The following is a 288,358-nucleotide window of genomic DNA, read 5'->3' on the forward strand; positions in this document are numbered from 1 at the left end:
TTTGTATTTTTAATAAACTTCCCCTGGGTTTTCTGCTAGTGGTCACAGCCTTCTGCTTATGCCCAGGGGAGAAAAGGAAAGAGACTGTGATCCAGGATTGGGATGTTAAAGGGCGTCATGGACGTCAGAGTGAAGAGAAGAAGAAACCTCCCGTGGAAGGGGAATCTTGGAGGAAAGAGGGGGAACCCCGGAGATGAGTTAGAAAAAGACACTCCTCCAGCCCCATCTCCTCCTGACCTCTCTCTGCCTGGGCCTCGGAGGCCTTTGCACTTGGCCTTGGGAAGGAAACCGTTCTGTGTTCCTGACAGCCGTCTGCACGCTGCCCTGGGAGGGGGCCTCTAAGCCGCCTGCCCCCAGCTCCCCCTTTGGCTGTGAATCCGTAAGCAGCTTCTCAGAGCGCGCTCTGCCGGCCTGCAGTGGCGGGACCCCGGCCTCCAGCCTGAGCCGGGATCGCTGACATTTAAGCACAGGAGCCAGCGCTGCCAGCCTCAGACGGCGGAGCAGAACTCCGCCGTCCCTAAACGGAGAGGATTATGTCAGCGGCGGCCACATGCCCGAATTCCTTCCACTTGAGTGGCGAGGGCATGTGCGTGCCTTTATAAGGCCAGCACCCGGCCAGAGAGAACCACAGGTGGACGTGCCCCCAGTGGGACCCAGAAGACGGGCACTCTTTCTAAAAATAGCTACACCACGCCCACGGATCGTGTCTGTGTGCCTGGCTGCGCGGCCACGTGGGAATGGGGGCCCCGGAAAGGCTCTGCGGGAACAGAGCGATGGGCCAGCTCCCAGCAGGCCCTGCTCTCGGGGCCCTGACCTGTGAGGCTGCCGTGTGTCTGTCTGTGCAAACAGGGTGGCGAGCAGCTGCCGGATGCTTGTAGCAAGCAGAGCTAGGCCGTCACTTCTGCCGAGGGGAGCAGACCTCTGGGATGGTTTCTGCGGCCATGAGGCTGTTGTTGGTGTTACCAGCAGGTGCAGAAGGTAAGTCCCAGGGCCTCGGCTGGTTCTGGTGAAGGTTTACCAGTGGTGGTGCCACGACAGGGAAGTCAGGGGAGTCCATTGTCATCTATGGATTCCTGATGTCTCCACCTGCAATGGCGCACTCTGCTTCACTTCTCCTCAAAGCACACACGTCACCCTCCGCAGAAGCACATGTGTTCACCCCGCCGCCCCCCCGCCCCTGTGGGACATGAGCCCGGCTCCCAGGCCATCCTGAGCATCCTCGGACCCCGGGCCCAGAGCGGTGCTGGCACCTGGGAAGTTCCCAAAGAAAGTTTGTCGAATGAGTGGACGGTAGACCAGATATCTCAGAGGAAGAGCTTTGTGCTCCTACTCACCCCCCTGAGGGGATCTACTCATAGGAGCAGAAATCTCCAGGAGAACGTGCGTGGCTTCTGTCTGCCTCGCTGCCTCCTGGGACACAACGGGAGATGCACACCTGCAGCTGTGGGTTGTAGACTCCGACCCTCGTCCTTGGGGTGAACCCATCCATGGGTTTCCAGCACCCCCAGCACACTCTCCTTGCTTCCCCCTCAAGGCTCTCGCCCTCTCGTGCCGCTGACTCAGCAGGAACCCTCCAGTTCTTCCAGGCCAGCTCAGCTCCGCTTCCAGGAAACGGAATTGCTTCTGCCACGATGCCACCCACCCGGATCTTTGCTGACTCCCAGCTCCCAGGGTCTTGGGGCCACTTCCCTACTCCCCTAGCGGTGGGTGCTGATGCTTACTCGGTGGGGGTTTAGTGGGCACCTGCCCTGTGCCAGGCCTCGGTGGAGTGTATTTACTCCACCGAGGCCTGGCACAGGGCAGGTGCCCAGTAAATTAGAACATGGATCTAATTTCCTTTGGGCCATGTGCTCCATGTAGATGATAACATTTCTTAAAACTTACGGCAGTGCTCTTGCTCCCTCATATACGCTGTTTCTAGAAGGGGGAGGAAGAGGGGTCAGATCTCTGCCTCAGGTGAAAAATGGCCAGCACCCCTTCTGCACTGTCCACACTCCCAACTGGGGGGGTTTCTTTCACGCCAGCCGTAGTCTGAGAGGAGGAAGACAGGAGTCAAAAGTGTGTTCAAACACCAGAAGTTTCTCCATGTTAACAACAATGTTTAATGCTTATGTCGCCGTGGGGGTCTTGGCCTCTTGAGTGCCACATGCAGGGGATTTGTTGCATTGTTTTGTTTTTTGGTTTAACCTGATGGCTCTTTCTCACCATTTTCTGAACATGGCGCTGCTCTGCTTCCTGGAATGGGAGACAAATGGTTCTGTGAATCCTGAGAGAGGCGGGGTTTTGAAATCTTGCTCTCTGACGACGTGGTTGCTCAGAGGCACATTGGCCAGTGGAGAGAGCTCTGGTGTTCCTGTTCGCCCGGAACGTGGCCGCAGTGGCTGGGGGCGGTCGGCAGGCTCACGGGGCCTCAGAACCCCATGGAAGGCAGAGGAGCGCCCTCCTGAGGCCTGGGGAGGAGTGGGCTGGACACGCGGTGTTCTAGCTTCCTGAGTGCTGTGCGCCAATGGGAGATCCCTCTGAGGTCTCTCTCCAGAGCCCTCCTGGGAGCAGAGCCCCCTGTCCACATCTGTGTCCTCTCCCCTCTCCCCGGGGAACCTGCACTGTGGTTTACCTTCTGTCTTGTCAGGATCCAGGGGCTCAGTACAGTTCAAACAGTAACGAGCGTAGAGATGATTTTATAGTCAGAGAATTGCCAATCGTGGCATTTGTGGCATTTCCGCCGAGTGTTTTAAATGGGAGGGGGCCTTGGCTCACCTGTAGGAGGCTGAAGATGATTGGTTTGGCTCTACCAAGGTATCACGTTGGGCCTGAGGTGTGTGTTCACACTAGAGGCCCCGGGCATGAAGTTCGTGCACAGATCAGGGCCAATTGGGGCCTCCTGGCTGCCAGCTGGGGCCTCCCTTCCCCAGCTGCCGACCACTGGCTGGGGCCTACCTTTGTTCCCCGCCCCCCCTGGTGGTCACTGCATGTCAGAGCGAGCAATTGAACCTCAGGTCTCAGTAAAACTCCGAGGGGACAATGTGCATATTAGGCTTTTATATACAATATATATATATAGACAGTCCTCTGATTACGTCGGACTTCATGTATGTCGTTTTGTGGTTACATCACCATCTCCCATTTATTTTTAAAAAAAGTTCTGTCATTTCGACATGTATATATGTGCTTTACGTTTTTTCGGTTACTTATTTACAAGTAAAGGTCAGGAATTGTTGTCTTTCTTTAATTTTTCTTTTTACTGTTTCACTTCATTATTGCTCCATGTGGGTGACGTAGGTGCTTATGTAGGTGGGTTCTGACTTAAGGTGAAAATCGTGTTGCATCGTGCGGTAGGAACGGACCTCCGACTAACCAGAGGAGCACGGGTGGCTGTCAGGTGGGACAACTTTACTATCCCCTTAGGAGTTCCCTCAGAGGAGGGTCCCTGAGGGGCCCGTTTTTCTCTCCTGCCCGGCTCCGTGGCTCAGACGGGCCCTCCCGGCCTGAGCATCCTCGCTGCTCCCCGCGAGGCCGGCTCCCGGGCCCGAGGGCAGGGCCTGTGCCCGGTGACCGCTGGCAGCCGGTCCTCTCTGCGGCCCGGAGGCTGGCTGGCGGGGTTCGGGTGGAGGTGACGCCACTTTGGGCACGTTCGAGCCCCCCTGCGCCTGTGTCCGTCTCCAGCGGGCGCCTCGAAGGCTGCGCTGCAGGCGGGGCCGTGGGAGACACATCCGGCTGAGGTGACCCGGTTTCATGCGGGGCCGCTCTCCCGGTCCTCGTGGCGGAGGGCAGCGGTGGCGGAGAGAAACCAGCCCAGCCAGGCCAGCGCAGGGCCGGGGCCTGGGGCTCAGGGCGGCTGTCCCGGGGGGAGGGGGAGCCGGCTGCGGGACCCCGGCCCTGCTCCGCCCCCCACGCCGGAGCCCCGCCCCACGCCGGAGCCCCGCCCTCCATGCCGGAGCCCCGCCCTCCATGCCGGAGCCCCCGCCCTCCATGCCGGAGCCCCGCCCTCCATGCCGGAGCCCCGCCCTCCATGCCGGAGCCCCCGCCCTCCATGCCGGAGCCCCGCCCCACGCCGGAGCCCCGCCCCACGCCGGAGCCCCGCCCCATGCCGAAGCCCCGCCCCACGCCGGAGCCCCGTCCCGTAGCCCTGCCCCACGCCGGAGCCCCGCCCTCCACGCCGGAGTCCCGCCCTCCATGCCGGAGCCCCGCCCTCCATGCCGGAGCCCCGCCCTTCATGCCGGAGCCCCGCCCTCCATGCCGGAGCCCCGCCCTCCATGCCGGAGCCCCGCCCTCCATGCCAGAGCCCCGCACCGCGCAGCTCTGCCCCGGACGCCGTCCTATGTGCCACGCGGAAGAGGAGACGCCGGTGGGGCTGCTCTCGCGAGAAGACCCTCGGGGGGCGGAGCCAGCGGCCTGGAGCCGCGTCGGGCAGAGCTACAAGGCGGAGCGTGGAAGAGCCCGTTGGCGGAGGGAGACCACGTGACCAGGCGTCCGCGGCCCCCATTGGCCAGACGCTCCAGAGCCACGCCCCGAGGCGGTGCCGCGAGCGGAGACGTGTCCTCACACGCCCTTGAGAGGGCCGCCCGGGGCCTCCTGGCGCGGGGACCCCGCCGCGGTGCGCGCCCGGCCCCTCGGTCCTCCGCAGCGTGCGGGGCTGGACGTTCCCGAGGATGCCGGCGAGGGTGCCCCGTGCCGGGAGCCCGAGGCAGGCGCTGGCCGCTGGGGGCACCGTTCCGGGGAGGTGCGCGCAGAGGCCCCCCACCCTGCCCGCGGGCTCCAAGCCCAGCCCGGGCCCCCACCTGCTTTTCCCTCTGTCACCGGGGGACGCGGATCGGACTCAGCACCACCCGCCTCCCGCTCCGCCCCTCCCACCGCCGGCTCCCAAGGCGGATCTGCAGTGAAACCTCACGGTGACTCACAGCTGCAGACATTTCCTTCCTGGCGGAGGCGGCAGGCTGCTGGCTCACTCCCCAGTCTGCACAGTCAGAGCGGTACCTCCCGAGTGAATTCACGGGGCAGCCCGCGCAGGATCCCCACCAGCCCGCCCGAAGAGACAGACCCCTTCCCTCTTTCCCCGCTTCCCCCTCTCCTCCCTCTTCCCCCTCTTCCCCCTCTCCCCCTCTTCCAGCTCTGCAGCTCCCGGCACAATGTGACACCCACTCAGAGATCTGCAGAGCACAGGGCGCCCTGCCCACTGGGGCTCACAGTCTAGAAGGGGAGAGAGAACAGACCCTGCAGGTCCTATAGTGCGGCGTGTGCAGCTTCCACCAGCCAGTGTGTGTGTGTGTGTGTGTGAAAGAGAGAGAGAGACAGAGACAGAGACAGTGACCCTATGCGTTAGATGTTATCTCCATGTCACCCTGGAAGACTGGGACTCCAGGGGCTGTGAATTATCGCGGGTCACACAGCTGGTATGTGGCAGAGTTGGGATTTGAATCCAGATCCTCTGATCCCAGAATTCGTTTCCAGTCCAGTCTTCCCACTCAGCCCAGGAGCACAGGAAGGTGCTAGGCGCCAAAGCTATTGACTTGGCCTGTGGGGCTCCAGCACTGCTGTGTGGGGCACCGGAGAAGGCCTTTTAGTCAAAGCAGACCTGGTAGATGTGGAGGAGGGAAAAGCATTTCAGGCAAATGGAACAGCATCTGCCGAGGCACTCGGCACAGAAGAACGAGGCGCATTCCGGTGGACTCAGACCCTCTGTGCCATTCCAGTGTCCTCTCTGTGCTGGACTCTTAGCTTGGAACCTCTGGTGAACGGTGCCTCTGGAGCTCAGAATTTCCCGGGCAGCCACACCCGGCCTGTCTTTCTGAGTGGGTCTCTCTGGTTTTAAAGATTCCACCCCCCTCCATCCCCACAATCCGATATTTTTGCAAGAACCCGGGCTTCAAAGACCAGGCTGTCTTACGGAGCTCCTCCTCGCATCTATTGCTTTGTCAAACTCTGAGCAATTTCCAACCAGAGGGAGAAATCAGCACATTCGTTTTGATAACAATTTCAGGAGAGGAGCAGGGAGAATCATCTCTGTTTTGTCCTATTTATGGAAGAGTTGCAAAGGGTTTCTTCCCGGGGAAAACACAAAACCTTCCCAGGCCCTCTGCAATGTATGCCTCTCCTCTCTGAGCCAGGCTGACACCTCTTAGAATGAGAGTCCGGGACCTGGGTCCCACCCTTCTCCTCTTTCCTCCAAAGCACCTTGCTCACCCTTGCCCAGCACCAGCACCCAGGACCCATCTGCAGGTGGCTTCTCGAATCCCTTCCATTGGGACCTTCTGCTTCTTTACTTCTCCCTCGTTCCGATCTGCGCCCTGTTGGTTGGAAGGGCTTCTTTGGTGCAGGTATCCTGTGCTGAGTGCTGTTTGGTTTTCCTTTGTACGTTGTTGGGTTTAGATTCCTTCAGTTGGAAAACACACCCTGGCTTCCTGTTCCAGAGTACACTGACAGTGTGCCTGGGCCGGGGCAGTCATGGATGTCGAACAATGTTGCAGACTCGCTCACTCGCACGGATCCAGGTGTGGGCCCCTGGCTTGGCCTCAGCAGTTTCCATGCATCACTGAGTTTAATCCAGCTTCGGAGCGTACTAGTGAGATATGGAGAGTGTGGGGTGGCTTTGTGGGGAGACAAGAAATTACAAATTGTAAAACAAAAATGACACAAAAAACTAGTATGTATGTGGTCCCGCTTCAGGTCCCTTCCCAGAATCCTCCTCTCCGCTCTGTCCGGCCTCTTTCCTGAGCGGATCCTGATGGGTTGAAATCACGTCTCAGGAGCAAGCACACCAGCCCATCCTCCCCAGCTGGGGTGCCCAGCTAATCCACGCTCCTGGGGGTCCTGGCTTCTGAAGGCTCCGTGATCACCGGTCACAGATGTCTCTTTCCCTTGGTCCGTCACACGTGTAGGATGTGAACGGCATGTGTACCCTGGCTGAGTCTGAGCAGCGGACACCCTGTGATCCCAGCTCCAGCTGCGGAGTCACTCTCTTCCCAGGAGTCCGAGCCGCTCTGGAAATGGAGCTTGTGTGCAGGATTCACCGCCCCTTACCCACAGACCTAACCCCCAGGAAGCTCTACAACCAGAAAGCAGCAAAGCCGCTGGGTAGCAAACCCTTGGCTCTGTATGGTCTCTGTGGTCTGTGTGCTTGGCCGCAGGCACTGCTGTGGATTTCACCAGGCCTGGTAGGCAATCCCAGGTCTGTGCGCCGCCTTCTCTTTTGGAACTGGAACGTTCTGGGTTGCAAAGCACCCCAGCAGTTTGGATAAGGGGTTTTGGACCGTTCCACTTGGATGTCTGTGGATGCACTGAGCACAGCAGCTGCTCAGCGTGAGACCAGCACTGTGCCTGACTCCATGCAGGTCCCTCTGGAGACCTCCCCGAGTGACGGAACGGGGGTTTGCAAATTCACACGGCTGCTAGGGTTTCCATGTGCCTAAACAACGTGCTCACCAGTGATGCTGAGTTCCCAACGGTCCTTCCACCAGCTTAGCCCACGCCCTGAGAAGTCTGTTGATATCGTTGTGTTCTCTGATAGTTTTGCCCAAAAGTTTTCCCATCCAAGGCCCTTCCTCATCTGGAGGAGTGTCTTTGTTCTCTGTTGAACTTGCTCTCAAATCTTTTCTGACATGTCCACAGCCCCATGGTCCGACGGGGTTCCTCAGGAGTCATGGAGGCGGCCTCCAGCCGCAGCGCCCCCTGCCGACTGCGGTTCCGGGTCAGAATCCCAGGCGGGCGGGCGGGCGGGCGGGCGGGCGTTGGACAGGACCTGGGTGAGCTGAGGATGACTTCCCCGATCTGCAAGAGCAAAGCGCGGCTCTTTCACACACGTGCGGGTATTTAAGATGCACACTTCACATTTACAATATCGGGGGTCCTCCGATACGTATTGAGAGGAGAGCTCCACCATGTTTATACTGAACTGGGGGTGTGTTCTAGGATCTCCCAATCCCCTCGCCCACCCACCTCTCAAGCTCTGGTCCTCAGACCCCACTCCCTGGAACCCCCGAGGCAGATGACTGACCGGCGACCTTGGCCTTCACCTCCAGGACCTGGGTCTTGGCCAGGGTCTTTCTTCCGCGGAGCCACCCCTCTGCCTGCTGCTCACGGTGGGGTGGGGTGAGCCCCTAAGGTCTCCCCGCCTGACGTCCTCACTGCTCTGTCTTGAAGGATGGGCTTGGGGGACACGAGGTACGCTGGAGTTTGCTCCCGGCACAGATGGGACACCAATGCCAGTTCCATGTTCCTCCCACCCACAGTGAAAACGCACACACAGCAGCTTCTCCAGCGGCTGCGGGAGAATCCCAGGTGCTCGCATCTGGAGAGCTGCGGTCCCACCTAGTGGCCAGCGGGCGGTAGCGGGCATTTCCTGTATCTCCTGCTGGGCAGAAGCCTGGGAATCTTACCTGGGCCCAAGCAGTGTCAAGGCCAAGTGTGTGTGTGTGTGTGTGTGTGTGTGTGGGCATGTGTGTGAGATGGTGGGGCCCTGGCATGTGTGTGTGTGCCGGGTGTGTGTGTGTGGCATGTGTGTGAGCTGATGGGGCCGTGGCACGTGTGTGTGTGCCGGGTGTGTGTGTGTGGCATGTGTGTGAGCTGATGGGGCCGTGGCACGCGTGTGTGTGCCGGGTGTGTGTGTGTGCATGTGTGTGAGCTGATGGGGCCGTGGCACATGTGTGTGTGTGCGCCTGGTGTGTGTGTGTGGCATGTGTGTGAGATGATGGGGCCGTGGCAGGTGTGTGTGTGCCGGGTGTGTGTGTGTGGCATGTGTGTGAGCTGATGGGGCCGTGGCATGTGTGTTTGTGCCGGGTGTGTGTGTGTGGCATGTGTGTGAGCTGATGGGGCCGTGGCACGTGTGTGTGTGCCGGGTGTGTGTGTGTGGCATGTGTGTGAGCTGATGGGGCCGTGGCATGTGTGTGTGTGCTGGGGCAGTGGTGGGGCTGAGAGAGGAGGGACCCTTAGATCCCCTCGCAGACCATGGAATGGTTTTCTTTCAGGCACATGGAGATGTTCCCCTCATGCCGAACGGGGTGCACGCAGCTCTGCTGAGCTCTCACATCACCACCCTGGCAGAGCCCCTGCGCCCGGCACCAGTGCAGCCTCTGTCCTGGCCGGCTCTTAGGGTGTGGGGTGGGGCAGCCTGGGCTGGGCTCGGGGAGGGGGTGTGGGGAGCCTCGTTCTTGTCGGTGCACAGCTGGGCCCTGAGAACTCTCCAGAGGCGGAGGGCTGCTGATTTCCGCCAGCTCCCCAGGCCTTTTCAGCCTAATGTGCACACACTTCCGATTTCAGGGGCCGGATTAGGAACATGGGAGGACTTCAGGGAGGGAATGGTGACTCTGAAAATGCCCAGAACGTTCTCCTCGGTGCGATGAGCCGGAAGCTGCCAATGAAATAACTGGAAGTGGCCGCCCGGTTCCCTGTCAGGGCCGATGACGCTCTTAATCCGGGTGACAGCGGGCTCCACAGGCAGGCCCGCCGGAAACGGTCATGTTACAGGGAGATGACCACCGAGCCGGCCTTCAGAGCTTCCAGAACCTCTGTCAGCCAACAGCTCTGGGTGTGCGGAGACTGTGGCTGCGGACACCTGCGGGGGCTGGACGAGTGAGGGGGCGCAGCAGGTTGCCCTGGGCAGACGTGGTCAGAACATGGACCAGAATGCTGGCTCCTCTGCTGCCAGTTGAGGGTGAGGGGCAGCTTCCTACAGCGTGCTGAGCCTCAGTGTGCTGGTCTCTAAAATGGGCGGAACCGAACCTAGCTCAGCTGGTGCCGGGGGTGTTGATGGGATGCGGCCCTGTGTTTTTGTTGCTGTTTTTGGTGGGAGCAGGGCTGAGTGAACTGTGGGGAGGACGCCTCAGTGGGGGTTGCCCACCTGGAGAAAAGGCCGCCTTCTTTGAACACACACACACACACAGACACACACACACAGACACACACACACGCATACACATGAACACACACAATCACACAAGCGTACACATGCACACACACACATGCACGCACACACACGTGCACACACACGCAGACATATACACCCCCCACACGCACACTCACATACACATACACACATATATAGGCACACACACACACACACACATACACATGCACACACATACACACACGCACACGCACACACACACACACACACACACATACACACGAAGCCAAAGCCATGTCAGTTTTTTTATTGTTCCAGTCAAAAATAGGAGGAACACCTCAATATGTAAACAGTTTCCCTAACACAGCAAGTTCTTAAAGATACAGGTTGTATTCTAAAAGTGATTTGGCATTGTAATGATTTCTCAATACATAGCTTGTGCTTTTGCATTTGGCATGCTTTCCTCTCCTCGTCCACGCACAGACGTACGAAGAGTTGAGCAAAGGGAGTTACAAAAGAACCAGATGGGTCAGGAGCAAAACCCATACGGGAGCCCTGCCTGCTTTTCTCTTCTTAAAAAAAAAAAAAAAATTATATATATATATATATATATATATATATAATTTTTTTTTTTATGGACTTTTTACAGAAAGGAAGGGAGAGGGATAGAGAGTTAGAAACATCGATGAGAGAAACACATCAATCAGCCACCTCCTGCACACCCTCCACTGGGGATGTGCCCGCAACCAAGATACATGCCCCTGACCGGAATCGAACCTGGGACCTTTCAGTCCGCAGACCAACGCTCTACCACTGAGCCAAACCAGTTTCGGCTGTATGGGATTATTTTTAAAGATCAGGCCCGAGGACCCAGGAGCCTTTAAGCACATGGTGGGCTTGTGAATGCATCTGCTCTGCCTCTCCTGCCAGCCTGGTTCCTTAGCCCGGAGTCTGAGTCCCCTACAGCCTCACCCCAGCTTTCAAAATGCACATTTTATTGAATTCTCCGATTAGCCACCACCCCACCCCACCCCGCCCAGGCTGACCTTGGCACCACCGGGCTCGGTGTGTGTGTGTGTGTGTGTGTGTGTGTGTGTGTGTGTCTGTCTGTCTGTCTGTCTGTGAACCCTCTCCCTGGCTGGCCCCCCAGGAAAGGAAGGCACTCTGTCTTGGCTCTCCACCCCCCATCCCACCCAGCCTCGGGGACCCTTAGGAAACAGCCCTTCCGCCCCCAAAACCATGATGACGGCGTGTGTGGAGGCTGACCTGCCGGCTTTCCATTTCAGAACGGTTGTCATAGCCTCTTAGTTCGTCGCCTTGTTTCTGAGGCCGGAGTCAGTGCACTCCAGCACCCCTCCGGTCCTCCTCGGCGCTGGCTCACTGGGCTGTGGTGTGGCCTCAGGCCCTGGGCACAGAGCTGCCCCGGGGGAGAGCTGGCGGCCGGGAGGCTGGCGAGGAATAGGCCGCTGGTCCTCGGAGTGCTCCCAGCCACCTGCCAGGACGGTGTGTGCCGGAGTGTGGGCAGCGGACGCGGCCAGCCAGCGCCGATGGAGAACGTAAGCTGGCATTAGCCAGCTCTCACCAGTGGCGATGTGTGCTTGTCTGGTTTTCCGGGCGCTTGGACCCCTGAGAACAGAAACACGCGGGCACGCCTGCTCCCGGCTTCGGCGAGCTGCATGCTCCTTGAAAACAAAACATTTCACTTCTCTGGGCTGCAAGCATTTTATCAAAAACCCGAGTTCCTAGGAGAACTTCCTGGCTTGGAGCAGAAGAGCAGGTGTGTGCGCCCGTCTCTTTTTAGGAGGTGGGCGTGGGAGTGGGCACGGGGCCGGACGCCAGCCCGCACCCCAGAGGCACCGCCTGCTGAGCCGGGCCTGGGCGCGGCTTCCAAAGCTCCCGACAGCTCCGTGTGGAGGTGGGAAAGGAACGCCCCGGCCCATGGAAACATGAATGTCTACACACATGCAGCCCTCACACCGGAGTCAGACCCAGCGCTAAAGAAGACGCTACCGCTTAGGCATCCTGTGGATTTAACCTAGGCCAGTGGTTGGCAAACTCATCAGTCCACAGAGCCAGATAGCAACAGGACAACGACTGAGATTTCTTTTGAGAAAATTTCTTTGGAGAGCCAATTTTTTTAAACTTAAACTTCTTCTAATGCCACTTCTTCAACATAGACTCGCCCAGGCCGTGGTATTTTGTGGAAGAGCCACACTCAAGGGGCCAAAGAGCCGCATGTGGCTCGCGAGCCGCCGATTGCCGACCACGAGCCTAGAGGTTTGCTTCGGGGAAGTGGACTGGATCCAGGTGAAGGGTGTTGCCAGCCGCCTGCTGGAGCCGCCTGAGCCACAGCCCTGGCGGGAGGTGGGGGGGTCTGGGGGGCTCAGTGGGTTAGACCATCACACAGAGACACCAAGGTTGTGCGTTTGATCCCTGGTCAGGGCACATATGAGAACCAAACAAGGAAATCAGGTTAAAAAAAAGAATCTGTAATCATTTAAAATCAGATTTTAACCCTGGAATACAGCTCCTCATATGGTGGTGACCCCCAATTGTAAAATTATTTTCGTTGCTACTTCATAACTGTAATGTTGCTACTGTTAATGAATCATAATGTAAGTACCTGTGTTTTCTGATGGTCTTAGGCTCCACAGCTGTGCTCCCCACACACGTTCAGACAACTCAGATGTCGGAACCGCTAGCAGGGTCACATAAGACCATCGGAAAACACAGGTATTTACATTACGATTCATAACAGTAGCAACATTACAGTGATGAAGTAACCACGAAAATAATGTTATGGTTGGGGGTCACCACAACATGAGGAGCTGGGTGAAGGGGTCGCGGCCTTAGGAAGGTTGAGAACCACTGTTTTAAATCACTTTGGCTTGTCGGTAGGCTTATTATTGGAACATAACAAGAACATAATAAAACTGTGGAATATTTGGGGGCCAGTTTTAATGTTTTAGGCAGAGCTGGGTGATTAATGCGGGCGGCTCTTTGGACACATGTTAGAGTTGGGCTTTGGGATCTTTTAAAAAAGACGAACGTGATTTGGGTGGGAAATGGCGGCTTAAAGAACAGCTCTTTCAGGAGCAGGTTAGCCGCTGAAGGAGATGCCATCCTAAGAAGAGAGAGCAGGAGTGTCCCACACGTGGCGTGCTGAGTGAGTACCTGTTTGCCTGGGCACTGCCGGTCGCCTCGGCTTCCCCAGGCCTCTGCCGGTCCAGCACGGCGAGGTGCAGGCGGGCAGGCTGCCACGGCCACAGCCTGGCAGGTCCTGGGGAGCCAGGTACCATGGGTGCTAGGCTCTCTCCCCGAGCGCCGTCTGTGCAGACGGTGGCGGTGGGGGTGGGGGTGGGGGGAGTGGAGTTGGGGAGACCACCCTGCCAGCACAGGCAGGCATCTGTCATCATTCCGGACCCCTGGGAGGTGGGAGCGCCCCATTGTCCCCGGCGCTCTCTGTCAGACACGGGCCCCCCTGGCTGAAGAAAGAACGCAGGGCCATCGTCGGCAAGCCCCTTGCCACTCGGGACAAGAAGAGTCCCCTGCAGCAGTCCGGCTGGCCTTGGGCACAGCCCTCCCTGGCCCTCTGCGGAGCGTGGGCTGGCATCACGATGGTGGTGCCTCCGGGGCAGGAACAAACGCTTTCCCATCGTCGACCTCGGCTGGTCAGACTGCGGACACAGTCCGGGCTCCGTTAAACCTGGGGGTGGACAGGAAAGCGGCCAGAGCGGGGGGCAGCCCCAGGAACAGGTCCTCGGCTGCTGCTCGAGGACGGCGTGGGCACTCAGGAGCGGGTGCCGGGAAAGACTCCCCCTGGGGTGAGCAGAGGGAGGGGGTGCAGAGGGAGGGAGCAGGGCCAGACCGGCTGGGGAGGTGGCTGGGGTCGTCGACGAGCCAGCTGAGTGCGTGCGCAGGGCATCATGGGACCCCACAGTGGAGATTCCTGGAGTCTCCAGAATGAGACGTGGGAAGGGGAACAGGGAAAGGAGGACGTTTTTGCACCTCCTTGCGCTCACTCCTTTTGTGCGTCAGTGCTGACTTGCAGTATGGGGAAGGGCAGCGCTGTGCACGGGGGCCTCACAGGGTCACCTTGAGTTCCTGTAGGAGAGGTGTCTCCCTGACCCAGGCGGGTGTTCTGTGGGGTCAAGAGTGCTGGCCAAGGCCAGCTCCAAAGACGCAGGGTTCCCGGGAGACATGTCTGGGGGGTGGCAGGGGGTGGTGGTGGAGGAGGGGTTACTGTTTAAATGGGCAGGAACCAGGCCTGGAGGGACAGGCTCGCCCAGAGAAGTGGGCATGGCCACGCTCTGGATGACCCAAGGGCACTGTTCCTTCCCCGTCTGGGCAGCTGTGCCAGAGCCGATGCCAGGACAGCACCTGCTGGCGGACCTGAGGACAGCGCTCCTCCTCCTCCTCTAAGGCTGGCCCAGCCGGAGGCTCTCTCGGGCTCCAGCTGACCCGCTCTGTGGCCGTGGGTGACGGTGAGACGCCCCACATTGCCATTCCCCGTCGGGCTGTCAGTCAGGCCTGGGTGTTGGTGGTGAGCGAGGTCTGAGCTTGGGCTCCTGGGCCATCGTGCGCCTCTGGACGGATGTTTCCTGATTTCTTAGAAATGACGATGAGTCCCGCGTCTCTTCGCCCCGTGGCTGCTCTCTGCGGCCTTCCTGTGTGTCTGTAGAGTGGCCGGTGACGCCAGTTTTCACGACCGGTGCGAGCGCAGGGCTTTACTCTGAAATCGCTCCGTCCCATCTGCCGGCAGAAACACGTCCCTCTCTGAAACCAAGACGTGCGGCCTCTGTGGCCACGCTCCTCCGGCCAGCCACGGGCACAGGAGGGTCCGGGCCTCTGGGGAGGGTGGCGAGCGTCTGAACAGAAGTCTGCAAGCCCCCTGTGCACTGGCGACCCGTCTCCGCCACTTAGTCACGTTGGGACCTCAGTGAGCCCATCTGGTGTCTTAAAGTATTTTCTCTCCCCGCTTTGCCCAGGACTCCGAATTCGGTGGGTGCATCTAGCTTCCTTTGACCAAGGCCACGAGGCCCGGTGAGAGTCTGACGCCTTTTGCACTGACCTGAGTTTCACGGGTGGACCGTGAGCTCCCCTCCCGCTGTGCTCCGGGGGCTCCGTGCCCTCGCGGGGCTGCAGACTGTGCATGAGCCACATGGCGGGCGTGATCCCTGCTTCCCACCCGGGACCAAGTCCATCTCGGTTTCCACCACGTATGTCTTGGCAATACAGCAGCTCAATGAATCGCTACAGATCTTTCCTCTCTTAGGTGGTTCCTAGGAACGCACTCGCAGGAAGCGCGGTCCTTCTCAGGGGGCCGGAGAGGGAGGCCGCCTGGCCGGCGGGTCCTGGGCTGCGGAAATGCTGCTTAGGACCTGGAGGTCCCGCTCAGTGGCCCTGAGGAGCGCGTGTCCTCTGGACGCATCGCCAAGCCGCTGTCTGGCTCCCTTCCATCCAGCCCTCCGCCCTCACCCCCTCTCCTGCCCGGCCTCCCCCCCTCCCCACCCCCTCCTCCTCTCCGTTCTCCTGCGCAGCGCCTCCCACCCGACCTGGTGGTTTTCCGAGAGAAGCACGAACGTCCTTGTCTGCAGGTTAAGCTTTTCCTGAGCTACTGGAGGGGCCAGAACCAGTGCGGGTGACCCCGGCCGCATCACTGCAGGGCGGGGGTGGGGGGGTGGGTGGGTGGGTGGGAGGGGGGATGTGGGGGCGCGGGGCTGCTCAGGGGTGAGTGCTGTCCTCCTGCCAGGGAGATCGGAGATCTGAGAGCGGGAGAGAGAAGGCTGAGTGTGTGTGTGTGTGGGGGGGGGGGGGGGGGGAGGAGAGGGGAGGGACAGCTGGGGCTGAGCAGAGCTGGGGCCCAGCGACATAGGAAAGTGCCCGTGGGTCCGGCGAAGCTCTGGCCCAGTGTCTGCCCGGGAACTGGCCCGGGAACCGCCGTGCCTTGCTCTTCAGGAATGGGCAGGCCGCTGGGTCCCGGCTGGCTGTCCCTCTGCTCCACAGCCTCGGGGTGGGGTGGTGTCCGAGAAGGGAGAGTGTTTCTCTGAGACCTGACTATGACAGGCTACCACAGTCCTGGGAAGCAGTCGGCCTCTTACCAAAAACTGTGTTCTTTCCCCTTCGGACAGAACTATGGGGCTGAGTTACACATCTGTCCTGGGAAAGAGCATTATCGCTCTAAGTTGTCCAGGCATCTCTCACTCCTGCAGCACAATGCTGGCCAGCTAACAGCAGTGAATGGCACTAATAGCATGTAGTAGTATGGATGGAGGCCAGCAAACTTTCCCTGGAAAGGCGCAGAAACTAAATATTGCAGCCTCTGGCCGCACAGCCTCAACTCTGCTAGCGTGTGTGAATGATAATAATGGATAGGGGGCCCGTGTTCCAATAAAACTTTATTTGTGACACTGAAGTGAGAATTTCACATCGTTTTCACATGTCACAAAATAGTCTCCTTTTGTTTACTTTCCCCCCAACAACTGAAGAATGCGAAGTCACCCCTCGCTTGCGAGGCTTCCAAAAACAGGCAGCGGCCAGGTGCTGGGAGCAGATCTGCTGTGCGGCCCGTGTTTGTAGTTAAAGAGCCCAGGGCTTACGCCTCGGCACCTGGGCTGGACCAGGGTGTGTGTTTTGCAGGCCTGGTGACCGGGGCAAGGCAGAGATTTGCCTTCCCCTAGGTTTCCATTTGTAACACTGAGATTATAGCACGCAGCTCCCGGATGGGTTAGAATGAAACGGAGTGCTCAGGCACGGCGCACAGTAGGGCAGCATGCCTTCTTGTTATTGCACACACTGTGCTTCGCCAGCCTCTCTAGCGGCCTGGGCGAGCTCGGCCTCCAGATGCCACGCTGTGTGTGCGGCTCTCCGAGCCACCAGGGCAGAGACGGCGGGACGAGGCGTGTTTCACCCCATTTTCATGAAAGGATAACATTTCTGTCAGTGTTGGCTGGCCATCAGGTCTGGAAACAGGCTGATATGATCAATGAATTGTCTGTGCGGCCTGTTTCCGACCTCACAGCCGCCTGCCGGGAGGACTCCTGGGAGAGGAGGTCTGTGGTGTCAGCAGGACATTCATTTCCAACCGCCCCGTCGGAGCCACAGAGCCCCCGGGCCGGGGGAAGGAAGACTGAAGACCTCCTATCGGCGAGCTGTCTGGGAAAGGACTGCGGACAAGTAACATTTCCAACACATCTTGAGTTGCTCAGCTAACTGAATGCTTTCCCATTCTTGCTGCGAGTTCATGTGTAGTTTCTAACAGCCTTTGTATAGCCTCCTTCTCTGACTACCCACCTTCCCAAATAGTTGCCGAGCCTCCCTAAGATGCTTGCTTAAACCTCAATTAAAAAAAGCAAAGCGGGGGGGGGGGGGGGGAGGGGGAGAAAGGAAGAAACCCAAAATATACGAAAGTGTAGGAGGGAAAGCATTGGCAGACTTCAACATGCAGGCTCTATCGGAAGTCACCGGTCATTCTGAAACTAGGATGTCATGGGAGACAGGCAGGAGAGCCCTCACCCTGTGCTTGAGAGCCAGGCTGACCCGCTCTGGGACAGTGGCTGATGTCTGAGCGGAAACGTGAGTTACCGAACCGCGGGGACGGGTCTGGGGCTGGAGGGAAGTGAGCAGGAGAGGAACGCATGGGGGAGGGGGGCCAGGTGGGCACAGGGCACCTCCTCCCTGACCAGGGGCTGGAATGCCAGTTTCCGAGGAGCAGCGAAGCGATGACCGGCATTGCCACTGATGTGCCCCGGGCCCCGGGGTCGCCAAAGACACCAGCAGCTGTGGTGGCTACACGGAGCGGACATAGGGGAAGGGGCGCTCCGTAGGGGGAAAGCCAGCTGGGGCGGGTGGGAGGGAGAGCCTGAGGGTCCCAGCGCCCTGGGGGTGCTGCTTGAAGGTGACTCTGCCCTTTTCTCCAGATGGGGGTCACCTGAAGGTCAAAGTGCTTATCCAGTGAACGGACCCCACCATGGTTTTGTGGAACAAAGACTGCAATACACCAACCAGACACCAGAATACCGAGGTGAGAGCGATTCTCACTCGTCACAGGTGCTGCTGCATTAAAATAGTCTTATTTATTGTCATCGCACTTGGTCTGCTAACAAAGTGGCTGAGGGCAGGGGGTCTGGATCCGGGGCGGGGGCTGGGAGTGGTGGGGGCATCTTTGTGGAACTGTCCCAGTGGGAAGACACCGTCCCGCGCTCGCTGCTTAGAAAAATTCAGTCTCAGGGAGCTGCTTTCCATTCCAAGTTTTAACAGTTGACACAAAACACACCGTTAAACTGTTATCAATAATCGTAGAAAAATAGACACGTTTGCGCGGGACGTTCTAGTAAAAGGATCTTCTGGGACACTCGTGGAAAGACTCAGAGGCTCACGTTACAAAAAAAAACATTTGGTTCGTGTCCTGTCTCCAACCTCATGGACGCCAGAGACGGTGGGGACGGGGGGGCTGCGCCCGGGGGCCCTGTCACCTACAGAACCGGCCGCCGCGGGCGCGACTGAGGCCTGTCGGGCTCTGTGTTCAGTTGTGCTAACGGGCCCTGAGCTGCTGTTCCCACCAGACCCCAGGGCAAGCGTGGTCCTTCGGGCCTTAGGACATGCTTACAAAAGGCCCAGAGAGTCTTCAAGAGCTAACGCAGCAGACTTTTTGCAACCCCTGCTCGGTTTCGCTTTGTGCTGCCAGGCCGTGCCCTGCAGCGAGTCCAGAGCACCCTGGATAAGGCTACGTACGTACACGGAGGAAAGGCCCCGGTACCGCCCACGGCCCGGCAAGAAGGGTACGGGACTCCCTCCTCCTCTGTGATTGCAGCCTCCTCCTACGCGTATGGAATGAGTCAACGGTTCAACAGATCCTCAACGCAGAGCGAGATGTTGGCAAAAGGAAGGGGCCGTGGCCAACAGGCTTGGTCTCCAGGAAGTCAGTGCCAGGACGCAGCGGTCCTGATGCAAAGTCTTAGGAGTGGGAGAGGAGAGGCCCCGTGTTAGACCGAGGAGCCCCTCTCCTTACCTCCCACACACGCTTGTTAGGAGACAAGGTCCCCCAGCTCTGGTGCGGGAGAGCGAGGTCCCCAGGGAGGGACAGCGCGTTTGAGTTCTTGGCCTTCCATGGAGCGGAGCCTCAAACCGAGCACAGCTGTGGGAGCTGACAATGAACTTGCATCCAGTCAGTGGGTACTGATGATGCGTTAGGGAACAAACGGTTAAAATAGTGAAATTAATGGGAAAGATCTTCACAGTGCAAAATTTCCACCTGCCCGTGACCTTTTCACATAAGATTCCCTTTCTTTCTTCTTTTTTTTTTTTAAAAAATTTATTTGAAAACATTTTTTATATTAAAATTTAGATTTTCAGTACAAAATACCACCCTCCCTCTTGGCTCTCCCTCCATTCTTTCCTTCCTTCTCTCCTCTTTATCTTCCCCTCTCTGTCTACATTTATCGTTGCAGATTGCAATGAATTAAGGCTGCATTTTTTCTCTCTCTTTTGATTGAGAGACACTTTCTGATTTCTAACCTGTGGCGTACGTTTGAGAGATTTCGTAGTCACCAAGGTCGTTGGTGCAATCTCTGAATGTTGAACTCTGGTCATTTCGTAATAATAAAAGAATAGAATAAGCGACAATGCAAGAAGCCGATGGATAAGCCCTCGGGCCGGGGAGAGTGCAGGGTTAAGTCAGGGTGTGAGGTCAGTGACACCAGGAGCCTTTGTGAAGTCTATGACTCCAGACCCAACCATCTTCTGCTCACCTGCCACGTCTCCTTGTCATAGTCTGCCGTTTCCGTGACTACGGGACGGGAACAGCTGGAGAATCAGCGTTTTTGCAGAAGAGTTTCCTGAACTACAAAGGGCGAGTGCTTGTGTGCGGAGCATGAACATGGCATTGGTGACAAGCTCGAGAATGTCCTCTTGGGATTCTCCCCCAGCTAGACCGCGAGGCCCTGGTTGTCTTAAACGAGAGGCCTCAGTTGGAAACATTTCACAGTATATCAGTGTATTGGCGGTGTGTTTTGCCATCTGCTGGACCTCCCACCTCCCTCCAGGCCTATGGCTTATTAGATTCAATGAAAGGGTCAGCGAGGGGACAGGGAGGTACCTGAATGGGCTGCCAGTGTGGGACACAGAACAAGGGCCATGCACTAACGGGCCAGCAGTCAATGGGACCAAAGCAACTCAGAAAACAGAGACATCGGAACGGAAGTGCCTACTGTACAGCGAGAGTCTTTTTTCTTTTACTTTTTAAAAAATCTTATTTCTAAAGTTACATATCTAAACCTACACTAGTTATGTATCTATGTACATTATTTAGAAGTTGTGTCCTACAGTACTTTTGTACATGCTGGGTTTTATTGATAAGGGACAAAGAAAATGATTACATAAGGCATATATATGTACAGTGTTCTGTCTTTGCTTCATCTGGGCCCTACACCTGGGATGCCCTGGAGATGACATGGGTGGGGATCTAGGGAAGTGAGGGCTTCACTCTGTCTCACTGCAGGAAGGGACAGGCACTGGGACAGGCACTGGACCTAAGGTGTACCCCAGGTCACGTGTTCGCTACACTCTTGTGAGTGGCCTGGTCTTGTCTAGCACATGCAGGTAAGAGGGTTAAATCTCTAGGAGTTGGGTGTATGGAAGTTAGGGAGGAGACAGGCTCGGGCCACCAATGAGGGCACCTTATACCTTAACCAAATGCATGTCTACCGCTCCAATCTGAGTAACTGGGGAAGGGCAGGCAGAGATTTTACACCTTGAAGATTTGTTTTCTGGTAACGCCAAAATTAAACACAAACAAAGGGAGAACGAAGTTAGAGAGACAGAAATCAGGAAGATGAGAGACGAGGAGAGGTTAGGGGGGACGGGGGCAGGAGAAGGGGTGGCCTGGCCTGGGGAAAGGTTGGGGGGGAGGGGCCCGGCCAGGGGACTACACTTTGGACTCGTTCTCGAGGTTGGCCACATCACCATTCCTTTCCGCCTGCTCCTCGAGGTTCTTTTCTTCCTCCTCGGTCTCCAGTTCTGCGTGTTGGTTGAGTTTGCTGGACACCGACCAGCTGAGGGGCAGCTCTGCCCTGCTGGCCAGCTCCGCCAGCTCTTTGGCACTGAGGGAGGGGGTGCTGGTCTCATAGGTCTCGTGGAAGCTGTTGTAGTCGACTTCGTAGAACCCATCCTCCAGCGTCAGGACGGGGGTGAAGCGGTACCCCCACAGGATCTCGCTGGTGATGTAGGAGCTCCGGGCTTGGCACGTCATCCCTGCGGAGAGGAGAGTGGAGGCTTTAGTGTGAGAGGCTCTCTGTCTCCACGGGCCCTCTGTGAGCTGGGGGGACTGCTGCCCGCGCTGTTCCCACTGGGACCTGCACAGGGTGTCACAGCCATGGCCGTGCTGTCCATGGTGTAGACACACCAAGCATGCCGGGAGCATGTGCTGGGGAGTCAGCCTCCCCGGGGAGCGCAGGGGAGCAACGTGAGTGTTCTGGCTCTCAGCAAGCTACACTTGCCCGCCAGGCCACGCACAAACATGCAGGTCCAGGTGCCCGTGCACAAGGGGCTCGTGTACACAGCTGTTCATGCACACAGGGACCCATGCACACAGGGGCCCATGTACAAAGTGTTCATGCACAGAGGTGTTCATGCACACAGGGGCCCATGCACACAGATGTTCATGCACACAAGGGCCTGTGTACACAGGGCCCATGCACACAGGGGTCCATGCACACAGCTGTTCATGCACACAGGGGCCCGTGTACACAGGTGTTCATGCACACAGGGACCCATGCACACAGGGGCCCATGTACAAAGTGTTCATGCACAGAGGTGTTCATGCACACAGGGGCCCATGCACACAGGTGTTCATGCACACAGGGGCCCATGCACACAGCTATTCATGCACACAGGGGACCGTGCACACAGGTGTTAATCCACACAAGGGACCGTGTATACAGGTGTTCATGCACACAGGGGCCCGTGTACATAGTGTTCATCACACAGGGGCCCATGCACACAGGTGTTCATGCACACAGGGACCCATGCACACAGGGGCCCATGTACAAAGTGTTCATGCACAGAGGTGTTCATGCACACAGGGGCCCATGCACACAGGTGTTCATGCACACAGGGGCCCATGCACACAGCTATTCATGCACACAGGGGACCGTGCACACAGGTGTTAATCCACACAAGGGACCGTGTATACAGGTGTTCATGCACACAGGGGCCCGTGTACATAGTGTTCATCACACAGGGGCCCATGCACACAGGTGTTCATGCACACAGGGACCCATGCACACAGGGGCCCATGTACAAATTGTTCATGCACACAAGTGTTCATGCACACAGGGGCCCATGTACACAGCTGTTCATGCACACAGGGGCCCGTGTACACAGCTGTTCATGCACACAGGGGTCCATGTACACAGGTGTTCATCACACAGGGACCCATGCACACAGCTGTTCATGCACACAGGGGTCCATGTACACAGGTGTTCATGCACACAGGGGCCCATGCACACAGCTATTCATGCACACAGGGGACCGTGCACACAGGTGTTAATCCACACAAGGGACCGTGTATACAGGTGTTCATACAGGGGTCCGTGCACATAGGTGTTAATTCACACAGGGGATCGTGTATACAGGTGTTAATACACACAGGGGCCCGTGTACAAATTGTTCATGCACACAGGGGCCCATGCACACAGGGACCCATGCACACAGGTCTCATGCACACAGGGGCCCATGTACACAGGTGTTCATACACACAGGGACCCATGCACACAGGGGCCCGTGTACAAATTGTTCATGCACACAGATGTTCATGCACACAGGGGCCCGTGTACACAGCTGTTCATGCACACAGGGGTCTGTGTACACAGGTGATCATGCACACAGGGGCCCGTGTACATAGTGTTCATCACACAGGGGTCCATGTACACAGGTGTTCATGCACACAGGGACCCATGCACACAGGGGCCCGTGTACAAATTGTTCATGCACACAGGTGTTCATGCACACAGGTGTTCATCACACAGGGACCCATGCACACAGGTGCACACTCGTGTGCTCTGGGAGAGCCCTGAAGTCATGACTCTGGCCTCCCCACTCCCCGTTGTGCCTAAGTCCTATGGGGACCTGAGCCAGGAGTAGCTTAATTTTCAATGTGAGATGACAGAATGGGGGTCACACCTCCCGTCTCTGGAGAAAAGACCAGCCACAACGGGTGTGAAAGACGGAATGCAGCGGGTGCGCTTTCCCCGCGACCTCTGCAAAGCTACTGGGGACGCGGTGGTGTCCCCCGGCCATTCCTGCAGCCGTGTCAGCCCAGCTCCCACGGCCCGGCCTTGGAGTCAGGAAAGCCCCGGAGGCAGCGCAGGGTCTGGAAGGGGCGCCGAGCAGCCTCGGGCAGGGCCTGCACGCCAGGGGCTCAGCAGGCAGAGCCCATGGTTAGTCACAGCAGCACAGCAGCAGGGAGAGGCTTTGTGCAAACACCAGCCCGTGGACGCTTCCTCGGGAGAGGCCCTCCCCGGGCAAAGGCGGGAGGCGTGGCTCAGCCCAGCGAGTGGACATTCCCGAGGATCTGCCTCCAGCAGCAGAGGGGCCTGGCCCTCCCCCTTGGCGTCCTGGACATTAACCTGCTGCCCGTATTCAGACCCAGGACCGTACTGGAGATGCTCTGGGCTCTTTTATTTTTTTATTTTTAAACTGGTTTTTACTTTTAATTATTTATTTACAAAGGCCAGATGCATGAAATCCATGCGAGCGTAGGCCTTCCTTCCCGCAGCTGCTGGCTCCCAGGCCCCGCCCGGGCCTCCCTCAGCCCCCGCTTCGTCCGGAAGGCTGTGCGGTCCAGGGAGCATATTACGCTTGTGTTACTGTAGATTTTTTTCTAGGGAGAGTGGAAGAGAGAGGGAAAGACGGAGAGAAACACTCATGTGAGAGAAGCACACGGATAGGTTGCCTCCTGCAGGAGCCCAGCCAGGTCCCGGGCGGGGAGGGCCTGGCCGGAGCGGAACCCGGAGGCCTCGGTGAGCGCTGCCGCTCCTTCCGCAGCCCGGACGCTGGCGGCCAGTGGACGCACCGCCAGCTTCGCAAGGACGAGCTGCGATGTCCGGAAGAGGCATCGACCTGCTGCTCCGAAATCCACTCCCACCGGGTAGACGGCGAAGCCACAAACGAGGCGCCGAGCTAAGTCACAAACACCGTTCACTGAGTGCGCTGTATGCGGCGCCAGATGCTTCCCGTGCCTGGGCCACCGAGTCCTCACCGCGCCCTCCCGGGTGGTGCTGGCTACCCATTTCCCACGGGAGCAAGCCGAGGCCCAGAGAGGTTAGCTGGCCAGCCTGGGTCACCAGGATTATGGACTGAGCTGCGTGCCTTCAGCATCCACACGTTTAAGCCCCAACCCCCAACGGGGCTGCCTGTGGAAACAGGAGCTCGGGGGAGGGAAGTAGGTTACATGAGGTCAGAGGGCGGGGCCCTCATCCCATAGGACTGGTGTCCTTGTAAGGGGAGGCCACCCGAGAGCTCTGTCCCCGTGACTGTGAGGCCAGTGAGGGCGCAGGAGACTGGGAGCCTCTGGCTTCGAGAGCAGTGGCAGGATAGGTTTCTGTTGGGGAAGCCACCCAGGCTGTGGGATGTGACGCCAACGCTCGCCGACTGACCCCCGAGAGCGTGGACCCAGGGCCTCCGTGTGGGGAATCAGGCTCCACCCTCAGCCTGGCCCTTCATCCGCACATGCTCAGGTGTGTTTTTGAGGGTGGGCACGCGTGTGAGTGATGAGTCTCATACAGGTTGGGCGTCCATGCAGGTTGTGTGGCTGTGGGCCCCCAGCAGGGGCGCTAGCTGACCTTGGAGAGGAGCTCTGTCTGCTGGGATTGCAGGGGAAGTGGAATCCCGTCGGCGCCTCCCGCTGGCCTTCTACAGGAGGAAATGGAGCGTGGACGAAGCAGCGGGGCCCGGGCGCTGGCCCTGAGCTTGGGTCTTTGCTGCCCACCTCACCCGCCCACCATTGCCTGACCCCTGCCCTTCTCCCCCACCCCCCTGCCTTCTCCCCCCTGCCTCTGTGCTTTTCTACCAGCTCTCCTTCTCAGCCTGAGCTTTTTCCCTTGTCTTCCGCACACGTGTGTTTATTCTTTTTTTAAAAAATATATATTTTTTATTGATTTTTTTACAGAGATGAAGGGAGAGGGATAGAGAGCTAGAAACTGATCAGCTGCCTCCTACACACCCCCTACTGGGGATGTGCCCGCAACCAAGGTACATGTCCTTCACTGGAATTGAACCTGGGACCCTTGAGTCGGAAGGCCGACGCTCTATCCACTGAGCCAAACCGGTTAGGGCACAGTGTGTTTATTCCTGACCAAGTCTGGGGCACTGCTCTTTAGGAAGTTGCCCGGAGACACCAAGCCGAATCTATCCCTTTTCAGCGGAACCATGGCTGGTCTCAGACCAGATGGCAAGCCCCGGGTTCTTCTCCCGCTCCCTCTCGGCCTGTATGTCCTCTTCTCCAGCAGCAAGCACCCGCCCCCCCCCGTACCCCGGAGATGCACCCCTGGCTCTTCCTCCAGGCACACACGTCCAACTCTCTACCGGGGACTTGTGTGTGCCAGACGTAGGCCGCACAGGAGGAGCGGGTACTGTCAGGCTGACACAGGAGGAGCGGGTGTCGCTCAGGCTGACACAGGAGGAGCGGGTACTGTCAGGCTGACACAGGAGGAGTGGATACTGTCAGGCTGACACAGGAGGAGTGGGTACTGTCAGGCTGACACAGGAGGAGTGGGTACTGTCAGGCTGACACAGGAGGAGTGGGTACTGTCAGGCTGACACAGGAGGAGTGGGTACTGTCAGGCTGACACAGGAGGAGCGGGTGTTGCTCAGGTTGACACAGGGAAACCCAGGGGACTCTCCCTAGCCCGGAAGGCCCCGGAATGGGCCAGGAGAGCATGGACCAACCAGGGACTGCCAGATGCACTTGAAAGCCAGTCAGGAAGCTCCCACTTCCGAAAATTCTACTCCGACAGAACGCCCATCAGTCAAAGGCTGCCTTAGGATTTCCTCCTTTTGGCCCATAAAACCCACTTTTCTTGGAAAGTCCTCGAGTTTCTCCCGGAAGGAGAGCCACAGTGGCAGGCCCTCCGATCTGATCTCAGTCAAATTCCAGGCGCCTGGGCAGCTCTCCCAATCTTAGCACAGTCCCCGGAGGTGGGGTCCCCACAGCCCCCTGTCCAAGTCACTTCATTCCTTCTGTTTTCAAAGTGGCCATGTTACCTGTCCAGTACCCCGTTAGGCTCATTGGTCCCTGTCTGTATTTCCCCGAGGATCTAAATGTTAAAAAAGACGTCAGCATAACCAGGTGCATCCAGGACAGTCCCATTCGCACCGCTGCCCCTCCCACGCCGTTTCTGCCACCTCCTCTCTGGCTCTGCTCCCTCCTTTATGGACACATTGTGTGGGGACTTAGGCTTGGCTGTCCACACTGCAGCCCCAGCCAGCTGATTTCACGGCGGCCACGCATGACCGAGGCCCGCACGTCAGGGATGAAGTGGAACAGACAAGTGAGGCCAGAGCAGTGTGCGCACATGGCAGGCATGTGCGGCACCGTGAGGGGGCCCTGGAGACAAGCCAGGCACTGCAGTCAGTTTGGATGAGAAAACTGCCATCTCCCAAAAACACCTTCATGCGTGGGCGTCCATGCAGGTTGTGTGGCTGTGGGCCCCCAGCAGGGGCGCTAGCTGACCTTGGAGAGGAGCTCTGTCTGCTGGGATTGCAGGGGAAGTCACCCCAGCGGCCTTCCCAGCCCACTCAGGACAGGTCCTCTGAGACCCTAAGGGCTGGCTTGCCGGGAGCCAGTTCCAGCATGTCAGCAGGGCTGAATCATCTGGGAATGGCTAAAGGCATTTCCCCAAACCTGAAAGGGATTCATTAAATGATTGCTTGCTGCCAGACAGCTCAGGGCATCTTAATCTATTAAGATGTTATTGCCTCCTCCTGGCCAAACCCCTGAACAGCTGGAGGTAATTCCCCACACTGACAATGGATTTGTGTGTACAAACGCTACCCTTTGATGTGTGTATCTCCACCTTCCTTGCGTTAGGACAATTTGTGTTAATAAACAGCAAGGAGTCCTGAGACAAGGAGAACTTAGTTCCTTTAGCTAGGTCTTCTCTGACTTTCAAAAATGATGCCTTTCAAAATTATGTTTCGTCTCTGGATTCTTTTTATATATTTTATTGAATTTTTACAGAGAGGAAGAGAGAGGGATAGAGAGTTAGAAACATTGATGAGAGAGAATCACCGATCAGCTGCATCTTGCACACCCCCTACTGGGGATGTGCCCACAACCACGGTACATGCCCTTGACTGAAATTAAACCTGGGACCTTTATCCACTGAGCCAAACCGGTTTCATCTCTGGATTCTTATTTAATTTATGCACAGTGCCTTCTCCAGATTTCTGAACCCTTCTAGATGCCGGATCCAGACCACTGGCATTACTGGCGATGCTACAGTGGTGAACAGGTAGGAGTGGCTGAGAAAGGGAAGCATGAGGAGGAGAAAGAGGCAGGAACAGGAGGGAAAGAGTGGAGGAGGGGCTGGGAACGCTGAAGCCTGTTTTCTCACTGTGCTGGGACTCACATGAGCCAGCCTCCTCCAGCCTCCAGCACCAGCTGGCTCTGAGGCAGCCGCAGCCGAGGGCCCTGGGGACTGGCTCCAGAGGGATCAGAGTCCACACGCCTGTGGGCGACCTCCGGAGGGGCGCTGGGCTTCAGCCTCCTGAAAGCTCGGTGAGCACCTCCTGTGAAGACCCCGAGGCCAGGATGTCACCACCCACCCTGGTCCTCTCCCGCTGTTAACAGGACCCAGAGCCCATGTTTCCACCCCAGATCCACCGCTCACCAGTAACCCTTAGTCCTCAAACTTTTAAAGTGGGGGCCAGATCACGGTCCCTCAGAGAGCTGGAGGGCCGGACTATATGAACTACTAATTCCTACTGTAACACCTCGGCTGCGCTCACTGCCCAAAAAACCTGGCGGGCCGGATCAGACTCCTCTGCGGGCCGTAGTTTGAAGACGCCTGCCTTAGTGGCTGCCCATAAAGCTGCCCAAGTCCCGAATCCGGGAGGAGGCCTGAGCCTGCCTCCTGTCTCTGTGCCTGGGACTCTCCAATGAAAGCCTTTCTTTTCATTTATTTTCTCTTCTTTTCTCTGCTCTCCTCTCCTCTCCTCTCCTCTCCTCTCCTCTCCTCTCTTCTCTTCTTTTCTTTTCTCAAAAGCAGGTGCCAGGGTGCTGGCCTCTATGCACAGCTGGTGCCAGGGTGCTGCCTCCATGTGTGGGTGCCCTGACTGGGTACAGGAGGGTGTTGAGCTGGCTGCTGCCTCCTCCTCCCCCCGCCCTGCTCCTTTCCAGGGAGCGGCTCCTGGGGCTCCACCACCCTCCCCCCTTTCTCTCAGACATGGCACTCCCCAGCCTGGGACACCAGGCATCTCTCAGCTCCCCTCCGGGCCCAGGGCCAGGGCCTGTGTTTCTGTGGTTGGGTCCCTCTCTCATCGCCCACCTGCTGGGGGCTGGAGGCTGTCCTGGGCGCCGGGGCGGATGTGAGGACACAGACACGGATGTGCACGGCACTGCGGCCAGGGAGAGGGCGTGTTTGGTTGTAGAGGCTGCTCAGGGCTGGAGAGACAGAGAGCAGGGAGGGCCGCTGGGTGGAGGGATGCAGGAAAGACATCAGGAAAGACGGCGCAGAAGGATGAACAGGCGTTTCCCAGGTGGGTCAGTGGAGGCATGAAGAGGAAGAGGCTCTGCTGGGGCTTGTCCCAGGGCACATGGAGACCCGGGGGGGGGGGGGGGAGGAGGGGCGAGAAGAAGGGGAGAAGGAGGGGAGCCTTGGACGAGAAGGGGGCTGAAGAGCAGGGTTTACCTGTCGAGCTCATGATGTGACTTCCAGCCTGCGGTTCCCCTCTTGTGATCATGACACATCCCACCCACGTGGCGGCTCCCTCCCTCTCGCCAGGGGCCCTGGAGACAGTGAGAAACCAGGCTGCTCTGGAGTGTGGCCCAGGAGGGCCCACCAGCCCCTGCACCTGCCCAGGGGCGGCTGTGGCGCTCCCTGCCTCTGTCCCAGCTCCAGCCCCGCCCGCACAGCCCTGCCCCCCTGCGACCCGCAGGCTGACCGATGCCTCCACAGGGCCTGGATCAGCCCCAGGTTTGGGACGGAATGCCCCGCCACACGGGGAACTCCTGGGTCCCAGGCAAACTCGGACACAGGTCCTCCTGGCCCACACGCCAGCCAGATGATCCTGTAAAGCTGCACATCACAGCTCACCACTGCCTGCTCCGCCCCCTCCACAGCCCCTCTCAGAGCCAAGCCCGCAGGCAGGCCTTACAGAGTCCCAGGAGCCGCAGGCAGCCGCCGGGGCCCTGGGCTCACGCGCCCTGCCCGCCCCGTTCTGAGCGGCTCCCTGGCACTGAGCTCTTGGCCATGAGCTGCGGACCCTGCAAGGCGTCCCACATAGCAGGGGCTCAGCCCACTTTTGAACTTGGGTCAGTGAAGCCCCAAAGCTCTTCCCCTTTAGCTGACTTTCCGAGGTGCCGGCTGACCCTGGAGACACACATGCCGCACAGAGGGAGCCCCCGGAAGGACGGAGAAAAGTTAGGGGGTGCTTTGCAGCCAGGGACCCTGCTGGTTCTAGGAACTGTCTGGCCCAGGCAACTGCAGTGCGCGGCCAGCTAGGGCGTGCTGTGTGGCCGCGGCACCACCAGGTGGCGCTCGCGCTCACGCTCGCCTGGTCTCAGGGACCAGACCGGCCAGCTGCCTCCAGAGCCCAGGCGGCCACCCGGATGTCCTGGCCGGCGCCTGGGAAAGGCGCCCTCAGTGGCGCCTCGGCTGCCTCGTGGTCCTCGGTCCCGGCACCCCGGGGAGAGGCGGCTGCCTGGGTCCCGGTGCCTCTGCTCTGCCCAGGCCTGAGACCAGGGGCAGGGCCTGGGGCAAGAGGGGACATCTCCCCGGCCACCCAGCGGCTGCACTAGGGGCCAGGCCTTTGCTTATCCCGGAAGCAGTTTCAAGCCAGGAAGCAGGCACCCATGTGTTTGGGAAAGAGGATTTGGAGCTTTGCCCTGAAACAGTCTGTCTCTGAGCCCTCAAACCCCAAATTCCTATGCGAGTCATCCTTAGGGCCCATGTGCCAAGGACCCATCTCTGTGGGAGGCTGGTGCATCTGTGTGGTGTTCTCCCTGACCCTAATCTTAACCTTAACCCTATCCTTACCCACTATATCTACCCCTTCCCCTAACCCTGACACTCACCCTAACCCTAACCCTACCCCTAACCCTACCCCTACACCTACCCCTAACCCTACCCCTACCCCTATCCCTACCCCTACCCCTATCCCTACCCCTACCCCTACCCCTAACCCTAACCGTAACTCTAACCCTACCCCTACCCCTACCCCTATCCCTACCCCTACCCCTACCCCTAACCCTAACCCTACCCCTAACCCTACCCCTAACCCTAACCCTAACCCTAACCCTAACCCTACCCCTACCCCTAACCCTACCCCTAACCCTACCCCTACCCCTACCCCTACCCCTAACCCTACCCCTACCCCTACCCCTAACCCTACCCCTACCCCTACCCCTAACCCTACCCCTAACCCTACCCCTAACCCTAACCCTAACCCTAACCCTAACCCTACCCCTACCCCTATCCCTACCCCTACCCCATAACCCTACCCCTATCCCTACCCCTACCCCATAACTCTACCCCTATCCCTACCCCTACCCTTACCCCTAACCCTACCCCTACACCTACCCCTAACCCTAACCGTAACTCTAACCCTAACCCTAACCTTACCCCATCCCTACCCCTACCCCATACCTCTAACTCCAACTCTACCCCTATCCCTCCCCCTAATCCTATCCCTAACCTTATCCATAACCCTAACCCTAACCCTAACCCTACCTCTACCCCTAACCCTGCACCCCAGCGTGGTCCCCAGGCCAGCAGGGGCAGCCCCCTGGAGCTGGTGGGAAATGCAGAACCCAGACTCCCAAAACCTGGTTCCCAGGGGAGCGAGGGCACCTGAAGACTTGGCAGGAGAGTGGGAGCATCTGGTCTGAGGGAGCAGGGAGGCTGACGGGGTCCAGGCCGGGAGACTGCCTGCGGGTCAGCAGCGGAGAGGTGCCCTGGGTCAGACGTGAGTGCTGGGACTGGGGAGCACCTGGCCAAGTGGGCAAGGTGGGCGCCAGGCTCCAGAGGGCAGGCCATTGAACCCTGAAACCAGCCCACAGAGGCAGCCGATAGGTGGTGTGGACTGGAGCCTGGGTGGGGTCAGAGTGTGCCGTGGAAGGCCACGGGGGAGCGCCCAGGGCCGTGGACACGTGCGGAGGGTGCTGGGGTCTGGGGCGCTGGCACATTCAAATGAACAAACGAGGCAAAGCAGAGAGGTGGACACCCTCCTGAGCAGGGTCCTCCGTGGGGTGGCTGTGCCCATGGGGGCACACTGGCCGTGTCCGATGACACAGAGTGTCACAGCCGGGGCAGGAGGAGGGCGGTCCTAGCATCTGGAGGGCAGAGGCCAGAGATGCTGCCGAGGAAGCCCGCAACGAAAAAGCCGCATGCCAGCCGTGCCCGGCGGAGCAGCGACAGAAAGCAGAGGGGCTCGGCGTGGTTGGCTTCTGCTCTCTCCGTCGCTCTGCTGTGCCCCGTGCTGGGACCTGACACCTGGGCTGGCCGTGGGGACAGGGCACCGGCCAGGCTGACTGGGCGGGGAGCCCTCACTGTCCAGGGGCAGACATCCATAACTGGCTCAAGGCCTTCTTCCCAGATGCTGGTGCCCAGGGCCCTGCCAGCCTGGGTCTGCCGCCTCTGCCCATAGGACCCGTCCTGTCCCTCCTGTGGCAGGAGGAGGCGCCCACCGGCTGCAGCGAGGCAGCCTGGGGGCGGGGAGGGAGAGGGCTCTGGAAAACATAGCTCAGAGACAATGGCTTTTCCATGGCAACAGAGCTGGGAGAGCAGCTCCTGCCCGCCCCCTCCCGCTGCCACTGGGCATGTGCAGCCTCCGTGTCCCGCCCTGAGAGCGCGTTGGCCACGAGAGTTCCTTTCCAGCCCTCGGGAGGGAGATCATGGAAAGCAATCCTAAACAGCGCAACTTTGCTCAAGCAAACCAACGCCTTGGGTTTGCAAAATACGGGTGCTTGTTCCTTTCTCCTCGGGTCTCTCCCTCCTTCCCGCTCCCCTGCTGCTGTTGTATTAAAAACATATGCTCTGTGTTCCATCTGGTTTTATCTCGATTGGGCTATTTCCCATAACGCTTTTCCTTAGTAAATTCCTACAGAATATATAATCTTGTTTTTATTGGACTGTTGTAAGCTCCATGAGATTGGAAGCTGTATTTTCCATCTATCCATCCACCTACCTATATACCAACCCACCCAGCCACTATCCATCTATTCATCCATCCATCCATCCATCCATCCATCCATCCATCTGCTCATATACTCACCCACCCACCTGTTCATCAACCTATTCACCTACTCACCCATCCATCCATTCATTCACCCATCCAGCCAACAATCCGTCCATTTCTCTGTCCATCCATCCATCCATCCATTCACCCACCCAACCAACCAACAATCCATCCACTTCTCTGTCCATCCATCCATCCATCCATCCATCCATTCACCCATCCAACCAACAATCCACCCACTTCTCTGTCCATCCATTTGGAGCGCCTGCTGTCTGCCAGCCCACAGGCCTTACTCTCAGAGAGACCTCCTTCTCATGGGGACTAGACATTCACAATACCAAGTGTTAAAGGCAGGTGGGATGGTACGTACAAAGTCCCGTGGGACCAGAGAGAAGCTGCTGGCTAACTTGGGGGGTCGTCAGGAAGATCTCAAAGTGGAGGGGGCTCATCAAGAGAGCCTTGGGGGGGGGGGAATAAGTGCAGGGCAGTGGGACCAGCATCTGTCTAGAGGGAACAGCTGGTGAGGGAGTTATTGGGACTGAGACATGGGTTCCTGAGGTGAAGGGGGGCACAGGTGTGTGGGTCGGCATTCAGAAGGGCCTCCAATGACACCCTGGGAATGTGCATTGACTCTGACAACGGGGAGCGGCTGAAGAGCTGAGGGGGTGAAGGATGTGGTCAGCCCTGCATTTATTGTAGATAAATTCCTCTGGGAGCACGGACAGGAGGCTGAGAGCTGTGGCTTCTCCTGCAGCAAAACCACAGACACGTGGCACTGCTCTCCTGAGTGTTTTAAAATTTTCTGTGAGGTTTAGAAACTGTTGCCTGGGGTCATGCGCTTGTGGCTCAATTCCCAGCCATGCTCAGGAGGCCTCCGTGTGGGCAGGGTGGCTTGGCCCTGGGCGGGAGGATTCCCCTGCTGGCTCCGGAGTTTGGCACACGTGACTGAGAGACCCGTTATCCAGCAAGCTCATCCCGATGAAGCATGTGGCCTTCGGAGCCAGACTGAATGGTCCAATCCCCAGCTCCTCCATTTGCATGCTGGGATATCCTCCCTTCAAGAGGTGGAGCCTAATTTGGCCCCCCCTCCCCCTGCTCTCCCTCTCCCCTTGGTGTGGACTGGCCTTAGTGACTTATTGTACTGAAGAAGCAGAATCTTGTGTGGCTTCAAATGACCTCTGTGTGGTGAGGACACTCCAGCAGCCTAGAGAGAGGCCCCTGTGACACGGAACCAAGGCCTCCAGCCAACAGTGAGGGAGCCACAATGGAAGGGGACCCTCCAGCCCCAGTCCAGCCCCAGTCCAGCCCCAGCCTTCAGATGCCCGCAGGCCTGGCTGAATCTGCACCCTGGCCAGAGGCCCTGAGCTGGAACCCCCAGCCAGCCCCGCCTGGTTCTCCACCGGCGAGAAGACACACTTGTTGTTTACAGCCACCAAAATTGCGCTGCGATTGATAACGAACGAACACAGAAGCTGTGCACCCTTGACCTGTCCTATCACCCACATCGTCGGGGGGTCAGAACGCTATCGACATGGTATAGAACTGATGGATGGCGTTCTCTCCGTCACGGAGGCTCAGCAGGCATTGTGTGGGCTAATTCACAGAAAGCACTCAGTGCCTAGCCCAGTCAGCGCTCCATCAGTGTTGGTGTTAAGGTTACCGGTGGGAAGTGCCTGAATTCGGGCAGAGGTGAAAGAGTGGAGAAGAGCTCTTGCTGAATGAATGGAGGTGGAAACCAACACTGCAGACTCAGCCACGGAGGGTGATGTGCACGGCCAGCGAGGGAAGGGGTGAAGGACAGACCTGCATGGGCGGGGGGGAGAGCCTGTGTCCTGGGAGTGTCCTTGCCCAGTGCCCCGTGCATCTCAGGAATTCTCATCCACTGTCCAGTAGGGTCCTTAACTCCACAAATACCGTTTAGACCGTCTCTAAGCACCACAGGCCCGTGGCTTCAGAGCACAGGAAGATACTGTGTCATCCATCTGAGAGTCGGAAGTGTGAACCAGGTGTCTGAGGCTCCAGGGCGGGTCCTTCCTGCCTCTTCCAGTTTCTGGCAGCTCCCAGCATTCCTTGGCTTGTGGCCACATCACTCCATCTCCGCGTCCATCGCCATGTGGCTTTCTCCTCTGTCTCCTCCCTGTCTCTGTAGGTAATAGGGGCCTCTACAGCGATCTCATCTTGAAACTGTGAATTATAGCTGCAAAGACCCTTTTCCCAATAAGGCCACACTCAGAGGCACAGCATGTTTTGGGGGGCCACCCATCCACCGCCTCCAGATGGGCTGGTGCCAGAGTGGTGGCCAGCCAGGGGGGGAGGCAGGGCTCTGGCATTGGCGTTCACCAGCTCTCTCTCGAGCCCCCAGCTCCCTCCGCTGGGATGCATTCTCCGGGAAGCATGTCCTGACTCACAGCAGCGCCCTGATTTACATCATCATCTCTTCAGCTGCGCATCCTCAGAGGAGGACGTCAGTCACAGAACATCACCCACAGAACATCACCAAAACGCACAGCGCGGCGCCCAGCAAGCCCCACTGAAAAGCCAGATGTGCAGGAGAGGATGGAGCCGGCTGCAAATGTGGCTTCCCCGGCGACAGAACGCCCGTGGACACCCACGTGGGGCAGTGGGTGGAGCAGCCTCCGTTGTCAGGATTTCCGTGTCCGTGCGCCCATTTCCCTCAGTGAGGACAGCATCCCCATGGATAGGCCCGCCCACCACAGTGTGACTCAGCTAACCACATCCGAGGGACCCCTTCCCCAAACAAGGCCACATTCCTGGGAGCGGGGGTTAGGACGTCACCATAAGAATCCGGGGGACACCAGTCAACCATCACAGCACCATCACCACGTGGCACCAGCGCTGAGGAGAGCTGATGGGGGGCCGTCTCCATCGCCCGGGGCTCAGGAGTGTTGATGGACTTCCGTTTTCTTTTGCAGAAGAGGGTGGGAGCGCACAGCTGAAGCCCATTCAGGTCAGAGGAGAGGAGTGGGTTAACGAGTGACCAGTGCTGGACAATCAGCCCGCCATTCAGAGCACCGTGCAGGCTCTGGCCGAGCCCAGCTGGACACAAAACTCGGGGTGGGAGGTGGGAGTTCCCTTGGTGAGGGTGGGAGGGAGGAGGGGCCAAGGGTATGGTGATGGGAGATGCCGTGACTGCGGGGATGGCACTCACTGGGATCTACAGATCATGCATCCTAGAAACACCTGGAACCTACATGATCTTATTAGCCATGTCACCCCAAAAGATGTAACACGAGACGTCTGACTGTTCAAAGGCTACAAGAAAACATAGCAGAATTATTTTATGTTAAATAATATAGGGACAGGGAAGGCCTGTTCCCACAACATAAATGGTTCCTATCTCCCCAACACATAAGCATTCCTATGACACAGAACTGAGACCCCATAAAAGGGAATACTGCTAAGTTTCACTACGCAAAATAAAAATATTCTGCAGGCAAAAGCTTAAAAAAAAATAAAAAAAGCACAACGAGCAGAGGAAGCCAGGAGACAGGACAGACGGTGAGACACATTTGTGAAGCTCACAGTGGACAGAGCGCTCATTTCCTTCGTGTGAAACAAACCTTCCCAAATCGATTCGGAAAAGCTACAACCCAGGAGCAAAAACGGGCCACGAAGTTGAGGGCCGGAAAGGCAACGCCAGTAAAGAGCTTACAAGGTGCTCTGCACTCCGGATCGTCCGTGCCCCATGTGGACGCAAACGTGTTTCCGCAGGCGCCCTCCCCGGGGAGGATGGCACACCACACAGCCAGTGGGGGCAGCTGGCAACACCTGTACCAGCATAACATGCAGATCCACTTTCCTCCCACTAGCTCATGTCCTGGGATCTGGCCGATGGAAATCAAATTCCTCGTAGTGCCCTTGGTTACAGAGAAAATGTAGGCAGCTATCTAGATATCCATCGATAGCATAAAAGACATCCATAAAATGGAGTGTTATTTTGCAGTTTTAATAGGCTAATGTGCTAAAAAAAGATTTATAGCATACATTACATCTTTCAGAAAGCATTAGCCAGGGACAAAATGCATGGCCCCATGTGCGTCATAAAACGAAAATATGTGTCCATGCGTGTGGACATGCACTCGCCTGGGCCTCGGAAGGTTCTGGCAGGCAGACAAGTGACCGTGCGTGAGGACGGGGAGCAGGGGTAGAAGGGGTGTGCTTTTCACTCTATGTTCTTTATGCTTCTTGCAGTTCCTACTGTGTGCAAGCATTACTTTTAATGTCAGGCATTAAAGTTACAATGAAAAAAACGACGTACAAGAAGCCGGTTCTCCCCTGGCTCTGCGCTGCTCTGCGAAGCTTTCTGTTAATCCACAGCTGAGCTCCGCGGCCGGCAGAAGTAACTGCTTTAGACCCGTGGTTGGCAAACCCCGGCTCACGAGCCACATGTGGCTCTTTGGCGCCTTGAGTGTGGCTCTTCCACAAAAGACCACGTGTGGGCACACATACAGTGCGATTGAAGCTTCGTGGCCCATGCACAGAAGTCGGTTTTCGGCCCGGGAGAGTCTATTTTGGAGAAGTGGCGTTACAACACTCAACGGGCCAAAGAGCCGCATGTTTGCTGACCCCTGGTTTAGACGGAAGCGGAGAAAGCGGGGCCCATTGCTTAAGTCACACTGGCCACGCGGTGGGCAGAGGAGGGGGCTCTCAGGGGGAGGGCAGAGCTGCTGTGATTTAGAGAAGAAGCATCGGAGCTGGTGTCCCCAGTGGGTCACGCACATGCCCCCTCGCTCGCTGCTCCTCAGGACACAGGTGCAGACATGGGCCTTTGCACTTGACCAAGTCCGCAGCTCCCGTGCCTCGGTGCCTGGCGGCAGACCGGGCAGGTCCGGAGGGAGCATGTGAAGGGAAAGCTGGGGCAGGGGGCCCAGCCCGGCGTGCTGCCATCCCTGAAGGCGTGCGCGTCCAAGCTCCTCAGAAAGGCGCTGCCACAGAAGGTCCCTTTGAGGGAAGGGCCCAGGGGACTCATGGGGACTCGGTCAGGAGCTCCGTCCTCCAGGCCACACTGTCCTCTCACTGAGCACGCAGGAGCCGGGAATGCTGGTAGCCAGTAGACTGGTCACTGCCCACTCACTCTGGGTGCCCGCACCCATGGGCCCTAGAAGGACAGGGTGCCAGGAGCGCCGTTTCAGGACAGGGAGGCCCTGAGGGCTGAGGGATCCGGCACTCACACGGCCCCAGGCCCTGAGCGGTGGTCCAGGTGCTGGTTTGGTTAGTGTGGCAGGCGTGCCTGGCCTGGCACAGCCGGGCTGGGGAAATTGGCTGCCGGGAGCCGGGAAGGCTGAGGGGGCCTAGCCAACAGCTCAGCCATGCGGGATCCTAGGCCCCAGGACGGTTTTCCAGGCGACCACGGCTTCCCCTCCCAATGCCTACGTACACGAACGGCTTCCCAGTGAGGCCAGGCACCGTGCTAAACTGGGGGGTGTCTCCTTCCTTCCCGGAGCACACCGAGGGAGGCTCTGCAGGGACCCGTGTGTCACCACACCCCTCGGGAGCCCTCAGGGACCATCTGTCCTGCCCTGCAGGATGGGCCTCTGGAGCTGGCATGGGGACCTGTACCGCTGCCCTCTCAGATGTGGTTCCGGACAGCCAAGCGGTTGGGCTTTTTGGCCTTTAAGCTATAGCTCCGAGCTTCTCCACTCAGCGCCAGACCCCATGGTCGCAGCGTCAACACCAGCTTCCAGAAAAGCCATCTCCTCTGCCCAGGGGCTGCTTCTAGTCTTCTCTGGGCTGGGAACCCACTGGTCAACTGGGCACGCCAGGATTTCTTATTGGGAGAGAAAGAAGCAGGCTCTGCGGTCCTCATGCGAGTCTCGGGCACCGGCTGGCATGCTCCACGTTGGATGAATGGACTCTCGAGGTCTCTCGTGATTGCATTTCTCTCCTCACTGCTGGGTCCTCAGCCATATTCTGGACTCTGGATGGAGCACGTTGCCAGATACACAAGTGCCCGGTGAGCCAAAAGATTTTATGTTCTACTTACAGCATCTTCCATGATTCTGGATGATTTCAAATGTTTTTGTTCACTGAGTCTTACCAGCCAAGATCGAAGGTGTCCCTCCTGCCTGACCTGTTTCAGGTATTAAACACCGGAGTGGGAGGCGGAACTTCTTCATGCTTTCGTATACCTGACTCTTGTAGGGGCTTGGGAGACAGGTGCTGCTTCCCGTGTGAAGATAAATTTAGAGCCAAAATGTTCCTCCTTGGATCACATGCGCTGGGATTCCCAGCTCATTGTGTTGAGATTCAACCTGAGGGAGAGCTGCCAGCAGACGGGAGGAGGAGCGCCCTGTCTAACTTGACATTCTTAGAAGTTCGAACCATCTGTCATTGCACAGGTGAGCAGAATTTCTGAGCACTGGGATATGCCAGTATTTTAAAAGCAGCCTTTGTTTTTCAGTCACCTACTACATTTCAGGACCTAAACTACGTTCCTTTATTTATTTTCTAGTGGCCCGGTGCATGAATTCATGCACATTGAAAGGAAATTAATTAGAAGAAATGTTTTAATATTGCTATTTGATGTTATAATACAAGTATCAACCAAATTCACAATCAACAACGACAGATGGAAACACACACATGCGATTGGTGCCTGGGAGAGTGTTATATGTATTGTGCATGCAAAGTCAACTTAGCCTTTTATATATATAGAATAAACTTGCTCAATTAGACCTGCTTTCTGATTTAGCTAAACATTTTCCAGCCCAGTGAAGCACCCCAACTTCTCTTTCAGGTATTTGTAAGTAACACAGCAGTAAACAATCAACATGAAGCAGATTATTATTGTAGATCACACAGGGAGAACAAGGAGTAAAATATTCAACTGCAGCAGTGTTTGACTATATTCTGTGCAGTGAGAAAGCATAAAGTCATTTTCAAGGTCCACAATTTCTTACTTCTTTTCAGTTGGGTCAAGTTTCTAAGCTTTCTAAATCTCCATTTTCTGGCTAAAGAAAAGAAAATAGGGTTTCACCGAGTCTCCTATCTACCTACTTCTGAACTCTGTGAGGATCAAATGAGATGAGGCATGGGAAAATGCTTCACAGACATTAGGTTACAGTGTGAAATGTTTTCACCTGTGTTCCTGGGCTGAAGAAACTGCAAGAAGGCTAGTTGCTAGGGAGAGGAAGCTGGGCATTGCTACGTGATGACATTATCCAGACTATTGGACACTTAGCATATTAGCCATAATTAGCCATAATATATATTAGCCATAATATATATTAGCCATATATATATTAGCCATAAATATATTAATTATATTTGCTAGAGAGGAAGGGAGACAGAAAGATAGAAACATCAAAGATGAGAGAAAATTATTGATTGGCTGCCTCCTGCACACCCCCTACTGAGGATTGAGCCCACAACCTGGGCATATGCCCTGACGGAATCAAACCATGACCTCCTGGTTTATAGTTTGACACTCAACCATTGGGCCACAAGGGCCGGGCCTATGCTACATTCTTTTATATCCTTCATTGAATAATCACCCAAACCAAGCTGGACAGGTACTATGTCTTCTCCTCTGCTAAAAGGTCTGGGTTCCAGGTAAACCAGACATCTTGGTCAAGGACAAGAGCAGCAGGGTCAAGGCATGAACGCCTCCTGTGATCACAGGTCCAGAGCTTTCCCTGGCGAACCTCACACTCATTTCTCAGCCCAACGGAGCAGGTAACTTTACCCACTGCTGGTGACAAACACTCTCCCTGACCTAGCTTTAGTCAGCCTCCTACAAGCCCTCTTCCCAACTAGTTCTTGACCTTCCGTGTCTTTGCATCACCCGATTTTATAAAAAGTCCTGCTAAGTCTGTGCAGCCAGAACCCCACACCCTCAATATCACCATCAACCCTTGTTGGGATCCTCCTCCTCCTCCACCCCCCAGGTGATGGCGGGTTACCCCAGCCCACCTTCCCCAAGGATCCTACTAGGTCAGTTTAGGGTAACACTTAATAAATCCCTCCAAACCCTGATGTTTCCTCTTAGTGTTTTTCATTCACTGGCACCCTCCACCGACAAGTGGGTTATAAGCCCCCACTTGCCTGCGCCGTATTTGGAATTGAGCCCAGCTCTGTACTGAGCTATTGCAATAGTTCCTGATTAAAATCTGCCTTTACTGCTTTGACTACTGTCGGGCTCCATTCCCCCCCTAACACTGGCAGGGTTCGCTCTGCGATATTGAATGCTAATGGCCAAGAAGATGGGGAAGACTGAATTCGGTAGAGGAATGCAGAGTCAGATGAGATCCCGGACATTATTCATGAAGGAGACCTGTCTGTGCAGATACTTGGCTGGAAACCAGACACTTGGTTGCCTGGTGAGTATTTTCTCTTCTAATGTTTTAGAAAAGGTGTTTAATAAACACAGTGACATTAGGGATGGAAGTGTTGGCTCAAGTATCAGATCCAAAGAGAGCATCATAGAGGTTGTGTGAAGTCTTTGCATATATACTGAACTAAAAGAATCAAACTGTAGCAAAGATATCGTAAAATATGTGTCAAGGACACCATAAATGTGCATATTTGCATGTATATATGCATATAATGTCCATATATGCATGTGCATGTACACATATGCAATATGCTACTGTATCCTTAGGGAGCTTAATTTTGGATGGATGCCTTGGAAAGATGAAAGACAGTCACTGCAATCAACTTGAGGTTGCCCTCATAAAAACCCTTCCCTTTGCAGTCTAGTATTATGCAATGAAAATGGAGTTTAGTCAACACGTTATCCATTACTTTAAAATATCCATGCATATGAAAATATTGCCAATGACTATGATTTTTTTGTCCTCATTATGAACTATTCCATGTCTAGAAGTTTATCATTTACCATTAACTTTTTTATATCAAGGCTTTCCACTCTTCAGCAGGTACCTGAACTTGGAAAAGCTGGCTCGCTAGTAACTGGCTGATCTGCTTACCTCCTGAGGGACGTTCCCAGGGAAAGCCCATGCTAGGGAAAGGGATGCTTACTAAGGAAAGTACTCTGTGCCACTGTGAGTGGAGAGTTTGCTACAGTACCTCTGAACCAAGTCCCCGGGTGGGAAGAAGTACAGTCAAAGCACATATGGGCCTTTGGGAGGTCTTCTCACTTAGCACGTTGGGTTGGGTCGGTGACTGGAAGGGTTGAGGAATGTCCTTTTGGGAACCATGTGAACAGCAAGCTGCCTGAGGCGTTGGTAAGGACACCTTTCCGGGTAGACTGAATCCCGTAACTGCCAGAGAGAGAGGCAGGGCTGTGTTGTGTGCCTGCGTGATTTATAGCCAACCTCGTGTGTTCCCCCTGATGCTAATCACTGTATGCTCTGCTCAGCCTCCTGGGACAAGGAGTGAGGGAAAGGGCAGAGGGCAGCTGGGACAAAGAGAGGCTATTTTGGGTTGGAACAGAGATTAGGATCCTCAGCCTCCAAATGAATTGGCTAGGAATAAATATTGTTGGGAGAACAGTTGGGACCCTTTAAGTAGTGGGCGTACTTTTTACCCCAAGAACAACAGAGCAAGCAGAAAAGGACACGGGAGAGTCAGTGCCAACACGCGTGGAAACAGAAATGTTCTCAGTCTTGTATTCTTTTCCCTTAAAACACCAAGTTAATAACAGGACTGTTTACTGATGAATCTTTGCTTTGAACAGAAGTTCAATTTTAGCTCTTCTCAAAGGTCAGGAAACCTCTGCTCCCTATTATATTCTCATCGGGGAACTGCAAATGCAAAGTGCATGCAAATGAGAAGTGCATGCAAATGAGTTCATCTCTGGGTGGACAGGCTGCCTCTCCCTCCAGGGAGGTGCCCCTGGCTGGGTGGGCAATGATGATGTGGGGGCATCTGGCCCAGATGGAGGGGAGAGCTCGCATCCCGCTGGCCCACCGCCCCATCTAACATGTCCCCTTTCCATCCACTTTGCATTGGGTGGTAATTTGTTTTATGTCAGTCCCATCCACTAGATGGGGAGCGCTTAAAGCGCCTTTGACATTTTAAAATGCCTGGGGGAAAACACGCCAAAGAAGAATAATGTTTTATGACACGTGAAAGTGATATGTGTCCAGAAGTAAAATTCTATCGGGACACGGCACGCTCATTTTTAAACGTTTGCCTCTGGCCACTTGAGCGCGAGGCTGGCAGAGCTGAGTAGTTGTGCCAGGGATGTCACCACGTCTGAAATATTTACCACCTGGCCCCTTACAGAAAACAGTTTGCCAACCCCCTGCTCTCACATGTGAGCTCCTTAAGGGCAGGACTGTTTTTCTGACTCTGCACAATGCCAGGCACATGGAAGGTTCTGGAAAATTCTTGCCTGCAGATGGAATACATCTCAGTCTAAAACACCTTGCCTATTGTTTTACCTGCAGAAAGGCCTGGAGTAGACTGTTTGCCCTCATCCTTCGTGACGGCAGCGGGCGAGGTACAGTGAGAGCCCCTCTTTATGGGGTTGAAGCTTGGGTTAAGGGGTCACCTGTCAACTCTGAGCTTCTGTGAGGGTTGGCAGAGGGGAGAGGATTTGTGAGTGGAACTGACAGCATCACCTGTGCGCGGAGTGAGGCGGACTGGAAGCCATGAAGGACACTCACTCCCGAGTCTAGCCTCCTGGCCCTCAGGGCGAGCAGGGGACCAGACCCGCCTTAAAAAGGGGCACAGGGACCCTTCTACTTGGCACAGCCTCTTGTGTGATTGGAGACCAAGTTCCGGGACAAGTTTTCCTTCAGGATCCCTGCTTGGAACCAGCTGTACTTCTATGGGATGGTGTGATAAGAAGCGTGGTGAAGGTTGGATGGGAAAGGATCCTGAAGCATAAACAGGCTTTTTCAATAAAATGTGTCTTTAATTTTTAAATTTAATTATGGGACAGCCTTCCAGGGAAGGCAGATGTAGCCCTGGGCTCTTGGTGAAGTTGAGGTAACATGAATGCTTCGGAGTCTGCAACACACTAAGAAAGGCCGGACCCTGCGTTTTAAACAGTCATGTATGTATTCATCCCTTTTACTGAGCACCTGCCAAGTGCCAGGTTGTGCTAGTTGTTGGGAACAACAACAAAATTAAAGGCACAATCTCTATCCTCAAAACTGTAGAGTCTGTTGGGAACGTCCAGCCATGTGGCCAATCACCCACAATGCAGTGGGACACCGTGATGATTTGTAGAAATGCAGGGGAAGCAGAGAAGAAGAACCCTTGACTTTGCCAGGCGGCCAGGAAGGTTCCACAGAGGGCAGCGTTTGCCAGGGGATCCGGTGGGCGAGTAGGCGTCATGGGGAGGGTAGATGGGGAGGACGTTCCTGGTGGAGACAGAGTCACCAGGAGTGCTCAGGAGCTGTGGCAGCACACACACGTGGAGAACCTGACAAGGACACCCGGGCAGCGGCAGGACTGTCACTTGTGAAGGAGATTGGTCTTTGTCTTCAGCTGCTCAGAAGCCACTGAGGATGTTGGAGTGAGGGTAGGGGCTGGGTGGGTTACAGTTGATTTTGAGGAGGGGGAGTTGAGAAAGGAGAGCCTGCAGTCAGGGAAGCGGTGGGGTAGCCCGGGGGAGAGTGCTGGTGGGGGAGCCAGTGTCGTGGCCAAGACGCTGGAGTGGGGAGGACATTTGGATGCTGGAGACTGGCATGCGTTGAGTGGACAGACTTAGCCAGGGCTGCGCAGGGCGGCCACTGCACAGCTCGCTACGTCTAAGGGGGGGTGGTGGGGGCAGATTTGTATATTGATTACAGGTTCCCAGCAGATGTAGGTCCAGTGCCCTGAGCAGGGTGCCTTTTCCTCATTTGACAAAGGAGTGATCTGGGCAGGCAGCAGTCCAACGCTTGGGGAAATGGTGGGGAGTGAGAAGCCCTTTTGGGGTGGGAAGTAGGAAAGTGGCAATGGAGGTGACAGACAATTCTTTCTAGAAGTGACGTGGGAAGGTGAGCTGAGATATGGGGCATTCCGAGATCCCAGTAGAAGTATATAATAGTTCTATAGATATTTTCGTTTGTTCTGAAAGATGACAGATCTTAGGGGATGCTTTTGTGTTCATGGACATAAACTATTAAGAAAGGAATTGATGATGGAGGAAAGAAAGAAGAGGGTGCTGTCTCAAAGTCTCTGAGTCGGGATCCAGAGGTAGCCTTGGGTGGCTCAGGGCTGTACAGCGACAGGAGGGAAGACCACCAGCGCTTAAAGGCCCGGGCGGCAATGGCGGGAAGGTCCCCTGAGGATGCCAATGTTCCAGTCTGATTTTTTCTATTTTCTCAACTAAGTGTGAAGCCAGGCTGTTATCTCAGGGGAAGTGGTTGTTACCTCAGAGGAAGGAAGTGGTTGGTATCTAAGAGGAAGTGGTCTTGGAAGAGTGAAGAGAGATGAGAAAGTGAAAACCATGATTTTGGTGGATGGGGAAAAAATCCCAGACTAAGTATTTAAATTTAAATGCATACTTTTTGGGTTCACTTATGGATTTTGTTTCATCACAAGAAGAGACCCTAGGGCAGGCCGAGCGAGAAGAACTGAAGAGAGCTACACTTGTTTTGTCTAACACCATCTCTGCCTCCTGCCCACTGGGCCGCCGCCTTCCCACGCTATGGATGCTCCTTGTTCATGAGACGCCCCTTCCCCTGGCTGGGCAGGCATAGACTGAACTCAAGGAAAGAAATGTAACTCTCTCTCTACCCTTCAGGGTGACAATGGAGGGCATAGCATTAGTGTATTTTAGATTCAATGTTTGGTCTTGTCTCCTTGGTCCTCCCTATTGTGTGCTCTTCTCTTATGTCATTACCTACCAGCCCCTCCTTGGCCCATCAACTTCCACAGGTTTCTACTAATATTCACCCTGCACAAAACATGCTTGAGAAAATAAAAAAGAAAATAAAAAAGAAAATATATTTATTTAAGTAAAGTCTTCTAAGGATGGTGTCAGTGACTAAAGAAAAACGATGATGATCATCAAAAGCCCCCCAAATGTCTTGCTGGATGTACTGTAGACAGGGCTGGTCAAAACCCAAATATTTGTATGATAGTGCTTCCTAGCAGAGCCAAATGGATTCTTCCCTCCACAGGCTGAGCTTTATCTCTTCCTCCCCCAAGGGCTGTGAGCTGACTGCTGGGCCGCACTTGGGTTATGCTTGGCGTGGCACCATGCTGTTTGGGATGGCCCAAAGCATCCGCTGGCACAGTCACCTTATAACAGTGAGTTGGGGAGAGTCTGAGAGCACGAGCCAATAGGTGCCCTTCCAAGAGACTCAATGCCAACTGTGATGCAAGAGCAGGTTGCCCCCGTCGGCCTCCTGCAGTCTGGTGAGGTGAGCCTGACGGGGAAGCCAAGGCCGGGAATAGAAAGAGAATATATCATGGAGTCCTGATCATCAGCACATCAATAAACTTTAATCAACTACTACTCTAAGTGTGCCTCTCCTCCTCTGGGCTGGTGGATTGGGAAGATGGAATCCTGGCTTTAGCACCTCACCAGCAGGGGGACCTTGGGCAAGGTTCTCTCTCCCCAACACCCCACTTGGTCAACTTCTTTACTTGTTAAATGCGGATGATGCCTACCTTTCAGAATTTTGAGTATTGAAAATAATCTATATAAAGCATCTAAAAAAGTTCTAGGTAACCAGGAGGCACCTAATGAGTGGTGGGTGAGAATAGTATGGCTCACAGGATCATTGACTCACTCTCTAAATTTACTGAACACTTGCTGTGTTCCGGGTCCGAGGATGTATGATTTGCATGTATTATCTCATGAAATCCTCTTGTAAGTACCATTCCTATTTTTTAAATTTAATTTTTTCAATTACAGTTGACATTCAATATTATGTTAGTTTCAGGTTTAAAACACAATGATTAGACATTTCTATAACTTACCAAGTGTTACCCCCGGATAAGTCTAGTGCCCACCTGGCACCATACATAGTTATTACAATATTATTGACTGTACTCTCTTTGTTGTACTTTACATCCCTGTGTGTGTTTTGTAACTACCAATTTGTACTTCTTAATCCCTTTACCATTTTATCCCAGACCCCCGACCTCCCTGCCATCTGGCAATCATCAGTTAGTTCCCTGTATGCACCATTCCCATTTTTCGGGATGGAAGAAGGGGTTTGGTGGTAGGAATGTGGTATGTCCAGTCATATGGATAATCAGAGCTGGAGAAAAAAGTGGAATTCAGATAGTCTGACCTCAAAGTCTCAATGAGTGAAGATAGAATTTAAAAGGATGGAGGAATTCTGCAAAATAGCAAGGCACAAATTCATTTCACAGCCAGTCGGAAGCTAATAGCAGTGTGCAACCTGTCAAAATGTTAGCGTGACATTTTGTATCAGGCAACTTATGCTAGATTTTACTGCGGCAGCAAACACCCCACATTTCAGTGGCTCAGCCTGACACAAGGTTAGTTCTCAGTCATGTTCCATGACCCAGGTGGCTTGGTGGGGGGATCTACTCTTCATTCAGCCAGCCAAGGATCCGGATGACAGAGACCTGTGCTTCTGTGAGAACCATAAACGTGTATAACGTTTCCATGAGAGTGATAATCATGGCTATGCTTACAATGTTGGGGCAAATGTGAGTTACAAGATCATGGTCAAAAGGAATAGGAAAAAGTGACCCTAACGTGTGTCTGGGAGGATGAAAGCTGGGCATATCTGGTGGACAACACTAATGGACACCCCATGTTTTGAATCCCAACTTGCACAATGTTTTCAACTCAGTCTATTGGTTTTCAGAACCACGTGGGTATCTGTTATTATATTATTTTCCTCAATTATTTATTCCAAGTGCCTGTGAGAGAATGATATTTGCCCATTCCATGGACATCAGGCAGTGCCATATGACTTGCTGTGACTAATAGATGGTGAGTAGAAGTGAGGTGTTTTGCCATTTTCCTTCTTGCCATGAGGACGGCATGTTCTACACAGGGCTGCTTTTTCGGTCTGCAACCTGGAGTAAGCAGGACGTGAGCAGAGCGCCAGCTGACATGTGCTGTGAATGAGAGATAACCCTTTGCTTTTTAAGCCCTTGGAGTTGTTTGTTACTGCAGCATGACTCAGCCGAAGCCGATTGCTATAGTGTATTTATCATCCTTTGTAAATAGAGGACAACAAAGTTGGCCATGTGCACATTAACTTCTACCGGCAGTCTGCTTTGCTGAAGTACATCTATACTTTTAAGCAGAAGTGTCCATGAGGGCTTATTATGGAAGTAGATATTACTTAGTTGAGTTGAGCTAGCAGCACAAAAATTCATTTTCCAAATCGAGGTTTCAACCGATATCTCAGAGTACTTATGAAAGATCTGGGAGGGGAATTGGGAGCATAGAAATGTTGTTTTCAAATGCAGACTATGGGTCCTGTTCTCACGGAGCAGTTGCCTTAGAAGACCTGAGAATGATCTGTATTCATGCCTGCTTTAGGCAGAAATGATAACGATGAAATGTTACTATTTATAGGAATGCGGAGTCTCCTCTGAGCCCAGTGATCCTCATTAATTCAGACCCACTGATTTGTCATTCACATCAGGTACCTGGGGCAGAGGCCAGGCTGGCATCTACTCCCACGTGGTGAGTGTGCATTTCTTGTGCTGGCTGGCCCCACAGGTGAACGTTTGCCATTTGACCCTTCAGAGGGCCTTCAGAGGGAGGCGCTGCCCATTCTGTGGAGGCACTCGCTGCAAGCTTCCTGCAAACAGTGGGGCCACTCCCTGGGGTTGGCCCTTCTGACTGCCTGGATTCCCATCCTCATCAAGCTCTGCCCTCTATTGCCTGTGCAGTCTGTGGGGGAAGAAGGGATCTGATAGAATTTGGGATGCTGAAAGGTCACCAGTGAGGTGGGTACCACTTTTGTTCCCATTTTAGAGTGGCAAAACTGAGGCATAAGAGGGGTTGGGTAAGCCAGTGAGTGTAGCAACCGTGGTTTGAACCCAAGATGGTTCAAACCCAATACACTAAATAATTCAAAGAAGTACAGATTAGACTGAGCTATAGCTGAGATTACTTAAAAAAAGAGGTGTACTAAATAATTAATAGAACAAACAAGATTTGTAAGTAGGTTGGTGTAGGATGAGGAACAAGGGCATACTTAACTGGGGAAGAAGCACCCCTGGCTGTTTAGGTGTGTGTGTGTGTGTGTGTGTGTGTGTGTGTGTGTGTAATTTATGTGTTTTCCCCCAATAATTCTCTTCCGGTCATTAGAAATCACTGGGTAAAACTGCTTCACTGGCACATATTGTTGATATTCATATTACTGAATGCCCTAGAGAATAATAAAGCTCTATTTAAGGAGACACTATTTAGAGACTTCCCACTATTTGACTGTCCTCTCTTAATTTGAATGTGTACTTCTTTCTAACATGAGTGTTGATTTTAGAGTTTGATTGAGAGCTAACGTTTAGGTGCTAGTCCCCCCCCCCCCCCCCCCCCCCCCCCGATCCCTTGGGTTTGAATTCTAAATTGTTTATATTATGTGATCGTACTGACTTCTACGGAACTTCCATTTTAGCAGCTCCTCATGGCCCATTTGGAGAACGAAGAACAATGAATTTTCTGGAACTAGTGTTTTAATAATGAAAAACTTCTAATATAATTATCTGGTATTTTGGTCTTTTCAATCACAATAATATTTGGTAACCTTGATGCACTACCTGTTATGGGCCAGACAATGCCTTTTAAATGACAGGAAATGTTTCACAGAGTCACAATGCTTAGCAGAGTTGTAGTGTTCTTCCTTTTGGAGGGATGGTGGGAAACTTTAAAACTCCATGTGTGGCCTACAGCATCCAACCTCAGGTTGTTAGGACATTTGATGAGCCAGAACACAGCGTCCCCAAACTGGGGAGGATCACAAAAAGTTCACCATATCTGGGGAGCAGGTGTTACCCGTTTTCATCCAGCTGATGACACTTCCCGGGTGTATTACACCGAGGTGGACATTTTGAAAGGAGGCCCCAAATAGATCACTTAAACCTAATGCCCAAAGAAGGGACTGTTGGATTCCTTGATGTTGATAAATGGCGGATTTCTCCTTAGGAAAAATGCATTCACGTCTTTGAATGTTTAAAAACATCACTTCTCATAGAGATATGCCAGGTGATTTTTACCCAACTGCTTACCATTTCAGGTCTCATCAACTAACTGTTTTCCCAAGCTAGGCAGGTAGTTGGGGTTATAAACTCTTAAGAGGAAAATCTTAACAGTAAATCTGGAGAAAATGGCTTGCCACTTGAGGGATTAGCAGTAACTCATCAAAAGGAGGAAATCAGGGCTGTGGAAGGTAATGGCAATGAAACATCACTGCTAGAAACAGCTTACGGGCACTGAGATGCTAAGCCCCAACCGCCTTATCTGAGCAGCGACACTTTCCAGCTCCCTGAGCTCAGGTTCTCCCCTGTTACAGTGAAGTGGCTTCTTGATTACAGAACAGGAAGATGGCACTCGGAAACCAGATTGGACAGAGCAACGTATTCTCCCAGGTGCATTTTTATAGACATGGCTTACCTAACTTCAATTTCAGAACTTCCTTGGCGGCGTTATCTCTTTTTAATATACGGCTCTTAAAAACGCATGGGAACACATAAAGAATTTTAAAACGAATCAATAACATGGGAAACCAACAGAGAAACCTTAAAGGAAAAGAGGAACTAATGGTGGAGGCAGAGAGAAGAAAACCTGTCTGCACATTAAACACCAGCTGACTCTACGTTTCTCTATAGAGTCTTCATGAACCAGCAGCAAATTACAAAAGGCACTAAACCTGGAGGTTGAGCCACTGTCAGGGGCCTTGGGTGTCCACTTCTAGCTCTGCCAACAGCTATTTGGCCTTAGCCAAGCCTCCATTTCCTCAGCTAAGTAAGAATCCACCAAGGACTCCTTCCATTTAAAAAATGATATGATCTGTGAGGTGACTCTCTTCACGTGGATTGTATTATTCTAGCAATGGAACTGAGCTTTCCTGTGATGAAGAACTGCTTGCTGACACCTACTTCCTGTTTACCACCAACTTCCGGTTCACTACCGTGCTTCCCCCAAAATAAGACATCCTCCGAAAATAAGACCTACTTACAGGTTTCCTTCTGAGTGAAATATAAGGCATGCCCCCAAAAATAAGCCCCCCTAGGCTTTGTCTCAGAATGCGATTACTAAACATGAGAGATTTGGTCCACTGATTCTGAAAGAGAGTCACAAGAAATTCACCAGGAAATTCAGGAATTGGATTGTTATGATGATGTTCCAGAAGATGATGACATGATTGTCATTGAATAAATGAGTAAATTCTTGATACTGTAGGATTCACAGTTTGTCTGGTTTGTGTTGACAACTACTGTACTACCGTACCGTATGCAAGTAATAAATTTCCTTTATTTTCATTTAACAATAAATGTGTACCATATTCTTCTTCATGGAAAAATAAGACATCCCCTGAAAATAAGACCTACCGCATCTTTGGGAGCAAAAATTAATGTAAGACACTGTCTTATTTTCGGGGAAACTTCCACTTTGCCACCACCCACTTCCACTGTCCCCAGTTTTTCCATGTGGTACTTAAATCTTTCAGAAGTTTTCTTCTTTGAGGAAAAATAAATGAGTTAAAAAACAGCAATGTAAGGGGAAATCATAGAGTAAGAGGCTAAAAAGAAATTGCATCCAACCAGTGTGTTAACCTCATTTGCATTCCGAGTCAAATAAGCAGATTAAAAATATTTAAAAAAAGACGTGAGACAATTGGAAATTGGAACACTTAGATATTAGATCTGAAGAGATGATCATTCATTATTTTTGGGGTCACAATGGTGTTATAGTTATGTTTGTAAAAGGGTCCTTACCTTTTAAAATACATACTGAAATTTTCGAGGATGAAATATGGTCCTGGGGGCAGTTAGTGAGTGATGATATAGATGGGTACAAGTTTTGGCCATAAATTGACAATGATAGTAATTCAATGTTGGGTACACGGGAGTGGATAATACTATTTGGCCTATTCTTGCATACGTTTCATAGTTTACATAATAAAAAGTGTAAAAAAACCAGATTGATGGGAGCTATCTGAGGAGCACATTGGCGGAGGTGTTGGAAAGGGCTGCTTGTCATAGTTGCATAATCGCTGGGGGTAAATATGGAAGTTCATCAATCAGAAAGCCTATGGTGAGGAGCTGGCTGGCAACGGGCCCAGCGCTGTGTGGCTGTCATCTAGCCTCTGGGCCAATTTACCCTCCATAAATAACAATCTATATGGATGCTTTACTATTTAAATGCATACTCGCCGCAGCTGCTGAGCATGTTTGTTTACATACCCACGAACCCTCTGTAAACATCACTATCTCAAAATCGCCCATGCGCCAGGAACATAAAGGGCTCACTTAAAAAATACATTTGTGGGATGAGACACGGCCAGTTCCCAGATGTCTGGGTGGGGGGCGGGCATGTGTGTCAGAATTTTGCAGGATTTGATTCATTTCAAAAATAGAATCACATGACTGGAAGGTTCTTAGAGGTCATTGTACACATCTCTCTGAGTCTGGGCAGAACTAGACGGAAGCCAACCACTGAGGATGTGGGTCTGTCTTTTGTGGATGCCAGTCTGCCTTTTGTGAAGCCAGAGAACTCATCGAGGGAAGGCCTGGGGCCTGGACCTGTAGGGCCCCGGGGCTGGGCAACATGCACACCCTACCCCCAAGGACCTTACTTTCATTTTCTAAAAATGAGCCTGACTCTCAGTGCTGGGCACAGGCTTGCTGCACTGCTGCTGGCGCTGGAATCGTCTGCCAGATGTTCTGCGCTGAGCCTGAGACCAGCTGACTGAAGGACCGGGTGGCAAACCTCCCCAGGGCAGCTCAGCTCTCCAGAAATACCATGTTGCGATCCATGTGTGCCCACAGTTGTCACGTGGGTGACAGGAAGAGGGCGCTACATCAAGGTTGCAATGCGGGGCTTGTCCTTGAAATAGGCCCTATAACTGAGATCACGGATAGTAGTTTAAGGTCAACAAAGACATTTCTGAAAGGAAAAATGAGTAGAGCGGACGCCGTTTTGTGCCAGCTCGCTGTTGTCAAGGCTCTTGGTGTCCCATCCAGCCCTCCGATGAATAATCAGGCCCTTGCGAGTTTGTTTTTTCCTGAGTGTGCATTTGGTCCACAGTAATGTTTTCCTGTGACTTTGACTCATTGAAGCATTTCTTCCCCCAAGGGTCTGTTCAATGCCCACAGATACCAACTGTGTTTTTCATTCACAAAGAGAAGCATCCCTCTGAAGCTTAAGAGATCAGATGGACTATAAGCACTGAATTGTATGAATCCCACCAGGAAAGGAACAGGACATGCCCAGCTTCCAGGCAAGCCCAGGACTTTCTAGAAATTCTTCCCTTCACTTTCCAGAAGTTAGAAAACTTTTTTTGTTCAAATAGAAAATGAATAGGGGTTGCTTTTTTCCAGGAATAAAGGCAAGTGTTTTGAATCTTTTCTTTTTTGTTGGCACCTCTCCCCTTTCCTCCAAGAAAGCAGTAGGAAGGCAGCGGATCCAGAGGCAAGCATCACTGTGAATTATCAAAAAGATAACGCCCCTCTCTTTAGAAAGGCTCAGTCATTACAGACTGTCCTCAGGAAGACAGGGCCTGCCCCAGGGAGAATGCCAACTCAGGGACATTGCAGGATAATTTGCTTATTCTGAATTCATGTTTTTTTTCTTTTCTTTTTTTTTCTTTGAGATTGAGCTTTGGGTGGAGCGAGCATGAAGCTCAGCTCCTACAGTTTGAAGCTCAGATGAACACCACTAACCAGAAAGGACATATTTCCAGTGGCATTTGCTTCTGGAACTCAGAGATGCAGTGATAACAAGGCTTGTCCACTGCCCTCCCTCAGGTCCTATTGGGAGAGTTTACAGTGAGAAATCTAATATTAGATTTCTAAATGCAAATCTAAAATTGCATCATGAGTGAGTGGTTGGGTTATGCTGCCAGAGGCTGTGTCGCAGGGGCCACCACTAGGGGGATCCAGAGTCCCTGTGCTCAGACCCTTGGGAGAAGATTCTGGTCTGTGGGAAATGATGAGGCTCCCGGTTTAAATTGCTCCCTCCCCTCTCTCCTGCCTCTCCACTCCCCCAAACACACAACCATTGCTTCAGGAACACACCCGGAGTCAGGCTAAGGTCACGGATAGCCCTGTTCACATCTGTAGCAGTCTTTTAGTATGTCTCAACAGTTCTCCCGTTATTCTTTACAGCTTTTTCGGATTAGGTCCATGTTCCTTTAGTTCTATGGAAAGAAGCCCACTCTAATCACCGAGCTCCATGCCACTCACATTGTCATTGCTGGTTGCATTACACACTGATGGCAAAGTTTCCACCGGGAGAGAAAGTTGCTAGAAGTATGACCTGGCCTGCAGGGCACAGGCGGGCACAGACACGGGGCCAAGGACTTTCTTTTGAAGGGATGGCGGGGATGGGCTTAGGGGTTAATGAGGAATCTGGGGCCAGTGTGTAGGCCCTGTATTTTCAGATGATATAAACCAACTCCGAGCCTCCAGTTGAAGACCTCAAAGCACAGAAGGGCAGTTGCATAGCTAACTTGGATCCCATGACTACTATCCCTAGTCAGAAGAACAGTAAAGAAACTGGTGAATTAGGGTTCGAGTTTATGTGTTTTCTGTAGGACACCATTGCTAGCTTACGTCAAAATTTACGGCTCTATTTTGTGGGCTGTGACAGATAAACATGGGCAGAACCGGTTTTGCTGTTGGGATGGATAACACGTGTGAAGTTCAGAGATGAGCGAAGACTTCAATAAGAGCAGACCAGCTCTCTATTCTGAGAGCAGACGATCTTCCCTAAAGCACACCGATGGAAGGTCAATGGAGTTACGACGAAAGGATCGTCGGCTTTTCACTTTCCTGCTGGAGTTATCTGCTGGGGCCGCAGGACTGTGTCTGCGGGGGCTCAGCAGGGAGACTATGGAGACAGACGCCAAGCACTCACCCGACATAAAACAACGCCATGGGCCTTGCAAATGGCTCCCAAAGAAGAGGGGCAATTGCGTTTTTATTAAAGCGATTTGTCAGGCTTCCTCTGAAAGCCTCTCCGTCCTCCTCCGGGCAGGGCAATCAATAACCTCCAGTATTTAATGGACCGTGTTTCAGAGCCACGCAAAAGGTGCTTTAGCGAGAAATTTTAATTTACGTAAATATTTGGAAATTTAACCTATGTTAAGCAGTGCTTTAAAAAAACACTCGTTTATTCACTTGTTTCCAAAGGCCTTTTGAAAAGAGAAGGCTAGCCTTCTAGGTGGATAGACTGGAGGTGATAAGCTACATGGGCACACACGTCCTGAAGTGAGGGGGCGGTGTAACAGTAAGCGGTGTTCAGCTTTCCCATAGATAAGATGTGAGACCCATGGGACCCGGTTAGAAGGGGCCTGGGTCCCTCGGAGACCCCGGAGCGAGCGCGCCTTACCTGTGGCTTCCACCATCCCTTCCAGGATGACCACGATCTCCAGCTCCTCTTTGGGCAGCTGTGCTTTGGAGATTTCCCAGAAGGGACTCTGTTGGTTGATTTCGTGACTGATGATGAGCGGCGACACCAGGAACAGCCGGTCGTCCCCGGTGTAATACCCGACGTTGATGTCCGTCTGGTTCAAGGGGATGAATTCGCCCTCTGAGGTCTGTTTGGATTTGATCAGCTTGGCGCGGATGGAGGCCTCCACGATGTGGGAGTTCCTGAGGTCCCCGACGCGGAACATCAGGCACAGCTTGCCATCCCGCATGGAGATCACCGCATGGGTGGAGAACACCAGCGTCTCCGCCCTCTTCTTGGGCTGCGATATTTTCACAAACATGCATCCCACCATGAACGCGTTGACGATGGACCCCAACACCGACTGGACCAAGAGGAGAATGATCCCCTCCGGGCACTTGTCTGTGATGACCCGGTAGCCATAACCTATGGTGGTCTCTGTCTCTATGGAGAATAAAAAAGCAGAGACGAACCCGTTGAGGTTGGTGACGCAGGGAGTCCACGACGGGTCCTCTATGTGGTCCATGTCTCCTCGGATGTACGCTATTAGCCACCAGATCATCCCAAAAAAGAGCCACGTGACCGTGTACACCATGACGAAGATCAGCAGGTTGAACCGCCACTTGAGGTCCACCAGGGTGGTGAAGATGTCGGTCAGGTAGCGGTAGGTCTCCCTCACGTTGCCGTGGTGCACGTTGCACTTGCCGTCCTTGCGCACGTACCTCTGGATCTTCCTTTTGGTCCGGTCCCGGCAGATGTGTCTGGGCAGGTCGTCCCTGGCCTGCTTAGGCAACTTTGGCTGGTGAATGGCCACGGGGCTCTCCACGTCCTGGTCCATGGAGTCGCCCTCCAGGACATTAGCTGGTGGTTTGGAGAGAAGAAAAGAGAGACCGAGTGAAATGCTGGCTCTTAGGGGATCATGGGAAACCACACCGTGTGCGGGACACGGACGGGAAACCCAACACCGTTGGTGTAGCTGTGCACAGAGCAGAGTGAGTTTTGTGCGGCATCGCCTGGACAGGCCCGAGTGGACTGGACTCCTGTGCTCTGCCGGCTGCCTTTGTGCGGGAGCTTCACCCCCTGCTCAGCAGGCAGCTCCGGGCCAGCAGGGTCTCCTGGCCAGCAGGCTCTGAGAGTCACCCTGGCAGGGAGCTGTGCACTGCGGATAGAGAGACGTTAGGATTCAAACAGTCTCTGCTCTTCCACTTTGCTAATGTGGACTCTTGGACATGCTATTTTTATCACTCCCGCCCCCTCTCCCTGCCCCGCAATGTGGGGATGGAGGTAAGTAAGGTTGAATGAGGCCAGACGGCGGGTCCCCGGTGCTATAGGGCTGGTGTCTTTATAAGAAGAGGAAGAGATGCCAGGATGTGTACCGGGAGGAAAGGACATGTGAGGGCCGTGGGAAGGCAGCCATCTGTAAGCAGAGGTCTCCCAGTCCAACCAGAGTCACCAGAAACCAACCCTGCTGGTTCCTGCATCTCCAATCCCCAGCCCTCAGAATTGTGAGGAAATAGATGTCTGTCGGTTAAGCCTCCCAGTGTGTGGAGCCCTGTCATGGCAGCCCAGGGAGACTGACGCACTGTCCGAATTCACTGAGCCTCAGCTCCCACACTCACAGAGCTGTGATCAAGATGCCCAGTTCATGGGGCTGTCGTTGGAGGGAACCACATACCTGCCAGGAACTTGACATGGAATACGTTTTCCTTCGCACTAACTTGTTCCTCTGCTGCTTTCCTTATGTTTCAGGGTAAGATCTTTACATTGTCACCCAGATCTCAGAGTTTAAGGAAAAGGTCTGTTTTTGTTGGTGATTCAATGCCGAGGTTAAAAAGTTGGGGGGAAATCGCTCTTTTTGAGAGTTTACACATTTGGTTTGGTTCCTGCCTCTATGTTGGCTATTCGCAGTCCGGGCGTGCGTTGTGTTCTGCTGAAGGCCCTGCGGTCAGCGCATCGGTAGAACCGTCCGCTGCTCACGCATCAGGAAACCGCCTCTGGAGTCTGCGTGCCAGGGCGAGTGTGGCGCGGCTGCTGTGACTGCACACACAGAAGCCACCGCGTGAAGCCGCTAGTCCGGCCAGCTCCTCCCAAGCTGCCTCAGGGGCTTGCCTATGGCAGTCTCTCTCCCCAGCTCTCCTCTCTGTCTGCGGACGCTGCCATGCGCTTTGTCCACGGCCACTCCGGCCTGTCCCCTTGGTTAAAGGAGGAAGGAGGTCTGCTGAGAAAACACTCTCCCGGGTAAGGAAGCAGCTGGGGATGGGACTCCAGTGGTGCCCGTTGGCACCGGTGACATAGGTCTGCTCTCTATTTCAGCCCAGGAGGAGGCCGCGTCTGGTCTGCAGAGCAGACTGTTAGGTTTGACCACTTGGACTTTTAGATCCCAGCCCTCCTTAGCCTGTCATTTGTAAAGGAGAAGATTTTCTTATTCCTCCTTCTCCTCCTCTTCCTCTTCTCTTTCTACTCCTCCTCCCCCTTCTTCTCACTCTGGTCCTCCTCCTCTCTCCCTCCTCCTCTGCCTCCTTCTTGGAACAGATATCAGGACAGGAGTGAGAGGGTAGCAGATGAGTGTGGAGGCGATGGAGAAGATGGACGTGAAGGTGACGTCCCTCTCACTGCTAACACCCCCGCCCTCCCCAAGGCATGATGTTTATGGTCCCGAGTGGTCACAGCTGAGTTCTCACTGTTCCTTTTGCCCCAAGTGGGAGTCTCAAATATAGCTTCCTGCGGGACAAGCTCTGGGCCCACGCCCTGGCAGGTGGGGAGACTGGCGAGTGTCTTACTCTGACCCAGGTGCTAAGCTCCTGATGTGCAAAGCCACCGGAACCCTGGTCTCCCGGAGGCCTCCGGGGAGAAGACAGTTTGTCAGATTAGCTGCTTTTTAACAGTCTCCAGCAGGATTCAGACTCCAAATGTCAGGGAGGAAGTCCACGCCCGCCCCCACCACCCACGCTGAAGCTGCTCTCCCCCTTTTCCTGGCTCCGCCATCATTTCCAGCTCCTGGCGGGAGGCGGGCGCTCTGAGCTGGGGGCCCCTGTGAACAGTGAGAGCGAGTGGTGAGGGCCCTGGGCAGCGCTGGGAGCCGCCAGCATCCCCCAGACCTGCTCCTCGCTGCCGGCTCAGGACGGAGCGCGTTCCCTGGCCTCCTCCGCATGGAGGGGTGGCCCCGGGCCGGATGCCGCTCCTGCCCTTAGTGTGTGTGCCCCTCCGGTCCCCGGCCTTGCCACGGGCGGGGAGGGGCCTGGTCCCGCGCCCAAGAAACAAGAAGGAAAGTGAGTGTGTGCGCCACTGTGCAGTCAGTGTCTGGTACAAACTTGAGCCTCGTCTTGCGCGTTATGGGCAGCGGCACTGACCCGGACAGGGGCCAGGCAGAGGGACCGTGGTGAGGGCTGCGCAGGAGGAGCAGGGAGAGGGGCCGGGGTGGGGCGGGGAGGGGGATGTTTGCATTTGGCATCTGTAATCAACCAGCAGGTGGGGAGTGTAAGTCACGTGGGACTCAGTGCCGTTTAAAAGCAAGCAAACTAAGAAAGCCAAAAGACTGGGAGCGAGGTGGGGGGTGGCCTCGGGGCGGCCATGGCTGAGGCCGGGGTGCAGGCAAGGTGTGTCCCCGGAGAGGTGGGGAAGGGGCTCAGAAGGTGCCCCCAAACCTGCCTAAGCAGCAGCCGGTGCAAGAAGCACACGCTGACCCCTCCTGTCCTCCTGGAACCAGGAGCTAACTCCTCTCCAGAGGCGCCCTCACAGCTTTGGGGGAGATGGCAGGCAGGGCCGAAGATCTGCCTGAACAAACCGCGTCTAACAAACCCAGGCCCACTTGCTCACTCCTTCCCCGTGCACAGCCCGGAGCCCCAGCACCCCTGTCCTGCCAGTTCTCCCCCAAGCTGTTCTTTGTCTGAGTGTCCTGAGGCTTCCCAGGTACACAGAGAAATTCAGTCACACGTGTCTGCTTTTCTCCTGCTAATCTGTCTTATGCTCCATTTATTTCTTAGGCCCATGAGAGACGTGAGGGCCGAGGAGAATGTTTCTTGCCTTGTGATGGGGCGGGGAGGCCGGGCCTCTGGCCTGTAGGGGCTGCTGGGAAAACAGGCTCAGAGGCCAGAGAAACCAAACTTCTAGTGAGGTGGGAACTCCTGGGGACTGGAAGAGACTGAAGCAGGAGTCCCAGGGGCAGGGCCAGGCCAGGGAGGGGTGTGGGGTGTGGGGTGTGGGATGTGGAGTGGGGGCCCAGCTGAAGGCTGTGTCCAGTGCCATGGCAGGGGCCCTGGCAGGGGAGAGATGCTGTCCCAGCTCCGGGGTGCAGAGGCGTGCAGGGGGACCCAGAAGGGAATGCTCACATGGCTCTCGGCCTTTATTCCCTGGAACCCCAGGGTGTGAACTGAGGGGTGATCTGAATTGCATTTGCAAGAGCGTTTGGGGCTGCTCAGCAGAGCGAGCTGCAGCTGAGGCCTGGAGAGCAGACATCCTCCCTGCGTGCCTGCGCAGACCTGAGTGCAAACACCCACTCACCACCTCAGCCGCAGCCCCCGTGGCCCCAGGGCCCCCTGGCTGTCCACATAGGCCTCCCCTCCCCCCTCTGCCAGCCTCCCTCACCTCCCTCCAACTCGCTGCACCGGCTCCAGCATCGTGCACGCAGGCTGACCAGGGCTAACGGTGAAGAACTGCTAACAGTGAAGTGTGTACAGCACCAAGAGGATCCGAGAGAGGCCCCGAGGGGCGGCCCCCAGGCGCTTGGCGATTCATAAGTCAATGCTCAACCCCTGAGTCACGCCGGCTAGGCCCTTCCTTATTTCTTATATCAAAATGAACTCCAAGTGAATTAAGGATTTCAATGCAAAGGAAGAAAAAAAAAAAAACCCTACAGAGGGAGTGGAGATGTATTTTTATCATTCTAAAATTTAGAAAAGCTGTTCTGACCATGCTAGGAATCCAGAAATTATTTTAAAGCACTGTTATTTTTGTCAACATGAAAATTTGAAATGTTTGTAAGGAAAGTAGGAAGACAAACCAGCAAACATATTGGCAACACATAACATATACATCCCCAATTCATAAAAGCAGCATGCGTCCCGTGGAAAACATGGCCACAGCAGACGGAGAAGGAGCTTGGGGGAGAAGTACACGGAGATGACAAGCACATGTCCAGCCTCGGCAAAGCCAAAGCCGGGCACATGTAACCAATCCTCCCCCAAAGGTAGCAAAATCAGAAAAGCAGCACCAGATGGGCAGTGTGTGCTGGGAAGGCGGTGGGCTTGGGAACTCAGATGCTTTATGGTAGGTGTTGACCACAGTCTTTCTGGAGGGCAGGAGACAGGTAGTCTTATGATTTAGAAACGGTTAGATGCCGCGGCTCAGGGGCTGGGCATTGCTCCCAAGGGAATTATTCCACACCCGCTCACCAGTTGCACACGGCTCTACTGCAGCCTCTCTGATAGCAGTGAAAAACTAGGAACGATCCGAGTATCTATCCACAGAGCACGGGTTAAACACCTGTTTGCACTTGTCATCAATGGCATACTGTGCGGTCATGAAAAATGATTTCCCAGTGCTTTGGGGTCTTCACCAAGATCACCTTCTTAATGGCCTGTTTAACCCCCTTTGGAACCGGTAATCACAGCTGCCCATTCTCAGGTCCCCTTCTGGCCCTGCTGTGCCGTTCTTTGTAGCACTTGCCACCTTTCAGCCTGAGAGGCCATTTGCTCTTATAATTTTCTGCTGCCCACTGGCCCCCGTGGGAAGGGAAGTTCCCCGAGGGCAGGCATCGGTGTGTGTTTTATTCACAGATGAATCGAAGGCCCTGGAGCAAGTGCCCAGCGCACCGCCCCTGTTATTGAATGAATGGAATATGTTCATTGACTTGGCTGGTTGCCCAGCCAAAGTGCTAAGCAAAAAGGCAGAATAAGGAACATAGAACCCACTCTGCATATACCCTGTTTCCCCAAAAATAAGACAGTGTCTTATATTGATTTTTTCTCCCAAAGTTGCGCTAGGTCTTATTTTCAGGGGATGTCTTATCTTTCCAAGTGCTAGGTCTTATTTTCGGAGGATGTCTTATTTTCGGGGAAACACGGTATTACCCTCTTGCAATAATGTGTGTGTGTTCATGCGTGTGTGTGTGTGTATGTGTGTATGTAGAAGAATGTTTTCCAAGATGTTCATTTTGATCCATCTCTGTAAATTTGTGGGTGTTTTTTTTTTGCTTTCTCTTTGATTTTTCTATATTTATCTTTTTCCCTTAATGTACTTCGATCATCTAAGAAAAAAAAAATAAGTAGGAGACATGAGGCCACTGTGTTGAATAACCGGAACAGACACTGCAGAGACCACCGGGCGACATCCTTGGGCTTGGAAATGGGGACTCACTAGTGCACTGGGTTGAGTAGCGTCCCCCCCCACAGTCACCTCCTCCCTGAACCTCAGATTGTAACCTTTTTTGGAAATGGGGTCTTTTCGGATGTAATGAATGAGGTCATACTGGACCCAAATCCCATAGAGCATCCACATAAGAGACAGGAAAGAACACCCAGAGACACAGGGAAGGCACCTGAGCACAGAAGCAGGGGTTGGAGTGATGTTCTCAAATCGAAGATGCCTGGAGTCACCAGAAGCTGAGAGAGTCAGGAAGGACCCTCCCCAGAGCTGTCGGGGGGAGCACAAGCTTGCTGACACCTTGCTGCTCTCCAGGGCTGTGAGAGAATACACTTCCATTGTCTTAAGCCACCACTTGGAGTTAGCCGTGGCAGCCACAGGAGACTAATACCACTGCTGCCTCTGGTGAGGGTGGTGAGGGCTGAGTGGTGGGTTGTAACAGGTGGGGAGGAGTGATTGGTCTGGGAGAGGGTGTGAGAGAGGATTTGGAGAGGATGTGCTTAAAAACAGAGCTGGAAGGAGCTGACAGGGCCAGACTCTGTGTGTGTGTGTGTGTGTGTGTGTGTGTGTGTGTGCATGATGGGTGTTTATAGGGCACCTTTACATGCGGAGAGAAAGCCAAAGGGGAGAGGTTGTGCTATAAGGAAGGGGCAGTGGCAGAGTGAGGTGTTGGAGGGAGTGGCAGTCAACAGGGAGCAGAGGTGGAGGGACAGGACATGGAGACGCAGGGATAAAATTTGCTCCCCGAGAGGCAGGTGAGCTGGGGAGGGAGGAGGCAGCTGGGAAGAATGTGGGGCCATCTCTCTGAGGCTTTGTGTCATGGAGGTGCTGCACACTGGCTCACTTTCCAGCGTGAATTTCAGGGAAAGGGTATTTCAGCAGACTCCTCGAAAGCCACAGCCCAGGCGAAGTTTTCCCATCGCTGCTGGTCAGGAGAAGACATGTGGACAGGTATGTGTACACCCGTGTTCACAGCAGCATCAGTCACAGGTAAGCGGGATGGGGTGCTGCCTCAGCAGGGAGGCTCTCCAATGCCTGCTGCAGCATGGACGAGCCCGAAGGACATTGTGCTAGGACAGTGGTCGGCAAACTGCGGCTCACGAACCACATGCGACTCTTTGGCCCCTTGAGTTTTTAGCAAAAGTCAGCGTGGGAGTATCTTAATTAAGTTAATAACAATGTACCTACCTATAATCTTTAAGTTTAAAAAATGTGGTTTGCAAAAGAAATTTCAATCGTTGTACTGTTGATAGTTGGCTCTGTTGACTCATGAGTTTGCTGACCACTGGGCTAGGACACAAGCCAGTCGCCAGAGGACAACACTGTTTCACTCCACTGACCTGAGGCATCTAAAGAGTCACATCCATGGAGACAGAAGTGGAGTGGCCATGTCAGGGCCGGGGGAGGGAGGGTTCGTGTTCGCGGGCGTGGAGTATCAGGTGGGGAAGATGAGGAGGAGCTGGGGATGGATGCAGTGACGGCTGCACAACCATGAGAATGTGCTCAGTGCTACAGAAGCAAACACTTAAAGGAAGGTTAACACGGTAAAGGTTATGTTGTGTATGTTTTACCACTCTGAAAAGCAATCGTCTTAGGAAAAGGAAAGCTCATTTATTTTCTAAATGAGGGAAGATTGGCTTCTAACCGTTTTGAGGAAGGTGCCCAGTGGCAGTGGATTCGCGCTACAATGCTGCCGACTGAGGTCAAGGAGATTGTGTTGTTGTGATCCGGGCTCCCACGTTACCCCCGAGACAATGAAGGACACCTCTGAGCTGTCGCTGCAAATGATGCATGACGTGTAGAATTAGAAGCTTCCTTTTAGCCCTTTGCCTGATGCTTGTCTTCTCCTGTGAGTCCTCACCTGCGGATTTCCCTCCCTGGGGACCGGCTTGTCATCTGTGTCCGATATGCCCTGGGGAGGAGAGCTGGTTTGTGCTGTGCTGAGCTACTGGCACTATGAGAGGGGATCACACTCAGAAATCTGGGCAGACAGGAAGTGTAATGTCACAGATGTGTGGAGAACAGTGCCTCCACCTGCGGGGAACTCCTGACAGCTACAAAAGGGCCAAGGGTCCTATTAACATTAGCTGGGGGGCCTCACCCTGTGACCCCGAACTTAGAATGTCTAGGAGCCACTGTGAGGTCAGAGGACTAACGTTAGCTGCTCCGTGCATGGGAGATGGCCTTGGAAAATGTGCCATTTCATTGCTTAACAGAGAGAGATGCCAGGTCACTGTGCCAGGGCTGGAGGAAGGAGGTTGACATTCTATATCCCGATTGCTCTTTTAAAGGTTATTTTAAGATTTAGAACCATCGACAGTTGGAACCATCAGAACCTTTCGGGACCACTACCACAGCCGGCTTGTCTACTGCACAGCGGTGTTCCGATGAGGGCAGTGAGGGGGCTGTGCTCTGCAGGCCACACCACGCCCCTTTCCCAGGCCCGGGTCTGCTCAGAAGACAGGCCACCGGCTGGGATTTGCTCAAGGAGCTGCCTGACTGCAGCAGTCCTGCAACCCCAGGCATCTTCAGTTCCTTGTCCTCCACATTTTATTGTGCACAAAGAAAGTGAGACCCAAAAGAAACCAACTTACATGGCAGGAAGCAGAGCCAGAGTGTTTCTGTCCCTCAGGAAACTTGGACTTGATGGTCTCCCTCTGGAGCAAGAATCCCTTCTGCTCTTGGTTACTGTGGGGTGGGCCTGGAGTCAGCCAGATGGGGTCCCACTGGGGACCCACAGTGCTCTGCTGCCCACTCAGGGGACCCTTCATTGGCAAACTGGGTAAATGCTACCCTAATGGGCTCATGGGAGAATTGGGAACATAAGTCTTGTTGGCAGGTAGGGTAGCCTGGTGACAAGGCCATGTGCGTTGATGTGGTGGGCGGGTCTGAGTTGGAACTGCTGTTCCATCTGCAATCTGCGTGCATTTGTTCAGGCCACGTCATGTCTGAGTCTCAGTTTCCTCAATTGTTAAATGAGAATAATCAGACCTACCTTGTGGGGTTACTGTGAGAAATAAATACATCACACGAGCGTCGCACCTGCTACAGAGCAGACATTGAACAAATGGCAGCAATTATGATAGTGTCTGGGCCGAAGAAGGCACACGATTTGTAGCTATAATAATCCCTGTTTTTATAAGCCCAACATTGTCCTGGAAACAGTGGGAAATTCAAAAGCGATCTAAGACACAGATGGGCAGGCCCATCTGGAAGCTCCGAGCCTGCTTGCAAACACAAGACCTGCACAGTGTGCAGTTGCCTGCAACACTGTGGACACAAGACTAAGACCTGTTCAGCATGTCAGAGGCAGAGGTCCGTGGTGACTGGATGGATTAGCCAATGGAAGGAGCTGGGGAATGACTACACACACACACACACACACACACACACACACACACACACACTAGTGGCCCAGTGCATGGATTCATGCACATTGAAAGGAAATTAATTAGAAGAAAGATTCATGTGGTATTAGATTACTGCAAAGAATTACATGTCAAAATAGTATATATAACATAGTATTATAAAATTAAAACATGCATGCAATTGGCGCCAGTGAGGGCTTTATATGTATCATGCATGCATGAGTCAACATTTACTTTTAAGTTGCCAGTTGGTTAGTTGGACTGACATATGTACTGGCCGGTTGGTTAGTTGGACTGACATATGGTCAGTCACTTAGCCTTTTATATATATAGATAATATGCTTAAATTTATTTTCCTCAGAATTTCTCAAGCTTATTGAAGCTCAAGACAACCTATGCACAGCGAGGATCTGTAGAAGGTGCATTTGACCTACACAGAGCATACCCCCTTATCCATGGTTCTGCTTTCCGAAGTTTTAGTTACCCACAGTCAACTGTGGTCTGAAAATATTAAAAGAAAGGTCCAGAAAGGCACAATTCATAAGTTTTAAATAGCATGCGGTTCTGTAGCATGATGCAAGCTCCTGCCATCAGTTTAAAAAAATATATATATATTTTATTGATTTTTTTACAAAGAGGAAGGGAGAGAGATAGAGAGTTAGAAACATTGATGAGAGAGCGTCATTGATCAGGCATGTACCTTGATTGCAGGGGGGTGTACCTTGTACCTTGGTTGCAGGCACGTACCCAGTGGGGGGTGTGCAAAAGGCACCCCCTCCCCCACCCACTGGGTACGTGCCTGCAACCAAGGTACATGCCCTTGACTGGAATTGAATCTGGGACCCTTTAGTCCAAAGGCTGACATTCTATCCACTGAGCCAAACCGGTTTCGGCACCATCAGTTTTTATGCAAAACTAAGGAGCTCTGGATGGAAAAATGCAGACATCCAACATCTGGAAGGCCGTGCTCCCCATCTGCCTAGCCTGAGAACCAGGGCTGTGTCCCCCAGGTAGTTGGCGACACACACACGTTGGAACGCCTGCCTAGGGCTGCTGCCTCCATGGGGAGATGGAGAGAGGCGAGGGCATGAGGCAGTGGGACGCCTTCCCAGCCTGTTCCTGTACCACCCACCTCCACAGTCTGTGGGGCCAACAGGGCCCTGGAGCCAGGCTCCCACGTCTGGTGAGTCATTAATAACCCAGGACTGTGATGAATGGCTACGGGTGTCGACCGATGGGAGCATTTCATGGCCACTGGCCTGGCAGTGCCATGCTTCACAACATTCTCATGCAGACTGGACCCTAGGTGCTGCCCTGGGCAGCTGCCACTGAGCTTTCCTTCTGCAATCTCCGTCCTAACAAACTGTGTGGGGTGCACCACGGCTTTGCTTTCTGCTGCCTTCTGACTTTCCCTCTCAGTCCTCAGCATTCTCTTGCCATGTTGGTGCCTCTTGGGATGGGGGAAGGTGGAGGTCGCAGCTTCCTTAGAAAGGAAACCAGTTCTCTCCTTGGGGACTTCCCTCCAGGTCAGGGCCTGAAGTCAAGACAAGACCCAGGTCCCTTGGCCTCACTCTGGGTGAGTTTGCTGGAGGCGGTCTCACTTGGGGTCACCATGGCCAGAAGCCAGCTGGAGGAGTGCCGGTCATTTATTGGCTCCTGGAGGCAAGTCCCTACTTCCGCCTGAGGGACTTGGGGATGTTCGCCAAGCATCGGAGATACCTGAAGTTGTCTTTAAAAAAACTCTGAGATGAGATTTAAGTTTAATTTTCATGTTTCATGAAGTGGTTCGATTTCAGCTTACATTGGTGTTTGTATTTTATGCACCAAGCTTGGAAAAGGATCTGAACTTAGAGGGAGACGCAGAAGTCTGGAGGTCTGCGGAATCGTATGTGAGAACTGAAAACCTTTTTAGATATGTGGGCTTGCATGACAATTATAATTGCAAGGGACTCGGGTAGGATTTTTAAATTAAAATACCGTAGGTGGCTGTGTGTGGATTTTTTATTTTCAAGTGTCTGTATGAGTCATTTTGAGTTGTCTGACTTTTTCTTCTCTGCCATATGTCAGCCTGTGTGTCCTGCCTGAGCTGCCTGGTGAGTAGGGTTAATTCTTGGAAGCCCACTGTGAGCACATCCTCCCCCCTACACCATGCAGGTCACGGTGACACGGCCGCCGGAAACCACTACTGTTGTGATGTGTCAAACAGGGACATCTCATGTGGCAGGGCAGGCAGGGACATCGGGGAGATTCAGGGAACCTCTGAGGGACCATGTGCTTTTATTATGGCTTCTGCATTCACACATTAATAGTACAACAGGAAGACTTCTAAGTGGTTTAGGAGTTACTGCACTTGTATCTCAAATTCCTGGCTCTGATTTTTTAAAATTTAAACAAATTAAAAAATTTTAATTTATTTTGTCCTTTATTGTTGTATCACAGGTGTTCCCTTTGTTTGTTTGCTGTGTTTCTCCCCCCCCACCCATTGATCCCCTCCACCCCGCACCTGTCTCTCCCAGGTTTTGACCACTCTATTGTCTGTGTTCATACATGCATCTAAGTTTCCCTGTTAATCAACCCCCTCACTTTCCATACCCCACACCTCTGCCTTCCTCCTGAAATTCACCAGTCTGTTCATGGTTCTATGTCTTGGACTTATTTTGTTCATCGGTTTATTTTGTTCATTGGATTCCACATATGAGTTTGATCCTGTGATACTTGTCTTTCTTTGACTGGCATATTTCACTTAGCCTTATACGCTCCAGGTCCATCCATGCTCTGGCATATGGTAAAAGGTTTTTCTTTTTTTTCTTCTTTTTTTTTTATTTTTATAGCTGCATAGTATTCCAGTATGGAAATGTACCACAGCTTTTTTTTTATCCACTCATCTGCTGATGGGCACTTGGGCTGTTTACGAAATTTAGCTACTGTAAATTGTGTTGCTCTAAACATAGGGATGCATACATTCTTTCTGATTGGTGTTTCTGACTTCTTAGGATATATTCCTAGAAGTGGGATCACTGGACCAAATGGGAGTTCCATCTTTAATTTTTTGAGGACATGCCATACTGTTTTCCATGATGGTTACACCAGTCTGCATTCCCATCAGCAGTGCACTAGGGTTCCCTTTTCTCCACATTCTCGCCAACACTTGGTTATTTGTTTATTTGTTGATGATAGCCATTTTGACAGGTGTGAGATGGTACCACATTGTCATTTTAATTTGCATCTCTCAACAGCAGAGGAGACTATCAAGCAGCTGTGATGCCCCAATTGGTGCAAACACGTGGATTCAAGGGAGTTCTTCGATCACCCACGGAAGGGAGAAGGAACACCACATAACCAGACATCCTGAAAAGAGAGACCATGGGGAGACAAAGAAATAGCCCGCACATGAAAGAAAAGCAGGCATCACCAGAAAAGGAAGTAAATGAGTTAGAGTCAAGCAACCTACCAGAGCAAGAATTCAGAGTATTGATCATAGGATGGATAAAAAGAATGGAAGGGAAATTTGACAATAACCAAAAGAAATGAGGAAGAACCATGAGCAATTAAAGAAGAACCAAGAGGAATTGAAGAAGAACCAAGAAGAAATGAAAAATGACATCGCTACCATGAATAACTCAATAGAAAGCTTTCAAGAGTAGACTAGATGGAGTAGAGGACTGCATAAGTGAGCTAGAAGACAAGATAGAAAAAAATACCCAATTAGAGCAGCTTCTAGAAAAAAAAAATTAAAAGGAGGAGAGCCTATGGGAGCTTTGGGACAATGCAAAACAAAACAATATCCGAATAATAGGAGTTCTGGAAGGAAAGGAAACTGAGTTAGACATGGAAAAAGTATTTCAAGAAATAATGACAGAAAACTTTCTTGAGATAGAGAAGAAAAAACCCACACAAATCCAAGATGCTTGCAGAGTCCCAAGCAAAATGAATCACAAGACCAACACCAAGGCATGTTATAATTAAATGGGCAAACACCAACGACAAAGTAAGAATCTTTAAAGCAGCCAGAGAGAGACAGAAAGTTACATACAAAGGAACCCCCATCAGACTAGCAACTGATTTCTCAACAGAAACTTATCAGGCCAGAAGGGAATGGGATGAAATATACAAAGTCATGCAAAGGAAGGGTCTGAATCCAAGAATACTGTACCCAGCAAGGCTATCAATCAAAATTGAAGGGGAAATCAGGAGCTTCACAGACAAAAAAAGACTGAAGGAATTTATCTCCGCCAAACCAGCAATGCAAGAAATGCTAAAGGATCTACTGTAAAAATAAAGAAATAGGAAGCAAAGAAGGAACACGGGTATAGAATAAAAATGGTGTCAAATGAATACCTATCAACAATAACCTTAAATGTTTTTTGGTTTAAATGGATTAAATGCTCCAATCAAAAGACAAAGGGTAACAGATTGGATAAGAAAACAAGACCCATACATCTGTTGTCTACAAGAAACCCACCTCAGAAAAAAAGATGCACACAGACTGAGGGTGAAAGGATGGAAAAAGGTTTTCCAGGCGAATGGAAATGAAAAAAAAAGCTGGGGTAGCAATACTTATATCTGAAAAATTAGATCTCAGAGTGAAGGACATAAAAAGAGATAATGAAGGCCACTTCATAATACTAAAGGGAGCAATCCAACAAGAAGAAATAACCCTGGTAAATATATATGCACCCAATACGGGAGCACCCAAATACATTAAAAAAACTGCTGGAGGACATTAAGGGAGAGATTAATAGCAATACAATCATAGTAGGAGATTTTAATACCCCACTGTCACCCTTGGACAAATCATTTAATTTGCATCTCTCGGATGATTAGTGATCTTGAGCATTTTTTCATATGTCTTTTGGCTTCTGTGTATCTTCTTTGGAGAAGTGTTTATTTAGGTCTTTTGCCCATTTTTAAATTGTGTTGTCTTCCTTTTGTTAAGCTTTATGAGTTCCTTATATATTTTGGAAATTAACCCCTTATTGGATTATCATTGGCAAATATGTTCTCCCATGCAGTGGGCTCTCTTTTCATTTGGTTTATGGTTTCTTTTGGTGTGCAGAAGCTTTTTATTTTGATGTAGTTCCACTTTTTTATATTTTCCTTATTTTCATTTGGCCTAGGAGATGTATTGGTAAACATATTGCTATGAGAGATATTTGAAATTTAGCTGCCTATAGCTTCTTCTAAGATTTTGAGGGTTTCACAATTTACATTTAAGTCTTTTATAAAATTTGAGTTTATTCTTGTGTAGGGTATAAGTTGGTGGTCTAGAACTACTAGATTTAATAAATGAATTCAGCAACACAGTATACAAAATTAACACCCAGAAATTGATATCATTTTTATTTACCAATAATGAACTATCAGAAAAAGAAATGGGAAAAAAAATCTAACCCTATTTACCATTGCAACAAAAAATTTAAGATACTTAGAAATAAACTTGCCAAGGAGGTAAAAGACCTCAACTTGGAAAACTACAGGACATTGAAAAAAAGAAATAGAGGAAGATACCCACAAATGGAAGAATATACCATGCTCATGGATTGGTAGAATCAACATCATTAAAATGTCCATACTACCCAAAGCAATCAATAGATTCAATGCAATCCCTATCAAAATACCAATGGCATATGTCATTGACCTAGAACAAACACTCCAAAAATTTATATGGAACCAAAAAAGACCCCAAATAGCCTCAGCAATCTTGAGAAAGAAGAACAAAGTTGAAGGACTCAAAACACCAGATATCAAGCTAAACTGCAAAGCCACTGCAATCAAAACAGCCTAGTATTAGCACAAGAACAGGCATACGGAGCAATGGAACAGAACAGAGTACCCAGAAATTGGCCCAAGCCATTATGCTCAATTAATATTTGATAATAGAGTCAAGATAATCTCTTCAATATATGGTGTTGGGAAAATTGGACAGATATATGCAAAAAAATGAAATTAGACTACCAACTTAGACTACCAACTTACACCATACACAAGAATAAACTCAAAATGGCAGTCTCTTATTCTTAACAAATTGTCAAGCTAAAGAAAAAAGTAAGGAAGAAGACAAATGAAAAACTGAGCAATCAAGATAAAACAGCTGGATCGACAAGATGGAAGGTGGTGCTGGAGGTACATAATATATACTACCGTGAACCCTTTCAATTTTCCTGCTGTTTGGAAAAGAAGGGAACAAACTGTGATGTGCCATGGACACTGTATTATGAATTTGCCCCCATTTGATTTATTTAATGTGTATGTACTTTAAAAAATATTTTTATTGATTTCAGAGAGGAAGCGAGAGAGTGAGAAAGACAGAAACATCAATGATGAGAGAGAATCATTGATCAGCTGCCTCCTGCGTGACCCATACTGGGGATTCAGCATGAAACCTGGGCATGTGTCCTGACTGGAAATTGAACTGTAATCTTCTGGTTCATAGGTCAATGCTCAACCACTGAGCCATGCTGGCTGGAGATAATTTGTTTATACTCTTGGATATAGGTGTTACTATCTCTAATAAACCCTTGAGGTAACAGGCTTAGGGTGGGGGCTGTCCCTGTGCTTCTGGTGGGAAGTTGGCCTGGAATTCATACATAGGACTTCCTTCTATGCTATTTAATTCTTCTGCCTCTTAGTACAAGGTGGGCGACACAGGAATAGGACAAAGCACAATCGAATGGCAAGGGCACTTATCTTTGAGTTGGTGTGGAAAGCTGTGTTGGGGAAGTCCAGCTATTAGGCTGAGGTTAAGCTGCACTGATGCTGTCAGTTTGCACAGCCCTGCATGTCCAAGTCATTTCCCCTAAGAGTTCGTGCAAGGTTAGAAGAGGTGGAAAACGAACTCTCTAATTCTCCTGAAAACCGAGGGTCACAGGCAAAAGGTGCTAATCTGTCTCTGACCTGCTCACTCACTCAGGTGGGGGTGGGGGAGGGGAAAACAACAGGACATGCCTTCCATCATGAGTGTGAGAAATAAATTGATGCATGTAACTCCAACATCCTTGAAGACTTCAATGCACTCTCTTTTCTTTAGGGAAGACATGAGAGTGCTAGCTGCTACTTCTGAACTTAAACCCCCAAGTGCAATGAGAATAATTGGATCCCCTGGGGCAGAAGCCAAGTGTTGGCACATAATTGCAAAATGTAAGGTGGTCCTGATTACTCTAATGGACGGAGGAGTCAAAGCAGTAGCCATTATAGTCTGACTCACAGAGAACCACAGCGTGGGCTAGTGATCGTGGTGTCTTTAGAAAAGAAACAGATGAACAGTCTGCTGAGTTTCTATTTGGTTCATATACATGGAAGAATTCTAGATCTAGTCCAAACCAGAGTTATGGATCCTCAAACAATGACCAGCGTTGGTCCAGTTTCCAGCCTCAGAACCTCTTTAATGAAGAGTAGTCTACATCCCCTTGAAGAAGGAGCCCAGGACATTATCCAACTTTCATAGTGTTAGTCCTTCTCCAGAGGGACCGAAAGCCTTCTGCCAGGGTTGTCATGAATTGGGGAAGGGAAATACTTGGCCATGTCAGAGTTTATTGGATGCTGGGTCTAAATTGACCCGATTCTAGGAGACCCCAAACATCCCTGCAGTTCACCAGAGTAATATTGATTCCTGGAGGGATTGCAGAGATGAGTGCCACCATTCAGGTCTTGAAGGATGCAGGGATGATGATTCCCAAGACACCCCATTCAACTTGCCTTTGTACAGAGACAGAGGTGTCTGGAGAATGGCAGCGGATCACCATGAGCTCAGTCAGAAGGTGGTTTCAGTAGCAGCTACTGTTCCAGCTGTGGTTTTGCTGCTGAACAAATTAACACATTTCTTGGTACCTGGTATGCAGCTACTGATTTGGAAAATGCTTTTTTCTTTAGATCTATTAATCAAGACTATCAAGGACAGTTTGCTTTCAATTAGCAAGGCCAGCAATACACCGTCACTGTCCTACCTCAGGGGCATTTGACTCTAAGACAGTCTTCAGGGACCTTCTATAGATGTCACATTGGTTCATTACATTGATGACATGCTGATTGGGCAAGAAGTAGCACCTATTCTAGTATTTTGGTGAGCCATTTGCATGCCGGAGGTTGGGGAATAAATCCCACCAAAGTTTAGGGAACTTATACCCTAATGAAATACCTTGGGTTCCACTACTGTCATGCTGAGATATCCTTTCTAAGGCAAAGAATAAATTGTTGAATGTGGCCCACTTACAACCAGAAATAAAGCACAATGTCTAGGGCGCCTCGTTCGATTTTAGAGGCAATGCATTCCTCAGTTGGGTGTGCAACTCTGGCTTACTTGCTGAGTGACCTGAAAAGCTGCTAGTGTTGAGTGGAGCCCAGAACAAGAGAAGGCTCTGCAACAGGTCCAGCCTGCCAGACAAGCTGTTCTGCCACTTGGACCATATGATCCAGCATCTCTGAAGCCACGTGCTTGAAGTGTCAGTGGCAGAGAGAGATGCCATTTGAAGCTGTTGGCAGGCTCCTATAGTTGAGTCACAGTGCAGATCATTACTGTTTGGTAGCAAAACCCTGCCATCCTCTCTGGATAACTACTCTCTTTTTGAACTTTATTTTTCTCTTTAAAAATATATATTTTATTGAAATATATATTTCATATATAAAATATATATTTATATTAAAAATATATTATATATATATAAATATATATTTTATCCCTCTCCCTTCCTCTCTGTAAACATACAGAGAGGAAGGGAGAGGGATAGAGAGAAACATTGATGAGAGAGAAACATCAATCAGCTGCCTCCTACACACCCCCTCCTGGGGATGTGCTCGCAACCAAGGTACATGCCCTTGACTGGAATCGAACCTGGAACCTTTCAGTCCGCAGGCCGATGCTCTATTCATTGAGCCAAACCAGTTTAGGGCAACTACTCTCCTTTTGGAAAAAAATAATCTTTTGGCCTCCAACTTAGGAGAGAACAAGCACTTAACCATGGGCTGCATTAATTATTGTCTTATCCATCCAGCCATAGAGTTGGGCACAGACAGAACTTCATTAACAAATGGAGATGATAATTTGAGATGATAAAGTGATACACACTTTAATCACCACGCCGGATTGTTCATTTTGTCTGAAAGGAGAAATGACCATAGGTATGAGGCTATATGTATTCATGGGTTTGGCAATAGTGTGCATGGATAGATGGAAATTTGGAAGGAATGTGATTAGCAAATTGTTGACAAGGAGGTCTGGGAAAAAGCATGTGGATAGATCTCTCTGCATGGAAAAAGATGTGAAATGATCTATGTCCCATGTAAATGCTCATCAACAGATGACCTCAGGGGAGGAAGATTTTAATAATCAGGTGGACAGGAGGACCTTTTTTGTCGATACATTAGCCTCTCTTCCCAGCCATTCCCGTCATTGTCCAATGGGCTCAAGAATAAAGTGGCCTTGGTGGCAGGGACGGAGGTTGTGCACCAATCAGAAACTCACAAGACCAACCTGCCTATAACTACGGCTGAATGCCCAGTCTACAAGAAGCAGATTGGGTCAATGCAGATTTCCCAATATGGCACCACTGCATGGAAGTGACCAGTCCCCTACCTGTAGGCAGATCAATTACATTGGATCACGTCCACCATGGAAGGACAGGACTTCATTCTTATATGAATAGATGCATCGTCTGGATTTGCCTTCCCTGCAAGCAGTGCTTCTGCCCAAGCTGCAACCCATGGCATTTAGAGAATCTCTCATCTGCTGCATGATCTTCTATGGCATTGCTTCTGATCAAGGAATTTATTTCATAACAAATGAAGCGGGGTAGTGGGCCATGCTCATGGAATTCACAGTTTTACTATTTCCCCACCTAATCTTGATACAGGTGGTGGCCTGATAAGATGGTGGGCTGGCCCTTTAAAGCGTGCACCAGGTAGAAATACTTTGCAGGGCCAGAGAAGTGTGCTCTGGGGTTCGGTATATGGTCCGGATTGCGCCATAGCCAGGACTCAGATTCACTCACTACGACCCCCTAGTTAACCACTGGACAAATGTTTGCCTCCCATCTCTCAGCCTGAGGTTCTGCTGGTCTAGACGTCTCACTCCCAGAGGAAGCAACATTTCTACCAAGAGACACAACAAATCCTTTGCACTGGAAGTTGTGAGGGCCACTGACCACTTTGGGCACTTCATGCCTCTGAATCAACAGGAAAAGGAAGGGGTTAATGTACCAATGGCGGGAGATTGATCCTGATTACCAAGGGGAAATTGGATTGCTTCTACTCAATGGAGATAATAAAAAATATGTCTGGAATACAGGAGATCTTCTCAAGCATCTCCTAGCATTATCGTGCCCTGTGATTAAAGTCAAGGGAAAGTTGCAAAACCCAATTCTCGCAGGACTAGTAATGGTCCAGACTCTTCAAGAATGAAGATTTGGCAAAGATGGCGATCTTTTACATCTATCAACATGGTTAAGCTACAGCCCCCAGTTACTTACTCAAATATTAATCTCAAAGTTACCATGAAAGTGTTTTGTAGATGTGATTACACATCATAATCAGTTGGCTTTAAGTAAAAAAGATTCACCTAGATCCGTGGTCAGTAAACTGCGGCTCGCGAGCCACATGCGGCTCTTTGGCCCCTTGAGTGTGGCTCTCCCACAAAATACCACAGCCTGAGCGAGTCTATGTTGAAGAAGTGGCATTAGAAGAAGTTTAAGTTTAAAAAACTTGGCTCTCAAAAGAAATTTCAATCATTGTACTATTGATATTTGGCTCTGTGGACTGATGAGTTTGCCGACCACTGACCTAGATAATGTGGATGAGCCTGATCCAATCAGTTGTAAGTCCTTAAAAGCAGAGCGGAAACTTCATTCTGTGTGTGGACAGAGGCTGCAGCTCAAGCCCGAGAGTTCTAGTTTGTTGTTCCTGAAATACCCTGAGCATTTCAGACTTGCCTTTGTAATGATGTTCACCAATTCCTTGCAGGAAATATCTGCTTCTCTGAAAAACCCTGACTGATGCATTTGATCTAAACTTCTGGTGGGTGTGAAATGGGTATCTTCTCATCAATCCCACAAGTGGGGCTCAGGACTCAGGAGACTTTTCAGATGGTTAATTAAAAAAATATTTTTATTGATTTCAAAGAGGGAGGGAAGGAGAGAGAGAGAGAGAGAGAGAGAGAGAGAGATATCAATGATGAGAGAGAATCATTGATTGGCTGCCATCTACACACCCTGCCCTGGGGATTGATCCTGCAACCCAGGCTAGTTCCCTGACCGGGAATCGAACTGTGGCCTCTTAGTTCATAGCTCAAAGCTCAAACACTGAGCCATGTGGACTGGGCTCAGATGGTCAGGTTTTTTGTTTTTTAAATATATTTTATCTATTTTTTACAGAGAGGAAGGGAGAGAGATAGAAAGCCAGAAACATAGATGAGAGAGAAACATCGACCAGCTGCCTCTTGCACACCCCCTACCGGGGATGTGCCCGCAACCAATGTACATGCCCTTGTCCGGAATCGAACCTGGGTCCCTTCAGTCCGCAGACAGATGCTCTACCACTGAGCCAAACCGGCTTCGGCAGATGGTCAATTTTGATTTATAATAATTAATGTTGTAATGCCACCTGTTTTTCTGACTGACACAGATATAGCTTTATATACAAAAGGTATGCTATTTTGCCTTCTCTGGCTAAATACATTTGAGAAATTATGCTAAAGTGATTTGTCTGATTTGGGAGTTCTCATAGCCTTTACAATGCTACTGGACGCAAGAGGTCTAAAAGTGTGAGATGTATTTGAATATGTAACAATTATTTCCAATCCCCCACACATGGGTATTGCAATACTAGAATCGCATGAGAAATAGTTAGGAAACTCTTATCTACACAGCTCCAGTCCATAAATAAAATTCTGAATGGGAAGCATCTTATCCCATTAGTTTGCTATTATTTCACCAATGGTAAGTTATAATTAGAGAATGATCCTACTCTTAAAGATATTTTATAATAGAAACAAATAATAAAAAACTAAAAAGAGACCCAAAATCATATTTGAAAAAATAATTTTCATACCCTCATCTCCAAAGAATGCCCAGTGGAGACAGAGCAGGCTGAGAATTTATCGGTTGTAGATATTATTGTATTTACAGCCATTTGGTGAAGCAGAAACCTTCTAGATTACACATTCAGGATTCCTTGGTAGAAACACACACACACACACACACACACACACACATATGCACACATGTTTGTGCATGCTTACACAACACATTTTACAGTAGAAATCCAAGCAATTTACAGGTTACTGAAGATGGAAATTACCTGTTTTTATTTTTAAATTCAGGCACTTAGTACTTATTTTTAAATCATCATATCCTTAAGTTTTATTCTCCAATCTTTCCAGCAGTGCAAAAAGAAACAAGCAATGTTGCAAAATTAAATATTCTAAAAGGGTTTAATTTTAAAAGACTAAATTATAAAGCTTCAGAGATTTGGGTGGAATGTCTGTGATTATGCTGCCACCTTAGAATTTTTCAATTTTCATCTGTACAGCATATGTTTCTCTTGCTCTTTACTATCTTCCAGCCAAAACTTTTGGGGAGTTTATTTGGCTTTTTATCATCTTTTATTTTTATTTGTTTATTTATTATTTACATCTCTTGCTTTATATCACATGTGTCAAACACAAGGCCCGCGGGCCAAATCTGTCCCTCCAGGCCTTGCAATGTGGCCCGCACCGCGCTGTCATCACTGCACTCCGCTGCGTTTCCATCACAATGACAGTTTATGACTGTTCAATAAACCATTCGGCCCACGGTTTAGGCTGGATTTTAGATTTTGGCCCCTTCTCTGATTGAGTTCGACACCCTTACTTTATATCATAAAAATGTGTATTCTTGACTAAATCTGATAAAGTACATTTAAAACAATATAAAAGGATAATTTACATATTTCAATAGTATGAAGACATCTGCCTTGGTTTCTTAATGTTATACTCTATATGCTGTATATATGCTAGGCCACAGCATTAACTCAACAAAAATACTGCGAAATAATTACATCTTCTCAGGAAAAATAATGGAAGTTCATTTGAGAAATATTTTCATCCACAAAGAAATTCATAATTAGTGAGGAAACCTATCTTTCCCTGTGCCCATCTGTTGCTCTACAAAGCTACCAGCCACTGCAGGCAGTCTCAGGGCCTGTGGGTTTCTGAATCCCTGGGCTGTTGTTACACAGTGGATTGTATACAGTAGGCACTCAGCAACTATTTGTGGATGATGATCCTTCCCTTAATCCCACCCCCTTCACCATGCCCTCCCTCTCCTGATGACACAGGATGGTGCATTCACATGGAGTGGGTTCTCCCCCCACTTCCCAATTATTATTATTATTATTATTTTTAATTGAGGTAACATTGGTTAATAACATTATCATTCAGTATCTTGATACTCTACTGCATGCTCACCACCAATAATTTCATGTAGTCTGACTCCCTTTTTTCTCTCCATCTACCCTTCTTTCCCTGTGGTAACCATCAAGTTGCTGTCTGTTTCTATAAGTTTGTTTTTATTTTGTTATATCTGTTCATTTGTCTCTCTCTCTTTTTTTTTAAAAAAAAATATATATTTTATTGATTTTTTACAGGGAGGAAGAGAGAGGGATAGAGTTATAAACATTGATGAGAGAGAAGCATCGATCAGCTGTCTCTTGCACACCTTCTACTGGGGATGTGCCCTCAACCAAGGTACATGCCCTTGACCGGAATCGAACCTGGGACCTTTCAGTCCTGCAGGCTGATGCTCTATCCACTGAGCCAAACCAGTTTCGGCTGTCTCTCTCTTTTTTTGTTTTTTATTTCACATGAGTGAAATCATACAGTTTTTGTTCCTTTCTATCTGAGTTATTTCCCTTTGCCTAATCCCTCACGGTCCACCTGTGTTGTCCGAATGGCATTATTTCACGTTTATTTTACGGCTGAGTAACCCTGTGCTCATTGGAGCACTGTCTTCAATAGCTGAGATCTGGAAACAGCCTCCGGGTCCCTCCACGGATGAATGGAGAGGACGTGGTGGATGTACATGCAATGGAGGCGGGTTCTTGGGAGGGGAGGGTGGACTGCTGATTTTTCTTTGAAATCACATTCTTCACCTGGAAACTGGCATTTCATGGGCCGCACAGTGTTGTCACTGTCTACGCTACCCCCCAGCCAGCCCATGTGGCACCAATGCCTGCATCAGGGCGAACAGCCCTGGTCCATTGCTCCCTCACCATCCTGGGCTACTGTGCTCCATCCCTCCCGAGTTCCCTATGCTGGCCTTGGGGCTCTGACAGCCCTCTCTGTAGCTCCAGCCAGAAGTGGTCCCTCCATGCGGGCTCCCTTCCGACAGGACCACACTGGCTCCATTGCTCACTAGAACGCCCCACTTCCCTGTCCCGTCTCCCACACTTTCTGAGCTGTGTAGGTCACCCCTGTCAGTAGTGAACACTGTCCTCGCCTTCCCAGGTACCATGCAGAGGTGCCTGTTGATGAATTTACTTCCAGGTGAAGCAATGTAAGGGGCAGAAATTGGGTATTTAGCCACCAGGGGACCTTGAACTTGTGAAAAGTCCTATTATTGCCCCTGACCTGTCTGCCTGTAGACCCTGAGGCACACAGGAGTGACTTTTCTCTGCTTCATGAGTTCAGCACTTCTGTGATGGGAGAGTCCTGGAGGCTGTGTGGGAGAGAAGAACTGGTTGGAACAAATGCCCACTCAGGGCCCGGAGGAAGGTCAGGGATGGGAGGTCCCTGGGGCTTCTGTCTCAGGCAGGAAGCTCTCCTGCAAGAGGCTGGTGTTTCTGTGAAAGAACACGAGCTATGGATTCTCCGAAGACTGGAATCTTTGAAGGTTTGCATGCCGCACTGAGATGACCACGTTGGAGTCACAAATAAAACTGCGCATGTGTGGAATCTGCTCCCCTTGAAATAAAAACGCAGCATGTAAGCCTTTGAATGTGGTTCTTTTGGACTCTGTGATTCAGGGTGGCTCACAGCTGAATTCTTCATCTTCCAGGTTGCCCTGCACAGGTGTGTGTGTGTGTGTGTGTGTGTGTGTGTGTGTGTGTGTGTGTATGTGTGCATGCAGGGGGTTGGGTTAGGGAGGAATGGGGGCAGGGGCCCCTGACTACCGGCTGATCCTCTGTTGGTCTGGGGTCATCCAGCCCGTTGAGGGTTGGAGGTGGAGCTTGGATCAGAATCATTACTGACAGAGAACAGGATAGAGAAAGAATGTGAATGTCCCTGAGCAATGAGTGAGCTCTCAGGCCACAGAAGGACCCGGGGTAACCTAAGTGCCTGCTCCTCAGTGAAGGAAGCCAAGCTGAAGAGGCTGCATCCTGTGGGATTCTGAATAGGTGACTTGCTGGAAAAGGCAAAACTATGGAGACAGGAAAGAGCTCAGTGCTTGCCAGGGGCTGTTAGGGGGGATGCGTGGGTGGAGCGCAGAGGAATGTTAGGGCAGTGAAGTTACCCGTATGGTCCAGCGTGTTTTACACGTGGCGGACACTTCAGTACACATGCGTCAAAACCACCGAAGGTACAACACCAAGTGTGCACTTCAGTTGATACTAATGTGTCTTTATTGGTTCATCAGTATTGCTCCAACTGTAACAAATAGATGGCTCTAATACAAGCTGTTAATAACAGGGAGACTGTGGTGGGGAGGGGGAGGAGGGAATGACCTGTACTTTATGATCCACGGAGACCTGAAAGTATTCTAAAAGATAAAGTCTCACAATTAAAAAGAGAGCAAGGAGGAGAGAAACCTGTCTCACCTCCCAACCAAGGGCCTTCGCTCTAAAAATCATTAGGGTGGGAAGTGGGGTGGGGAAGGGCTGGGGCACGGCTCCATCACGTGTGGGGTCTGTCACATGGCGCACGTCACACATCTGTTCCCGTCAACCAGGCTGGGAACAGCCCGCTTCCCTTTTCCAACCCGCCACCCATCTTGCTTTTAGTCAGACGGAGTTTTTGATGCTGTGGGTCATGACGGAAGCTTCTAGATGTGGCAAATGTTCCCCTGGGACTGTCAGGTGTGATCGCTCTTGTTTGTAGAGAAGCTGAGCTGCCTTGACTGTGTGACAAACATGTTCACACATGAGTGTGATCCAAACTCTGGCAGCAGCTGGGGTGAGGAGGCAGGCAGGGCTGTGTTCCTGGAGCCCCCGGGTCGGGTCCAGACAGAAGCAATAAGCTCACATCCTGGGCACAGCGGCCCTGGAGCTCGGTCTCCCTGCCACGGTCAGACCGAGCGAGCCGCTAAGAGAAAGAGGTGACCGTCACTCACAGAGGGGCGCACGGCATGCCAGCAAAACCGAGGAGGAACCTGAGCATCTGCCAGGCTTCCCGCCCTAAGCCAGGCCCACCCCTCTGCCTCTAATACCCCGGGAGTCTGGGCTTCACGTAGAGGGACTGAATACTGTCTCCCAAATCCATGTCCACCCAAAACTTCAGAAAGTGGCCCTATGGGGCAGGGTCCTTGCAGATATAATCACTTAAGGACCTTGAGATGAGCTCCTTCTGGACGTAGGGTGGCTCCTATGTTCTTCTCAGAAGAGGAAGGAACACAGCGAGGGAAGCAGCCTCGTGGAGACAGAGGCGGAGATCGGATGATGGATGCGGCCACAAGCCAAGGAGCAGCAGGAGTCACCAGAGACTGGAAGAGGCGGGAGGAACCTCCCCCAGAGATTCGGGAGGGAGTGTGACCCTGTGGACAACTTCAGTTAGCGTTCTGGCTTCCAGAACCGGAGGGAGAACATTTCTCTGGCTTTCGGCCGCCTCGTCGGCGTGGTGTATTATGGAGCCCAGGACGCTGGTCCTCCTGTGGCACAGGCACTGGGTCTCCCCTTACTTACCCTGAAGGGCTCCTCCCAGTTAGCACGGGGCCGCCCCAGCATCTTGACTCCCCTCGGGCTTGCAGACTGTGACTGTGCTCAGACCCGGATGTCCCGGGGCTGCTGTCTGTCACTCACGCTGCTGCCCAAGGTGGAGGGCTGCGGTCTGTGTTTCTCAGCCCGGAGTGTGTGCCCGCGAGTCTCCAGGACGAGTGGCTTTCTGGCAGACCCGGATGTTAACATTCCCAACCGGCACCCTAGCTCCTCCATCTGGTTATTGTGACTTGTGTCTCAGAAATGCTCTCAGGATTCTCATAACATGGATCTCTCAGGCATCTTTAATGGTTTCCTCTAGAAACTCCTCTATGTTTCTTAGCTGGTCTCAGCCCCAGCCATGGAGGGAATATGTGATTCTGAGCACAGTTTGGGGAGGTCTGGGGCCGTATCGCCAAAGAGCTCACACACTCCTATCTCCCCCCTTTTAATATATTTAATTGATATTTTACAGAGAGGAAGGGAGAAGGATAGAGAGTTAGAAACATCGATGAGAGAGAATCATCGATCAGCTGCCTCCTGCACACTCCCTACTGGGGATGTGTCCGCAACCAACGTACATGCCCTTGACGGGAATCAAACCTGAAACCCTTCAGTCTGCAGGCTGACGCTCTGTCCACTGAGTCAAACCGGTTTCGGCTATCTCCCCGCTTTGGAGCAGGTGTTTTAGTGAAACTAGAGGAACCAAGGAGGCACCCCTGAGTCCTTGGTGGTCTTCAGGAGAGCCCGAGGGCACGGGTGGAGGCTGTGATCCAGGAGCGCGGCCTGTGGTGAGGAGTCAGGTTCTCACTGTTAACAACAGAGAGAGAGAGAGGACCAGGAAAACGCAGGCCCAGAAGCGCTCAAAACGCCCTTAAAAGGAGGTTTTAGACCCGCACAGTGCAAGCCCCGGGAAACCACCCTGTGCATGGAAACCACGCACTCCCGTCGGTAAGAGGTTTCCAGTCAGCCTCTGGCAGGACGGTGCCGACACAGGGCTCATCCCAGCGTCCTGGGCTCTCGCTGTGGTCACATTTAGTTTACATGCTGTGAACACAGGACTCCGTGCGTTTGTCAGGACGCACCGCTAACCGATCAGACCGGTGCCGTCACCGCCGAAGCTCACACAGGGAGCGGAGGCCAAGGCTGAAGACTGTCCAGCAGAGCACCTTCCCGCGCGGGGAGATGGAGTCTGGCGGCCCTGGGGATTTCACGGGACCCGGGCAAGAGGAAGGACCTGGCGGGCTGGCCGCCTTCCCCCGCCAGCACAGGAACATGTGGGGACGTGCAGTGGATTTCAATGGATACAGTCATACTGGGAATAAAGCAGAAAAGGTGGTGCCATTGCCCGTGGGCATCTGATGCTGATGGTTTCTGAAAGCATCAGGGGACTGGCCTGCAGAAGCCATCAGCAGAGTGTCTGGAACGGAATTAGAAGCACGGGCAGGAGGGCGCAGAGGAATATTCCGCAGTTATTATGGGCTGCCTTCCTTGAGGTCATGCATTTCGCAGCAGTGACTTGAATTAAGAATCACGGGGCTGGGTGACCTCTGCCCTCCTGGTGTCATCACTGTCCCATGTGGAGAGACCTCTCCTTTCGGGCCAGGGACCGAACGCCGATGTGATTCCGGCCTGGCTCTCCCATCTCTCGAGCACGGATTGTGTGCAGACAGGAGAAGACGAGAGCAAAGAGCCAGCCGTATGCCCCAGGCACCGACTCCTGCACTGAGCCCGGCCAGCTGATTGGTCATGTGAGGAGGCTGCTCCTGGATTCCCAGTTTCCCTCCAGAGTCCTGGGTGAATTTAGACAAAGACTGTTCATCCAAGGGCTCGCTGTTCTTTCTCTGGTGAAAGGTGAACACTCGGAGATTTCACAGAGCTGGGCCGGTTCCAGGAGCCAGCCATGCAAGATGGAGCTTCTTTGTGATCTTTCGTTGGAGTGCAGAAGGCTCACTGCAACTCACAACATTCATGAATGCCACTCGACAAAATGCCGAATTGGAACATCCCTCTTCGTCCTGCCTCCGCATTTGGTCAGCAAACTTCCCATCATGTGACCAACGTACCTGTAGATGTAACGATGGCCCCAAAACCCATATACAGGGCTTCTGCAACATGACGCTGCATCTTTGCCAGTAAAAGGTGGTGTCTGCTTCCCAGCCCCTTGGACCTGGGCTGCCCTGTGGTTCGCTTTGGCCGATGCAGTGCACAGAGGACAAGATGCCTGCTCTCCCCCTCACCGAGAACCTGCCCGGGTGCCGTGTGCGCACGCCCAGGCTGGCCCGGGAGGAGCAGAGACTGTGTGGAGCAGAGACAGGCCCTCTGAGCAGCCTCAGCCACCTGGACGGCGGACCTCGTGGATTTCCAGTAACTGCAGGTGACCTATGTGTGACTGAGGGGATTGTGGCTCTAGTGTCTTCGAAACTCAAGGGTCACATTTCGCAGGAGAACTTCTCCCGGTCCTCCCTTTCACAAGCATTTGGAGGAAACCTTGGACCCGGACGGAAAGGGTAAGGCTAATCAAGTCAGAGTCACCCCCGCCCCCTCGAAGGCTCACCACGGTGCCTGCGGATGCGGATCCTTTCTGTTCAAAGCTGAATACCTCATCCAAGGCCGCACAATTACATTTCCATTACGTCCCACTGTTCAGCGCGGCTGGATTGCGAAAGCCAATTTACGTGGTGGTTTCTCCTTCACTGGGTCTCTGCTGCCTATTTTTAGATTCGTCCTTCCATCCAATGGGGCGCCTCCTCACACAGCGCTGGCTCCACGGGGCTGCCGGAGCGGCTGAGAGGGGCTGTGTCCTCGGCCACTCGCGTCCTGGGGACCCGCCGGGAGGCCACAGGAGGACCCTGTCCTTGAACACATCCCGTCCTTTTCCACGCCTCCAGGGCAGAGGCGATGCGCCTTACACTGAAGAGAAGAAAAAATGGAACTTTTCCGTGTGCATCCCACAATGAAGAGAAATGATGGTGTCACTCCCAGACAGTGTGCCTCTGATCTGGGCTCTGAACCTGGACTCGGGCACGGCCAGCTGACTGTCCTGGGGGCCGCTCTCGTGTCCACACCGGAGTGACCAGGGCGAGGACCCAGAGACCAGGCTCGCTAGGGCTCGGGGTGGGGGGTGGGAACAATCACACTGTAATTGGACCAGAAGGAAGACAGGTTTTGAGAATACCTTCTGAGTTGGGCAGGCAGCCTGGGCCAGCAGCATTTTTCTTTGCATAAATCACTTTGAATAAAAGCAAGAACCAGGGTCCACGGGAGAATATATAATTCTAGAACTTTTGAACACGGCTGTGTAACAAGGTTTTTCCTTGATGGGAGGTCTTATGGCCAAGCTTGCTTTCTTTTTTTCTTTTTTGTTCTCCAGGGTGACGGGCCAGTAAACAGGCTGATCAGCACTGCTTTTCTAATCTGTTGGCAAAGACTAAAGTTTTTATTTTTAGTCTGCTTTAAAAATGTCCCTGTTTCCTCCCACCTGATTCTCTGCATAGAAGCCAGGCAGGGCTTTTTGCTGATGGCGGGGAGATGTGACCGTATCGCTCAGTGGCTGAGTTCTCTCGTGCTCTAACTAACTGCCTGTGACTCCGTGGTGAGCACCCTGCTGGGCCAGAGGGCCGCTCAGAGGCGAAATAAGCAACACTCCAGTCCATGACTGACGCATCCGCTGCCACTGGACTCGCTGCTCTGTGGCTGGTGGTCTCCGGCACAGAGCCGGGTCTCCAGGGACCCCCGCCGCCCACCCCAGGTGGTGCTCCGGCTCGGTGGCCTCAGCTCACACCCTGGCTGAGCCACCAGCTGCCCAGAGCCACCGCCAAGTTAATTATGTTTGTTTCCTGGAGCTCAAGCCCCCTCTCTGCGTCTATTCTCGGCGCCTACTGTGAAATGCACAGCAATGGCTGTTTGCCCATCTCTCTTTTAAAAAAAATGTTTTTATTAATTTCTAGAGAGAGAGAAAGGGAGAGAAGAGAGAGAGAGAGAGAGAGAGAGAGAGAGAGAGAGAGAGAGAGAGAGAAACACTGATGAGAGAGGAACATTGACCTGCTGCCTCTTGCAGATCCCCTACTGGGGATCGAGCCCAGAACCCTGGGCATGTGTCCTGACTGGGAATGAAACCGGTGACCTGTTGGTTCATGGGTTGATGCTCAACTACTGAGCCACACCGGCCAGCCTTTGCCCATCTCTTTGAAGAGCATAGTGTTAAAAATGTGCAAGCAGCAAAGCAAACTTCGATGCCACATCGTGGAAAGAGAGCAGATTCTGGAGCCCAGCCATGTGAGGAGAGAAAAGCAGAGGGAGTAAGTGCCCAGATTGATGGAGCATCTCCTGTGTGCTAGGGCTTCCTGCTTGTTATCTCATTTAACCCTCACCGTAGTGTCAGCTATTGCTACAGTTTGCAGAGAAGGAATGTGAGTCTCCCCAAGGCAAGTAATTTCCTGCAAGTTACACTGGGCGTCCCACAGCCCTTGCCATCTTCTTGGCCATGAGAAGCTGTCACTGTAACCAAGGGCCGTCTTCCCACTGAGGTCACATGAGACAAGGTGCCCTCTGACGCTCTCTACGTAAGCTGAGTGCTTCTCCATGTAAGTTCTCTTGGTTCCTGGTGGTCCGGCCACTTCTACAAAGCAGGCCCACTGGGCTCCTGTGATGGGGAGGCCTGGCTGGAGGCAAGGTCATGAGGCAACGAGCTGCTTCTCTGTCGCACCAGGGGAGGGTGTCCTGTGGGGAAGGCTGCTTGCTCCTCTCTGGGCCGCTAGGAGCCTTGTTGGGGAAGGCTGGTCAGCTCCAGGGGGTCCCCCATCAGAATCTGGGGAAAGTCCTTCTTTCCATTTACCAGGATGAGAGGACTTCCTCCCGAGAAGCGGGAAGTGACTTAGGGTTAGACATTTTTGTGGTTTAAGAGTTATTTCTAGAATGTTCCCAACGCTTTCATGAATAGCTCCTTCTTTTTGAGAGGCTGGTTCAGCACGGCTTGTCAAGTAAAGTTATTTAATTTTTGCACAAGGAAATGGTATTGGTTGTGAAGGGGTGTCCACGCAACCAGAGGGGCCACCGTGTGAAGGCGACCACATCTGTGACATCATGAGGCCCCTCCTTCTCCCATGATCCCCAGCGGCGGGCTGAGCTGCCTCAGGCTTCGCAGGCCAACGCCCCAGAATAAAGCCATCACCCCCCCCCTGCCCGCTCCCGGGCATGTGTGCGGATTCAAGTAGCGAGAACTGCCGATCTGGAAGGCGCCCTAGTACCGGGCTGGCTACAGATCTTGCAAAGTGCATCGTCTCATTCAGTGCTGGCCGGAACCATGTCAGGGAAGTTCCTGGGGACCCGATGCCTGGGAGGCTAAGTAGCTTGCTCAAGTTTGGGCAAGGGGAGAGGCCAAGCGCTGGGGGTTAAGCTCAGGCTAATCTGATTCCAGAGCCTCAGGTCTGAAGCTTGTCACCACTCAGCTCAGGCAACGGTTGGTGCCTCATTTGCCATTTGCTGTGGACATTTGTTAAAATAAATAAGTACCACCCCCCTTATCACCAGTGGAAGGCAGGAAATCATACATGGATAATACACAAAAAAAGTCAATCCTCCATCAGAAGAAAAACGTTTTCTAGCTGAGTAGTTGAAGTTGAGTGCATTGTTTCAAAAACTTCTTTGGACGATACTTCACAGGAAGGAGTTTATTTTTCATTGTGTCTCTGTGGACATGCTCACGAACACGTGTGTGCCTGGGTGTGTAAAGGCTGTGTGGGGTGTATAGACCCACCCCAAAGGCGTCCCGTTCTACCACGTGCCCTGCACCGAGAGATCTTCCGTTCCTGTTGACTCTGTCATTTTTTTCAGCTCTAGTTCAGGTCGCTGCGTTTCTCGATTTGTAGGCCTTGACCCTGGTCACAGACCCTGGTTAATGGGGCCGTGTCTCTGGGATGACCTCTGAGCTGGTCAGATCTTCTTCTCGGCCAATTGATTTTGAGAACATTCCTTAACCCCTCACGCCTCAGTTTTCTCTGAAGTCTCTGAAGTGAACATAGCAAAATAATACCTCAAAGAACTGCTACAGCAGTTTGGTGATAAGATGCCGATGAAGTGTTAACCCAAAGACCTCGTTAAATTGTTGTCACTTCCCAATTACCACCAGTGACTTTCAGACAATGCATTTATTTTCCCAAGTGGGGCGCCCATATCTGCTGTTTAAACAATTAAAGTAACCTTTAAATAATTAAGGCAGTGGGCATCCATGAGACAGAGCCTGTGGGGGAGATGGGTTGGGGCAGGGGTTGTATACATTCCCCCCCCCCTCCCCCCCGCCCTTCCAGGGCTCAGAGGCAGCCATGGCTGAGATGAAGCTGGAAACAGCAAAACTAAAATTCAAACATAACCCTCTGTCTTAAAGTATGTTCATAACACAGACAGGCACTCCTAGAGAGAAGGTTCAACTATACGTGGTCTCAACTCTGCTCAAAAAAGGTGTGGAAACATGGCACAGCTTTTAGAAAATTTCCATCAAGATCTTAACATGCAACCCCAGGTCGGCACTGTGCAGGGGTGAATTCTGTTATGGGGGTGGGGGTGGGGTGGAGGCTGAGTGATGGGGAGACCTTTCCCATGATGCTGTGGGAAGACAAAAGGTCGATTTATGAAATTTTCCCGAGTCAGTCTGCACAGCCTGAGGCGCTGGGGAGAAGGAAGCCAGCAGGAGAGGCCATGTTAGCCCTCCGGCAGGTCCCCCTTGTTCAGGAAAAGGGGGTTACTTTAGGTTAGGCCCCCCAGAAGGTGAGATCCCCACATGAAAGTCAGCCACAGTTTTCTGGGGATTGAAAAGAGAAAAGAAAGGAAATGACATAATTTCTTTGGGTCTTAAATAATCTCTGGGAGTGAGCATGCTTTCATCCTGTCCATTTTATAGATGAGGAAACTGAGGCATGAGGAGTTAAGGAATTTTCCCAAAGCATTGAGTTACATCTCAGGAATCAAATGTCTGGGATTTCTTCTGTTTTGATGCCATATGATATGATATGATATGATATGAGAAAATGTCCCTTGCATTTAAGATGTAGAACAATTCTAGGCTCTAGGGGAGACTGAGGCAGAGGAACCACCGTTAAGACTAACGGGGAAGAGTGGGAATCTGCTATGACGGGCAGAACTGCGGTTGGCCATGCTGATGTTTGGGGTAGACAGTGGGGTTCATGTTTGCCTCCACCCAGGGCTGCATCTAGATTTTCTTCACTTTTTTTTTTTAATGGACACCCTTGGAGGTGAAAAGGCTAAAATGCTGCCAAGACAAATGAGCAAAAGTGATGTCATTTGCTTTTAGCTGGATCAATGACTTTTTGAGGAGGTTGCTGTATTGGAAACGAAGCAGAATTAAAGTGATATTAAAATGAATTAATCCATTTAAATGGACTGAGCCTGTGAACTCCAGGAATGATTGGCGTCAGTGTCAAGGGGCAAAGTGCTGGCAACTTTGGAAACTCAAGGCGGCAGGCTCAAGGCCCAAAGCCTGACTCGAGTCACTATGGACCGACGAGCTTCATTTCACTGGGAAGCAGTGGATCTCTTTCACTTTCCAGATTTAGTTCTTTCCTATACAAAGCGACGTGCTTGAGTGAGATGGCCTCTCTCCTGGTTGAATTCTCAGCTAACGTCTTAGAAGAAATCAGAATGGAGTCTCTACCAAGAGCAGAAGGAAGAGACGGCTGGGACACAGTGTGCCAGGTTTTGTTGGAGTAGAGACTTCCTCAGGGCTCCCGGGCAGGGCTCCCTGGGCAGAGAGTGAGCTGGCAGCAGCCAACACGCCCACTCATCCCCCGCTGGACGGTGGGCAGGGAGGCAGGTGTGGGGAGCCCTCAGGAGGCAGGGGAGAGACCCTGAAGGAATCCACTTCAGGAACATGGGAACTAAAGCCTCATGCTGAACAGGAGAAAAAGTATCCCTGTTGGAACTTTGTCTTGAAAACTGGAAAAATAACCATGAAATAAATTTACCGTCCATTGAATGTGCTTGTGGTTCTAATTACAGGTAGGCAGGAGTTCTGAGAGAAAATGCAGAAACTCAGTGCGCCTTTTCATCCGGGAGAATTTTCTGGCAACACTGAATGTCAGTACAGGCGGATGGCTTTTAGGTTACCCACTGAGTGGATCAGGAAGGTCACAGAGGGCCAGCTCTCCAAAGACACACAGGGCTTTGTTCTCCCAGGGCCTCCCACAGCTTCCCGTGCTCACGTCATGCTCTTTGAAGACACGTCCTGGGTGCCACCTTCCCCACCACTGCCTCCTCTTTGGTTGGCATGGGCCATCTCCGCCAGGTCATCATGTCAACAACTTCCCCCAAGATGGCGGGACTACAACCTAATCACTGTCAGTGACTTCATGAAACCTGGTCTACTACAGGTTCCAAGTTTTACTCTGCAATCCACCTGCGATGGAGGATGAGGCAGCATCTGTGACTCAGAGAGAGACTGAACCCCAGAGGAGGGAATGCCTTGGAGGGGGGGGGGCAGAGAGGGCGAGGGGGGCAGAGGCTGGTGTTAAAGGGAGGGAGGACCAAGTGTTACGAGCAGCCAGAGTTCTTTTGAAGAGGACTCTGGTTTATGACAAAGCCACTTCCTACTCCAGCTTTCGACTCCTCAGACTCAGATAACCCGGATCCGCCTGCATAATCAGAATATTTGAACCTCACTCATTCGGCCCAATCTCCTGGATATATTGGATCAAAGCACATCCCCTTTTGCTTGAGCAATCTTACAAACAGTTCTAATTTTGTGCTTCATGTAGTGTCTGAAGTTTGGTACCCAGTGAACATTTTTTTGAGCATCCATGGCGTAAAAAATCTAAGACAATTAGGATTCTACAAAGGATCCGCCCACGTGCTTCCTCCTGGACACCTTCTGGAGAAATCTATCTGCTGATAGTCAAAGCAGCTCTTGGGGTCGCTTGGTTGTTGGTCACTTGGCCTTCTCTGTGAACTGGGCACTTCCCCCAGGGCTCACTGGCTCCTGTGCTGCGGCGTTTTTATGTGCAAACACCCCTCCAGCTCATGGAAGGCTCGTCTCCATCCTGGCTCTCTAACTCTTGTGATTCTCTCCCCCTGACGTGGGGCCTCTACACTCACCCTAACTCGCAGGGCTGCGATCAGGACAAAGGAGATCACATTTGACAGCCTCCACGTATTTGGAATTTTATTTCTAAAAGCTCCTTCAATTTAGTTATTTTGAAATTACTCTTCCTGTGACCTTTTGTGGTGGGTCTGAAAGCTATCATCCCCCAAGTGAGTTAATGAAACAGTAGCTGCAGTGACTATGCTCAGAGAAGTGTGATTTTCCCCCAAGCAAAGTCCACCCCATGCTGGTCCCTGGATTCACAGGTGAGGAGTCCAGAGAGAGAAGAAGGGGTATATTCTAAAGAGGGAGCACAGCAGGGACCTGGGATTCCATTAGGGTCTTTCAATCTTTAGTGAGAGAAAGAAGATGGAAAGAGAACTGAGCCTAATCAAGAGTCTGAGTCAGCTACACGTTGTTCTCATCACAACGTGGGGTGACCAGTGTTCGCACCCACACTTCTGAAAATTAGGCAGTGGACGTGGACACAGAGGGTAGAACACATGTCCCAGGACACTTAGTAAAAGGTAGGATTCTGCCCTAGGTCTTCTGATTTCAAGGTCTTACTCCCCTCTTACCAAGGAGGTCTGTTTATTAATCCTGCTCCAGGGGCCTTTCAAGTTGCTTTGACAAATGAGCAGGATCTACTCACCTTATAAACTCAAGTTTTCAATGAAAAATTCAATATGCTCATTTTCTAATCACTGACTATAACAATATTGATCTAAATTCCCAAATATAAAAAGTTTCTCTGATAAGTAGAAGAAAAGTAGTATTTTAATGTATTCTTCATTCAACATATTCTTGCCTTTTTTTAGGGTAACAAATTGCCAAGATGAATATGATTTCCAATTAATAAAACATGGATAACTAAGCTTTAAATGTTACTAAGGGGTTTTTGCATTCAATTTTTGCAAGTGAGGTAGCTGGCCAACATTTCTCAAAGGCATATAAAATATTTGTAGGTTACACTGTTTTATGATTTGGGGTAGTAAATGGAAATAATTTTAATCCTATATAATAAAAGCCTAATATGCTAAGTGTCCGGTTTTCCAGTTGGCCATTTAACCAATCAAAGTGTAATATGCTAGTGATATGCTAAGATCACTCAACTGCTCACTATGACGTGCACTGACCAGTGGAGGGCAGATGCTCTGACTGAGTGAGACAGGCCAGACATGCCCTGAAGCCCTCCTGCAGTCACTCCCTGGCTGGTCAAACTCCCAGTTCCGATTGTGCACTGGTGAGATCCCTTGGCCTGGCCTGTGCCCTCTTGCAATCCAGGACCTCTTGGAGGATGTTAGAGAGCCAGTTTCAGCCTGATCCTGCAGGCCAAGCTGAGGAACCCCACTGGTGCACGAATTCATGCACCAGTGTCCTCTAGTAGGATATAAAAGATGTTTTCTTTTGCAGCACACTTTCTTTAACAACATTCTTAACAACTTAGAAAGATTGTTTTCCCATTTTTGTCTCCATTTTCCCAGGAAATCTTTGTGAGAATGGGCTTCTTCTGCACTTGCTAATCTACCCGTGCATTTGGGGACAGCCTTTAACTTCTAACGACCTGCACTTCCCCGGATGCCAGGAGCCTTGAGTGCAGTTAAACTAATGTTTTACAATCTTTGGAAAAAATTACTTTCATTAGAGGAACTGCTAGTGTTGTTGGGGCTTTGAGAAAAATAAACAGAAACCCACACGCCCTAATTAAATTAAACCAGTAAAAGGAATGCAGCCATCTCGCCCTGGAAGGAGGTGCTCAAGCCCCAGTCACAAATATGTGACCCTGAAGGTCAAGAATTGTGGGAGGCCGGGACCGGTTTGGCTCAGTGGATAGAGTGTCGGCCTGCAGACTGAAAGGTCCCGGGTTCAATTCCGGGCAAGGGCATGTACCTTGGTTACGGGTACATCCCCAGTAGGGGGTGTGCAAGAGGCAGCTGGTTGATGATTCTCTCTCATCAATGTTTCTAACTCTCTATCCCTCTCTGTGAAAAATCAATTATATATATATATATATATATATATATATATATATATATATATATATAAAGTTTAAATATTATTAAAAAAAAAAGAATTGTGGGAGGTTCAGTGGTTTACCCAGCATGCTTTGGTTCTGCAGATCCAGAGCCCCTGGGGGAACTGGATGCCTTGGCCCCTTTTTTTCTGGCTGAGAAGCAGTTGGGGCAGCCCTGGTTCGCTGGCTTGATGTCTCTGCTGAGCCTTGAGGCCTCGGGCAAGAGGACCACACCTGCCTGTGCAGCAGCCTGCATCCCGGGCAGTGGTGAGTGGGAACTAGCCAGGCGCGAAGGGCCACAGCAGAGGCCGGGTCCTGGGATGCTGGCGGCCTGTTACAAGGATGGTGACGCTCCCTTCTGCCAAAATCTTTCTCTGTAGAGTTCTAAGTGGCCACCCATGCGCTATGTAATAAGATTAGCGTGAAATACATGGGTTCTCTTATGAATTAAATAATGAACGGCAACGAGGTAGTGAGATGTCAGAATACATTTTAACGGTGCGTCTCCTGGAATCCGCAGAGCTCAGCTACTGCAGGGCATGGGAGTCTTACGTGTAGAGTGTGGCTATAACTCTGAGCGTGACCTCGGCTGGGCTGATGGTTCCGGTCAGGGGCTATCAGGTTAGCTTAGCCAGGTTATTCTGAACATGGAGCGAAAGGATCACAGTCTGCCTTACGCAGAGATCATGAGCAAGAATAACAACTCCAAGATGGACTGTTGGTTCTTGAATGCAACCTTAGTAAGCTTTTGTAGTGCTCTGTCCCAGAAATTCACAAATAACTCATTTTAGGAAATTAGGCCTGGCTTTGTATGCACTTTTAAACAGACAGCAGCTAATCCCTAAACAATGCAGTGACTTATCCTTGTGTCAAAATTCAGATCGAATAAGGTCACTTTACTTCATGCCCTAGAGAGCCAAGATGTCAGAACAGAAAGATGAGCTAAGATCTCTGCATGCACTTGTTGACTGATGTTGAAGGTGAGAGCACGCAGATGAAGAGGGCACATGATCCCTGGGACAGGAAAGCCAGGTACACAGGTACACAGGGTATATGTGACTTTGAGCCCACGGGGAGTGGGCCTAAGCCATCAGTCAGACATCCCCTGAGGGCTCCTGGACTCCGAGAGGGCACAGACCAGGCTGAAGGACCCCTCCCCTCTAGTACACAAATTTCACACACTGAGCCTCTAGTATATACTAACACAAGAATAAACTATTAGCCTACTTTCGTATAATTCCAGGTCTCTCTTTGTGGGTGATGTCTATGCAGGTGAGGTTGGGCACATATGCACCCACACATATGCACCCACACAAATCTCGTAGGATCAGACTACACACAACACATTTCACTCAGCTGTTTCAGGTGCAGATATTTCCACACACTGTGTTCATTAATATATCTCACCATTAGCAAGGTGTCATGCCATTCCATCAAATGACTACATCACAAATCCTATTTTTTTTGAAAGTATATTTTTATTGATTTCAGAGGGGAAGGGAGAAGGAGAGAAAGAAACATCCATGAGAGGGAATCATTGATTGGCTGCCTCCTGCATGCCCCACATTTGGGACTGAGCCCCCAACTCGGACATATCCCCCGCCCGGGAATCAAACCATGATCTCCTGGTTCCTAGGTCAACGCTCTACCACTGAGCCATGCCAGCCGGGCACAAATCATCTTTCAATGATACACATTTGGTCTGTTTCCGTTTTTCATGATCATAAGCAACTCTGAGATGAACAACCCCATGTCTACTTCTCTGTGCCCTTGTCCAGTTGTGGCTTCAGGATGAAGTGCGGGCAGGAGACAGCGAGACAGGTGTGAGCCACGCTGCCACGCTGCCTCCCAGGGTCGAGATCATCCACCTGCCAAGGAGCAGGCAGTGACAAGCACCTGTTTTCCCCACTTCCAGCCCCCTGGCAGCGCCTCATTTCAGAATCTTGGCCCCTATAGCAACGGAGGAGGTCATAGTGGTGGTTTCCCTTGCCTCTGTTTTATTACTTTTCATTTCGATCTTCTTCTCCCAGGTCTGTTGACCCTCGCTCATTTGTGGTTCCTCTTTGAGAATGATCCCTTTGTATCTCGGGACAATTTTTCTATTGGTGGTGGTGGTGGTGGAGCTTGCCTGTGCTTTCCATATTTGTGTTTGCTTTGTTTTCTAACCAGTGACGTGTGCTTTTGAAGCTGACATAACCACTCAGCGACGAGCTGCAGTGATCTTTGGGGGGCCCCAGCTTGTGGATGAAGCGAGAGCATCCTCCCAACCGCAGCCTCTCAGGAAGCGGCTCCGTGGTTAACGCGCAGCAGCCTCTGGGGAGGGCTGAGAGGCAATTACGCAACGAAACCCAGGGGAGATGGGAAACTGGCCAAGAGACAACACTGCTGAAACGCTTTGCAAATAGAAAGAGGCCCCCGAAGGATGCGCTGCGACACTGCCAACTCCGCCCGGCGATGGAGTGGCCTGGCTATGGACGGGGCCCAGATGGAGAGGTGGGGACCGCCTCACATGGGGACCGCTGAGCCACTGAGGGGACACGGCCCGGGGAACTGGGAAGAATGTGGGATCCGCTCCTGAATGATGAATGAAATGCTTTGGCCGTACGGAACTTGCTGATGAAATCCTAGCAGGGCTGGTCACTGCAGCGGAGGGATCCCCGTGGCCTGGCAACCCCTTCGGCTGAGCTGGGGGTCCCTGCCCTGGGCGCCCCTGGGAGCTGGGGGTGGTGAGCAAGCAGGCCCCACTGATCTCCGTGAGTCCTGCCAAGCCATTCCACCTGGCACCGGAGCTGAGGGTTCAGTGGAGGGGCCTCTGACTCGGCCACTAAAGAAATGGAGGTGACAGTCCTGGAGGCTGGCCGGCTCCATGCAATGTGACCCCGGATCTTGCAGGGAGGAGCAGACAGCCCTGGGAGTGCAGAGCAGGGCTCTGGTCCTCCAGGGGAGGTTATGGGAAGCAGGTGCTCCCATCGGCTTTGCCCAGCCCAGGAGATAGAGCAGCCCCAGGCTGGCCAACCAGCTGCTGAGCATCCATTCTGCTCCCCATCGGGTTGAGCCCCGGCAGATGGGGAGGGGGTGATGACACAGCTTGGGTGGGCCTGGGTGAAGGTGGGCGTCCAGTGGAGCACACAGAACCCCCAGCTATGTCGGGCACTTCTCCGAAGGAGAAGCAGGGGTCTTTGTTTGCTTTTGACATCCTTTCAGATCCTCCATCCTGGCTGCTCGGGAGCCTGTGGCGTGAGTTCAAATCCCAGTCCCCTCACTTCTAGCTGTGCGGCTTTGGGCAAGGTATTTTACCTGTCTATGTCTCAGTTTCCTTATCTAAAAGTCTGTGAGCACCAACTTCAAGATTAAATACACACATATACACATATGTAGCAGTTATACTGATTTGTCTAACTGAAAAGTGTGCATGGGTGCGAGTGTGTATGTGTTTGATTGTGTGTATGACTGTGTGCGTGTGTGTGTGCGCGCGCGTAAGCCTGTGAATTTCCCTTCTGTAGGGCATTCCGGCAATGCTGCTGTCTCCATGGAAACCAGCCTCTGGGTCCCTGTGGCTTCTGCTGAGTGGAGCGCATCATCTGCACGGTGGGTGGGGTCTGATAAGCCAACCAAACAGCACCGACCAGCTCAGAGCGCATGCCCCTTCCTGGGGCCCCCTGACCACCCCCTACCCGGCACAGGTTTGCACCCTGTGGGAGGGGCACTGGCTGCGGGTTTTGTTTGCCAAGCAGCATTTAGCGGCTTGCCACTCTCCCTCCTGCCATTAAAAGTCTCTATAGTAACCTGATTAATACATTTGAAAACAATACATCATAATGGAACACCCTTCTCCCAGCTTAGCTGCTTCTAGGTCTCCCGTGTGCTCAGCATGCGTTTCTCTTGTTCTTTGGTCTCTGTGTATCTTTCAATCCTCTCAGAAATGGAGGTGATTTTAAGAGGAGTAGTCAGATTTTAATTTATTTTTTAATTTTTAAAGATTTTTTAGAGAGAGAGGCAGGGGGAGAGAGAGAGAGAGAGAGAGAGAGAGAGAGAGAGAGAGAGAGAGAGAGAGAGAGAGAAACATTGATGTAAGAGTGAAACAGCAATTGTCTGCCTCTTGCAGGCCTCCTATTGGAGAACCAGCCCCAAACCCGGGCACGTGCCCTGACCAGGAATGAACTGGCAGCCTTGCAGGGCATGGGACGACGCTCAACCAACTTAGCCACACTGGCCAGGACAATAATCTGATTTTTTTTTTTTTTTTAAACCCCACTCTCTTGCACCTTTTCTCCATTAGGGGATGGGTCCCAAGGCTCTCAACAATATATACTAAATCTTTTTGCAGCTTGGACAGGGAGCAAATAGTTATACATACTTATAGCAAAAGGTATAAACAGATATTAGACTTAAGTTATTATTATTTTTTAATATATATTTTATTGATTTTTCACAGAGAGGAAGAGAGAGGGATAGAGAGTTAGAAACATTGATGAGAGAGAATCATCGATCAGCTGCCTCTTCCACACCCCCTACTGAGGATGTGCCCGCAGCCAAGGTACATGCCCTTGACCGGAATCGAACCTGGGACCTTTCAGTTCACAGACCGTCGCTCTATCCACTGAGCCAAACCGGTTTTGGCAGACTTAAGTTATTTTTTAGAAACTTACAAATACTGACAGATGGGACAAAGCAGGTATTTCATGAGCTAAAAACTGTGAGGTCGCAGGTGTTTCCCACAGGGTGACCTGTGCCCCGCCGTTACTATGATAGCACCTTCACTCTCATTGTCACTATCTGGATCGTCGGACGGTTTTCCAATTTATTGGGTCTCACCCACCCTGGACCAACTGGACATGCGCCTCCAGTGGTTACTGTCTGACTCTTTTGTTGTTGTTTAGAGTTTTGGGACAGCACATAGGGACCTATGCCAAATCTCTTTCAATCTGACAGACCATTTTGCCTGGAAAGCGCCAGGAAGATAAGACGGAGGATCAGTCACATGAGAACAAAGTGCACTGTGTTGGCTGCGATGTTAGAATGGAAGTCAGAATGTCATTGCCTCCAAACCTCCGGCTGCTCTTCTGTTGCTTCTTAGACTCCTCACTCCTGAACCCATCATTCCTCATTATGATCACTTAGTGAACATGGCAAGAGATCACCGTTTGAGAGTGTTTGGAAATTGAAACTCCATTTGACAGATCTGAAAGGAAATTACATATTGAAAGAAAAAGGACCATACTCCCTCTCAAACCACACACCACTTATAAAATTAGGTGGTTATTCTTTTATTTATTATTATTTTTTAGTAAATCTGTCAGCCTCCTTCTTCGGGTTTGGCCTTTTGTTATATCGTTATGCTGCTGGTTCTGAGGTAAGTACAGGCTCCTAAAAGGATGCAGGTACGCCTTTCAAAATGCCCCAAATTGGTTCACTGATGTTTGATATTTGGCTGTCAGGAAAGCTAAGGCACCAAGAAGTCATTGATTAAATACCAAGCAATTTTCCCACCAGAAAAACCTGAAAAGCTTGGTGAGAGCAAAAACAGATTGAAAAAAACCCCACCTACAGTTCTGATTTCATGCGCATAGAGGTAATATTTCTGCTTGGAAAAAAATAAGCAACAAGGACAGCCTCTGGAATATACCAGCTTTCATCATTACAAATAAAAGCAAATTGCATAGGTAAGTTCTGGAGGAGGTTTCCCTGTTTTGGTTCCCAAAGTGTCAGAATCTCACCTGGTTCAGGGTGTTACTCATTGCCGGGCGAGGGAGAAATGGAAGTGTGTACACAGCATCTGCTTCCACCCTCACGGGTGCGCTTGCAGCAGGTCAATGCTGACGGCACCCCCTGGTAATGCTCCAGACCCACAAGGGGAGGGCGCAGTTCTCCACAACCCTGCCCTATGCAGACACCAGGGCCCCCCTCGGGGTCCCCAGCCCACCTGCACCGCTGGTCTCCATGTCTGACCGTATAAAGTTGGGGTTCCTATGACCCTTTCAGGTTGAATAATTTGCTAGAATGATTCACAGAATTCAAAGGAAGTGCTATTCTTGTGAGTGGTTTTGTTATAAAGATACACAATGAGGAGGGTTGGGAGGGGGCACAGAGCTTCGTGGGCTTAAGCTGTCAGTTGGACATCCCCCGAGGGGTCCCGGATTGCAAGAGGCCTGGCTGAGGGGACCAGCACCCCCCCCCCCCCCAAGTGCACGGATTTTCATGCACTGGGACTCTAGTGATTATATATTAGCTTTCAATATAGAATATGTATATATTCAACACACATATGTTAGCATTCAATGTACCTATTAGCTTATACCTGCATAGCCATATGAAAATGCAATTATTCACACACATTTATGCATATAAACACACCAGTTAGCATGTAAGTACCTATGTATGAGCTGTGCGTACATTATTCAAACCCAGCCAGGGACCTGCTATGCTCAGATGCAGAGACTCAGACAAGAGGGTAAAGTCCTTTGCATGCAGGCTCCCAGCTGAAGGATGGCCAGGCGGGATCAGAGGGGCTCTGTGCCTCCACAGCTCACCTGAGGGGTAGGTAAGCTGCCCTCCCTGCGCCAGCGCTGTTGTGCTAATGGTTCAGAAGCCTGCGTGAGTGCACTTGTGGGCTGCGGCACTGCTCTCTGAGTCAATATTTAAACCCCGAGATGCCTCCCCCTTGTAACTCCTTTGAGGCTGGAATTTAATATCTTGTGAGGGAGATTACATCAAAGCAGAAAACACAAGAAATGTAGGTCGCACTGTTTTCCCTGCTGAACGCCCCCCTCAGTGCGTGAAGCCACAGCTGGGGAAGTCTGAGAGGCGACTCCCTCCCACCCGGTGACACCTACTTCTGCCCGATTTTAACCTCCCCCGAGCTCCTCCCCACTGCATGCCTCCCCTCCCTGCACTCTGCTCACACGCCTGCCTCCAGTGCCAGGGAAGCTGGGTGATGCTCACGCCCCGGAGGGAGCTGCTCTGGGGCCTGTAACCGAGGCAGAGGTGCTGCACGGGCAAGGAGCACCCTCCTCCTTGGGCCCCCAGGGGTGCAGGCCCAGAGCTCGCTGTGCGGGGCGTGGGCGCCCTCCCGCCTGGGGATGAGCTCTGGAGCCTCAGAATCCCGTGTTCCCTGCTCTCCCTCCACCATCTGTTCCCTCACATCTCAGTGTGTTCTCTCAGGCTCAGCGCTTCCCAAACACGCACACAGACACGCACACAGACATGTTCCCCTGCCCTGGGCCGGCCACACGTGCTTGCCCCACTTGCCATCTGTCTCCCACGCTCTGGCCTGTCTCACCGCCACCCCTCTAGGCTGGGGACCCCACTTGCTGCAAGCTGAGGGCGCAGAATAAAGCTGGAGACCCTAAGTGCCGGCCCCGGCCAGCACCCGACCTTCCCCAGCCCGGGGGACAGGTCCTCTCACCCCGTCTTCCTCCATGACACCTGTTGTCCTCAAGGCCTGGCGGGGACCATTGGGGCAGGGTGGCAGGTGGTGGGGGTGGAGCAGGCTCTGGGAGCCGGGCGGCAGCGTGGGAGGAGGGAGGGGAGGACTGTGAGCCGGTGGCAGTTGGAGGGAGGCAGGGAAGGCACATGGAGGAAGTGGGAGGCAAGAGAGGTTTAAATGTGTTTGTCTCCCTCTTTGCTTTGGGCCGGAGCAAAGGCAAGTGGCACCGGCTGTGGTTCCATATGGAGCTGGCCATAGAGGAGGGACCTCGACAGTGAGGGAGGGGACAGCGGGGGGGGGGGGGGGGGGGGGGGGGAGGGAGAAGGGAGCGGGGACAGAAGCACCTGGAGGGACATGGAGGGGGAGAAGAGAGGATGTTCGCTTCCATGGAGACGTGGCTCAGGCCATTCAATTGCACAAGAATTATAGTCCATTTCAGGCCCTCTGACCTCAGAGCTGGGATCTCCGATGCCAATCAAACATACTCATACTCTCAACCGGGAGCAAGATCCTCGAACCTGAAAGCTGTCTTCCAGGAAGGACAGCACGTGTCTCACTGGGAAGAAAGTCCGGTGCCTGCTTCTCAGAGGCGCTCAGCCGGGAGCCCTGCTGCCCTCTCCTGCTTTGGGTCAGAGGGTGCCTGTCTGCCTCCTGGTGGGTCTGAAACCATAGACTGTGTGGGGACCAAGGTCAAATACAGTCGTCTGCATAGCTCTGCATCCTGGGCTCCGGCAAGGTGGTCCCTCTGGGCACCCGCTCTGGTGCCTCCCTGCCCGCATCCTGAGCACGGGACCCCAGGAAGGAACATGCAGAGTAGAGAGGACGGAGCCAGTCTGGTGAGTGGTGTGAGTGTGAGTGGACGGGCGACAGAGGGATGGGACACCGGGTGGTGGGAGAGCGAGAGAACCTGCCTCCAGGCTGGGCTCCCGGAACCCGTGCTGGAGCACATGGCGGGACTTTATAACCCACATTGTTAGTGCGCCCACGCGGGGAGACCTCCTTTCTGGAGCCAACATGTTCCCCGGGCTCGGGGTGTGGGGAGATACATCAGATGATTATGACCCCGCAGCGAATTATTACTGAAGTTTATGTATGAACCGCCTACCAAGGTTCCCCGCAGACATGATTCCAGGCTGTTTGCACGCCTCTGGACACCTCTGATCGTCACCACCTGACTTAGCTCTCAGCGCCCGGGACAGACCTGCCCGCTCCATGTCACCGCTGATGACCACAGGGAGGACTGGTGTCCTTGGCATAGTTCCTGTCTGACAATAGAGGCAGGGCGACTGCACTATTTGGAGCAAGTCTACATGTGAAAATATCCATTTCCAAGATGCAAACAGAGGTTAAAAGGTCAAAGGGCAGTGGTGAGACATCGGTGGCCTTTGGAAGGTTGGAAGGCCACAGCGAAAGCGAGTGAGTAGCGGCTCCCTGAGGTCCTGCTGGGCATCCCAGTCACACCCCTCCCGCCTCCTTCCCTGTCACCCCGCTTCTCTGGGCTCCTATGAGTTGCCTCTTTCCTCTTCTACAGCTCCTCTCTGGGTTCTTTGCACATATATGTTTTTTTCTGTGTGTTTTTGTCATGTGTAATTTTGCTGTATCTATTTCTCCCTCCACATCTGTTTTTCCTTTTTCCTGTTTTTTTCTTCCTTATCAGGTCCCCTCTTCATGCCAACGGTGTAACATAAAAATATTTTGAAGTATTACCCTGTATTTATTAAACTTGATTCCAATGAAACATTTAAAAGCTTGTTAATATTTTTGTCTCTTGTTTGCCCTTTAATTTTTAAAAAGGGCACTTTTATTGATTTCAGAGAGGAAAGAAGAGAGAGAGAGAGAGAGAGAGAGAGAGAGAGAGAGAGAGAGAGAGAGAGAGAGAGAAACATCAATGATGAGAGAGAATCATTGATTGGCTGTCTACTGTGTGCCCTATCCTGGGGATTGAGCCCGCAACCCAGGCATGTGCCCTGACCGGGAATCAAATCATGACCTTCTGGTTCATAGGTTGATGCTCAACCACTGAGCCATGCGAACTGAGCTTGTTTGCCTTTTAAAAAAAATGACAGTTGATTAATGGCACATGAGAGAAAGGAACGTTTCCCGTTACTGTTCTAGAAGGCAAAGAGGTCACCCACCCCATTCCCGGCCTTGCCCAGGCACCCACAGCAGTCCGTCCCCATGGTGATGGAGGACGCAGGCTCCCCCCACAGTTCCAGTTAAACATGGAGATGTTCTAGGAACCAGATGGCTTCTGCTCTGCAGTTGAGCAAGCAGAGTGTTTCCTGGCTCTAGAAAGCCATTCTGGGCACCGTGTCTTGGGTGTTTGTGGTTCTGTTTATGTCCCTTTCCTCTGGTGGCCTTGGGTTTTACGTTCCCATCAGGTTTAGTGTGTAGCAATTGTGTGTTAATCCTTTGATTGGTCTACTGGCAGGTTTTCCCTACATAACTATGTATTTATTTCTTATGTTGAATAAATGTGGAGTTGTATATAACATTACTCATGAATTTAACTTTGATGAAATATTTATCAGTACTGACTGCCTGATGAACTCTTATAGCGAGAGCCTAAAAGAGTTAGAGCATGTCGTATGGATTTTATAATGTTCTCTATCTTTGTAAGGATTGGTGATCTGGAATGTTGGGTAGAATTCCAAAGTCTGTTCTCAAATTTTGAATTTCCTTGTGTATGGAACACATCTGTGTGATTTTTCTTTTTCTTTTTTGTTTGTTTGTTAATCCTTACGTAAGGATATGTTTTCATTGATTTTTAGAGAGCCTGGAAGGGAGGGTGAGAGACAGAGAGAGAAACATCATTGATGTGAAAGAGATACATCAATTGGTTGCCTCGCACACGCACTCCGACCAGTGTTGGTGATCAAGCCTACAACCGAGATGCATACCTTTGACTTAAATCAAACCTATGACCCTTCAGTCTGCGTGTGGGCCAACACGCTAACCACTGAGTCAAACAGGCCAGGGCTGTGTGATCTTCTTCATAAAGACAAAGCAACTTAGAAGAACAACTGTATCCTTTCATCTACCCAAGGGTTTGGAATTCAGTTTTGACAGAATTCCCTAAGCCAATGGATTTATAGAGCAGTCATTACAGTCATTGCAGAGGCAAACCTGAGACCTAAAACCAACCAACTAGGAGACCGATGAGGGGCTCTCATTTAAATGCATTTGGATCCAACAGAGATATAAAAATCAATGTACTGTCATTGAAGATCCCAGTCGATCCCTTAGAGAGCCTTCAGTGTTTCACAGTGCAGTTAGGTGGGCTAGAGGTAACATTTACTGCGTTTCTAACAGAAGCTTCATTGTGAACCCAGCATCACAACTCCTGTGCTGTACTAGCTTGATCCCCTTACACACTCAAACTCCCTGTGCTGACAGCGACGCCGGGCTCCAAGCTAGCCATCTTTCTCACATTCAGAGGCTCTGTGGGTCTTTTGTGCTGGTCCTTGGACTTGGAGATTAGAACTGAGTCTGCTGAAGTGCTGACACTGTGAATTAGGTGGTGCTGTCCGTGGTCCCACTCCATAGTTTAATGTCACAGGTTCATCAGCTTTTTAGCGGTACAGGTAACCTCTATGCATTTCACTCAGGCAGGAGAAGAGCTTTAAGATTGGTTCCCCTGCAGAGAACCAATCTGGGGGTCTTTAAACCTCGTGGCAAATCCTTTGCCCGTGTTTCCAGTAGAGAGAAGGGTGGAGCAGAGTGGGAGGGGGTGGTACAGAAGAGAGGGTGGGAGAGAGGCGGTAAATACTGAGGGCAGTTGGTCTTCACCAGGCCCTTCCAGTCACTGTGTAAATGGTGGGATTAGTGTGTGTTCAAGACCCAGGAAACTGGCCAGGGGTTTTGGTGAGGAATGAAAGACATGCAGCGTGAAGGACGTTGTAACAGTATCTTTTCTAGGTGCGGGGCGGACCTTTGGGATAAGGCCTCATTGACCAGCTACAGAAGGACACTTGTGTTTTAATAGTTCCATGAGTTGAGGAGTGGCTGAAGAGGAAGCAGGTGCCCAGTTAAATGTGGCAAGATTAACAGTGACTTCTGCAGACAAATTGAATAAAGTGTTCATGGCCCTAATGATAATGGAGAAGTGTTTGCAAGCTTCTCTTGGAACTTTAGAGATGAAATGTAGCACCAGGGACAGTGTTTATTTCCAAACAAAAAAATAGTTTGCACTGTCTGCTTATTTCATAGCCACATGGTCTTTTTTTTTTTTTTTTTTTTTTTTTGTAATTAATCCTCACCCAAAGATATTTTTTTCCATTGATTTTTAGTGAGAGTGGAAGGGAGAGGGAGAGATAGAAAGCGAGAGACAGACATCCATGAGAGAGAGACACATATATTGGTTGCCTTCCACACCCACCCTGACTTGGGCCAGGGAATGAGCCTGCAACCAAGGTACATGCCCTTGACTGGAATCGAACCCGTGACCCTTCAATCCATAGGCAGACACTGCATCCCCAGAGCCAAACTGCTTAGGGCATCACATGGTCTTTAATAGTTAAACTTCAACATATAGAATTGCATTTCTCATGTTGTGGGAGGATTTATTTTAATTAATTCTTCTTTCTTCTTAAAAATATGTATTGCATTTATTTAGCTCAAGAGCTTAGAGAATCCTAGCACTGATCCACACCAAAGCTAAATCATTGCAAGCTGCTTACACCTCAAGCACTCCATTTTTAATAGTTCTGTTTGAAGTTCTGAAGCACCACCTGAGAGGTTATGTGATCATAAATAAACCATCCTTTCCCCTCTTTCCATTCTCCAGCCTACGCAACATCTGCCCGTAAACCTTCAGCTGACCTGATCTAACCCTGCCAAAGGTCAGGTTTAAATAACTCTGGGTCTTGAGCCCCAATGCAGTGGTGCAAATAAAATCCATTTTGATTCATACAGTAACCACTTTAGCGCAGAACCTGACCCCACGCAAGATGGGTTTCTGCATAATGCACCATGTACCATCGACATGAGGCGATGCGTGTCCAACAGACCTTGGCTATTGCAACAGTGAAAGGCCAAGTCAGGTCGCCACAAGGGGATGTGGTTGGTGTGAAAGTTTGCGGTTTCCCATGCAAAACCAGAAATCAAGAATAAATTCCAAGTTACTCACTCATGGATTCTGTCAGCTTGGCCATGGCTGCGGTGCTTCTTTGTGCTTTTCCTAAAGGGAAGAAGAAACAGTCTCAGATACACATGAACACAATGGGTCTGTTAAGCTCTGTCTCTCTCTATTCTTTTCCTATACTGTCTGCTCATTTCATAGCCACATGGTTAAAATGTGCTCACAGTGATAAAAGGAATGGAAAAAATCCCACACTACAGTTATACGATCAGTTAGCCACCGAGAAGAGATTTGGGGGACATTAAAGAACGTGCCCTGTCTGCCGCAGTGATTTTGGGTAAATATAATTGGTTACGTGCGGCCAGCTTCCGGAACCTCTCTGACACTGGAGTTCTGGCATCCATATGCCAGTCCTTTGCTCTCTATTTTCTCCTGTGGAAGCTTTTTTGGTATTTTTGGAGCTGGTATTTTTGTAGTCATTTGGTTTCTTTTTTCCCTAAGAGCTAAATAGATTTTATACATTTTTCTTTGTCTTAGCTTTTTGACTTCCTGAAATCTTTTTTATAAGTCATCACTTTAAAAAAATATATCTTTATTGATTTCAGAGACAAAGAGAGAAATAGAAACATCAATGATGAGAGAGAATTATTGATTGGCTGCCTCTTGCACCTCCTCCAATGTAGATCAAGCCCACAATCCAGGCATGTGCCCTTGATCGGAATCGAACTCAGGACCCCTCAGTCTGCAGGCTGACGCTCTATCCACTGAGCCAAATCAGCTAGGGCAAAAGCTGTCACTTTTGATGGGTTTATAATCTTATATATTTTGGGCTAAAAACATTTTGTTTCAACTGGGATAGAGGTGGCAGCCCACCGAGTGTGAGGGCCAAGGATGCGTGCAGAAATGGAGCCTGTCCCAATGAAGAAGGCGCAGAGGCGAGATTAAGAATGATGGTCATCTCTACTCAACAGTTCCCTTCACTGTCTCCGTGCTTCTTTCATTTCCTGGGGTTCCTGACAGGGATCGTAGCTGAAATATTGGCCAATATTATTTTACTTTTTTGAAGCATTTTTCTTTTTCTGATTATGAAACGAATGCATGCCCATTATTTAAAAACGCAGAAGATATTGAAAAAATGATAAATTATAGTCATCTCATAATACCACCTGCAGAGGAAACTGTTATTATAATTTGGTGAACACATTTCTGTTTTCATTTCAATACCCGTGAATATGTACAGACAGGGCAACGTGATCCCATCTCTATAAATATAAATATGAGTATTCTGTACACAGTGTTGTAAGTTGCCTTTTCACTTAATACCTCATCCTCCATCTTTCTATGGCAATACTGTTAGAATGCATCAGCATTGCTTGGATGACTGTGAAGCATCTGTCATGAGTTATCTCACTGGTCGGCAATCTGCGGCTAGTGAGCCACATGCGGCTCTTTGGCCTCTTGAGTTTTTAGCAAAGGCCAGCTTAGGAGTACCCTAAGTAAGTTAATAACAATGCACCTATCTACATGGTTTAAGTTTAAAAAATTTCACAATCAAAAGAAATTTCAATCATTGTACTGTTGATATTTGGCTCTGTTGACTAATGAGTTTGCCGTACTGGGTTATCCCACAATTTCCTTAACCAGCTTCCAGTTTATTTGCATATAGTTTTTCACTGTTTTACATGAGGCTGTGATGAAGCATCCTTGAGTTCACATCTTGGTGCACTTGGCCTTCTAGGGGATAATAAATCTCAGGGATAGACATGGGTTGGCCAAAAGGTATGACTATTAAGAATTTTGAAACTGTCCCCACACAGTTCAGGTCTGAGAATGTATAGAAGTGTTTGTTTCTTTGCATTCCTGTCACTTGCCAATGACATTACTACATCTCCCCTCCCCGACTCCGCCAAAGTGATAGTGAAAAAGTGGGATCTTGTTATTTTATCCTGTCCCTTTTCTCTCTCTGACCCTTTTATGGACAGCCAGGCATTCTGTCCCAGCTAGTCTGTACCTTGCCGGGAACTCAGCTTCCTGGTGCGGTGCCCAGCCCCCGTGGCATCAATAATGACGTCTGAGAAACCTAAGGAGGCAGCTATCTTTGCCCACGGCCAGAGCATAGTGCTGCGCACACCACAGCTGCCTGGCCAGCACCTGAGTGACGTGTCACAGCTTGAATGCGGAAGGACAGCTACCAGCCCCATTATCATGGCCTGGTGTTACTGTTCCCTCCCTATAGAGTCTTCTTTGAGTGTTAACAAATGACAGTGAACATCACAAGTCAATGCTTGATTTTCACAAGCCCGGTATTAGCAGTGAAATCAGGGCACCACTATCTCTTAAATTAATCATGGAGAACAGAAGGAGCTATGGGCCCGTCATCCACATCCTGTCTGCCACGTAGTTTATATCGAGATGCAGAGAAGTAGCCGCTCTTGGGGAGGTTAAATGCCAAGGCAGAGCAAGGAGCCTGTCAGCCACACGGGTTCACAGGAGCGCACAGGCTTCCTCAAGACAGGTGGGCCCAGTGGCTTGTGAGAATTCATGCAGAGAAGCAACTCCATGGTGAGAGCTCAGCGGGCCTCATCCTTGACCTCTAGGACTTGTCCTGTCTGCCTGCACTGTCCTGGATTCTCCACTTCCCCTCCCAGCCCTAGCCCTGCTGTGATTCCCTGTCTCCTATGTCCTGCTCTGTGACCAGCCCCCTCACCCCTATTCTCTGGCTCCGAGCCCCATAGTCCTCACTCTGGGTCACTGACCAGCTCGGCTCGGCCCTCCTCGATGGCCCCTGTGGTAAGACTCCTGAAACCACAGGCTCCCAGGTCCCTTCCATCCCATCCTTATAAGGCACTGTCCAGTCTGCCTGTCCTCTGATGGCCACCATATCGCCTCTGGTGACCTAGGATCCTGCCACCTTTTGTACTGGCCACCCAGTCTTCTGTTGAGTGGTCTTTGCAGCTATTTTTAAAAATATATTTTTATTGATTTCAAAGAGGAAGGGAGAGAGAATCATTGATAGGTTGCCTCCTGTAGGCCCCCCACTGGGAATAGAGCTTGTAACCCTGGGCATGTACTCTGACCAGGAATCAAAACATGACCTCCTGGTTCATAAGTCGACCCTCAACTGAGTTAGGCCGGCCAAGCATTGCATTTATTTCTATTCAGGTGTGTTGATAGCCTAGTCCTCAGAAATCAAACACCACTGAGATCGGCACATTTTTCTTCCTCGGAGTTAAACAGAAATCACTGACATGGATGGGGTAGGGGGCCTTTAAAAATCCTAAATTTTGCTCTCTGTTTGACTCATCTATATCATAACTTATGGTGGAAATCATGACATATGCTTCTGGGTGAGTTGTTTAGTCATTCTATGGGGTGTCTTCAAACTCCGTATGTCCTTCCCTCATTATCGGGAAGTTGAGGTTCGCAAGTGCCTGGCACGTGTCCCCATAAGGGATTGACATTTCATTCTCAATCCCAGGCAGATTCTCCTCCCTTTTTAGAGCCCAGAGTTTCCTCCAAAGTGCATTTGCTGGGCTTACAGCGCTGGGAAGAGGTCTGGAATGGGAGCATATTAAACATGGAAAGGAGTGTTTTAGAGATTGTCAAGTCCAACCCATGGGTGATGCAATTGGCAGAACTGACGTTTATGCCGAGAAAAGAATTTACATCGGGCTGGTCTCTTCCCCTTAGCAACAACCTCTACTGCCCCAGAGACCTTGAGGCCCACCACACACAGACTCGATTCTGTCTACAACAGCCCTGGGGCTGTGTTTGCCTTCTCTGGGTCCTTTGTTCAAGCAGCCTCGTTCTCCACAGTACCCCTGACTTCCGCCAATGGATGATGACTTCGCATTCATTGATCCAGCTCTGACCCCCCATTGAACTCTGGCTCCCGCACTGGACAGCCCCACCCAGATGCTCTGTGGATGTTCCAAACCAACACGGTCAAAGCCACTATCTATTCCCCAACACTCTCCCGCATCGCCCTGTACCCATCCTCGTCAGCACCTCCCATCCAGGCAAATGTGCCCCGGGGACCCCTGCTCAAAACTTTTCAGTTCTTCTCTAGCATCTAAGGATGCACTCTTAGCCAGACACCAAGGTTCCCAGCTCATGTTCAGTCTGGATGTTCCTTTCTTTATTCTCTGCCTTTGGTTAATGGGATCACCACACACCTTGTGCCTAAGCCAGAAATGTGAACACCCATCTCTCTTTCCAGGATAGGAAATCTGACCTTCCTTAACTGCTGTATCTTAAAGGGACTGTGACTCTGGTTTCCACCCGCCTCCAGTCTTACCTGCAACACTGAGGGATTGTCCAGAAACTGATCCAAGAACCTATCTAAAATACAGATGTGGCCAAAACCGGTTTGGCTTAGTGGATAGAGTGTAGGTCTGTGGACTGCAAGGTCCTAGTTTTGGTTCCAGTCAAGGGCATGTACATTGGTTGCGGGCACATCCCCGGTAGGGGGTGTGCAGGAGAAAGCTGGTCGATGTTTCTCTCTCATGGATGTTTCTAACTGTTTATCCCTCTCCCTTCCTCTCTGTAAAAAATCAATAAAATATATTAAAAAATATATAGATGTGACCCAGGCCCGAACTCTTTCCATTCTTCTCCAGCACCTAAGGTATATCCCTGCCTTTCAGCCAGGGCTCTGCCTGGGTGTTTCTGTCTTCCACCCTCACACTCCGGTTAGAGGTTCCTCCCTGCCTTGGCAATCCCCGCTTCCTCTGCCTAGAACCCTCAATTTCCTCTTCCTCCTGTGCTCCCCAAACCCGTCCCACAAACTCCACTGGACATCATTAACTTCCAGTTTTTCCCCTACTCTTCCTGACCATCTTTCTGAATTTTATTTCTAAAAATGTTTGCGCTCTAATGTGAGCATTTATCACATTGTGTAGTGTGTTTTGGGATAAGGGATCCCTGCACCTTTGGAGAAGCCAAGTCTTGCCTCCCAACAGCCCTTTGGAGGCCCCCACCAGCACAGCCATGGCGAGAGGCAGTGCGTGGTAGACCAGAAGTCTCTGCCACTGAAAGGCTGCATGCCCACTAGGGGTCTACTCATCATGAGTGTCAACAGCTGGGTGACCATGCACCCGCATGCCCATTTCCAACCTCCTCCATCAGAATAGAGCCTTCCAGAACCTGGATGAGCCTTTGGGAAGAGGTGGGTGGATCCTTTAGCTCTAGAAGGCAGTCCACTTACAACTGTGTTGTCATACATTTAATGGAAAAGCAGAAACATTTGAAGTTTTGGGGACTCAGGATGACATGTTTGAGCAAAACATGCCCACAGATGTGGAAAAAAAATCCCAAGCGTCTTGTTAAAATCATAGGAAACACCTCGGCAAGAGTACTGATCCTCAGTAAGCATGTAATTTTCATTTTGTCTGACTGTACTCTCTCTGCCACACCTGGAAATGGAAAGAAAAGCTCAGTGGTTGGCTTGGGGTGTGTGTATGTGTGTGTGTGCGTGTGCTTGCGTGTGTGATATTTATACCCACACTTCTCTTTCAGATAAGAAGAATGTAGCTTTCTATTGGAACCATGCCAGATACATACTTCTCTCCTACTGCCTGAAACGATGCAGGGGTTTTTAATGAGGGCAATTATAGCAGTCTGACTGTAGCTCAGAGCTAAGACGAATACTGTGTGTGTGTGTGTGTGTGTGTGTGTGTGTGTGTGTGAGAGAGAGAGAGAGAGAGAGAGAGAGAGAGAGAGAGAGAGAGAGAGAGATTCATGAATTATAGTTTCCATAGGGGTGGGTTGGGGGGGGGCGCTTTCCTGTGGGCAGGGCACCCACACACCTCCACACACAGCAGGAGTAGGGTTGTGTGCTGGGCAGAGTTGGTGCCCTGTTTTCTGCTCCCCAGAAGCAGGCTTTTAAAGATGCAGAGAAAAGTAATCATAGTTGATATATTTCAAATCAGTCAGACTTGCATCTTGGATATTTTTATCTCTCTAAAATGTACTTATATTCGTCAGAACACTGATTTTTTTTTCTCAAGTCACAACCATTTAAAGAAACAGTTCTACAAAGTGGGGAGGAACATCCCCTCATTTACAGCTCACCCTCAGGTTCAAACAGGGCCCTCAGATCTCCCACCTTGTTCTTAGGGTTCCCTGCAGGTGTGCCAGCTGTGGCCCGCTTCCTCTCTCCTGACATGATGCCATAGCAGGTTGCCTAACGACTTATGTAGAAGGAAGACATCATACCCTCATATAGCCAATCAAATAAGTGTTCTTATAATATGGCACCTCATATGTTTTCTGGAGCTGCTGCTGCAAAATATCTAAGGACTATGAATTAGCTTCTTTTTTATTTTTTTATTTTATTGTTTTTGTACAGAGAGGAAGGGAGAGAGATAGAGAGCTAGAAACATCGATGAGAGTCATCGATCAGCTGCCTCTTGCACACCCCCTGCTGGGGATATGCCCACAACCAAGGTACATGCTCTTGACCGGAATCGAACCCGGGTCCCTTCAGTCCCCAAGCTGACGCTTTATCCATTAAGCCAAACCGGTTTCGGCTGAATTAGCTTCTTACCTATGAAAAACTAATGGAAATAAGTGGTCAGCATACAACTATGGTTTGGAACAAAAAAGTAGCAATCCCTAACATTTATTTCTCATTGATCGTGGCCTGGCACTATACGTGCATTACTACACTATTTCATTTAATTCTCACAAGGACCCTATGAAATTGGTACTGTCATTCCCACTTAGCAGATGGAGAAGTTGAGGCTCGGAGAAGTTGAGCAAATTTCCCCAGATCACACAGCTGGTAAGGAGAAACTTGGGGTATCAAACTCATGAAAGTTCTAACTCATGGAACCAGAGCAGGCTTCGCAGAGGAAGAGTGTCAACGTGGGAAGGAGGTAAAAAGAATGACGGGGGAAGGAGAGGAGCAAGTGGAAAGTACAGCATGAGCTGGGAACCTTGGTGTCTGAGGAACAGCAGGTGACAGGTGAACTGAGCCTAAGTATGAGAAGAGCAGCAGGGAACTAACTTATGAAATCAGGGAGTCAACTGTGGCGGGCCATGGCGCCAGACTGAGTCACCCAGGAGGGTGATGAGGGCTGGGACTGAGGGATGTTTGAAGCTGTGGGAGGAGGAAGGTGGCCAAGGCCTGAACCATCATGAGCACCATGGGGAAACCCAGACAGTGTACTCTCTCTTGGAAGCCAAGAAACATGGAGGGGTGAAGAATTAAGAACATGTCTATCAGAAATTGGTACAATTTTATCCTTGATTTACTCAGTAAAAGGCTTCTAAGGTGACGTAAAGTTTTCATGATTTGGGGTAAAAAAATATCTGTAGGGGAGTGAAGGGAGCAGAAGGTAAAATTCTAACTGGGCAACCCCATTGGTGTGGCTCGGAGGTTGAGCGTCCATCTATGAATCAGGAGGCCATGGTTCGATTCCCAGTCAGGGCAAATCCCGCCTTGTGGGCACAATTCCCCCAGAAAGGAACATGTGGGAGGCAGCTGATCAATTATTCTCTTTCATCACTGATGTTTCTCTCTCTCTCTCTCTCTCTCTCTCTCTCTCTCTCTCTCTCTCTCTCTCTCTCTCTCTCTCCTTCTTTTCTGAAATCAGTAAAAAATATTTTTAAAGAATTCTTACTGAGCAGGCCATGCAGGATGCTCTTGGTAATAGAACCTTCTGTGCAAAGGGCTGAGAGCCCTGCCTCACTCGGACACCCTTCCTAAGGTCCTTAGGTACAGGTCACCCTGCTGGGTTTCCTGTGATGCTATCACTCTGGCCATGTTGACCAGACTAGGAGGGTCCCAATATGCTGAGGCATGGAGATGTCTTACCAAGAGAAACTAAACATGACTCAAGGCTGTGCTTGTACTGACATCACCTCAGTTCATCTTGCTTCACAGGGAGTCTTAGGTGGGAGGGAAGGGTTGGGAGCATCACCCTCGGTGTTTTCTAGGAAGCATGCTGAGCACATCCTGCCAAGAGGAACAGGTTGTGGGACTAAGAGAGAACTGCTGGGCCACACAGTGGACAGAACTTCTCAGAACCGCTCTGCTGCATGTGACCTGCCCAGCTTGATGCCCCGTGCCACAACTAGACTAAATCAACATTGAGGCACATTTCCTGAATGCCCAGGTGGTTGGTTTCTTGGAAGACTGATGAATGACTCATTCCTCCCTTCCTGGATCCTAGAAATGTCATAAGATATAAGACAAGCATGATCACCAAAGTTACACTGAGCTAGACTGCAGGGAGATAATGGGGAGACCTGGGCAACTGAAATACCCAGAGCTCTTCCTGCTCACATCACCATCAGTAGACCATTTCCCAGGATGCATCTGTACTAGGTTTGCCACGCGCTCCCCAGGATTCCATTGCAAAGTTAGAGGCAGCAGGGATTCCCCTCGTGGCCTCACTTCACTCAGCCTATTGCTTCTCTTCTGGGCCAGCAGCTCTCTAGGAATCCTAAACTTCCAATGATTGATGCCTCTCCCACCTACCTTCATGTGAGGCACAGCTTTGCTATCCCCTCTGTTCATAAGAAGAAAGGGAGTGGCACATTGACATATTGGTTCATTTCTTTTACCCACACTTTTCTAATTTGCTCTGGACACATTGAGTCCTCCAATAGCTGCTCTGTATTCCAAGCTTTGCCCCTTGCCATAGCAAGTTAGGACCCTTCCCTTCAAGATCTGGCTTCCACCTACCGCCCCAGGCTCATTCCCTATGACCCCTTGCTTCTAAACCATGGTCCATGCAAATGAGCCCCTACTGGTACCTGAAAACGTTGCAATGCACCATCCCATCTTTCTTCTCCTGTAAAGTTAAGTCCTACTTGTCTTTGAGGACTGAGTTTAGATTTTACCTCTTGGTTGATATTGTCCTGGCTACCCCTTTCCTAGTGACCATTCTCTTTGAACCTCAGCATCTGTGCATATGTCTGTTATAACTTCATAGAGCTGTGACTTCCAAAGTAATAGAGAAAGCCAGAGGCAATGGTTAAGACAACTTCAGGATCAATTGGAAAACTAAAGAAGGATCCATCTCTTTGTTTCCAAAGTATAAAACAGAAAGCTCCTAAACAAAACTGAAGAATAAATAGGGTTTCCTGGAGCACTCATGAGTTTCCTGACATGGGATGCTGATGATAATTTGTATAGAAAGTTTCAGAAGGATTTTTGCTCCAGAAAATGGTGAAATGAAATGACTTGTAAGAATTCTTCTAAAATTGTTTTAGGAATATGGTCATACTTTCAAGAAAAAATTCCTGATTTTTTTTGGTTTTGTTTATACGGAGCTGTTTCTTTTATTCATTCAGAGGTGAGTGGTGGGGCAGTGGTGGAGATGATGTGGGATTGATGATAGGGACAGACTGGTTAGTTGCTTTGACAGTTAAGGGATGGTTAGAAAAAAAATCACCTGACCTAGCAGGTTGACCTTGTTTTAAGGAGTCACTCAAGACCGTGGTGAGATTAACATGGTCATTAGAATGCCTTATGTTTGCCTAATGATGTAATGTTGTATCAGGGATCCTTATGCAAAGGTAGGTTATTGGTTATCCAGATAAATCAATTATTCAATTGCTTTTTGTCTGGTGCCTATAGTTCTCACTGGAGCCAGCTTCCTACCCTTGGACTATACTATGTGGTGTGACACAATTTGTCATGTTCTCCCTCAAGAACTGACTAGGTTGTAGTGAAAAGTAAGGGATTAATTAATTAGCTAATTAATTAATGCATGGCTCCGCCTTGTGAGGCTATGACAATGCACAGCCTCTGGGAAGGCCGTGATCAGGTTTTTTTGTCAGGTGAATAATAGAATGCTGACGTTTAAGACTGAGCTGCCCAATACTGGATAACCCATGTGGAAATTCCCCAATCAGACGGAAACCCAGCGGAGCACAACAACAATTCCTTCCCAAACTAGGCCATTCTTGGTCATGGTCAGTGTCCAGGGAAGTGCTTGTCCTCGAAACCAAACACCATCCCTACTGTCATGGGTCACTGGGAGCCAAAAGTGCATCTGAGAGCTCCGCTTCCTGCAGTCACGCAGGAAGTCAGACTGTTACTTATGCATGCCAGAAATGGTGTAGGGAAGGAGGAGATGTGATTCTTCAACCTGTCATCTGTGTCAATAGTGATAAAAGGTACTAAGCTGAAAGAATATTTAAAACATATTACTTTGCAAAATTCAATTTCATAACCAAATGCGACATTTACTGGGCTGGAGATGAGGAACATTTATTGATATAAATCATATAATTTTCTTGTGCTTCTTGCCACGTATTTCCAGCTTGAACTTCTGTTTGGGTAGGGGAGGAAAAGGAGAGAAATGTCACCCCTTCATTAGATACCCCACAACTGGTTCTCAGCAGCACAGATCCTGAGAAGAAAACACCACTCCGATCTCCTTATTTTTTTGTTCCTCTGTCCCTTCTTTCTCCATATTTATAATTAATTTCTTATATCAGCAGAGAAGATAGAGTAGATGTACTTTTCCTTTTTCCCCCACTAAGTACAATTACCCTCTTCACCCTTGATATTGTATATAAAACAAATATATAAAGTAGGAAGCAGAAGGCAAACAGCCAGAGACCTTGGAGCCTGAGGAACAACATGGTCGTGAGGTTCTCTCTCTATCTCTCTCTCTCTCTTTCTCCACCCTCCCCCTTCTCCATGTTTCTTATATTCCAGATTGGACACTGTACTGGAGAAGCTGGAAACTTCGAAATGTCAATGGGTACAGACAAAAATGCCTCAAGAATATTCTGCCCTCCCTAGACAAAAGACCAGGAACTTGAAGATAGAATAATAGAAATTATTCAATATGAACAGTAGACAGAAAAGAGACTAAAACAGCATCTTAGGAACACATGGGATTATAACAAAAGATCTATCATTCATGTCATAGAGCATCAGGAAGGAAGAAGAAGGAGGGTAAGACTGAAAATGTGTTCAAAACAATAGTAGCTGAAAACTTCCCAAATTTACAAAACACCCCCAAAACAAAACAAAACAAAACAAAACAAAACACCACCACAGTTCCAAGAAGCTGAGTGAAACCCATACAGAATAAATTTAAGGAAACCAACAAATAGACACATAACTTCTGTAAACTAGAAAAAAAATCTTGAAAAAATCCAGAGAAATGACATTACCAACAGGGGAAAAACAATTCAAATGACAGTAGATTTCTCATCAGAAACCATGGAGGTCAGAAGGAAGTAGCACAGTTTATTTCAGTTATTGAAACAAAAGAACAATCAATCCAGAATTCTATACTAGCAAAAAATATCCATCATAATCTAAGGGGAAATTAGGCATTGCCAGATGAAGGATAATTTGTCAGAGGAGACTTACACCAAACACATGGTGAAAGAAAGTTATTGAGCAAAAAGAAAATAATAAAAGAAGGATTTTTGGAGTATTATAAAGGAGAAAGGAAATGAAAAGAGCAAATATATAGGTAAATACAGTAGACATTATATTTTCTGTAACTGTATGGTAGGTTGAAAGTAAAAGAATGGAAAAAGATATACCATACAAAGAGTAACCAAAAGAAAGTGGATGTGGGTATATTATATAGAATAGACTTCAGAGCAAAAAATACTAACGATAGAGAGAAACTACATAATTATAGAGTCAACCAATCAAGAATACATAACAATCTTAAATTTGTATGCACTAAACAACAGAAATGTCAAATATATAAACCAAAAACTGCTTTAAAAGGAAAAATACATAAATATTCCAATATAGGTGAAAGCTTCAGTATGCCTTCCTCAACAATTGCTAGAACAACTGGATAGAAAATCAGCAAGGATATAACACCATTATAATTAACTAGTTTATACTAATAAAAGGGTAATATGCTAAATGGACCAGATGTATTTCAGACATCCTTCTGATATCCTTCCAGACAAAGCCACGGTGGCGGGGCCTGAGGCAGAGGCAGCTAGGGGTAATCAGGCCAGCAGGGGAGAACAGTTAGGGGTGATCAGGCTGGCAGGCAGAGGTGGTTAAGGGCAATCAAGCTGGCAGGCAGAGAGGTTAGGGGTGAACAGGCAGACAGGGGAGCAGTCAGGGGCATCAGGCAGGCAGGCAGGTGAGTGGTTAGGAGCCATTGGTCTCAGATTGTGAGAGGGATGTTTGACTGCCGGATTAGGCCCGAATCCTGCAGGAATCTGGCCTAAACCAGTAGTTGGACATCCCCTGAGGGGTCCCAGATTGGAGAGGGTGCAGGTTGGGCTGAGGAAACTGCCCCACCTGCACAAATTTTGTGCACCAGGCTTCTAGTTATTAATAAGAGGAAACGAGAGAGAGAGAGAGAGAGAGAGAGAGAGAGAGAGAGAGAGAGAGAGAGAGAGAGAAAGAAAGAAAGAGAGAGAGAAAGGCCAGATATCATAGGCATGTCATTTTGGAAGCTTCACCAGGAAGTTGCAATTTCACACTCCCCAGGGAGAGAAGGGATCCCACAAAAACAAGAAAGACACGTGTCCGGTAAAGTTGGGATGACATAGGGAAGGTACACTCACACCTGGGATCAGAGAGGGTCAGCCAGAATGGACGCGGCCACTACAAACGTGCAGATATTTGGGAATACACAATCCTGTAAACAGAGGAATCTGCCCTCCTGCTGCTCCCTGGGGATTCTTGCACTCTGTCTCACTCCACCCCTAAGAGCGACCAGGGGAGATGAGCCTGTCTCCTTTCCGTTAACAGATAGAGGGACTCAGCAACACCATCAACCATTTAGATTGATCCAACACCGTAAACACTCCACCCAATCACAACAGAACAGACATTCTTCTCCGGTGTCCACAGGATGCATGCCAAGATGGTGGGCCACGAAACAAACCTCAACAAACTTAAAATAACGGAAATCACACAGGTGAGGTTCTCTGACCACAATGGAATCAAACTAAAAAACCCAAGTTAATGTTCTCCCCTCTTGTTGTTCCTTCCCCTCTTTTCTGCTTCATGCCACCCTCTCTGCCGCCTTCCTCCTCCCCAATCCCCCCCCGAGGGCTGCCCCATCGCAGTGCCGTGAGAATGCAGTTTCCGGGAAGTCTATGGAGTGGGATGTGGTTCGAGTGCCTCAGAGCTTTAGCGAAAAGAGAGGACTAGATCTCCCTTCTCCTCAGCCTTCCTGCCAGAGCCCTCTCTCTCTTCTTGGAGAACGACTGTGACCCCCCGTTGCTCTACTCTGACGGTCCCTGGGCCTTCCTAGGCACATCCAGAGGAGGGAGGAGGGTGGCTGAAACCCGAGTCCGTGTCCCTGAGAATGGACCTGCATCATTTGTGCAATTTCAGCAGCTTTGTGGCAGAAAAACTAAATGGAGCAGAATAAATAGCTTTCCGTGACTGAAAAACTCAACCGTAAATGCCCAAATCAAAGGGCAGAAGTGTAGAGGATGGCATCTGCGGGGACCCTCCGCTCGGGGACCCTCTGCCCGGGGACCAGGCATTGCGTTAGCACGCGCTGCTCTCAGGGCCTCTAAGCCATGAACCCGGTCCTGCTCACACGTGGCGAATCGCTCGGAATCATGTCCCCCCAGTGATGCGATGCTCACTGACAAGCGGACCCCCGCTGTTAGCTAATTATCAGGAGGGAAGGGAACATGACTCTGGCCACCAGCAGTTACAAGGTGGCCACTGGCCAAGCACGGCTGGGGGCCTCGGTCTCTGCTGGGCGGCAGCTGTTCGGGCTCCGGGCCCCGGAGGCCAGCAGAAGGCAAGGGGAGGGATGGAGGCCGCATCAGGGAGCTCCAGGCACACGTTCTTTCCCGGGCCCGATCCTCCTGGGGCTGGCACCGGGCAGATGGCGCTAGCTCTCTCCATCAGCAGGAGCCGTGGCCAGAGCATAGGGTGAGGGAGTCCGAAGGGCATTTGTTGACGCTCTTCAAGCTCCCTGCATTCTAAAAGCACACAAGTCAGCTTTCTGAAGATCACAGAAGCAGCTCTCTGCAGTGCGCTAGGTTCTGGCATTCACTGGCCATGCTCCCGTGTGTGTGTGTGTGTGTGTGTGTGTGTGTGTGTGTGTGTGTGTTGGCAGGGGGAGGGGAAGAGAAGAATGACTGCACTCAAGCAGCAAGCAGCTTAAACCTTATCATTTCCTTCCTGTGCCTGGGCCCTCTCCTCTGCAAACCCCACTATCATCTCTCTTGCTCTCTCTCTACTCCTGGTGCTTCTGGCCCACACGTGGGAAGCAGTTCAAGTACAGCCAGTCTCTCTGTCCCTGACCCTCTGTCTCTACCGAGATAAGTGAGTCAGGCTACTTCAAATCAGTGGCAAAATGGAAAAAGACACTGGTGAAAATATACCCACGGAGGCAGAGCACAGACCGGAGAAAATAGAGCAAAATAAAAACAAACCAAAGAAAAAAAAAGTAAAAAAAAAAAAAAGATTGAACAGTATATAACAGACATGAAAAATATGCAAAGATGACTTAACAGAATTTGTGTTGTTGGCAAAGAAAACAGAATATATTAGCAGAAAAAATAGTTGAATATATCATTTAAGAGAATTTTCAGGTAAAGCACAATTTTTAAAAAGAATTTTGATTGATTTTTAGAGAGAAAGGAAGTGGGGGAAGAGATAGAGAGATAGATAGAGATGAGAGAGAGAGAGAGAGAGAGAGAGAGAGAGAGAGAGAGAGAGAGAGGAATATCAATGTGAAAGTGAAAAATCAATTGGCTACCTCCTGCACACCTGGGCATGTGCCCTGACTGAGAATCAAACCAAAAACCTCAAGAAACATAGTTCACCACGAACCCTTTCTGAAGCCATCCTGAGGATATCAAACCTCAGCTGCGAAGAGAAAAACGGAGAAATAATGACAAAACTTTGTGGTGAGGGCTGAAACCATTTACATGGAGATCTAAAGATAGACCAGTCATGGGGATTGTGATTACAGAACAGAATAGAGAGGTATAAGCTACTGCGACGTTAATGATATAACTGAAGAATCCAGGTGGTGGAGAGGAAGGCAGGGTGAAGGTTGTGAAAGAGAGCTACCTTCCTTCCCTTACAGAGCAGGAGGATCAGCTATAGGCACAGCGAAAATATCAAGCAGAGAACTACAGAGCATTATTTAAAGGAATAAAAGCCAACACAAGATAAACTAGGAGTGCTAGTATCACCATGGAAAATGAGAGAGCAAAGGAGGAAGAGGTATAAGGTGCGTGAAGACTGAAGAACCTGAGTTTATAGCGGGGAGGCACCAGGTCCTGCTTAAAGGACAGAGACGCAAGTACAGTGCAGGCTAAGAAGACTCCAAGGCCGCTATCGCGCTGCCAAAGTTGTAAAACTGGAAATTGCAAAACCCATACACATCAGAGTAAAGCAAACACAGAATGGGAAACGAAAGATAAAGAACAATAAACATATTTCTAAGATTTGAAGGCTTAATGTAAATAACCTTTCTAATAAATAAAAGGCCAAACTGTAGCTCTTGGTGATTGTTACGGACAAATCATCAAGACATACAGTTAAATAATAAGCTGTTTATAAAAGGGAGTCTTCCAATTGTGTTTAAGGAGGTACATATGTGTACTTTAAATTTTATAATTGATCACATGTACACACACGCATACATATGTGTGGCCCTATGAATCGGTCATTTCTGGAAGGATCCAGAGGAAACTGGTAACTGGTAGCAGGGTCTCTGGTGCGGAAGGAGAACTGGAGTCCAGGAGTATTTTCACTGTCTGCGATTTTGTATTTTGTATTTTAACTGTGGCTTCTTAGGACTTTTTTCAAAACACATAGAATACTTCAAAAGCTCCACAGGTAATTTTGACCCGCATCGGGCCGAGCGGCCTGGATTTTCATGTGAGGGCTCCAGACAATCGAATGACTGTTTTATTGAGCCTCAGAGGGAGGATAAAGATGAGGATTACTGTACCTCTCTGTCATGTGTGGTTTGGCAGCCAGGAGATGGTCTTATTGATTTACCTGTGTCTGAAGTTTCCTGGTTTCAACAGAAGGTTATAGTCAACTAAAAAATGGTAAAAAGAGAATCTCAATTACGATGCTACAAAGCACTGGGGCTTTGGACTCTGTGTTTACGGTGTCTGTTTTGTCTTCATGTTAGGGTGTCTCCATTTCAACCTCCCGGAATTAATAGACTGCGTCTTAGCTTATCTCCTGAACTTTGGACTCTTTGTCTTCAATACTCATTCTTCCCCATATTTTACCCCACGATCCCTCCCACCAGGACCCTGAAGGACTCCATCGAACACACTGCTCTCTGGCTCTGGGTGTCCAGGGCAACATGGTTCCAGTCTCCCCACAGTCCGGTGGGATGGTCGCCACATGCCTGATTTCCAACTTTGTCCCTGTTGCCTCCCCAGTTGGGAATTAACCCCAACCCACCTGGTGTTCATTCCTACAGTGCCTCCTTTCTCTCCTGAGCCCTTTTATACTCTCAGTCAACATCCCACAAGCCGCCTCATCTGTGATAGACTTTTCTCCAACCCCGGTATTTTTCTCCAACTTCCTCAGGGGGGAAGACCATGGGGCTCTAGGATCTGACCATCTCCCACCATCTTCACAGCAATGGCCCGAGTTCAAGCACCATCACTTTTCGCCTGGTCTGTGCCTGGCTGGCCCCCTAGCGGTCCTGCCTGTAGTTCGTTCTTCGAGTGGCAGCTGGAGCCATTGTTGGCTTTGAGCAGAAAGAGGTCATCCCACTCTCCGGCTTTCTACCCATCAGGTGCTGTCCCACACTGTAGTGACAAAATCTAAGCTGCAGGGGACTTCCCAGGCTCTGCAGGATGTCCAAGCACACTCCCCGCAACGCACTCCCATTCGCTCATTCCCTCCTGGGGCCACTGCACTTCCTCCATGTCCTTGGGTGCCTCTGTCTGTCACATCCTTCAGGCCATGGTTAAACTGTCCCCTCCTCCGATGCCCTCCCTGACATCCTACGTAGGGCAGAGCTCCTCAATACACCCTCATCACTTTCTAAACCTTCCCCTGCTTAATTTATCTTCATAATGTTCATTTTCACTGTGTATGGGAATGAAAACCTTAACTGGAGTCAGGCTGCCTGGGCTTAAATGTCAGTGCCGTCACTTAAGCTGTATGACACTGGACAAGTCCTTAATGAACTTCCCTCTGCCTCATTTTCTCCATCTGTAAATGGGTTTAGCACGATATGCAGCTTCTGGGACTGCCACGAGGAATAAAAAGCACTTAGAATGGCGGCAGGCAGAAGATGAGGACTATGTAAGCCTTTATCATTCTCATTATAAAGCTGGTATTTATTCACTCATTTATTGCTTGAGTCCCCACCTTAGACTATCAACACTGGTGGATTCATTTTCTAAGGCACTACAGACTGAGTGGGCTTAAAGACCAGAAATTTACGTCCTCACAGTTCTGGAAGCTACAAATCCAAGCTCAAGGTGCCAGTAGGGTTGGTTTCTTCTGAGGCCTCTCTCCTTGGCTTGTAGGTGGCTGTCTTCTCCCTGAGTCCTCATACCGACTTTCCTCGGTAGCCGTCTCGTCTTCATTTTCCCTTCCCATAAGGACACCATGCATACAGGCTGAGGGCTCGCCCCAAGGACCTCATTTTAACTTGTCGCATTGCGGACGGATCGCGAGCATTCTCGCTTCACATTGCACAGCGTTTTACAAAGCATTGTACTTTAAAAAGATATTAACCTGTAAGAACACATAATAAATAACTTCAAAATGCAATGGGTGTTTAATTTTAAAGCGTGCTTTTAGCATTTAATGCAAAACGTTTTTGTACTCATTTAATAGAAACTTATCTGGCCACTGGGTAAAGCCAGCAATGAAACTGCTGGTCCGCAATGGGTTATCCGCCTCTTTTAAGACCTTATCCCCAACGATAGTCACATTCTGAGGCTGGTGGCCAGGCCTTCAGCCTACGAATTCTGGGGACGCAGTTCAGCATTACATCTGGAGGACAAGCATTCCAACCTGCTGAGCTCTGACTCAGCAGGGAGCACCCTGTTCAACACATCCCATTCCCCAGCAGCTCCCCAGGGGAGCACGGGGGCGCCTCCTGTCCGTGTCTCTTGCTCTGTCCGTGCCCCTGAAACAGCACAGGGCAGCGGACACGGAGTGGGGAACGTGCCCAGTGCTCGAGAAGCAGCAAGCTGGGCTTGAAGGACCCCTCATAGCCCGGGGCAAATAGGGGTCCCCAGCCTCTCTGAGGAGCCGATGGGCTTTTGGTGACTGGGGCCTGGGAAGAAAAGGAGGCTCTGAGCACTCGGCCGTCGGGAGCAGGGCTGCGGGCCAGCACGCAGTTAAGTGGGTGGTTCAAGCCCCACAGCAGGACAGATCTCTGTTCTAACCAAACGGACCAGTGTCCCGTCTGTGGTTTTGCTCCTCGACACCTCAACGGAGGCTGGGAAGACAGCCCTTCTCAACCGGCTTTTAACACACGTGAGGGGCAGGATTCCAAGGGTTGGGGAAGTACTGCAGGAAAGGGTCGTGTCTTACTTCATTACAACAGGGAAACCTCGCTCTATATAGCACTTACATCCCACCAAGGTTGCCATGAAGTTCAAATCCAAGTCCACCTTAAATTCATAGTGAACAAGGAGGGAGAGGTCACAGTTAAAGTAATAGTGCACTTTTGGCAAGCAAGGAATTTGGATTTATCTTTTCTATTTTGTAAATGTGACCTTTATACATGTACACACACACACACACACACACACACACACACACACACACACACACACACTTTTGCCTTGATTGTGAGGACCCAGGTCCTAACTAAGATCTGAAAGGGGAAGGGAGTAGCTCCAAGTGCAGAGAAACTTATAATCCTAGTTCAAGCTAAAACATCATGAAAAGCCCAGACACATCATCTGGCAGCTCTGGGGGCCTGCTGTGCTCTGGGCACCAGCCGGGTGCACGCCGACGCTGAGACAGGCTACCGGGGAGGGCTTGTCAGAAAAATGAGAGGAAACCGGTTCTTCCTCTGACACTGGAGCCGCCTGGCAGGCTGGTTTGGTTGAATCCACTTTGGTATTTTGTGAAAGAGTACAATGCCCGAAAAATGTAGGCTGCTGAGTCATTCCCTTCAACAGCCCACAGGCTTAATTGGAAAGAGCAAGGGCAGGCATCTAGACTGGCGGGTGACATTATTTGTTGTCATTAAAAAAGAAAAGAGTCGCAGCAAAGATGCAGGGGTCAGCTTTGCACAAGAATAACCACCATTGGCGGCTTTCCAGGGGGTCAGACAGAGACTCCTAAAAAGGCAAAAGGGATGTTGACAAGGTGACTTCAAGACAGGTGGAGATCAGAGCAAGTGCCCAGGGCCACAGCGACAATGGACACTAACAGGTGCGAAGAGACAGTTGCTGAAGGTTCATCCAGAAACTTGGGTGATGCAAACATGCTTTGTATTCCTCTTTATTTTAAACATTTTGCTTTAATTTGAATTATTTGATTCACTAGTATTTGAGGGAGCAAAGCCAGATTTATTCATTGGTCTTTGTTTGACTTCGTGAGAACAAGAACTAATGTCTGCCTTAACTGGTGTGGCTCAGTGGATAGAGCGTTGGCCTGTGGACTGAGGGGTCCCAGGTTCAATTCTGATCAAGGGCATGTACCTTGGTTGCGGGCACATCCCCGGTAGGGGGTGTGCAGGAGGCAGCTGATTGATGTTTTTCTCTCATCAATGTTTTTAGCTCTCTATCCCTCTCCCTTTCTCTCTGTAAAAATTTAATAAAATATATTAAAAAAAAGAAAGAATTAATGCCTTGACTGTGCCTTCACAAGTAACTGAGACAGTGGCAGCGAGATGAGGAGAAACTGGCCAGCTCTCTGGCCACGGGCTGTACCTACACCTTCTTCATCTTCACGGACACCTCGCAGGTACCAGGCTGGCCGTGGGGGCGGAGCCAGGAAAAGGCTGTCTCCTTCATAATTGTGTCCTTGGGAGCTGATATTTTAGGAAGTACATCTGGTGCCAGACAGTCATATTTTTAATCTCTTAGACTCAGTTTTCCTTTATTCACAGTGTGTGGGTGACATCTAAAATTGATTTTGTGCATAAGAAAATAACATTGATATTGTTAGAACAGGTTTGCACAGGTGCTCTGCTACACGTGACACAATGCATAATTAGCAGGAATTAAGAGCTAATGGGTTTGTAAACCCATTATACATAAAAGTTTCACTGCTAAAGTCATGTTCAGCTGCTACTTATAGGCACTGCTCTGACTTGTGTAAGAAAGAAATTATTCCATGATTTAAAAGCCGCCTTGCCTTGTATTGTCTCTTAAAACAAATGGGAAGCTTGGAGGCTGTTATTTTTTTGGCAGGGTAGTGGGGAGGGGAGCTGACACATATTGGCAGTTGGAAGGGTTGAGGCGAGTGTGAAAACAGCTTGCATGAATGCATCGGTCTTTACCTGAAAGTCTGACACAGAAGCAGTAAATGAATGTCCAATTTTTAAATAGCTTTTCTTTTTTTAAAATGTCAGCATTCGAATGAAATATTTGTTTGCGATTGTTCAATGGATTGCAAAGCAAGTCAGGGAAGAGATGAAAGCTGACAGAGGTAAACAACAGCTTTCCCACGCTTGGCAGCCCTGTTGGGGATAGGTGTCTTACAAGACAAAGATGTGAGAAAATGACTGGGGCTGAGGGGTGGGAGGGAGTCAGCTCCTGATAGAAGTCAGCCCACTAAGGTCACGTGACCAAATGGCCTCCATTTGAACTGTCACAGGAGTGGTCTTGCAAAAGGCACCTGCTCCCAGCAAACATATGCTTGGCCAACGCCCCCTCCTAGAATGGAGAGGACAATGCTTTGCCTTACTTTTATTGAAGCGAAGGTACCAAAAAGTGTACCCCTAGGATTCCATCAGCCTCCAGTCTTCCCCAAAATAAGCAAATAGAGAAGGTAACCAGGAAAACTAATGTTCTCCATGTCCACGAAGCTACCAGGACACTGGTGTTCTTGCCTCCAGGGCTTAGGACTGGACCCGTGGTTCCTCCTGGACAGAGCCTGGTCCAGCCCCAGGCCTAACCTGTGCACCGAAGACCCCATGGAATGTCAGGAAGGCTGGCGTCACCAGGGACCATGATTTCCATAAAGTTTGCATTATATATATCTCCTCCTAGTTCTGCTTCTCTGGTTGAACTGGACTGGAACACCAAGGGAGCAGTTGTAATTAACAGGTGGACCTGACGTGCTGAGAGCTTGTCCTGAGGTTCTCATGTACAGATGGGGAGTGAAAGCAAGGCCCTGGGAGGCCACGGGCCACGATTCTTACTTCATGGACACAGAGCCTGACCTTTGTATATTCCGTGCAGCTCATGTTGAAAGAGTGGACCTGGCCGGCCACGGAGGCCATGGTTGGATTCTAATGTGATGGCTGATTGGACATTGATTCGCTGCCTAACAGCCACTGGGTGGAAGGGGAAAACTGGGCCAGAGACGTGTAGTTCAGAAACTCAGTGCAGAAAGCACCTTTACCTCCACAAGGTCAATGTCAAGATGGGAGGATGAGCTGGAGCTAGCCACTGCCTCCCCTCTGAGGGAGGACAGAGGACACAGAACTGGAAGCTGAGTTTTATGTGGAAATTTCAGAGTAACCAATAAAGATTACTGCACGTTTTCAGCGGAAAGGAATGCATTATTTAGAGCACACCTTTGTGGGTTTTCTGATTCTAGCTTTTTATCGCCATGGAGCTGTTTTTGTAATTTGTAAATGGTGGAGAACCGATGGCAATGCAGTGACAATTAGCAATGCAAAGTAGTTCTTATGGATAGACCTGCATGTCCATTCTTCAGGCAGATGTTTAATCCATCTCCCTCCCCAAAGGAAACCATTTCAACATTGTTACTTCATATAAACCTGTGGCTCTTTGACTTCTTGGAACCTGTCATGCTATCAGTATGATTTCTTTATTGAAAGAATAAGTTAAATAAAAATCTAGTACATGTTTGTTTATATTTGGGTGACAGTCATGATTTTACTTTTAAAAAAGTTATCCTCTAACAACACCTGCGGGCACACACAGGGGCATGCCATGGGCAGCCTCATCTTCAGAGGCAAGGGACCAGATCTGCCCAGCGAGGGGCATCCACCCCGAGGGAGGCCCATGCAGAATGCAGGGGCAGGAATAAAAGGAACTTTTTTTATTTCTATTTTTCAATTAATATAAAATCCGGATCCTTTATCTTGCCCTTTGAGATGAATGTCGAGTTGCTTTTACAGTTGCTTTTTTGAAGAGGTGAGTTCAATGCATTCTCTGTCTCTCCTATTTATACAAACATTTGTTTGTGATTTATATTTTATCTGCTCTTAAAACCCACATCTGGAATGGACCAAATGGTAGCAGGAGAGAGACAAATGGTAAGAGGAGAGATTATGAGGTCAGACCTTGCAAAGAGCAATGTCATCGGCAGAACCACAGAGCAGCGGGTGAAAAACCATAGGATAAAAGCAACAGAAGGCAGATGGTCAACATCTTCAACTACAAGCAGGCAGCTAATGAGTGATGGACAGGAAGGAAACTCGGGGCAGGGCCACTTGAGTTCTCCAGCTCGGAGACGTGGAGGCCACCTTGCATCTGGATTATGTGGCTGCTGTCTCAGAGATCCCAGGTGGTTTCACTTTCATTACCACTTGGTCTTCCTGTTGGAGGGGGTTGGGGGGTAGGCCGAGGCAGTGACATTGCTAACACTCTTGTCTGAATGGAAACACTGGGGCAGGGATGGGGATGCTTCCCTGAGGTGCCCTAGGCAGCTGGGAGAAGGACGGAAGCCCAAGTCTCCTGCTCCTGCCATGTCCTTCCTACTTGGCCATCTTGTCACTAGAGCCATGGGGAGGGAAGCGATGGCCATGTCACTTTGTAAATAATGGAGCTGAGGGAGGCACATGCTACTATCAATATCTGCGGAAGAGGCAAGTGCCTCAAGTTCAGGGTGAGTTGGATGGACCTATGATGACCGAAATTTGTACTGTCCAGAACAGAATTCTAAAAGATCTTCTTAAAGCACCTTTTAAGGAAAACATCCCAGGATTCCGCTGAATGTGAGTATTCTCTCTCTCTTTAAAAAAAAAAAAAATATATTTTATTGATTTTGTACAGAGAGGAAGGGAGAGAGATAGAGAGCTAGAAACATCGATGAGAGAGAGTCATCGATCAGCTGCCTCTTGCACACCCCCTACTGGGGATATGCCCGCAACCAAGGTACATGCCCTTGACCAGAATCGAACCCGGGACCTTTCAGTCCCCAAGCCAACGCTCTATCCATTGAGCCAAACCGGTTTCGGCTGAATATGAGTATTCTCTATAAGAAACTGTGCCTACAGGAAGTATACCACACTTCTGTCAAGCAAAGCATTTGGGAAACTGAGATAAAATATCAACTCTCTTATTATCCTGGGGCTGCGGTGAACAGAAGGATCTAGAAAGCTGAGCTCAGAAAAGTAAGAATACCCCCCTGGGATGAGTGGGGAATATACAAAGGAACTTGAAAAGTTCTGAGGCAGGAGCAGCTATGTGGTTAGACAAAGGGGAGAAAGAGTTGGGCATAACGGGAATTCAGGGGACCAGCCTCAGAGCTCTGGGCATGGGGACCCACGGGGGAGCCATTGCTGGGTGACTCAGAGCTCAAGACCAGTGCAGAGCCCTGAGCAGAATAACCAGCTGCCAATTTCCAAACGAAACAAAGATGTTCTTCAGCACTTGCAGTACAGACAATTCTTGGAAGTTGTTTATGAGTGACAGTTTTAAAACATGGTCCTCAAGCTGTGTGTTTGGTGTCTGGCTCATATGTTAGAAGACGGAAAAATGGAAGGAGGGATCGATGACAAAGTGTACCTTGTGCGAGAATTCCCAGCAGCCCTAGGATGGGGGAGGAGGAGGCCAGGCTTTGCGGATCAGGGCTGAGTATGATTTCTTGGGATTGTCAAACCAGCCTGAGTCAGTTGCCTGGAGAATTCGGGAGTAAATAATGAATCACATACAGAGAAGAGATAGGAGTTCCCGCCTGTGATGAGCTACTGTTGATACGGTGTTGGTGCCAACATTGCCATGGACTCCGAGGCCCCTTCCTCAGAGGAGCGGCCTCTTTTCTAACTCTAATAATGGATGATGTGCATTGAGCAGCCACACTATACCAGGCATTGCCTTCCATGTATTAATTCCTGGAAATAACCCAAGAGGTGTTTTTACAGACTTGAGTGGAGAAACTCATCAGGTAAATTAGCTAGCTTGTGCTTTAACTGTATAACCACTTCCCTGAGTTGTCAGCCTCAATCATTCTTGGATCTGGTTAAGCTGGTTTCAGATAGGAACATATGCCTCGCCTAGGCCTTCACATGTTTGTGCAATTGAGGCTTAGCACACTGCTCATTTCAAACCCCTTCAAGAGTTGGAACAATGGTGAAGAAACCGGTTTGGCTCAGTGGATAGAGCGTTGGCCTTCGGACTGAAAGGTCTCAGGTTTGATTCCGGTCAAGGGCATGTACCTTGGTTGTGGGCACATCCCCAGTGGGGTGTGTGCAGGAGGCAGCTGATCGATGTCTCTCTCTCATCGATGTTTCTGACTCTCTATCACTCTCTCTTCGTCTCTGTAAAAAATCAATAATTAAAAAAAGAGTTGGAACAATTTACATATCTGATGTAGGTGGTTGATGACCTGTAGTGATTTGAAATAGGTTTTATCTACCGTTTTGTAGCTTCTCCTGTACTTCAGGCAACATGGGACCTAATCCTTCCATATGCTTTAAATCTACTGTGTCACACATACTTGCAAAAAGGCAGCAAAGGTCTATTTAGGACCCTTTAAGAGGTGAGCCTGGGAGAGCTTACTCATTGTTTTCAGTTGCACGTTGGTTGACCAGATGTCTGTGGCCCGTTAGTAGCCACTAGGCAGTTTATATGAGGGACTGTGCTCTTCTAAGGGGCAGGCTTGAGGCGTGAGGCGCTCTGGGTAAGCAGGAGTTAAAAAGCAAAATCTGAGCACAAGCAGAGGCACCCCAAGACTGAGAATGGCACAAGCACCTTGTAAGATGTGGGGAGGAAAAAGCAAGACCACAGTTCTCCAAAGTGGGCATCTTACGTAGTGACTTCTTACATCCTGGAAGAGTGGGAGGCAGGAGCCTTGGCCAGATGCCCAGTTGTCTCTCTTCTGTGGCTCATAGACTTGTTGCAGCTGCTAACAGGGCACACAATTGATGCGTCTCCCTGGCCTGCTGAACCACAGATGGACGCATGGCACTGTACGTCTGATTAGATAAATTAAAGATTTGAGAGCAATAACGTCAGCAATAGCCACCATTAAATGGAGATCTCAGGAGCAGAACAGACCTTTTAAGCATCTGTTTTACTCAAAGCCCAGTATTTATCTCTTTGGCTCCGGCCCAACTACCTCCCTGGCAAGGACCCAAACCCTTCCCCAGGCTTGTCTCTTGCGATCTAGAAGTCCAGTTGGCCAGCATGGAACATGGTCCTTCTGGGTTTCAGAGTGCTATTAGAGGCATCCTGAGATATCCCACGTGGTGCACTAATGACACGGCAACAAGCCACCAATGTTTTGTTTTGTTTCAGCATCAGATCGGGAAGGGGTTTAAGTGATTTGACATCATTTCAGAGAAAAGGTGCACGCAGGAAATGTACGCCTGGATGTGCTGGTTTTTTTTTTTTTTTTTTTTTTTTCCATCAGCTGTTTATATTGTGAAGAGGTTTGCGAATTTGGGGGTGACTCCTCAAGAGGGATATGATGAGACCATCACATCCGCAGCCCCTGATGCTCTGCTGGGTTCTGCTTCTGGCCCTGCAGCTGGGTCTGGACACTCACGAGAGCCCCGTAGTTGACCTGGGGAATTCCCCGTCCATTTCACAGACTCAGACACCAATCTCTAGTCTTAGGGATGCGCCATTATCTCTGCTTCCCCAGTTTCTATGTGGTATTCTACTTTGCCGAATCTTCTTTCCCTTTCATGACTTTCCATTTCCTACTTTCTTCTTCCCTCCTGATTGCAGATCCTGCTGACTGTGAGTGGATGACAGCCACTGACACATGCGTTTCATAGCAATGAAGGGACAGACTTGAGTTGGTGAGACCTAACACAGGAGCAACAGGCTAGGCAGAGCTAGTCAAGTTGTGGGTTTGGGCCTGAAGACAGAGCTTGAGGGTTGGGGGGCATCACAGCGACAGTTGACTTTGGATGTGAGTTTTGTCCACTCCTCTGATCCTGTTGCTCTGCTCTGCCTTTCACCACAACCTCACACTAATGAGCTAGGACTCAGGTCCACGTCTGGGCTGAGTGCTCTGGGTGACATGCAAGCCTGACATGGACCCTGCGTATCCCCTGCCCACCCTCCTAGCAGAGCATTCGGGTGGAGGGCCAGGAGAGAGCCAGATGAGGGCCCAAGGCCAATGCTACTCCTGGCAGGAGGAAGGGAGCCTGAGCACAACCGTGCCCTGGGCGCTGGGACTCCCTCCTGAAGAATGGCAGGACCTGGACTCTTGGGGAGTCTTCACGGGAGTCCTGGCTTCCTCATGGAAGAAGTCACTCAAAAAACAACGTGCTTTGTCAACAGATGAGTAAGCCGGCAGACAGGTGGGGGATTGCTGGGTAAGCAGCGTCTGCGAGAGGTGAGTCTGGAGCATGAAATGTGGCCCAAGCAACAGAAGCCTGGTGTTTGGATGTATTTCCCCTTCGTGAAGCATAACCACCTGTGTCTTCTTTCATTTTTAAGGGGAAGCTTTTTAGGAACCTATTAGGGAACACCAAAATGATTCCAAGGCATTAGGCAACTGTTAAAATGTTTTGATAGGTTTAGAGTAAAAAAAGTCATAAACATATGGAGTTCATTTAAAAAAAATAAAATGTGTGTATTTCTAAATAAAAGGCAATTCCCTATGAAAGTATAGCTTAGCTTTTTTTTTGTGGGGGGGGTGGAGTTTAATTATTAAACAAACAAATGTTTATACACAAGTCAAAATAAATGAATACATATAAGGCATTAATGCCCTAAAGGCTGCTTTGATCTATCCGTACGCAGCAAGGCAGAGACCTGAGCTCCCTTTGAGAGCTGAGCTGGCTAATTCATTCCATAACATGTGAAATGTCATCCTCAGGGTCATCAAGAGAGAGTGTATCTCCCAGGACAGAGCAGCACAGATGTCACCACTGGTAAAGGCATTCGCTCTTGCTGACTGTCAGCGACAGGTGACACACTTTATCACGCCCTCTTCCTGACACGCTGCCTTTCCTTGGCTTCTCACTGCTTCTCTCTCTCTCCTCGCTCATTCCTCATTATCTGTGATGCCCCAGGGCTCAGATATTCTCTTTCTGGTGTAAGTGCTGATGGCGATCAAATTTATAACTTACTTCTTACATCCCCAGCCCAGACCTCCCTTGGTCTCCCGACTCATGCATCAGACAGCCATCGCTCCCACCCCACCACCTCCCTCCTGATCCCCTCTGCATCCATCATTGTCCCTGAAAATCTAGTCTCAACACTGCAGCCATGGTTGTCCTTTAAAAACATGCTGGGACCCGGCAATCACCTGACCCAAACCCTCCTTCTGATCCCCGACAATGCCAGGTCACCCTGAGGCCCAGCGGTCCCCTTCCGATGAACCCCAAGGTCCCAACAGCAGGGACCTACCGGTGGGAAACAAGTACTTCCATTGCCTCAGCCCAGCCCTGGCGGGGGGGGGGGGGGGGGTCTGTTTCGACTCTACCACTGATTCTAGACGTGGACAGTCCCTCTAACGTGAACCAAACTCTCGTCCAAGACAGTGTTACTTTTGTAAAGAGAAAAAGAACCAAAAGCAGAAGCCTGCCTCCCGAGGGCAGGATTGCAGCCTGCCATGTTCATTCTGCGTCCCCAAGCCTAGCTCCAGGGGGAGTCCCTCCCTTTCCTATGAATCCCAAATGCCAAGCCCCACCCACATCCTATTCCCCCCCACCACATCCTATTCCCCCCCACATCCTATCCCCCCCGCCCCCCCCCCCCCCCCGCCAGAGCTTCTGTCTCCCATCCACCTGGAGAGCCAGGTGAGGGTGGGGATGGATGGAGTTGTGGAGGGACCAGACTCTAATTCCCCTGCAGGCCAGGCTGCTCCAAGCCCACAGTCTGCTCTGGCTTCCTCGGGTTTACTTGTGGGTGGTTCTATGCTCCTGAGGTTTGGGCTGGGTATGTGGCAGCTAACAGTTCATTGTTTTGATTTTCCTGCCTACCTGTCTGACACTTCAGTGATTACGTGAAAATTAAAGCTGAGTAATCCTCTCTTCGAATCAGGTGGAAGGTCGAAGGACAGCCTTGACCTTTCCCATAGCAGCCGGCTCAGGGCCAGCGCCTGCCAGCATCTCATGCCCCATCTTCCACCAAACGGAGCTCCCCGTGTTTGCTCACGGGTGCTTCTGTGCAGGGGCACCTCCCGCGGGCCTCTCCGCCCCTCAGCTGTTTTATTACCGGATGACTCAGAGCCCTAATGGTGTTCCTGGGTGGTAAATGCAGTTACAGGGTAACGAATAATGATCTGCGAGTTTCGATTGTGTGTTGAGCATGGCAATAAAGAAATATCAAGGGGAACGATCGATAGGAACTGACATTTCTGGGTTCAGGTTGCATAGTTTTCGGGGCCCACTGCAAAATGAAAATGCAGGGCCCCTTGCTCAGAAATGTCTGGGAATCTCCAGATGACGCCAGGATGGGGTTCTCCCTAGCACTGGCCCGGGGCAAATGCTGGGAACAGGCCAAGACTGGGCACCCACTGCCTGAGGCTCTGAAGTGCACGCTTTATACACATGGTCTGGCTTCATTCTCACCAAACGCTTTGAGATGAGAATGCTCCTTATTTCCATTTCACAGATGAGCAAACTGAAGCGTTCAGAGGTGAGAACATCACTTGCCCAACTAATAATGGGGAGTCAGGATTCAACCATCCTCAGAGACATCCTCCTGTGGATATATGAAACCTCAACACGCCAGTTGGCATTTGCATCCCTGTGACCGATAACTGAACACACGCATAGTAAGAAGTGTTCACGGCAGACCCGTGTAAATGCAATCTGGACAACCCAGGGGCAAACCAGCAAGTTGGCCAAGTCCAAGTTCAGAGCAGCGTTTTGGATCATTTAAGCCCTGAAATCGCATATTTTGGAAAGATCAAACAAGAGCCCCAACACACCAGACTTGATGCCACCTTGCCTCAACTACCCAACACTGAATGCCAATGCTTAAGCTCAACCAGTCTCCCTGGAAACCCTGTTCAGCCTCTTGTGTGGCCGAGGTCCTTAAACAGAAGAGCTGACCTTACCGTGGCCAGTCCACAGCGGCAAGAGCACAGAGAAGGTGAATGCACCCATGTCCACACCGAAAACCATGACCACAGGTCCAGTTCTGATGGTTAAACCAGGAGTCCCCTCACCCCCCTCCTTCCCAGGCCTACACATGTCTAAGGCAGGACTCGCCCGGCTTCCTGCCACTGGCATTATCTGTGATTAGACATCAGTCAATGGCTGAGAGGAGAGCTGACCACATGAGAACATGCTATGGTTTTTTTCTAATGGTGTCAAGGTGGCTCTCGGTAGGAGGCACATGGGAAAACCATCGCTGGTCTGTGAATGCTTCTTCCCCCAATGGATAAAATCCAATAAACAATTCGCTTCCCAAATGAAAGGAAAGAGCTGGAATATCCTGTTGGCGCATCACGCCCAAGGTGGAATGCGTGGTATTAAATTCTGAGTAGGCTAACAGGCCGCTGTGGTTTATTTATTTTTAAAATGTATTTTTATTGATTTCAGAAAAGAAGGGAGAGGGAGAGAGAGAGAGATAGAGACATCAATGATGAGAGAGAATCACTGATCTGCTGCCTCCTGCATGCCCCACACTAGGGAACCAGCCTCCAACCCAGGCCTGTGCCCTGACCAGGAACGGAACTATGACATCTTGGTTCATGGGTCGATGCTCAATCATGAGCCACACCTGCTGGGCAGGCTGCTGTGACTTAAACCTGCTTGTCCTCGCAGAGATGGGACAGAAATGTTGCCGGACCTCATGTGTCCCTCCCTCCCCTGGGCGGCTGTCCAGAGCTGTGCCTGGCAGCTGCTCGCCTCCCTCCTGCTCCTTCCCCAGGGGCCTTCTTTCCTCAGTGGTTTTAGTGTGACTTAACCGAGCCAGTGTGGAAGCATAGTGTCTGCCCCTCTCCCCGGAGCACTGCACAGCCCATCCAGTCCATACACTTAGGGTGACATTTGGCAAGATCAACAAAAGTTGGAGGAGAAAAATGAAAGAGGAAAGGGATCATGAGATTTTCTTAAAGAAAGCGTTTAAGTCAAAACGTCCTCAATAGCCTGGCTGGCGTGGCTCAGTGGTTGAACATCATCCCTTGAACCAATTCCTGGTCAGGGCATATGCCCAGGTTGTAGGCTCGACCCCCAGTGTGGGGCATGCAGGAGGCAGTTCATCAATGATTCTCTGTCATCACTGATATTTCTGTCTCTTTCCCTCTCCCTTCCTCTCTCTCAAAAATAACAATATCTGTTTTAAAAAGTCCTCAACAGGCCTTACTGGTTACAGGGTTTCCTTGAGGGGCTGATGTCTTTTTGCGGCTTCCTGTCCTCTGTCCCTCTGCAGTGAGAGCAGTAAGCATTCGGCTCTGAATGGCCGAGGATCCGGGGAGAAAACTCAGCAAAACGCTAGTTTCAAACTCGCGTGGAGTTGTAATGTCACGTCCCATTGTGACTACTGCTGCATTTATGTTCTTATTTTAAAAAAGAATTGCCTTCTTTAGAAAGGAACGGAGCTAATATTTCTTATAAATATGCTCCTATTCTACCTGTTTCTTGAAATCCCTGTGACTTGAAATCCCAAGCAAATAGCTCTGTGGGATTGCCGTGACTTACTGAGCAGCGCTCCGAGCTAGGCAAGCGGTGAAGCAGGTTCAACCCTCACCTCCCCAGACATCCGGGAATGGGGCAGGCCCCCCTCCAGTGGACTTGCTGGTCAACCAGCGCTCTCCTTAAGCACAATGCGGCCCTCCAGTAAGAAGCCAGGCAGCGAGGGCTCTCGGCTGTACCATCCCAGACGGGCTTGGGTGCCAGGGCCCCTGAAGGTGAGAGTGAGGCTGATGTCTACGCTCCCGGGAGTCTGGCTGCCGATGGCAGGCTCACAGCCAGGGACAGAGGAGCAGAAAACGCGTGGGTCCCAGGTCTGGGGAGAAGATCAGCAGTTTCTCCCTAGTGCAGATAAGCTCCCTCCCTCGGTGGGGGAGGTGAGCAAGTGTGGGCGCCCCCAGCCGGCTCCTTGCGCTGGAGATAGGAGGGGCTGGAGGTAGATGTGGAGATGGCAACGCGGAGGAGGTTGGCACCCGGTCTGCTCAAGGCTGCCCCGGGAACTTGCAAACCTGAGAGAGAGCCAACACTAGGCCCAGAGCGGCGCTGGGAGTCGGAGGGCCGGCAGAGACCGTGAGGTTAGGACACAGACCAGGGTGGGGAGCCTGGGGCGGGGACCGGGCAGCAGGTCATCACTGCGCCAGCTGTGCCCAGGCCCTGCTGTGTCTGCAGGGCAGCAGGGAGGGCTGGGCGGGCAGCAGCCCCGCACACATGTGAGCCACAGCCCCGGGCTGACCCAGTGGGCAGTCTGTCAGCTGCTTCCCAGGGAGTGGGGCTTGGGTGGGGTCCAGGCCGGGGGGCTTGCAGTTTCGCCTCCAATGCCTTGAGCTTTGCGAGGATGAGATTGCTACTTGCAGTTCCTCAGAGATTATCTCCGAGGGCAGAGAGCCTTCCGTTTCACAACGAGAACATCTGGTGGGGTCCTGCGAGAAGGGGTTCGTGCAGAGGCAGGGGCCCAGGGAGGGCTGTGGGGGTGCGGGAGCCCCAGAGGAAGGTTCTCGGGCGGGGCACCCGTTCCCTGGGGGCGTGTCACAGAGGGCCACAGCTGGTGGGTTAGAGCACAGAAACCTGTTCTCTGACAGTTCTGGGCGCCAGAAGCCCCACATTGAGGTGCTGGCAGAACCCACTGGGGGCCTGAGGGGGACCTGCTCTGGTCCCCCTCTTTGTTCCAGGTGCTGCCAGCGATTCTGGGCATTTCCTGGGTGTTAGACACACCGTGCCGCCTCTGCCTCGGCCGCACATGGCCTCTGCCTGCCCCGTCACCACGGTCCCCCCTCTCTCACAAGGACACGTGGCGGACTGGATTAGGTCCAGGCAATGACCTTCTCTGGACTTGGTGACATCTGCAAAAACTGTCTCCACAGGAGGCCGCATCCAGGCACCCGGGCTAGGACGGACTCTGCACATCTTTTGGGGTCACTCCTCGCCCGTAGGTACACACTTGCCTTGCTGCATCCTGGTCTTGATGAGGTTCAGGGAAATCAGGTGTGGCATTCACCATGTTCCTCTAAGTTCCTCAATCACAAGCCACATGCGGCTCTTTGGCCCCTTGAGTGTGGCTCTTCCAGAAAATACCACGTACAGTGCAACTGAAACTTCTTGGCCCATGCGAATAAGTCCGTTTTCGGCTCTCAAATGAAATGTCAATCGTTGTACTGTTGATATTTGGCTCTGGTGACTGACGAGTTTGCTGACCACTGGTCTAAGTGCTTTGCAGCCACGATGTGAGGTCTGTAGAGGTGAGCATTGGCTCCCAGGAGAGGCCCGTTTCTCCCAAAGAGCACCTCGCTGACAGCATCTGACACGGAGGCTCTGCCTCCGGGCCCCCCTCAGCTCTGGGCCACATGGCTCCAGGCCCCTGACCTGGCCAATAGTGTGGGTCTGAACCACACCCCCTCTTGCAACTGGACTCAGACCTCCCACACACCCTGCAATACACCCCAAGGCTCTGCCTCTGGGGTAGAAAGAGCCGTGGGAATGTAAAGCACACACAAAGGAGTAGAACGGGGAGTGGAGAATAGAACGTGTGTCAAAAGGTCCCTCTGCATGTCCCACCGGCATGGGCTGGACCCCAGTGGGCGATCCAGGAGAGAAGCGATTGTCGCTCTGCCCACCCGCCCCCATCCAAGCAAGACAGCCAACAGCCAGCCCACGGAAAGCTGCAACCTACTGCGTTTCCCCGCAAAAGCTTTCAAAACCGAATATAGCGAGATGGCATGTGGGGGCAACTCTGTACAAATGTTTCCTGTAAAATAATGTGCATGGAAAGTCTGCTAGATTCTAGAAAGTTCTCCCTGAAATGAAACACAAGGAATTCTGAGGCATACCCCGGCCTCCCGAGTCTCAGTAAATAATGCTCAGCTACCAGAGAGGTGGTCACAGAGGGAAGGAGAGGAACGAAAGCCGGAGCCGGGGTGTGCTCCTGTCTGTCCCCACAAGTCGTTCCTGGCGGGGCTCTCAGCAGTGCCTGCTGCGTGGATGGAAGGTGAGCACCTGGTTACAAGAGCAAGTTGGCAAGTTAGGGACCCCTCTCTTTCTCTCTGCCCACCCTGCACAGTATATCATTTTGGTGGTAGCAAAAATACCTTTTATACACTGATCAAAAGTGGCCTCACACCTACCAAGGATTCATACTGGCTGGAAAACCAAGGATTATTAAGCATTGCTTAGAATGTATCCCTAAAACTTCAACATAGTAAACTTTAATACATATTTTAATTTTGAGTAAGGGGAGATTGATAGATTGACAACTCGTAGGCTGTTTGGATAAAGAGACTGATTCCAGGGTTTCTTATATCCAGTTCAACCTCATATTGTCGTAGGTGCCCAGGATGCACCTGTTTTACTCCCAGCTCCAAAACCCCCAGCATGACTCTCTCCGATATAAATGTTAAAGGTGTGAATGCCCCAATACAGGAGTTGATAATTCAAGATAAGCGCCTTAGCTCTGTATTTTACCCCTTTTAATTCTTGTTATTGTTGTTGATGGTATTGATAATGGTGTTGGTGATAGTGGAGGTGGTGATGGTGGTAGAGGCAGTGAAGATAGTGGTGGTTGTGGTGGTGATAGAGGTGATGGTAGTGGTGGCGGTGGTGGGATAGAGGTGATGGCGATGATAATAGTGGTGATGGTAGTGATGGTAGAGGAGGTGGTAGTGGTGATGGTGAAGGTAGTAATGGTGGTGGTGATGGTAATGATAGTGATGGTTGTAGTGGTGGTAATGACAGTGATGGTGTAAGTGGTGGTGGTAATGACAGTGATGGTGATGGAAGAAATGGGAGTGTGTGGGTTAAGGGTGATAGATGTGGGGTGGAGAGCGAATATAGGATGGTGGGGATGGGATTACACATCACGTGACTTTCAAATAATCTTTGGCAATAAGATGAAATATGCTCACGTTGGGAGCTTAAGTGCTAAAGAACTTGCAAGCTCCTTTTTAAAGCATCCTGACGAGTGTTCTCTGAAGCAATGGCTCTCACCCCTGGCTGCCCACTGGCCCCATGCGGGGAGCTTTTAAAACACACCAGTGCAGAGGCTGCCCCTCGCTGTGATCCCAATTTAATTAGTTTGGGGGCGAGAAGCTGACAAGGGTGTATTACAGAATCCGCTCAGGAGAAGCTAATGTGCAGGCAGTGTGTGGAGCCGCTGCAGGTCACACAGAGCATCCCAATTAAGTGCAGGTAATGGCGAGAGGGACACTCAGGCGGTGCCCCCTCCTCGGAAGGGACAGCCTCGTCATCAATCTGGCCGGTAATAAAGCCACTCACTTCATTTTTAATAGTTCTTACAAACCACAGCACACATTCCGGGAGGCCACGGAATACGCACACTCGAGCTCCCGCTTCCAGAGTTAATGGACATTCCTATTCGGCCACCTTTCTTCTGTATCCATCTAGAAAATGGGGCTTTTTAAACATAGGTGGTAGATATGGATGGATTGGGAAATTTAGAGCGTATTTGGGCGAGTTAGAAGACAGATTGCTCATTTAGACCTTCTGTAGGTCAGTCACTCGTTAGTATTAATACAAGGAGCTGGGTGGAGGTGATGGTAGAAACTAAAGGCTGGGAAAAGTTGGGGAGATAAGTTGGGAAAAGGGGTGCAGAATGGGTGTGAGGCTTAAGGATGGCTGAGGCAACCTCCTGCTTGTCCACTGCTGCTTGTCTACTACTGCCAATCACCGCAGTTCTAATGATTTTATTCTGGAGTGTGTAAGAATTTTATTAAGAAGAAACCGCTATTCGGGAAAGCGAGCAGCCCTGAGAATGTCAGCCCCACCTTGTCCCTCTGGCAGCTTTTACTCAGGGCTTGGGTGTCCCTTTCACGCTGCCCTCCTTTTTGTAGAAGAAGGCTGATGCCTGTTGTCAGAACCGACCCCTGAACACCCCATTTAAGTGGCCAACTGCCGCCTGGCAGCGACGCAGGAAGGACCTTTCTCGGCTCACTGACCTCCCTCCGTTGGAAGGGCTGCTTTCTGACATTCCTGTCCGACGGGCGGCCTTGCTTCTGAGCTCAGGCCTGAGAGCTTACTGTTCCGAAGACAGCAGCTCTGACTTCCCTGGTCCTTCCTCTCCGAGATGTTTATTTTAAAAAGATTGTGAAAGGTGGAATTTAATTCCAAGGTACTTCAATAAATAACCTCTCCCAGGTTCCAGTAATTCACTTTGGCAGGAGACGCCATATACATAACCCAGAGCGGCGTCCAGAACAGAAACAGACACAAACAAGCCGTGCTCCGTGCTGGCCTCGTGGCTTCCCTTCTCCTCCCGGATTCCCCCAGCATTCTGCCCTCTGCAGTCCTAACGCGATCTGTCAAGTTGTGACGCAATCACGCCCCTGGCACCCTCTATGGCCTTTTCACTCCAGGAAGCCTTATCATTCCTGATTAACCATTCAAAAACATAACCATAGAGGGGTGCTGGGAAGCTCAGATCGAAGGCTTCTCTCTCTCTCCTCCCTCGATGTCTCTAAACTCACCCAGGGAGCAGGCATTCATGGACGTGACTTAGGGTCTTGAAGCCCCGCATCACCAAAAAAACTCAGAATCCAGGCTCCCCCCCACCCCCTTGTACTGAATCGGAATCTGCATTTTCACCAGAGCCCCGAAGGTTCCTGAGCATAAACTTTGAGAAACACCAACTAGAGCACAAGATCAACGCTTGCACCCCTCAACTCCCACACCCAATCTTCACGTACAGCCTAGGAAACCTGGCTCGCAACTTTGGGGACCACTCGTGGGCCCCCTAGATATGGGGTTCTTAGGGGGAAAAAAGGCACCCATATAGCCACATTTTCTCCAATATTTCTGTTTGGCTGTTAACATGGGAGTGGTGATTCCAAGTTCATGTGTTCCAAAGGCCCCTAGCGATGGTCCCTTTGTTTTAAAGCTGTGCACACAGAGTCAGGCTTCCTAATTTCTAACTGAGAATCCACAGGCCACATGAGGAAGAGAAATACATGCAGCCTCCATGTGACGCCGGCCAGCCTTCTCCTAAAACCCCAATAATGGTCCCGGCAGTTAGAGAGGAGCGAAAGAAAGACTTGTTTAAGGGTTTCTGAGGCAGATGGCTATGTCCTCAAAAGTCTACTGATCAAGACCCACCCAGTTCAGCTTCTGCAAAATGGGAGGGGCCCGGAGTCACCCAGGATAGAGTGGGGGGCATGTCACCTGCTGAGGGCTTCTGGGGGGCCAGTGGTGGTGGTAGGGGGCTGGTCAGGGACAGAGGGGCTGTGAGGTGGAGACAAGGGCAACGGAGACCACTCTGCCCGCAGCCTGACAGCGGCATCTGGTCCAGTCTCCGTCCTGAGGGGTGGAGAGGAAGGCAAGGCCTCAGGGTAGCACCTTGGTGGCCAAGGTCTTCCTGGTGACATCACACTAGAAACAGGACTGTTTCCCCCAAGAGTCTGCAGAGCATCTCTCAGCCCATACCTGGCAGAGGTTCCCAAAGGCCTTTGCCGTGCCCAGCGATCTCATAACTGGTTCTGTTTGTGATAATAAGGTTGGTGTGGGGCCCGGGGCCTCTCATGCACTTGTTGGTGGGTTTGGTTGTGCCGCAGCAGGGGGGTGCCAGGGTATTGGGGATAGGCAGGCATTTTCTGGGGGGCTGTAAGGTACAGAGGGGACCGTCCTGGGGCCCCTGTGTGAACCTGGAGGCCACAGCAGGGCTGGGTGGAGGCCCCTGCACTCCTGAGACCTGCAGGCAGCAGGTGGGCTTGGAGGTGAGCATGCTCATTTGAGGCCTGTGGGACCAAACACTCAGTGTGAGTGTGTGAGTGTGTGTGTGTGTGTGTGTGCGCGCGCGTGCGTGCGTGTGAGAGTATGTGTGTGTATGTGTGCGTGAATGTGTGAGTGTGTGTGAATATGTGTGTGTATTGTGTGTGAGTGTGTGTGAATGTGTGTGAGTGTGTGTGAATGAGTGTGTATGAGTGTGTGTTGTGTGAGTGTGTGTGTGAATGTGTGTGAGTGTGTGTGTGAATGTGTGTGTATGAGTGTGTGTTGTGTGTGTGTGAATGTGTGTGTGTGGTGTGTGTGTGTATGTGTGCCTGTGTGTGAATGTGTATGAGTGTGTGTGAGTTGGTGTGTGTGAATATGTGTGAGTGTGTATGTGTGTGTCTGTGTGTGAATGTGAGTGCATGAGTGTCTCTGAGTGTGGATGTGTGAGTGTGAGTGTGTGTGAGTGTGGTTTGTGACAGCTGTCCGGCCCCGGGGGCCAAGGTTGCCCTGGGACATTGCTTGTCTGAGTACCTTCAGTGCTGAGTCTAGTCTGGCACCAGGAGCCTTGTGTTTCATCGGAGTGGTCATCCATTGGCTCCCGAGTCTGTGCTGGCCATGGAAAATTCCACTCCAGATGGGCCACTGCAAAGTGCCTTTCAGAGGTTGTCCCAGCGGATTTCATTTCTTTTAAATTAAAAATAAATGCCAATAATGTGCTGCTGTTTTTGTTTTCTGCTCTAGAAAGGCTAGAGTCGATGGAGAGAGTCACAGATTGGAATCCATGAACTTCATGCGTTGCTGGGGGGCGGATGCCATTTCCTCCTGAGCCTCGGTCCTTCCATCTGTCAAACATGGGTGACACCCAAGCACTGGGTGTCACAGGCATTGGGAGAACTGACTCATTATAATATCTAGGCAGCTGACCTTTTAAAATGAAAGTCATGGTCAGGGAGAGAGACTTCTTTTCCTGTTAGCGTATGCTAAATTTACAGATGCTAATGATGGCTGCCATCTTGTTACTATTTCTCCATTGATGTTTGCAGATAAAACTGTTAAGCATCCTGCTTTGATAAGAAAGTCTTTTTCAATGTTTTAAATAAGACAGGTAAAAATCTCACACAGTAAAAAACCCAAAATGGATATTTTTCCTTTTGTTAAGAAGTAAAAACCTTCCACCCTCACATGAGTGTACTTTTCTTATGTTTTAAGGGGAAACCAGCTAATAAGGGAGAGATGTCTATGGAAAGATGTTTTGCTGAGATGCGCCTGGGGAGGGTTGACCGTGGGTGGCATTGGGAAGAGACTTTTTCCTTTTGTGTGCCATCTCAGGACAAATCAGGGCATCTCTTTAATGATATTCTTGTGCATGTGGAACTAATAATAGTCTGTGAACTCAGAGGGAAAAACTGTTTTGGCCCTGAACTATGGCCAAGTAGACTACAAAGCTATTGTTAGGGAACTGCCCCTGCTGGACTGGATTTCTCTCTCTCTCTCTCTCTCTCTCTCTCTCTCTCTCTCTCTCTCTCTCTCGTCTCTCTCTCTCTCTCTCTCTCTCTCTCTCTCTCTCTCTCTCTCTCTCTCTCCCCTCTCTCTCCCTCCTTTCTTCTTCCTTCCCTCCCTCCCAACCTCTTTTATCTCTCTCTCTCTCCCCCATCCTCTTTCTTTCCACAACTCCTTAGCCCTCAAGTCTAAAAATCACGATAGTATTTTAAGAAGCTACTATACTACCACAGTTTTACTGACTCTTTTCAAACCTCTTCTCCAGAACACATCTTGGCTACTCACAGATTGGAAGAATGTTGAAAGAGAAGAGGTGGGAAGAGTTCAAGGCCAAATGTTAGGACTTGTGACTGAGTACAGTCCTGGTTATCTTGCACGATGTACCTGTATGAACTTTGTATCTAGTTCACAATCTACTGAATGGGACAATACCCTGTATTGAGTACCTACCACGTGCCCTTCTTTATGGGGTTCTTGTGAGAATTATATGGCTTAATGACTTAGTCTTTATTTCTGAAAACTTATGTAAGATCCACCATAGGAAAGTTTTTGCCCAATGTCTGATACTAATTTCTTCTTTATAATTGGTCTGGTCTGTGTGGCTCAAGTGGACACAGATTCTCATAGCTGAGAAGGACCAGTTCAATTTCTTCCTTCCTTCCTGTCTTTCTTCCTTCATGTCTTTCTTTTTTTTTTTTTTTTTTTTTTTTTTTTTTTTTTTTTTTTTTTTTGTTTACCATCAACTGAGGTAAGAGAAGAGACACACAGAGAGAAACATCAATTGGTTGCCTTCTACATACACCAGCCAGGGCCTGAAATTGAGCCTGCAACCAAGGTACACCCCTTTGAGCAGAATAGGGCCTGAGACCCTTCAGTCCATGAGTCAAACTGGCTAGGTCCTGGTCCAGTTCCTTTAAACATCTCTGTATCCAGTTAGGTTGCTAATGTGGTCAATGGACCAGCGGATCAGGGAGTGTCCTTTTGCTGGGCTCTGGAGGAAGGGAAATAGGTGGAGCCTTCTGGAAGGCAATTTGGTGAAATGGAACAAGAGCTTTTACCCAGCCATTACCTTTATAATACTTCATCCTAAAGAGACATTCCAATGCGGTGTGCGTGGTATGTGTAGGATGCTGATAATAGCAGTGTTGACAACGACAAAGAAGGAAAACAACTCGGAATTCAGAATGTTACAGATGCGCAGCAAACGTGTTTTAGGACTGCTTACAATGCAGCCATCACAATGACAGTCTACAGTTACTCATCACTGTTGAGTACCTCCTAGGGCTGGGCAGCGTTTGTGACACTAAGGATTCACCAGTGCAATGGCTGATTTTGTCAGGTTGATGCCCCCTCCCTATACCAGGCTGAATATTTCTGGGTGTGTCTGTGAGGATGTTTAGGATGAAGTCAGCATTTGAATTGATACCCTCAGTAAAGCAGATGCACCCTCCCCATATGGGTGGGCTTCATCCAATTCACAGAGGGCTTTGGTAGAACAGGAGGAGAAAAAAAAGGAGGTATTTACCCCCTCACCTTCAGATCCCCATCTCACTGCTTGAGCTGGGGCATCACCTTCTGCTCTCTCCTGCCCTCACACTGGCATTGACATAATCAGATCCCCCGGCTCCCAGACCCCCAGACCTGAGCTGAATGGCACCACTGGCTCCCTGGGGCTCCAGCTTGCAGATGGCAGATCCTGGGGCTTCTCAGCCTCCATAACTGCATGGGCCATTCCTCCTAATAAATCGCTTCATCTGCATCTACCTATGTCTATATTTCATTTATCCACACCTAGAGCAAAAGGGAGATATATACCTATGTCTTCGTATACCGATATAGATATAAATCTCCTTTTGGTTCTGTTTCTCCAAAGAACCCTGACAAACACAACCAGTGAACAAAACAGATAAAACCTGTTCCTTCTATTGCAGGTGACAGGATAGCATGAAAACCAACATCTAATTTAAGCAGCACGTTAGCCGGTAGCAAACACCATGGGGACATTAACTCGATGCTCCACCACTGAGCCACACCAGCTGGGCTTGTTTCTTTCTTAAAGGCCTACAAGTCAGGCTGTAAGGAGCATCTGCCTCCGGAAGTAACGTGTATACTGGGCATTTTAAGTGTAAGATCCTTCCATTGCCGATTATAATTTCCCATGTCCTCTTAGAAGCAGAGGCTAGACATCTTGTTTTCTGGAGTGGTCCCTGTTTTAGAGCTGGGAAACCCGGTAGAGACAGAAGTTAAAGAACTCCTTTCCCAGGGCTCAGCACCTGTCAATGCTCACTCCACAGGACCACATGCCTCAGCGTGAACGCCAGTCTCTCAGGGCTGGTGAAAGGAACTGTGGTTCCAGCTGGCGGCGCACGCTTGGCTTCTGGAGATCTTTAGAGCAACGCAGAGGAAAGCAGCCATGCGGGCCTGTCAGGAACCAATGACCCGCGAATGACCGAGCTCCACTTTGACACGGCTCAGGGAAGCAGACACCACCTCCTTGTCCCATTGGAAACACCGGATTCCTTTTCCTCCTCCGTTCAGAGACTGTGCTTGAGTGACATTTAAATAGATGTTTTCCCTGGTGAATGTCTGTAAGGGGGAAAAAAATCTCTTTTCCTCTCACGTCTCCCTCTGATTCACAGGATTTATGTGTTTTATTTCTTGTTCAGCGGGTCCTCTCTGAACTTCTAGAGATGGTTATCATTTGACTGCATGGCATACATAGTCTATATTCATTTCCCAAACCAAGCTTTTATAATTTAAATAGTTTCTAATAGTTGGATGGGAATCAGAAGACATGAGACATGACAGAAATACTATTCAAACACCACACGTTGAGTGGTTCTTTCATGGAACTCCTAGGGAGAAACACAGAAGGTGAGCAGCAATGACTGAGTCTACCCTGTGTTGGCAAAGGGTTCTAGCCTGGCACAGAATAAAGTGTGCAGGCACGCATCAGCCCGTGCAGTGGCTGCACCATGAGGCCCATGAAAGAGTGGCCACAGCATGAGAGAAAAGTCAATCATAAGAACATGACCTTGGATTTTGGTGACATTTTCAAATATACCCCAATGGACACATCATATTTAGCAACCTGGGCTTTTAACTCAAGGAGTCACTTGGCTTATCCTCTTGGTTTCTCTGAGATGCAGCCAAAAGGTTACCCTCCCTCCCCTTAAAACACAGCCTGTGTGAGAAGCTCTGGTTTCAGATGGTCCTCTTGCATATATCTTCTCTCTGCTTATTAACAACTTCTGTCCTCCCTCTTCCCGCTCTCTAAGATCCTTTGCTTGTGTTAAGGGTTCCAGGGCCCTCCCCAAGGTTTGTCCTTTCTTAGTCAACTCAATGGGATTGGTCGTTTATGAAACCCTAGGGGTGCTGTCAGGGCACAGAGTGGATGGATCTGCTTTGTGGTTAGAACATGATGCACAGATGACCCAACCGGCTTCCCTGTATCCGGAATCAGCCTGGAAAGAAGCCACGATGGGTATGCAGGCTCATGGCTTAGCGCTCTGCCTGTGGCTCTCCGTGGGCCAGTGTGGCTTCATTCCAGCTCATCTGGAAATCTAGCAAGGAAAGAAGTAACTTGGGGACCAGATTCCTTCTGTGGAGAAAGGCATGAGCCAGAAAAATACGTGCGAATTGTAAGATCTTGGGCAGTCGGATGAGGATTCTGATTTCTCACAAGGACACCTAGGGTCCCTCCTCAGTGCTAATAGCCTCCCGATGCTACTTTGGATTGGTTGCAAATGGTAACCAAAGAAGATCTAGTTATAGTTTAACAATGGCTTGTTTAAAGAAAATCTTGTTAACTCAGTGACAAAAATGGAGAGTTTATTTGAAAATATTTGAGGATTTTAATTAAATTCCTATCTCTAGTTTTGTGTGCCACTATGGCCGCAGTGTCATCTTCTTCATCAGTTGCCCTAACATCCAGGTTTTACACACATTATAGGTGGGCTATGATGGATGACTTTGGGATTGTTTTGGTGATTATGTGTAACAAGGAATTTTCAGGCAAGGTATACTTCCTGACTCAATAACCCCACATCATCATAGCCATTATTACCCAGAGCCCACATCACCTCATTGCTCTCCCCACCACAGCCATGAGTCACAAAGGATTCAGCAATGCTGGTTAAAATAAAGGCCACTTAACACACACAACAGGAAGAGAGAATCAAAATTCTCATCTCAGTAATGCACGCCCAACAATTTCCCTGAGAGACAAAATCCAGGGCAAGGTATTTCTGCCCATTGCTTTTGTGATTTGGAGTCCTGTGAAAGGATCTTCACTTATTTGGTAGTTCTGGAACTGACCTACCCCTCATGTTGTGCTGAATGGCCACTGTGGTTTATTCCTGGAGTAAGGGGGCTTGTAATTGCGTGTTTTTTCATTGATGGCAGCTCAGTGGGAACTCTGAGAGGAGTCAGCTAGGGCTCCAGGTTTCTCGTGGCCTCATTCATGCTGTTCCGAGCCAGGCAAAACCCCCAGGGACCCCCATGAACCCTTAAGTGATGGGCAGAGAGAATGGTGCTGTTTGACATGTATAACTCTGAATGACTGTGAGAAACATTGTTTTTGCAAATGAGATAACAGTCCGGTCTCCTCTCTGCTTCATATCCCAACATTAAACAGTCTTGTTATCTTCAGAATTAACCAATATCTTTCCTAGCCCATTTGGCTCAGTGGGTAGAGTATCAGCCTGAGGACTGAAGGTTCCTGGGTTCAATTCCCAATTCCCTGTCAGGGCACATGCCCAGGTTATGGGCTCGATATCCAGTGTGGGGAGTGCAGGAGACAGCCAATCAATGCTTCTCTCTCATTATTTCTCTCTCTCTCTCTCTCTCTCTCTCTCTCTCTCTCTCTCTCTCTCTCTTTCTCTCTCTCTCTCTCTCTTCCTCTCTGAAATCAATAAAAATATATTAAAAAAGAACAAATATCCCATTCATAAGCCTGGGCATACCTGTCCCTACAGTGCCTGGGGAAGGATAAATCCCCAAAGACATGCTCTTAACTGCTGCAGTTAGTGGTTCACAGTGAGCATGACAAGTCCTGTTCCCACCTCAGTCTAAGTCATTGTGGTAGGGCTCACTCAGCCTTCTTCCCTCCGCGTTATTTATTCACTGGAACGACCTCAACGCCACACCTGGACGGCAGCCACGTGCAATCCCTCTTGCTCTCGGGGTGTGATGGGAGAGCTTTCTTGGGCTGAATCCATCATCAGCTGGTCTCTCCGCTCAGGAGCGATCTTGGATTTCAGCACCACTGGAGGCACTAAAGTGGGACCATTTTTCTGTTGCCAGTTACTGCTCTGAGCATGCTTTGTTCTTCTTCCCTCCTGTCAGCATCCAGCTGTCTCAGGATCCCAGCATTTCCATGGCTGCCAAATCAAAATCTCTCTGGCTCTTTCCTCTTGTTCCTCTCAAAGCAGTTACTTCTCAGAGATCTACGACCTCACGTTTCATGCCAATGCCTGGCTCTCGGTTTTCTCCGTCCCTCTGCTGATCCACCCTCAATGCCCATACTCCGTGGATGCAGGTGAATCTGTCATTTGGAAAGCCCTCCCTGCCACCTTTCCCCACTGAAACCTTCCTCTTCTCTGAGACGCCTTACCTCCCACCATATCTGCAGATGCTTCCTATCGATATGGGCCCTTATGAATGTCCCTCTCCCTTCGAGTCCAGCCCCATCTTGTTTCATGCATGTTTCTCTCTCTCTTTTTTTTTTTTCATGATTACTTTATTGATGCTCTTATTTCCTTAAAGTTTAGTGCCTCTGAGGGCTGGTATTGGGACATTTTCCCTGTTTCCCCTTCAGCCTTCTTTACATAGAAGATCCAACTTAAAGATTTGTTGACTGACTGGTCCAAGGAGCCATAACAATACAGGCTGTGACTATTAAAGGTCAAACTCTGGAAATATTCAGAGCATCAAGACATATTTTAAGTAGAAGCAAGCAATTGTATAACTGATTCTTCTTCACTTGACTGCACCAAGGTTTGCCATGATAAGCCCTCTATTTCGCTTTTGTAATGTGGCTTTTCCCGAGAGTGCACGTTCTTATCGCACTGATTGTGTCTATTATGTAAAGAATAATTGATGAGACTCTTACATTAAAACAGAAATAGAAAACTTCTGGGTGCTTCTGGCACCCAGGTTGGAAGCGTGGAAATGAGATGGCAGCATTATGAACCATCGCCATAATTCTGGCTCTTTCTCTCCCAGCTTTCTCCCATTTCCTTCTGACATTTCTCTTTCCTAGACTGTAAGTTTGTCATGAAAGCTTGTCTCTCCCTTCTAACAAAAAGGCATAGACTTAAGTTTCCAAGGGTACCTGCTCGTCTTGAGACAGGCAGGGGTTCTCAAAGACTACTTGCAAATTACACGATCAAGTTTAAGGAGGCACAGGCGAATGTTAGATCAACTCAGCGTTAAACTTAGAGCAGGTATCTGACCTATACATGTTTACATGAAGCAAAACAAAAAATGCACATTGCTGGTCAACAGCAAGGGCTGGATACTGGGAGATGGCACCTAATTCTTCAGCATCCTTAGAGTCAGTGTGCGAGCAGCTGTCAAGATCAGACATTGGATCCTGAGCATTGGGTGTGAAGTCACCTCTTCTTTGTAGTTAATGGTTCAGCTACCAGAAGGCAAACAATGGGCATTTGCATCTCTTTTGTGAGAATCTAGTACACCCACTCCAAAAGTTAAAAGATTCCCAACGAATTATTTTAAAAAAATGCATCACTGAAGCATGATTCTAGGACTCCACAACATACTACTTCCAGCAGGGAACCTTTGAGCATTGGTACAAATGGTCTGCTCTGCCTCACTCTATTCCTGACCCATATTAGCTGTCATTCTTTGATGCCAGACATTTATATCAAAGAAGTCAAATGGGCATGTTTAACATTGGATATATAAGCCAAAGACTCAAGTGTATTCACCCTACCAGTTTCCCTTCCTCCGGGACACAGAGCTAAACTACCATTCCCAGCTACCCTTGCAGTGAGGTATGACCACAGAACATGGGTAGAAGTGGTACAATTACTTCCGGGCCTAGGTCATCAAACAGCTTCTACATAACCATCTATTCCCCTTCTTTCTACATCTGCCGTCTGGATGTCAACCCTCAGGAGACTGTGGAAGCCAACGTTTAGAGATGATAAGCCTGGGTCCCTGATGGCATCACCCAGTTAGGTTTGCAGGAAGGAGAAATAATCTTCCATTTGCTGACCTGATGAGCTACAGGGAGCTATCTAATTAACATAGTTCACCTAGTCTCATTGAGGACTACACCTCAGGACACATTGTCACAAGTGGAAAGAGTATCTACAATCTACCAAGTGCCTGCTTTGTGCTGGACATTGTACATAATAGGGATCTTACACGATCACATACATCCTTATAACATTTCTGGGGTAGACACTCATACTATTATTTTTTATCTTATAGACAAGCAGACCAAGAGTTAAGGTTGATCAAAGTTCCACAATTAGTGTCATGGATTATATAATTGCCCCAGTTATTCACCCTCCTCTCTGCAAGAGCAGGTCTCTACCTGTTGCTCTGTGACAGGCAGTACCTCACAGTGGGGAGAATGTACAACTCCATCTCACTGACCATTGGCATTGGTGTGACATGTGTCTTCCCGTTGGCCAATGGGATGGGAGTGGCTAACTTGTGCCATATCTGAGCAGGACTTGCGAGAGCCGTTGCTTAATCTGGCATTCTCCTTTCCCTCTGACGCTGCAATGCAATGGCCCTGCTCCGACTGGGCACAAGGGGGCAGAGCCACAGCCGACCGGCGAAGGCATGTAGCATGAAGGAGAAATAACCCTTCGTTCTGTAAGCCACGGTGTTGTTGGAATGGCTGCTGCCACCTTTAACCTAGTAAATGTATACACCTAGAGCTCGATGCTGATGCATTTGTGTGGACACCAGGGCCTGAGCTCTTAATCACCAGGCCGCCCCTCCCGAGCTCACGTTCCACTTGTACACGTTTCTGTTAGACGATACGAGAAACATATAAAACATCGTTTAAAAAATCAATTCTCATTCTGGGCAGGAGAAAAGCGGATGCTGGGAAGTTTAAAGAGGAAACTGCTACGGCACCAGGCTTCAAAGAGAATTTCTAGGTCCGTCTCTCACGTTGCACAGAACATGCTCTGGTTTAGTCCCACAAAACAACTCTTGGCGAGGAGGATGCGGGTCTTTTTATCCGTAGATTCACTTGCGGGCTCATTTTGTAAAGTTTTCATAGCAGAAACCACATCCCTTTGCCTGGGAGTAGGACCAGTGAATACTGGTAAAAATCTAACCACTAAAAGAACTACCAGTACAATACGGATGTACTGTAGGTCCCCGGTCCTAAGCATAGCCATGAGAGGAAATGTGAATGTGAGACTGATCAAGGCTACAGTTAGGGCAGGTGTCGGCAAACTGTGGCTTGCAAGCCACATGCGGCTGGAGCCGCGGTTTACTGCTATTGACTAATGAGTTTGCCAACCACTGATCTAGCCTCTTGATTCCAATAATTACAGGCTGCTGTCTTCCTTGTGATTAAGCCCCTATCCCACTGGTTTAGGGGAGAATGAACATTCTTTTTAGGATGTCCTGGTCCTTCTGCATTTGAGGGAAATAACTTTATGTTATTGAGTAGAGGTAGTCAACTGACATCAATATGTGGAGAGTACAGTGTTTTCTCAGACAAGGGGCAGAATACCAGTAGAGCACCAACTGCCGTTATGATGACCTCTTCTCTTGTCAGGATCCTAATTCTTTTTAGAACTAATTATTTAAAAATACATTTAAAATGTATTTTTTATCCCAAATGACTTCATTTTCTTTTTCTATCTCCCTAAATACTTTCATTACAATTAAAAATAAAGCCTTAATTCAATAAGTGTCTCTATAATTTTTTATTTTAACTACCAAGTCTCCTTTTATTGATATTAATGAAAAAAAATTTTGTAAAACTTCAGATGAACCAATTCTCTTTGGGACCTAAGTAACATTATTGAAAAAAAAAGAAAATAAATCATAAATGCCATCTTAACAAGCAATAAATCCAAATCTGTTCCATTTAAACATCTCAATTTCACCAACTTTCAAGTTCTGATACAATGAATTAAAAAAACAACACCACCCTGCTTTGAGAAATGTCATCAATTTAAATTGGGTAAAAATATATAGCTGCTTTCCCCTAACACCTTTCCTCGCCTTAAGCCTGCCTCTTGCTGGCACATTTCCTTCATCAATCCACATGTAACGTACAGATCATGGTGAAAGGAAGAAGAGCTTCGTCTGCACACCTGCTCATTCTGATGGAGAGGGTTTGTCTTGTTTTCATGAAGAGCCACAGGATCAACATTCTGCTCTCGAGGCAAGCAATACTTTCCATCTTCGAAAATCAGTGAAAGGGGTTAAGCTACCATCAGGTTACATTTACTTATTTTTAATCTCCAATGATCTCCCCCCCCCTCCCCCACTGATTATCAAACAGCTGTTCTCATGTCTTATTTTCCTTTTGTCCTGAAAAGCAGAGATCATTTGTGAGAAGACAAGGAGGAACATGAGAGCAGATTCAGGCATTTGTGTTTATTCACAGAAAAAGCCTATGCAGTACATAGAGACCTGGGCCATACGAGCGGATATGTTACATACTGGTGTTTATGAAATCCCAGGGTGCAGTATTACGTTTCTAAAAAAATAAAAAAAAATTAAAAAAATAATAATAATTACAGAATGGCTCTGAGCGCACTAGGATACATGGAAAGTTGCTCTCCGTAACAAATCTGACTGAAATGGACAAGCCAATGATTTCAGAGTGCGTGTTGACTGTCATCAGGATGCAATGACACTTTGCTCAGCAATTAATCGCCAGGGAAGGAGGCAAATCATAGTTTGGTAAATTAGCTCTGAACACACGGGCCTGCACTCTACCAGGATGGAGGCTCATTGATCGAGCAGTGGCGTGCCCTGGATCATTTACATTCTCATTTATTATTTAACTCATCAGAGAAACGGGACTTTAGAGCTCACCAATACACTGCTCTGCTTATTTAATAATCCATGCCCTCGCGTGGCTCTGTCTCCCTGAGCGATCTCCAGCTCCCTGCCGCCAGCAGGATCGGATGGAACCGCGCCAGGGCCCAGCTGCTCTAAGTCATAACGCGCTGCAGCACTTCTGGCTTAACGTGAGAGCGCGGCACTTCCTCACATCAAACCGAGATAAACGTGCCGGTGCCCATCAGACGAGGGCGTGGGAGAAGCAGCGTGAGAGCGCACCCTTCGCCCAGGTTGGCAGGAGATTGCTAGATTGCTTCTGCCTTCACCAGCGACCACGAAAAAACACACACCAAAAAAACAACAAAAAAAGACCCTCCCTCCCCGCCAAAAGGCCGGAAGGCACAAACACGCAGCTTTAACCAAGTCCCCAGTGCACCATCGTCAGGAAGCAATGGCATGGCCAGCGAGGAAAGCCAGGGCCTGTCTTGTTTACCTCCCAAAGCAGCCAGCCAGAACCCGCCGAGGACCACACTGCGTAAGGGCACCCTCCGACTAGGAAAGCAGCCGGGCACGTGCTGGAGGCTTCACTTCCTCCCAGCTGCCGGACCGCCCGGGCCCTGCACCTCAGACCCTGCCCTGGCACCTCAATGCCCCTTGTCACAACTCCCTCCTCGAAATGCAATGCGGCTGTCACCTTCCCTGCCTTTTCCCTCGTCAGCATCACTTGGGGGGGGTGGGGGTGAGAGTACCAGGACCTACTACTAAGGGGCAGAGACCAGCCTTGCCCAAGGCAAGGGCAGCATGCCAGAGGGACTTACCTGTGTCCCTGGAGGGGTGTGGAAATGGACCTCGGGTGATAATAACCTGGCCCTCTTGCAGTTTCTTCCTTGTTTCTATTAGGAAAAGGGAGCCCTGCCCCCTGTTTCCTAAGCCTGCCACCTCCTACACTCAGCCACGCTGCTCACACACTGGCTCGAAGACAATCACCTGGCAGCATCTCCCTGACACGCCTTCCATTTCCCGGGGCTCATCGGCCTTGCACTGGAGTCCGCCAGGTCCCGCCAACAGTGAACTATATATCCACTCTCCTGCGGGGCTCCCAGGACCCCTAGGCGGGCTGTGGCTGGTGTCTCACAGACCAGGATGTTCTCACAAGTGCCTTTCTACTATCTGCACCCCTCCGTGCCTTCCCTCCCCCTGACAGTCAGGAAGGCCAGGCAGTGGAGTATGGATGGATGCTTTTGAAGCCAAAGGCTGAACTGAGAAAACTGTCCTCAGGGACTGATCTTTGGTCTGTGCGTGTGCGTGTGCATGAGCGTGTGTGTCCCTTCTCTCCCTTAAGGACCGGATCTTTCTCCATCCTCAGTTCATCTCTTGCTGTCTCAGGGCTCTTGGTTTTGAATAGCTACTCTGATGCACCGCCATGCGTGAAATGGATGGCTTGCAGCCTCCCTGTCCCGCGCAGCTCCACGGAGGACCAGCTATCCTGATTCTGCCCGGGGCCAGGGAGCCAGTCCTTTGGAGAAAGTGGCTGAAGGAGCTGGCACTGCTCGCTGGCCAGGGCTGCAGCCCAAGAGGGAGAGCGGGCGCTGTGCTCTGGCCTTGGTGCTGAACCCGAAACCGGGCCTAACATCTGTCCCCGGGCACCTTTGGGAGGTTGGCTGGGTCCTCAGTGACCCCGCAGGGTGGCTGGCCAGAAGTTGAAAAAAAGCAGGTGCCCAGGACCCTCTGCAGGGCACGTGGCTGGTTTATTTTTTTGCCTGGAGCCGGGAAAGTTCTGTGCAATCTTTATTATTATTATTATTATTTTTTTGTAACTGGAGCTGCCTTCTCCCCTCCACCAGAGTCGCCATGGAGACTGGAGCTCTCGCTCCAGGCAAAATGGGCGAAGCTTGGTTGGCTCAGCCTGGACTGTCGCAAGCCCCCCTCACCTCTCAGCAGCTCCCGGGCACCCGGTGCCACGGGCGTCAGCAGGGGAGAGGCAGGCAGGTGGCGGTGCCGGCAGGGATGTGGCTGGCATTGCACCCTGTTTGGTCAGGGGGGTCCCTCGGACCCGGACCGCCTGGCTTCAGATCAAAGCAGGCAGGAGACTCTTAAACATATAATAACTTCCAACTCCCCAGCCCAAGGCGGTGCTTCCCACCCCTGTCGTGTATAGGAGTGGAGGCGGGCTTCTTTGGAAAATTCTGGTGTTCTGCTTCTCCCCAAACCTCACCCCGAGGTTTCTGGGTGGCTGTCCCTGTTAAAATACGCCTCCTCCCCCAGAGTCTCTCCATACCGAGCGGATACCAGAGGCAGACCTGTGGATCGCCCAAGGCTCACTGGGGTTGGAATGCTGATGCCGTGTCTATCTAAACTGGCCCACCTCCACGTCTCCCTGCACATAACAACATGCCCAGGAGGAAGCAAGTCAGCGGGCTCACCTGACTCCCCAAATGCCACAGGATCTCATTAGATCTGCAGGACCCCCCTCCCCCCAATAATCCACTGACTTTTAGAGAGAGCTTCTCCTCCACAGCTTGTGGCCATCACATCACACCTCGGGCTATGCTGATAGGACACAGCTGGGAGGCTCTCCTCCAAGCAAAGAAGAACAAAAATACAGCTTTCCACAGAGACAATGGGCTTTCCCCAACTGCACAGGACGGCGCCCCTGCCCGTTAGTGAATCCGTGCCTCCCGCCCTGGCTCAGCGGCTGGAATGCAGGAACATAACGGACTGGGGAGCTCCTAGCTCCGCGACTGGCGTGCGGACCCCCCCTCCCCTCCAGCTGCTGCCGTTCCCAGTTGCTCATGAAAACCAAGTGAAGCAGATTTCCCTTCTGCTGGTTATGTAACGGCTTCTCCCTCACCCTGGCTTGGGCATCTCGTTTCTCCTCCGCGCGGAGGTGCCCGTGGCGGCAGGGGGGACCCGGGCAGGGGGAACCGGGCGGAGGGGACCGGGCGGAGGGGACGGGGCGGAGGGGACGGGGCAGAGGGGATGGGGCGGAGGGGATGGGGCGGAGGGGACCGGGGCGGAGGGGACCGGGCGGAGGGGACGGGGCGGAGGGGACGGGGCGGAGGGGACCGGGCGGAGGGGACGGGGCAGAGGGGACCGGGCGGAGGGGACGGGGCAGAGGGAGCCGGGCAGAGGGGACCGGGCGGAGGGGACCGGGCAGAGGGGACCGGGCGGAGGGGACGGGGTAGACGGGACCGGGCGGAGAGGACGGGACAGAGGGGACCGGGCGGAGGGGACGGGGCAGACGGGACCGGGCGGAGGGGACGGGGCGGAGGGGACCGGGCGGAGGGGAGCCGGGCAGAGGGGACGGGGCGGAGGGGACGGGGCGGAGGGGACCGGGCGGAGGGGACCGGGCGGAGGGGACGGGGCTCGGAGCGTCCTGCCCACACGGATGCCGGCGCCTCGCCTTCGAGCAGGTCCCGCACCGCTTACCTGGCTGCAGACAGGGCGGCTTCACCCGATCATGGTCTCCCCTCCGGGCACGGAGCGAGGGCAGGGCATTGACTGCCGGATGGATGGATGGCGAGGGGAGGAAATAAAAAGAAGAGCGCAAAAAAAGCAAACAAACAAACAAAAAAGATCTGAAATCCTATGGTTGGAGGTCACAGCAGCCCCCGAGGCGGTCAGGAGCCCCCATGCTCCTCGCGGCGCCTCCGGCTCCGGGTCCGGCTCCCGGCCCCGCGGCTCCCGCCGCCGCCGCCGCCTCCGGGGCAGGTGCGGCCGCTCCGCTCCCCGGCCGCGCGGGGCGCGGGGCGCGGGGCGCGGGCTGAGCGCGGGGGCGCGGGGCGGGCGGCGTGCGCTCGGGCGGAGGCGGGGGCGGGAGCCCGGTGCGGGGAGAGGACAGGGCAGGAGCCGCAGAGAAAAACAAACACAAACCCGCGGCCGGAGGAAAAGTGCCGGGCCAGGCGGCCAGACGTCATGAAAGCCGCAGCTTCGGGGCCGCTGCTGAGCCCCAGGCTCCCGGCTGCGCCCGCCGCTGGCGCAGGAGCCGATGGAGCTGCCGGGGCCGCGGGACGGCAGAGCGCGCAGCGCCACCTGCTGGCGAGCCGGGGCCGCGCAGGGCCGCCCGGGGCGCGGGGGCGGGGGCGGGAGGGATGGAGCCTGAGACCCGGGCGCCGTCCTCACCTGCCTGGTCGCTGGGAGGGGGTGGCACGACGCCGACCCCTCCCCAAACCCAGCCACCCCCTCCACCCCCAACGGGAACCTGGAGACATGGGGTGGGGGGACCTTTGGGTGCAGCCGCTCGGTCCCCAGCGTTACCCCGTGTCCCTCAGTCCGTCGTCGCCAGGGAAGAGCCTGGAGAGCAGGGAGGAGCCATTGCTCGGGGACCAGCGTTTCTCGCGGGTCCAAGGGGCTCCTCCTTAAGGGTTTGGTGACACCAGGAAAAGAGGGCCCGGTGGCGGACTCCCGGGCTGAAACGGAGTCAGCTCCGGGACGGGAGCTGGAGTGTCGCTGTCCGCGTGGCCAGAAGGGGGCGCAGCGGGCGGCTGGGAGGGGAGCACCACGCCCAGGGCTTCAGGCGCACCTGGTCTCAGCCCGCTGCTCTGCTCCGCCCGCCTGGCCTGATGTCACTGGTGGCGCTGGAGACAAAGGCACTGTGGCCCCTTTCACCAACAACCCAGGGGGCTTTGTCCAGCCTTGGACAAGGCCTGCTCCTCCCTCTGATTAAATACATTTTTATGGATTGACTGTAGCGAGGAAGGGAGATGGAGAGAGAGGTAGAAATATCAACGTTGAGAGAGAATCGCTGGGAATCAAACCACGGCCTCCTGGTTCATAGTTCCATGCTCAACCCTGATGGGCTTCCCTCCTTTGATTTTTTAATAATTTTTATTAATAATATATTTTATTGATTTTTTACAGAGAGGAAGGGAGAGGGATAGAGAGTTAGAAACATCGATGAGAGAGAATCATCCATCAGCTGCCTCCTGCACACCCTCCACTGGGGATGTGCCCGCAACCAAGGTACATGCCCTTGACTGGCATGGAACCCGGGACCTTTCAGTCCGCAGGCCGATGCTCTAGCCACTGAGCCACACCGGTTAGGGCCCTTCTTTGGCTTTTAACTGGCCTTGTGTGGGTTTCCAGGAGGCACCTCACCATGCTCCGTTCTGCACCCCCTCTTTCTCTTAGGGTCATCACAAACAATACCGCCACGATTCCAAAGCCCCCCACAGCTGGCTTCTCCTCTGACGGTGTGCTGTTTTATGCTGTCTCTCCCCCGGGGCACATGGGCTGCTGACTCAGGGTCTGAGCACTGAGTGCCGTTGGCCGGTAGTTTTGCCATGGCCCTTTCCATGACTGGCTGTTCGGTGCCACTTTGTAAGGCGGCTTTCCCTCACAGGACACAGAATCTGCCTCTCCAAGAAGGCGGCCCGATTCCATGGGCAGGGCTGATGGAGACCGCTCATCCCCAAGGTGATTTTACCGGCGTCCATGCATCCCAACCACACAGCCCCCAGCCCCTCCCTCCAGAGTGCCGCCAGCCCTATGCAAGGAAGGAAGGCTTTGGTGTGGACAGGCGTCTCCCTCAACCATCATCATCAGCTGTGCACAGGCCAGCCACACACACACACACACACACACACACACACACACACACACACACGGCCTGGCGCTCATATTGATTTCCCCCGAGGGGCTGTGCTCCCACTTGCGTCTCCTTCTGACTCACACAGCACAGGCGCAGCGGAGAGCAGGGTGTGTGACCTGTGACTTTTCTGCTCCGTGGTGCTCGCTGGAGCTAGGGCTGGTGTCGGAGATGAAGAGGAACCATGAACAACTACGCTCCACGTGACCGAGGGATCCCGGAGGAAGGATGCGAGGGGCAGGATTTGGGGGAAAACAGCCCCTGGAGCCTTAAAGGAACAATGCACACCGGCTACTTGTCTGCTCCGCAAAGCTGCTAAACCTTTCCGCTGAGTTTGATTCCGTAAGGTCCCACCTGCAGGAGGATTTCACCGAGTTTCTTTCTCACGACACATCAGAGCGAGTGCGTAAGGAGGAGAGCGTAATAACCCGTGTGTCTCCTTTGAACACTTCGCAAAGCCCTGGACTGGAAGCAGCTGCCGGGGTACCTGGGCTGCAGCTCCTCCTGCAGGAGCCAGGGTTAACTGAGACGGATCACATGAACGCGGCAGAGACAAGAGCAATCGGCTTCACGGAGTCCATTCCCGGCCGAGCTCAGACAGCGATGGGCTGTGGCTGGAACCCGGAGTCACCGTGACCTCCGAGAGCCAGGCAAGCCGGGCAGACAGAGTCCGGCCCCTGGAGCTCCCTAGAGCCCGGACTCTCAGGCTCCACGGGTCTCAGCACGCCTGGCATCTCACATGCATCTGTTCACGACGTCAGATCAAGGCCAGGCCTGGGGGGTGGGTAGGAGGCGGGAAGGTCCCAAGCCTTGAGCACCTCCCGCCTCTGGTAGGTGAGTGCTCCAAAGCCGACACAGACGGGGCTTTTAGGATTGATTGATCCTCTTATAGATGAAGCCGGATCTCCCCTCACAGATCAAACCGTAATGGAGGCTTATTAGTAGCACAATTGACAAACTGAATTACCTCCGCTGGGTTTCATTTGGTTGTGGGTCATCTCATTCTTCTCCGTCATTGATTGTGGCAATCTACAATGCGAGCTACGTCCTCTGCCCGCGTGCAGCTCTGGTCGGGCTGTGGGCAGGCCCACGCCAGAACGAAGGTGGGTGCCGTGTCTGGCCTCTGCCTTGCCTTCACTCCTGCCTCCTTATCTCACGGTGAAGACCGTAGGCTGCTGTGGAGGGAGAGCCAGCTCCTCTCCCATTTCACCGCCCCCGCCCCCTCTCTCCACCAAAAATCAAAACCAAAACACCCAACACAGGAAACAGCATCTTTAAAATGCTGAGATGCTATCATTTTTACATAATTTATTTTAATGATAAAAGGACATCCTTAAGAGTATAAAGAAAGAGCCCAGCCGGTGTGGCTCAGTGGTTGAGCATCAACCTATGAACCAGGAGGTCGAGGTTTGATTTCAGCTCAGGGCACATGCCCAGGTTTCAGGCTTGATCCCTGGTATAGGGTGTGCGGGAGCAGCCGTTCAATGATTCTCTCTCATCATCGATGTTTCTGTCTCTCTCCTTTTCCCGTCCTCTCTGAAATCAATAATAAAAAAAAAGAGCATCAGGAAAGAGAAATATAAAAGTTATTCTATTCCATGGCTCCATGTCCCGTGGGCTGGATGGGTTCCATATGTGTTTCATGTTTAGGGACTATCTATAAAAAGCTACTGTGTAGGAGATAAAACTATCAAAGAAAGGAAGCAATAACTGAGTAACGAGAATAAAAATGCAGAAAACCTGCACTAAAATGCCCAGCATGCTGAGAACCTTTCTGAACAACTGTATTTACTTGTTTATTCCTGGAGATATTTATTAAGAGTGTTTCTCCAAATTTGTAATCAAAATCCAAAGAGGAAACACAATAGCTTTTATAGGTAGTCCCTAAACATGAAACACGGATGGAATTCCGTTCACTGTTCCTGCTAATCTTAAATCCTATGCTAATTAACTTTTCGAAATTATTCATTTTTATTTGTGGTCTATGAGTTGGTAAATGAGTGCAACCGGAAGCCTCATTCGATAACTTGGTCTCAGGGCATGTTTTGTTCGTTCATTGTTTAGTATGCATCACCCTGTTGAATCAGAGCGACCCCTGAGGGATCCTTTAAAATGCAATTAAAAAGTCATAATCGTTCCAAATGCAAGTTTTCAAAAGATCGCACAGGAGGTGATGATTGCTGACAATCCTGCGAATTAGCCTTCCTGTGCCTCTGACAGGAAATGAGTGTAGTCAACGTGAAGTCTGAGCGAAGGAAACCCAGAAGGCCGCATGAAGGGGCAGCCCTGGGAAGACGCTCTCTCTGCAGTTCAGGAAGTGCCCAGGTTCTGTTTGTCAGTGGCACCCTGAGCAGAGGCTTTGAGTTGAAGAGACTGAGATAAAGTTTTTTGTTTTTTTTTTTTAACATATTTCATTGATCTTTTACAGAGAGGAATAGAGTTAGAAACATCAATGAGAGAGAAACATTGATCAGCTGCCTCCTGCACACTCCCTACTGGGGATGTGCCAGCAACCAAGGTACGTACCCTTGACCGGAATCGAACCTGGGACCTTTCAGTCTGCAGGCCGACGCTCTATCCACTGAGCTAAACTGGTTTTGGCCGAGATCAAGTTTCTCATGTGGCTAACGCCGCTGTCCGTGCGCCATCTCCTACTGCCACCTGCTCACCAAGCAGTCGCCCTCAGACTGGGCCTGGTTCGCTGTCAGGCGAGGTGGAGCTCCTGCCCAACAAGGCCAGACTTCCTGGGCTCCTCTTGGGTCTTACCCGCCTTCTTTCCCAGAGTCACAGTCCAGAGTCCAGTCCCAACATCCCGATCAGCCTTGGTGGTCCTAGCAAGATTCCTATACATTAGCCGTCTCCGCCCCCAGGACCCATGTCAAGCGGTGAGGTTAGCCAGGGGTCCCCTGCTTTATCATGTCATGTGTAACGTGGTGTTGCAGGGTCATAGGAAAGCAGACACATACATGGAGTTCACTGTGCTGGAGGTGCTGGAGGGACATTTCTTTCTTTCTTTTTAAATATATTTTATTGATTTTTTACAGAGAGGAAGGGAGAGAGATAGAGAGCTAGAAACGTTGATGAGAGAGAAACATTGACCAGCTGCCTCCTGCACACCCCCCACCGGGGACGTGCCAACAACCAACGTACATGCCCCTGAGTGGAATCGAACCTGGGACCCTTCAGTCCGCAGACCGACGCTCTACCACTGAGCCAAACTGGTTTCGGGGTGGAGGGACATTTGTAAGGGATGTTGTATCCATGGGACCCACCTTGATGGAAGGGGAGGAAAGGGACGTGTGAGTGGGTGGGGGGGGGGCAGGACTGACACCAATCTTGGCTGATCCCATGGGGAGCTCTGGAGCTAAGAGGAGCCATTAGAGGTCTGTACTGAGTCAAAATAGCCTGCATTTGATGGCTAAAAGATGTCTACTTAGTCATGCCCTTTCCTGAAGAGGGATCTTGGGGGCCCACATCCCTGTCTACTGCAAACGGGGGTGATAACATTCTCTGTGCATTGGGTTCCTATTGCCACATCTGTGGCATAGTTCATGTGCAAAGATTTCTCTTACTTTCTGGACCTGACAGGACCTGTCATATATACATACGTACTGCACTGTTCCACCAATAGTCAGCCCCAGTGAATCCAGCATGCCTGGTGGGCCCAGGAAAACCAGCAGAATCTATCAATTTGGATGATTCCCTGGACCAGATCACACCCAGCTAATGAGTAATGGTTTGAGTTGCATGGCTACTCAGACCTATGGTGGGCATCCGTCTTTACCGGAACTGCAAATTGAGCAGGGAGTTGCTTTCCAGGCGGAAAATTGCTGTGAGCAGAAGAGAGCATGCCTTCCCACCTCAAGCCTAGGAGTCTGCTCTGTGATTCTCCTACAGGAACTGCCCAGAGTCCATGCACTTCCCTGTTTGATGTCTGTGGCCACACCCTAGAGCTCTTCCTGGAAGACCCGACCTCCAGCTCCTCTATCTTGGGGCTCTGGGCCCAGAGCTGACTCAGTCTGTGGACTGGACAAGAGGCTGGGAACCCCATGAAAGGATCTTGAGTTAGGGTTAGACCCAGCCTTCAGATCAGAGTGTTTCTGATTTTATAGGCAGGACAATACCAGCAGGAGGAAGCATTTATTTGATTCCCAGGGATGCCATCACCAATCAGACCCCTGCAAGTCAAAACATCAATCATCACTCCATTCCTGAGGCTTATAATGGAACAGGCATCCAGGTTCTGGCTTCCAATGTGGGTGTGTATGATTTATTTGCTTTATTTGGCTTCTTTGTTATTAATGAATTCTGGGAACTCTAGATAACCTGATTATTTCAGTAGGAACAGAAGGAGTCTTGGACAAATCAATTCTTAATTATGAAATGACTCACTCAGTAGACAAAGAGAGTTACAAATACCAGGAGACACCAGGTAATGAATTCTATTAGAGCGAAATTGGCAATGCTGAATGTTTGGGAACATTGAATTCATCAGCTACAACAGCAGCTAGACCTTTTCTCATAATATGGCAGTCTTCAACAGTGTGCACTGTTATTTGTTTGTCAGCCCTTACAGCTGAGAATGGAGAGCCATAGGGTACACCTCCTGGTTCTTTTTATGTGACCCCAATGCTTAACTCAGAGCCGGGTGGACCCCAAAGAGTATTCAAACTAGAACCATTAATGCATAAATTCAGACGAGCGGGAATTCCTTACAATAAGGGAAATAATTTCTGAGCATGTTGAATTGAGGGAAAGCCAGAAGGAAAGAGGAGCTCCCCTCTTGCAGGTAACTGGCTCTGAGCCAAGTAGGATGTGAAATAAATTGGTAGGGAGTGACGTGCCCGGTGGACTCAGGCTCATATCATTAAATGGCTGGCTCACCCCTGACTTGCAAGAGCCCAGAGAGCAGGATGAGGTCACAGGTGTGACTTCGGCAATGGCACCACAGTCAAAGACTCAGGCTCCAGACTGTCCCTGTCACGGCGACACTGATCCCAACTGTCCAACTCCCGCAGGAAGCATAAAATGATCTCTTCACACTTGTATTTCTCTTCTGATTGATGACTTTTCCCTTCACGGCCAGGTTGCATGTTATGATTTGAAACAGTGCAAGCCATAAAACACTGGGTTGCCAGACATGAGGTATCTCCTTGAAATGAAACAAGTTCCTTTACCTGTAATAATAAATTCCGTCAGAACAGCAAAGGGTTAGAATTATTAATTGATCTACTAAAATATTCATAGGGTTTTAGGATGAAAACAAAACACTTGAAGGATGTGCTTTTAAGCAGTTCTGTTTTCCAGGTAATTTTAAAAAGCAACACAGTTGCCGAAACCGGTGTGGCTCAGTGGTAGAGTGTTGGTCTGTGGACTGAAAGGTCCCAGGTTCAATTCCGGTCAGGGGCATGTACCTTGGTTGCGGGCACATCCCTGGTAGGGGGTGTGCAAGAGGCAGCTGGTCAGTGTTTCTCTCTCATTGACATTTCTAGCTCTCTATCTTTCTCCCTTTCTATCTGTAAAAAATCAATAAAATATTTTAAAAAAAGCAACACAGTTAAAAGACACACACACACACACACACACACACACACACACACAGTTGTGTAAGAAAATTCCCACCCCAAGCAACTGACTGCAATCCATCCAACAGTCTTATGTGTTGTTATACTAATATTGAATATATTTTTAACTGGAACAGTAGGTCACACCATTTCTTTCCCTTTAATTATGACTATGGAGAACCAAGGTTCTTGGAAAAGAACTTAATCAGTCCTTTCAAAGGGTCTCTTGTCTCTAAGGAAACAGGTGTTTACCATGGATGGGGAGCCATTTTTCCTTGTCAATGCCCATCTGGAAATCAACCTAGTGTCCTCAGATAAGGGAATTTTTCAAATTGCAAGAGGGTTTCTCCCCGACTGTGTAATACATATGACTAAAATAACACGGGGTCACTGCTTAAGCCATTGCACTTGCTCAAAGTTTCTATAGTCTATTTGGACTAAGTTAATATAAATTTGAAGAAGATTGTGATGTGTTAAAGATGAATATCTTAATCAGGAGATTGACAACTGAAAAGAAAAAAGGCAAAGAAATATAACTAAGATGTCACTGGAAAAATTGCATGCTAAGAAATATTTGTTTAACACAAAAGAAAGTAGTAAAAGATGAACAGGGCATTTTTTTTATTTAAAAAGAAACAAAAAGTATTGGCTTAGTGGCAGAACTGAATTTAACCATACCATAATCATTAAATATGAATGCACAAAACATTGTGATCAAAAGGTAGATATTTTCAAACTGAGTAAAAAAAAAAAATCAAGATCCAACTATGTGCTGCCAATAAAAGATGCACTTTAAATTCAAAGGCACAAATTGGTTGCACATAAAAAAAGGAAAAGTATACAACATAAACAGAAATACAAGAGGGCTTGAGTGTGTGTATCAGACAAAATAGACTTCAATATAAGAAGTATTTCTCGAGACAAAGAGGGATATTTATCACGATAAAAGGTTCAATACAGTGGGAAAATACAACGATCATAAACACATCTGACAATGAGTTACCAAAAACATGAAGCAAACACTGACAGACGGAAAGGAGAAATAGGCAAATGACAGTTATTGTTGAGAATTTCATGATTCCTCCATCAGTAACTGATGGGCCATGCAGACAGAAAATCAGTGGGATATTGACCACTTGAACAGCATTATAAACCTACTTAATCTTAGTGACAACTATGGAATACCTCTCCAAACAAGAGCAGAATATATATTCTTTTAAGCACATAGAACATTTGCCAGAGTAGACCATGTGCTCATTCATAATACAAGCCGCCCCTCTCCAATTTAAAAATATTTCAGTTATACAGGGTATATTATTTGATCGTCATGTAAGTTAGAAATCAAGGAGAGACAGAGTGATCTGGGAAAGCCCCCAATATGTGGAAATAATAATATAAGGGAATAGCCTATCTAATAAAGAGGGAATATGCTAATTGACTGTCACACCCTCACAAAAGATGGCAGTGCCCACAGACAATAAGGAGGAGATATGCTAATTGACTGCCACGCCCTCAAAGATGGCAGTGCCCAGTCCCCTTAGTCCCACTGGGGTGGCAGGTGCACAGCGTGGCCAGGCCTGCCCCCAGGCAGGTCTGGCAGCTCTATGCGCCTGCCTCCAGAGTCCCCCAGTCCCCTCAGCCCCCCAGCTGCTCAGGGCTGGCCTGAGGCACAGGCAAGCCTCGATGGCAGCTGCCCAGCCACCCAGCTGCCCAGGGCTGCCCAAGGCTCAGGTAACCAGGGCCAGCCGAGGCTTGTGCTGCCAGTACTGGTGGCAGCAGAAGTGTGATGGTTGCGTCACCTTCCCCTGATCACCAGGTTACCTCCTGCCCCTGAGGGCTCCCAGATTGTGAGAGGGGGCAGGCCAGGCTAAGGGTCGCCCCCTTCAGTACATGAATTTTCATGCACCGGGCCTCTAGTGTAAACAAAACATAACAAAATGTGTGGGCTGCAGCTCAAGTAGATCTTAGAGAGAAACTGTAGCTTTAGAAAAGAAGGTCCGAATCCTGGCCAGGTGGCTCAGTTGGTTAGAGTGTTGTCCCATATTCTGAAAGGTTTCAGGTTTGATCCTCTGTGAGAGACACCAATTGATGTTTCTTTGTCTCTCAAAATCAATAAAAACATATGCTCTGGTGAGGATAAAAAAAAAAAGATACAAAGTGGGTGCTTGGAGTTTTCACCTCAAGAAGCTGGAAGAGGATGACCAAATTAAAAAAAAAAAATCTGAGCGGAAAAGAAAATTGTCAGAATGGATCAATGATCAATGACAGAGAATAAATAAATAGTAGAAAAAAATCAATAATATCAAGGCTAGTTATTTTAAAAAAAATATATTTTTATTGATTTCAGAGAGGAAGGGAGAGGGAAAGAGAGAGATAGAAACATCAGTGATGAGAGAAACATTGATCAGCTGCATCCTGCATGGGATGGAGCCCAAAACCTGGGCATGTGCCCTGACCACGTATTGAACCTTTTCCTCCTGGTTCATAGGTCAACACTCAGCCACTGGGCCATACCGGTTGGGCTCAAGGTTAGTTCTTAAAAAAGATTAATCAGATAGAATAAGTTTTAGCTCACTGATGAAGAGAAAAAGAGAAAATTCACATGTTATTAATATTTGCATGATACAGACCTCATAGACTTTAAAAGTATATTATGAACAATTGTATCTCAACAAATTTGACCACTTATATGAAATGGATAAATTTCTTTAAAAATATACATTATCTTGATATCTCAAGAAAAAAAAAGCCCACACTAGATTATTTAAATATTTCTATATAAAACAAAATAATTGAATTAGTAATTTTAAGGATCCTTACAAAAACTCATCAATGTGAGTTTGGTGGTGAGTTTTAGCAAAGATTAAGGGGAAGAAAGGTTACCAGTTCTCTTTCAACAAAGAGAGGAGGGAAGAGTTAATTCTGAACTCATTTTATGGGACCAGCATTACTCTGATACCAAAGCCAGACAAAGACATCATAAGGAAACTAGAGATTAATATCCTTCATGAATATAGATGTAAAAGTTTTAAAAATTTTTTTTTAGCCAGTTGAATGCAACAGTATATAAAAAATGATGAGACACCATGGCTGACTGGATTTTGTCTCAGGAATGGAAGGTAGGTTTGAAATCCCAAAATCATCTTGATTATGTGACTGATGTCTGTCTTGAAGGGCAAGGAGTTGGTTTACTAATACTTTCTTCATCACTGTTCCCGTCTTGTGCCTGACCTATAGGACACACTCCATAAATATTTGCTGAATAAATGAAGTATTATCATGGGAATACACTGATATTTCAGACCATATGTTTCAAATGTCAGCCTGAAAAATATTATCATGATTTAACATAAATCTGGAGTTGGGAACATTTTTCTTAAAGGGCTAGATAGTAAATATTTTGGGCATTGTGGGCCCTATATTCTACTTCTGTTACTTCATAGGGCAAACATAATCATAGCTAATAGATAAATCAATGAATGTGTCTGTATTCTAATAAAACTTTATTTATAAAAACAGGTGAGCAGCCCATGGGATACAGTTTGCCCACCCTGCATAAACTTATGTTTATTTAGAGCATGGATGGGTGTTGTGTTAATGAATCATCTGGCCAGCATGTAAATTATTACGAACCTGGAATTTCATTCTTTTTATTTTTTATTTATTTTTAATAAACCTTTATTGTTCAGATTATTACAGGTGTTTCTCTCTCCCCCCCCCCCCAAATCTCCCCTCTAGCTGATTCCCCACCCCACCCCATGCCCTTACCCCGAGCCACTGTCTTCATCCATAGGTGTAAGATTTTTGTCCTCTTTCTGCACCCCTCACACCCCCTTCTCCCTGAGAATTGGCACTCCACTCTCTTTCTACATCCCTGATTCTATTATATTCATCAGTCCATTCTGTTCATCAGATTTTTTATTCACTTGAATTTTAGATTCACTTGTTGGTAGGTATGTATTTGATGTCATTTTGTTGTTCTTAATTTTTATCTTTACCTTTTTCTTCTTCCTCTTCGTAAAGAATACCTTTCAGCCTTTCATGTAATCCTGGTTTGGTGATGATGAACTCCTTCAGCTTTTTCTTGTCTGTGAAGCTCTTTATCTGACCTTCAATTCTGAACGATAGTTTTGCTGGGTAGAGTGATCTTGGTTGTAGGTTCTTGTTGTTCATCACTTTGAATATTTCTTGCCACTCCCTTCTGGCCTCATAGTTTCTGTTGTGAAATCAGCTAACAGTCATATGGATACTCCCTTGTGGGTAACTAACTGTTTTTCTCTTGCTACTTTCAAGATTCTCTCTTTGTTTTTTGCCATTGGCATTTTAATTATGTATGTCTTAGTGTGGTCCTCTTTGGATTCCTCTTGTTTGGGGTTCTGTGTGCTTCCTGAACTTGTAAGTCTATTTCTTTCACCAAGTAGGGAAAGTTTTCTGTTATTATTTCTTCTGATAGGTTTTCAATATTTTCCTCTCTCTTCTTTTGGCACCCCAAAAATTCGGATGTTGGTACGCTTAAAGTTGTCCCAGAGGCTCCTTACACTATCTTCATATTTTTGGATTATTTTCTATTTTTGTTTTTTTGATTGGGTGTTTTTTGTTTCCTCATATTTCAGATCTTTGGTTTGATTCTTGGAATTTCATTCTTTATAAGGAGTTGGCTTCTTATAAACACATGGGCATTGAGTCAGAGTTCTCATACTCCACAGTGAAGGGCTACTTTGAAGAGTCACTTGCCTGAAGACTCAGTTTTGAGAATTAAAGAAACCACTGCACACAAAGCGTTATTATTATAAATATTTAGGTTATTGTTGTTCTATTCCCTACATGTCATTTATTTGGTGCAAACATTTCTTCCATACACCTGGCTTTCTAGAACCCCAGCCTAAGTGCATAAATAAAGGCCTTTAACATGGAAAATAAAATTTCCAAAGCCTTGGGTGCTAATATAACACATTTTACTATGTATTCCTTATTGACCTTTACTTCACACACTATCCTAACAAATGTGATTATTTAAACTTGTAGCCCAGAGCAAGTGCGAGCAAGTGAGGTCTGGGGAGAATACCCACTGACAGCAGAAATACTGCTGCTAGCAAAACGGCATTGTATTGATTGAATGCACTGTATTAAATAACCATGACCCATCAAGAAAATGTGAAATAGTGCTCATTGTTCTCTTTTTAGAAAGAAGGAAACCATGCTGTGCTCTTTAGAATAATTTCCATTAAAAGAGCTCAATTATTTAAATTAATTCTGATGCTAGAGGAGGATGTTTTGATTATCTGGAGATAACTCATATCTAACAGCAGCTGATAATGCCCAATGATCAGATATTAACACAGCGTATATCCCTCTCTTTATCTTCTCCTCTGTAAACATTTTATTCACGCTCTTCAATTTCTCTGAATCACATATAGCTGCCCGTAGAGTCAAGTTTCTGAGAAGTATTTTTTACAGTGACAAGTGTCTTTTGCAGAGAGCCTCAGTCAGTAGATGCATTTTGACCTGCAAGTGTTCATAGAAGACATTGATCATTGCTCCTGCTTACAAACCAGAGATGGGCTTTGGTTCAGGAAACAGAAGGGGACTCAGAAGTGCCAATTGGCATCCTCAGCCTTGATGTGATTAGACACTTTATCCCCCAAGGTCATGTGTGAGAGACAATTTTTCATTAGTCCTCATTACTTGGTGTTATGAACTGCAGGCTGGCGTGCTGGTGTGCTGAGAAAGGCAGCCAACCACATCTTTTCTGTTCTAGATCATTGACTTCGGTGGCGCTCAGAGAGATCAGAACCCTGGCCTTGGCCAGACACCCCAGTGAAGGTAGAGAAGGCCAGAGAGGTTCATGGTTTAGGCCAGTGGTAGGCAAACTCATTAGTCCACAGAGCCAAATATCAACAGGACAACAATTGAAATTTCTTTGGAGAGCTAAATTTTTAAAACTCAAACTTCTTCTAATGCCACTTCTTTAAAATAGTCTCCCTTGTGCATCATAGCTACCGGTTTGATGGTCGGACAATGGCTTAGGCATATGCGCTGGCCAGAATCTCTAGTACAATGTGAGTGGTCATCCTTGATCTGTTCCTAATCTTAGGGATAAAGTATCCTGACTTTTTGCCATTAAGTAGAATATGAACTGTGTTTTTTTCGTACATGTTTTTGTCACATCGAGCAAGTTCTCTTTTGTTCATACTTTGCAAAGATTTTTTTTTTTTAAATTAGGAATGAATGTTATAGTTTGTCAAATGCATTTTCTGCATTTATTGAGATGATCATATGCATTTTATTATTTTTTTAGTTTGTTAATATGATGAATTGCATTGTTTTTTGAATATTAATCCAGTCTACAGTCTTAGGATAAATCCCACTTCATTGTGATGTATTATCCTTTTTATATAAGACCACTTTGGTTTGAGTCCACTATCCTCAAGGGTCATGCATCTTAATTAATCCAAAAAGGAAATATTGTTGATATTGTTGTCTGGTCTACTTAATATGCAGGGGGATGGCTGGCCTTGAGGAGAAAGTGAGCAAAGGAGCTGTCCTGCCTCCCTTGGCATCGTCAGGGCAGTGATACTTTCTCAAGGGTCCTCCCACTGATCAATAGGATACGCCTCTGATGGTCATCAGGCCAGAGGGATAGTATGACTGGTTATCTTGTAACCCAGTGGCTTTCCTCTTTAATGGCCAGCAAAATTGCCTGACAGGCTTGTTAAGACATCGATGTCCGGGGAGGGGTCGCCCCCAGAGGTTTGGGTTTATTGGGTGTGGGGCCTTACAAGTAAAGAAAGGAAGCCCGGGATTTGCCACATTTCCTGAGGCCACAGACTGACACAAACTAGGACCATCTGTAGAGCAATGTCTCCAATAGGTGAACCTGTGCTGGCCTCCGGCTTGGTAACCATGGTAACCACGGGCTTTCCGTGCCCCTTTCATAATAACACCATGAGAAACAGTGGGAGGTGAACAGGGGTGGAGCCTGGCTGGAGGAATGGGCAGGGGTTGAGGGAGAGCCAGCAGAGTATGCAGAATGTGTGAGACTGTAAAGCAAAGACATGCTGATCTCCAAGGCTTGGTTTTCTTTGTTACTGCGGGCCCCTTGCACTAGGCCTCCTCCGAGTTCCTGGTGGTGGGGTGCCTCCAGCACTGGGGGACAGCTAGGCCCCCTCCTCCAGCATGGGGATTGCAGAGCTGGCTGGGGTTTTTAGCAGTTCCTACAGCCAGTCCTCTCTCACTCTTTTTTTTTTTTTTAAGTATTTTATTGATTTTTTACAGAGAGGAAGGGAGAGAGAGAGTTAGAAACATCGATAAGAGAGAAACATCCATCAGCTGGCTCCTGCCCACCTCCCACTGGGGATGTACCTGCAACCAAGGTACATGTCCTTGACTGGAATCAAACCTGGGACCTTTCAGTCCACAGACTGACGTTCTATCTACTGAGCCAAACGGGTTAGGGCCAGTCCCTTCTCTTGTCACCTTTGGCACTTGCTCACACAGAGTGGGTGGAGCCATCCCAGGGGTTCGGTTAAGAAGGCAGGAGTCCCCAGAATGCCTTCCCTGGGTGAGGAGGCAGGTGCAAGGGCCATCACTCAGCGTCCTTCAGTCAGGCAGCTGCCACAGAGAAGAACCACACGCAGACCCTCAAATGAGCCACCGGGGCCCTAATGCTGTGCTTGGCTCCCTCCCTTACAGCACAGACACCACCTGTTCCTGCTTCATGGGCTGGGGACCAGCTTCCCGGTTCCCTTTCACGTTGTGATGTGAGAAATGCTCACCTGTCCGAATTAAGACTTGGAGACAGAAGTATGGAGAAAATGAGACTTTTAATACATCCTCCAGAGCAGTCGCCTATCCGGTTGTGCAGACACACTTGGGGTAGTGAACACAGCTTGTTTATTCAGTCCCTCTTCCGGGTCCTCATTGGCTAAGCACTATAGAGTCACCTGTTCCCTCATACGTTGCCTAGGTCTTATTATTATAAAAAAATTGGGCTGAGGCCGTTTCTGGCTCCTCCCCCTCCCCCTGTCTAGTTGAGGCAGGAGCCTTGGGGGTTTCCACCATGATGCTGGCTCATGCCCACAGTTTCTTGCTCTTACATCCTCTTCCCTCCTCCCTACATTCTGTTTGCCCTGGGGAAATTCAGCAACCATTTCCATCAAAAGCCGACCATGCTGGGAATGGGTCACAGAGGCCCATTTCCCACAGTGAGGAGCTGACAATCTCTTGGGGGAGATATTAGATCTTCCGTTCTAGAAAGAACTTATTCTATATATACTTAAAGGGAAAATCCCTTTTACCCTGACAACAAAAGTCATCCTGGGCCACGGCTTCAGAAGACCTTGAGTTCTTTCCATTTTCAAGTTCTTTCCAAGTTCATTCAGGAGGCACTTAATGAGCATCTTCTGGGGACTAAACACTGGGTGGGAGAATCAATGGAAAGAGGAACCCAAAGAGGCCCACACCAAGGCACATTATAATTAAAATGCCAAAGGTTAAAGACCCAGAGAGAATCTTAAAAGCAGCAAGAGAAAAGCAGTTAGTCCCTGCAAGGGAGCGCCCATTGGACTGTCAGCTGATTTCTCAACGGAAACTTTGAAGAAACAATGGGAGCTGCTGATGGAACTAGTCCAATTGTCTACTAGCAGGTGGCATCTGTATCTTTAAATCTGGACTGGGAAATAAACAATTGCAGAGGCTGGGTGTGTGTGTATTGCAGGCTCTCTCTCTTGGTTATTCCCAATGGCAATGACTTGGGTGGGAAAGGAGGAAAAACAGAGGGCAGGTTTGCATGCAAGGTTTAGGGGGATGGCTCAGAGTCTGGGGCAATGGGTTTAACCTCTTTACACTCTTTTCCTTCTCTGTGAAAGGGTATTAACAATAATACACTCCTGGTAAGGAGCTGTAGGGATGAATGATCGAGCCACGGAAAGTACTTAGTATAGGACCTAGTCCATGAAAGCAAAGACTCAATGAAATTGTATTTCTGATCATTATTATTGAAGGCCATTTAGACACTTGAAGAATGGAACACAGAGAGCAGATCTTCCGTGGAATTGTTGGTTTAGGTTTGGGCATCTCTTGCCTGGCAGGTAAAATACAGGATGCCCTGTTAAATTTAACTTTAGATAAACAACTCATTTTTTTAGTATCTTGTGTAATATTTTGAACAGACTTATGCTAAGCTTTTCATTGATGCCTGAACATTAAATTTAACTGGACGTCCTGTCATTTTCTTTGGTAAGTCTGGCAGCTCTGCCGCCTGGGTAAGAGTGACTGTTTCATCGGAAGAACTGGCTCCAGGTGCTGAGGAAGGACCCCCACTCCGATTCTAGGTCTGCTTTTGGGGTGAGGGTTCCGGGTGTGTTTCTGTTGCCTGGAAAGAGACTAGCACAGGCTTTCCACTTTGATCTTCTTTCACAATACTCAGCCATATGGTATGAAACAACAGAGAGAGAGAGAGAGAGAGAGAGAGAGAGAGAGAGAGAGAGAGAGAGAGAGAGATAAAAAAGAACGGGGTGGTTAAGGAACCTGGTAAAAATGACTTCAATTTGCCTTCTGCTGAAAAACAAAATCAAAGAAAGAGGCTGCTTTGTTCTGGGAGATAAAACAAAATAAAACAAAACAAAAGAAACACCACCACAAAGCTAGCCCACAGACACAATGAAGCAGAATCCTCTGAACTGTCCTTATGCGCAGCTATCTGCTCCGCTGTATACAGCTGTAATTATGAGGAACTTGTGTTGCAATGATGATAAAATTGCAGGCTCTCGCTGTGGGGCTTCAATGGCAGTAATTGGAGAGAGAGCGATGGGTCCTACTTCGTTAACCCGCGGGCACGGCGTCTGTTGAAGCCCGCTGTTTCCAGGTACGCCCATGTTCTGGGAACAGCAGAGCGAATGCTCAAAGCCTGTACCTGATTGCTGGCAGCCGGCAGCGCTCTGGCAAGCAGTAAACTGGGCGAGGGGGTGCCAGGAAGTTGGGAAACATTTCATGCAGGTGGGGTGGGTTGAAAAGCCCAGAGTAGAACGAGGGTTGTGGCAAGTTCTTTTCCAGAACTGGAGGACCCAGGGGAGAGAGACCTGTACCGGCTCTGTCCCCCTCTCCAGGGATCCGTCTCCATCTCCTGCCTTCACACCTCTAGGCTGTGCCCAGGCCCTGGTCTTTGGCTCCCTGCTCTGGGCACAGGATTGGGGGTGGGGTGGGGGAGGGAATCAGCCGGGCTAAGAGGTACATGGCTATTTCCAGGTCATGACCAACGTGAATAACGCTGCAATCACACAGAGGTACATGTGTCTTTATGAAGAAATGTTTTCAAATTGAAGATGTGATACTGTACTTATGTTCAATGAACTCAGCCATAAGAGAAAACAAAACACTGCCATTTGCCCCAACACACATGGACCGTGAGAGTATCACGCTAAGTGAAATAAGTCAGATGAAAAACGTCAAGAACCATCTGATGTCACACATATGTGGGATCTAGATCTGAAAGCAAAAAGCAAAAACTCATAGACACATAAACGTACGGTGGTTACTAGAAGGAAGGGGGTGGCGGGAGGTAGAAAAGGGTAAAGGGGGTCAGATATATAAGGACGGAAGAAGATTTGCCTTGGGGTGTTGAACACACAATGCATTGTACAGGTGATGTGTTACACAATTGTATACCAGAAACCTACATAATCTTATCAATCAATGTCAACCCAATAAATTTAATAAAATAAAAAAAAGACCGAAATGAGCATTTGAGCAGAGCCTTTAGGGCAAAGATGAAGATTCACAAAGGGAACCTTGCGTTCCACCCTCCTCTGTCCTCCTCCTTCTAGATTCTGGTGCAAGGGCCGATTTCTGTCTTCCTCCGTGGACTGGCTTATGTAACGCTGGCTGGTGGACTGGCTGAACTCACTGTGTCTCAATGAGAGGAAACGTGCCTTTGTTTTATACAAAAGAGCGCATGCTCTCCATTTCTTATTTATGAGGGCAATAAGCCAGGCTCTCCGGGGTGGGGGGGGGGGGAGTGCGCCGAGGACGGGCCCAGCAGACGCACGGGAGAGGACACAATGCCGAAGGCATCGCAGTGACATTAAGATGGGCCAGTGAAAGCGGCCCTTCAGCAGCCGGGATGCAGGTGCTGCTCAAAACCCCTAAGCACATGCTCCCGTCTCTTCTCTGGACTGAGCTGCTGGGGAGTGGCAGGGTTTCGGGTGAAGGTTACGCTTTTGAAAGAATCCCTGGATGTGCTTGTACATGAATAATATCAGGTGGCGCCTGGCTTGTGGAAGCGTTTTAGTCAGGCCGTGTCCATCCCTGCCTACCAGGAGGGCACTGTGATAGCAGGAGGGTGTTCCTGCCCCCAGGAGGGCACTATAACAGGGGGGCACTGTCACAGGAGGGCACTGTGATAACACGAGGGCATAAGGAAGCCTGAGCGAGCTGGAGCCTTCTCCCTCCGAGGGGCTGGCTGCGATTGCTCCCTGCAGGAGCCCAGTGAGGATGAGGGGACCGCGGGTGGCATGTTCATGGCCAGACTTCCTCAGCAGCTGCCCTCTGTGTGTGGCAGGGTGACAGGCGGGCTCAAGTGCCCGGTTGGCACTTGTCACGCTGGTGGCTGCATGAGCATCTCCTGGCTTCACTCCTCCTCTCCTGGCGGCTGCAGGACTGAGCCAGGGCCCTCCAGGACGCCTGGGATGGGGTGTGCTCCTCAAGGCTGTCCTGGGTGGTGTTCACCCCACCAGTGGGGGCCATCGCCTCTCAGAGAGAGTCTAAATCTCCAGGCTGGTGCAAGTGGAGGGGACAAGCCCAGTTCCCCACACGTTCTCAAACCATAATTTAAATTCCCTCCCGCAGGCGAGGCAGCGAAGGGGGAGGGCCCAGCCCAGAGCAGGGGTGGGAGTGGACTGTGGACATCGCAAGGGTGGTGGGTGGGCATGAGCCACAAGAGACTGCACCCAGTCATTGCTTTCAGAGAAGAAAGGGCAGCCTTGGGCAGCTAGTAAAAGATGGTGCACAAATACAGAGACACAGGTGCCTATGCTGACCTGGGGCTCCCAACAACACTCATGTGCTGCGGAGCCTCGGGTGGGGACTTAGACCACACCTTTGTGTTCTCACCTTAAATTGGTGACTCTCACAGCACCTTTGTCATAGGATTGTTGAGGGGATTCAGTGTGATGATGCTTATAAAGACATGAGGCTGTTTGGACCTACACTGAGTGTTCGGTGAGTCCTACCTGTAAACATGTGTACATTTACATACATACATACCCAATATATTTACACTCACATGCATACCTAACATATTTACATTTACATACATGTATACCTAAGATATTTACATTCACATACTTATGTATCAAATATATTTACACACACATATCTAACACATTTACATTTACATACACACATATCTAATATATTGCACATGCATGTAAAATGCACATTACATAATATATGTACATATCTAATATACATACATGTAAAAAGTATACAACATATTTGATATGTATATGTGTATATATAATATATTATATATATTAAGTGTATGTGTGTATGTTATATATATTATGTTTATTAAGTGAATGTGTGTATATGTTATGTATAATATATTATGTACTGGAGACCCAGTGCATGAGTTTGTCCCCCCTCAACCTGGCCTGTGCCCTTGTGCAATCTGGGACCCCTTGGGGGATGTCAGACTGCTGGTTTAGGCCCAATCCCTGCAGGCCAGGCTGAGGGATCCCACCGGTGCACAAGGCCTCTAGAATGCATTTAAGATCTTTGGTTAAGCTCTTCCCACCCTCACCCTCCCCTCTGAGAGTCATCAGTCTGTTCCATGTTTCCATGCCTGTGTGTTGAGCATCTGCCTCCTGGTGGTCAGTGCACATGATAGCTACTGGTTGAAGGTCACTTAGGCATATATATATATATATATATATATATATATATATATATATATAGTGTATGTGTGACTATGTTATGTATAATATATTGTGTATATTATGCATATTAAGTGTATATGTATAATATATTATGTATATTCTGTATATTAAGTGTACTTGTGTATATGTTATGTATAATACATTATGTATATTAAGTGTATTTGTGTATATGTTATTTATAGTATATTATGTATGTTATGCATATTATGTGTATGTGTGTATATGTTATGTATAATATATTATGCATATTAAGTGTATTTGTGTATATACTATGTATAGTATAGTATGTATGTTATGTATATTATGTGTATGTGTGGTCAGGGTAGAGTGAATCTATTTTGCCTGCTGGACAGCAGAGACCAATCCCATTGAAAGGAGTTGTCCACTGAAAGGTGACTATGGCCAGCTGTGGAGATGGACTGTTTCCCTCCTCAGAAGACACACTCATCAAGCTAAATTGGCTCAAGGTGGAGCTCGAAGTGGACACTTGCCTAGTGTCAGCAAGTGAGAAATGGAGGGCTGTCATAATTTAAGTCCATGGTTGGCAAACTGCTGCTCGAGAGCCACATGCGGCTCTTTGGCCCCTTGAGTGTGGCTCTTCCACAAAATACCACAGCCTGGGCGAGTCTATTTTGAAGGAGTGGCATTAGAAGAAGTTTAAGTTTAAAAAATTTGGCTCTCAAAAGAAGTTTCAATCGTGTACCGTTGGTATTTGGCTCTGTTGACTAATGAGTTTGCCAGCCACTGCCCTAGGCTCCTACTGGGGCTGTCACCATTTCAACCTCTGGGGACCAAGAAACGTTTTAATATCGTTTTGGGTTTTTTCATCTTTGTTTTATTTTTCCTCAAAAGTGTCACATGTGCTTACAGAACAATCATGGCACTGCTTACAGTGGCCGAACAGGTCAATGCCCACGAACAGCAGGCTGTAAGGTCGGCCGTGTTTGCACGGAAGCTCAAAGGAGCATGCAGGGGCCAGACTCACAGGAGTCCCGCTGAGGACAGCACATGAAGCCAGAGCAGAGTGCTTGCTGCCATCCTGGGCATGCGAAGGGCAGTTCACAGAGTTCACGTGTGGTCGCAGGGCAGGGGGAATGCTGACTGCGAGGGGCAGGGCGGCAGCTTCCAGAAGGCCAGAAATACTGTTTTCTCTTCTTCTTTTTGACTTTGGCAGGAGCACTTAGTTCTTAACAAATGTGTAGTGTAGGACACCGCATTGTCAACTAAAGGATATGCTTTCACTTTGCGTAACTGAAGTGTTTTTGCCTGCTGAGTAATAACTCCTTATTTCCTCCTCCCTGGCCCTTGCACCCGCCATTCGACCCTGTTTCTGTGAATGGGACCACTTCAGACTCCCCCCCACCCCCCAACCCCCGTGTGTGTGGAACCAGGCAGCATTCATCCTTCTGTGCCTGGCTTACTTCACTTGGCATAATGTCCCCGGGGTCGTCCACAGGGGCCGTATGAAAGGATCCCCTCCTTTTCAGGGTGAATAACAGTCCACTGTACAGACATGTCACCTTCTCTTTATCCCTTTTCCTATCCGTGGTCCTTAGCCCGCTGGCGATAGATTTGATTCTCCTGCTTCCTGAAGACACTCTGACCTGGGACTTCTACCCTCTACAGCTGTGATAACACACATTTCTGTTGTGTAGCGGGATCTCTGGCAGCTTCTAAGGGAAGACCTAGCAAACTAATAGAGGTGCCAAACGGGCTGCCACAGAAAATGCCTTGTCACAAATATGCTTTGGTGACAAAGTAGGCTTTGGCGTATTCATCACTTCATTGTGTGGGTATCCCGCCCCAAGGCTTCTCCAGAAACCATGCACTTGGACGAAAGTGGGGACGTACAGTCTATAGTCCGAGTTCAGCAGAGAGAAGATATGTGTTCATGTAGCATCCCTGCCGGGAGCGCTGGGCGGATGGATCAGGGGCTGTTGCCCGGGCAGACCATGAAAACATTGGAAAGGGGACCAGCCTACCCTTTTCCCACGCAGATAGAGAGTCTTACAGGAGAGAAAATCTGTGAGCTATGACTTCTTTCAGAACACACCGTCAGTGCCTTAGGCAACCCGGAAGGCAGCCTTGGGCAACTCATTCACCCCCAAAACAAGTACACAGTCAGAGGCCGCCCCCCATCCCTGCCCGAGGGGCTGCACCAGAAAGCAGAGTAAGGACCGTGCGGAGATAACATGCTGATTGCGGGAGAAGTGAGCGATCCACTGTCTAAGCACACGGAACGGGGAGTAATGACTTGTGCAAATATTAGCGAGCACATATGCGGCTCCCGGGCCTGAAGCTGTTCGCAAGCTCATTTAGCTCATGTTTTATGGAGCCCGCTACCTGGCAATGGCTCTTTCGGGCTGTGTCCTGACGCAGATAATTTGGAAAGTCACAAGCCTGGAATGGGCCCAGCAGTCAGCGTGTAATTAGAGAGTCTTCCCACCCCGGGGAGAGGGTACTGGTGACATCTGTGAGCTGAGCCAGGAGGCCAGACGTGCCGGCGGCCTGCCACCCGACAGGCCGGGATGAGGCCTGGGACAGCGGGGAAGCCTGGGCGGGAGACAGTATTCCTTAGAAAGTGACCCGCACAGGCTCTGGATGGGTGACCCATCCATTTGTGGATCCTAAGGGCACTCTTCATGGCCCAGCAGGCATGGCTCGGTGTGTGAGCATTGACCTATGAACCAGGAGGTCATAGCTCGGTTCCAGGTCAGGGCATAGGTCCGGGTTGCGGGCTCAATCTCCAGTGAGGGACATGCAGGAGGCAGCCGATCCATGCTTCTCTCTCATCATTGTTTCTATCTCTTTTTCTCTCTCTTTCTCCCTTCCTCTCTGAAATCAATAAAAATACATATTTTTCCTTAAAGTCCACTTCTGGCTACTTAAATCTCGTCATCACATTACTACAAAGCCCCAGCTAACTTTTAATATCTAAGAAAGCACAAAGGCCATTAGCTCCTGGCAAAGCATACTCCCCCCCTCCTCTGGAGAGGGCCAGGAGGGGTCTGCCTGCTCACCGACTCCTCAGGATGGGCCTGTGGCTGAGCTGATGAGTCCGCCCCTGGTTTCAAGCTGCAATAATGAAAATCATGGACGCGCAGGTTATCACTTTGAACCGTTATACTCAGACAACTCCAAAATTAGTTCTTCAGCCACGAATATAAATGGGTAGCAGCAGAATGCATAGAAGGAATAAGAAATTTAGATTTTCATCATCTGAACTATAGTAAAATCCATCAACTTTACCTCTTTCTCATCAGTGTTTGAGAATAATAAAAGAAGAAAGGAAAATAATAAAAGTCAATTATTTTTTATGTACAAAATATGAGTTACTGGAATGCAAAGTGTCATTTCTCCTTTCTTCCTATTTTTCATCTTCATAGCTTTGTATGTGTGTGTTTGTTTTTAATTAGCAAGTGGAAGGTTTCCTCCAAATAAACCCGCTGGTTATTTAAGTGCATCGCGTGTCAAACTCGTGCTGAAGAAAATAGGTGAAAACATCATTCCACCACCTCGCGGAGCTCATAAAAACACTGACGGAGATCTGCAAACACTTTCTGCAAAGCAACTAAGTCTCCAATTTTCGGTCCTATCAGCTTATAATGGATCCATTTCTTATCTCTGTGCTGAAGTTCTCCATAAATTTACCACGGGTAAATCTTAGTGCTCAGGCTTCTCCGCACTCCTAGCAGGTGGAGGAGCTCCCGGGAGCTGGGTGGTGGGATGGAGGGGAGGAGGACAGCCCAGCTCAGGGCAGAAGAGACAGAGCCCGTCCCAGAGCCCATGGAGGCTGTGGCCTCGGAACAGGCCAGCAGGTCGCTGGGGTGGAGAGCAGCATCCCATGCCTCCCACTGAGACCCCTCGGCCTCCAGTAGCTGAGGGACTGAGTGACCTGAACAGCCAGCAGCGGGCTGAGCAGGACACGGTTCCAGGCCCTGCCGTGTCTCTGTGAGCTGGGCCTCAGGAGAATTTTGAACAAACAGTAAAGAAGAACGTTTAGGTTCCATGTTTGCTTTCTCCTTACTTTTATGTGGACGCTGAAACCAGTAAATGTATGTACAGGTGGTGAGGGGTCAACACAAAAAAGGGAGGAGCAGAAGGGAAATGAGAGGAACATAAAGAAAAGGAGAAGAATGGAGGGAAGCAGAGACGCCTGAGGAGGGGAGGCCTTGGGAAGAGCCACAGCCCAGGATTCCTGTATGCCGGGTGTGCCTGTGCCTGTGTGTGCTCATGTGTGTGCAGCATGTGTGCATGTGTGCATTCAATCTCAACAACTTAAACCAGTGGTCAGCAAACTCACTAGTCAACAGAGCCAAATATCAACAGGACAAAGATTGAAATTCCTTTTGAGAGCCACATTTCTTAAACTTAAACTTCTTCTAACGCCACTTCTTCAACATAGACTCGCCCAGGCCGTGGTGTTTTGTGGAAGAGCCATGCTCAAGGGGCCAAAGAGCCGCATATGGCTCTTGAGCCGCGGTTTTCTGACCACTGGCCTAGGTTAAGCCCTGAGCTGTGGGGAGGACGGGAAAGGCCACCTGCCCAGGTGCACACTGCCTCTCCTCATGCTCAGCCCCCAGAGCTCCCTGGCTCCCAGAACAGGGTTTTCTTTGTACCCCAAGAGCCTGGGGTAAGGGCAATCTTTAAGGAGGGGAGCTCTTCCTTTCCTCCAAAGCAAAGCACTATAATCTCTCTCTGCCCCTTGTCTGTGGGGTACCATGCCCCCTTGTAGGAGAAATCCCATCGCTCTTGGGCTGCCTCCTGGGTAAGTGCTGGGGAAAGGGCCTGGGCACATTCTTTGCTGCAAGGTATTTAATGAGAAGTCCGAGTCCAACCCAGAACCTCCTGTGGGCACGTTTAGGTTAAAATAAATAACAAAGAATATTAAAAACCCAACCGTAGGCACTGTCTCTCCTCTATTCTATCCTCTCTCCTCACGGAGGAAATTCTTTTCCAGTAACTTCTGTAGAATTTCCCTTGGCTCCCACAGGCCAGAGTGACCGGATTGCAGCCCTGATCCCGCTGAGAAGGTGAACCTCTGGCATCTGCAGCCTCTGTGTGGGAGGCGGGTAGACCAGAAGGGGAAGGCGCAGAGGAGCGGCTGTGCAGGCCATCAACATCGTTGCCACGTGCTGTTGGCCTTGACAGTGACAGGTGTGGTCTTTCAGTGAAGTCTGTGTTTAGCCGGTTTTGGAAAACCCATTCCTTTCATTTATGACTCAAGAATATTAAATTTTATCACCCATTCCAATTTAATTTGTATCACATTGGAAATTACATGAGGAAAGATGGTGACACGTGCTTCTGAACAAGATCTAGGCTGGTTGCGGTTCCTCTGGGCCCTGAGTTCCCAAACCCAAGCCAAGGATGCCCTGGCCCTCATGGTTGCTGAGCTCTGCAGGCGGCCAAGGTCAGTTCCCTGACCCAAGGGTGATTTCCAGCAATTACAGTACCATTACTGCATCGGCGAGATGTATGTTTCTCTAACAAAATAAAACAATTCATCCAATACACGACTCATGTCAGAGGCACCTCAGCATGGTGCACTGAGGTAAGGGTCTCCTAGAATTGACTGGCTCCTTGATTGTGATCGGAAGTGGAAGCAAACCAGGGGCTGGGTATGGTCCTTGGCAGTGTGTGTGCTTATCCCAGGGAAGACTGGAGAAGGTTTCACATCTTCTCTGAGATACAAAGACACTGGTAACCCAGGAAACACACACATACTCTCTCTCACACACACTCTCACATGCACACACCCTTAGATACTTACACACACACACTCTCTCTCTCCCTCTCTATATATCTATGTCTATGTCTATGTCAATATCTATGTCTATATCTATCTAATCTATACCTATCTAATCTATATCTATCTAATCTATATCTGTATTCCCAGCCACTAAAGAGAAAGATAGTGCTGAGCCTGATGTATTCAGTTTGACTATATTCTAATTTTTCCCCAGATTCTTCTCCTCTCATTATTCAGATCGGAATATAGTCTACCAACTGTAATTTGGACAGATTTAAAAAGAACAGAATATCTCCCCCCACCCCGCAACTTAAAAACAATTTAAAATTTACTCTTGGGTGCTTCAGACTTTGTCCATGATCTCCTAAGACCTTTAGGTTTTGGTTCTCGATCCTCATTGTTAAGGCCATGTCTCCCAAATGACATTCAGGTAGGTAGTTGGGTAGTTGGTTTTTGGATCTCTCTCTCTCTCTCTCTCTCTCTCTCTCTCTCTCTCTCTCTCTCTCTCTCCCCCTCCTTCTTCTTCTTTCCCTCTTTAGCTGATTTCTCCTTGATCTCTCTCTTAGGCTCCAGACTCAGGTTCATCTGCTAAACCAAAGGCTAGCAACTTCCTTTGAAGTTCCAATTGGTATCTGCACTACATTTTGTAAGTATTGCTCGCAACTGTCCACGTGATCACGTAGACAGAGCTCCTGACCAACATGCTGAGGATGGAGCAATGGAAGTCAGTCCCAGCCAAAGCTTCTGGGAGCTGGTGCCTGACCCTCCTTTTTCCCTCTCAAAGTGACCTGGATGCCCTGCTTCCCAGAAGGTTTGAGTCCCATTATGCAATTACACGTCTCATTATTTGAACAGTCTTATGTGTGTCTGTAATTCAGTATAACAAGTGCTTTATATTGAACTTAAATGCTAATTATCATATTTCTACCTAGACTTTTAATAGTTATATAACGTAATTTATTTTTAGCAGAATATTTTGAATTAATGTTGATATTTAAAGCCAAAGGACATTTTCTTCTCATTTCTGGTATAAGAGTTGGATAAATACATTAAGCAGCAAATGATTTCTTTTTGGATTTCCTCCATTATTGTTAGGATTGGCTGTCTTCATGGTCATGAATTATAAGACCTTAAACCTTAGCCCCTTCAGTTGCCATTATGATTCACTGATAAAATGCCTTATAGTCAGCCGGGACCGGTTTAGCTCAGTGGATAGAGCGTCGGCTTGGGGACTGAAGGGACCCGGGTTCGATTCCGGTCAAGGGCATGTACCTTGGTTGCGGGCATATCCCCAGTAGGGGGTGTGCAAGAGGCAACTGATCGATGACTCTCTCTCATCGATGTTTCTAACTCTCTATCTCTCTCCCTTCCTCTCTGTACAAAATCAATAAAATATATTTAAAAAAATGCCTTATAGTCATATTTTCTGGGTTAAATTAACATCACATGAAAGACTGTATTAGGTTTCAGTCACCTATGATTGGGCAACCGGTGACCATCTCCAGTCTTCTAAAATCATCGCTTCACATCCCTTCACCTCTGTGACCTGAAGAAAAACCAGGAAGAAAAAAAACTCAGTAATTAGCTCATTACCCAATGTTCCACCATCAGATTTACTTGTGGGCTCTCTCTACAAAGATCTCCTTTTTCTACCCAGTCTATTAAAGATGATAGGACTGAATTTGCTGTATTGATCAGATAGATGAAATATGAGAAAAATAAACCATGACTTTTATCGATTGTCTTTGGATATCTTTATTGGGCTATTGCATGATTGCTGAAAACTGGTTAGGAATAGTGTTTTGGAAGATTAAACTTTGTGAGGCCGCTAATAGAGTACTACACCTCCACTGGGTTGTAGTAAAGAAGTTAATAACCTTATTGGATAAAAGGAAGGAAAGCAAACACTGAGTGGTGTTTAATTACACTTCAGTAGGAACCATATCACTTGGCTCTGTAGCCCGCTCTGGCCTGATTTGGTGATTCTTGCTCTAATTTTTTCCTGTGCTACACGCACCTTTCATGCATCATCTATGGTGCTTTCCTGCTACAATGGCAGAGTCGAGTTGTTGCTGCAGAGATCCTAAAACTGCCAATCCTACCATCTTTACTATCGAGTCCTTACAGACAACGCCTGCTAACCCCGGTTTAGGTAAACTTCAGGGGGTCTAGAAGGAAAACTGATATTATTAGAGTCACTCTGTGTCTTAGTTTTTATGACATGATAAAAAGACACCCACCTCTATCACCTTCCATTCCTGTAAATCTCCACCCAAAGCAAATAATGCTCCTGACCTTGGAGCATGTTGTTCCTAATTCATCCAGCCAGGGGCGCTACTTCAATCCTGGAATTACCCTGGACCTGCTGCTCTTTCCTTATCTGTGAAATGGGCATAAGAGAGGTGTCAGCCTCATGGGCTTTCGTGCAGGGAAACGAGTTACACACACAGGGCTGTGAGGCATCACTCCACACACAGTAAGTGTGTATTGTTGTGGGCGTTGCTATCATGTGGAAAATACATTCCTCACATGCACGCATATTTTTATGTAAAGGATTCCCTCCCACGTTTCTTTTATTCCATTTGTTTCCTATTCATATTGTCAAAGTACTATTTGCTCTCGGTGGAAAAAATTAGAAAGCACAAGTGTTAAAATGAGCCAGGCATAAGCACTGGGTCTTTTGTTCTGTTCCATTTTACCCTTTAAGAAATGCACACCCATTTATGGTTTTTATAAAGTTGGGATCATAGAACTGTTTCGCATGCCTGTTTTACAATTCAGCTGAAACATCTTCTAGGTCATTCAATGTCCTTGGATAATAGCATGACTTGAAAGGCACACGGGGAGAGCCCCCTGCGGTGATGAAGGCAGGCATTGGGCTTATGCGTCTTGGCTGTAGACTCTGCAGCTAAGGAACATCAAAGATGGCCAGCAGCCGCCAGAAGCTGGGGGAGAGACCTGGAGCGTATGATCCCTCACAGCCTCAGAAGGAACTAGTCCTGGCCATCCTCAATCCTTGGATAGATGTGTGTGGCCTTGCATTGTCATGATGGAATACAACATCTTTTTGATTTGTCAATTCGGGCCGCTTTTCTTCAACTGCATTGGTTAATTTCGTTAGTTGTTCAATGTAGACATCAGAATTGATCGTTCGGTTGGGTGGTAAGAGTTCAAAGTAGACAATTCCTTTGTAATCCCACCAAACTGATAACAAAACCTTCTTTTGATGAATATCAGCTTTTGATGTTGTTTGAGTTGGTTCACCTGGCCTGCTCCACGATCTTTTCCGCTTGATATTGTTGTAAACAACCCATTTTTCATTGCCAGTTATCAGTCGTTTTAAAAATGGATCATTTTCATTACGTTTCTTTAGCAAATCGCAGCTGCTAATGCGTTGCGTTAACTGTGATTCTTTCAGTTCGTGAGGAAGCCATGTATCGAGTTTTTGAACATAGCCAAGTTATTTTAAGTGATTTTCAATGCATGTATGTGATACATGAAGCTTCTCTGCAATCTCACGTGTTGTACTGTGACAGTCCGAATTGATTATTGCTTTGATTAGGGCGTCATCAACTTCAACTGGACGACCAGAGCGTTTTTCATCTTTGAGTGAAAAATCACCAGAACGAAATTTGGCAAACCAATTTTGACACTGCCGTTCTTTTAAGGCTTCGTCACCATAAACAGCACATAACTTTTTATGAGCTTGCGATGCGTTTTTCCCTTTGCGGAAATAAAAAAGCAAAATATGACGAAAATGTTCCTTTTGATTTTCCATTTTTCAACGAACGCCAAACGAAAACTACAAAACAGATCAAAAAACTTTTTTTACTGATTAACAGCTGAATAGCCAACTATCAAATAACAAAATGTGTTTTACATTTGTACTACGTCTGCAAACCTAAAAATTCAACTGAAGCCATATATGTGTGAAACCCGCAATTACTTAGCTGCCGACCCAATAGTCCTGCCAATACCTCAATCTTAGATGTGTGGCCTCCAGAACTATCTTGATTCCAGGATGGTAGAACATCACAAGGGCATGTGAACTCCATCAGGATTGGGCTTGCTACGGGCTGAATGGACGGAACATCGCATTAATGTTATATGCCAATGACTTTGGCTGTTGTCTGTAATGCACTTCCCAGCACACGCCAGCCAAGAAGTTAGCACGTCCTTTATCTTCTGTCTTCCAGTCGATGAAGACAGGCTTTATAACTAGAGGGTCAAACAATCAAACGTAACAACCAGCAAACAAACAAACCATGAATTGCCTGAGGTTTGGAAGATGACATCTGGATGGTTTGGAGAATGCTGATAAGAGAAAGACTTTTGAGGCAGCGCCCAGAGGCATTCGTTCTTTCATGGCTGGATTCCTGTATTTCAAATTCCCTCCTCTCCCTCCTCTGCCTATCCCATCCTCTCCCTCCTCTGCCTCTTCTGATAGGAGCCAATAGTCAGAGGTGGTGTGTCTTTCTGAGCTTCTCAGCCTTTCCTATTGATCTGTTCCTTAGAGCTTTTTGCATGTCCTCTGGAAGATTTCTAGATATTTGATTTTTTAAAATATATTTTATTGATTTTTTTTTTTCAGAGAGGAAGGGAGAGGGACAGAGAGTTAGAAACACCAGTGAGAGAGAAACATTGATCAGCTGTCTCCTGCATACTCTCTACTGGGTATGTGCCCGCAACCAAGGTACATGCCCTAGATCGGAATTGAACCTGGGATCCCTGAGTCCACAGGCCAACACTCTATCACACCAGTTAGGGCTTGATTTTTATTTATTTATTTTTTAAATTAAGAATATTTAAATTTCACTTTTGAAACTATTTCCCTTGGTAATATAGAATTATCCAGCAAGTTTTAAAAGTAGTGCTAGTTCCTTTAGATTTTCTGTAGTTGTATTTTTTTTACTTATGTTATTACCTGTGATCAATGAGAGATTTATTTCTTACTAACAATTCTTTAAGCTTTCATTTCTTTCTCCTGCCTTGAAGCAGGATGAGACCCCCACTAAGAGCCTGAGTAGAAACTGTGACAGCGGGTACCCTGGTTTTCTGGATCCCAAAGTAAGGTTTTCAGTGCTTCATGGTTAAGTGCTTTATACGTCCACTTCATTAAAGGTTTTGAATTTTCCTTTTCCTCAAGCACACAGCCCGAATTCAGATGCTGTGAAACTGTGGTCTCAAATATCGCATCCCGTGAGCAGCCATGTGGCTCCGGTGGCTGCTTCTCCCGTGCCCTTGTGGATGCTTCTGGTTTATGGAGAGAACCCAACACCAGGAACAAGCTGCTACCAAAGGCAGACGGGCACATTAGGCGATTTTCTGGCAGACCAAGCAGACAGAGAGAAGTGGAGAATGACAGTTTGAAGACCAGAGGAAGTGTTCTTGCCCAGATGCGCCAAGCGTGATGCAAGTGGCCGGGGAGCCCATCGCACAGCCTGTAGGGGGCGCTCGGCAGGCTCAGAAGATGCTGGCTCACCTTTGAGCACAGCTTAAACCCGTGAGCATTCTCTTACGATAGCAATGCTCTACCACTGGCTCAGAAAAGATGGGAGAGGGATTTGAAAAATGCCTCTTGCCTTAAGAGCTCCCCAGAGAAGTGAAAAGACGGGCGACTCCATTCTTTTTGGCATTGTTGTCAAACTCCGAAGGGCATACAGCTCATTGGCTCGAGTCACAGGGCCCTGGATTTTCTGTGATGAGACGTGGACTCCATCACATGACCTTCCACTTGGGGAATCACGCCTGCACACAGAGCTGCTGATGTCCTTCCAGCCGACTCCCTCCCCTTTGCAGACACGCCCTGCTCCAGACCTGAGGACCCGGGACAAGCGAGGAGGGGCAGGACTGGCCAAAGGGAAATGCCTGCAGACTTTTGCCGGAAGTTTTGACTGAATGTAAAACAAAACAGTCCCCTGTGGGCCTCTGGGGTCCACCAGCACAGCCGGCTCCATGGCAACCACTGGCAGCCTCTTGCTTAGGCCCTGAGTGAACATCTGTTAAGACATGTTCCCGGCGGTATTATACCTGGCCTGGAATTAAACATGTTTATGACCTGTCAGGTGGTCCACTCCAGGACCCAAGTGCAATGGAATTCACCATGAAACAAAAATCCAGGGAGAGAGAGGAAGACTGTCCCCCAGGGAGAATCAGTGTGAAGGACACAAGGGGAAAAGCAAGCCAGAAGGAAGCCTGCTTCCTCTGATCTGCGGTGGGCCCAGCTCCTTGTCCCGGCACACGGGGTGCCCTTCGCACCTGCCACAGGTCATTAGTGAAGTCACGCAGGATCCTGCCCCTGCCCATTTCCAGCAGCTTCTACGCACTCTCCATACTGATGGAGTTCACCCCCCGGGGCTGGGGAACAGGCTGCGGGTCATACGGTAAGGGAATACTAGCGTGAGGAGGAAAAAGGCAGCCTTTGGAGGCCAAGCCAGACTTCTTTTTTTTTTTTTTTTTTTTGTGGCAAAAGACAAATAAAATTTACCACTAAATAATTTTCAAGTCCATTTTCAGTGGTTTTAAACACTTTTCATTCATCATTGTTGTAGGACCATCACCATAAAAGTCCTTATCTTAAAAAACTCTATTCATAGGAAATTCTCTTCCTATTAAACATTAGTGTTCCTTCCCCACTTGCTCCCTCCCCCCCCTCCCCCCCCCCCCCCGGACCCTGGAAACCAAACCACCATTCTACCTTCTGTCGTTATCATTCTGACAAAGTCCCTCATCTGAGTATAATCATACAGTATTTGTCTTCCTGTGACTGGCTTATTTCACTTAGCACAATGTCCTCGAGGGTCACCCAGGCTGTAGCATATTGCAGACTTATTTTATTTTCTAAGGCAAAATAATATTCCATTGCACGGCTGTAGCCAGTTTGTCTCAGTGGACAGAGCACCAGCCTGAGGACCAAAGGGTCCTGCCTTCAATTCCAGTCAAGGGCATGTACCTTGATTGCAGGCTCCTCCCCCGCCTGGGTCCTGGTCAAGGCTAGTGCAGGAGGCAACCAATTGATGTGTTTCTCTCACATCCATGTTTCTCTCAGTCTTTCTCTCTCTCTAAACAATCAATGGAAGACTACCAACTTACACCATACACAAAAATAAACTCAAAATGGATAAAGGACTCAAATGTAAAACGGGAAACCATAAAAAAATCTTAGAAGAATCCACAGGCAGCAAAACGTCAGACATATGTCATAGCAATATCTTTATTGATATGGCTCCTAGGATAATGAAAACTAAGGAGAAAATAAACAGGACTACATCAAAATAAAAAGCTCTGCACAACAAAAGAAACCAACAAAACAATAAGAAAGCCCATATGAGCAGAGCGAGATTCAAGGGAGAACGTATTTGCCAAGGTTATGTCCAATAAGGGTTTAACATCCAAAATTTATAGGGAACTCATACATTTTAACAAAAGGAAGATAAACAATCCAATAAAAAAGTGGGCAAAGGACCTAACTAGACACTTTTTGAAAGTAGACATACAAAAGGCCAAGAGACATATGAAAACATGCTCAAGGTCACTAATCATCTGAAAGATGCAAATCAAAATGATAATGCAGTACCATCTCACACCTGTCAGAATGACTATCACCAACAAATCAACAAACGACAGGTGCTGGTGAGGATGAGGAGAAAAAGGAACCCTATTGCACTGCTGGTGGGAATGCAGACTGGTGCATCCACTGTGAACAGTATGGAGTTTCCTCAAAAAATTATAAAAATGGGACCTCCATTTGACCCAGTGATCCCACTTCTAGGAATATATCCCAAGAAACTATAAACACCAATCAAAAAGGATATATGCACCCCTATGTTCATAGCAGCACAATTCACAATAGCTAAGATTTGGAAACAGCCTAAGTGCCCATCTGCAGATGAGTGGATTAAAAACCTGTGTTACATCTACACAATGGAATACTATGCTCCTGTTAAAAAAAAAAGAACTCTTACCATTTGCAACAGCATGAGTGAACACGGAGAGCATTATTATGCCGTCAGAGAAAGATACATATCACATGATCTCACTCATTTGTGGAATATAATAAACAACATAAACTGATGAACAAAAACAGATCCAGAGACACAAAGGCATTGAACAGATTGTCAAATCTCAGAGGGAAGGTAGGGGAGGAGGGGATGGGAAGAGATCAACCAAAGGCCTTGTATGCATGCATATAAGCATAACCAATGGACATAGACAGTAGCGGGGAGTGAGGTGGGGGGGTGAGGGGGTGGGTAGGGTGGGGTGGGGGGGAAGGCATGTGTTGGGTGGGAGGAAGTGGCCAGGAAGAGGTCAACTGGGGAAAAAGGAAACATGTAATACTTTCAACAATAAATAATTTAAAAAAATACTGGAAAAGTATCCTTAGATGAGGATTAACAACAATAACAAAAACATTGCATTGTGTGCATAGACCACCTTTTGCTGAGCTGTTCATCAGCCGGTGGACGTGGATTGCTCCCACACTTGAGCTTTTGTGACTCCGCTGCTTAAACATTGGTGTACAAATAGCTCTTCCAGAGCCCGCTTTCATGTCTTTTGGGCACATACCTGGCTCACAGGCGGGACCACAGGTAGTTCTCTGTTTAATTTTTTTGAGAAATCTCCATGCTGTTCTCCAAAGTGGATGCACCACTTCTGATTTTTTTAAAAAATAGTAGCCACCCTGATGGGTGAGGTGGGATCTCACTCTGCTTTTGATTTGTATTTCTGTAATGATTCATGATGTTGAGCATCTTTTCATGTGCTTATTAGTCACTTACCTATCAACTTTAGAAAAACGTCTATCCAAGTCTTTTGCCCATTTTTGAATCAGATTGCTTTTATTGTTGAGCATCATTTTAGACCTTTGGAAGAGGTGATAGGGCTTTAAAAAAAAATCATTAAAACTTAGTGTGGCTCAAGGAGTTAGGTTGGAAAGGGGAGCCTAAACCTCCATGCCAGCCTCAAAACCCAGTTGCCACCTTAATAATGTGGCTTCTGTGAATCTAAGATTCCTTAAACGCAAGAGGAGGGCCTTCCCTTGTGCTGCTGTCTGCAAGTGGAGGGGAGCTTGAAAAAGTCTGGAAGAGTCCCATAGAAGCCAGTTGAAGCCCAGGCTTAGCGGAAGGCAGACACAAGCCCATCCATGATGGGACCATTGCTGCCTCCACTCCCACTGTTCTTACAGGCTTCCTTGGAAAGATGCTGCTCCCAGCTCTGAGTTGATCCCCACTTGTTTCCCCAACATGTCACTCACGGGAAACTGAGGAGTGGGCACACGGGTGGGTTGACCTCAGCCAGGGCCTGCTGGACACCCGCTTGAAGCTGGCACTGGGTCTGGTGATCACTCTGAGGGAAGAAACAGATAGTGACAGGATGTCTGAAGGCCACAGAAGGCCTGGAGTGTTACCAAGATCACTGTGGAGAGAAGGCGCCGGCCCAGGCCCAGTGAAATAAAACATAGCGGGTATGATGCTTAGAGAAAGGAAGGGGTGGCCGGTCAGAGCTGCGAGGATCGGGAGGGGAGCCTCTTTACACTGGTCCAGCTCACAGGCCTCAGCAGATTGTGCTGCCCCCAGCACAGTGCCACGCAGACCCATGGTGCTCCTTCTCCTCCCTGCAGCTCCCTCCCCTCCTCTGTTCTCGTCCTTGCAGGGAAGCGGAGGGAGGCTGAGGAGCACATGGGAGGGTCTGTCCACTGTTTGGGACCATTCACCATCCTGGCTGGAGGCTCTTCCCAAGGTCGACCATCTGTTTGATGCATCTATGACTCTGGTTCTATTTCTGTTCATCAGTTTATGATGATCATTATATTCCACAGATGAGTGAGATCATGATATTTATCTTTCTCTGACTGGCTTATTTCGCTTACCATAATGTTATCCAGTTCCAACCTATGAGAGAAGGCGGAGGGTGAGCAGTTAAGAGATCAACCAAAGGACTTGTATGCATGCATATGAGCATAACTAATGGACACAGATTGGGCGAGGAGGGATGGCAGGTGCTGGGGGTTGGGGTAGCTGAAGAGAGGTCAATGGGGGAAAAAGGAGACTTATGTAATACTTTAAACAATAAAGAATTTAAATTAAAAAAAGAAAAGAAAGATAGTCTAGGCCAGCGTTTTTCAACAGCTGTTCCGCGGCACACTAGAGATGTTGCCTGGTGTGCCGTTGGTGCAGACAAGACAAGAATTTTATAATTTTTCACTATTTTGTTTACTTAATATTTCATAATAAAGTAATTATAAAATACTTTCTTTGTGTTTATTTGATTCCTATTCAAGAGAATTACTTTATATATAGTCAATATAGGCACAGAGTTAAATTTTTTAACATTTTCTAATGGTGGTGTGCCTCGTGATTTTTTTCATGAAACAAGTGTGCCTTTGCCCAAAAAAGGTTGAAAAACACTGGTCTAGGCAAATAAAAACAAGATAGACCAAGCAGTAGTGAGAGCAGAGGGCCTGCAGGCAGCTTGCTGGAGATTGATTTGCAAACAGCAGAGAGAAATGGCTGGTGTCCTTGTCAAAGGATTGCAGCTGTCCATCTACATAAAATTCCAGAGTCAATCCAGTCGCTGGTTCATTATAAATGATGGCAGAAAGCAGCACAAGTAAATTAAGAGCATAACATTGCTTTACGGGTTTGGTTTTCCAATTATGCAAAGAAAAACCCATCAGTTCAGTGGACAAACACACAGAGGTGCTTCTGAACCTCGAGGCGGAACTATGTCTGTTTACTTCCTCTCTGGTCTGCTGGACCGGCCAAGAGCATAGCCCCATCGTCCTCTTGTGCAGCTCGAGGGAGAATTAGATCCCTGCTCGCTATTGTAGGCTCTTTTCCTTCCTCCTCCACTTCCTCGGCTTGTTATATTTGCCTTTTTGGGTGGTCCAATGGCACTCTGTGAAAAGAAGACAAGAAAAACAACAACAACAACAACCATGTATGTTTCTTTGTATAAAAAAATAAAACAAATACAAATCTATGAGAAAATATAAAATGGGCAGGTCTGAAAGAACCCTCCCACCTTTTTAACTGAGAAAATATAATAAAAAGAACACATTTACTTTAAGAAATGTGCTCCTTGATTGAATTGAAAATGTTCTGAATGTTGGAACTTTGGTTTCCCTGCAGGTTTTCAGGAACACAATAATTACTGCAAGTCCTCCGAGCCTGTTGTAGGTGATGAGAGGGAGAAAGAGAGAAATAGAAACATCAATGATAAAACAGCTAAGACCCTGGGCCTCCAAAAACTAGTAATTCCCATTGGAGTTGAAATATGTAACTCAGGACGGCAATACCCTCAGGCAGGGCTGCCTGAGGCGGGTGGGACTTCGAGGGACTGGAGACAGGAGGGAGCCACAGGAAAGCCTGTGACTTGGGAGGCGTGAGTGGACCACTGTGGCTGAAGGCAATTTCACAGGGACATGTGCAGGGACATGTGATTGGAAAAAGCAAAGAATAATTCCCTTTTTATTTTTTTATTGATTTCAGAGAGGAAAGGAGAGGGAGAGAGAGAAATAGAAACATCAATGATCAGGAAGAATCATCGATTGGCTGCCTCCTGCATGCCCCACACTGGGGATCGAGCCCACAACCAGGGCATTTGCCCTGACTGGGAATCGAATTGTGACCTCCTGGATCATAAGTCAACACTCAACCACTGAGCCACGTTGGCTGGGCAAGAGCAATTCCCTTTTAACATGCAGAGGAGATGATGCTTTGTCATCATTTGATCGTCAGAATGAGCTAAACAATTTTATTCCAGATCATAAACCCATTGTTCTCTTGTGCAAGACTAACGACTAGGAAGACCTACTGGCTTTCAACCACGATGGGGCGACCAGCAAGGCGCCTGACAGATGGCCTGGGAAATGAGCCGCGGTAATGAGGGTCTGACACTTAGTAAATCTGTGGAAGGAGTCCCAGGAGGAGGGGAAGGCCTGTTAATTGCAAGGAGAATGCTGGACTGCAGAATGGACAGCTCGGCGTTCTCACAGATCTTTAAACTCAATACATCAGGAGGCTGTCAAACACATGAACACTGTTACAGTCAGGCGACTGCATTGGGAATTAACTACCTGCCCCTCTTCCCGATGAATAAATAGGATGGCCAAATAATGAACATCAGCAATTTTATATGCTTCCACCTAACATTTCCGGTTTTCTACTTCAGTTGATTAATAGATGTAAATAGTTATATCATTTACTACTTTTTAGCTAGAACTGCTAATGACAGCAGGCTGTATTAATGAGCCCATGGGGCGGGGAAATGATTTCATCCCATCTCAAATCCTTGGTTAAAGTACTTTGTACAACTCATTCATTATCATTTACTAGATGCTTCTATAATATATGCTGGGCATGAGACAGTGCTTACTCACCAAGTTATCACAGTCTGAATTTGCTTAAGGCTCTTTTTCCTCTTCCTCTCCTCCTCCTCCTCTTCCTCCTCCTTTTCCATCTCCTCCTCCTCTTCTTGTTCTTCTTCTTCATCTTCTTCTTCTTCTTCATCATCATCATCATCATCATCATCATCATCATCATCATCTGTCCTATGTAGAAGCATTTAGCTGTGCTGGATGGTCGACAGGAACTAATCCTAAGCATTTTGGAGGTCATAAAGGACTCTAGGGGGAATATGAAGTATGGCCATGATGCCAACCTTGAGCATGGGCTGATGTAAGAGTCTCTGGGGTCTGGTTTGAATATGTGGGAGAGGAGAGGGAGCCTGAAGATTCCCAGGATCTCCTTGTCTCCCTGTGCCTCTGGTGTGCCCTGGCTTCATGGAGGAACCAGCATGCATCTAGTCTGTCTAACCCTCTTGCCCACGGGCCTGCTCTGATGCTCCTTTTCTGCTCACATGCCACCATTCTTGCCTGAGACTGCTCAGCTTAGAAGTGGTTGCTTCTTTCTTTACTACCCTTAAGAATAGGTACAGAGTTTTCAGACTTTGTATCTCAAAGGCTAACAGCCTAATCTCTCCTGTGGAAGCCCCTCTCACATCCCGAGTGATTCAGGGTTCTGGTTCAGGGTTTGGGTTCTGAAGAAGGCCACATACAAATGATAAAGAGACTTTAGAAAAGATTTAATTTGGGAAATGGGGGCCAGGTGGTAGTCCATCTCTAGTGGGAGAACTACTACTCGCTCTGGCTTTTCCATCCCTTTTATTAAGATTAAAATTATAGGATATACTTGTGTCTCCTAGGCAGGAAACTCCAATAAAAGCCATCAGTGAATTTAGGACTAACAGGTGGGGACTGCTTCAGCTACCAATATCTAGTAATTAGCTCTGACCCTAGAGCAATTAAGGTTGACCAGCCCTCCGAATTCCGTCCACAGCTCTCTATTATTAAAACAGTGATTGGCTTCCGGCACTCTCCTTTGATAACCATCTTCTCCTGAAGGTTTTGCTTCCCTTTAAAACACTGCTACATGCTGGAGAGTGGATCCAGCTTCGGTAGCAGGTCAGTTAGGCTAGGCGTGGCTATGCTGCAGTAACAAATAACTCCACGTTCTCAGAGACTGAAACAATGAAGGTGTATTTCGTGGTCCCACCACATGTCCATTGCAGTTCGGCTGGGGCCTCTGTGACACTGTTTTCATTGAGGCCTCCTGGCCAGCTCCATGCTTCTGCGGTTGCTTAGGCAAGAGAAAGAAAATGTGGCAAATGACACACAGGTTCTTAAAGCTTCTCTCTGAAGGTGCAAGTCACATGACCGCATGTAACTTCAAGAGGAGGTAGGAGAGCGCAGTCAGTCACTGTGCAGAAGTGAGAGGGCTGGGCTGATCTAGTGAAAAGCAACAGTGACCAGTTCCAGTGGCCAATGGGCGTGTGCCCAATGCTTGCACTTCCTCTCACAGCCTAAGCATGCTGGCCAGCACCCTGATTTGCTCTGCTGGTTGTGCTTCTTTGTCTCTGCTTTTGTGAAGAGGGGGGATTTGTATCTGCTTCCTTAGTTGTACGGTGACAGAAGCAGATTTGACTTTGGCTGGTGGGCACCCACTGAAATACGTATCATAGAATGTACACTTGAAACCTGTATACTTTTATTATCCAATGTCACCCCAATAAACTTAATTAAAAATGACAAAAAGATTAAAAAATAGGAGCATGGAGTATGACTTGTGATAGTCCTGTAAGACCACATTTCCTGTGCAATTCCCTGAAAGATCAATATGCAACAGCAATATTTTTTGCTTATGTAAACATTTTTATTGTGGTAAAATATGCATAACATAAAATTTATGCTTTTAATCATTTTAGAGTGTATATAATTCACTAAGGACATTCACACCGTTTTGCAACCATCACCACCGTCCATCTTCAGGACATTTTTCATTTCCCCAAACTGAAATTTGTCCCCTTTGAACAATAACTCCCCATCTTTCCTCCTCAGGCCCTGGCCCCCACCATCTACTTTCTGTCTTGATGGATATGACTCTCTGTTCCTCATACAAGTGAAGCACACAGTATTTGGCCTTGTGTAACTGGCATATTGCACTCAGCATGTTTTCAGGTTTCATTCATGCTGTAGCATGTGTCAGAATTTCACTTCTTTTAATACACTAATATTCCACTCTATGAATATACACATTTTGTTTATCCACTCATCTGTCAGTGGGCACTTGGGTTGACACACCTTTGGCTCCTGTGAATAAGGCTGCAGTGAACATGGGTGTGCAAACACCTGTTGAAGTCCCTGATTGCAACTCTTTCGGGTGTACATCCAGAAGTGGGACTGCTGGATCATATGGTAAATCTATTTTTACATTTTATTGAAACATGCAATAGCAATATTGTACCCAGACTTTTTAAGGCTACCTCCTGTGGAACTATGGGCCCATCTTGGTGGTTCACAGTGCATTTTAGCTTAATCAGGCTTTGAAAATTTCTGGTGAGCAGTGGTGTGGGGATTGGTTGTTCTTGTGACTCCAAAGTGGAGAGGGGGAATGGCTTTGGAGGACAACAGTGGGTATTCAGGAACACTCCTATCCCACCTGTCCCACTTGTTCCACCTGTGCCACCTGGCCCACATGGCTCACCTGGCCCACCTGGCTCACCTGGCCTACCTGGCTCACCTGGCCCACCTGGCCCACCTGTGCCACCTGGCCCACCTGGCTCACCTGGCCCACCTGGCTCACCTGGCCCACCTGGCTCACCTGGCCCACCTGGCCCACCTGTGCCACCTGGCTCACCTGGCTCACATGGCTCACCTGGCCCACCTGGCCCACGTGTCCCACCTGACTCACTTGACTGCAGAGCAGGTGGTGGCCTTGGGGAGGTCGGTGTACAGACAGGTAGCCCCTCAACCACAATGAACCCTATTGTGGTCTGCCTCAGGTAGACTTCCCAACACGTTTTGGGTTATAATACGCATAGAAAATGGTAATATTCTTATGATAAACTGGGATGAATATGGAAAGGTTTATTGAGTTTGGCCACAGACATAGAGGCTCCAGACACCCAGACCTCCGCCCAGCTTCGCTATGGGCTGAGGGGCTCACACTCTGGCGCATCTGCACTCCAGGGGTGCACCCACTTGGGAGCTTTGTGAGGAAAGCTGTTGTGGGAGTGGGGGGTCGGCGGGAACAAGCTAAGCGCAGCTGCCATCATGTCTTTATGAGGGACCACGGAAAAAGGCGTGGGGCTGGGGGGGGGGAAGGAGAGGGGATGATTCTTCCTCAGAAGCTGTGGGCCCTGAAGAGGAAACAGAGTCTGACCCTGAGAAGGGACTTTCTGGCAACAGGCAATGACCTCCCTGTAGGATGACAGAGCGGGTGGGTGGCCACCCATTACCCACCGAAGCTCTTTCCTTTTTAAACTAAAACACGAACGGATTTTATCATAAAATATAATTGTTTTCTTAAAAGAGTAATACATATTTATTGTACAAAGCCTAGAAAATAGCCTAGAATAAAGCAGAAACAATACGATTGTGGATGTTTATAAGAAGCACGCTTTTAAGAAATTTAAATTTTGTTCAGAAGACTTCAATCTCTTAGACATCAATGTGTGAGAACAGGTTACATACTTTATAATCAAAGGTGTTCTCATTTAGAAGGTAAATGAATTTGTGAAGTTTGAAATACTGTTTGACTTTCGGAATAGCTGCAGACAGTGTAGAGCGCTCCCCTGGACAGCTCTCACTGGGTTCCCCGCCCCCTGGCACCAGGAACATTTGTCAGACTTGGAAACCAACATGGCTCCATTGCCATTCACCAAACTAAACAGACTTCATGTGGACATAGTTTACTCTTAGATAGCTCTACCCCCTCCCTCTGCACCCATCTTCTGGGGGTGTTATTAAAGATCTTAGGTTTCTACCGCCCATTCTAGGATCCAATATAATTTCACATTTTTGGAACTCTCTTTCACTGCGAAAGATGGCTTCAGATTATTAGCTTTTCTATGCGGGAATTCAAACATAATAACTAAGCCATAATCCAGTAGGCCCTCCTCATAAAGACTAGGGGCATCTTTATTGAATAAACCCACTTATGAGGTTCCTGATACAACCGAGCCCTCAGATGCCTTCAACGTATATTGTTATGTCTCTTCTTTTCCACTTGATGCTATTAGGAGAAGAAGAAAAGGAAGCTGCATCCGCCAGCGTCTAGAAGGAAACAGATGATGCGTTAAGATGGAGTAACTGAGGACACTTTAATAACACAGCTATTTATAAAGCTACAGGCAAATGAGACATTTAGGGACAGAACGACTCTGAGCACCAACGTGGAGGGCTGATGTCACCTCCTGGCTGGAGGGGCCGGGAGGATCAATTGTAAGGCACGATGGTGACATAACTGCAATGGGAAGTCAGCATAGAAAAGGTAATAATCTGAATTCAGATTATTAATATAGCGGTTAAGTCTATGTTCTGAAACTGACATTAAACCATATGATTTCACTCATACGTGGGATATAAAACTGCCATCTATAATAATAAAAGCATAATATGCTAATTAGGCCAAATTACCTTCTGGAAGTCCATGTTATGTCACCCACTGGCACCAGAACAGTCAAGGCGGGTGCAATGCGATTTGTTGGGGGCCTGGCCATTGCCTCATAATGGCCCCTAAGAGGGAGGCCAAGGCCATCAGCTGGTGGGGGTGATCAATCGGGGGGGCTCCACGATCACCCCAAAGAGGGAGGCTCAGGCCACTGTCCAGCAGGCTGCAGCAGGTGGGTGGAGCTTCCTGGGGGAAGGAAGGCCTACTCTTGCATGAATTTCATGCATCGGGCCTCTAGTAATCACATAAGTAAACAGACGCAAAGAACTGAAATACCAGTATGCCCAACATCACAAAGGGTAGGAGCCAACATTTGTCTGATTCCATTGCCCAAGTCTTAACCATAGGACCCTGCTCTCTCCCATTGATTCAGATTCATGCAGGATTGGAGGAAGGTAGGCCTATGAGAATCTTGACAGGCTTGGATGCTCAGGACCTTCCAAGATGAAATATGACAGGGTTAATTACTTAACGAAGCTACACTCATGTTCTGAAAATCCCCTGTGCAAATATAGACAGGAGACAAATTCTTTCCAGTACCAATATCTATAAAAAAGACTAGAGTTCTACTTATTAGCGTTGTTGAAGTGAGTCTACTGTGTTGATGTGGCTGCCATAAATGCTAAACAGCATCTGGAAAGTGTTTTTTAGACCACAAATCAATCTGTAATGTTATGTGTACATATGAGTTGCATTGTAGGTATTGATTCTGCTATAAAAACTTAAGATAGCTATGGGAAAGTGCTCTGTAAACCACAAATCACTACACAACATCACCAGTGAACATGCTTGTTCTGCGGGTAGATATTGATTCTTAGGAGGAGAGGGAATTTGGATCAATTTTCTGGTTCCTGGCTGGAGCCCCCGCCCTGTGCCTAGAGCATGGCACGCAGGGCGTGGCACCATGCTTTACTCAGAGAACCTGGAATGGGCTCCAGGAAGGTCTCACTGAGGTCTCTGGGGAGAGCAGGGAGGCCTCCAGAGCAGGCCCCACATGTCCTCTAAAGAGGAGACAAGCCTGGGCTTCTAATGTGCAGATCACGGGTGTGCATGAGTGGACCGTCCCTCCAGCCCCAGTGGAGGGAGCCCTCAGGCATTCCCAGCAGCCTGTGTAGGTGTGGGGCCCAAGGGAAAAGGGGGTGAGGCTGAGAGCAGTCGGCAGTCAGACACCAAACACGGAGTCAGCTTCTTCATTACATGCCAGCTCCGTGCCAGCAGTGCTGGCCTCAATCCAAGTCCATGAGATTCCTGCATGCACACATCCTTTCTTTTGAACTTGAACTTGGGAGGTAGCCAATCCTAACATGACTGCCATCTCTCTTTAGAATGCTCTGCAAGCAGCCAGCCAGCCAGTCTCTGGAACATTAGAAGTCGCAGGAGGAATCAGACATGTGCCTGCCCCCTCACTGCACCCCAGGTAAGGCGAGCTTTGCTCACGACCTGTCTGGCACCCAGCCCTCAACCTTGGGGTGAAGCTCACAGTGTAGCTCATGCTGAGCGAATTATCTTCAGAGTCTTACCTGTCTCCACTGACACGTCTTATCTTTCCCCACCTGGTGTGGAGAGGTTCATGAGTATTGCATCTGCTTGTAGTCTTGGGCTTAATCTATTGTGATTCATCTCTGGCATTTCCGTTAGGAACTTCCTTTCTATTGTACCTGGAGAGTGCGTCTAAACATCCTGCTACCATTTATGTCCTTCATTTGCTTCTCAAAGGGACCTGAGATGGTTGACAATAGAACTTCATGTTCAGAGGCCTTTCTGCTTTGGTCTTAGTCTTCCCAGAAGCCCTGCCTTCCCATGTGACATGGCTTTGGTGATCCTCATGGTTTGTCAGAGACACAACGCAGGTGCCAAGGGACTGGAAATTATGTCTATAGAAAATATAGTTCTTGCCAAAACTGGTTTGGCTCAGTGGATAGAGAGTCATCCTGCAGACTGAGGGGTCCCAGGTTCGATTCTGGTCAAGGGTATGTACCTTGGTTGCGGGCACATCCCCAATGGGGGGTGTGCAAGAGGCAGCTGGTCGGTGTTTCTCATCAATGTTTCTAACTCTCTATCCCTCTCTCTTTCTCACTGTAAAAAAAAAAAAAATCAATAAACTATATATTTTTAAAAAAAGACTTCATTCAAATATAGTTATGACATTTGTATAGTGCTTTCAATTTGCAAAGAGTTTTTATGCATATTATCTTTTTCCATCACCATTTGTCACTTCTATGTCTTCTATGTTCTTTTCCACCTCCATCTCCACTTCTCTCCAAATCACCACGTTTTGTCCATGCCCACAAGTTCTCTCTTTTCCTCTTTTTTTTTTTTGTCAATACCTCCATCCCCCTTACACTCTCCCCCACCCCCCCCCCCCCAAATCACCAGAGCTAATTTGATTTTTAAAAGAAAGTGCTTTATTTATTCAGACTTTACTGAAATCCATACGGGGGAAAGCTGAAGGTGATTTGGTTAAGTTCCAGAATCATTCGGGTCTTAGGCAACCAGGCTGGGAAGGGAAACCAGGCCCGGATTAAAAATACATTGTAGAGGTAGATTTCCCAAGTCTGCGAGGGGGGGAGGGGAGGTCAAATCACACATGCCCATGACCTGCCCACTAAGTCTGTGACGCTGCTCCCTGTTCATGGCTCCTCAGCTTTCCTCCAGCTCTTGTTAACCTATTTAAGTTTTGTGTTTATATGCTGCCCGAAGATCAATTCAGTTTTTTTTAAAGGCGAGAAACACATAGAAATAGATAGTAATATAGCCACACAGAAAGGCAGCATGGAGAGAGCCTCAGCTGGTGGTGGCCTGTGCGGTTGGTCCCAGGGGAAGGGTTTATGAAGGTGGTGCGTAGGCTGGGGACTCACGTGTGCCTAGGATGGAACCATTGGTTGTAAGGGAAAGACCTGTTCTGCATTTTCCAGTCCTCACCTGCCTGTTCTAATGAAAAATGCCCCACCCCCACCCCCATGATTCCCAGTTTCACCAGACAGATCTTCATCCTCATTCTCAGGACCCTCACCTGCTATGTCTGCAGCTTCCCAGAGGCTCGGGGCCTGCAGAGCTTCCTGAAGGCAGAGGGGCCTCTTGGGAATAACTTCTCTCTCACACTTGGGAGCCAGCCTCTTAGGAAGTGCAAAATGGAGGCATTCGTCCTGACTCCGTCCACCTGGTGCAGCGATTCAAGCACTGATTTAGATTCTGTTGAAATTATAGTAACATTTTAGAACATGACACACATGAATGCAAATGACGCACGCAGACGCAAGCACGGGAAGGCAGGAGTCCCGGCCATCTGTGCTCCCCAGATGGAGCGCCCCAGCCCCTGATAACGTGATTCGCGGGGAGATGGGGAGTGCTGGCCACTGGGCTGCCTAAATGTCCAGACAATCCCTGAGAACACAACCATTTTTCCTTGTTGTCTTCATGATATTAGACATTTTGTAATAAAGTTTTCACCGTAGAAAAATTAGAAAATGTTAAAATATAAAGAATTGCTCCAATATCACCACTCACCAATAACGATGATAAATAATTTGGTTTACATTGCTATGTAATTAGTTAAAAAAATCATATTATATGGTAGTTTTATTATCTTTATTGTTGAGAATATTACAGATGTCCCCCGTTCCTGCCTGCCCCCCATTTCTCCCTTCCATCCAGATCACACCCCACCCCAGGCCTTCACCACCCTATTGTCTATGTTCATGGGTAATGCATCTGTGCATATAAGTTCTTTTGTTAATATATAAACAACTCCTATAACTCAATACCCCCAAACTAGCAAAGATCCCAGTTTAAAAAATGGACAAGGGACTTGCATGGACATTTCTCCAAAAGATGATACACAAATGTCTGAAAAGATACTCGACATCATTTGTCATTAGAGAAGTGCAAATCAAATCCAAACTAGACATCGCTTGGTTGACTGGAGAGTCTTTGAAGGACGGACATGAGGGAATGAGATGTTACAAGTGTCTGTCCACTCATTGCAGAGACACTCAGAGGTGTGCCAAGGAAGTGAGAAAGCCAATGACACACAACAAAGACCTCAGAAAGCAGGGAGAAGAGCTGGCAGTGAGAATATTACCGCAAAGACTTTCCAACTGGCAGCCTTTTGGCTTTCTTAGAGCTCAAAAAAGACCGTCGATAATATTGATTTGACTCTCCAGTACCTGTTACCTTGTTCTGAATAGTAAACGTGGTCAGAATCCCTTTCTGCCCTAACTAGGGCAAAACTGTTTCTGGAATAAATGCAGCCCTCACAATGCAGACGGGCTCTGTTCCAGAAATATTCATTTCTAGGTCAGTTGAGCCCAAGTAGGAACTCATTTTTAGTTTGAAAACAATCTATAATGATAAAAGCGTAATATGCAAATCCATCAAACGACCCAATAGCAGAAGACCGTCTGGATGACCTTCCTAACAGCCACGCTATGACACCCACTGGCACCAGGCCAGCCAAGGTGGGTGCGAAGCAATTGGTTGGGGGCCTGGCCATCGCCCCATGATCACCCTGCAGAGGCAGGTGGGCGGGGCCTCCCTCCTCGGGGCATGATCAATTGTATGTTGCATCTCTGCACATGCAAATGCTCATCTGCAAGCAGCCACTGGACAGATGCCACTTTTGTCTCCTGAGGAGCCATTGGCATCTCACTTACATGGACTGCACTTCTGCTTCAGGACAAGCTCTGAGCCCAGGTCCCAGGTGGTGCTTCTTGGAAAGTCGGTTGGGTGTCACCTGAGGCACTACTCCTGAGCTAGAGCAGCCTTTGCAGGGTGGAAGACAGCCCTCCCGCACCTGGCTTCTTCTGCTGGCGGCTGCCTGGCATTTGTCACCAGGAATCTTTAGGTCGGTGGTAGCCCACAGGCAGAGCAGCTCCTGTGAGCGGGTGATATGGAAAGGGTGCATACATTTTGCAAAAATGGTCTTCAATATGAAAGCAAACAGAACCCAAGATTTCTGTCTTTGCTGCACCGCATGCTGGACCTACCGCTTTATGCACATTCTGTGAATGCAGGAGAGGAGGTCACGGTGCTTTTCAGCACCAGAACTTCAGTGGTGAAAGCTCTGACAAGCTCCGCTCTGCTGAGGACCATCAGGCATTCATAGCACGTGTCCTAGCTGAGGCCACGCTGTGCAACCAGCCGCAAGTCCAATGGCCACCTGGCTCCTTCACCAGGCGGCCGCGACTGCAGCCTCAGCGAGTGGCCCACACAGAGTGCCTGCAGCGACCTCACTTCCACAGCAAACCCAGTGGCCTGGCTGCTTCAAGGAGTGGTGCCACCTTCCCCTGCCCAGCCCGGCCTCCCCCATTGGACTGGGATTTGCTTATGCAGAAAACCACTGCAGCTCAGGCCGTACCCTGCCCATCCCGGCACCATCCTTCATCCAGCCCAGACCAACACCCGTGGGGAGAGAAAGAGCAGCAGAGGCCGCTGCCTCCTGAAAAGGTTTCCATCCATTGCAGATCCACCCCCGCCTGTGCCTGGGTCCCACTCCTGTGACCGGGTCTTCCTGCCGCAACTGGGCCCATTGATCTGCGTGTCCTCCCACAGCCCCTAGGGCGCTGTTCCACCAGCAAAGCATGATGAGTGCGCTCCCCGAGCTCCGGCAGCTCTGGGGTGCTGGCCACAAGCTAAGCGAAGCCCGCTTCCTGTCCCTTACTCCCGCAGGCCTGACTCACGGAGGAGGAGCCCCGCACTAACGGGGGGAAGTCCATTAGCTGGGTGGTAAGGGAGAGACCCCCACAAAGGTAACGGGAGGAAAGACGGCCCTGGGGAAGGGGCTGGATGAGCAGAGACAGCGGGGTGGGGCTCCCGGAAGCTACTGGAACGGGTAAGAAACCCAGCGGGGCTCAGACATGCCAGTGATGGGTCAGTGGATCGATCAATCGAGTGATGCTTCCTGAGATGAAATGCCCGACGATGTACTACACCAATCACCGTTTGTTTCATGAAGCCGACTGGCTGTCAGATTCCTCTCTCCTTGTTCCGTTGCCGGATTTATTTCAAGAACAAAACTGTGGCACAGTCGGCGTGGCTCAGTGGTTGAGCGTCAACCCATGAACCAGGAGGTCACGGTTCCTTTCCCGACGAGAGCACAGGCCCTGGTTGTTGGCTGGCTCCCCAGTGTGGGGGGTGCAGGAGGCTGCTGATCAGTGATTCTCTCTTATCACTGATGTTTCTATCTCTCCCTCTCCCTTCCTCTCTGAAATTATATCTATATCTATATCTATATCTATATCTATATCTATATCTATATCTATATCTATATCTATATATCTATATGTATATATGTATGTATGTATGTGTATATATATGTATGTATGTATGTATGTATATGTATATATACACACACATATATATAGAGAATGAAAGTGTTATCCCCTTATTGACAGACTGAGAGATGGTGCAGAGGAGGGGCCTGTCCTGGGACATGACAGCATTGTCGCAGGCAGGAGGACAGGGAGCTCTCAGAGGCAGGAACCCAGCGGGGACGGCAGCCCGGGGCACTGCTAGCACCGCTAAGGAACAAGGGCGGTGCTCCTTAGATGGAAAGTTCCATGGCCTCAGTGTCAGGCCCTCTGTGTGTCTGTTCCCGGAGATGGGAAACTGAGAGTTAGTTTAGCCGTTAAGTCTGGTTCCACAGGAAGAGAAAATAAAGGATCAGGGAGGGAGAGAGCCGATTCCAGGAGCCAGCTCGCGGGCCTGATGGTTCATGTCCTGCTCCCAGCAGCTGTTCCCTCGGCAGCAGTGTCTTCCCACTGGGTGCCCACGGTCCTCCCAGTGCCACCCTGGGTCCCTCTGCAGTCCGAGTGGCTGGATCTCAGTAGGTTCCCTACCAAGGCCTGGCGGGGTGAGCATCTGCTGCGTGGCTATCACAGTGCAGGCACTTCCAGACCCCCCTCCCCACCCCTCCTCCCCACAGGCGGAGGAGGGAAGGTGGTGGGAGCTGAGTGGTTCCCCAGCGGTGGTCTGAGATCTGTGGCCATCTGATGCCATAGCCCCACCTTTCCCACTGAGCCGTGCTGTCTCCATCACGAGGTGACCTTTTTAGGAACTCGCTCAGACGGCGCAGGAGCATCAGGGAAATAAGCCCATCAGAAGGCACAGAGTCGCACTGTGCTGCTGCTCATGGTTTTCACTGGGAGAGGGAACCGGGCCTGTGGACTTCGCCACCCTCAGCTTCTAAGTTTCGAGCAAACGTCTGGAAGGGCGTTGTTACCTGTGAACCTTGCATGTTCTTGGAAACTCACCTCACCAGCCTCCTGGGGGCCCACTGAGGCCAGTTTCCCTGTGAAGAGGTTAGAGACGATAAAGGCACCTTCCTGACTGCAGGATGCTCCTGGTTAAGGGAAGGACGGCCATGAGTCCGATGAACTGTCTGTTATCCAATGACAGCGGTGCAGGCCCAGCCCCAGAGAAGGGCATCCTGCCTTCCCCGCTGGGTACTGAGTGCTCGCTCTGCCTCCCTGACTCTGACGATCTCTCTCCCTCACGCTCTTCCTCTTGCGGTAGGAGCTTTCAGCTAAGATGGCATAAACCTTCTGCTGGTCTGAGACCTGGGTTTGAGGTGTATGGTAGTGGATGTCTGCTCTTCTCATGCCCCCTCTCCCAGTTCTCCTGCTGGCATAGGACATTGTTCTTTCAGGCAGCTGTCCCCTCTCCACCGCAGGTCCGTGTGACTCTGCATGACATGACCTGCTTCTGGGTAGGAATGCAGGAACAAGGACTGCTGGTCGGCATATTCCAAACTCCCACCCAGGTGGGGCTTGGGCATGTGGCCCAGGCCAGACCAGATCTGAGTGGATCCCACACGTTCTGGACCGCAGCTCTCTTTCTGAGCAGTGAGTGTCCGTCCATCTGAGCTACTGGGCCCCGCGCTGAGATGCTGCCTGAGAAGGAGCTGACCTAGAAGACAGACAAGCAAAGGGCAGAGACAGACAGCGCCCTGGTGATACCTTTACATCTGGGCCCGGCCGTGTCAGAACAGATGCGGAGACTTGCAGAGATGGGGTCCCCTGAGTGTCCAACACATCCTTCGCCCTAGCTCCGGAGGAGCTGTTACTGACATGACGCTCCGACCTTCATTTGCTGTTGCTCTTGGCTGAGTAGCTACTTCCGGGAGCGCATTGTGGGAGGAGGGACCAGCAGGGTAGGAGCCAGGCGTTCTTGGGTCCCTGGTCTGAACCTCAGTCAAGAGTTCTGTGTTGACGTCACGTCCTTGGTGGGGTCATGTCCCTGGCTTTCTCGTCGGGTAAGCCTGCTCATGAGCTCAGGCTTCAGAACCTGAGAAAGTCTGAGATGGAAAACCACCCCGGCCTCTGTCTCCGGCGATGATTGTGAACAACCGATTCCTTCCAAGGAGCACAGACGACTGAACTTCATCGTCAAACGGTCTCTCTGTGATCCTGGCAACAGGACACAAACAGCACAGGGAAGGCTTCGCCTGATGGAAGGGGCTGGTTGAGAATAAGCCTGCTAACTTCCTGCCCCATTTTCCTGGCGCAGAGAGTATCATTTAGTGCACCAAAGAGACCGCAGACCCAGCTCACAGTTACAACCACAGAGTAGGTTTGGGTTCTACTGGCCGGCCACGTATGGGAAAGTGTCGCTTCAAATAAAAATGACAATAACATGAAAGCACCAGTGTATTTGTAGTGGGAAGTGTCCGCTGTGGTGGCGTCATCCTTCTGCTGTAAGTTATACCACACTGTGCCTGCTGGCGGGAAGAAACCAGAGCCCTGGACTCCGGGTTTAATTTTTGTATTTCTAGGCAAACGCTGGGAAGGAACATAGTATATTTCTTCAAAAATAAGAAAGAGCATTCCCTGTGCAGACTGCGCCTTCCCCGGCTCTGGAAGCCATTCTGTGTCCGGCGGCAGAATGATGCTTAAGCCATTAGCGTCATAAATCTCTTAGAGGACAAGGTGCTGGTGATTTGGAAGATATATTGAGTGGAACTGAGCAAATTCGGTCTGCCCCTGTTGTTTTATCCTTCATATTAACGGCAATGATTCTGTCCTAATCTTTTTTATGGCACTTTATCAATTAGGCGGCAGGTGAAGCCCATTGGCTGGGCCAAAACCTTTGCTGCAGCCCACGACGCGTCCTTCCCCGCTCCTTCTCCCTCCCTCTCCCTTTCCCAGGGGCAACAGGCTTGAAGGTGCTCCCCATCTCCATCTCCATGCTTTCCCTCGACACGTCTCTGGCATGTCTCACCCTGTCTTAGCATCGGCTTCATGGCAGACACACTGAAGGAAGCGCTCGCTACTGTGAGTCTTACTGTCCAGGGGTCGTCTCTTCATCTGTTCACCACGTGAAGCTCCCCAGGTTTCCTATGTCAACACTCTCACAGCAGCTAAGTGACCACGGTTTCTCCTGAGGCCTCACCGAGAGGAGCCCTGGGGAGCTCTCGGCTCTGCCGGCACGAAGGGGTCCACGCTGGGGTCTTCCAGGGGCCACTCTGGTTTGGGGCGGTTGGAAGGGACACTCTGTTGTGTTACGTTCAGATCTCCGAAGCACATTCAAAATCTGTGTTACCTACTGTCTTTGCCTTTTGGTGTAGGTTCATTTATTTCCGATTCCTCAGTGTTAGAAGAACACTGTATTGTGTGTGTGTGTGCATGTACCATGCTCTGGAGATCACAGCTAAGATAATGTTGACACAAAACCTATATTAAACCAAAATATGATATATCATCTTGGTTCTGTTATTTTCTTTTTTGCTCTAAAACGAAATAGAAAAAAATATCTAGTTGCTACTAATGGTGTTTTTTAAGGGATTTTCTGGGTAATCAAGATCTATTGCCATGTCCACACAGACACTGCTCGTTACCCATATCAGTAACGTTAGCCAAACACATCCTCAGGGAGGCGATAACAGCAGCAAAAGAAGGAGGCAAAGGCGGTGTATTGATTAGGCTCTGTTTCAAGATCAATTCTGCAAACTGTAGATGGAAATAGCTGCGTGTAGATTTCATTTGGGATGATCCTGCCTAATAAAGACAAAGAAGAGGAATTGAAAACCTTCTTCTTCTGAATGACACAGGAAACAACGAACCCTAACCATTTGTTGAGCACATGCTAAGTGAGGGCTCGCTGGGGTCCTGGGTCCGTTATGGACAGCCCCAGTCAAAAGACCGGGTCTTCCTTGGTTGAATGGGTGGAAAACAGGCAGAGCTGAGGGTAAGTAGCAGGTCATGAAAATGAGAACAACACCCTTTGGTAAAAAGGGCCAAGGAGGGTGTCTCCCACTGCATGGGCCTCATGGATCTTCCAGGGAAGACCCTGCCCCTCAGTGCCAAGTTCACTCAGGAGCACGTTCTGTTTCTCTTTCATTCAGCTTCCTGGGTCATCACCTTTGGTGATGGGAACACACCTATACACACGGCATCCCTAAATGTCCCTGCAGTAACATGTGACTTGGTCTCCAGCCTCCAACCAGGTCCACATCCTCAGGTTTGGACAACTTCTCCCATTAGCCCTGGTTCCCTGTGGAAGGGTTAGTGCTTACAAGGCTGGGCACACTCCCTGCTAGGGAAGGGGCATGGCCTCTGGGCCTCAGGGCTGATTTGCTGAATGAAGAAGGTCCAGGTGACTTGCTGCTGATCACCTGCAGGTGTAGGATATCCATTTGTGTCTATGCTCCCTTGTTCTATCTGCTCAGAGAACACCCAAGACTTAATCTTCTTCCCCCTCTTCCTTCCCCCCCACCCAAAATGTCCAAGGGTGAAGTCCTGGGTGGGGCCTCGGGCCCAGCAATCAGACATCCAGTGCTTCTCAGCCTTGTTTGCATGGCCTTGATTGCTAACTGTTGTCAAAGTCTGTGCACAGGGAGGGGCTAGCAGGAAGTGTGCTCTACCGAAAAATCACCCCAGGGTGTTTGCTTTGCAATCAAGCCGTCACTTGCTAACAATGCCCATGTTTCTAAAGTGACAGAGACATTATCCTGCCGTCACTCAGAAAGTCATGTGGCAGTGATGAGTACAGATGGGAAGGAGCAGGCGTTCTCAATGACCCTGAGCAGACTCATCGCTGTGCTCCTGACATCGGATGAGCTGGTTTTCAAGAACATGGGGGAACGGTTGGCTGCCACTTGGGACCAAAACGTCAGCATTAGCATTCTCTGCTGGAGGCCGCTCCAGTGTGTGATCGCAAAGGCCATGCTGGAGCATTGCAGACATCATGAGGTAAAGCTCCTTCTGACTGACGGGCTCAGCTCTTGCTTTGAGTTCTGGCTTGCTTGTTCTGACTGTAACAAGATGGAAAAGAAATGGTATTGTGAGAGGAGCATGGGTTGTTGGCTTAGGCACCCATGTCCTGTAATTTGTCCCCCTATGGTAGAACTATAAATAACATTGTGTATCTTTACAGGCACTGATCTTTTTTATTTATTTATTTATTTATTTTTATTTTTTAATTCTTGACATTTTCTAAATTAAACTTTGTAAAATAAACCTTAAAATGTTAAAAAGTAAAATCCCAAGAAGTTGTGAGGACCCCCTTTTTCCCTTGTCAGAGAGGGAGGTTGTCTCTGGAGTTTCTTCAGCTCCGTTTCTGTGGCTCTGAGACAGTCACGCATGTAAAAGGTTCATGCCACACACTGCTTCCATAATACAGAGGACAGAATGGGTGCTTTCCCTGTTGCCGCCCCTCTGTGACTGGGTTAGCAATGAAAAGTAAAGCTAACATATACCATCTAAAATTTAACAGGCCTTAAATCTTTTTTTTTTTTTTAAATTCAGAATATGACATAAAATGACAATAACTATTGTTCCTTAACATCCATATGGAACAATTTGGAGCACAGGAAGGTAAGTGAGGCCTGGGCAGGAGGGACCATGAAGAGAGCTGCTATTGTATCAGTTAACTTTTGCTGCGTAACAGACCAGACCGAAACAAGTGGCCTGAAACAGCAATCACGTATTGTCTCACGGTTCTGCAGGTGGGCAAGCTGGCTTAGTTCAGCCAGGACAGCATGTCTCTGCTCCATATAGTGTCAGGGGGCTCGCACAGGTGCTTGCAGTCAGCTGGGGGTGCTGAAGCCATGTGACAGGCTAGTTGAGGGCTGGATGGCCTCACCCACAGGGCTGCTGCTAATGGCCCTGCTGACGGGGGTCACAGGTTACGGGCTATTGGCCACCCAGCAGGCTCATCCGGGTTAATGGACATAGTGGTGGCCGCAGAGTTCCTATGAGTAGCCAGAGAGGGCAAGCCTCAAGGCACAAGCACTTTTCACGTCTCTGCTGACAGCACCTTGTAATATCCCATTGGCCAAAGTGTCTAAAGTGTCTAAGCCTAGGATTAAGGGATGGAGAAACAGACTCAACCTGAGACCATACACAAGGGGGTCCTGCCGCTCTTACTTGACCAGAGTCCGGTAAGTAGAGAGGAGGTGGAATCTTTGTGGTGTGTTTTATTGTTTAGACTAGAGGCCTGGTGCATGACATCCATGCACTTGTGTGTGTGTGGGGGGCCATTCCCTTGGCCTGACCTGCAACCTCTCATAGTCCAGAAGCCCTCGAAGGGATGTCATACTGCTGCAGAGGCAGGAGAGGCTCCTGCCACCACCACTGCACTCGCCTGGCTCAGGGCTTCTGGCTGAGCAGTGCTCCCCCCACGGTAGCACACTGACCACCAGCGGGCAGCTCCTGTGTTGAACATCTGCCCCCTGGTGGTTAGTGAATGTCATAGTGAGTAGTTGAGCAACCTTAGCATATCATTAACATATTGTGCTTTGATTGGTTGAATGGCTGACTGGACGACTTAGCATATTAGGCTTTTATTATGTAGAATGGCAGGCAATCTGAGAGAGCAGCAGGTGCAACACCCTGAAAAACTGCTCTGATATTTAATCTCAGCTCAGCCCCTTATATATATTCAGAGGGTGGGGAAAAAAGTCTAAGACTGGTGAGTCCCCAGGGTCTGCTTTCTAGAGTTGTCTTTGAAAAAATTAACCCCAGGATGCTACAAAGATTCCTCCTGGAACACTGTCTTCCTTCAGATAGGTCCTGTCCTTGATCTGCACTTAACATGTATCTTCCTTTCTGAGTAAGGGACACATCTGGGCTTTGAGGCTGCCTTATCTTCACAGCCTTGCTTTTCTTCTTGCAACATGTCCCCCAGTGTCCTAGGGTCTATAAGAAAATCTCCCTGCATGGAGAGGGTAGGAAGGAGATAGAATCTCTGCAACTTACAGTCTTCTACTGAGTCAGCTGCATGCAATTAATCCTGGACATATAAGCCAATGGCCACCATCCGCTCCTCCAAAGCCAGCAGTGAGCGCGGCTGGAACAAGAGGCCAGGAGGGGCACTCAGTCATCACTCCCCCATGAGCATGAGGAATGGGAGGTGGAGTGCCCCAGGCTTTGGTTCTCTTAATGCTTGGCCATTGGACTTAAGCATTAAGTCCCTGGTCGGCCAGGCATATACTGTTCTACTGTCAGGGCTGCCCGTCAGGCTGGCACTGCTCCCGCCTTCAGCAGCCCACCCCTTCCTTGGGGTCCCTTCCTAGGATTACCCCTGGAAAGCTGCCAGTTGGATCAAAATAATGAAATATTATAATTAACTTTGAGCCCACTGGCATCAAGGTGGAAACCTTATTCTTTTCTTTATTTCTTGGCATTTTCCCCCCAGCCAAAGGATTCAATGTAGCTTACCTAAGATCCTGCAATGTGATTAAATGTCAACATTAGGATGAACTGGGAATAAAATGGCAACAACCTGGAGATGGCTCCAAATTGAATATAAAGGTCTCCTTTTATTAAATTCTCCTGTAGAGTGAATGACTAGGTTATGCTGAAATAGCAAGTCATCCCAGATCTCAGCGGATCGGCACTGCGGAAGTTTATTTCCACAGACTTCACTGGTCAGCTGGTCTCTGTTCGGCATCACCTGGTCTTGCCTGGTGACCCCTGGCTCAGAATTGTGAGTTATGTACACAAGACCAGCAGGCAGGGAGAAATTAAAGGTCACAAATATTTAATGTTCTTTTAAAGTTAAAGTTCAACTAATTTTGTGTCCGAGGCAATTACAGTCCAAAATTAAATAATCTTGCTTTCTTGAAGCCAAGTCCAAGGTCTATACATTTTTAAATTAATGTTCAATGGCATTAAAGTCATTTCCCATTTATTTTTCTGTTCACTAGAGGCTTTTTTAATTTTTTTTCAACAACTGTGTGTTAACTGGGAAGCCATCTATCATAATAGTCTTAATGCCTTTAGGACTTAAAAGTTCAGTTAGTCAGTTTCTCATTCCCACTTTAAAGATTATAAAGAGGTTGTGGAACCTACAGGATTATCATGGAGCTGACCTTACATCAATAACTGACCTCAGGGCCTACACAGCTAGCTCAAGTCAACCTGGTTCTCAGGACATCACACCTGGTAAAACCTTGACCTGTGTGACTACTGTCAGGTTTGAAGTGGGAGCTCCTTGGCCTCTGAGGGCAGGATGGTGGACAGAGAAGAAAATTCATCTGTGGATTCACCTTTGCAGGATACCTTGGGGCCAGGTCTTCCTTGCCTAAGAAGTCAAATCCATTGCAAGAAATCTCCCTTCCCAAGCTCTGCAAGGCACTGTTTAATTGTACAAATTGTGTCTCTTTTCAGAGGAGACGTGTTTGGAGACATATCTGAGGCAAGGCTGTCTTCTTGCAGTGATGGTAGTGATAGGAGTGATGATGGTGATAGCAGTGATAGTAGTGATTGCAGACATTTGCGGAGGTGGCAGTCTTTCTTTCTCATTTAGGTTTCACTGCCTCTGAGTCTGGAGTTTGGATGATTTCTCTCAGGTCCTCACATTGGTTTGCAGTGAATAATAGAAGATCCTTAGCCAAAGATGCTGTTGATGCTTAAAAAGTCTGTGCTCCTGGAACATAGTTCTCACATTTGCCTGTACCTTAGAAATCTAGTGGGGCTTTAAAAACTTAAGGTCAAGAATGCATCCCACCCAATTATATCATAGTCCTGGGGTGGTTATTATTATTATTTTGTGCTTGCTACTTTATTTTTTAAAATTTCTTTATTGATTAAGGTATCACATATTTGTTCTCAATCCCCCATTTTAATCCCCCACCCCTCCCCACTCATGCCCCCACCCTCCTGTTGTCTTTGACCACTGGTTAGGCTCATATGTATGCACACAAGTTCTTTGGTTTTACCCCCACCCTCCCTCTGAGGTCCAACAGTCTGACCCATGGCTCCTTATCTCAGGGTCTGTTCTTTTTCATCAGTTTATGTTGTTCATCATTTCCCCTAGATGAGTGAGATCATATCATACTGGAAATATAATAATCGAAAATGAGACAAGCAATAATGATTATGCTGATGGGGTGGTTATTTATGTGTCAATTTGGCTGGGCCACAGTACCCAAATATTTGGTGGTGATGGAGGTAATGGAGGTGATGATGGTGATGAAATTGGTGATGGTGATAGTAGTGATGGAAATCATGGAGGTGATGGAGGTGATGGTGGTAGTGGAGGTGATGGAAGTGATGGTGGTGATAGTGATGATGGAGGTGATGGTGGTGATGGTATTGATGGAGTTAGTTGTGATGATCCTGCAGCCCTTCCCAGCAGCTACTTGACTTGATTTCACCAACAATCTTTTTAATCTCTCCAGTTCTCATTTACTATTCAAGATTCCCAGCTTATACACCAGATGTCTCTATATTTTAAATATAAATATGGGGGATGTTAGAGGATCAATAAGTAATACCGCTCTTTTGTTCATGTACTTTCCGAACCAACAAACTATACAGAGCCAGACTTGTAGGGACGAAAATGTCAGCTTATCAGTGGTAAGCACTGGGGTGGAAGACCTGGCTTAGGTAGGTGGTCAGAGGGGTGTTTAGTGTTTTCGGCTCCAACCCCTCTCCTCTGGGTTGTCTGGTCCTTAGCACAGCCCCACCCCCCAACAGGCTTTGTTTTTCTCCCAAACAGTCGCTCTAGCTCAGGATTGATGACTCACCCTGGCCATGGGAAGAGAGCGAAGAAATCCACTCATTTATTTACACATTCATTCATTTATTCACTCGACAGGTGCTTATTGAGCACTTAGTAACTGTCAAGTGTGAACAAAGTAGAAAATAATTTTGCTTTCATGGCACTTATATTTCAGTGGAGGAAGGAAAACACTTTTTTTTTTTTTGTGCCTTTTATTGGCTTTGAGAAAATAAAACTTCCTTTTTTTTCTGTGAGGAAGTGGTAACAGGGCACTAATGGAGCTTCCTGCTCAGGAGAGATGAGGTGCATGAACTTGTCCCGGGTTGTTCTAAGGAAGAACAGTGCAATTTCTCTTCGGGAAGTGATCAGATGTACTGGAGGAGGCCATGTCCACCTCCCTGGCTTGTTGGGGCATCTCACATCTGGGGATGCACAGACCCTTCCGTGCTCTGCTGCTGTGATTGGAGCACATTCTGTTGGAATGGGTTCTACTTCCCCAGGGGCATGAGTTCCCTGTTGCACAGCTCAGGACTCAGTGACTAGTGCCATTAAGAAAAGACTTCAAGGTTCCCAGCTGGTGATTGTAAATGGAAATCGAGTTATTGGAAAGACATTTAAAAAAATATATTTTATTGATTTTTTACAGAGAAGAAGGGAGAGAGATAGAGAGTTAGAAACATTGGTGAGAGAGAAACATTGATCAGCTGCTTCCTGCACACATCTCCCACTGGGAATGTGCCCGCAACTAAGATACATGCCTTTGCCCGGAATTGAACCTGGGACTCTTCAGTCCGCAGGCTGATGCTTTATCCACTGAGCCAAACCGGTTTTGGCAACATTTGTTTTTTGAGGGAGAAACGGGTGAGTCCAGGTTTCAACCTTGGGACATGTTTAGAGGATGGCGTGAGATTCCTTGTGTGGCTGGATGTTGCGGCCATCTTGCATCTTTTTTGTTGTTGAAATGATGGAGGACGCTCAGAGAACAGTCAACTCTACATCAACTGGGTGCATCTCTGCTGCTCCCCATTAAACACACACACACACACACACACACACACACACACCCCATTTCAGTCTTTGAGGATTTTAACCAGTCTTCAGTCTTTTCGTTTCCTCATCATTCCACCAATTTACAAATGTCAGGACAAATACCACACCCCTGAATGGACGCAGGGACATAATTATCCTGTTACTGTAGGGATGACTTGCTCTTTGACCTGTCACCAGGAAGATTATCAATACGCCCAGGACAAATGGAGCAGATTTGATACCAAAAGATGACATGGACTCGGCCTGAAGGGGAAAAGGAGACCGTAGCATCACAAAGGAGGAGAGTGTGTCCCTCGTCTCTCTGAGACTGGGCTCCTTCAGTAACATCGCCAGGCAGTGATTTCCCTTGTCACATAGCTTCTGTTATAAGCTTACCCTTAGGACTGTCTCATGGTAATGTCTCTGAGCAAAGAACGCATTTTCATCAAAATGTATCTATTTTACTGCAGAATGGGAAAGAGAGATCCAGAGTCTGGTTATTATTGGCTCACACGAAGGGTTGAAAATGAATATACATCTGAGGCTTGCTGTAGTGCCATTATCCGAAATGCAAATGGAGTTCCGTATGAGGTAGAAGCATTTAAAAAGGACACCTCTTGTCAGGATGAAAAGGTTTCTTTGAAGGGGAAGTTGGCTTTAATTTCAAATCCTCTCCATTTCTCCCACTTCTTTGCCCCGTGATGACTTCATCTCTCTCCTGACAAGCTCTATGAGTCCATCAAACACGAGAGGCCAAGAGGAAACAGACTCCTGTCTTGGGGGAATAGCTGGGTCAGTTCAGGTTGAAATTTTATTGGTTGTAGCTTAAAAGCTATTGGAAAAACGTGCAGAACGAAGAGTCATAACAGTGTGATTTTTAAAGCATGCTTCAAAGATAAAAACAGAACAAAATTGCTTGTTCTTTCCAAAAACCTGTAAGTTAAATCGGCACATAGATACATTCCCACGCTCTCAACTGTTGGGTATCAAGTGAACAAAGCTCTCAGTCTGAAAGAAAGTTTGCAGATGTTAAAATAGTTGGTTGCAGAAGGGAGTCTTTGGGGGTACTGGATGAATAATGTTTTCTGGTGTTGTTCTAGAACAGGTAAGACATGAAATTGAACTTTGTTCAGACCAAATAGGGGTTTGTAGTGGCAAGTCCCCCTCTAAGACATGTTTTTTCAGGCTGCGGTAACAAAGTCTCACAAAGGTAGCTGCTTGAGCATTTAATTCAATTAAATCTACCAATCCCATATAATAAAACACTAATATACAAATCGACCAAATGATGGAATGATAGGCAGAATGACCGGTCGCTGAGACACACACTGACCACCAGGGGGCAGATGCTCAATGCAGGAGCTTCCCCCTGATGGTCAGTGCCCTCCCACTGGGGGAACGTGTTCAGCAGAAGCCGGGTCACAGCAGGTGAGTGCAGTGGTGGTGGCGGGCCCCTCTCCTGCCTTTGCTGCTAGGTGGGAGATAAGGAGTGAGAGGTCCTGGACTGTGAGAGCCCCAGATTGCGAGAGGGATGTCTGACTGCCGGCTTCAGCCTTGGGGATTGGGCTGCTCCTCCTCTCACAGTCCGGGACCCCTTGCTCCTGCCACCCACCGCTACTGTGCTCGCCAGCTGTGAGCCCGGCTTCTGGCTGAGTGGCATTTCTCTGTGGGAGGGCACTGACCATTAGGGGGGCAGCTCCTTCATTGAGCATCTGCCCCCTGGTGGTCAGAGTGTGTCATAGAGACCCGTCATTCTACCATCATTCCACCATTTGGTCGATTTGCATGTTAGGGTTTTATTATATAGGATTGGGAGATGGGGCCTTTGGGAGATAATTAAGATTAAATGGGATCATGAGGGTGAGGTCTTCATGATGGGATTAGTGGGATTAGTAAGAAAATAAGTGAGTTCTCTCTCTTTCATCTGGGGACACAGTTATCTAATCTATGCCTTATAAGGCAGCCATGTGCAAACTGGAGAGTTCTTGTCACAACCAGACAAGTCTGGCACCCTGACCTCAGACTCCTAGCCTCCAGAACTGAGAAAAGGTTAATTTCTGTTAAACCACCCTAACTATAATACTGTGTTATAGAAATCGAGGCTGATTAAGTTAGACTGACATGGTGTCTTGCTCTCCCCTAGATAAGGGCAGGTATAACCCAACCCAAGCTACTTAGACAAATTATCCTTGGAAGTAAATCTGAGTAGTGAAAAGCCAAAAAAGTTGGAGTCCATTCACTTGTGACAGAAGCACCCTGGCCCGACCTCTCCTGCTGTGGGACATGCCTACTGATCCACATTCTTGCCTTTGCTGCCCATCCTCCTGCCTATTTCCAAATCCAAGTCTCCAGTCTCCTTCACGGATACCGTGAGCTCTTGATGTTCTTCCAATAAGCCTTCCCCTACCCTGTTTAAGTGAGATAGAATTAGAGTCTGTTGCTTATAACCCAAGAATCCTGATTAATATATCTACCTGCTGTGCCATTTCATGGGCAAGGCCTACACACTATCAGTTCTCCCTTTATAAGATAGCATAGTTATGTTTTTATACTTATTATCATTGCTTTAGAGACTTCTGAGAGAAAGTTAACTTGACGACTTTTGACACATTTGAGTCATTGGTTATATTTTGATGGAGGAATTCAAAGATACTGTTAACTAAAATTTTATTCATAAAGGATTTATTTAAATATTTAAATAAATATCAGAGCTATTCCTTCTTTGAATTAAATTGCTCATTATATTTGGAGGAGAGGTGTCTGGGGAGTGGTAGGATGGAGAAATGAAAGACATGTACATAAGCTTATGCGTAGGCTGGCATTAATAGGCATTGGGTGCTTTCATCTTTGCTATAAATTATTAAACTAAGAACAACTTGTATAAATGAATAGGAAGCTACAAATTACTTTATGGTTAGGAAATTCTGAAAGGCCTGTGGTATTGACTTTCCCTGAGACTGTAATTGGAAAAAGTGAGGTGGTTTAAGATGAAAATTGATTTACATAAATGTCTATCATGGCCTTTTATTTCTGTGGACAAGGGATATTAATGCATTACTTATATTTTAATTTCCATAAGCCCTAGTGAACATTAAGTTTTCGTATGACATAAAAAAGGATGGTGGCACTTGTATTTCAAGCCACAGTGGTTGATGGTTCAGCCCCAAAGATTAACTGAGGCAAGAATTATAAATGTTTTTTTAGAGCAAAGTAGATGTTTATTCAATTAATCAACTCAACAGATAATTACTGTTCCAGCTCTGTCTGCCATTGGGCTTTTTGCAAGGTAATACAGTGTACAACATGGTCCTTCCCCGCCACGAAGGATACAGCCTAAAAGATGACACAAGGTAAGTATTTATCTTGGTCTTTTGTACCCTTTGTTTGATGCCAATACATTTTTATCAAAATTAAAAAAAGGAGACATAAAGGTACACAACTAAGAACAATAAATCACTGGTACCATAACAAAGTCATCTACCAGAGCAGTGAAGCCCGGTTCTGCAAATGGAAGGAAGATGGGAAAATGTCCAGGAAGGGTTTTAGAGGAAGTGTGTGTGTGTGTGTGTGTGTGTGTGTGTGTGTGTGTGCAAGTATGATATAAGAAGCTCAGTCTGAGGAGAGACACAAAGAGAATCAAGATCAAGACTGGAGCAGGTTGGGTCGGTTCTTGGTAGGCCCTGCAGACCCTGGCTAGGGATTTGGTGCACTGCAACCATTGAAAATCTTCAAGTGGTGGATTGAAATGATTAGATTTTTGGTTTTGAGAGGTCACTTTGATGGGTTAGAGGAGAAGTTATGAGAAAAGGAAAAACTGGAATCCAAAAGTGATAGCTCCAGTGATTGTTTTAAAAATGGCAATAACTTGACTGAAGGCATTGGCAGTGAGGACCAGAGAAGGTGGGAGAGATGTTAAGGAGAAAAATCTGACCTGACATGATCCATGATTAGAATTAAGTTTGCAAATATTGTGCAAGAACATGAAGAGGCAAGATGGACCACCAGGGTCCGGTCTTGGGTAGAGACACAGCCATAAAGTTGTCTCAGATGCATTCATTAATATAGAAGAGAAAGAGCAAGACTGTGGGTGGAAAGCAGGATAAAAACTCAATGTTAGAAGCCTTGAACTTGAGATGCTCAAGGGATTTTCATGCAAATAAGCAAGAGCCAACTGGACATTAAAATTAGGAGCCCAGCAGGGGGTCTGGTCTAGACCCGTACTTCTGGAAGTTGCCAACACACAGGTGGAGTTAAAAATATAAAGTGAAGATGATTGTCTAGGGAGAGAAAGTTGGAGGAAGAGATGCCAACATCTGTGGGTGGACAGGAAGAGGAGGCTAGTCACAAAGGAGAGGGGAGGAAGTGGTCTAAGTAGACACCAGGAGGAAGTGTTGTCATGGAGACCAAGAGGAGAGGCGCTTCAAGATGAAAAAAGCCACCAGAAGTGTCAGATGCCACAGAGGGATTCAATTGCTCTATCTGTTGCTTTGGAATAAGGAAACTTGAGTAAGTTATTATGAGTTATTTAGGCGGAGGAGGCTAATCTTTAGGTCAGTTGTTGTAAAGAGGAATGCGTTTTGGGGTTCCATCTCCAAGTGGTCACATGTGCCTTTGCTGCATGAATACATCCTATCCCCTCTCAGCTCTATTTGATGCCGCCAAGATGTGGCTGAGCACCAGATTTCTCAACCTCAGCACCACTGACATTTGAGACCAGATTCTTCTTTGTTGTGAAGGGATGTCCTGTTCACTGTGTCACAGGAACCCCAATGTTTTCCCTTTGATTATCCTGCCTGCACACATTGGCCCAAAGAAATGTAGGAGTAGGAACTTTCTAAAGAGAAAGAGAAAATAGTTTAACACTGAGTTGGCCAATATGAAGATGGGAGCTTTTGCTCTAAATAAATCAACTCCCAGATGGCATGTAGGTTACAGATTATATAGGGAAAAATTACAAGATACAGTGGGTTAGGGTTTAGGGTCTGCTTGGTTGGAGGTGAGATAAGGGTAATGAAGAATTTTTCAGGCCTTGAGGACAGTTCTAAGGTCTATTCTGATGTCCCTCTATCCAGTCTCATGGGAAAGTAGCCAGGGGGTCACTCCACCTTAGGGCTCAGGAACTGAAACATAACAAGTCAAGAAGTTATCTTTAGCCTGCAGATATCTGGGCCATGTGACCCTAACCCTAACCCTACCCCTAATCCTAATCCTAATCCTAACCCTAACCCTAAATCTGGGCTACTGTCTTCTGCTGCCTTGAGATTGCCAATTATCTTGGGAAAGGCTAGGTCCTGAGGGGCACATATGTAGGGTGTCCCCCCCAAAAAATATATACACATAGTACTTTGAATAATTATAAAGGTGATGTTTATTAAAATACATTTCTTTTTCAAAACTGAGCTATCAGCTGTTAAAGTATATATATATATATATATATATATATATATATATATATATATGGCAAGAAGAGAGAGAGAGAAAGAGAGAAAGAAAAGAGAGAGAGAGAGAGAGAGAGAGAGAGAGAGAGAGAGAGAGGATTTTTAGAGCTAGGACTTAAAACTAAATTTAATCAAAGTCATAAGGACCCTCAGTTTCAATTGTGGGAGGGTTAGGGAGGCTTAACAGCATCTCTGGCTTTAACTACCAGTTAGATGCCAGTGTCACTCCCCTGTCCCCAAGATATAACAAATAGCAATTTCTCCAGGCAACGTCAAATGTGCCCTGGGCGGTAAAATTGTCCCAGTTGAGAGCCATTGTTTTGGACCAGTAGCAAGGGAGCCCAGCCTGCACCCTTCATCAGGATGGGAGCATGGACCACAGAAGTGGATTTTAGATAAACACTGACACAGCCATAATGTTGTCTCAGAAAAGATGTGTGTGTTGATGGGACCCAAATAACCAAGCAACATAGATCTTTACCGTTTGGGTAAAACATATTATTATTTTTTAAAACAATGAACAAGTTGTCTCTAGAAGAACAGTACAAAATGGTAAAAGTCAACAATAGAAACAGGTTACATGTGGTCACATCCACAAGCTCTTCTACACGCAGGGAAGTAAGAGCTCGAGGCACTAACCATTCATGTAGGGCCTGGTGAGCAGGACCCGCCTAGCTCTTTGGTGATCGTCCTCACAGATCTTCAGTTGATGACTTTAATACCAGCTCAGAGTCATGTAATTTGTTCCTGACCTCACCTCTGCTTTCCTTAAAGTGAAAATTTAGTTCTTAAGGCAGAAGCAATGTTTTCTCCTGGCACTTGGTTTGGTTTTCTACTTTCCAAAATCTGAAGACATTTATGGTTATTAGCAGACTTATTTTCTTTTACTGATTTTACTAAAATGATGGTATGCATGAGCTCCTTAGTAAGGATTTTCCTCTCCTACTAACTATGCAGCTCTGATTTATGCTCAGGTCTTGGTGAGTGGTCATCATTCATTGGTTCATTCAGTCAGTCAACAAATAATGATCACATATCTGTTGGGTGAGGCACTGTGCTGTCCACTGGGGAGACTGCACCCTTCATCAGGATGGGAGCATGGACCACAGAAGTAGATTTTAGATAAACACTGACACAGCCATAATGTTGTCTCAGAAAAAATGTGTGTGTTGATGGGAGCCAAATAACCAAGAAATACAGACCTGTATATGGGTAAAACATATTATTTTTTTTTTAAAATACCAATGAATGATGACCACTCACCAAGACCTGAGCATAAATCAGAGCTGCATAGTCAGTAGGAGAGGAAAATCCTTACTAAGGGGCATACCATAATGCATACCATACATTATAGAAGCGAAGGTTGCCCTACAATTTGCTCAGCTTCTGGAGAAAGACAATGAACAAGTTAAACATAAATTTAAAAGATTAAATAAATAAACATTGTGGTCATTGCTTTGTAAAAATTAGAGCGATGATGTGATTGCAATTGGAGGGGTGATATGGGAAGTCTGATTTAGATAAGGGGACAGGGAAGGCAGATCGGAGGAGACAACATTGTTCTAACACCTAAAAGATGAGATTCAGCCAAGCACTTGAGGGGTAAAGCATCTCCCAAGGGGAGACAGGAAAACAGTCTAGTGAGCAAGGAGCTGGGGGTGGGTGTGGGTGCGGGGTTCAGGGAGAACACTAGTTAGGGAGGCAGATGCCAGCTCACAAAGGACCTTTTGGCATTTGCATTTTGGTCTCAACAACAAAAGGAAGTCTGAGGAGTTAAGCTGGAGATAAGAAAAGATTGTGTGATCAAAGCTTTTAGAGTATGATTTTGTCTATTTTGTGAAAACTGCATGGGGAAAATGAAGAGTGGAAGCAGAAAGACCAGTGAGGAGGCCATTGAGTAGCTCAGTGATAGGGGATGAGGCCATGGTGGAGGGTGGGGGAGGAGGGCATAGTGGCGGGTGGTGGGAGTAGACAGAGAACTGGGAGCTGAGGAGATGCGTGTCGGGTACAGAGTAGCTGGGATGAGGTAAGCAGAATACTTACCCTGGAAGATCTCAATGCCCAATTCCCATAACTTGTGGATATGTTACCTTACATGGCAAAGGGGACTTGGCAGATATGATTAAGGGTACAGACCTTGAGATAGGGAGATCACCCTAAATTGCCCAAGTGAGGCTAACCCAATGGGTTCTTAAAAGCAGGGACTCTTCCCCAGCTGATCCAAGGAGATGCAACTGAAGGAGAAAAAGAGATTCAAACCATGAGTGGGACCTGACCCACCACTGCTGACTTTGAAGGTGAAGGAAGGTGTCTGTGAGCCAGGGAATGTGGATGGTCTCTAGAAAGGCAAAGGCTGTCATCTGGCTGCTAGCAAGGAGCAGGGGTTTCAGTCCAGTCACTGCGAGGAAGACAATGCTGCCCAACCAGAATGAGCAAGGAAAGGGACTGTCCAAAGAGGCTCCAAAAAGGAGCGTGGAACATGGCCCTGCTGACACCTCAGTGTTAACCCAGGGAATCTCAGGTCAGGCTTCTTCCTCCACGCAGGCTTAACTTTGGATGGCGAACACACGATACAATATACAGGTGATGTATTATAGAAGTGTACACTTGAAGCCTAGATAATAAACTTAGGTAATAATTGGTTAATTTTATTAACCAAGGTTGCCCCAATAAATCCAATAAAAAGTAAGAATCAGAAAAAAAAAAGTATGAAATGCCTACAAGATATTTAAGTTAGTGGTACCAAGCAGGTAATTGGTTATGTAAGTCTGGGGTACAGAGAAGTCTGAACTAATGACAAACTTTTGGATGAGAAAAAAAACAGGTGACATTTACAAACATGGGACTAAATGGGCAGACCTGATAAGGGAGTGTCATGGAGAAGCCGACTAAGCCCAGTGCTAAGATGCTGCAATAGTCAAAGGTTGGGTGGAGCAGGAGCAGGAGACATCACAGGTAACAGAGAAGGAGCCCCGGAGTGGCAGGGAGAAAACCAGGAGAGCACAGCATCAGTAAGCCAAGAGAGGGATATGCATGGTGAAGGAGGAAGTGGCCAATTCTGCTGGATTCTACTAAGGATATGATGAGAGGATGACAGTAAAGTGCCACTGAACTCGGCAATGGCAGTGAGAGGGAGAGTATGGAGTTGGGGAAGGTCACATTAGGAGAGTGGTGAGAATGGAGAATGAATAGGATCAGTATGAAGAGGTGAGGGGTGGGTGGGTGAGGTGGTCAAGTTTAGTTAATGAGTCTTGCAATTTTATTCACAGGACACAAGAAGAAAGAATGGAGAGGTCTTGGCTGGAAGTGGTTAAGGGTCAGGAGGTGCCTTGAAAGATGGATGAGGTTGGTGTACTGACACGAATGATCCAGTAGGGAGAGAGAGGTTGATCTAGGGGAGAGAGAGAAAGGAAGGAGTAGAATATCTGAGGAGGGAATAAGAGATGGGGTCCAGCTCACAAGCAAAGGAATGTACTCGGGCTGTTCCCTGAGGTAAGAGAGCAGAAAGGGCGGATGGAGATGCCGTTAGGCCTGTAGATTTATTGGTGGGATTCTGAGGGAGAATAAATTCCTGGTAGCTCACCGGCCCGATCTTTCTGCATTAGTATTGCCTTCATCACAACGTGGGAGTCATAATCCAAGCATTCGGATGTCAGGAGGGAGTTGACACTGGGTCATTTAGATCCAAATGGCATTTTTATGACTGTACTAAATGTGTTTATGGCCTCTGTAAGAGGGTAGTCTTGGGAGTAGAACGAAACGATACCTCTGGGAAAGAAGATGAACAGTTTTACTGAGAACAGTAACTAACTACCATGCTTGCCTCACTCATTCCCCGGGGCCTTGTGAATCTTCTCGTCTTTTTATTACCAGGCATCCGTGAGGCTGGCCCGCGAGCCTGTACCAGGGGACGAGGCTCTAGGAGGTGTAGTGCCAGTTGTTTTGAGTCAAACAACGTATTTTCCCAGGTGACCTTGGAAGTGGAGATAGTCGTTGTTGAGCTGACATGATGGCTCAGATTCTAATGTATTTATTTTTTAAAATATGTTTTTATTGATTTCAGACAGGAAAAGAGAGGGAGAGAGAGAGATAGAAACTTCAATGATGAGAAATAATCATTGATTGGCTGTCTCCTGCACGCACCAACTGGGGATGGAGCCCGCAACTTGAGCATGTGCCCTGACCGTGAATCGAACAGTGACTTCCTGGTTGGTTCAGAGGTTGATGCTCAACCACTGAGCCATGTTGGCTGAGCTAGAGATATTTCTCTTCCCTCGGCCAAGTTAACTGTACTGTCTGAAATGATCAGTGCCATGCCTGGTCTTCAGTGGTCTGCAAGGAGAAAGAGAACACTAGAAGATTTTTACTAAAGTACAGTTGACATACAACGTTACATTATTTCAGGAGCACAACATAGTGATGTGACAGTTATACATGAGGGGATCACCAGGGTAAGTCTAGTAACCATTTGTCACTGTACAAAGTCATCACGGTGGTATTGACTGCGTCCCTGTGGCATACATGACACCCCACAACTTTGTTATTTTATAACTAGAATTTTTATGGTAGTACTTTTTACCTCATTCTCCTAAAATTTTTGTATATTGCAGTAGCTAGAAAACATGAACACAATAATATGTGCATGCAATTATGGCTAAATAAAACCCAGATGGTAGTGACTGTGGGCCAGATCCTCACTCCTGGGGGTGGGTTAGCACCTGCACACTGACCTGATGATGGACAAAGCTGCGATGTCTGAACTCTCCCAGGGCTTCCTTAGTGAGCCTGCCCCCCCCCCCCCCCCACACACACACTTCTCTTCACTGTGCGTGTGTGCACATGTCCTCCAGTGACTTCTACCAGCTAAACTAGCTTGTTGCATATTTAAAAATTATAAAATAAAAGTGGCCATAGCTTTGCTTTTGCTAGAATGGCCAGAGGAAGGAGGTTATGGTGAGTGCCCTTGCTCCTCTTAGCTGCACTAGGAAAGTATTCGCATGCTGCCGTGGGAAGCCAAACAAGACATCTGAAACCATTTTCATTTTACTTTAAAAATAAGATAGGTTTTACTTTATTTACAACTGGTTTAGCTCAAAATAAAGTGTATTTATTTGACTACCTTGCCTGTGTCGGTTGCTCTGATGAATTTTTTCCTCTTTTTTATTTTTTTATTTTTTTATTAAATTGTGACACTAAATACTAAGCCAGACCTAACACAGAGATGAAGACACACAGACTTTTCAAAGATTGTGGAGGCCCTTGGGTGGGACCTCTTAGGCGGGAGCTGACTTGAGGTCAAAAGCATCCCAACCCTCTGGTAAGTACTTAATCAAGTCCTTCTTCATGACAAGGATGAACTACAAAGTGGATTTCACATGGTGAACCAGGGCAGGCCTGGGCCACATCTGATTCATGTCCATAATGTTTTATGATTCATGTCTCAGCCCCTCTGTTTGACCTCATTTGATCCAGCTGTAGTTTATCTCATAGCATGTCACACGTTTTCTCCCCCTCCATCCTTCACTTAGTGTATCCCTTAACATTTAATACAATAGAAGGCATGAGCTGAGGCAGGGCCCTGATGAGCCCCAACAGGGTCTGGAAGTAGAACGCTCTGGTCCTCCTCCGGGGGTATGTCTCTAGACTAGGTAGGACCGAATATTGGTTTACTGATGAAGACGGCAGCTAAATCTGCCTGCCGAGACCAGAGGACTGGGTTGAGGCACATTAGGAAAGCTGCCTTTAGTCTGTGTTTGTATAGCAAACACGCTGTTTTCACTTAGATTGTGTGCTGCTGTTGGCTTGGAGAAATACTCTTGGGGGTTAGGTCTTACTGGAGGTGAGAGGGTCCCTCCTAGAGAATTTGATGTGGGGTAATTACAGGAAGCTTATTATTTCAAAGACCAAGGTTGACACATTGGTTTAGAAGGCTTCCTGGTGGTGGGCACCTGACACCTAACTCCTCTGGAATAAGAGATCCAATTTTCTGATTTTACCTGTTTTCTCTGGTTAAAAAATAAAAGCTTTGGGGGCTCAGAGAGGAAGAGGATTGAGGCTTGGCTCTAGACACAGAGGTGAGGATTTGCCACAAGGAAGTAGGTGTCAGTGAGGGCAGGGAGAAAGGCATGAGACAAGATGTGGAGGCACTCTCTTGTTATCATTCATCAACCTCCCCATCTTAATTGCAACCCAGCTTCCCACTGATGCAACTTGTCTCAGCTTTTTACCATGGAAGTTACTCCTCCTCTCAATTCTTCTTCCCTGGGATGCATAGGAGAAGCCAATGGAGTTGGTTTTCATAATTGTCCTTCAGAGGGACCCACAGTTTGAAATCTGTCAATGTTTTAGGAAAAATTATCCAACATTTTGAAACACAGCCCAAAAGGTGGGTGGCACGTCTTTCAATATCATCCAGGGCAGAGGCCACTCAAGGATTGACTAGGAGAGTGTACTTACTTCATCTCATCATTTATTACTGCTCAGAGTAATAACATAAAGGGAATTGTTAAGTGCCTTGGCCTGAGAGAGATACAAATCATTCATGTCTGGCAGAACAGACGACTCTACAGTTTTATGGCCTATTCGGCATTTACAAGTTTTATACCCAACCCAACAATCTCATTCTAACATTCCTTTATTAAGTTTCCCATAAATGTCTTAGCTTCTCAGGTGTTCTCCTGAACTGGTCATAACATTTTACCAGCTGCCTTATTAGCTAATGAGTTAAATGAAAACTTTAACACATGCTCATTTTATTTTTTCCCAAGAGTCTGATTTTGCCTCGTTGAAGATTATACTCTAACAAAGTAAAGCCCTGACAGGTAGAAAGTACTATGTTCGCTCAGCTGAGGGATGGTATATGTGGGAAAAGTGGAAAACAAAGCCTGGGGGAGAGGCTAGGGGCTCCCTCAGACAGTGTTACGTGGAATAATCTGCACCTGGTTCAGCGGGTTACAGACAACCGCAGACGGTTTTATAAGAAGAAGATTGGCTTGGGCGGACTTGTGTTTTCACGAGGCTTCCTGGCTGCACATGTTGGACTAATTGAATTGAGGATGGAACAAAGGGGAGCTGAGGAGGGGGTTGGAGGGCCCTAGGTTAAGGAGTAGCAGTGGGATGTCATGATCGAGACGACCAAGCAGGCTAGGCAGATACCTTGTTTGACACTCGGCATCCTAAGGTTAAACCATCTTCCACGGACTCTTCACCAGGAGCCAGATGTCATGATTTTGTTCTTTACCGTTTCCAAAGGTGCTGGCTTTCAAACCAAATACTCAAACTTACCACGTGTTCAGATGAAAATGCCATGTTTCTCTCCTGGCCCAGTTTGTTTAAGATGTTAAATATGTTCATCTCAATGGCACACATTCATTTTGACTCAAACTCACCACACGTGTCAGTTAATTTCAATGACACGTGTTCCTCTCAGGGCAAGTGAGGATGAAGATCAAGTTGAAACCAAGAAGCCAAACAACGATCCAGACAGTCCCAGGAAGTGAAGCAGAAGGGAATGAAAAGGTCTGGGCCCTCAGTGCGGAGCCAGGGAGAGAGAGGTGGCAAGTCAGAAGTCCTTAAGAGTTCAACGTCACGACATATAACACCCACATTCTTGTGGAAATGTCCCCAAGGGCTCAATGCTGACAAGTCTTGAGTATCTATGACTCACTTATGCTTGAAGAGAACTCTAACTTGAATGAGAGGGAAAAAGATAAAAAATAATATGTTCTGCTTAGGTCTATTGGCTTTTCTTATCTCAAAATATGGGAATAACTGGACGGTATTGCTGGACTTTTTCATTCTGTTCCAACGAAATGGGGGCTTGCTGGCTACCCGGGCTTTGCATTCCAGACTCCCCCTCTCAGCCCCTGGATGGGAGCTCAGCCTGACTTCCGTCTTCAGTGCAGCAATGTCTTTGGAAGGACGAGCACGTCTGGGTGCGGTATTATATTGGTTCAGCCGCTGAAACCCTAACACCAAGTGAGCCAGCCAAATGCTGACACAGCAACCCATCTGAGCTTCCCACATTTATTCAGAACCCAGCGGCGCTTACCTCTTATCTATGGAGACTGTGAGGCTGATAGCAGTGGGCTAATTAGTCGGAGACTGCTGTTTCTCATGTAATAGCTTGGGACACTACAAGATTCGTATCTGATGCAAATGGAATCACCCCGAGAACATTTAATCCCCACAGTTGGAGAAGAGGGCTCCTGCGGGCGGGACGACTTCTCCTGGTTTGTAGAGATGATGGGTGGCACAGACTGACTTTCCTGGTTCTTTCCCCCGCAGGCTGGCTGTAGGGGAGCTGGTGGCAGTCACTGTGGGAGGAGACGGAACTTGCAGCGGATTCCAGAACTTCTGAAGGTAGCAGGGGCAGGTGTGCTGAATCCCTGTTATTAGTAACAGAAAAATAGGGTGTTTTAAAAACCTCAGCAGCACCTGAAATATGAGGAAACCAGGACCGTGGCTTTGGAGAGGGGAGCTAGCCACTCTCAGGACAACCCCACGCCTCCAAGGGGGGCTGCAGGTCTCGTTACTCCTTGGCCCCGGCCCACTCACGTGCGTCCTTCTGTCCTTCTGACGGCTCTTTGCTCCTCCTGGATGCTCCTCCCTCCTTTTCAGCGGCGACATTTTATTCCTCACTCACAACCCAGCTCACATGCTCCCTCCTCCACCAGCCTTCCTTCCCTGACGCCCCCCTGCCCCACGCCAGGTGGGATGGGTGCTTTCCCAGTGGGGCCCCATTACCTTTCTAACTCAGTGTTTCCACTTAAACCTCATGCAGCTTTACATCCTTCCTCAACCCTCAGGCTCGACCCTCATCCCCATGAGGAGGTGGCCTCAGCAGTAGCGGAAAGTAAAACAGCCTTTGCACAACCTTATGTGTTCCCTGGCGTGGGGCTGGGGCTGGCGACACACGAGTGACGCATGGTCTTCTCCTGCTGTCAGAGCCACTGCACAGGCGCGGCTCCTCCCTGACGGGTCTCTGTCCCCCGTCACCTGCAGCGGGATGGACGATCTTATCTGAGTGGCCAGAGCAAAGGTGATGCTTCTCCCCCAGCAATGGTAGAGCGTGCACAGCCTCCTCAGCTGCAGCCTGGGCCTTGGGCGCTCCTTCGGGATAGCTCCTGCTCCCTGCCCCCCTCACAGCCTTCCTTGGGGTGCATCCTTATTTTTCTTTTTAAAAAAATATGTTTTATTGATTTTTTTTTTTTACAGAGAGGAAGGGAGAGGAAGGGAGAATTGGAAACATTAATGGGAGAGAAACATTGATCAGCTGCCCCCTGCACACCTCCTACTGGGGATGTGCCCACAACTGAGGTACATGCCCTTGACGGGAATCGAACCTGGGACTTTCAGTCTGCAGGCCAGGCCGATGCTCTATCCACTGAGCCAAACCCGTCAGGGTAGTATCCTTATTTTTTCTGCACCACAAAGCCTCCCCATTCATCTAATCTATTCTCTGATGCAGCCAGGCTATCAACCACTTCTCCAGAAACCCTGTTTTATTTTTTATTTTTTATTGCACAGTAGAATTTAGGCACCAAGATCTGTGCAGTGGGCATGCTTGCTGCTCCTGGGACGTCCTTGCTCCCAGACCCTAGCCTGCATGCACACATCTGTGTTTACTTTGGCATATACTCATGGGAACGTACATTTTATAAAAACACTAGAGGCCTGGTGCATGAATTTGTGCATGGGTGGGGTCCCTTGGGGTGGCCTGTGGAGATCGGGCCCCAGCTCATGCCCCCAGCCTCATAGCCCACACTCCCATCTGGCACCCCACCTTGGCCTGGCATTGCCCCCTCACCTGCTCCACCATCCTGCCTTTGGAGCGATTGATAAGGACCAACCCCCATCTGGCTCCCTCAGTGCCTGGGAGCTGGGTGGTGGCCCCGCCCCCCACTGCCACTGCTGGTTGCCCCCACTCATACCTGCCTTGGCCTGGCACCACCTGCTCACCTGCTCCACCATCCTGCCACAATCCCACTCTTGTTGGGGCCCATTGGGGCTGGCAGCACCTCCACTTCCGCCCACTGCCAATGCCGCCTCGCTGATACCTGCCATATTCCGTGCCACCCCCTGGTGGTCAGCACACCTTATAGCAAGCAAACTCTCAGTTGAACCAGCACCAAAGGGGGCAATTTGCATATTAGGCTTTTATTATATAGGATATGCCCATCTTGATCCAATCCAACACCACTCAGTTTGGTCTGGCCTTTTGTTCCATTATGCTGTCTTAGTTACTGTAGATTTATAGTGAGTCTTGCAATTGGTGGTAGGTGTCTACAACCCCTTTCTTAAACTTGTTCAGGTCTCCTGCACACATACCGTGGCTGAAATTGCTAACTCACACCCCATAGAAAAACAAATTGGCAAATAAAGTACAGTGTCATGTCCAGTTCTTTCTGTCTCTAGCCCTTCAGGACCGAACCAGTCCAGACAGGTCCCAAAGATACCCCGGTCAGCTCCCTTCTCCCACGGTCAGCAGTTAGCTCTGGGAGTTACTTCTCACAACCTGCCTTCCCTCTCCAGCTCACCCTCCACCCACCATGCTCACGAATAGGAAATAGAAAATCACCACTGGAACCCAGAGTAACAGCATTTGCAGTTTAGATCCTCCAGTGGATGCTAGAATGGATGGGCTGAAGTTTTTGTGTATTTGCAGCCAGCAAGTTCATGCTTCACAATGTACAGGTCCATGGATTTTTGACAAACAACTAGTCTTTTATTGACTGCCACAGTTCCTTAGAGAACAGTTCCACGCCCCACCCCCACCCCCATGCCCTCAGGGTCCCTGTTCACAGTCAAACCGCCCCTCAACCCTTAGAAACCACTGATCTGCCCTCCATCTTAATAGCTTGGCCTTTTCCAGAAGGTCATCTACATAGAGTTTTATCATGTTCAGCCTTTGGGACTAGACTTCCATCACACAGCAAAGTGCACTCAAGATTCATGCATGTTGTTGTGTATGTCCAGTTGTTCCTGTTTATTCCATTGGTGGGTGTATCATGGTTTATCCATTCTTATTTAAAGTCCCCAGGTTTGGTGAGCCTGAAAAGAGGTGGTGAAAGATTTAGAAAAGACAGACAAAAGAATAAAGCAGGGTGCTAGGTGGGACACGGCCCTCTCTGATGGAGAGAAACAGGGCCATAGTCTGCAAGGTGAGTCTTTATTGTGTAACCGAATTCCATGAGGCAAAGTAAGGGCGTGGTCACAACATTCTCGCGGGCTTTGAATCTTCTCAATTACAGGCACCTGATCCAACTTTGTTTATTTGCTGCACCTCCCGCAGCCGGTATCACTCAGCCACGTGGGACCACAGGTTCAGACCATAAGGTCAAGCTTACAACGATAGCCTTTGGCTAGCATTGTGCTGGGCCTTACACGTGGCTTTGCCACGAGAGGAGAGAGGATCGCGCCCTCTCATTTTTTGAACCTGTCCAAATGCTGTAGCTGCTCTCCACAAGCTCCCAGTGGGTGACAGTACCGGTTGCTCCGCACGCCTGCTAGCATGAAGTATTGTCACATTTTGGGGGTTTAGCTGTTCTAGTAGATGAGGTGTGGTGTTCTATTGTGTTATTACATACATTTTCCTAATGATTGATGGTCACAATTTTTAATATGCTTATATGCCATTATTGGAGACATATCTGTTAAAATCATTTGCATGTCAAAAAAACAAAACAAAAAACAAACCCAAAGAAACCTGAGTTGCTTAATTTTTTATTTTTGTGTTTTGAGAGATCTTTATGTATTCTGAATGCAAATCCTTGATCAAAAATGTGATTTACAAATATTTTCTCTCAATGTGTGGTTTGTCTTTTCAATTTCTTTAAGCATGTCCTTTTCAGAGCAAAAGTTTTTAATTTTGATAAAGTCCAATTTCTCTTTCATCCCCTGTATGTATTGTGGGTTGGTGTTATAATTAAAAACTACTACAGATCTGCTCCTCTGTTTTCTTCCTTTTTTATATTTTAGCATTTTCAAATGTTTATTAAATTCAAATTTTGTTTTTCAATTATAGTTTACAGTCAATATTAGTTGGCATTAATTTTAGGTGTACAGCACAGTGGCTAGACATTCCTATACTCCTGGGTAAAAGGAGAATGGCTTTGGAAGTATAGACTGGTAATTACATAATAGCCCTGGGGATGCGAAGTACAGCACGGGAATAAAGTCAATAATAGTGTAATAACTGTGTGTGGTGCCAGGTGGGCACTGAAAACATCAGGGGGACACTTCGTGGAGACCTTGTCTTTCAGAAGGTTTATAGTTTTGTAATTCACTAAGTGTGTGATCCACTTTGAGATGTGTTTTGGAATAAAGAATGAGGTTACTTCAATACACTTTTCTTGGTTTATCTGCATAACTTCCTCGAGCACCATTTGTTGGAAAAATTTATCCTTCCTACATGGAATGCTTTTGCATGTTTGTTCAAAATCAATCGGCTGTTAGATTTTTTTTTTTTTAAACTATTTTTGGACTCTCAATTCTGTCCAATTGATCCATGTGCCTGGCCTTTTGTTAACATTACGGTCTTAGGTTCTTGTATTGATAGATTTATAGTAAGTCTTGGAATTGGTGGTACGAGTCCTCCAACTTTGTCTTTTTCCCCCCAAAGTTGTTTGAAGTATTCTAGTCCTTTTATTCTTCTATATGCATTTGATAATCAGCTTTCAAAGCTACTAAAACAGCTTTCTTGAATTTTGATTGAAGTTTCATTAAATTTATAGATCAGATTAAGGAGAATTGACATCTTAACAAGATTGTCTTCTATTTCTTAAATATAGTGTATTTCTCCCATGAAATGTCAGATTTTACTACCTATGTTTTCTTCTAGGATTTTTATGGTTTTATGACTTGCATTTAAGTCATCATTTTTGAGTTTATTTTTATGTATGGTTTAAGTTGGTGGTCTTCTTTTGTTCTTTTTTTTTGCATGTACCTGTCCAGTTTTCCCAATACCATTTATTGAAGAGACTATCTTTACTCCATTGTATGCTCTTGCCTCTTTTGCCAACTATTAATTGGCTCTAATGGCATGGGTAGATTTCTGGGCTCTTTGTTCTGTTACATTGATCTAGATGCCTGTTCTTGTGCCGTACTGTTTTGATGACAATGGCTTTGTAGTATAGTTTGCTACCTATAGTTTGATACCTGGGTGTTGGTTGTGATCCCTCCGACCTTGTTCTCCTTTCTCAGAAGAAGATATTTCCTTTCCTCGAATGCCCCTCTGGTCTTTTCATCACAAAATGTCAGGGTTATGCGTACTGGTTATATTTTAACAAAACCATTACAACTCATGCAGTCAGCCCTTTTTGATAGCAGTGCTGAGTACTGACCTTATCCTATTTTTTAAATTAGAATTGGTAAAAATTGAAACCCTTTCCCCCCTTCCCTCCCACCCTCCTTGCATATGTAACGTAGGCAGAACTCTGATATTTATGTATCCAAACTTGCCATGGTTGGCATCGTCTTGCTTCACGCTGATTTTCATTTCTGAGGGGTTGTGTCAGGCAACAGCGGCCTCCTTCCCCCTGTAAGGAAGCCCCAGCCAGACAGTTGTCAAGGCAACAGAAAAACGCACACTGTGAACTGCCAACAAAAGGCCATTTCTGGCTGCTTACAGTCTGTACAGTGTGGAAGCAGCAACTTAATTTTGGGGCTTGGCAAAAAGAACCTCTTTTCTGGCTAATTATAAGCTGCACCCAGTGTTATCAGACTGGGTGATAGATGATCGCCTGCTAAGTGCGACGTGAAAAATTAGGCAGTTTTCAAAGGAGGGACCTAAATTCAGTGCCCAGAGGATCAATAATTTATTCTTGTCATTCTGCATAACCAGCACGGAATAGCTAAGTGTGTGTGTGTGTGTGTGTGTGTGTGTGTGCGTGCGTGTGGTGTGTAGGAGCTTCCAAACCCATATTTATTTGGGTCACATCATGTTTTTTTGCTTCCAGATGTACTCAAAAGAAGGCAATAGATGCCCCACCCATATTTTGATTTTTTGGGGGGAGGGAGACTTTAAATTAAGTCCCTCTTCATGAGCACTGAGAGTTTTAAATTACTCCCAACAGGTGAGATTATAAAATCAGAATTTATTAATTTCAGATGGTTAACTAATATTATATCTCCTCGTCCTCCTCCTCGTCCTCCTCCTCGTCCTCCTCCTCGTCCTCCTCCTCGTCCTCCTCCTCCTCCTCCTCCTCCTCCTCCTCCTCCTCCTCCTCCTCCTCTTTCTTCTTCCTCCCTGCTATTATTCTCTCCCCATATACATGTTTGTCAACAAACTCCAAATTAATGTTAACATGGTAATTTGAGCTGGAAGGGGTCAGGGTGAAAGCATTGATCTAATAATCCTCTGTCTTAATAAACATGCTCCTTTGAAAACTTAAGGTTTGTATACCTGACCTTGTATGAGAAGAGGTGGCTGGACTGGCGGTGGGTGGGAATCCAGTGAACCCAGAGTTGAGTCCTCTGAGCAGGCAGTCATGGCCTCTTTCTAGGCTGAGCGGCTCCTTTAAGCCAGGTCAACTTCCTGGCGGGGGACATGGTTAGTGTCTTTCCCATGCTCTCCTCTGGGAAAGGCAAACTGAGCTTCCAGCCTTTTGAGGAGGAAACCAGACTTGCCTGAGGGAGAGGTTAGCTCTCTCACTCCTGCAGATTCAACGGCTGACCAAGACCTGAAATAATAATTGTAGTTGTTGGTGGATACAGAAGGCTACTGAGGCTGACCTTCTAGAAAATGCCTTGGAAATGAATGATGCTTTAGCCTTCAATGTCTACCATATTCACTCCTGTGTTATAGCAGCATGTCCCCCTTCAGCCTGGAGTGCTCTCGGGGTTGCATTTTATAGCTGGGCGCATCTGCACAGGCCGAGGGACGCGGGAGGTAATCACCTGGTGCACAGGCAGGTCAACCAGGCTTGTTTGGACATTTGACAGCAATAAACCAGGTCTTTGGTTTCTTCAGTAGCGTTTTGGGATAGCATTCCTCTTTACAGCATCTCCGCGCATGTTGAAGTAGGTCTTAAATGTGGAAGAGCAGAGTATTGAAACTAAAACTTCATGAAAGGACTGAGAATAATTAACTCTTGACTTAAGGTCCTTTTATATTTTATTTTTTATCCCTGATGTGGCTGTAGTGGGCAGGTGTGGGAGGAAACAATGACCCAAAAAAGCAACTGAGGTGAAATGAAGTGGCTGAGATGTTTCCCAATGACCCGCTTCCTGGAATTGTGTGTAAAAACGAAGGATGTGTATGTCCAATTCCTAGGGAATGGATCAGTAGCTTTCATCAGGTTCTCAAATGGGTCCTTGACCCACCATACATGAACGATGAGCGCAACCCAAGACTTTGCAAAACAGGCAAATGACTATAGAATGCCACCCAAATGCGGTGTCTTAAAGGGGGAGGTCCTGTCTGCAGAGTAGCAGGCTGAAGCGCACAGAACCCAGTGAGCAACAGAGGGGGAGACCACCTGGAAGGTCTAGGCCACCTGGAGCTTCTTGTCCCTTAAGCTGGGTGTCCAGACTACCATGTCCCAACTCCACTTGAGGGCCCCCTCTTTAATCTTTCCCCAGTCTCTACATCAACATGTTAGCCTGAGACTCACAGGAAATAACACAAACAGAGAGTTTGAAAACACTTAAATGCTTCTCAAATGTTGAGTTATCATTTGAAGATGAGACTTGGCAACAGTTTAATGCCACACAAATGTTTATCATTCTGCCCACCACCAATGGGACTATCTCTGGCACTCAAAATGCCCGTTGATGCTATAGTTCACTAATCCTTGGGCCTATCAGTTAGCTTATACACTGAACATGCCTTAGACACAGGCGTGCTATCAATACACACCAACGCTGTCTTTCTAATTCACGGCTGGGAAGGTGCCCCTTGCGACGACGCTGATGGATGGATGAATGACTCAGAGATGGAATATGGAATGTAATCCAGCAGTGCCCTAAAGCGATTAAAGTTAGAAATAACAGCCAACTTTTCAGGGCAACTGAAACGATGTTGAATTAGCTGCCATGTGGCAGTGTGATTATGTCTCAATGTTGCTGCGATAAACCTAACCAGGAGGGAAGTCCTGTGTGCAAAGAAGCAATAGGAACAAAACATCTAATAGGATTTGTCCAATTTGTTTTGGAACTAGAAAGTCAACATATTTTATAAATTAAAAAATCTGCTGTCACTTGGGTAGCTGATTTGAGAAAAGTTGGCATATAATTTATAGCCCAGTTCCCATTGGAAGCAAGATGCAGACAGATTGCAAGAACTGGGTTTTGAGCCATAGGACTGTAACTATCTCTCTTTCCTCTTCCTCCCCCCTCCTCACTCTGAAATCAAAAAAAAAAAAAAAAAAAAGAAAGTGGTATTTTTGTTTGGTTTGTTCTCTGAATTACCAAGGATGAGCTGACCTTGGCTCACTAGAGGTCACATATAAACTTCGTACTTATTGGATATAGTTTTTATTGAGAGGCGATCTTGCATGAAATTTGATGATCTTTCCTTTCATTTTTATGAATCATAAAATAGATTAATAAAAATGCCTGGTCTCAGTCATTTAAGGAGTTCAGAAAGAGGGGCAGGGTTGAATGGAAGAACTGAGTGGCCACAGAGCATTTGTGGGGGAGAAAAAAAATTTCTAGACCCTTTTAGAATCCCTGGCTGGGTCTGAAAGTTAAACTGACAACGACAGATTAACAGGAGAAAGGCACACACATTTATTTAAAATAACTTTCAAGTGACAGGGAAGACTTCATAAGGAAGTGAAGACCCGAAGAGACAGTAAGAGCTGGATTTTTATGCTCGATTTGGGGAAGAGTTGTGGAGAATTATGGAGGTTAGGAAGCATAGGTGAGTGGTTGAAAGGAGGGAAAGAGCAATTCCTATCTGTGAAGATTCTTCTTGGCATCCCTTTGCCTTTGAAGATAAAGATGCTCCTTCTGCCTGGGTATCTTTCAGGTATACAGAGGGAGGGCACCTCTCACAGGAGGGTTTTGTGACCTGTTTCAGGGGAGAAGGGTGTAGGGAGGAGGTCAGAGTGACCTTCCTGTTTAGGTCATTTCCTCCAACTCATTCAGCTTAAAATATTCAGTATGCCAAGTGTTAGAGAGTGGGAATTTTTTAGCACTACTGAGGCTCCAGATAGAGTTGTCAGTGGTGACACCAGGCCAGGCCTTGAGATATGGTCTCATGGCCCCTTCCCAGCACATAGGCTTTCTTTCATAGAACACTGTCAGCTTTCTGAAGAACAGGATGACCCTGTGAATAACATGGGCATCAATGGCATGACCTTGACATTGCTTGGGAAAAACTGTTTTGTCTTGGTTTGCTTGCTCTGCAAAAACAAGATGTGGTTAATGTGCTTCAAAGTGGTCCTACACAAAGGGTCGCTGCTGCTCTCTGGATTCCCTGAGTGAAGAAAAGCAGAGCAGTTGTCAGCTGGCTAGCTGATAAAGGCTCCCTAAATTTTAATTTGGTCTGGACTCCAGCGGTTGTTCACTTGCATTCACTCCACAACACCAAGAGGCCATATTTTGGAGTAGTATGTCCTGGATCCCATCACAGTGGCAGAATAAGACATCACCCCAGGAGAAGAGGGGCCTCTGCCAAGTAGGAAGAACTGGGAATAGTCTGAGACCTCAGGATTGGGGCACTGGCTGAGGGATTGATAGGATGAGGCCTGGAATTTCACAGACTCTGAGGGATAAATCTTCCAGGAAAGAGGAAGGCAATGTGGAGGCCTGGGGACAAAGGAGGACAGGAACCCAAAGGCAGGCGTTACAGGAAAACATAATATCACACATCAGAGGGTCTGACCTCACCCACAAATTAGAAGTCAATGGAAAAGCAGACCCTCCATCTCCTATACAAGGAAAAAAAAACGTATAAATAAATATGATGAAAAATGGGGGTGGGAGGGAAAGGAGGAAGACCATAAACACTCCTGAAAGACACATACAGGCCTGGACAGTAAGAGGATACTCCTTGGTCAGGGAGAGACCCTCAACCTGCCCATTCTGCCTCCATCAGGGAACACTCTGAGCCCAGTCATAATTGAAATACTAACAAATTTGCTTTTATTCCCTTGACGAGACATTTGAGTCTTAATTCAGATGGACTCTGGAAAGTATGGATTAGCTATGGAAACTCTGAGAAGCAGGTGTAGGGGGTCTTAACCCTGGGAGGTCTATGTAACAGGCCATCAAGCTTCTGCAAGAAAGCAACAAATAGATGTTCCATGAGGCATGTGAATGGAACACAATAGGAAGTCCTGAAATAGAACCCGCTCAACGGAAAGCTTGTATATGATAAAGGATGCATCTCAAAACGAATGCGACATTATGAACTTTTCTGTAAATCTTGGGTTGGAACAGATACATTCATTGTAAGAAGATAAAATTGGATCCACACTTCAGACGGCAAGAAACCCCAACTATGAGTGGTCTTTTTGTATCACAAAACCATATAAATACAAGAGTGAAACAATCCTGGAGGGGGGGGGGAACCTCAAAATCTAGACCCAATGAAAGACTGAGAAATTCAAGGCTGTCCATGTGTGTGTTTTATTGTAGCAAATAGCACAGAAGCCACGATAAAAATACAGTGGTGCCTCACACAACGAACTTAATTCGTTAAAGGAGCAAGTTTGTTATGCGAAAAGTTCGTTATGTGAAACGCGTTTTCCCATAACAATACATGTTAAAAAAAATAATTCGTTCTGTAGCATAAAATATGCTAAGATGACATAAAAAAAGATAAATTTTTTGTTATTATTTTTATTTAGATACATCTAAAAACATAATTTTTTTAAAAAAAAAACACACATTTTTTTAATTTTAAGACAGACTAAGTAGAGTCTACCGAATCTTGCACATCTTCATCCATTTTCTGCTTTTTGGCCGATGGTTTCATGAAAAACCTGTCCAAAGTCGTTTGTTTTTCTCTTTTCTCCAACATCTGCCGGAAATAACGGACAAGAGTATCGGAGTAAAGATCGTTGATCCTGTTTGCTTCAGCTGAATCCGGATAGTGGGCATTGGTAAACTCCTGAACTGCTTTCCGTTTGACCAGGATGTTCTTGATGTCAGCAGTTGGGATTGGTTAATTGTTTGATTGTTGCTCCTCGTTATCAGATGACGCTTCCCTTTGAGCATTGTCCTGTTGCTGTGAAGTTCGTTGTGTGCAGCGTTCGCTGTGCGAGGCGTTCTTTATGCGAGGCACCACTGTAAAAGAACAAGCTTTTCACCTGAAGCATTTAAACCTGTGTATCACAATGTAAAAACAGAGCTCAATATCTCAGCACAACTTGGTGAAATCGCTACCTCTCAAGGCAAGAAGCTCACAAAGATTCCTTTGCTTAATTTGTAGGCGAATCACCTTTCCTACCTGCCTGCCCGCCTACAAATTAAGCAAAGGAATCACCATAAACACTCCTGATTCGCCTACAAATTAAGCAAAGGAATCTTTGTCCCAGACTTCTCCGTGGCAGTGACCTGCAGAGGTAGACAAGAACAGCATGTACAGAGGTTTAAAGGGGAAGGGTTGGAACCCAGGAACCCGGCCACCCAAGGTTCCTTCCTCTGCAAGAGCAAAAACAAATAGTCCAGGCTGCAGAAAGGAATTCCTTTCCGTGCCGTTTCTGAAAACACACACACACACACACACACACACACACACACACCCCAAAACAAAAACAAAGTCAAATCTGAACATGTATTGCATCAAAGCAGAGTAAAACACACACACACACACACACACACACACACACACACACACACGACTTGAGAATGTTGAAATCATGGCTGGTAAATTAGAGAACATTGTTGTATTTTTAAAAATTGTAATAACTATTGAAAATATTGTTAAAAACATGGTGCATATGCTCACGAAGCTCAAAGAATGTTGATTCTGATCTCAGGTGGCAGGTGGGGAAAGGGGGGAAGGAGGCCAAAAGGCACAAACAAGAAAAATATTTGTAACTACGAGGTGGTGGATATTTACTAGACTTACATGGTGATCATCTCTCACAGATATAAACGTATCAAATCATTATGTTGTACACCTTCAATTAATACCAAGTTACATGCCACTTATATCTCCTTTTAAAACTTGCCCGTGTTGGGTAGCAAACCACACCTCTTGGGTATAGGGATCGTGTTGAGCAAAGGCCATTGAGAACTGCAGGCAGGGGCAAAGCCCTGAGAATGGGACAGGCTTTCCTCAGAATGTGCCCGCCCTGTGCCATAGCAAAGGCGCAGACCCAGCCCTGCCTGAGGAACCTTACCACAGCCCTTGTTCGCCACACTCTGCCTGCCACCTCCCCACAGATGGCCTCCCCTGCTCGGAAGCTGCCGCACCCCTTCTCTGTCGTTGGCATCAAACCCCAGCCCGCTAGTGACGGAGGTTCCCTGAGCAGGTGAGGGAAGCCCGGATTAGGAACCGTCCGTCTCGGCCAGTCTCATGGCCAGGCCCCAGAGGGAGAGCCTGTGCCAGGCAGAGGAAGAGATTTTTCTGTTTTACTTGAAGAAAAGGGGGGAAAGTTGATGTATTCAAACAGATGAATACATCTTTTTTAAAAGATTTAAATTATAAGTGAGATCATGTCCTACTGGAAATATACTTATAAGGATCAAAAATGAGACAAGCGATAATCGTTATGCTGAAAGGCATATGAATCAGTCTGTAGTGAGTTTCTTTCTGGGCCACCAGTTCTTTTGAGACCTAATTTCAATGTCAAACAGTTCCTTATGTGTACATGTCAGCAATGATATTTCAGTTCTGGATGGTGGGCAAATGGTGGTAATGTAGGACATGATCTCTCTCATCTGGGGGAAATGGTGAACAACATAGACTGATGAACAAGAACAGACCCAGAGATGAGGAGCCATGGGTCAGACTGTCGGGACCTCAGAGGGAGGGTGGGGATAAAAGGGAGAGATTGACCAAAGGACTTATGTACACACATATGAGCCTACCCAGTGGTCAAGGACAATAGGGGGGTGGGAGCATGAGTGGGAGTGGGGGTGGGGGATTGGAACGGGGGGTTGAGGACAAATATATGATAGCTTAGTCAATAAAGAAATTAATAAAAAAACAGAAAAAATAGTCAATAAATGATACCTAGTATTAAAAAAGATTTAAATTATAATCATTTTCATTTCTAAAAATGTTATTGAGTTTATTGGGGTGACATGGATTAATAAATTATGTATGTTTTAGGTGTTTGAATGCATTAACTTTCCCCCCTTTTCTCTAACACATCATCTGTCTATTGTAGGTGTTCCCCACCCCACGCCAAGCCTCCTCCCATCCCCGTGTGCCCCTTTGCCCTCCCCCACCTGCTCCCACCCCCTTTCCCTCTGCCCATCACCGTACTGTTGTCTGTGTCTAGGAAATGTTTCTCGCTTGTTTAATAAATCTTAAAGCTGCTTAGTTAAATAAGAAAAACGTAGCAAAAGACACGCGTTCACTTTTAGTTTTTCCTATTTTAGTTAAATAAATTAGATTCTAACAAAATTACCTAAATGTGGGAGTTAAAAAAAAGGACATGACTACAAATTCAGAGGAAGCTACAAAAATAAGGGTAGCTTTAAAAACCCACATTCTATAAATATATTTGATATTTTTACGAAAAGGACAATTCTCTGGCCAAGAATTATGATAAAACTTTACTTAAAAAGAACCAGAACCCCCCCCCCCCCCGAATAGGCCAGTTACTGTTACTGAAAAGATTGTTCAGAGACTTGAAAATTTACTCCCCATATGTTCAAGTTCAAGTGGTTTCACATAAAACACTTGGTGTTATATGTAATATAGCGCATGTGATAATATATAGTTATTTTTAAATCTCAGTTTATTTTTATAAAGTGAGACTAACTTGCTACTGATGCCTGAGAAAAATTGCACCCAAACCATGCAACTAAAAAAAATAGCACATGAGACTCTCACATAGGAACATAGGTGCAAAAATTCGAAATGAAATTCTAAGAAGTCAATCTCAGTGCTAAATAAAAATGAGAATGTACCATGATCAAATAGAATTATTTCAGAATACAGGATCATCCCACGCTAGGAAATGTATGAATTTAATGTGCCATATCTACAGTTCAAAGTAAAAGTATGCAACTACCTCTGCATATGCTGAAAACGCATTAAAAGCTAGGATACATTTAAAAAGAATTAATAGGCCTTAAGAGCATTGTAAGGCATACAAAAAACTGAATGAAAAATACAGAAAGATTCCTTATACTTCCACCCCCTGCCACAGTTTCCTCTATTATTAATATGTTGTACTCACTTGGTACATTTGTTACAACTGATGAACCAATTATTATTATTATTATTATTATTATTATATATTTTGGTTTTTTTACAGAGATGAAAGAAGAGGGATAAAAAGCTAGAAACATTGATGAGAGAGAAACATCAACCAGCTGCCTCCTGCACACCCCCTACCGGGGATGTGCCTGCAACCAATGTACATGCCCTTGACCGGAATCAAACCTGGGACCTTTCAGTCCACAGGCTGACGCTCTATCCACTGAGCCAAACCAGTTTCGGCAATTAAAAAAAATATATTTTATTGATTTTTTACAGAGAGGAAGGGAGAGAAATAGAGAGCTAGAAACGTTGAGGAGAGAGTAACATCGACCAGCTGCCTCTTGCACACCCTCTACTGGGGATGTGCCTGCAACCAAGGTACATGCCCTTGACAGGAATTGAACCCGGGACCTTACAGTTGCAGACCGACACTCTACCACTGAGCCAAACAGGCTTCGGCCGGTTTTGGCAATTTTTATTAGATATTATTATTAACTAAATGTATGTATTATACATTATTATTAACTGAAGTCTAGTGCTTACATTTGAGTCCTCTCTTTGTGCTGCACTTTCCATGGGCTTTGACAAATGTTTGAGGACAGGTACCCACTCTTACAGTGCGATACAGAACCATAGTACCCGTGCTCCACCCACTCAGCTCTCCCTCTCCCCAAGCTCCTGTTGTTCTTGCGGTTTCCATAGTTTTGAGTTTTCTAGACTGCCATATGGCAGTGAAGGGTAGCAGACTATGTCACCCCAAGGTATTACTAAGTGTTTAGGACATGCCACCCCAAAATATGCTGCTTTGGTGCCTGGATTATTCTGAGCTGAAGGCACTAGAAAGACAGCAAATGCAGGGGGAGGCTTACCCGGACTCCCCTCGCCTGAAGCCAGATCCTCCGAAAGGCACTCAATTATCACAAATCCCCCTTCATCAACCAGGGAAGACATACTGGAAAGGAGACGAATAGAGATCCACACCACAGCCAGGCAAACGTGGCCACAGCTGTCATAGCTCCCATGGAGCCATTCAGGGCCCTTTATCTTTCCTGAGAATCATGCCTCCCCACTGCAAGGCTCAAACCCCCTCCCCCCCCTGCCCCAGATGCTATTTAATCTGGAATCCATGCGACCTCAGATAGCTACTCAATTTTCTCTGGCATCACCTATGTACACATGTTAATTAATACATTCTGCTTGTTTTTCTCTGTCTTTTATTGTGGGAATCTGTCCTGATTACAGGAGTCTCCATTAAAAACCTAGAAGGATAGAGGGAATTACTTTTCCTCTCCCGCAGGAGGAATCGGACAGGATGTAACATTTGCAGCTTAGCTTCTTTTAGTGAGTAATCGATGTTGAAGGCTCCTCCACGTCTTTCTGTGGCCTGATTGCTCATGTCCTCTGATTGCTGGCTAATGTTGCATTGCCTGGATGTACTGGTTTATTTACACAATCACCCATTGACGGGCAGCTAGACTGCGTCCAATGGTAATTAAAGCCGCTGTAAGCATTCATGTGCAGGCTTTGGTCCGAATGTGCGTCTTAACTCACTTGGTTAAATACTAAGGTGACCAGAGCAACAAAAATTTTCATAGAATGCAAAAATAGTATTGTAATATATATATTTTTAAATTTCAACATAAGTACAATTTACAAATAAATAAATAAATAAAAAATGATGTATAGTATTATTTTATTCTTTGGCATATTTCTCATTTGAGTGAATTTTTTTTTTTTTTTTTAGTAGATTGCTGTTGTTGTTTAAAAGGTCATGAAATTTTTCACAAGAATTTGTTAAATTATATTTCAGACATAAAATGACTTTCAAAGTCTCAACACTTAATTGTGATTTTTCTGATGTCCACACTTTATTTTCCAAAGAAAGAACGCGTTCAGTGGCAGCATTAGTTCCTGGTAAGGACAGCGCGTATTCCACAATTCTAACAACTTATCAATAATGCGAACTTTGATAAGCAGTTCTCGATAATCAGTTCTCAACAATTATTTGTTATTATTAAAGTTTAACATTATAAAATTAACAAAAATAATATAAAAATCATATCCTAGCTAAATAGCCACATGGCTGCTGAAAACCATATATTCTCTTCCCGTTCTCCCGCCATTCCCTAGCTTGTCGTGCATTCTTTCCAAAAATCGAGACTTTTTTATAACGCCGGGGGCCATGGGACAAATTGTTAAAAATTGGGACTGTCCCACCAAAAGCGGGACGTCTGGTCACCTTAGTAAATACCAGGGAGTGGGATTATTGGGCCGTAAGGTAAGAGTGGGTGTAAAAGGCGTCAAACCTTTTAAATGGGGTGCCATCAAACTGACTTTCAACACTGCCATTTTGCACTCCCACCAACAATGATCAAGAGTTTCTCCCTCTAACACGACAGTTCTTACTAAAGCTTAGGCACCCCAACGCTCAAAGAGGGCAAAACTAGAATGACTTTTCTGTGTGTGTGTGTGTGTGTGTGTGTGTGTTTAACGCTTTACATAAACAATTGGGAAACTTTAAATATGCCCACTCACATGTGTCCCTCCCACCCGCCTCAGGTAAATCAACGCATTTACACACACTTTCTCAGCACCTGTGTGAGCCTGTTTCCGGTTCCGGAGCTGGAGCCTGGTCAGGGCGATGCACTGACTCAGCCGTTCACCGTCCAAGGGGCTGGCATCTCTGCCTCCGGGCTGCTTTCCTCTCTGCTCTTGGTTAAGCTGACGTTTTTCAGTTCATGCAAGATGTAGCAGCTTCCGGTTCAGAGCGTCCCAAGGCTGGCTACTTTTATCTGCCTTGTTTTTTTATCTCAAAATCTGGATTTATTTATACTTCTAAATATTGACATTACTTTTGTGTTTATCTTCCAGTTCTCTGAGTGAGAGTGTGGGGTGGTAGGGGCCAAATAAATGCTCATTTCACTGTTACCGTTAATGTTTATTGGAGCATCACTCTTCTGAGTACCTGGGACTTAGGTAAATTTAAGGCTGTCCAAATGGCGGTAAAAGGCATATGACATGACATTTCCTGTTTGAAGCGTCTTAAGTGCCCAGCTCAGGGGCACCAAACACACTCAGGCTGCTGTGCAGCCGCCATCACCATCCCGCCCCAGAACCTCTCCATTTTCCTAAATGGAGCTCCGTCCCCATTCAACACCAACTCCCATCCCCCTCCGGTCCCTGGCGGCCACAATCCCACCTTCTGTTCCCGTGATGTTGATATTCTGGGTGCCTTTTATAAGTAAAACCATACAGTATGTATCATTTTTTTTTTTTTTTTAGATCAGCTGATTTCACTGAGTGTCAAGGTTCCTCTATGTTACAGCGCATGCTGGACTGCCCTGCCTTTGTGAGGATGGGCAACATTACCTTGTGATGGTTTATCCATCCACCCATTGATGCGCAGCTGGGTCGTTTCCACCCTTTGGCTGCTGTGGCTAGTGCTGCCGTGAACAGGGGTGCACAGATCCCCCCTCAGAACCCTGTTTTCAGCTCTTGGGCTGGGGGGGGGGGGTGTATATCCTCCAGTAGAATCCTGGATTGTATAATAATTATATGTCTCAATTCTGAAGAACCACCATCTTATTTTGCATAGCACTCACACCATTTTTCCTTCCTACCCGCAGTGCACAGGGTTCCAATTTCTCCATACCCTTGCTTGGTTTTGTTTGTTTGTTTTATTTTTATTTTTTAATGTGGAGCATTCTTATGGTGGCCTTTATCAATTTAGGAACGGTGTTCACAGCCCTCATTCTTCCTGGATCAGAGATCATTGTAAAACGTCAAGTTCAGTGAGCTCTGCTCAATATCGTCAACTTGGAGCTGGTGAGGAGTGAGTTTTACAGCTGCTGCTTCTGCCTCCAGATGACAAACTCCTTTGCCATTGGACACTTTAAAGAAGAATTCAATTCATCTCACCCGATATTCGGTGAGGGCCTCTGTGTACCAGCTCCACTGTGCACTGGGCAAATGGGCACAGCATTGGACAAAACCTCTGACAATTACAAGCCCTTCGGAACCCCGGAGTCCCAGTGGTTCCTTTAGGGGTGACATTTCCCCCTCGTGTTAGCCAGGAGGTGGCTCCCTCCTGTCCTCGTTGTTACTGTCTCCAGCAATGAGTCTTCTTCTCAGAAGTGACAAGAGGGGGCACACCAGCAGATGGGCCCTCTGTAGCCCTTGACCTGTGCTCATCTGTGGTCCTTACCGTTTGTGATGTGCATTCAGATTGCTTCCTTACCAGACTTTGAGCTGCTTGTGGGAAGATGTTATCTATTTTCAATTCCCCATAATTATCCCTAGAGTTTTGCATGTAAGCATTCCAATGGTGCGTATGTTTCATTTGCTGAATATTAATCAACGGGCCTGACCCCCCCACGATTTCTCGCTTGTTTCTGAAAAGTTGCAGCTCCCATGCCAGGGACCGTGGTGATTCCAGACCTCCAGGCTGAGTGTTAAATGGGTAATTCATGTCGCCTTCCTGCCTGCTCAGGTGGGGCAACTGCCCCTGTGGGTGGGGATGTTGGTCTGCACTCTGGCACCCTCTAGGGGAGAATGCTATATAGACCCGGTCTCATTGCTTTAGTTTGTATGTTTTTAGGGGGGGAAATGAGCACTCTGAACTCTGTCCTGGAATGCCTTAGGAAGTAGAAGGGAAGCCTACACCTCCTCCCCATAGCAGGCTTGGTTAAGTCACCCCAACATCCCCTGATACACGTCGTAACTGGAAGACGTGGCTCTCGGACTGTGAGTGTGAATGTGGTGAGTGAGTGGATTTCCCTGAGCTCCCCTTCCACCTCCTCTCATTTGGCTTCGGGCGTCGTTTTGCTCCTTTATGAGCCTGAATGTAATGAGTCGTAATTAAAGTGTGAAATCTCTAAGCATATTTGCAGTCCAATTTCATCTGAGGCAATAAAAGCTAACCCACTGCCAGTGACTTGATTACTTATGTTCCTCAGGTTCGGGGAGACGGGATTCTGAAGCAGGTCTCTTAACAGGCTCCACATGACAGGCAGGGTCTGCGGGGGGCTGAACGTCCCCATAGCCCAAGTTCATCTCACTGGTCTGTCAAGCTCTCTATAAACATGAGTCTGGGCACCTGTCCAGCAAGGAGTCCCTAGTCCCGCCTTCTCCAGGGAGATGTGGGCTAGTGTGTGAGGCAGTGACTCCCAAACTGGTTCCCAAACCTTTCTATCTCCACTGATGAGCTCTGTTTGTTGTCCATTTTATTTATTTGCAACCCATGATGCCAAGTGAATATGCGACATCCACCTGACACATGGTATCATATCACCAGTTGATTCTTGGACATCAAGAATCGCTGTTAAGCATTATTGACATCAAAACGTACTGTTTTCCACCATTGGCTTCCCTTCTCAATTCCTGCCTTTCTTCCCCTGTCCCCACTGTAACCTCACTTGGTCCTTCCTTGCCTCCCTCCCTCCCATTCTCTTCCGCTCACATTTGATCCAATGCCTCATGAGGATGGATACAAAACAATATAGAACCTCTACTCATGGTGCTTATGTACGATTACACTGGCTGCTGTAAAAATGATGGAGCCCTTGCCAAGTAAAGATGCAGGTCATGCCGAAACTGGTTTGGCTCAGTGGATAGAGCGTCGGCCTGTGGACTGAAGGGTCCCAGGTATGATTCTGGTCAAGGGCACGTACCTTGGTTGCGGGCACATCCCCAGTGGGGGGTGTGCAAGAGGCAGCTGATCGATGACTCTCTCTCATCCATGTTTCTAGCTATCCCTCTCCCTTCCTCTCTGTACAAAATCAAAAAAATATATATTTTTTAAAAAGTGCAGGTATTTTCTTATTTAAAAGCACAATGTTCAATATCTACATCATTTTCTCCTTTCCATCAATTCAAAGCCACATCAAGAGGAGCAATTAGTTCTGTTCTCAGAACACCTTTTCCTCTACTCCTCCCATCTTTCTCACTGTCAGCCCTCACTCCAGATTGTCATCAGGCCACCCCCAGAGTTGTGAGTTGAACTGTGCCCAACAAAAAGATATGTTCAAGTCCTAGTCCTCTGTACCTGCAAATAGGACCTTATTTGGAAGTAGTCTTTGTAGATGTAATGAAGTGAAAATTATGTCATATTGAATCAGGGTGGGCCCTTATCCAGTGACTGGTATCTTTATAAGAACAGAGAAATTGGAAGCCAGAGACATTTAGGGAGAAGGCCATGTGACAACAGAAGTAGAGATTGGAATGATGTGTCTACAAGCCAAGGAATTCCCATGACTCCTGGCAAGCACACTAGACTCTGAGAGAGACACATAACAGATGATTCCTCAGAGCTTCCAGAAGCACAAAGAACTCAACCCTGGGATAGGAGACAAGAATTTGGAGAGAGGGATGCAGAGACTGGAAGTGATGGTGATTGTTTAAACCCTTGAAAATTTGCATAAATCTTGGGTGGTCACATAACTTGCCCGGGCATGGAGTGGGGGCTCCAAGCACAGAGAGGTTACTGCTGCTGTCAGGGTGGCATTGAATCTTCTCTGCTGAGGGTCACTAGCTGATCTTACAGGGCTCTGAGCTGATCAAGTCCATCCATAGAATTTGAACCCAAGACATTCTTCTCTTTGGCAGGCAGTCTTCCTTACCAGGTCTATGCCTCTATATCTACATTAGACTGCTTTATTTTCCTGGTCCTCCCTTGCTCTGTACTTGTCTGGATTTCTTTCTCTTTCCCTCTGCACCTGGCCCATACCTGCCCATCCTTCAAAGTCCAGGTTAAATCTAAATTTATATTTTCCCCTCAAGCAACCCAGGTAAAGTAGATATGAGTTGGCTCCACTGAATAAAATGTAGTGACATTTGTATAATTATACTTGGCTCAACCAGGTGCTTCCTGAGTTATCTCTTCAAGTTTTGTTTGGGCCTCTCTGCATCTTTTCTTCAGAGTTATTTCTTCAGGATGATTGTAAGTGTCTTGGGCGTAGTCCATAATACATTTCTTCTCATGTCTAGCAGGTCTCAGGACAGTGCTTTGCACAGAGAAGGTGTTCAGGCTTGAATGGTGTGGCTCAATGGTTGGGCGCCGATCTACGAACCAGGAGGTCATGGTTCTATTCCAGTCAGGGCACAGGCCTGGATTGTGGGATTGATCGTCAGTGTGGGTCGTGCAGGAGGCACCCAATCAATTATTCTCTCTCATCATTGATGTTTTTTTCTCTCTCTCCCTCTGCCTTTCTCTCTGAAATCAATAATAATATATATTATTGATTTCAATTATATATATATATATATATATATATATATATATATATATATATATATATATATATATAATTTTATAACAGGAAAACAGGCACATGATTTCTTATTTCTCTGATGGATCACTTTTATGCTCAATAGCTCAGATGTCTTGGTTCTCAACAGTAATCTGCTCTGGATTTGTTAACCCTGTGACATTGGACGAATCCCTAAATGCCTCCTGTCTCAGGTCCCTCACCTTTGACAAGAGGAGTTTGGCCTGGAAAGTTTCAGGTTCCTCCAGTCCTATTGGCCTAGGACACTGCTGCTGTGACTTAGAGACATGCCAGGAAGATGAGACCTAAGACTCCTCTGGCCCAATGCCTGGCATCTGGGCCTCAGCAAGCTTCCCCTGCACCAGCTTCACCAGATAGCTGGGCCGAAGTCATGACCTTGGTGTTGGGAGGAAATGAAGCCCAGGTGTGGTGCTGGCAGCATCTCTGTGTGACTCAGGTGTCTGCCTGATGTTCTGTCTGGGATGAAGGTTGAGCGATACCAGATCCCAGCCGGAAAGATCTGCCTTCTCACATGTGCCCAGGAAGGCTCTGGCAATGCCTTCACATAGGAGCTGTGGTCCACAGGGTTCTGGAGAGTGCTGCTCTGAATGGTTATGGCAATAAGTGTACCTGTCCTTCATAGGGTCTTCTCGGAAAATAGGTGACATAGTTGCACTAGGCATGTCAGAGTGTGTGTGTGTGTGTGTGTGTGTGTGTGTGTGTGTGTATGTGTGTGTGCTGGGGGTGCTGGAATGGAAACTTAGAGGGGGATCTGAAGCTCTGCTCTACCCTTTCTTGTTGATCTGACACCACCCTCCCCAGAATGTAAAAACCAAGCTCTGCAGATGAGATGCAGGGGCAACTGCATTTTTATGACCCAGCAGAGAAACGTGTTAAAGTTTAAAGCACAGTTATATCTATGTGAATGCTGATGGCACGTGATGCTTTAGAAAGTAAGGACTCTCCCTTTATTGGAAGGTAGTAAAACCCCACAACCCACCACGCACTCCAGAGAGGAGCACTGAGACATGAGAGCAAAGGATTCTCAGTTTGCTCTGTAGGTTAGCAACTGTGGTGGGACCCACACAACATGAGAGCCAGAGAGAAGTCGGGGATGAGAGGAGGGAGGTTTTGTCCTTAACGAGGGACCGATGAATTGGCAATCATGCATACTCCAGGTGTAATTTTCTAACAGGAAAAGAGGCACATGAGATAGTTCACTTATTTCTCTGGGGGATCACTTTTATTTTATGCTCATTTTACTGACACCAGCTCGTCTTCTCCTAAGAAGTGAATGGAAGAGATAAACCGAAGAAGTTATATGCTTATACTAGAGGCCCAGTGCATGGATTCGTGCACCAGTGGGGTCCCTCGGCCTGGCTTGTGCCCTTTAATAATCTGGAGCCCCTCAGAGGATGTTGGACTGTTAGTTTTGGCCCTATCCCTGCAGGCCAGGCTGAGGAACCCACCAGAGCACAAATCCAGACACCAGGCCTCTAGTATGTGTATAAAATCTTTGGTTAATCTCTTTCTGCACTCCCCCCTCCCCCTTTTTCTCTTGATTCATCAATCTGTTCCATGTTTCCATGGCTGTGCATTGAGTGTATGCCCCCTGGTGGTCAGTGGGCATTACAGCTACCAGTTGAATGGTCATTCGGTTGCTTAGGCTTTTATATATATATAGATGCATAGCTCATGGGCATGGGCAATAGGGTAGTGAAGACTTGGGATGGGTAGGGGCTGAGAAGAGGGAGGTAAAGGGGAGGAAAATGGGAGATATCTGTAATACTATCAACAATAAATAATATATTGAAAAATAAAAATGAATTAAAAATAAAATAAAATATATGAAAATACATCTACCATGTGCACTCTTAGCCCTAGAATTCAACTGCCTGATTTCATTTTAGAGGCAAATGCTGTCAATATTACTATTTCACAAAGACTTTTTAAAAATAAATCTTTATTGTTCAAAGTATTACAGATGTCTCCCCCCTGCCCCCCACTTTGACTCCTCCCACCCTGCATCCACTCAGGTCTATGGCACTATTATCTGTGTCCATGGGCCATGCATATATGCATGTAAGTTTTTTGGTTGATCTCTGACTTTCATAACAGTGACAGATGTGGTCATTATTTGCAAATATATTTAAAAGGGGCAACAAAGGACTGTTTGGAGATTTAAATTGTATATTTCTAACTGTAATTCCACATTGTATTCTGAATCCAAAGGAAACATCTGATCTACATTTTTGGTGGACCTTCAACTGCAGGCCACATTTCTCTGCGGCAGTGGTTCTAGCTCAGGGCTAATTTTGACCAACCTCTCCCCCCGCAGGTGATATCTGACAGTGTTTGGGGACACTTTTGATGGTCACAGCTGGAGAAGGTCCTACTGACACGGAGGCCAGTAAAGGCCAGGATGTTGTTAAAGACCTTACAGCACACAGGAAGCCTCCTCTTCAAAAAAAAAAAAAAATTAAAATGAAATCAGACCCCAGAAGTCAGATGTGCTGAGACTGAGGAGCTGCTTTAAGGAAAGAAAGTCTATTTCTCCTCAGTGATAGCCCAGAGTTCTGTGGGCCCTCTTTTCCCATCCCCTGTCGGGGTGCTGTGCTTTGTTGCTCTAGGACGCCCCGGTAGCTAGCTGACATTTCACACTTGTTGTCTGAAATGCCCCTCTCCATCAGCCTTTTGACCATTTCCCAGCGCCTGTGATTAACCTCGGGCCAGGAATGCTTACATGATGGCTGGTTTTCACTTGCCTCAAAGCCAGGAAAAGGGAAAAAGAGAAAGAAAAGGAAAAAAATACAAGTTGGGCTTTCCTTTGAAACATTTCCGAAGCTCCATGGGGCTCCAATGGGGTACCATCCATTCTCCCCATAGCTCAGAAGATGAGGCAAACGTTAACAACACCGCTATGCAATGGGATGGCCCCTGGGGACTCCAGCAGCTGGCTACTTAGGTGATTTTCCAGGATCATTCCCTTGAACCTCTGTCTGAGAAACTGAGGGAAGATAGTGAGTCTCCCACCTCGGCGTCCAGGCTCCCGGATGAAGCCCTACGTCCAATTCCACACTGTGGAAATGAACCCCAGTGTCACTCTCGTCCTTTGCCACCGTTGGATGGCTGAGCTATGGGAAGTGGTGGCTTCACTACGCCTTCCTCCTGCTGGGTGGGGAACTGGGGCTCCTGGTGATTAAAAGGAGAAGTCAGGTGGCATCTGATTCCGTGGGCTCCTGGGGCCGTGCTCACCTCGGGAAAAACAACCCTTCCTCCGGGCGCAGGGAAGGCACGCGGTCCAGGCTGGGAGGCGAGCTCCGAGCCCAGCAGTGAGAGTGGACAAACCCTCTGAGGGTCAGCAGGAAGTGAGTGGGAAGTGGAAAATCTACCTGCCGGGGCCCAGGTCCTTCCGGGGCTTTAATGGCTTACGTGAGAGCAGAAGTCCCCTTCGGAGCAGCAGGATGCGGTTCTCCATCCCCAGCGTTGGCCGCGTGTCCTCAGTTACATAAATAAGAAGGAAATTAGAATGTGATGGATTAGACGGGGGGATACGCTGGCATTGACTTCCTGATGAGAAACGACCCTGCTTGCTCTTTTGAATCGATAATGATATCAGCCCACAGTGTATTCGCTTCGGTAATGAGTTCCTCCTTTTTAATTAAGACGGAGATGCTGTACGCTTCTTGTCTTCCCTTAAGAGACTCTTCCTGGGCTTAAGGCCTTGAAGTCAGAAAACTTTAATTACAGTGGGGAGAGCGGAGTGGAAAGAGCGGGAGGGGGATGTGCCTCTTCTCTTTCCATAAACAGAATCACGTGGAGAACTCAGGCAGGTGGTGGTGGGGTTTTGTCTATTTGCCAAACCTTCTGGTTATCGGAAACCAGAAAGCATCCCCAAGGGACTGGACACATAGCTTGTTCCCAGCCATGGGACCTGCTCTGTCCAGTTTCAGAGCCCTGTCAGCCCATCCAAACTCCCAACATGGCCCTAACGGTGTGGATGGAAATTGTCATAAAATCAAGCCACAGTGGGCATACAGGCTGGCACCTGCGTCCCACACCATGGGAACCTTGTTTATACTGAAACTAGAGGTCCGGTGGGGCCCCTCGGCCTGGCCTGGAGGGATCAGGCCAAAACCCTCAGTTCAACATCTCTCAAGGGGCCCCAGAGTGCAAGAGGGCACTCTGCAAAGCTGCTGTCACTCAGCAGCTCATGTGTTGAGTATCTACTCCCTGGTGGCCAGTGTGCATTATAACTACTGGTCGGTAGATTTAGCTGTGTGTATGTGTATATATATATATATATATATATATATATATATATCCTGTTTCCCCCAAAATAAGACAGTGTCTTATATTAATTTTTTCTCCCAAAGTTGCACTAGGTCTTATTTTCAGGGGATGTCTTATCTTTCCATGTGCTAGGTCTTATTTTCGAAGGATGTCTTATTTTCGGGGAAACACAGTATATATATATATATATATATATATATATATATATATATATATATATATATATATATATATATATTAGAAGCCCAGTGCACAAAATTTGTGCATGGGAGGTGTGTCCCTTAGCCAAGTGGCACTCTCTCCAATCTTGGACCCCTTGAGGGATGTCCGACTGCCTGTTAAATGGGCAGTTGGACATCCTTCTCACAATCCAGGACTGCTTGCCTGCCTGCCTTCCTGATTGCCCCTGACCACTTCTGCCTGCCACCCTGTTCACCCCCTAACCATTCCCCTGCCAGCCCGTTTGCCTCTAACTTCCTTCCCCTGCAGACTGGTTCCTCCCAACTGCTCTCCTCTACAGGCCTGGTCTCTCCCAACTGCTCTCCCCTGCAAGCCCAGTCACCTCCAACTTCCCTCCTCTGCCAGCCTAATTGCCCTCCCCTGCAGGCTTGATTGCCCATAACTGCCCTCTCTTGCAGGCCTAGTCTCTCCCAACCTCCCTCCCCTGCTGGCCATCTTGCGGCAGCCATCTTGTGTCCAAATGGAGGCAGCCATCTTGTGTGTTGGAGTGATGGTCAATTTGCATATTATTATTTTATTAGATAGGAGGATATATATATATGAAGCTGGACCATAAGGCTTCTCCAGAAAAACAGACCCAGTGGGAGATACATAGATGAAAGAGAGATGATAGACATTTTACAGTGTTCATTATTTTCATACAGTAACCACCTGCTGGTACTCTTTATCTTGTTGCTTGTGACATTTCTGATGTAATCCATGTCCTATTGAAACCATGACTTGCTCAATGTGTAATTTTTATCAAATTTTAGTTCAATATTGAAAACAAAATGGAAATAATTCTTTTATAAATACTACTTGATCTTGTATCCTCTTTATATAATGTAAGTTTCCAAGTAGAAAACATCTTAAGGAGCAGAGAGCTATTCTCTTATAGTCTGCTAGAGGCCCAGTGCACAAATTCATGCACTGGTGGGGTTTGGCCAGCCTGTCTCGATGGGGGCTGATCGAGGCCAGGCCGGTTGGGGGGGGGAGGGGAGGTAGGAGGTTGGCTGGACAGCCCTGCCCCTGATCAGGGTTGGAGGATTGATTGGGGGTGGGGCCAACCAGGGGGATGTGCCACAGGAGGTTGAGGGGGTGGCTGATCAGTCTCCAATCAGGCCAGTTGGCCGCCACAGTGCGTGTCATAGTGACTGGTCGTTCCGTCATTCCAGTCACTTGGCTTTTATATATATAACTGTCATGAACAATATACAAAAGACAACCTCAGATTAGTTTAAAATGTCAAATAAAAATAAAGGACAGAAATGGTCAAGAAAACTGAAAGTTAGTTGTTTAAAAATATAAAGAAGATGGATAAATCCTTAGTGAAATTATCACAGAAAAAAATAGAGAGGACATACAAACAACAACAATAAGAGTGAAAAGGGTTATATAATTACAGGATATAGTAAATATTTTAATATCTCAAGGAAACACAGTCCAATAAATTTGAATCTTAGATTGGATAATTTTCTAGCAATTATAATTTAACAAAATTGACTTAAGAGGAAATAGAAGATAAACCAAAATAAAGCAAAATTGGTTAGCATTCCCAGTGTAATAATCAACTGTGTGTTCCCTGGATACAATTCATTTGAGTTTCAATGGGCAAGAGCCAATTGCAGAACAGTCAGTTTTCTCTGATTTATGGAGTTATAAAGTAGCTCAAAGACAATGAAAGAAAAGGCAGCCCCAATGGGTGCCCTGGACAGCATCCTTAGTTATCTTATTGCCCATTTCAAAGTCTTTCACAACTTTTCTTAACTGTACTTTGACGTTGACTTCCTTAAAATAACGACCTTTATGTTTCTGATCACCTATCTTAATAAGAATTTGAATTTTTTACTTTAATTTTCAATAAGAAATCAGTGGAGCAGGTATGCCGAGGTCAGATCAGTCTATGGGAAGCCAGATCCCGCTCCTGGTGACCACAAGTTCTTCTCAATTCCTAGCAAAACTAGCTGTTGAGGACATGTGTAGAGATGGCCTCAGCTACTGCACAAACCACCTTCTTTTCTGACAGCGTGAGCTTCCAAAGCAACATTTAAGCCATATATTACGTGTTTTTCCCCAAGTAAATCATGACAGCCTTTCTCCAGCCCATCTTCCTCCCACATGATGTCCTGGTCACTGCTGAAGTACACCTCACATGTCCACATGTGGGGCATTCCCTGTGGGTTCCAGCGCCATCGACAGGAGTCTCCTTTTTTAGGATATGCAAACACTCCTTGGTTGCCATGGCAATGTCATCAGCTGTGCTATTTGCCTAATGTTTTCCAGGGACAAGTGGCTGAGGTTGGGGATTCAGGACTTGACCAGCAGGAAACTGGAAAGGCAGTCAGGTGTCCCACTAGGACTGGAGCCTCAGAGAGCCAACAGCGTTATCTGAGGAAATGGGGACCTGGGGGTCAGAGACAGTGCACAACACAAAGCAGGGACCGTAAAGAGGGAGGGGAAGGTGCTGAGGACAAACATCATCGCTGCGTCTGTTCCCGGCCTGATCGACCATTGCCGGAGTGACCCAGTTCACCACTTGCAATGCCAAAGGCAAAGGGAAAGGTCTGGGGTTGGACTCATCGTTGTCTGTTTAGATGCAAGACATTCACTCTCTGGGCCATGGACCTTGTAGAGAGCAGGTGGCATTACTGCCTGCCAGCTCTGGAGTTTCCCAGCATGCTGTGGGCATCAGAGAATTAGCCTCTTATAATAAAATCAACTCTTTAAACCTCTCAGAAGACTAACGATCAGGATCACTACCCAGATGAATTTGCTCCCAAACAAAGAATCAGACGCCAGTATAAACAAGAGGAGTGCCAGCTGGAGGTTTGAAAGGAAATGCAAGCCTTTTATTTTCCTTTTGTCCTGGCATTGTCAGTTGAATTAGGATGCTTCATTTTTTATTTTTTTTTCTAAGCAGATACGAGCTACATTTTAAATGATTTAAATGTGCTCACGATATGTCAACCAAAGGCTGGTCCCCTCAACAGCCAGCCTCCTGTCTGATGATATGATGGTGGGTGTTGCCCAGTTCTCAAGGCAGCCTCCTTGCGGGCTGCTGTGAGCTGGGTTGTATCTTTGATCCAAGGGCCAGAAAATGGCTGTCTCAGGAATGGCCATGTCATTTGAGGGGCCCACTGAAAAATTTAAATGCAGGCACTCTGTCCAAAAAGTAGTGAGGGTTTTAAGATGGCAACAGCAGAAAATGGAACCGAGGGTGTGACCATCCTGAGCAGAGGGTCCTGAGTGACGGCATAGGCCACCTGCTCAGGAAGCTAATACTGGTGGCTCAGCGAGGGGACAGCAAAGCCTTCCTCACTATCAATGAAGAATTTGTCATTGATAATTTGCCAGACACCTGAGGTTTACAAGTCAGGGGCCGGATAAACTTTCCAGTCCTGAAGGCTGACTTTAATAAAAGTTGTGTATCTAAAAGAAATGTTTCTCCGTGTAAATAAGGCTTTGCCTCAGATTTCTTGGAATTTATAAGATGATCCAAATTACTTTATAACTACATTCCTTGGGGATTGATGGAGATCTCTCTATGAGAAGGTTTTTCTTTTTTTGTTTTATTTAGATTAGGTGCTATCCACCTTTATCTGTTTATATTCATACTAGAGGCCTGGTTCATTAAATTCGTGCATCGGGGGGCAGGGGGAGTGTCCCTCAGCTTGATCTGCAATGACACCAGCATCCCACCCCCCAGCTGGCCTCTGGCCAGAGGCCTGCCTGCCCTCCCTCCCTCCCTCCTTCCACATGCTGGGACACATGGAACACTGGGGCTCATTGCCGGGGCAATGCCACCAGCGTCCAGCACTCTGGCCACTATGGGTGCCACCATGTTTGTCACAGAGTGATGGTTAATTTGCATATCCTTTTATTATATAGGATTGTAGATTATTTGGGTGGCATCCCCATGCATTACCATGATATTCAGGGCCCCATTTGTGTTAGGGCTTATGGTCCTGTCAACATGAAGCAATCACCTCTACAGAGAGTGTCTAATTTTTAATGCAGTGTTCCTCTAACTGGATTCTGCAGAGGTGTGTTCTTGGGTGCCCTAGCTTTCAAGTTTGGAAACACTTGCTTACCCAAGTCAAGTTCTGGCCCAAAGGTTTTGAAGATTTAATGATTAAAGAGAATGTCCTTGCCTTTCCTAATGAGCACATTGAAACTGGAAAAAAAATTCAGGAAAATAGATAATGAGGAATAATAATGTTCTTCTTTAGTAATAGTTTTCAGAGTTCATTGTATGACTTGAACTTTGATGTATTTTTTTTCAGTCCTTTTAGATGGGGTCTAGCTGAGCATCTGTTTGGCAGATGAGAGAAATAGCTCAGAAAGGCTCAGTCCCCACCTAGGTCTATAGCAGAAGAGGCTGAAGTCACATTTAAACTCCAGATTCTAATTCTAAAGCCAGTGCTGCCCACCCCCTTTGTTCCCCCCCCCCACCTCCCTGGCCATGCCATTTTTATTGTAATACACTTTGCTAGAAAATCTTTAACCCATGAAGGCTTGTGTAAGCTTTTATGGGAGCATGAGAATCTACATAATTTCTGGAGATGTGACTGTTTTAAAATGCATGAACCTGAAACCAAGGTTTGGCTGCCTGCGGTCATGAAAGCCAAACTTGTGAGACAGGGGCTGGTGAATAAGGAAAGCGGTTTATTCAAGTGCTGGCACCAAAGCCCACCTCCCCTCCTCAGTGCCGGCAGAGGTTTCTATAAGGAGGGAGAGGGAAAGCAGAATCAAGGGGAGGGAGTTAAAAAGTTCTCTATGTACAGGAGGCCAGTGCAGTCTGTTCTGATAAGGACCTTGAAAATGACCAGGTGATAGTCTGGTGTATGTGTCCTGGTCTATTGGGTCGGCAACTAAGTACTTGCGGATTTTTTTAAAGAAAATCAAAGAATTTTTTCATGGAACTAAATAACTTTATTCTGTAATGTATTGCTCATTTTGATCAATGACCTTTTACCATCTTTCAGGCAGCATCATAATCCCATGTTCAAAAAACTTCTGGTTTTTATTAGCAAAAAACTGAATCAGGTACGATTTGACATCATCATCATTATTGAAATTTTTACCATTCAAGGAGTTTTGTAAAGATCGAAACAAAAAGTAATCAGATGGTGCAAGGTCAGGACTATATGGTGGATGTGGCAAAACATCCCAACCAAGCTCCATTAATTTTTGCCGAGTGACCAAAGATGTGTGTGGCCTTGCATTGTCATGATGGAATACAACACCTTTTCGATTTGTCAATTCGGGCCGCTTTTCTTCAACTGCATTGGTTAATTTCGTTAGTTGTTCAATGTAGACATCAGAATTGATCGTTCGGTTGGGTGGTAAGAGTTCAAAGTAGACAATTCCTTTGTAATCCCACCAAACTGATAACAAAACCTTCTTTTGATGAATATCAGCTTTTGATGTTGTTTGAGTTGGTTCACCTGGCCTGCTCCACGATCTTTTCCGCTTGATATTGTTGTAAACAACCCATTTTTCATCGCCAGTTATCAGTCATTTTAAAAATGGATCATTTTCATTATGTTTCTTTAGCAAATCGCAGCTGCTAATGCGTTGCGTTAACTGTGATTCTTTCAGTTCACGAGGAACCCATGTATCGAGTTTTTGAACATAGCCAAGTTGTTTTAAGTGATTTTCAATGCATGTATGTGATACATGAAGCTTCTCTGCAATCTCACGTGTTGTACTGTGACAGTCCGAATTGATTATTGCTTTGATTAGGGCGTCATCAACTTCAATTAGACGACCAGAGCGTTTTTCATCTTTGAGTGAAAAATCACCAGAACGAAATTTGGCAAACCAATTTTGACACTGCCGTTCTTTTAAGGCTTCGTCACCATAAACAGCACATAACTTTTTATGAGCTTGCAATGCGTTTTTCCCTTGTGGAAATAAAAAAGCAAAATATGAGGAAAATGTTCCTTTTGATTTTCCATTTTTCAACGAACGCCAAACGAAAACTACAAAACAGATCAAAAAACTTTTTTCACTGATTAACAGCTGAATAGCCAACTACCAAATAACAAAATGTGTTTTACATTTGTACTACGTCTGCAAACCTAAAAATTCAACTGAAGCCATATGTGTGTGAAACCCGCAATTACTTAGCTGCCGACCCAATATATCATCCTGGTTCTATGGTAGAAGGCCAGTAAATCTGGAACTAGAATGACTGAAAGTCAGAGTCCTTCTTCTGAAGTTAGTTTCTAGGATTCTTATACAAACATGCTGTTTATCTGCATATTAGGGTTAGCATTTACAGAAACAATGTCAAAAGAATGATGGGGGCGGTTACAATTCCCCACTGTTACATGCAGACTTTATTGTTATTATTCAGACTAGAGAGCCGGTGCTCAAAACTTGTGCACTTGTGGGGGTGGTTATTGTGAGAAGGGATGAGTTAATACAAGTAATGTACTTAACCAAGTTTCTGGCCCTTAGTCAGAGGTCCTCTCACTTAGGATAGAAATGACTAACCTTCAGTAATACATACACCATTTTTGCTCCCAACTTGTTGGCTGGAAAAACTTCAGGAGTTGAGTGGAGCCTTAAGAAAACCAGGAAAAACCACCAACTATGTCCCTGGAAGGGAAGGGGGATTAAATACTTGGGAGAACAGAATTAATAACTGCCATAGTTATCCTTATGTATTTACATACATGTCTTCATGGACATACATATTTAATTAACATTATGTATTATGTAGTCAACTTCACTTAGCTTCCTCACTCAGAGCAAAGAACATGTTCCACACGGGATTTCTCAGGGATAACATGATACCCCTTGTCCCATAGCCCCAGCCCTGAGCTCTGGGCTCAGCAGGATCAGAGCAGCTATACAGGGCTTAACATCCTGGGCTGATTTCAAGAAGCCTTCGTATGGAAGCAATGACATCCGTGGGGGCAGTGGGGCACAGCGAGAGAGGAAATATGCTATTATTTATTAGCTCTTGGAGGTCCTGCCTCTTGTATTCCATTCTGAACTTGGTGCTCCATGCCTTTCAAATCACCCCTGCTAAGTTTGGCTCCTCAGACAAAATTCTAGCAATGCAGAAAGTTGGCAGTCCGATGAGTTTCATTGGCTTTTAGATTATTTTATTTTTTTTACTTGTAATTTTCCATTGCTTTCTGTTCTCTGTGGACTTTCCATTCCCCATCATAGTACACGTGCACAACATGGATCTTGACACATGATATTCATTTTGCTTAGCAAGGACTGATTGTTAGATGGACTTCACCCAGAGAGGTGTGAGCTGTGTCTACCAATTTAAGAATGTCATATGTGGACATACTATGGGTATCATACATGACTTTTAAAAACAGATGCACAGAGAAAATGCTTCTCAGAAACACAATGGATTTTCTGTATTTTCAGCAGAATCCCCATTAGGAGGTCAGGAATATTTATTTAAGAAAGTGGTCTGTGTCCTCAATAAATTGGCAATTTGGCAATTTTCTTTCTGACTTCCCAGAGTCTTATGAGTGTGGCCACTAAGGGAAAGAATATCCTGGGATGGGGAGAAGCTCAATGTCTCTCAAAAGAGGAGCAAGGAAATCTAATTATGCACTCGATCACCTTTTTATAGAATGCCTACTGTGTGTGAGGTGCAATTCTAAGCAGGGTGCAGTGGGGAACTTGCTGACCGGGCCTCTTGGAGAGGACATTCTAGTGCAAGACACAGATTAGCCCGAAGAACATAGATAAAACAGACAACAAAACTTCATTGAGTGCTATCTAGATTACTAAGAAAACCAGCAGGGCAAAGGGGCAGGACAGGAATGGTGAGAGAAGCTGGTTGAGATGGAATGGCCTGGAAAGGCTTACCCAACAAGAGATTTTGGAGCAGCGACCTGAATGCAGGGAGAAACAGCCATAGGAAGGTAAAGAAAGCAGACATCTAGGTGCAGGAGATATTCAATGCACAGTGGGCGGGAACTAAGCAGACATGACTGACTATGCTGGAGCAGGGAGCTGGCTGAAGGACAGAATTCATCAAGGTGGTGACTGTAGAAGTAAGCTGTGGGAAGGGCTCTGGATTTTGTCTTTGAGATGAGAAGCCTTTGGAAGGTTCTGAGTGGGAGACAAAGGGTCTGATTTGCATATGAAAGAGGTGGCTGTGAGGAACTCCTGGTGATGGACTCCCATGGAACAAGAGGAGAAGCTGAGTTAGCAGCTAGTGTGGAGGCTGCTGGGGAGGGAGAGGTGTCCTGCCATGATGGGAGGTGAGTGGAGGAGTGGGATTCTGCGTACAGGAGAGAGGAGAGGAAGATCCAGCCCTACTTCCTGTGACATGTAAAGAGAACAATGAGGAGTGGAGAATGACTCCCACCTACATTTTAATTCTTTGCAACTGGGTAGATGCTGGTGTTATTAACAGAAACTGTATCAGAGTTCACACACATACACACACACAAACACACTCAATGCACAAACACACACACACTCAATGTTGTAAGCAGATTGAGGTTTAATAAGGAAATTGAGTGCTTACAGAGATGCTTCAAGAGCTGAGGAAATTTCAAATCAACGATTCAAGTCCAGCAACATTCAAGTCCACTGAAGACCCCCCACTCACAGGAAAGAATGGGCGTGGGTTTCAGTGTGGGACTCAATTTCCATAGACACAGACCATCGAAGGGGTTTTCAGTGTGGGGGGGGGGGGAAAGAGGAAAATATCTCTGTGGGTGGATTTTCTTTTATAGAAAGAGGGAAAAACAGCTCTGATGGTTAGGTCAGCAGGTGCTAAAACCAGAGCGCTGCCAGAGTGCTTTCCCACAGGGAAACTGAGTCCCGAGGGTTCTCTGGTGCCGTCCACAGCACATTGCAGGAAGGGGGTGGCGAAAGCGTCAGGAGCCTCCTGGAAAGAGGAAGCCCCTGCCGCCTGGGCTGACTTGGCAAAGCGGTCCCTGCCGAGGCCCAGGCAGTGATGCCCTGAGAGCAGGGGCCCGTGCCCGTCCCTTCTGCTGCTTCCACAGGGCCTGGCAGAGTGTGCACCGTCGGCAGCCAGCCTTGCCTCAATCCCAGCTTGCCCGTTACCAAGAGGATTACTAGACAAGTGACCACTGTGCTCAACTCCCCAAAAGTAGAACGAAGTACTCACAGTACCTCTCCTGTTGATTTATTTATAAGGACTGGATGAGGCAATCATGGGAAATGCTTAGCACATAGTGTGGCCACAAGTCATGACGCTTCTCCCATCCCAATCTCAGTCCTCAGTCCCTGGTGGTCTCACAGCAATAAACCTGAAAACCTGAAATCAAGGGACAGTTAGTGGGCTGGATCTGCCTCTGAAACCACTCACCTCCCGGATGAGGGAAGGTCCTCTTGGCCACTAGGGGGCACCAACCACATGGAAAAGAAAGGGAAGAATTTAGAAGGCTCAGTCCCTTGTCCTTCAATGACCATTATTTAACTTTTGGGATGGTCCATGCAGGAATGTGCCAACTATTTCTGCTGGCGGGGGGGGGGGGGGGGGGGGGGGGGCATGGGTTGGTTACACTTGCATGTCTTTTGAGGAAAGTTTTCTTAGACTCCTAGGGAACTCGCCGGTATTGTGGATGCACACACCCCCACCTTTACAAACCATTCTGCCCCTTTTACCTTCAGTCCATTTTCCTCTGTATTTTTATTTCTGTGAGACAGGCACCGTGCTTGGTGAGGAAGAGGTGTGTGGGTGACACAGGGGCTTTGCTTGGCAATGTTTCAGGCTGTTGGAGCCAAACCAATTCATGTCAGACTGTTCAGTCTGAAGCCATGCTTTTTTACCCTTTAACCCTGCCTCCTAAGTGCACAGAGTGAGTGCCAAGCTCCTGTGAGAGCTAGGAAACATAGAGTTTTCCTCATCAGACTTAACCCCTCGTTCTATTGGAAAGTAACTAAACCCCAGGATCCCTGAGATGCGCGCAGCGGGCTCTGGAGTCCACAGCAAGGGAGGAGAGAAGGAGAGGTGTGGCCACTCTACTGCTTAGCCCAGAACTGTGGTCGGCAAACTGCGGCTCTCAAGCCACATGCGACTCTTTGGCCCCTTGAGTGTGGCTCTTCCACAAAATACCACGGCCTAGGCAAGTCTATGTTGATGATGTGGCGTTAGAAGAAGTTTAAGTTTAAAAAATGTGGCTCTCCAAAGAAATGCCAATCGTTGTCCTGTTGGTATTAGGCTCTGTGGACTCATGAGTTTGCCCACCACTGGCCCAAGACACAGAATTTGGCCAAGGTATGAAGGGGGCGGGGGATAATGCTTTCCCCCTGCTCCCCACTGGAGGGACTTTACTGGGCACTGATCAAACCTCCTCCAACATGGCCCGGCACCCCACTTCGGAATCCCCAGGTTCTTGTCAAGGCCCAGGGTCTGGGCTGTAGCTCAGGGCTAATGCACTGTCTCGATGTACAGCTCAGGGATAGGCAACAGATTCTCAGGCGACGTTACACCTTAGAACTAAGAACCCTGCCCCAGGAGATAACCATGAGCCTCTCTGGGTTGGTTCATGCTGTCTTCCATGCTGTCGTCCTCGCCAGGCCGCCTCCTGAAGAAGCCCCTGAGAGTTCTCCGGCCATGTACAGTCAAATCCAGCCGGAAAGCCCACAGGCCTGGAATTGCACATGGTGTCAGGGACTCTCCATCCCCCCTAGCCCCCACCCCCTACCCCCAGCGCATCCCTGCCATCCATCACCTCGGGTGGCCTGCTGGAGGCTCAGCACTGCAGGCTGGCATGGCCGGGCTGTGGCTGGGACAGGCAGAAGTGCAAGGAGCAACAGTTTCAAGGGCCAGAGGGGGTGCAGGGTGGCAGGGGGAGGGGCCGTGGACCCCTTTGGCAGCAGCAAGCCCCTGAAGACACATAGTCTATAGTGCCTCTTACACGGTTTACACATCGAAGGGCCTCTCCAGGCAGACAACACGGAAGCACGGCTAAGCTCTGACATGAGAGCGAGATAATCCAACAAGGCCACCAGGGCATGGAAATGGAGCGCTCCTCGTGTCTGTTCCAGAAACCCCTTCTAGCTGAGCCTGAGACTCGGCTCATCTTCCCTTCAGCCACGGCCTCCCATTTCCAAGCTGTGAAGCAGGCAGAGAGCTCTTTCCTAGATAAACCCCATTTGTCAGCAAAAGAGAAAAGCAAACCACCCCCAAAATAGCGCCTCGGAGAACAGGCACATCACAGGCCTTGCTCTAAAGCGGCATCGTGGACAGTTTCTCTACCGCATCTGCCCAGTGCTGCAGAGGATTCTGACTGAGACGCCAATCAGAGATTTGAGAAAATTGGGAGTGAACACTCAAGAATCTGCCCTCCAGAACGGATCCTTGGGTGAATCTTCTCACAGGCAGTTCCCTGTACACAGAAGAAAAGGAAATTACTTCAGGTGTATGACCTAGCGGGATGCAGGACGGGCTTGATCAGGGTACAACCTGAGCAGCACACAAGGAACCCATGCTCTGCTGCCGCTGCCTTGTGGGGTGTCCCTTAGCCCGGCCTGCACCCTCTCCATTCTGGGACACCTCGGGAGATGTGTGATTGCCGGTCTAGGACTGATTGGGTCTAAACCAGCAGTTGGACATCTCCCTTATAATCTGGGACTGCTGCCTTCTAACCACTTGTCTGCCCGTCTGATTGCCCCTAACCACTTCTGCCTGCCAACCTGATCGCTCCCTAACCACTCCCCTGCTGGCTTGATGAATGCCTAACTGCTCCCCTGCAGGCCTGATCATCCCCAACTGCCCTCCCCTGCAGGCCTGGTCACTTAATATTTTTTGTAAAGGGGTCCAACATTTTTACTTTGCACTGGCCCCTGAAAATTACCTCGCCAGTCCGGGTAGGATGGCTGTATGGCAGGGTGTGAACAGCTCAGGATTTATTTGAAACCGAGCAGGTCTGGCTCAAATTCTGACCTCCCACCTAGTAGCTGTGTGGTCTCGGTGGGATGTCGTCAGGGTGGAGTGAGTTCATCCCGTCTGGACTGGTCCTGGCTGGGACTCGGCCAATGTAAACCATCCACACCACAGTCCACAGCGGCAGGCTGCGCCTCGTGCTTTCGATGTATAGAATGCGAACTCGAGCAAAATGCAATGTCTTTCTGGAGTGACTCTTCCAGGTACTACTCCAAAGTCCACACCCACCAGACGTTATCTTTGCAAAGTTGTAATGCTGAGGAGGTCAATGAAATAGGAGGAGCCCGAGTCTAGTCGCCTGGGGCCCAGGAGGCATTTCTCACTGAGAAGCTGCAGCCCCTTCACCCTCTGTGATTCCTGGAAGCTCAGAGCCGGGCCTGGCTCCTAACCTTCCGTGTCCAGTAAATGCGTGCCCCTGGGGACATTTCCAGCTCTTTGTGGAAACCTGGGTCTAACAGGAAAGGTGTTGGGAGACCGAGAACTCGCTCTCCTACTCACCGGTGACCTTGACAGGTTACTTAGACATTGAACTTGGGGTGGGGAACACATGAGAAAATGTACAGATGATGTGTTATAGAACCGCACACTTAAAACCTATGTAATTTTATTAAACTATGTCACCCCAATAAATTCAAGATTACATCTTAGGTGGCATTATGCCCTCATGCAACACCTTCATAAAAAATTGTCACAAGATGGCTGCCACAAGATGGCCAGCAGGGGAGGGCAGTTGTGGGTGACCAGGCCTGCAGGGGAGGACAGTTGGGGGTGATCAGGCAGGCAGGCAGAAGTGGTTAGGGCATTCAGGCAGGTAGGTGAACAGTTAGGAGCCAGTAGTCCCAGATTCTGAGGGGTCCCAGATTGAAGAGGGTACAGGCTGGGCTGAGAATTCAACCCCCATGCACGAATTCTGTGCACTGGGCCTCTAGAAAATAAACAAATGAACATTTAAAAAAATGGAAACTTCAGGCTTTTTCTCTATAAAATCGGTGTCAGGCTGGGGAAAAGATGAAGGCAACTTGTCATAGACAAAAACTTGTGGCATCCTGTGAATTATTGTATAAATGTGTTCTCTTTCTTCTTTGTTGTTTTTCTGGTGAGCCGGGAACTGTGACCAGGGAATCCACTCCTCAGGAGTGAAGGAGGAGTCAGCATCTTTTTTAACCTCAGGGCTTCTTAGAGCCCTTAGGGGCAGAGAAGACTCTGAGTCTCTGTAGGAGGAAAATGGTCGGAGGCATTTTCCAAACACAGCTGACTAGAACCTGTTCTCACAAACTCCTTGAAGGATTGACGTGTGACAGGGACCCGCTGGCAGAGCTGGGCACGGCTGGCGTATCGGGCAGATTTGCTTCCATGCCCACCATCTGTTGTGGCCTCTCCCCCTCCCACCCCCGACCCCTGCAGGCAGGCTCCCCATATGAGTACCATGAGGAGGTCTAGGGGAGTGACCATCTGCTTCCTGTCTGGCTCCTAACTGAGTGGCCCTTCTCCCCCAGCCATCTCTGCACGACTCTCTCCAGATCAACAGACTGGAGGGCACTAGGATGGACCCAAGACTGATGGCCACAACTGCCCTTCTTCCTCTTATCTTCCTTCTTCCTCCTCTCCTCCTCCTTCTCCTTCCTCCCCTCCTCCCCCTCTTGCTCCTCCTCCTGCTCCTCCTCCTGCTCCTTTTCCTCTTCACCTAGTAATTTGAGCATCTATTCTCTGAGATCACCTTCATTGACTCAAATAAAATGCAAACCCTAAAGCTGGAAGTATTGCTCATTGAGTTAAACAGTATCTTTTTAAAAATAGCGTCAAGTGCAAGAGGATGTATTCTTCCATTTCATTCCCCCCTCCCCCCCGGGATTTGGGGGGCACCTCTCAGAGGTACAAGGACAACCTGTGGTGGGCTCTACGTAGCGTGGCTCCCAGCAGCGGTCAGCTGCAAGCTCAGCGGGCCCCAAGAGCCTGCACATTCTCGGGGTTCCCGTGACCTGCCCTGCTCCTCCCCCCTAAGAGTCTGTGCGGCAGACACTGAGGCTCGGGAGACTAAGCCGGTCACTGGGGAGCACAGCTGAGGAGAAACAGAGCTGGTGTTTGCATGAGGGTTTTCTGACTATGAGGCTGCTGCCCACAACTCGGAGGTATAGGAACAACCTCGTTGTGACACCAAAGCCGTCCCTATGGCCTCTGTCTGCTTCATCTTCCTTTTTCTGCTTGTCTCTGAGCTGCGTCTATTTCTCCCCTCCCATCTCTGTCTCTTTCCATCTCCTGCCCGCTGCACCAGGGAGCCCTCCACGCTGAGACCTAGAGGCACATCTCACCCCGCCCAAGGCAGGAGGAGACCATACGAAGCAAACACTTCCTGGCCTGGCTGAGATGGCACGGTCTGAGCCAATGGTTGGCAAACTCATCAGTCCACAGAGCCAAATATCAACAGTCCAACGACTGAAATTTCTTTTGCGAGCTACATTTTTTAAACTTAAACTTCTCCTAACACCACTTCTTTAAAATAGACTCACACAGGCCGTGGTATTTTGTGGGAGAGCCACACTCACAAGCCACGGTTTGCTGACCATTGGTCTGAACTGCTCTGCTCAGCCTCCCAGGCTCTGGGCCCTGGGCCAGGAGGGAGGCCTGGCAGAGCAGGGGGGCTGGAGGCTCAGGTTTGCATCTCAGAAAGATCTTCCCGAGAGACAGTGGCCTGGCTGTTTCCTCGGAGCCAGTGCCTCTCGGTGGGCAGTGAGAGGGGGTGAGAGTGGCCCCAGAACATGCCGCCGGGTGTCCGCACCCTGGTCCCCTTGCCAGGAGCATCAGGGCTCAGGAGCCTGAGCTGCAGGGCGGGCTGGCCTTGCTGGGCTGGGCACCTGCTCCGTGATTTCCTGTCCAAGGCTTTGTGAGTGGGGAAGGTGAGGTACAGAGGACCCCGTCTCTATTTAAAATGGACAAAGACAATGGATGCAGAGGGACAGGGCGCCCCAAGGATTTCTCTTAGCGATGCTGAGGTGTAAAAGGTCAGGGCTCCTCCCCCGGGCGCTCCACAGGCTCTGCTGAAGCCAGCAGGCCGGCTCCCCCTCAGACCTCCTTGTCCTGTGCCCGCCTCATGCCGATCTTTGGCTGCAGGCGATGGGCCTCTTTCTAACGGTGACGGGGACAAGATGTTGGGATGGAGCTCGGGAGCCCTGGCGCTGGCACGGGCAGGCTGCAGGCAGGCTGGGCTCCTTGCCACCCCTTTCTGGTCCCTCCCGCCTGGGCCATCTGTCACTCACCTGCTGACAGTGCAGCCTCTCTATCGGGTCATCGTTCAAACACAGGGAAGCAGCAGATGACACATGCCGGTGAGGAGAGGAAGGAGCCACGGAGGTTCAGAAGTCAATCGTCAACAGATTTAGGACCCCTTGGCTCCTTGGCACCCAGGCCCATCTGCTTGCCACGCCGCCCTCGATTGCACGGAGGGCCAGCCCTCTCCCGGGCTCCACTCGCCAAGTCGGTTGGCATCCAGATGGTGACACTGACCTTTGGTGAGCTCCCTGTGCCTCCAGGAATTGCATGTTCTAGGAAAAGTCACACCTCCCAGCTGCAGAGTTTGAGGGGTGCCCAGTGCAGGATGAATCCTAGAACTGCTCCCCGAACTGGAACACTGAGAGGAAGAGGCACCTCAGGAGCTGGGCCAGGACAGCGGGTGGGAAGGGGGCGCACAGCACCCTCCCACCAGCAGAGGAGGCTGTGAGCTCAGAGGACAGGGAACAGAGGGTCAGGCAGTCAGTACTTCTGAGGAGTCAGGTGGGTCCCGGGTTTGTATGGCTGGGAGGGTGGGGCCTGGCCGCCCTCAGCTCTGGCAGCATCTCCCATTGGGAATGTGCTGGGGGAAGGGAAGAAAGTGTACTTCTTCTCCCCACTCCCTCTCCACATCTAATGTCCCCAGGGGTCACCACAGGCCACTTTTCTTCTCACTTCTCACTCGCAGGAAAGTAGGATCGATGACTGGCCACCAGCCTGTCACTTCTGTGTGGTCCAGTAGGCCGGCCAGCCCCTCACTCCCCCAGCCTCTGTCTCCCAAGGGTTTCATGGGACTGTTTGTTAGATTTCACTGTTAGCTAATATTTCTCTCTTTTCCCAGGCCAACGCAGCTAGAGAGCAGTCTGGTTTCTGAATAGGGGCGGCGGGGGATTGAGAAAATGAAAGAAAGAGACAGACACAGAGATGGAAGGAAAAAGCTGGGGTCAGGTGGGACCACTGTCTTGAGACAGGGACAGGGACCCAGAGCCAATACAGCATGTTAATTTTATACAGCAAAACCCAGAAAGTTTTACTAAAGGTCAAGACGAAGGAGATTATGTGCATTCTTGAGTGGGCTCCAGTGGTATTCATTCCTGGTGCTTGGCTGGATTTAGATAACAAAAGCCACCCCCTGGCACCTGGGCTGACGGTCAAGCTGACAACACTCCTGCCTCTGGCAAAGTGTGTTTCCAGGACGTGGCTCTGCCAGTGCCACTGGAGTCAATGCCCATGTGCCTTCCCAGGCACTCTCTACTCCTACTCCTAAAACCTTCTCCAGCACCACCTCCTTCCCCAACACCCAAGGCAAAAACAGCATCGGGTCCCACCCAGGAGAAGCAGACGCCTGGCAACAGGAGCTTTGCCGGAAAATTCCACCAAAATGATGCCTGAACCAGAGGTTGGGGAACTGCATTTCTTGCAAAGCTCAGCTCCATCGGAGACCCCTGGGCTTCATTCTGAGGAGCGCCCCCTGAAGGCGCCTGCAGCTCTGAGAGCCTGGATGCAGCACAACGTTGGGCAGACCCAAGGGTTGGGTTTCCTCCAAGGTTTCTCAGCCTGGGCACTGGTGGCGTTTTTGATTGGCTAAGCCTTTGTCTCAGGGGCTGTCCTGTGCACCATGGGATGTCTGCAGCAGCCCTGGTCTCCACCATTAATGCCAGGTGTACCTCCCTAATTGTGACACCCAAAAATGTCCCCAGATATTGCCAAATGCCCTCTCAGGGGCAAAATCAATCACTCCCTATGGAGAGCCATGGTTTAGACTGATAACTCCAGAATCAATACACACTTTTGAAATGGACTTGAACCTTCCTTGGCCTCCGGATGGGGCTCAGCGCTATACTAATTTTCTCAAATGACTTGCGAGGAGTTATGAAATGGTTCAGGGATGGAGTGAGGGAGACAATGACATTTGGAAAGGTTCGTTCAGACACGGCTTCTCTCTCCCTCATTTAATATTCTTTATAGGAGATTTCAGAAAAGAGCCTAAAATAACATTCCACACTTTGCATGCAAGTTACCGTGAGGCCCCTGCGTTCTGGAAGCAGAGCTGAGAAAGATTAAAACTCTAAATCTCCTGCGTAATAAATGTGGACGTGGACGGAACACTCCCCATTCCGCTCATAGTTCCCTCTCCCACCTCTAAACTATTCTTAGCAGCTGGCAGCTCAAGTTTCATGATGATTGGCCATCAAAGCGCCCGAGTTCGGATAATTTATGGGGCTTGGAATGCATGCCTGGAAACCCCAGGGCCAGGGGGAAGGGGTCACCCTGCGCAGACCACCTATTTCCCATCCCCTCTAGAGTCTCTTCCAAGGAGTATGCCTTGAGCACCTTCCTTAGCTGGGGCTGCTGTGGCAGGCTTTTGGGCCACTTACACAGCAGACATTGGTTCCTCCCAGTTCTGGAGACTAGACATTCAAGATCAAGGTGCCAGCAGGGCCAGGGGCTGGTGAGGGCTCACTTCCCAGTTTGTAGACTGCTGCCTTCCCATGGTGTCATCATGAGGCTGAGAGAGATCACGCATGTCTCTGCTTGTGGGGCACTAATTCCCTTTGTGACCTGATGACCTCCCCAAAACCCACATCCAATGCCATCATAGTAGAGACATAGGCTTCAGCATGTACATTTGGGGGGACATAAACATTCAGTCCATAGCAGCACCCACATTTCTTAATGGGAGAACGTTTCAGCTGGTGCTCATATGCACCAAAGCCATGGGGCAAACTTCCAAGGGGCCCTTCCCCAGCCCCCTGGGATATGCGCATTGTGGTGGCCCGAAGACTAGACCCAAGATGAGTCAGACGTGTAGCAAAGCTTTCAAAGGGAGAGTCCATCCCCTCTGCCGGGGGACCATATATCACTCGATGCTAATTTTCAGTTGATCATCTCGTTCAAATAGAGAATATATTTTAAATGGAAAGGAGAAAATCTTTCTGACAGCTTGTACTGTGTTTTGTATCCACAGGAATCATTTTCTTTTGTGGCGGGCAGTATCCTAAGATGTCGTGCCATGACCTGCATCTTGGCAATCCCCTCCTCTGAGTGGAAGAAAACTGTGGATAGGAGATGTTTATTTCTGTGATTGCATTACAATCAATGGCAAAAGGGATTTTTGTAGCTGCAACTGAGGTCCCTACACAGTGGAATGAATGAAAAGTATGTTGTCCTGGGTTGGCTTGAACTAAGCAGCAGAGTTCTTAGGGTCTCAAGGTCTGAGAGAGAGGTTGGAGACAGACACGGGAGAAGCGGGCGGCCATGTCTGAGTTGCCTGGTGAGGGGTCCTGGTGTGGGATGGAGCCAATAAGGCAGGTTATGCAAACTCGCAGGCTTAGGCGAGGGGGACGGCCTGTAGCTGTTGAGAGAATCCCCAGGCCAACAGTCAGCCAGAACACGGGACCTTAGTCCTACAACCGTGAGGAGCTGCATTCTGCCAGCGACCAGTGGAAGAGGACCACACGCCCCTTTCCATGGCCCTATATGTGACCCCTTTATCCTCCTTGTCCTCCCTCCCCAACCCTCCCTCTCTGGTCACCACCATTCTGTGGTCTGTATGTATGACCATGTTTGTTTTGTTTGTTCGTGTGTTGCTGTTTGCTTTACATCCCACATGTCTGAAGAGCCAACAACTTGCCTGGCAGTGTGCCTGTCCTATGCAAACCAACCAACCCAGAGCCCACACTCCAAACACCTTCTCTGTCTGGTCCTCGCACTCCTGGAGGCAGCATCCCTCTGCCTTCGTGAACCCAGGGTCAGATACCAGACAGCCACCGACAGCCCTTCCACCCAGAACCCAGGGAAATGACCCAGCCCAGGCGATCCTAAGCCTGCGAGTCTGGGTACCCTGCCCCACTGGCTCCATCTCACATGAGCCACAATAAAGCCTTCTGCCCCTGTGGCCCCTCACTCCTTCTGCCCCTTACTGACCCTGGGGCTTCCCCACGTGGTCCTGTATGGGAAGGCATGCCTCCTCCTCTTGAGGACTACTGGTAACAAACTATCCTTGTAAGAGTCTTTTCGTCTCCTGATCTGTTGACATCACCACATTTTATTTTATTTATTATTTTTTTTATTGTCTAAAGTTTTACATATGTCTCGTTTTTCTCCGATTGGTCCCCCTGCTCCCCAGCCATTCCCACCCGGCTAAGCCCCCACAGCCCCAGTGTCTGTGTCCATTGGCTAATACGCATGCATACAAGTCCTTTGGTTGCTCTCTAACCACCTCCCTCCCCTGCCATTTGTCTCTGGATCTATTCTTGTTCATCCAATTATGTTGATCATTATATCCCACATATGAATGAGGTCATGTGATATTTATCTTTCTCCAACTGGCTTATTTTGCTTAGCATAATGCTCTCCAGGTCCATCCATGCTGTTGCAAATAGTAAAAGTTCCTTCTTTTTTATAGTAGTGTGGTATTCCATTGTGTAGATGTACCACAGTTTTTTAATCCACTCATTTGCTGATAGGCACTTAGGTTATTTCCAAATCTTAGCTATGGTGAATTGTGCTGCTATGACATAGGGGTGCATATGTCCTTTCTGATCAGTGTTTAATATAGGGAATCACCACATTTTAAAACAAATTGGTACAAGCTAATGTCCACACAAAACCCTGCACAAGGATGCTAGAACAGCTTTACTCATTACCACCCAAACTTGGAAACAACAATAAAGATGCCTTCAGTAGGTGAGTGGGTAAATAAACTCTGGCCTGTACAGAAATTAATAGTATTCAGTGCTAAAAATACATGCATTACCAAGCCATGCAGAGACATAGAGGAACCTTAAGTGCATGTTACTAAGAGAAAGCAGCAAATCTGAAAAGGCTACGTGCTGCATGATTCCAACTGTATGAAATTCTGGAAAAGGTAGAAGACTATGGCACCAGTGAAGATCAGTGGTAGACAGGGTTGGGGGAGTGTAGGAGGAGGTTACGAAGAGTTGGAGCACAGAGGATGTTTAGGGCTGGGAACTGTTCTGTTTGATACTAATGGATACATGCCATTATACATTTGTCCAAACCCACAGAATGCACACCACCAGGAGTGAACAGGAATGTAAACTAGGAACTTTGGGTGATAGTCATGTGTCAGTGTAGGTTCATTGATTGTAACAAATGCATTGCTCTGGTGGGAGATCTTTATAATGGGGGAGGGTGTGCATGCTTGAGTGCAGGCTTGTGTATGGGAAGTCTCTTCACTTTCCCCTCAATTTTACTATAACTCTTAAAGTGCTCCAAAAACAAGTCATCATCATCATCATCCAAACTGAAAGGTCATTTGGGCAACATTTTTTTCTATACATGTGCTCTCTGAACCCCACCCCCACACTTCAGGGATGTAAATGTGAAATGCAGACTATGAATCTCTGCTCTGATTGGATTCCTTCAGAAATTTCTTGGAAGATCTAATTGGGTATGAAAAAAAATCCTTCCCAAAGGAAAACCAACACATCTTGGCTTTCCCCCCTTCTTACAGATTTTTAGTATAAGCTGAAGAAGAAATAAAAGGATGGAAAAGATTGAGCCAGACAAAACAGAACAGAAGGCAGCGTTCCATGTAAAATGCCTGGGCGTTGCAGGCAGCCAATATCCTCTAATGGAAAAATGCACACATGTAGAAAGTGAGCCGGACTTCATATGTCAATGCCTGTATGATCACTGTATCCTGGGTTGGCCATCCAGAGGCCCTACCCTGCCTCCGTTTACACATCAGACTTTAAACCCAGTCTTCCACACTCTCCTGAGCTTCAGGAGCTTATCAAAAGTCTTCACTCTGCTTTTTTCTCAAATGAAAGTAAACACCTTCTTTGATTATTCATGATTTAGGCATTTTCCTCTCAGAAAACAAGTATTTAAGCAAGTGATCCAGCGTTATACACTCACCTGTAACTTAAAAGAGCTATTATTTACAAAGGAAGTTGAGATATATATATTTGTAAATAAATATATATATATCTTACTGCTGACTTGCTATCCCTTTATAAGTCCTATTCTCTTTAATAGTTCCAGCCACATCGATGTAAAAAATATGTTTTAAGGTTTTACAAAGAGTGGTATCACAGAACTAAGTACCTGTTGGTGCTGCTATAGACGCAGGGAAACACACCTATGCATGGACACACACCCGCATCCCCAGGTCTCGCCCCTTTCTGTACATGTAGAGTATGTGGGAGTGTGTCTGTGTGTGACCCTGAAATCAATCAAATGAGCAGTAGTTTTGTAGTGTGGCAAAACAACTTTAGAAATCGGCATGCCTGCGAGTGATGCCAACACCACAGCATGCTGATTTCGTGATTTGGGGTAATTTAATATAATTTAGCATCCACTCTTCTTTGCAATGAGAATAATTCTCATCTCAGAGGGTCATTAAGATTAAAAGTGCCTCCCCCTGCCTGAAATGCCTTTGTCCCTGGCCATTAACGATGATTGTCCATTAATGATGACTGGCATCAACTCAACATCAATAGGAGCCACGATCTGGGGTGCAGTGAGGGAGGAATCTATTCAGTGCGAACAGCTCAATTGTGACACAGCAGGAGAGCCTGGCCCTTGGGCCCTGGGGTGAGGAGGCCTGGGGTGAAGCCCCTCTCTGGCTCAACAGCTCCGCTCTGCTCCTCCCTGGTCTGCTCCGCTCTGGGGAGACATCTTCCGTGTGTCAGCATCTTCCGTGTTTCAGCTCCAGCCAGGAAAAGCAGTCTTCAGATTTTGGTGAAAAAGAAAGAGCCAGAGGGGAACCAACTTATATATACAGAAGTACCCGACCCTGGTCCCTGATTGGTTCATCCTCATGTAAATGAGGATGCCAAGTACAGTCTGATTGGTCCAAAAGGCACTGTTCTGATTGGTCACAGGTGAGCTGCTCTGATTGGCCAGTGAAGATGTTCAGGGGGTATAGTTGCACGGCTCCGAAGGTTAGGGAAAGCCTCAGTCCTATTGGTTGAAACAGGACTCAGGGACTGCTCTGTAAGGGCTGCTCAGGCGGCAGAAACAGTGCCGGCAGGCAGTTCGCGTGGGCTTCTCCCTGAAGCGCAGTTTGCCTGAGAGGCCCCTGCTTAGAAATGACTGCTGCCTCCCGTTTGTTTTGTTTTTATTTGAGACCAGTTAGCCCCCGGGGGCCCTTCCTAGTGGGCGTCCTTTTTCTCAGGGTCCACATGGCCTCCAGGGCTTTCTTCTTGCCATTCAAATGCCACTGCTTGCTTTATTTATTTATTTATTTATATTATTTTTAAATTTTAATTTTATTGTTTAAAGTATTACAAATAGTAGTAAGCATTGAACAGACTGTCAAATTACAGAGGGGAAGGCTGGGGAGTGTTGGGGACAGTGGGAAAGAGATCAACTGAAGGACTTGTATGCATATAACACAACCAATGGACACTACACTGGAGGGAGGGAGGGTGGGACGAAGGCAAATGCCGCTGCTGTAGAAAGCCTAGCCCTAAGTAACGTTGAGTGGTCACCCAGGGCCTCTGTACAGCCTACCTCACAGTCCTTGTTATTACTTGATTTGTGCATATTCACTTAATTAGACATAACCCGGCCCCCGCTGCAAGGGAATAAATGCCATGTGACCAGAACCTTCTCTCTTGTTCCTCACTCTCTCTACCGGCGTCTGGAAACCGCTTGCCCATGGCAGTCCCTCAATAAATACTTGTTGGAAGGAAGGAAAGGAGAGAAAGTAGGGAAGAAGCAAAGGAAGGGAGAGCAGGAAGGCGGAATGAGGGAGGAAGGGGTGAGGGGAGGGAGGCAGGAGTTTACATGTCTAACACGATGACAGCATATGACACAGGCATTCAGTACACTTCAGCTGGTTTACCTGTGATTTTTTGACAAGTTTCTTTAATTTTTTAGGCCTCACTCCTTTTATCTATAAACCATTTACAATTACACATGCCACCCATTTGATAGGGTTGCTGTGAGGAACACATTTTTAAAAACCAAACAAATAAATGCAAAGTATAAGCACCATGCAGGAGTAAGACACATGTTCATTAAATGGCTACTAATGATGTTCATGTGACATCATCGGGATGAAGTCCTTTGTTTTAATCCATTTAGAACTTAAGTAATATTAGTAGGAACACATTCAAATAATGTTTTCCTTTATAAAAGTTATCATTTATGATTTTATTAATAAATAATTCATAAAAAACAGAAAATGCTAATCAGTGTGTATATTTATTCAGTTAAATATGGACAAAGTTAAACTTTCACATGAGGACAACATGGCCCCTTCCTTAGAAACCATGATCTCCTGCCCCAGCTGGTTAGGCTCAATGGATAGAGAGTTGGCCTGCAGGCCGAGGGTTCCAGGTTCGATCCTTATCAAGGGCACGTACCTCAGTTGCAGGCTTCTCCCCGGCCTGGGCCCTGGTCAGGGCTTCCGCAGGAGGCAGCCAATCGCTGTGCTTCTCTCACATCGATGTTTTTCTCTCTGTCGTTCCTTCTCTCCTCCACTCTCTAAAAATCAATGGAAAAATATCCTCAGGTGAGGACTTAAATGAAAGAAGAAATTTTGATCTCCTTTGACTGATGGCTGAATCAAACCAATCACAAGAAAATTATCAGAAAACTCTGCTTCAATTGTTTGGGTCCATCCTTGAATTTCTGAACAGACAGAAGCTCCTTAAATCTTAGGGAAGAACAGTTTTCTGAACCTCAGCTGCAGTGAAGCAACACAGCAAAGTGCGGCTGAAGGATGAGCACGCGGGCAGTGATGTCTCGCCGTCGCCTGCAGAGTGGATGTCTGGTGCCACTTCTCCCTCTGCAGCACTTTAACTTCTCTAAAGTTTGTTCTAATGAAATGCCTGAGGAACTTTTCTGAGAAGCAGATTAAAATGTGAGAGTGATGACAAGACTCCCGCTTTGGGCCGGGACTGGCTCCCAGCTGCTAGTCCAGTGACGGGGGGTGAAGGAGCATGGGAGGCCAGGCCTGGCATTGCCACCACGCGGCTGGCTGTGTGCTCTCGGGGCTCCCTGAGTGTGTGACCACTGGGCGACTTGCCAGGGTCCCCCCCAGGTGGGCAGCTCCCATTGTCACCCCCTATGAGGCACGTCCCCGCCTCCAGCAGTTAGTTGTTGGTGAGGCTGAGTCACAGGGTCTCCGTGTGCGTCCGCCACTGTGGCAGCTCCAGCTCCGGCCTGGAATCTCCTCGCTCAGGTGCGACTTTCCCCCGGCAGCGATGCTTTCTGGTTCGCAGCCTCCTTCCTGCCGTGGGCTCTTCCCTCATCGCCTTTGCTCCCCAGCTGCCTGGCTGGTCCCCCTCTTCCTTGGGGCCCTGGGAAGGCCACAGGGAGGTCAGCAGAATGAGGGGCACCCTGGAGAGCAACTTCCTAGCCAGGGAGGGGCGAGCGGATCCCCATGCCCTGCTCCCCTCTTTGGAGGCAATGCCCAGCCCATCACCCACGTGACTGGGGGGTGGGGGGGTCGCCAGGCCAGGGATGGCCCCAGCGGTTCCCAGTGCTGACCATGCTGGGCAGGCACTACCTCCAGGACCCGCTCCCTTCATGCCTTCCCCAGCTCCCTCTCCGTCCTCCTCCTCCTGCTCCTGGTGTCTGCTGCCATCCCATCCTTCCGCCGGGCAGCTCCGGGCTCTGGGTGATGAGTGCTTTCGGGCAAATCGCCATTAGTTCCCCTGCAGTTGTTCTTGTTCATCCCGAGGCTCTGAGCCGGGCTTCCCATCAATGGTCCGGGGGACGTGCAGGAGGTGGGCTCTGTCATCCGGGTCCCCAGGTGGCACCTGCTCAGGTGTGTGTTCAGTGCCCGCGAGGACAAGGTCTGTGACAGGAGCGGCCTGGCCTCCCTCCGGGGACCTGAGGGGCCCTCGGCTTCTGCCACCGGCTCAGTATTCTCACATTTTGCACAGACTTGACGGTAGGCAAAACCTTTCACCCAGACACCACCACCAGGGCACCCACCGGGACCCCCAGGGGAACAAGACGTCTTAGGAATGGCTCAGGCTCTCCGAAACCAGCAGCAGCGCCCCCGACAGGTGCTCCAGATCGCCTGGCCGGCAGGCAGGATGGCCCGGCTGTGCCACTGACCGCCAGGGGCCCTGCGAGTGTTCTGTCTCTAAGGTAACCAGGTGCCTAGCAACCAGGTAATCAGCTGGGCTGGGGGAGGGGAAGCCAGTAGGTCTAGAAAACAGCCAGGAACTTGGCTATGAATAGTAACCCTTCATCTTGCCATTGCTCTCTCAATTCCCGTGGAGTCTTTGGGTGATTTGAAATCCTCAGACTTACTCCTGTTTCCTTGATTCTAGATTTTGCCTTTGTCTAGGGCTCTTTTCCTCCACCCATCACTCAGAGCATCCCCACCCCCCACTCGTCCCTCTTTCAACTTCCTTTTAAAAGAAAAAATTCCACAGCCCCAGAGTCAGGGGCTTCCCACACCCAAGCTTGGTCCCCAGAACCCAGGCATATGAAACACGTTTGCGTGGCTCCATGTGTCAAAGCTACGGTGGGGCCACCGAGGGTAAATCGGGGTGCCTGCTCCCAAGGTCTCTGTTCCTCAGAGGGGACTAGGGTTTGTCGAGTAACTCAGAACCATGGAACTTTCCTGTTCAACCTCATTCTAGTTATTTTGGCTCTAAGATAAAGGAAAGCTAATTACTTGCATACTTGATCAACTGACAATATCCAGACTGTATATTTTGAGTCTCGATCAATTAGGACTATTTGCCTAGAGGAACCAAATTAATGATTTCCGTCGCTTTCAAGTTGTGGAGAAGAAAGGTCTGGCTGCCTTTCTTCTTGCACCCACACAAAGGCCAGCTTTTGTAAAAACAATAGCAACGATAATAATAACCCGGTGCCTGGAGATCAACGAATCTGTTCCAGGCTTGGCCTCAGGAGCATGCTGCAATGTGGGGTATGGTGGGGCCATCCTTATGGACTGGTCCTGTGTGCACACAGCCCAGGAAACAGCCACGACCCACCCACTCCTCCCCTTGCTAAAGGATCCTAGCCTTGAAAGGCAAGAAAACCCACTACCTTGGCAAGTAGCTCTTCTCTAGTCTGTTTATCTTCCTCTCTCAGTTTCCTTTTATTTCTATTTTAAAGGCAAGTTCATGAATCAGGTAGCATGGCACATGGAAAATACCTCAGGCTTCAGAATGGCCCTAGATTGAGCTCACTTCTGCCACCTACAAGAGTTTTTCTCTTAACTTCTAGGAGCCTTAGTTTACTCACCTGTAATGCCAACCTCAAAGTTGCATTGAGAGCATGAAGGACATGACTGTGCATGAACAGGTCACTGAAGAGGCTGCTGGCTTCCTCTCCCCTTGTGGGGACTCTGATCTGGGAACAGATTACAGTGGCAGGGGCGACATCACAGTAAACCTCAGGCATTGTGCAAGCCTCGGACCTGGCTGTGCATGGACGCGATGGGCATGCGGTGGTGCCATTCAGTGTCTGGGGAGTAAAGGAGTGGACTGTCCTCTAAGTTGTCAAGCTCAACCATGCATTGTCTCCTAGAAACTCACCTCCCCTGTTGTGCTTGGACTCGCTCCCCCCAAATTGGAGACAAGTCCTCTTCTCTCTTATCTCCCACTGTAAAGCATGGGTGAAAACACTCGCCCTGAAGGATTTTTAGTGAGAAAATGTCAAGTAAAGACTGACAACGCATTGCTCACAAACAGCAGTTAGGAGGCCTGCTCTCACTTAGCCAGAGCTTAACTAGGAGGGATCACACGGCTCTCCCATGAGTACATATGGGACCTTGAGCTGGATGCCAGCACTCAGCATTTGGCCCTGACCCTCATTTGAGATGCCTCTGCGCTTGAGCCTCATCACCCGAGAGTAAACACTCTTTATGAGAGTCCCAAGAGGAGGTAATAAGGAATTGGTTTTTCCCATTGATTTTAACCATCTTTCCTCCATTGGGGCTGCCTCTGGAGGCACCTTCTTTGCAGCACTTCTAACAAACATGGCCACCACCACCGCTTCCGGTAAGTTTTCTGGTGCAGAGAAGCAGGACCTGGCACCTGGTGCGATGAATGGGTGCCGGAATGGCTGGGGCTTCAGCTTACCACCCCCTCTCTGCTCTCAGCGGGAGCTCACATATGCCACCTTGCCAAGAAAGACGTGCTCTTGAACTCTGCAGCCCCGTCCCACAATGCAGAGAGTTTAAAAGGGATCAAACACTTGGTGATTTCAAAACACGAGAACAAGTATTTCCAAGGCCGTCTCAAAGAGCACCTTGGAATGCATGTCGATTACTCACTAGATGATGAAAAAGCCAAGCATACATTATGAGCACATAGCTAGAGGGGAGTCTGCTAGGAACAATGCAATTTTTTGTGGAGAGCCAGGCCACAGGTAGGAACATAACAGACCTAAAGGTGGGAAATGGTGCCCGTGGCCAGCAGCACTGCTGAGTCCTGAAAGCTTGGCTTCAGTCCTCCCGGGAGCTCAGGGCATCATGCGGAGCATAGATTTACAAATGTAATACAGCAAATAGAAAACTGCTTGGGAGATCTGGCCAGGGGCTATCCATTTGTCTCTGATCATGTAATACACATGTTCTTTGTGCGAAATGTGAAAAATTAGCTGCTACAGCATATAGAAGAAAATGGAGATCACCAAATTCTACCATCAAAGGTCACCATTTTCTGGTATATGTACATTTTCCTACAAATTGTACTTAGGCTCTATTCAGGTCCATCCAGTGATTTTTCACCTAGATTAATCACACATTTAGATTGTAGAGTCCGCCTGGCTGATTCCCTAGGACACCCAATGCGAACATAACATTTACTTGAAATCTAGAGCTTTTTCTAGAACATTTATTTGAATTTTGATGCATTTAAAATATATAGAATTTGTTTTTATATAAAACTAGAGGCTGGTTGCATGAAGATTCATGCAATAAGCCTTCCTACCCCTGGCTGCCAGCGCTGGTTTTCCTCCAGCACCTGAGACCCAGGCCTTAGCTCAGGCCGCTGCCTTGTAGCTTCACTCTGGCTGGAGCCTTCAGTGTCCTCCACTCCAGCTGGAGTGCTGCTCCTGTAACTCCCTCCTCCCCTGTCCATCCCCCACCCTTCCCCTCATAGCAGGCATCCCACCCAGCCCAACCACTCTGTGCCTGCTTATTCAAATTAAACATCCATCTTTTTGTTGTTTTAATTTGCATACTCACTCATGATTGGCTGGTGGGTGTTGTGGAGGTACTGTCAATTTGAATATTTATCTTTTATTAGAATAGATTTGCAGTATTTAACTATGAAATATAAATTTTATTATAGGTAAATAAATATGTATAATAGAATATAAAATTATAAAATATACAAAGAATATAAAAATAAAATGGATCAAATATTCTTAGCTATATGGTAATGGAAGCTGCTATTTCCCTTTACTCTTGGAAATTTTAGTTTTATGTTCTTTAAACACTTCTACTTATCACATTGTTAAGGATTTCATTGCCCATTTTAAGTAGCATCTTTAAAATACTCTATGTGGCCAAAACTGGTTTGGCTCAGTGGTAGAGCGTCGGTCTGCGAACTGGAAGGTCCCAGGTTCGATTCCGGTCCAGGACATGTACATTGGTTGCAGGCGTGTGTGCAAGAGGCAGCTGGTCGGTGTTTCTCTCTCATCGACGTTTCTAGCTCTCTATCTCTCTCTCTTCCTCTCTGTAAAAAATCAATAAAATATATTTTAAAAAATACTCTATGTGACTGGCAAAAACTGAGTGGTGATTTTTAAAAAAATATATATTTTATTGATTTTGTACAGAGAGGAAGGGAGAGACATAGAGAGTTAGAAACATCGACTAGAAAAATCATTGATCAGCTGCCTCTTGCACACCCCCCACTGGGGATATGCCCGCAACCAAGGTACATGCCCTTGACTGGAATCGAACTCGGGTCCCTTCAGTCCCCAAGCCGACGCTCTATCCATTGAGCCAAACTGGTTTCTGCTGAGTGGTGATTTTTTTATATTATAACACACCCCTCCCCTCTACACAGAAGAACTAATATTCATTTAGGGGCTCCTCGGACATAATTTTAAAGATCTGAGGATGTGGATTTCCTCAAGAGAGAGGAATCTTCAACCCAGCCCTGGAGTTGGTCTGAGGAACTCCTTCAAGTAGATGTAAATTTATTAGTTTACAGAAAAAATAAAATCAACAGGTCACTATTTTTCACTCGGTTTTGTGCACAGTTTGGGGCTCTGTTACCACCTGCTGGGCTGTGAGAAAATGAGTCACCATATGGCAAAAGGTAAGCATAGAATCACTCTGAAACAGTGCCTCAGCCTGACATGAGGTGTGCTTGCCACCCATTCTCCTGGTGGCCACTTTAAGTCACAATTTATCCAGCACACGCATGGCATTTCTAGGTGGAATTAAATACGTTGGAATTTCACAATGCCCTTCTCAGAGTGTCACGGCATCAGAAAGACGCATGGACTGAAATATGGAGACAAAACTTCTCTACCCAGAAGCTGACAGTTTCCTGGATCAAACAGTGAGCACAGCCTCCCTGAGAAGCCATTTGAGGGAGCGTTTTCACCGTCTGGCTCCCCATAGCCCAGATTCCACAGCTAGAGCTCATTCCATTGGCTTCAGTCTACAGAGAGGGTCTGGCTTCCCCATGTGCAGCTCTCTCACAGGGAACACCACGGGTGCGTCCCTCGCTTGCAGCCGTGTTTCTCAGAGAGGTGCACAGGGCTGCCTGACCCAGTACCCTAGGGTGGGATGGGGGGGTGGGGGCGGTGGTTGGATGGAGATTTCTAAGTTTTGCTCCAAGAGAGTCTGATTCTGTAGATCTGTGAAGGGCTCTGAATTTTAAGAAGACCTCCACGAGATGCCTATGAAAATCAGAGTCTGAGAACCAATAATTTATACCCTCAAGTGAATGCAGAGAGAAACATTGACCAGCTGCCTCTTGCACACCCCCCACCGGGAATGTGCCCGCAACTAATGTACATGCCCTTGACTGGAATCGAACCTGGGACCTTTCAGTCCGCAGACCAACGCTCTATCCACTGAGCCAAACCAGCTTCGGCGACCTATGCCCTCTTGCAGTCCTAGAGCCCTCAGGGAATGTCCACCTGACAGGGAGTGGGCCTAAGCTGTCAGTGGACATCCTTAGCACTGCTGTAGAGATGGGAGAGACTCCTGCCACTGCCACTATGCTAGCCAGCAGTGAGCTGGCTTCTGGCTGAGTGTCGTTCCCCCTGTGGGAGCACACTGACCACCACGGGGCAGCTTCTGTGTTGAGTGTCTGTCCCCTAGTGGTCAGTGCACGACATAGTGACCAATTGTTCTGCCATTTGGTCAATTTGCATATTAGCCTTTTATTATATAGGATTCTCTTTTGAGTGTCTTCTTCCAGCCAAGGATTAGAGTTTTAATTCTTCTTTTCATTGTGTACCTGCTTACTCCTGTGTGGGGTATGTTGTGTCCTTGCTTTTTCCCAATGTAGAGTTTCTCAAGGGAGGTTTTGATCTGTGCTTCTGCTAAGCATCCAAGGAACACATTGGTCTGGGACAATTTTTATGTTAATTGCTTAACGGGGGAATTCCTGGACACAGTGGGGGGTGTACATTGGAACCCTATCTCTGGGCCTGGGAAGAGCTATGCTAATGGCTTCTTAAGGAGATACCCACCTCTGCACATAAACCCAGACAGAGTGAGACTGGCTTCCTCCTGCACCTGTGGGTGGGCATTTCCGGTCCAGCTTCCACAGTCCTGTTCCAATGGGGGAAGCTCAGCTTCCACTCTTGCCTCATCTGGCTCCAGGTCCTCAACTCCTGCGCCTGTGTGGGCACTGGACATGTAGGCTCCTGGATTTCCAAAACCAAAACCCACTCCACTTCCAGCCACTCTAGCATCAACTCACGTTTCTAGCATTGCCATGGAAAGCTCAGCAATGCATTTTTTGAAATGCTATGATTTCTAAATACCTGTAGCACGAGGCTTTTCAGGTCCCCTAAGCCACCACAATACCCTGACATTTAAAGACCAGTGATCTAGGCTGTTATTTAAACTGATCTTAGGATCGAAGGCTGTTTTCTTGGGTTCAACATAAAGCTGGAGAGTTAAAGTATGGGACTAACCCTCTCTTAACAAAACAATAACTTCTAAAAATGAAATTCACATCCCCAGTGGCCCTGTGGATGTTTTCAATGATCACTATAGTTTTGTGTTTCTTAAACCTGTCAATACTGAGGCCTTTATTTTTTTGGAATCCCAGGGCACAGAACAGCAAAACTGTGACTTGCAGAAAACACAGTTCCACCACCACCCAGCAGGTGGCAGAAG

At 48.6% G+C, this 288,358-nt stretch overlaps 1 protein-coding gene and 1 long non-coding RNA gene across 2 annotated transcripts; one reads left to right on the forward strand and one right to left on the reverse strand.

The window, feature by feature from the left end:
• Positions 1 to 3,593: 3,593 nt before the first annotated feature.
• Positions 3,594 to 18,887, forward strand: LOC123652805. The gene is made up of 3 exons (XR_006742297.1): positions 3,594 to 3,604; positions 14,877 to 14,881; positions 18,539 to 18,887. It is a non-coding gene; the product is annotated as an uncharacterized LOC123652805 (long non-coding RNA).
• Positions 18,888 to 20,084: 1,197 nt separating this feature from the next.
• KCNJ6 (potassium inwardly rectifying channel subfamily J member 6) lies at positions 20,085 to 157,215 on the reverse strand. Its single transcript, XM_036446909.2, has 4 exons — positions 156,980 to 157,215; positions 105,030 to 105,080; positions 54,711 to 55,631; positions 20,085 to 21,088 (listed from the first exon to the last, which is right to left on the reverse strand). The coding sequence occupies exons 2-4, from the start codon at positions 105,052 to 105,054 to the stop codon at positions 20,763 to 20,765; spliced, it is 1,272 nt and encodes a 423-aa protein (XP_036302802.1). The 5' UTR covers positions 105,055 to 105,080; positions 156,980 to 157,215; the 3' UTR covers positions 20,085 to 20,762.
• Positions 157,216 to 288,358: the final 131,143 nt, after the last annotated feature.

The sequence above is a fragment of the Pipistrellus kuhlii genome, unplaced genomic scaffold (genome assembly GCF_014108245.1).
Source record: "Pipistrellus kuhlii isolate mPipKuh1 unplaced genomic scaffold, mPipKuh1.p scaffold_m20_p_2, whole genome shotgun sequence".
In the NCBI taxonomy this organism is placed as follows: Eukaryota; Metazoa; Chordata; class Mammalia; order Chiroptera; family Vespertilionidae; genus Pipistrellus; species Pipistrellus kuhlii.

Coding starts and splice junctions, on each gene's coding strand:
- KCNJ6 (XM_036446909.2), bottom strand. CDS start 105,054: ATGGCCAAGCTGACAGAATCCATGA. Junction 55,632..105,029: donor CAAGCTGACAGAATCCATGA/GTGAGTAACTTG, acceptor CCAAACCACCAG/CTAATGTCCTGGAGGGCGAC. Junction 21,089..54,710: donor AGGGATGGTGGAAGCCACAG/GTAAGGCGCGCT, acceptor TCCTCTCCGCAG/GGATGACGTGCCAAGCCCGG.